The sequence below is a fragment of the Triturus cristatus genome, chromosome 12, assembly GCF_964204655.1.
Source record: "Triturus cristatus chromosome 12, aTriCri1.1, whole genome shotgun sequence".
Taxonomy (NCBI): domain Eukaryota; kingdom Metazoa; phylum Chordata; class Amphibia; order Caudata; family Salamandridae; genus Triturus; species Triturus cristatus.
Window position 1 is genome coordinate 313,077,234 of NC_140595.1, and position 288,358 is coordinate 313,365,591.

The following is a 288,358-nucleotide window of genomic DNA, read 5'->3' on the forward strand; positions in this document are numbered from 1 at the left end:
GGAAAATGTTGGATGTCGTAAGGATAAAGGCAGAGTTGGATGAGATAATAGGTGGAAATCTACCCCTGGAAAGAATACTAACCTACGAACAAGATGAGTTACTCTTTTTAGCGAAAGATGTGACTCGTAAAGCACGCACGGCTCATGAGAAATTGTCAGAGCTGGCAAAAAGATATGGGGTGGATTTGTCGAAAACTAAAGCGTTGCAAGGAGATCACCAGCTACAGTATAGTGATCAGGAATTGGAAGATAAGAGACTCATGGGATTGAGAACCCATGTCAAAGATTTGATTATAGCAATGCGGGCATGGATCATGCTCGATAAGTGGGAAGAAAGATGGTCCAAGAAGAAAAGCTCTAGAGGAGTAGTGGGAGAGACGCCACCTCCGGGTGGAGGCATGACGGCAATAGGGAGTTTCCCTTTAAGGGAGGTACAGAATGGAGGGTACGTACATGTACCCTGGAGTAGAGGGGACTTGGCTGCCTTCACAAATGATTTTCCCCAGCTAAGAGAAAAGCCTGTGGAGTGGTACAAGCAAGTTGATCGCTTTGTCAAAATCTCGAAGGTATTATGGATTGATTTGAATACTTTGTTTGACATTGTGATCCCGGGGGATCTGTGGTCGGCATGTAAAGTTGCGATTGAATGGCCGGCCTCAGAGCCCGACAGGGATTTGATTACTCATGGCCCGTCGCCGATAGTGATGAAAAAATTCGAACAGGTAATTACTTGGTTGAAATCGAAGGTCTCACCTCAAGACACTGATTGGGTGAAGATAGATAGGACTGTACAAGAGCCTAAGGAGACAGTGCATGAATTTTACGAGAGGCTTTTACAGGCTTTTAAACGGTACAGTGGTTTGGAGGCGTTGGATACCAAAGACATGGGACAGTTTGTGTCCAAGTTTGTGTTGGGATTGAGGCCAGAGGTTAGTCTAATGATACAGCAACATTTGATTTGTTGGCAGAATAAGCCTGTGGATGAGATTCTCCGATATGCTAGATATTGCAGCGATGAGATTGAGTCAAAGCAAAAGAAATTGAAAGATAATCTGCTATTAGTACAGATGCAGACCGCAGTTCAGGGACAGTCTACCGGAGGAACGTTGGGAAGGAGGCAGGGAAATTATCAAGGAGGAGCACAGAATGCTCAAGGACAGGTGAGGCCGAGAGGAGTAGATCCTAAGACCGGAATAGATGTGGCAGTGTTGAAAAAGACCACAGCTTGTCATCTTTGCCACCAGATTGGACACTGGAGACGCGAGTGTCCTTTTAATCCGTTAAATCAAATACAGCAGGAAGAAGAGTTGACCCATGTTCCAGTGGCAGACACACTCCCTGTAGTGACGCAACCTAGAATGACAAAAGGGGGGACGAATGTTCCGCAGGTGCAGGTTCCCCGACCGCCTAGAATACAGAATATGCAGCAGGGAGCTCGGACGTATGTACAGATGCCTTTATTCGAAGTGAATGGGGAAGATGATTCCGATCCAGCAACAAGATCTTGCTGGGGAGGAGAAGATGATTGTACGCTTAGAGCGGTCCTAGAAGTAGATCAGAAGGGACCCTTTGTAGAAGCAGAGATCGATGGCCACCCCACAACCTTTTTGGTTGATACGGGGGCTACAAGATCGACTGTAAGATCCGCAGTGATCCCGGATCTACCCCTTTCTGGCCAAACAATCCAAGTTGTTGGGGTAGCGAATAAGAAATTGACTAGCTCGCTGACGGAACCAATACCGATTAGGATTGGGAACTTCAGTGACAGACACCAGTTCGTGGTGTGTGATTCTAGTCCAGTCTGTTTGTTAGGAAGAGATCTATTGTGTAAGCTTAATTGTACCATCTATTGCACCCCGAAGGGAGTGGAAGTCCAGACTAGAGACGATGATGCGACCTTTAAGGTTGCAAACCAGCGTTGGTGCGTGGAAATGTATCCTGCACTCACGGATGAGGAACTCCCTTTAGACCTGAGGGAGTCTGTGTCAGTTGATGTATGGGACCTTAGTGGGGAAGAGATCGGACTAGTTAAAGGCGTAGATCCAGTGAAAATAAGAGTCAAAACGAATGTAGAATACCCGAGAACTCCCATGTATAAATTGTCACCGGAAACTACTGAGGGGATTAGACCTGTAATTGAGTCCATGCTTAGGCAAGGAATTTTGAGAGAAATCAGGAGTAGTCCATGTAACTCGCCCATAATGGGATTGCAGAAACCGAGCGTGAAATTCAGGATTGTGCAAGATTTGCGAAGAATTATTAAGATCGTAATCCCATGTTGTCCCGTGGTACCGAATCCATCCGTGATCCTGTTCCAAATCCCATGTGATGCGGAATGGTTCACCGTGATTGACCTGTGTCAAGCCTTTTTCTCGATTCCTCTGCATGAGGAGAGCCAATTTCTTTTTGCGTTTAGGCTGGAAAATCGTGTGTTAACATGGTGTCGTATCCCACAGGGGTACACTGAGAGCCCGTCTATTTTCAATCAGATTTTGAAAAAGAACCTTGAAGGTCTGGTGCTTCCCCAAGAGTCTGTTCTCGTCCAATACATTGATGATTTGCTTGTGGCGTCAAAAACTGAGGACGCTTGCAGGATTGATACAGTAGCACTGTTGAATTTCCTAGGAGAGAATGGGCACAAGGTATCTCCAAATAAATTACAGTACTGTCTGAGTGAAGTACAGTATTTAGGTCATCGGATTGAGAAAGGTAAAAGAAAAATATCACCAGATCTCATAGATGCGATTTTGAGAATGCCCGTCCCTACGACTGAATGCAGTTCGAATGTTCTTGGGAATGGTTGGCTATTGTCGCCAATGGATCCCGAACTTCTCCTTTGAAGCAAAGCCCTTACAGCAGCTGACGCGGAAGGATGTGAGTGATCCGGTACCATGGGATGAAGACTGTTTAAGGTCATTTTTGAAACTAAGAGAAGCCTTGTGCTGTGTGCCAGCATTGGGAATGCCTGACTACAAGAAGGCATTCGCATTGTTTTTCTGTGAAAAAGAAGGTTGCGCATTGGCAGTGTTAACTCAAGTTCATGGGAATGTCCGTAGACCAGTTGCCTATTTTTCGGCTACATTAGATCCAGTAGCCTCTACGTTGCCCGAATGTCTCAGATCCGTTGCTGCAACAGGTGTCAGTATCGAGAGATGTGAGAGCATTGTAATGGGTCATCCGCTTACTGTGCATGTGCCACATTCTGTTGAACTGTTGATGACCAGGACTAAGACACAACACCTCACGAATAATAAATTGACACGTTATGAACAAGTCATCCTAGCTGCTGAGAATGTAACATTGAAGAGGTGTTCTGTTTTAAATCCTGCTACATTGTTACCAATCCCGAATATAGATGATGAAGATTGTGAGGATCATGACTGCCTCAATGTGACTGAATTGTGCACCAAACCCAGACCTGATATTGTGGATGAACCACTTTCAGAGCCAGATGAAATATTCTTTGTGGACGGTTCATGTTTAAGAGACAATACGGGTCAGTTGAGAGCAGCCTTTGCTGTTTGTACCATTACCTGAGTGGTCGAAGCCGCTTGTCTAGAAAGAGTATACTCCGCACAGGTGGCTGAGCTTATTGCTTTGACTCGTGCCTGTTTGGCCGCTAACCAGATCCGTATAACGATTTATACGGACAGCCAGTACGGGTTTGGTGTCGTTCACGCTTTCGGACAGTTATGGTCCCAGAGGGGGTTTATGACATCTTCTGGTTCACCCATTAGAAATAGGGATTATGTACGACAATTGTTGGAGGCCTTACAAAGCCCAGAGGATATTGCTGTTGTTAAATGTTCCGCACACACTAAGGGAACTGATTTTGTGTCATTGGGTAATAATTATGCAGATGAAGTAGCTCGATTTTGTGCAGAACAGGGATGTGACTCCACAGAACGACACATATGGGGAAATGAAGAGACAACTGACTTCAGTGTGATGTTGGCGATGGCAGATACGTGGGAAGAGTTAAAACAATTGCAGGACGAGGTGTCTGACCAGGAACGGGATAGTTGGGTGCGAGCTGGATGTGAGAAGGGAGATGTGGATGTCTGGGTTTCGAGTGATGGAAGAGCGGTGTTACCAGAATGTCTGTTGAATCCGATGGCACGATTGATACATGGTGCTGTGCACCTTGGTAGGGATGCGATGGTGCGAGTGTTTCGTCAAACATGGTACAATACGAAGTTTCGGGCAGCAGCCGAAGCTGTATGTCAAAGATGTGTCACCTGTCAACAAATGAACGTAGGGAAGAGAACAGCTGTGACGATGAGTCACATAGGGAGGTCAGGTGGCCCTTTCAACAGGATGCAGTTAGACTTCATTGAGATGCCAAAATGTAATGGGTTAAGATACATATTAGTCGTAGTGTGTGTCTTTTCTAGATGGGTGGAGGCTTACCCAACACGCAGGTATGATACTCTAACTGTAGCTAAGTTACTGTTGAGAGAGCTTATCCCGAGGTTCGGGTTCCCGACCTCTTTGGAATCGGACAGAGGAACGCATTTCCACAGCAAATTAATGAAGTTGCTTTGTGCTGCCCTGAACATAGACCAAAGGTTACATTGCAGTTATCGACCAGAGGCTTCTGGGATAGTAGAACAAGTTAATGGGACATTGAAGGCCCAAATGGCAAAAGTGTGCTCCTCAACTCCTATGAAGTGGCCAGATGCCTTGCCTTTGGTTCTCATGAGTCTCTGAAGTGTGCCTGATAGGAGAACTGGATTATCGCCCCACGAAATATTGATGGGGAGAGCGATGCGTGTGCCAGCAATACCCGCCTCTGCATTGATAAATATCACTGATGATGTAATTCTCGACTACTGTAAAGGCCTGGCTGATGTGGTTCATTCTGTGTCCCAGCAGGTGCAGGCGGTAGCTGTTCCAGCCGCAAGTGACCTGTGCCACGACCTGTGCCCAGGGGACTGGGTGTTGGTACGAAAGCACGTGAGGAAAAGTTGCTTGGATGTTCGCTGGAGAGGCCCGTACCAGATTATTCTGGTTACAAATACAGCGGTGAAGTGTGGGGGACTACCGAACTGGGTGCATGCCTCCCATACCCGTAGAGTTCCAGCACCCTTGGAAGATACAGCCCCTCTCGTGAACGAAAACCCAGCTGAGGTGGCAGGGCCATCTGAGAGGGCAAGTCAAGCTGTAAGGGTGGCTGACGCAGCTGGTTGTGCACTGGAACAAGCTGTAAGCGAGAGTGAGAGAAACTCCGAATCAGAACCAGAAGCGGAAGAAGGTGCAGTAGGCGGAGTGGAGCCAAATTCTGCTGAGGAGGAAAGCAGTGCACAGGGTATCAGAAGGGAGAGCAGGGGTGTCTCAGAAGCAGAAAGAGTTTGGCCCATGAGTCTGAGACGGGTAAATCCGAGAGGGACACCGAGAAGAGATCTTTCCCCAGTATCGGAGGTGACCGAGTCAGAACAGAGTGAGGAAGATCAAGATCCGGAAGCTCTGAGAAGGTCAAGGAGAGCCAGAGTGCCGTGTCACAGGTACGCTTCACCTGAGTGGACGTACGTAGCAACGAATGCTAGGACCGATGAGTACGGGGAGGCTGAGGTCGATTACTCTTGTCAGCGGTCCACCGGCTCTGAGGGCGGAAGTGTTGCTGAAGATCCCAGGATTGGAGATCGAGGGAGTACTGACTCTCCATATTCCAGATCCGCCACTTCTGAGTAACATTCGTGGTCTGATTTTGGATACATTGGCTTTCCCGAACTTTGCTGTTGTACCTTCTCCCCAAGAACTGAAAATTCTCAAACTTTAAATTTTGCAAGGAGTCCTAGAGTTGTTGGGACCTGCAGTTATTTTGGATCAGAGATGAACTTTGTCGAAAAGGAGCTAAAAGAAGGAAGCCTTTGTAGATCCGAACTAAACTAGAGAACTGAAACGTGGCAGAGAACATTAGCTACAGGGGATAATTGTTGCATTGAGATACAAGCCTGAATGAGGAAGAGACTCTCGCCCATTGTTATTGAACTGGATTCTGAGCGTGGGGGAAAAATGGCAGATCCTGGAAATTCGCACCGTAGGGCAAAGACAGTGATAGGTACACTTTTAGGAGTAGTCATAGCTGTTATATTCGCAGTAGTCATAACTTCGTATGCAGTGGCCCACAGGGAGGAGGGGAAGATGCTGGGAACACCTACACCTGTCACTCCCAGTACCAAGAAGGATATCTCAGGAGATAAAAGGGCGATGATGGTAGAAGAGAGTCGTATGCTACACATGGATTTGTCGAGAGGTGATTTCAAGCTCAATGCATATGCGAAATTGTTGTATGAGTACGTTGATGCGATGGATGCGAAAGATTGCTATGTGTGCATGCAGTTGCCTGCTTCTATAGATGAGGGTATTAGATACCATCACCTTCCATTGATTTATGGGATTTCTTGCAGTCTATTGCTTAGCCTGTTTTACGAAAGGAAACAGTTCGAGTATTAATTCTCTAATTATGACACAGTACTTCCTGACGTACCAGCGTTTAAGCATTTGAATAAGTATGATTATTATAAGTCAGAAGAAAGACTTCGGACTTATTTCATACCGACTCAAAGTTTGTATACAGCTTATGCACATAGACATAATTTGACATGTTCAGTGTCAGACACTGAAAAGAAATTCATTGGCCAAGTTGAGGACAGATATAGAAAATTAACCCAAGATAAGGATGGGGGAAAGAAATCAACAGATTGGACAGAGGAGGAGAAACTGCATAAGTCAAGGGGAAGTTATGGACCTATAGCTTTAGATCAAGTACAAAAGGGAAATCTGTGTGTTGCTCGTCCGCAGTCGGACAAGGACAAGATCTGGGTTGGACATTGCACATGTGCCCATACCTTTACTATGGAAGATTCAGCTAGGAACTTTTGCAGGGTCAGATACAGGTTATCCCGACAGTGTATTATGTGTGTGGAAGGAATGCATACGTGAGGTTGCCTGAGCAGTGGTACGAGACTTGTTATTTGGCTGTTATTTTTCCGAAGATATACCATGCCGAGGATTTGACTCTGCTAGAGACAGGACACCACTCTAGAGCACGGAGAGATGTAAGTGCAGGAGTTGTGATTGGTGATATCTTTGGAGCAATCATACCTGGCCTGGGTGTGATTTTGAATGACGTGAAGATACGAAAGCTAGCAACTGTGGTTGATGAGTTATCAATGAATACGGAGAAGTCATTGTTGTTGGTGGATGGAGAAATGTTATCGATCAGGACAATGGTTTTACAAAATCGTCTTGCATTAGACGTATTGTTGGCAAAAGAGGGCGGAGTCTGTAAATTGTTGAAGGTTCAAGAATGTTGCACGTATATTCCAGATAACAGCAAGGAACTGAGGAAATATATAGTCAACATTACCACACTTCATGAAGAGGCTGCAATATTGGCAGAAGAGAATGTGTGGGAGAAGATTGGGAAAGGATTTGGACATGTGGGAAGCTGGTTTGCCGATTTAGGGAAAGGAATTCTCGGATATGTGCTAAAACCAATCCTGATTGTGGTGGTTTGTGTGATCTGTTTTTGGGGACTTGTGAGAGCGTACAAGTGGTACCGAGGAAACAGAGCTGAGAGGATTCTCAGGGGATATGAAAGACGAATGGCGCATATGCAAGATAATCAGTATCAGGACCTAAAAAGAATGGAGGGTTTCCGACATAATGGGATGGTTACCACCTCTGTATGAATGGATTTGTGTGATGACAAGTTGTCATCAAAGGGGGGAACTGATAGAGCGTTGCTGATGCGAAAATTTGTAGGGGTGCACCATATTCATTGTTAGTCAGCACCCGCATATAACTAAGCATGTTATCCAAGAATAATAGAAATGTATTCATTGAAATAGAAAAGTAGAAATGTAAACAGGCCTCGAGATAAGAGAAAAGGCCACCAGTTATTCTGAAATGTATTGGTGTATGTGTAAAGCTTAGTATAATAATGTCATGCATTAAGAGACATTAAGTCATGTTAGAAGAATGAAGAAGGTAGTTCTCTTACTAATATGAGACGAATAATTAGAATTGGTAATGGTAGAGTGCTTAGTTTGAGGCCTAAACCGTGTATGTAAAGTAAAGGCCTTCATTTATTTTAGCCATGTTATATTAGGACGACAGGATTTCAGTAGAGCTTAAAATTGCAGTGAATTGTGAAACCTCATGATGTTAGGTTTTTTTTTTCCTGTTCATCTTTTGGCTGCAGGTACAAGGCCATGCAGCTTGTTAGTTAGAAAGAGTCTTTGTTCAATTGGAATGGAGACAGAAGGAGTAGACATGAGGGGAGTGGATTGGAATGTAAAGTTGCAACTCCTGGTACAGAAAAGGCCTGGGACCCAAGGTCGAATTTATGAAAAGGAAGATGAAAGGAGCTTAATGGAAACCTACTGGAGGTAGAATCTGTCTGAAGGAGTGGGCTGAAGGGTGTGTACTGTTTTTGGGGTTTTGTATTAGGGACAGCGTCCCGTGGGTTGAGCAGACAAGACTTAGGAGAGGAACTGAAAGGAGCGCTATAGACCAAGCTCTCATATGGTGAAGATTTCTTAGGAAGTTTCACTGCTGACACCTTTTACGCGATCCTCACCTGGAAGGGAATGTAAAATAGGGATGTCACCTTAGAGTAGAGTTGGGACAGAAATGATTTGATTGATGACTTTAAATTTCAATATCACAATTGCCATAGGGTATTTGATGCTTTTGGAAGCTGTAATCCTTTTATCTTTAGTCGTATGCGGATACTTCGTAGACTAGCATTTGTATTAGTCCCCATTTATCTTTTGGGCCTTGTATTGAGGTGCCTATATATCCAGATGTTTTTGCTGATAATAAAAGGTCAACCTCCCAGATTATGAGTCTTCCTTTCTGAAATGTCAAATTGCGGTAAATACGATTTGATAATTGTGTTTCTTCCCTCTACGCTATTTTGGAAGTAAAAAGATCCTGGCGACCTGAGTAGGTTCTTGTAGATAATCAGATGAGATCAAGAACCGGCGTTAGCAGCAGTAGTGTGTGAGTCCTGAGTGCTGTGAAAATTATGATGCTGATTGAAGAGTTTGGTGCACAAAGAATATGCAAAATTTTGTAGTTCAGGTGTCAGTACATTTATTTAGATTGTAGGTGAATCGACTCTTGACTTATCTTTCACATGAGTTTCAAAGACAAAGAACAAGGGTGAATTTTGTTTACAGAGGGTATATTGAGGATATACTGTATCATAATACCTAAGACAGTTGTGATGTTTCTTCTTGTATGTTTGATATCTCAGACTATGCTACTAAAGTCTTGATTGATTGCTTCTGTGTTCCTCATCCTTGTCCCAGTCATTGCTTATGAGTTGATCCAACCTCACTGAGATAGGAAAACAACAGGTAACGCTGTAAATGAATCCTTACAACCTTGCTGGGTGCCATAATGAGGCTTTCATTCCCAAGATCTTTATGCTTTATCCTGTCTCGACTAAGACTAGGACTACTGGATTTTTGTAAGGTCTTGGCTGGTTTTTCATCTCTTGTTTTGTGTTTTTTTTTAACTCAGAAAGGAAATTTTACTTTATTTTTAGGGTACTGATATTCTTTAAAGTGGGCAATAGGTTTATCAGAAGAGCCCCTCCGAGATGTAGGAATGGCCTTCTCCGCCATGATTGCATTTGAGACAGCATTTATATAGGGCACCTAAACAGCATCTGCAGTGATCTTGTCAATCCCCGGTGCTTTACCTTGTCTAAATGAGGCCACAGCATTGACAGTTTCCTCCAAGGACAAAGCTACTAGAGGCAAGTTGGGTTTCAGCGGGCAGCTAAAGTCCCTAGGAGCAACTCTCACTTTTCGTGTAATGTTGAATACAAGTTTCTAAAGTAGGCGGCCCATTCACATGGTAAAATTGAGGACTTGGACTGTTTACCCGATTTCCTGCAGCCAAGGTGATTAAAGACCATAATTTCTTCTGATGATTGGCCTATACACACTCAAGTCTAAAGTTTGATGATGGCAGTGGTTCCTGTTTCAGTTGTCTCACAGAATATCAATGAACAAAATATTGTGTGGACAGAATATCGTGTCAAAAATTTAGAGGACCAATATATCGAGAAGATAAGTGCAAATAGGAAAGTATAGATTTACTATTCTTAACTCCACATCTACGTATATTGAAGATAAACATATTGTCATGGTGTATATATATGTGGAGTTAAGTATAGTAAAACGTTGCTTACCCATAGAAACATACCTTCACCATATTTTTTTCCTTGATATTCTTCAAACAATATTTTGTCCTCTCAATATTTTTTCTACTCTGTTTTAGCCAAATACCCCTGTTCTATGTCAAGATAAACGGAAGTGAGGGTCAATGCAACCTCATCACTGTCCTACTATATATTTTTAATCTTGTCAGAGAAACCAGAAATAAAAATGTATTTGGTTGTTGCACTAGACCATTTTAATTCACATGTCAGTTCCAGCAATAGTTCGGATTCCTAAATATAAGATCGAAAACTCCCACTTTGTAGTTGTGACCATGCCAACCAACTGCTATGTCACGGATCACAGAAAAGGCCAATGATGAAGCATGGCACAAAAATGCCTTTCTAAATAGAGGGACCCCCTCATTGTGGGCTACTCAGTATGACACAAATCAGAATAAATCTCTAACTAAATCACTTGTATTCTGTATGATATTGTTGATTTTCTAACGCTATTTTTAAGTCAAAATATGGTTCATGATTAGCAGGTGTTGCAGCAGCTCTGTTTGTGTTAAATTTCCAGATTTTGATCTAAGTGGTCAACCTCTACCCATAAGTAAAATATTTCAATGGGGTATTGTGAGAAGTTGGCCTGGCATATGCTGTTCCTAGTTATAGGGACACCTTGCGCCAGTCCAATTCGACTCCTATTGATGATAGGTTTAAGACAACCTTTAAAGAAAGCTATCCTAGTGGTAGCTGTGGAGAGCAGCCTTCAGGCTAAGTCTTGAAGGAGTGTTAAGCTTATTATTTTACCATAATAACCTCTTGAATAACCAAATGAAAGAGTAGCCCACACAGGTATATATATAAAATATATGTATTTATTCTAGACAGAATCCCACAGTCACTTTATGTGGCTAGTGGGAAAGTTACAATTCAAACAAGCATTTATAAACACAATAAATAGCACAGAAATCAATGGGCCCCAGGGGGGGACCAAACCATATACTAAAATAGTGGTATAAGAACCACGACAATTCTACAGGCAATGCCTAGGGCATTCAGGATCGCTTGCCCCTTCAGAATCCACCCACAGTTAAGAGGAAGGGGACCCACGGGAGACGCGTGCAGTGCAAAGAGCTGCTATCGGGATCGCAATGTTAGCCTATGGAGAATGTCGCGGTTGAATATTTAAAGTTTAAGGACACTTCTAGCAACAGTACAAAGTTAAGACTTGAGACTTAAGGCTTTGGAGAGCCCACCACCACTGGAGTACCGAAGTACCACTGTTACCTGCCCCAGGGAAGCCGGGTGCATAGGTCGATTCTGGTGTCGGGTCGCAGGCTGATTTTCTATGGAAAAGTAGTCCAAACTGCTGCTAGCTGAAAGCGTCGTTGAAGTCGTGAAGATTAAAGTTGAAGAGAAGATAAAGATGAACCTGAAAGCAGAGGGGACGGAGTCTGGGTCACAGCAAAGTGACCAGGGAGCTCACAGGAAGGAGCTCGTGGATGTCGGGTGCTTCAGGTGTTGAAGGTACAGCTGGGCTCTGCAGTCACGGGCTCCGGGAGGCTTCAAGGAAGGCCAGCTTCCGGAGGGCAACTGTCCCACGTCGGCTGAGGGTCGCTGAGGTGTTAGTGTCCCGATTGGATCCACTAAGCATTGGCAACCGCAACCCACGCAAGATGAACAAAGCAGCTTCTGGTGCAGACCCACGAGGTCTGAGGGTGCTCTCCTTTGCAGGGAGCGTAGAGCAGGCCTGGAGCAACCAGGGGAACTCTTGGAAAGATAGGTTTTCCTCCGTCAGGGCCCACAAGTCGAGAGACAAGGGACCGCGGAGGGCAGCAAAATGGAGTGCGTAAAAGGGCTCCCACGGGCCACTGGAGCGGGCTAGGGAGCTGAGCTTTGGCACGGATGCTGCTGGAAGGTTGGCTCAGAAATGGGCCAAAGCACCACTTCCCCACTGGTCGGGGTCGGGTGCTATGCAAGAGGTGGCCGGGGTCTCGGGGTATGCAGGGATCTCGGCACCCACGTGGTCCATGGTGCTCAGGCTTGCTGGGCACGCTCACAGGACTCTGTGATGCACTGGAGACCCACCTCTAGGTTGATGGAAGGCGTCGAAGTTCGTGAGAGCAGCGAAGTTCCAACCGGGTATCTTGCAGTCTTTTAGGTGCCTGCCAAGCAGGGGAATAACTCCTTTATCCCAAGGGAGATTTCTTCAGTCAGCTGGGCAGCAGCTCGTCGAAGGTCAGTTCTGTGAAGTTCTGGACGAATCTAAGGCTCTAGGGCAAAGTTATTCCCATATATCCCCAAGATTAGGGGATGGTCCAAAATAGAGCCTACCAATCAGAGTAGAGGCGGGAAAGGGTGGCTACACCCACTCCCCTTTGTGTGTTTCCCGCCTGGGCGAGGGGCAGGATGCCCCTGAACCGGTTCCAGGCGGTGTATGCAGAATTGGGGCTCTGCAGCTGCCTACATGCAACTCTGAAAGGACATTTGGTGCACCCACCCTGTTCCAATCCACATATCCTGTCTGGGGAGGTGCTGGCACCTCCCTGCCACAGGAGCCCTATTGTCCAGATGGCGAGGCTGGGGTTTTCCCCAGCAACAGCCAGCCAGAGTCGTGTAGGTGGCGGACAGTAGCCATTTTGTGGTACATGTGCACTTTTAAATTGGTGTCTAAATTCTACCGCTTTTCCCATATCACCCTCCTAGCAAGGGGGAATCGTGCCCCCATGCCCATGGCTGGACTGGGGGTATGATTCCTTCATGTTTGACACCAAACACGATATGGTTCTGTGTAGCCATTCTCAAGTTATCGCGATGACGCAATAACTTATAATGCGGTTAAGAGTATATGGTATGGCTACACTACAAACAACCCAGTAACGATTTTACGAAGGTTGCAGAGAGGTCCTACTCACGTAGGGGTCCCCCCTCACACATACCTCAGCACCCAGCCCTGTAGGATTACCAGGGCCTGCCATAGGGGTGACCTATGAGAGTATATGTGTTGTAATGGTATGGGATATAGGGTACCTACATCCCTGTAAGGGGTGCTAGCACCACCTTACCCAGACTACAGTAGTGGTCTGGTGGTGTCAGTTTGGGTGGCTGTCCCAGGGTGGCACAATAAGTGCTGCAGCCCTGGTAGGCCTACTGGGGGACCCATGCCCTGGGTACCTAGGGTACCATCTACAAGGGACTGGTAGGGCATGCCCAGCATCCAATTGGTTGGTACCTAGAGTACTCACATAGTTTACCAGAGGAAGCAGATAGGCTGGGGTCCTGGATAGCAGGATCCCAGCCAGACTAGTCAAAAACCACTTAAATACCAGTCAAAAAGTTGGGGGCAACCATTAGTCAGATTCCACTCTCCTACATAACCCCCCCCCCAAACGAAAGGAGATAAGGCTAACCTTGTCCAGATAAGCCTTTATTTCCTGAGTGGCCATATAAGGAAGAACCTGTACTAACATGGTTGCTCCCTGTGTCATGGTCCACTTGGGAAATTCTACCCCAAGGGGTTCTAGAGTTTCTCCAAAGTCTAGGGAAATTACCTGTATTGGTTTTTGGGTCAGAGGTGGGCTGGTGGGGTGTCTGAGTCTGGAAGTGAGGCCCTACTTGGGTTGGTCTCAACCTCCTCAGATCACTGGCCACTATGGAAGCCTTTCTGCCCATGACTGTGTCATATCTGGCCCTAAGGGTCAACCTCTGGCTGCCTACAGCTGGGGGTTGGATCCCTTTGGCTGGAATAGTGGAGGGTCCTGGAAGGTTTGGGGCAACTAGGCCCCAGGTTTCCCTGTTCCCAACAACATCCATTTGAGGGGTGCCTATACCTAAGGGTAAGGGGGATCCCTCAGTTTGTAGAGGAATGTTCACCTGGCTGAAACTACTCTGCTGGGTGTCCCTAATCTGTTGATGAGGGGGTTCCTCTGGACAGGGGCCCAGTAAGGGTCCACTGACCTCCCTGACCTCTGCAGCCCTGGGCTGACTGAGGCAGGGTAGAGAGGGGCAAGATACCTGCTCCAGACTGGGTACCACCTTGGAAGGGTCCCCTGCCATCAGAGAGGTGGGCAGGCCAGGCCTGTCCACTTCTGGGGCAGTTACCTCACAAGGGGCAGGATCAGTTCCCTGAGAAACTTGACCCTTACCTGTAGTCTGGTGGGGGGAGGACTGTTCCTCTTCCCCTATGCTCTCTGTTTGGGTAGAGTGAGCCATAGTTTCAGGCTTCACTCTTTCTATTTTCTCCTGGGGTGGAGGTGAGGCCCTCAGGGTCTCATCCACTCTCTCAGGGATTCCTACCATTTTCAAATGGGCCTTGTGGTCAACCTCAGCCCAGGCTGAGATTTCCAGATCATTCCCCAGTAGACAATCTACAGGCAAGTTTGGGGACACTGCCACTCTCTTTGGGCCAGTGACCCCTCCCCAGCTGAGATTTACTACTGCCATGGGATGGTCTGTCCTGATTCCATCTATGTTGGTCACCTGGTAGCTAAACCCAGGTAAAAGCTGATCTAGGGGCACTAGCCTCTTAGTCACCATGGTGACACTGGCCCCTGTGTCCTTATAGGCCACAGCCTTCTGACCATTGATTATTGGTTCTTGTCTGTACCTACCCAAAATATTGGGGCTCATGGTAAAGTTGGCAAACCCCATGCCACCATCACAGACCATAGTTGCTTGAGTAGGGGACCTGGATAGACCAGAGTCCCCCTGAGTTCCCCAAGAAATCCCAACTAAATTTTTGGGTGCACTCCCACCACCTGGGGGATTACTACTAGTAGCAACAGGAGGTGTTGGAGCTGCTTTTGGAGGAACATTTTCTTTATTGCCATTCTTTGGACAGCTGGAGTCAGTTTTCCAGTGGCCAGGTTGCTTACACACATGGCAATATGGTTTCTTGTTATTAGAGGAAGTATTTTGGGACCCACCCCCAGCACTGGGTTTTTGGGGCCCTTCAGGGGACTTTTCTTGTTTATCATCCCCACCTTTCTCTTTGGGCTTAGTGGAATCCTTCTTCTGGTCACCAACTTGGTTCTTAGGCCTAATCCTGGTTCTGACCCATTTGTCTGCCTTCTTTCCCAATTCTTGGGGAGAGGTCAGATCAGAGTCCACCAGGTGCTGGTGTAAAAGTTGGTTCTGACAATTATTAAGAATCTGCTCCCTCATTATGAGATTATACAATCCTTGATAATCATTAACTTTACTGCCATTTAACCAACCTTCCAGTGCCTTGGTTGCACAATCCACAAAGTCTACCCAATCTTGATTCTGTGCTTTCTGGGTGTCTCTGAACTTAAGTCTGTATTGATCAGTGGTTAAGCCAAACCCATCTATTAAAGCAGCTTTCAAGATATAATAATCATCAGCATCCTCTTCTCTTACAGAGAGGAGCTTGTCTCTACCTTTATCTGAAAAGGAGAGCCACAGGATTGCTGCCCACTGCTCTACTGGGACCCTCTGTACTCTACAGGCCCTTTCAAGAGCAGATATCCATTTGTGGATATCATCCCCATTCTGATAGGGGGGCACAATCTTATGGAGGTTCCTATTGTCAGGGACTTTCTCTCTAACTCTAGGCGTTTCATCACTGCCACCAGGGGTCTCTAGACCCCACTTCTTTGAAGCTTTCTGAGGCTCCAGGGCTTCCCTGTCCAAAGCTAACTGTTCTCTTTTAAGCTGAAGCTTAGCCTGCTCAAATTTGATCAGTCTGCATTTCCTCTCATGAGAGGATTCTCTTCTCTGAGAAGAGGCAGAGGACCCTTTGGATCTCTCAGAATGGTTGGATCCCACTGAGGGGGATCTGTTCCTTCTGGGATCCACCACTCTCCTTTTAAGGATGGAGGGAGTGCCTCTTGGGCCATCACCTCCAGTTTGTGAGTGGTTTGTTTCTTCCAGGTCAGGACTTTCATCCTCTTCCTGGTCCTCATCAGAGTCCACTCTGGGAGTGTCCTCTTCTGATGGATGCCCACCCACTCTGTCTGTCCCTCTGGACCCTATGGACTCCATAAAATCTGCTATGAGCAGGATTTCCCTGAGACGTTGGGTGTTGGCACCTTTGTTTGTCTTCAGTTTTCTAAGGGTGCACATCTCCCTGAGCTCTGCAAAGGAGAGATGATCATACTTATCAACTGGGACCCTTTGGGGTCCTTCCATAGCCTTAGTGGCACCTTTACCTGAAGACATGTTTAGTGTAGTGATAGTGGTGTATCTACCTACACTAAGTGTGGCCTACTGAACCCTCTCTTGAGTTGTAGTCAAGGTGTGCTAAACCCTCTACACACAACTCTAAGTTCAGTAGAACTTATTGTATTCTAGCTTGAATTTATATGTACCTTTGGTACCTTGTGGCTTTCACTTTAGAAATTCAATTTGTTATCTGGTAAAACAATGGCAAGCTTGAATCCAACCGCTGCACACCAATGTGAGAAGTTGGCCTGGCATATGCTGTTCCTAGTTATAGGGACACCTTGCACCAGTCCAATTCGACTCCTATTGATGATAGGTTTAAGACAACCTTTAAAGAAAGCTATCCTAGTGGTAGCTGTGGAGAGCAGCCTTCAGGCTAAGTCTTGAAGGAGTGTTAAGCTTATTGTTTTACCATAATAACCTCTTGAATAACCAAATGAAAGAGTAGCCCACACAGGTATATATATAAAATATATGTATTTATTCTAGACAGAATCCCACAGTCACTTTATGTGGCTAGTGGCAAAGTTACAATTCAAACAAGCATTTATAAACACAATAAATAGCACAGAAATCAATGGGCCCCAGGGGGGGACCAAACCATATACTAAAATAGTGGTATAAGAACCACGACAATTCTACAGGCAATGCCTAGGGCATTCAGGATCGCTTGCCCCTTCAGAATCCACCCACAGTTAAGAGGAAGGGGACCCACGGGAGACGCGTGCAGTGCAAAGAGCTGCTATCGGGATCGCAATGTTAGCCTATGGAGAATGTCGCGGTTGAATATTTAAAGTTTAAGGACACTTCTAGCAACAGTACAAAGTTAAGACTTGAGACTTAAGGCTTTGGAGAGCCCACCACCACTGGAGTACCGAAGTACCACTGTTACCTGCCCCAGGGAAGCCGGGTGCATAGGTCGATTCTGGTGTCGGGTCGCGGGCTGATTTTCTATGGAAAAGTAGTCCAAACTGCTGCTAGCTGAAAGCGTCGTTGAAGTCGTGAAGATTAAAGTTGAAGAGAAGATAAAGATGAACCTGAAAGCAGAGGGGACAGAGTCTGGGTCACAGCAAAGTGACCAGGGAGCTCACAGGAAGGAGCTCGTGGATGTCGGGTGCTTCAGGTGTTGAAGGTACAGCTGGGCTCTGCAGTCACGGGCTCCGGGAGGCTTCAAGGAAGGCCAGCTTCTGGAGGGCGACTGTCCCACGTCGGCTGAGGGTCGCTGCGGTGTTAGTGTCCCAATTGGATCCACTAAGCATTGGCAACCGCAACCCACGCAAGATAAACAAAGCAGCTGCTGGTGCAGACCCACGAGGTCTGAGGGTGCTCTCCTTTGCAGGGAGCGTAGAGCAGGCCTGGAGCAACCAGGAGAACTCTTGGAAAGATAGGTTTTCCTCCGTCAGGGCCCACAAGTCGAGAGACAAGGGACCGCGGAGGGCAGCAAAATGGAGTGCGTAAAAGGGCTCCCACGGGCCACCGGAGCGGGCTAGGGAGCTGAGCTTTGGCACGGATGCTGCTGGAAGGTTGGCTCAGAAATGGGCCAGAGCACCACTTCCCCACTGGTCGGGGTCGGGTGCTATGCAAGAGGTGGCTGGGGTCTCGGGGTATGCAGGGATCTCGACACCCACATGGTCCACGGTGCTCAGGCTTGCTGGGCACGCTCACAGGACTCTGGGATGCACTGGAGACCCACCTCAAGGTTGATGGAAGGCGTCAAAGTTCGTGAGAGCAGCGAAGTTCCAACCGGGTATCTTGCAGTCTTTTAGGTGCCTGCCAAGCAGGGGGATAACTCCTTTATCCCAAGGGAGATTTCTTCAGTCAGCTGGACAGCAGCTCGTCGAAGGTCAGTTCTGTGAAGTTCTGGACGAATCTAAGGCTCTAGGGCAAAGTTATTCCCATATATCCCCAAGATTAGGGGATGGTCCAAAATAGAGCCTACCAATCAGAGTAGAGGCGGGAAAGGGTGGCTACACCCACTCCCCTTTGTGTGTTTCCCGCCTGGGCGAGGGGCAGGATGCCCCTGAACCGGTTCCAGGCGGTGTATGCAGAATTGGGGCTCTGCAGCTGCCTACGTGCAACTCTGAAAGGACATTTGGTGCACCCACCCTGTTCCAATCCACATATCCTGTCTGGAGAGGTGCTGGCACCTCCCTGCCACAGGAGCCCTATTGTCCAGATGGCGAGGCTGGGGTTTTCCCCAGCAACAGCCAGCCAGAGTCGTGTAGGTGGCGGACAGTAGCCATTTTGTCGTACATGTGCACTTTTAAATTGGTGTCTAAATTCTACCGCTTTTCCCATATCACCCTCCTAGCAAGGGGGAATCGTGCCCCCATGCCCATGGCTGGACTGGGGGAATGATTCCTTCATGTTTGACACCAAACACGATATGGTTCTGTGTAGCCATTCTCAAGTTATCGCGATGACGCAATAACTTATAATGCGGTTAAGAGTATATGGTATGGCTACACTACAAACAACCCAGTAACGATTTTACGAAGGTTGCAGAGAGGTCCTACTCACGTAGGGGTCCCCCCTCACACATACCTCAGCACCCAGCCCTGTAGGATTACCAGGGCCTGCCATAGGGGTGACCTATGAGAGTATATGTGTTGTAATGGTATGGGATATAGGGTACCTACATCCCTGTAAGGGGTGCTAGCACCACCTTACCCAGACTACAGTAGTGGTCTGGTGGTGTCAGTTTGGGTGGCTGTCCCAGGGTGGCACAATAAGTGCTGCAGCCCTGGTAGGCCTACTGGGGGACCCATGCCCTGGGTACCTAGGGTACCATCTACAAGGGACTGGTAGGGCATGCCCAGTATCCAATTGGTTGGTACCTAGAGTACTCACATAGTTTACCAGAGGAAGCAGATAGGCTGGGGTCCTGGATAGCAGGATCCCAGCCAGACTAGTCAAAAACCACTTAAATACCAGGCAAAAAGTTGGGGGCAACCATTAGTCAGATTCCACTCTCCTACAGGTATGAAGCATGTACATTAAAAATGAATGAATGTTATCCCACCGCCTGACTTAGGAAAACCCTATTAGGTGTTGTGTAATTGGTGCCCTGAACCGTACTCCTATTGGTATAGGTTGCTGTGCCACTATAAAATAGATTAAAAACATACATTTCAAAACTGAAATCGAAATGGGAAAAAACCTTTTATTAGTCAAGTGCATAACAAACCCACAGCAGAGAGGGAGCACCTATGTGACCTGAGGGAGGAGGCCAATATTACAATGGGTGTCTCTGCTATTAGTAATAATTTGCAAAGTCTTGTGTGTGTCATTCAAGATTACTCAAAAGGTCGGCCCCACATTGAGTCAATGATATATATTCTGGAACTTTTCTACAGATAATGGACTGAGAGACACTCTCTACACCCTGTGGCACTAAGGACTTAGTCAATGTATCAATATGAGACGGATACCCGATGGAGTGCAACCCTCTGCAATTCACTATTATGTAATTAAGGTGCGCATAAGGTAACAATCAATCTTGTGACACTCACAGGAATAGTTAGTGGAACCTAACCCTCTTCCATCATGAACAGACACACTCAAGAATACTAGGAAACTACGAATATATTTTCAAGATTTAATAACATGAAAGTCCTATCCTAGTGCATAGAACATGAATAGTAGTTATTATCTAAAAAAAAGAAAAAACAAGATAGTGGCAATTATGTTTTTTATAGGCAGAACAACTCAAAATATTGTAACATTATGATGGTATTTTAGGATTTCTCTACATTGATAACCCCAACCCCACCCTTCCCTTGTCCAACTAAGCTGATCTTAACTCAAAGAATTGGACTACCTGAGGTTCATAGATGGCCTACACCTGCATACCTTTTCACTACACCAAAAGCAGTGTTCAGGAAGGAGATTGTTGCTGTTCTCTTCTCTGCACTTCATTGACTATGTTTTCCTCAAGTAGGCAGGCAAGCTTGTCGGCCATCTCAATGTGCCTCAATGTGCCTTTTTTAGTAGCCTTCAGCAAGTAAAGGTGTTTAAGCTACTGCATGACCCTCAGCCGGGAATCAGTCGATCGAAGTTCCTCTCTATCTTATAATACTTCGTTCGTATTTATATACCCTGTCTGAACATTGTTGATATTTTTAAAATAGACCCTCAATAAAAAGCCCTTCTAGTCTTTCACTTACTTATATTATGTGAGATTGTTCACTGTGTAAAACAATCCTCACATCAAATTCTATGAAACCTTGTTCATTGCTTAAGAAAATCCAAATATCAAGCCATGCAAAACACAAACAATATATTAGAGCATGCTGAATTATCACACTACAATGAATTAAATGCTTCAATGACATTGGTAATTGAGCATACACATTTTAAAACATATGATTAATAAAAGAACATATATAATTCAAAAGGGAGGATACTTAAAATAAAAAAATATATGAATATTATATCAACAGAGGTTCTGAGTTTATTTCCAAATTTTGGAAGACTTTACTTCATAGGCTTGGAACAGTCAGTTTTAAGTCTACCAGTCACCATCCCTTGAGTGATGGTCAGACCCATGGTATTAATCAGTCCTTTGAGCAATTTCTCAGATGGTACACTATGAACCAACAGGAACAATGGGTTTTGTGGCTACCTACAGCTGAAATAATGCACTGCACTCCTCTTTGGGTCATTTCCTTTTTTCGCTTGCTCCTTTGGTTTATATCCTCAATCTTTCGCTTAAGTCATAAAAGTAATCTCAGTTCTATCTCTTACAGCACTCCTCACTAATATTGCATTTCGACAGACTGCCACTTTACTCCATTTGCAACAAGCAAAACCAGGCTACACACATTCTGCTAACCGTCATTGTCAAAAGCAGTCTAACTGTAAAAAAGGCATACGGTTTAGCTATCGACCTGTTTTTTTTTTACTTTACCCAGTTTTCGCCCCAACTTTGCTTCTAGATTTGTGGGTCCCTTTTCAGTATCAAATTGTGAAACAAAGTGCAGCGACTTTAGAACTTCCTAGGGGATCTAGGCTACATCCAGAGTTAAACCTGGCAAAAGAAAAACAATGAAGTCTCTATCTCCAATCATCAAGGATAGGTCTCTGGAATTTGAGTTGGATGCCATAATTGATTTGAGGAGAGTTAAAGTTCAACTGCAATTCTTAGTGGCTTGGAAGGGTCATGGTCCTGCGGAATGATCCTGGGAACACTCTTCATGTGTTTATGCCCCTTGATTAGTACACCAAATGTTCTCTCACAAACCAGCACCAAGGATATAACGGCTCATGGGGAGCTAAAGTCAGGAATAAAGAAATTATGCAGACTCAGGATTTTGCTTCTAAGCCTGGTTGCCATCAAATGTTATGTTATGCAGACTTGTAGAGAGCACTATCACCCAGAACGGTATCCTGGCACTGAGCAGGTGTGCATACTTAGGGCCTAGTGGGACTACTCAAACAGCCAAATCTTCAAATTCTTACCGAATTCAAGAAGTGATGAGAAGGCTCTTCTGTGTAGCAGCAGGTCTTTCCACGCTTTAGCAGCAATGTAGGAGGAGGTTCGAGTAACAAATCTGTTTTTCCATAGCGTGGGATTTGTCCAAGTAGGAGTTCAGACAAATGGAGTTGTTTGAAAGGTTTGTGATGGCTATTGAAGTATGCTGGGCCAGTGTTATGTTGTGCCTTGAATGTGTGGGTGAGGAGTCTGAATTGTGCTCATTTGTGAATAGGGAGACAGTGGATCTCCTCTAGATGTGATGTGATGTGAATGCACCATGGGATGTTGAGAGAGATTTTAGCCGCCAAGTTCTGAATCGTCTGCAGCCTTCTGTTCAGTTTTTTGTTGATCCCAGCATAGAGGGTGTTCCCGTAGTACAGCTTGCTTGTGACCAGGGCTCGTGTTATGGTGATCTCAGTGCTAATTGCGAGCCATTGGGAAATCTTCGTGAGCATCTTCAGTGTATGAAGCATGAGGCGGTGACAGCATTTACTTGGGCTGTTACATTGAGTTTGCCGCCAATGATGATCAAGAGGTTCTAGGAGCTGGTGGTGGGTGTTGGTCCTGGTTCTGCTAGCCACCAGGTGGAGCCCCACAGTGATGTGCTGTTCCCAAAGATCACGTTTTTAGTCTTGTCAGCGTTCAGCTTTAGAATGTTGGTCTTCATCCAGTGGGCGATTTCAGTCATGCAGGCATTGAACTTGATCCGGGTATTGGGCGTCTTGTCTGTAAGAGAGTGAATAAGGTGGAGAAAGCCAGGAAGGTTGTGGCAGGCCAGTCTATGGTAGCTGGGGAGGAAGGATCATCAATGGTGGAAGTCAATATTACTGTCTTCCAGATTAGGAGTGGTATCCAGGCTTTATAAGTAGTCCACTTCATGTGGAAGGTGCCTGGCAACTTTTCCACGCTGTATTGGCTCCTTCACTTTTAATCAGTTCACACACTGCTATTGCGTCCCTCACCTCTATTGTTTTGTTCCCTATTCAGTTCCCTCAGTTCCTCAAACTTCTTATCTGAATTCTGAATTGCTCTCTGCATTACAATTTGATACTGTTTGCTAACTGGCTGCCTAAACTTTGACTTGCCTCTTGGATTACAATTTAGTTGTTTGCTGAACAGTTGTCTTGAATTCTGTCTTGCCCCTGGATAGCGTATTGCTTTTGGTTGCTGTGCTTGGTCTTCTCTTGTTCCCTGAATTCCAGTTTCAGTATTGACCCCGGGTTGCTGTTATCAGCTTCCTTCATTTGTGGCTTAGGTTCCCCACGGCCCACCAATACAAAGCCAGTAAGCATATTCATCAATACCTCTCTTTGTCAAAGCATTTTCAAATGTTTGCAACATAGCAAAACTTTGTTTGTTTTATTTATCTTCAATATAGATTTGTCATTCACCTTTGAATGCACTTTTGTGAATTCCTTAAAGTACAAGAGACTTGTGGTTGACAAGACTGATCCATTCCAGCGTTGTCTTCTTTCTTTCACATCCATTCCTCTTTCCTTCAAGAGTTTAGCTCTGATGTTCATTCTTGATCACGCACTGGTGGAGCTTCATTTTGGTAGTGGGGCGTTTTGTCTTCATACTCCATCGATCAAGATACGGAAATCACTTGGTATGTTTTGGGAGTCATCGTGAAAAGAATTGTTTTATTTTGATTGATGCACCACAATTGAAAGTTATTCAGGCAATGCTATGTTTGACGTTGAATAGTTCTAGTGGGGGAGCATGATTATGCATTCCTATTGCTTTAACGTTAATTTATCCCTCCATACGTATAGCACAACGTGGACTGATCAATATTTAAATTTGGATATTGTTTATACATTAACCGAAATTGTTCATCAGCCTCACTGTGCATGCTAATTGTTATGACTTTAGTAGGCTTAGAAACTCTTTTATTTGAGGTAGTACATTTGCACATTTCCTGCATCTCATAGTAAAGCAGAGCCTTGTTTTCAATGTTGGCAACCAGAAGCATGGTTTTAGGAAATTAATGAATTAAGCAGTGCGTTCAGGCATTTGCATTCTAGTTTAAAGAACGTCTCACATTTTTCTTTTTGGAAATTTCTTCAGCCTGCTCATTAGATACATTTCACTGAAGTAATGTGTTTCTGCAACATGTTCATGCTCCATTGACTTCTATAGAGGGAAAGGTGCATAAAAACTGTCCAAATGTGCAATTAACAGTACATGCACCAACTGACCCTTCAGGGCAAGATCTCTGGTCAGCTAAAATTATCTTCTGTAAGAAAACAGGACTTTTTGCAGCTGTCCCCCCCCCCCACTTTTTACCCCCATTTAGATTACTAGATGCTGGTTTTCTGACTGTGATTGTGCCCTGTGCTCTGCTAGCTAGGCGTAGGGCCAGTGCTCTGGTTAAATGGCACATGGTCATTAGGTGTAATTACAATTGGTACTGACAACCTACCTATAAGGCCCTAGTATATGGTAGGACATGTAGATTTAGAGGGCTAGTGGATCTAACGCACTTAAGTGTGCACTGCTGCGGTGCCCACAGTCATTCTAAAACCAGCCCTGCTGTGCTGGCTGCTTTTCAAATAAAACTATGTCCAAATTCGACTTTGGAATTAAAGGTACTTCCAAATTCTTAAACTACCTTACTTTTACATATAGGTCACCCCAAAGGTCTGCCCTAGGTGCCCCAAGGGCAGGGTGCATTGTCAAAATAAGCAGGGACATTATAAAATATGTTTTTATGCCTTGGTGAGGGAAAAACTGCCAATTTCATTCTTCCCCATTGTAGTACATTAGCTCCATAGGCTAATATGGGAAGACTTGATTAAACTTTAATAAAGCCTAACTTTTCACAGGAGTGAGCTAAAATAATAATTCAAAGTATGAAACCTAAAGTTGCAATAAATCCAGCAACTTGCCACGGTTGGATTTATTATAATTATTGCTGGTAACTAGTTTTAGAACTGCTTTCTTAAAGTTACCTAAAATCAGCCCTGTAGCAACCTCTTCTGATTGGCCAGCGTTTGGCAGGCTGAGCCACGCTGGCTTAATGAGGTGTGAAATGGCCTGGGCTGATACAAAGGAGACATCTGATAGAAGGAGATCTGCAGCAGCAGATGCCAAAACAGGCAGGGGGCTGGGTAGTCAAACTGGTCTTTACAGCGAGGACAGGAACCAGGCCCACCCCCACTTCCTGGACCCCCAGCCAGGTGGGAGCCCCTGTAATTGAATTAGGAGACGGGATGTGCAGGGAAAAGTTAGCCACGCCTGTGGGTTGGGTTAGTCAGACCTGAACCTCCAGGATAGATTATCTCCATTTTGATTTTTGTGAAACAGTGCTTTCTGGGACAAGAATATGCCACATTTCTAAGGACAGTGTCATCACAGAAGGTACCACACTGCACCCCATTGGTCAGGTGTAGCCCCCTTCTTGCCTGGCCAGAAACCTATATAAACATGGGAGAGCTGTCCAGTGACTCAGATCCCTTCCTGGTAGTATCAAGAAAAGAAGGACTGCCCTGCTGAACCCCTGGTCTATACAAAGAGACGACTACACTCTCAAGGACTGCACCTACCGCACACTCCGGGCTTCACAAAAGAGCATTTTGCCTTGAGTCAAAGGATTAAGGCGAGGACTCCCTGAAAGCAACAAGTACAAAAAAGCTTCAAGAAGTCACATGCATCATCTCCACCAAGAATAGCCCAGCTGACCAGTGTCAAGAGAACTTTTAAGGATTTGACCAGGTGCATTGTGGGAACCGTAGTCCCAACTCTCCAAGGAGCAACTCAGAGCTTCTAGAACCTTGACTGGTGTTGTGGACCCTTCAAGGCCCCAAAAAGACCTTCTGGAAGAAGATCCAGAAGATTGGAATCATTTGGAGAATTTTTGTGTAAAAGCTTCATAAGGTGACCGACCCGTCATCGAAAGTTATACCAGCAACGTCGATCCATGACTTAGCCCGAACTTCAGGTTTGGCTTGCTGAAAGCTCCAGAGGACTTCGCCGTTGCCGATGAGAAAAAAGACCTCCAGGAATCATCAAGGCCTTGCGCTGAAGCAAGCCGCCGTTTTCAAACCGCAACCCAGTCTGCCGAGGAGACTCGCTCGATGTTGAGAGAAGAAGCACCAAAAAAGTGCAAAGGTATATTTTTAACCGGCCCAACCCACCCCATCATATCTGACCCGTGCTACATAACGGTTGACTTGGTCTCAGTCAAGCGCGACCAGATGTCTCTGGTTGGCGCTTTATGCATTTAAGCACTAGAAATCACATTTTTACATTTAGGTTTTAAACATTCATATCTCCACTTCCATACATTGGAGTTTTGTCATTTTGGTGTCATTTTAAAGATAAAACGATTTCCTTTTTGCTATAAGTTGGTGTTGGAGGTTTAATGTGGGTTGTATCTTACTTAGTTACAGTTTTAGTGATAGTAAATGCTTTACATACCGGTCTCCTAAGTTACGCCTTACTGCTCATGAACCAAGCTACCCAGGGTTAGGCAAGGATTAATTTATTAAGACTTGAATGGACCTTATTTGTGATTGTGGTGTTACTACTAGCTGTAGGTATGTACCTGTACCTATTAATAAACCACCTTCCAACACAATTGTCTTCTGATTATTCAATGTGCCGCTTGCTATATTGAATTAAATGCATGTTACACTAGTATACTTCAGGACATGAGTTTTATTTTAACATTAGTAGCAACTGGGCAGCAAAACCATTGCAGTTTAATTCTGATTGTCATACCAACAATTGTTGACCAATCAGTGTATCATTTCAAAATCACCCTTTCAGGAATTAGCAGGAATTTTAACACAGCATGCTACTGGTTGTATAACTATCTTACTTGATTGTTATAAACGTTTCCAAAATGTGCTTCTTAAGAAGAATGGGAGCATATTACCTGCACATAGACACTATGGACACGATTCACGAAGGTGAACTTAGACATCTGGTCTAAACATAGAACAAACGTCTGAGTTTACGACTTTGGGAATTCATAAAGGGAATTTATTAAGGGCCTGATTCACAAAGGTAAACTTAGACGTATGGTATAAACTAAGACAAAACGTCTAAGTTTATGACTAAGGGCATTTACAAATACTTGGGCAGATTTATGTTGCACTTGCGCCACTTTTGCGCCGCCGTTGCGTCACTTTTGTGACGCAGCAGCGGCGCAAATCCTGCGCCATGGTGCGGGGTATTTACAACGTGACGCATCTGGGAGATGCGTCATGTTGTAAAGCCCTGCGCCACATGTAGGCGTTCCAGGGCAGGTGGGGGCGTTCCGGCGCAGGAACGCCTCCTAAAAGTGGCTGAGTGAAATCTACAAGATTTCACTCAGTAACTTTTAGGCCCATGCTGCGTCAAAACCCTGCGCCTGCTTGAAGCAGGCGTAAGGATTGACGCAGCATTGTACAGATAGGGCCCCCCAGAACATTGCTGGAGCTGCGTCGCGCTTGCGACGCAACTCCAGCAATGCGCCACTTTTACGGCACAGATGCGTCACGCATCTGTGCTGTTTTTGCCCCATGGTGCGCCGCATTATAAATGCGGCGCATCCATGGTGGCGCAGCTGTGGCGCATAATAACTGGCGCATCCCTGCTGATATGCAGGGATGCGCCAGTTATCATAAATCTGCCCCACTATCTTTATGTCGGCACTCAGGAGGAGATCCAGCCCGAGTGTGGACATAAAGATAGTACTCATAAATGCTCTTTGTGAATTCCCAAAGTCATAAACTTAGACTTTTGGTCTAAGTTTAGACCAAAGGTCTAAGTTTACCTATGTGAATCGGCCCTATAATTTTAACATTGATCTAGACCCTGGAACAGATATAACTTGTGGCCAAATATATGTAGTCATAGAATCTGAAACAGAACACACTTGACAATACATTGTGGTAATTTAGCTAATGGATTTATCAGGCCATCACAGTCACCTGCCTCTTCACCTTTATTTGTTGTGTGTGAGAAGCGAGGTGAGCTAAAAACATGTATTGACAATAGAGCAATCACCAGAGTTACAGAAAAAGAGATAGCCACTGCCTTTGAGCATCTGTCCTTTTAGATCAGATTAAGCATGCAAAGATCTTTACCAAGCGTGATCTCACAGGAGCCTATTATTAAGTCAGTGTCTGAGAGGGTTATGAGTGGAAAACTGTGATTTGAACCGAGGTTGGATTATAATCCTATCTGGTTCTGCCCTGTGGATTCTGCAACACTGCAGCAATATTTCAGTATTTAATTGATGAAGTCCTGAGATGTTTTTTGTATGTGTTCTGTATAGTTTGCTTAGATAGCATTTTATTTTCTTTGATTCCTTGGAAACATGTGCAAAATGTTAAAGAAGTGTTTCAGAGATTAAGATAACATCATAATTTTGCTAAAACTAGATAAGTGTGTATTTCACACTGCATCTGTAAAATGTATTGGATACATAATTAATCAACAGGGTATTAAAATGAATGAGACGACAGTTTTAGTAATAATCCAGTGGCCCACACCTCACTTCTATAAAGGCTGTGCAAAGGTTTCTAGGCTTCACTATTTTTGTATCAAACATCCATTCATTAATCCTCTGAGATTATAAGATCCATTGCTAAACCTTTCTTCTGTACCCCCATATTGTAGCATCAAAATGTGTGACTGCTGTTTATTGCAGAAACTGACGCCCTATGCCATGCTGTGGGGGGGGGGGGGGGGGTTATCCCAGAGGAATCCTGCAACTGAACAGGTGCATCCAGTGGCCACTTTTTTCAGAAGTTTTTCCCAGCAGAATTAAACGACACTACCCCAGATAAAGAACGTTTAAGCATAAAGAAATCTTTTGAATAATGGATACGTTATTTAATAGGAGCTAGACACATAATAGAAGTTTACACAGATCACAGAAATCTACAGATTTGAAAATCAGCCTGCCCTAGATCTGGGAACTGTCAGAATATACTGGACACCCTTAATTCTGCACACTGATCCTACATGGAGACACAGTACTCAAAATCTCGTGAACATGCACGTCTTGAGGAGAAGAGGAGGATGGCTAGGAGCGGAAACTGTGGCACAGCCTGGAACCAGAATCATGTAATTTTAGGTCAACCCTGGGCAGTGCATGCTTTGCTCTGCATTCCATGCTGTACTGAGTTAGTGATTTGAAGCCCCGCCCACTCTCCACCAATATTTGTCATTGGCTTGTGTTGTTGTCCTTTGTAAATGCTGGCTTCTGATTCCTTAATCGCCTTGTTAGTCCCTCCTTAGTACAGCCTTGTCTTCATTTTAAACCTCCCATGGCGACTGGCTCTTTTACTTCTGTTGCAACACGGTATGTTTTAATTTGTCTGTAAGCACTATTTTCTTTAAAGGGTTTTGCCCTAGGGCAGGCACGACGTGCTTTCCTTACATTCAGCGCGCCATGCTTTCAATTTCACAGTAGACAATTGCGGGCGCTTGTTTGCAATGTCCTAGGTCTCGCATTTACGAGTTTGAGCTATTGGCATTGTAAATGCCAACAGCTTAAAACTTTCGCAAATGCAAGAACTATGGCATTGTCAAGGCCCCCATGCTGTACTTCCACGTGATTGAAGGCCACGCCCCTTTCTTTAGAAGAGCCATGTCTAAGGAAAGGTGCATGGCTGCTATAAAAGTGAAACAGCGGCATGGGGCATTTATAAAACAAAAGCATTTGTTTGATGAACAGATGCTTTTTTGGGGGTAAAAGCCCCCATGCTGCAGTTTCTTTTTAATAGAGGCAGCACGCCTTTTGTTAGACACAGCTTTTTTAAACGAAAGGGGTGTAGCCTTCATGCACAGTACATGAAAAAAATATGTGGCATCTTTATTCATATTCCCCTCTTTTTGTTTGGCCCTAGCATCATGCTAATCCTGTGTGTGCACATAGGTCTAAACCTGTCCCTAGTAATGAGAGCTCTAGAACCTGGTTTGTGATTTGGAGGAATTCAACCAAGCATGCCTTCATTATGGGTATAAGACTACTGCCCATATCATGGATGAATCACATAAAATAATTGTGGCAGCTTACCAAATTATTGTGAATTATTAGTGACACCAAACGTTTTTCTCTGTGTCACAAATACTTTGGACTCCTGACTTCTATTATGTAAAGTTCTGCAGTTATGTGAACCTCAGATACTTGCACTGATATGACATCTATATATGTCTAGCCCATGTCTGTGTGACATGTGTAGCAGAAGGACTCTGTGTGTGGTGAAATTCTGAGCACTAGGCTTAGTGGGAGCCATTTTGAATGACCCCATGTTTAGCATGACACAAGATGGAAAAAAGATATAGCTTCCCCAGACAGTGTAAGTGTATTGCCTACATTCCTGTGGCAGGAGGTTGGAGACCTGTGGCGTAACATTGACCCCCGTAGCCCCCGCGGTGCAGGTAGCCGAGCTGCAGGGGACCCCCTCTGGCACTGTGCACGGGCGGCTGGCCCTAGTCCAGACCTGACCGGGTCCAGATCATGGGGGCCCCCTCTATGTACTTGGCAGGGGACCCCCTCAAGTTTTATTATCCCTCTGTTGGAGACACAGACACTGTACTGAGGGAGGGTGGAGACAAGGCTAGATTTAGACATTTTGTGGGGACCTTTTTAACAAAGGGTTACTGGGTTGTTCTTTCTGAGAACTGCAGTTTGCTAAATGGTAGGGGTGATAGGTGGGACTTCTGTTTCTGTTGCTCAAATAAATTGAAGGCATTTCTAAGCATGATCCGCCCTTTTGTCAGTCCCTGATTACTGCGTCAGGAAGCCGAATGACAGAGAGGTGCAAAGATCTCACACTTTCGTGTGCTGTTGTGTGATGGGAGACCCTTCACAGGCTCACAATTAAAAAGCACATCAGCTTTAAATCTCTCTGCATTGTACATAAGACCCTTCACCTCCCATACCCAACAAGATTAAAAACAATGTTTGGCCGGTATCTCCCAGGCAGACTCCTTCGTTCTTCGCTTCAACTATAGCTCACGGTACCGAGAACCAAAATAAATAAATGGGGTGATAGAGCGTTTTCTATGGCCGCGAGCAAACTCTGGAACACTCTTCCACAAAACATAAGGGCCATCCCTCATCTCTTGCCCTTCAGGAAGGCTCTTAAGACATGGTTATTCTCCTTGTAGTTACCTTCTGTTTCTGGAGTAATAGCAGGTTTTTTCGTATGGTGATCTATAGCGCCTTGATGCATTTGGGTAATTGCTGAGCTTTATAAATTTACAATCAAATCAAATCGTAATTATTTAATGATTGTTTAGGTACAGGAAGGGACACCTTCCTGCACATAAACAATCATTAATGCCTTTTTTGCTCTTTCTATGTGTGCTGCAAAATGCAGCACACAGAAAAAGCAAAATCGAGGAGAAATGAAAGCATTTCTCCTTGTGCAGCATTCTAACGCCTGCTCTTGCATGGCGTTAGTTTTTGGTACTGCCACAGATTAACACTTCCTTGTAAATCTGGGGCAGTGTCAAAAAGCAGTGGGTGTTGGGGTGGAACTCCCATAGCAGCACCCATTGCACGCCCCTTTGCAACAGAGGACTTTGGTGGAAAGGGGCATATTTGCAAGGTGGCGTTAAGACTTTTAAGTGGCTTAGCACTACCTTGTAAATATTGAAATGGGGATACGCCACCAGAGCGTCAAAAAAAGTGATAGGGGCTTGTAAATATGCCCCTATATTTGACAGAGGACAATCTCAAATCAACTGTGAAACCTGAGTCATTCTCGGGAACATGTGTGTAAAAGTGAGATCCAAACTTACCCACTTGTTCTAGTTCTTCATGACTAAGGAAGGAAGTGCTGGTTATGGTACTCAAAGGACTGCTGTGAGATTAGCGCTGGTGTCTGACTGACATACAGTCGCCCAGAGGTGTGCGGACAACACTGCAATTTCTACTGTGGGAGTTGAGGATCTGCCTAGCATGTAAAAGTAAATCTGCATATTGAGAGAGGGAAGGAGAATACCTGGCCTTACAGGAAGAGAAATTGTCCAGGAGGAGATGGCCAGCATATTCTTGACATGGAGAATAGCCAGAGAGAATGGCAGACTGCTGAGCAGTGAAGCCATGAGTGTCCTGTATGTGGAAGGGGTTCTGGTTGTGAGCTGCATCAGCCTCCTACAGAAATCAAGTATTGAGAGAAATCGGCAGCCTGCTGCGGCAGAAAGACTAGTGCTGTCTCTGCTCACGTCAAAGCCTAAGTGATCAACAGGGGCGAGGTGTTCTCCCTGTTTGTCCTAGAGCTGATGAAGCCATCCACAAGGTCAAGATGGCCCCAGAGGCCACACCTGTCATACTAGCTTTCTGTCTGCACCCCACCTAGGGAGGCCACATTTGCCAAAGATGGGGCATATCAGCAACAACCGTCGATAATTATCGCTAAGCGCACTTAGTGCTTGGATAATTATCGCCGACTAACGTGGATTTTTATCGCTGAGATAGCGTGCTATTAGCAACGCTTACCTCAAAAGCGATAAAAATCCTAGCGCTAACTGCCAAACGTGAGATTATCGCTGGAAACCCAGCGATAATATCACGAAGATTGGCGTTAGCTTGATGATAGGGACACACATACTTAGCCATGATATCCACCTTCCATAGGATATCAGTCCTGAAGCAGACGTAAGGAAAGTAGCGATAACAGGGGTTATCGCTACTTTTCTTGCCGCTATGCTTCATAGCATGGGGCTTGATGATAGGAGAAATGTCGCTTAGCGACATTTCTCCAGTCATGTCAGGTCAGGACACCCACTTTGCATCTCATTAGAGATGCAAAGCTGGACGTCAAGAATCCAGGTGCTAATGCAAGGTTTCACGCGATAGCGTGCTAATTAGGCGATAAAATTATCGCCGCTTTTCACCCGAAAACGGACGCAAAAGCAGCGATAATTTTATATCGCCTTGTTGCTGATATGCCCTGATGAGAGCTGCCTGTGGGAACCTCTGCATCGAAACACCCAAAGTCTTCAAGTTCCAAGCGAGGTCGCAGCCATAGCCCTGACAGCACAGAAGCTGCTGGAGAAGAAGGACCACTGCACACATCCATCCCACATCCATCTAGGCTGCAATTCCCAGAGGAAGGCAACCACAAGCCTTGAGAACTGTGTGCGCACAAGAGATTAAGTAGCGGGCCTGCCGCAAGAACTAATAGTTTTTATGAACATCTCACAAGTGAGAAGTGAACTGAACTGTTGGGCGCATATTCGGCTTGGAAGTGAATATAGTGAATTCCACCGGTGTCTGACTAGTGCTGCCTCTCCAATTAGACGTTCGACTTTAACCCGGAGTTGTATTCCCTTGATTGCACTGTGCAGTGATTAAAGTACTATCTTTTATTCAAAAGATAAACACAGGATTGGACAATATGTTGCAGTGTCTGTTGGTTGTTGAGTTCTTCGCTCCCATCCCCCGCATTACCTCCCTGAGAAGCCTTTGATGCTTGCTTTCTCTACCCCGAGAGTCTAGGGCAGAAAGGTTGTTCTTAGCCTAGTTTGCAGGGCCCCAGGATACCAGTGGCAAATTACCTCAGCCATCATGTTTGGGGTCAAGTAGCCCCACTGGCGTAACGAAAATTGAGGGGGCCTCCCTGCAAGGAACGTGAAGGGGCCCCCTCCAGACTCAATTAAGAGCTCTCCGGCAAGAGTGCTGTGCTGAGGGGGCCCCCTGGAGCTTAGGGCCCCCGCACCGCGGGGGCTGCGGGGGCCTGTGTTACGCCCCTAGGTAGCCCCTGTTTGCTCTCTACCCTTTCCAGCAGTGTTGTACACAAATGGTAGTTTACTACCAGGGCCACACTGTAACAGGCATCAGCGTTTCCCCGGGAGGCTGGAAGTGTGGGGACCGGTTTTGCCAGCTGTAGGGGCCGCTTTTTAGGTCTGGCCTGACCCAGCGCATGCGCTGGTCTGGCAAGACTTATTGAGAGGGCTCCAAAAAGTGCTACCAGGCCAGCCTAGAGCCACAGTGCATGTGCGCGGGCGGACGCGCGCGCCGCGCTTTACCGCGATTACTTTCACTTTCGCGGCCGCAGGGCCGCTTTGCATAGCCAATAGGTCTCGCTTTTGGGACCTTATTAGTATTTAGTTTTGCAACTGTTGCATGGCCAAACACTTAATAAGGTCCCAAAGGTAAGACCTATTGGCTATGCCAATGCTTGTTTTACAGGGGTCCGGTTTTGCAGCGGTGCTGCAATTTCGGCCCCCAGTAACAAAAGCAGCAGTGCTTCACACTTGCATGCCCCACACCCCCTCCAGGGACTATCCGACAAAATTGCCAGGGCTGCTTTGGGTACCCTGTTTACTACTCACTTACTCGTCGATTATTTTCTTACTTAATATGTATTTTATTGTACTTTGCAAGCTATGGATGGTCAGATTACTAAGGCACAGAGAAAAAAAATGTTTTGGTCGGACTTATTTTTGTAGTACTATTGGCTTAGTCCATAATGCCTGAAGTAAGCCTGAAATACCATAATAGCAAGTCACAGCAAAAACTTTGCGATTTGGGCCTAAAACATTCTCTGGTTTCCACTGAGTAGAGAGCTGAACATTGGCAAGCACAAATTTTAACAATCACCATTCACGTATTTAACAGAAATATGGTTCAATAAAAACAGAATTGGAAATGTTAAGGAAAAAGACTATGAACACATTATGGCTTGCTAATATTTAATTAGATCATCATTATCATGAAGAATTCTATAACCATCTTAAGAATTGCATAATTAGCTATGTCTGCTGTAATGCTCAGGTTCAAAGTTCACAAGTTCCACTTTCATTAGCATCCAATGTGGCGTGAATCATCATTAACAAAGCTGGGACTCACTCTGACGAATCACCAACAAACTTAGCTGCTTCATGGCTCGATTTCACAGGCAACGTGTGATTGATGACAAATATCTGTGCAACAAAATAAATGTTAATTTATACCATGCTATGACATAAAACCTCTATCATTCATTCTTCCCCTAGATTATAAAAAATATTTTGCGTTTATAATTATTGATGTAAGGTGGCAGGATATTTTCTAAAGAACTTGTGGCTATCCCACCTCTTCCAGAAACAAAAACTATCATATTTTGGTGCACCCGGCCAGTGAAGTGTGATGTGTAGTGGACAGGACACCAGGGTCGGATTGGTAAGGCGGGCACTTGGGCAATGGCCAAGGGTCGGTATCCGAGTTCCAGCCGTGGGCTGATTTGGGCTGTGTCTGTGCTGTTCGGATGCCACCAGCGGCCCATTGGGTGCCTGAGTGGCCTTTCTGGAGGCAGATGGGCCTCTATTACCTCCCTCTTACCAACGGGCAGAGGTGTCACTCCCTTTCCCTCGCTGGGCCGGCCCATTAGTGTAAGCAGATTGAGCGGGGGTATGGGGACTGAGCTGAAGTGATCTCACTTATATTCAGGTGTGATTCACCAGTGTGAACTAATCCATGCCTTTTTTTTTTTATCTAAGTGAATTTATCAAAACATGCCTCTGTCAGAGATCTCCCCCCTTCTTTTCATTAAACTTTCCCAAAGCAGTGTTTTGCGGAAAGGCAAACTGCAAACGTGGGCCACTTTTTTTTAGCCTGCCCAGGCCTATTTTTAATCCCAATCCAACCCTGCAGGACACCATTAATTGGCCAATCTCCAAACATTCTCCTTGAATGAACTTTCTTTGGCAGAGATCTGGGCGTAGAGTTTACGTTTTCAGAACACACATAAGCTGCTATTAGTACATACAATTTAAAAATACTATCTTTAACTTTTCTCAACAAACGTGTACCCGCTTTCATGTAAAAATATCATCTATATTGTTAAATATTGGTCAAGTGGCAACCCTACAAATTATACAGTACACTCGTCTCATTTTCCAAACATATCTCTCTGCCGAAAAACACAATTCCACTGGGAAAAAAAATAGATTTGATCTATACAAAAATGTAAACCAAAGGTCAATTCATGACTTTTGTTGCTGCACCACAAAAATAACATAGTTCATGAAAATGGCTGTTTGAATTCCAAGAGGCCCATGGAGAGGCAGTGGGTCGGGTTTGGTCATTGAGATGGAAGCACAGTAGCAGCTGCCAGACAGCACTGGTGTCTTCGTTAGGACAGGAAGGAGGCATGGACGCATCTCCCCTTCAGAGGCTGGGGAGGCCGGAAGTTGTTTACCATGTGAATTCTTGCATCTTCTTCCTCTGCGTTGAAAAGTAGGATTTTTCTGAACTTTTCCATCTATGCAAAAACATAAATGCCATATATGAATATCATTAGGGACGTTTGGGTTTTCAATGTATAGAAATTGCTTCATTACAAGTGTAATGTCACACAATTTCAGGAAATGCCACCATTTGTTGGATGACAATATATGCTTAAAGTCCTCTGATTCAATGCAATTATACTGACATAAGGAAAAGCCAAACAACTTCCCCAAGCAGGGCTAGGAAGTGGAACACTTCCCTAGATTGAGTGCCTTTGTGGTTAGAATAACAAATCAAGCCGGGTGCAAAATCAGAAGTACCTACAGAGTTGTGTTTGTTAGAAAATATCTTAGAATCTCTCTTCACTCTTTCTTTCCACTCCCTGTGCCAGACGTAGGCCCTACTTACAAGCGAGCTGGAATTAAGGGGGTAGGAACCTGGCATCCTGATACCACAGGCATTGGAAATTATGGGCGCTAGAGTTACTAGGAGAATGTATTGTAATGTAGGGTTTGTATAGCACCGATTGTGCCTATCTGGCGTGTTGAAGCACATTGTAGGGTATGAGATTGAAAAGCCATTGTTTTTGTTTTTAGCCTGTATTGGGAAGTGTTTTCTTGTCTTACGCAACGACCATCGATGTGCAATAATAGTGCAAATTGTGCCATCCAGAAATGTTGAATTAGTAAAAGGATGTCAAAAGGGCAAAAATGGGAAACAGCTTCACAAAATGGCTACAGAAGTAGTCACAGCACAGAAACTGCACTTGTGGCTGCTACAGAGAGTATCAGGTGGGGCGGCTGTCTTGGTGCTGCTAGATTTGTCTGCAGCCTTTGACAAAGTCTCACCCATGTGCCTGGTTCAACGCCTTCATCAGGCAGGTGTCAGAGGGAAAGCACTCAATCTCTGCCATTCCTTTCTCACCAACAGATTGCAGTTTGTCAGTTATGGGGGCTTTAAAGTGAAGGACATTAGTCTTACCTGCGGGGTCCCCCAGGGGTCTTCATTGAGTCCCACTCTTTTTAATCTGTACGTTGCTCCTCTCACTGAACTAATACGTTCATGCAGTTTTCAAGCACTCTCATATGCCGACAACACATAGATTATTGTATCCATCTCGGACAGTAGCTAGCAAGTTTAATTTCTGCATGACCAAGATTGACATCTGGATAAAAGAAAATTTTCTTAAACTAAACACAGAAAAAATTGAGGTGCCGGTGTTTGGTGCACAAGAATCCCTCTGGTCCTGCTGTTGGTGGCCTGAGGAATGTGGCCTGTTAAAGTGGCCAAACGTCTTGGAGCAATCTTTGACACTTCCCTGAACTTTGACTCAGGTCAATTGTATTACGAGTACCTTCTTTCACATAATCAAAACTCTTAGGAAAATCTTCCCTTTTGATCAGTTGAATTGTGTCACTTAGTGGCCTTTGCTTTAGTCTCCTCCAGGTTCGATTACTGCAAAGTGGTCTACCTAAATATTAATGCCTCCTCACTTACCAAGTTACAAGTGGTGCAAAATGCAGCTGCGCTCCTTATTCTTAACACTGCCAAATGGGTGTCTGTCAGAGAAGTCATTAGAGCACTGCATTGGCTTCCTGTGAGGAGGCGCATTGTTTTTAAGGCAATTTGTCTAGTCTTCCTCGCGCTCCATCACAAAGGGTTCAAACATCTCTCCTCCCTCTTCAGCTGATACACTCCAGGCAGGTCACTCAGATCCTCTTCAGCTAGGAAGGTCTCCGTGCCCAGGTTCCAGAAAGTCAGATGGGTAGGTCGGTCCATCTCCAAGGCTGCTGCAAAAGTTGTGGGATTAACTGCCCACCTACATCACTAGACTTGACTCCTTTGCCTCATTCAAATAAACGTTAAAAACATGGCTTTTCTCATCATAGGCTTTCTTTGTGCTTAGCTGTGTTTTTCAGACATAGCGCTTAGATACCCTTGGGTTTAACGCGCTTAATAAATTCATTTTTCATTTCATGAACATGTGGAAATCATCTGATGGGACCAGTACCTCAAGTCACCATGGGTATGTGAGGTTAAAAACAACAAGGAGGGAGCGGGGGTATAAGGTATCTATTAGTGTTCCTTCCTCACTCTCCCTTCATGATCAACATGTTTCAGTTCAGCTAGTTTGCCAGACATATTCATGGGCTTTCTTCAGGATCTATCCTTAATACTCATTCTTCACTTTTTTCTCAGTGTAAGAGAGAAATGGTAACTCATCAAACCTGATCAAATCAATACACATGCCAAAAAAGGAAAGAGTAAGAATTATAAATATTAGCTTTAATGTTGTTGTATGGTAATTTTTATCAATTGCCAATCCAATGTAAATTGGGTCATTTTCACAAGGGAATCTCTCCACTACAAACCCTCACACTGTTCACTACTCACACCGAGTTACAGAATGTACGCAGCTCCTGGAGGACTTAACATCTGGACCCACCCTGTGCCACACGGTGTGGGTTCTGTAAATGAATCACAGTTAAGAAATCTATTTTACAACCACAACCAGTGTACACTTGGAACCCATATTAAAGAGCGTTATGTGCCATTTCCTCTACATTTTTTTGTGATTAAATACAGGCAATAGGCTGAAAGACCCCATATATCATTACGTTGTTGATTAGCCACATATAAGAATTATGAGAAATAGTTTGCCCATCGATAAAGATACCCTGCTGTATCAATTAGATACAGCCCATGATATATGCGTCACACTGCAAAATACATGGATCCTATATAGTTTTTAAGCGTGACTTGGGTGGTCGACAATTCAAACTACAATGGCTCAGTATGGATCATTGCATATATTAGAATCTGGCAACCTTCTCATATGACTACTGTCTGTCACCCCAATAATATGCCCATGTATGGAAATGTAAATCGGGAAGGTGGATTGCCAAAAAAGCCATTCACTAATGAAATTTCAGTTCGGCCAGCACTAGTCAACTTTCCTACGCCATTCCTAAGTCGGGCAACCGTTTCCTATAAATAGTGCTATGTCCCTATCCTCAAGGGACATTGGTGGTCCTTTATTCTGAACCTGGTGTGCACAATCTGTGCTGGTCTTCTCACTGGCATGGCCCATAACCCCATTCACATCCATTACCAAAGTTATATTTGCATTCAGAATAGGCCCCCCTCTCCCCATGATTGCTATAAGTGATCATAGTGACCCACACCAACATTTTTTTTCTGAGCTCAGTACATATGGGCCATTGGTTTATTTGTTTCTAGTAATGCTTGGAACGGGTGTTATATAACAGTGCTTGTTATAGATATCAAATATTTAAAATAACAATTTAAAATAAAATGCCTTGAAATGTTTTTAAAAAAAATGATTTTGATGTTAATTCAGTTACGTCTTCCTGGGCAATTTGCCAGAGTTTAATCTGGACTACTCTGTTTGAATGTGATGCATTAATACTAAGAAAATACAACTAATCAGCCATGTGATTGTTGCTTCACCTACTTCTATATCAAGGAGTACAAGCAGTTGGCTCAAATTCAGCATCTTCAAGAGGGTTTAGATGGCTTTCAGTAGGAAAGGGATCCCAGCATCAGGTGGCGATCTGCCATTCAGATGCATGATTCATGCTGCCACAGTTTCTCCTTGAAACACAATCTGACTGTCCGCTTAAGGAGCTCCTGTCCTCAATACTTTATGAATCTTCCCTTGAGTGGCTTAGGTGTCTACTTGAGAGGCATATGGATACCTAGCAGTATCTCAGGTGTTTTTAAGTCTCCAGACAAAAGTTGTTAGATTGGCATTGTTTCTTTTTTTGTGTTAAATCTCTGAATTACTTGAATATGTTCTATTTTTCTCTTCTGGTTGGTATTTAATATTGATATTGTATTGATGTTATCGTTATTGTTAATGTTCTTTTCTCTAAAAACTCAATCAAACCTATTAAACAAAAAAATAGTTGAGGAAAATATTTGACTGCAAAATAAAGGACAACAGAGTCGTTTAGAGTTTGGTGCAATGGGAGAACTGCTGTGATTCGTTGATTCTCACGTTGCACCAAGCTCACTATTCCCCTTATTGAGAGGTGGCGCAACTGCCAGCTTTCTGACTTCGGAATCTCAGCTGGATACGCTCTAGGACACCTTTAACCAGCAGCCAATCCACTATTTAGGACAAGAGGTCAGGCTATATTTTTCCTGCCCAGGACTGCTGCGCGAGGCACAGCAGACCTGAAGAAATCGCCAATGGCCAGCTCGCACAGAGAAAAAACTCCCTGAGTGGCAGGGATATTGGTTTTCTTTTGTTCTGCCGAAGGACACCTTCAGTTTGATGGCTTTTGCCTGCAGAACATATAAAATGCAGAGCGGCCAGCATTACATGTTCTATGAAAGTGCTCCCGCTGTTGTGACTGGACCATGTTTGTCAAAACTTCCCAGCCAGCCCATGAGGAACTCTTAATATGGCGGGTGGGCTGCCAGAGGGCGGAGGCATGCAGTGCCCAGCCAGCCCGCTAGTTTGGCGGCCCTCCCAACAAACTTTAAATTTGTCCCTAAAACTCCATATTTTCTTTAAATTGGCACTTACTGCACCTTGTTCACTTTGTACTATACATACTTTAGAAATAAAATAAGTAAAAGGCACTGATGGTAAGGCCTCTATCATTGCTGTGCTGGGAACCTATGAGCAGCTTCTCCTCCAAATTTAGCGCTTCCTCTACAAAACTTTCTTCATTACAATTAGCATTAACTTAGGCCTTCTAACGTGAGAAAGCGCAGATCAGGCAGAGAAGTCAGGTAATTATTTAATTTCATGTATTTTTGCAGTTTTCCAGCACAAGGTTGAGGCCTCAGAAGATGTCTGGTCAAAGGCAGGGTGGACGCCTGTGTCAGCTGACCGATATACACATACATGTCTGTAATCATTTGTATATTGAGTCATCTGGTTTTTGATAGGTGCTGTATGCCACGACTGAGAAGCCTCACAGGGCTTTGCTGGTCAATGGGACTAGAAGATGACGCAGCCCTTTACGTAGCCTTTCGGTCAGTTACGGTGTCAGTTTGTGAGGTTAGTAATCTTGAAGGCCTGCTGAAGTTTCCCGTAAGGATAGTTCATCTTTGAGTGACCGATTGGTGATTAGGTGGGGGATACGGGCTGTAGTTGGACAGTTCAGTGGTCAGCCAACGATCAAAGAATCTGGGGGTCATTCAGTGGCTGAGTGAACAAGGCTGCGCTCAGGCATCTCTGGCGTCTTAGGAGGAATCTCTCTTCCAGTCCCAAGGAAAGAGGGGGGGTAGATCCAAGTATGTTGATCGATAAACCTCCCAACAGTCAACACACCTGTACTAGTCTTTCTCAATAACCTTCCAATCGAAGTTTTATACCCTCCCCCCCCCCCCCCACAGTGAACCACGAATGCGCAAATTGTGAAAGAAAGATGTATGTTGAGCAGGGAATCTACCAGCTGCCAAGAGAGAGTGATGCCAATCACCGCCGGAGAAATAAAGCCCAGTGGTTCACATGGGTAAAGGAAACGTGAACTATGTACAGTGTTTGGGGAGGAGAGGGCGCTGAGGGAACAAAGACAGTCCTTGAACAGGGTGAAACTTTACAACCAGCCATTAAAGTTGACAGTGTCAACTGCTTATGTCTGTCAATCACCTGCTCTCTGTTGCCACTATACATCGACCTGTTGATCGGCTGATTGTGCGAGCTTTTGTTTTCACCACACTGCCACCCTCCAAGGACTTCGGAGAAGACCTATAAAAGGTCAATGCATCGAAATGTATTATAATACTCCTGCCCTCTCTCCTCCCCACCACCTATGAACAATCCTCCCCTTTTCTGGAGCTCTGCAGTTCAGATCATCAACTGGTATTATTGAGTATCAGCCTTGAGCCCCAGAATCTTATATGGCTAGCAGGTTCTGATGGCTCAGTGGACTAATGCGCCCACTGCAGGGGCCTGTGTTCGACCTTTTGGTCACAGATTCAAATCCTGGCAGGTCAACTCAGCCTTTCATTCATTTGTGGTTGATAAAGTGCGTACTATTGAGTTGGGTAACAATAAACATCTGTTATTCATTGCCAAGATGCCTACAGGTGAACGTGCGCTTCAATACACATGTTATGGTGGCACATTCCATCCTTGTTGACCTTTAAACCTATATGGAAAATTGTAGGTCTCTTTTTCCCAACAAGTCATAAATCTTGCATTTCTGCTCTCCAGAAATGATGTTCCACTGAGACCACTTAGCAAAGTACACATGGCTAAATTGCTGACTTGAGGCCTTGATGGTAGGCTTTAATTCCAGTGTGGGCAGTGGATCGAAAACTGTGTGATTCTGCCCAAAGCACTTCAAATTGGGTGACATAAAAAAACCAAATATATACCACAGTGTCTTCATTCAATTTTCCTCTCCCCACTACACCTCGATTTTCGTAATTAGGCTCCACATATACCACCTTACTCTATGTAAAGCAAAAAAATATTAAAAAGTGAATGACTGCTGTGTGGAGCTATGTTTGTCCAACCTCAAACACCGATAATAAATACATTATTGTTTGTCTTGGGATGTCATACGATGGCCGCGGTTTCATCTCTCTGTTTCATTTATGCCCAACAGTGTTTTTTGAATGTTCTGTTTTCATCACATCAGGGAACCTCTGACAAGGTACACCACATTGAATTACCCATTAAACCTTCAAGTGACTTGGGGCAAGATGTATGCCATCAGGGTTTGTGACTCACAAATTGTGATTTTTAGCGACTAATGTCTCTGACTCTTTTATCAATAAAGCAGTGTTTTTCTTTTTAAATGGGTTGTAATATTTTGTGTTCGGGTCCCCTACAATCGCAGCACTACAAGACTTTATTCTCACTGTACCACACCCCCGCCAGAATAGCTAAATGGAGAGGCTCCACTGGCACCACCTGTCCCCGATGTAATGCAGGGGACGCAGATATAATTCATATGTTTGCTACCTGCCCCCAGCTGTATAGTTTGATTAAAAATGTAGAAGATTTTCTTGCTAATACACTTGACATACGAATAAAATTGACACCTTTGAGGATTCTGTTTGGGAGAGATAACCAGGATGGACCTGAATATAAGGAATTTATGTTTATGGCTACTGCAGTTTTGAGGCTGACGATAGCAAGAGCATGGTTAGAAAAGATTCCCCCGGGAATGCAAAGATGGTTGGCAAATTTATTAGCTAGCTATAACCTTGAGAAAGCAATATATGCACGTAAGGGGAAAAGGGGAAGAAGGCTAGGGTTAAAAATTTGGGAACCAATAGCGAAGTTGAAAGAGACTATGGCATTACAGGATACTGCAACACAATATGCAATATAGGTTTATTTACTACCTGTTGTTTAATTTGTGCTCTTTGTTAGTTGATATTGTTTAAACTTCAAACCAGATAAAGTGAAATTATGGATGTTCTTTTAAAATTGGCTGGAAAATGTACAAATGTAAAATATGTAATACAATGTGTATACTGAGAAAAAGGGGTAAAAAAAAAAAATTAAAAAAAAAAAAAAATTAAATGCAGCCCGTTTTCCTTAAAGGAAATGGGGATGCTTTTTTAAAAAAAAAAATAATAGGTTTTTTTCATTTTCTCAGAGTGCGCAGTGGTCTGTGGGACCACTGCCTACTCTGAGCATTTTTTTGCACCCCAATTCACAAAAGGGAAGGGGTCCCTTGGGAACCCCTTCCTGTTTGCGACTGGCTTACCACCAATGTAAACTTGGTGGTAAACTGCGAGTGTTTTGCGACCACATTCACAGTCGCAAAACATTCCTACATACCAGTGCGACTCGCTATTAGGAAGGAGCACCCTTGGCACGCCCCTTCCTGATAGCGAATCGCAAACCCTATTTTGCGAGTCGGTAATAGGTTACCGACTCGCAAAATAGGGTTGGTACATTTGAGAATACATTTTACCGGTCACAAAAGGCCAGATGGGCTGTTTGCGACCAGTAAAATGCGTCATACATCTGTCCCTAAGACCCAACCTAGAGTTTGGCAGACATATAAAATGCAGAGTGCTCAGCAAAAAACTTGTGAGAATATCCTGTGTGTCAAACACTCGGTCTGCCCACTCTATTATGAGTTAGGTGTATCATCGCCTTTCCAAAAGCAATGCCCCCACTGGCTCTGTCAGCGGAAAGTTTACAAATGTCCTGATGGAGTGAGTGGTGTGGGAGTAAAGACATTAAACAACCCACTATATTTAGAGAGAACAGTCTGATGTTTTTTTTTTCTGTCAGGAACTGCCAGAAAAAAACCTTATTCTTTCAAACATAAATAAAATAAATGACTCCTAGAAACCAGGGTCTGCGGGACATTAGTGTTTTTGTTTTTCAATAAAAAAGAAAGGAGGTTGGTGCATGTCAGCCTGAAAGATGGTGGTTGCTCAACAAACTTGCAGTGCCTTCAGATGAACCCCTATGACGACAGCTCCTCTGAAGGCCTAGAGATCACCACTTTACTGTGGCAGTCTTCTGTCAGTCAGGTTGGTGGGCGTAATGTCTACCGCCACCGTGGTGGACAAAGTAAAGAATGCCATACTTTAAATCAGTCCTTAAAACATGGAGGCATATCAATAGGAGTTCAAGACCAAAAGCTGAGCAATGCTCTTACCCTATGTTTGAGAGCACCTGTGCTTCAGGAAACTCATAATAAATCACTTGTTCAAAATGACTTTTGACTGGACCACTGAAAAGATGCTAGTAAGTGAGGCATATCAGATAGCAGGGGTGGCTCTTCTGTTATGGCAGAGGGTCATTGCCGTACTGCTGAAACTAGCAGATGCATGTTAAATAAAATGATAATAAAGCAATTAATAAAACTGATTTATTATATTTTATTTTACACCAGAGCCGCAGCCAAGTCTTGAGGGTGGAGCCATCCTCTGAGGGACAGCAGCAGGAGGAGTGGTGTGTACAGGGCACTGCAAGTGATCATGTCGGTTTGGCTGGCTGACTTAGAATGGTCAAACCGGCATGCGCACTTGGATATCTCCAGGTTGTTGCTTGGAGATATCAGCAGGGTTCAAGAGCACAGGCAACCAGTCCCTGCTAGAGAGTGAAACCAGCCCGCTCTACCCAATCCTGGTGCTTCTCTCATGCTGGGTAATACCAGCATGAAAGCAGTGTCTGGATTGGTGCAGGGAAGTCTGGGAGCCTCTGTGTGTACCGTCTGGAGTTGGCGAGGCGGCGGGCGGCAGGCTACAGGTAAGTTGAATTGAATTTATTTTTTCCTCTGCGCTGTCCACCACTTTCCCTGCTAGCGGCCGCCACTGGCAGACAAGCGTCATGCCTGGCAGATGACTGGAATTAAATATCAAATGCCTGGACTCACAGTTCAAGATGTAAAGCACTCTCAAGAAACATAGGGGCATATCTACAAGGCGGCGATATAAAATTATCGCTACTTTTGCGGCCGCTTTCGGCCGAAAAGCGGCGATAATTTTATCGCTATATTTGCAAGGTCATGCTATCGCGTGAAACCTTGCCTTAGCGCCTGAATTCCTAACGCCCATCGTTGCATCTCTAATGAGATGCAAAGTGGGCTTTCCTCCCTAGGATAACGGGAGAAATGTCGCTAAGCGACATTTCTCCTATTATCAAGCTTCACGCAAAGCAGCATAGCGACAAGAAAAGTAGCGATAACCTCTGTTATCGCTACTTTCCTTACGCCTGCTTTGAAACTGACTTAGCCATGATATCCTATGGAAGGTGGATATCATAGCTAAGTATGTGAGGCCCTATCAGCAAGCTATTGCCAAACTTCGTGGGATTATCGCTGGGTTTCCAGCGATAATCTCACGTTTGGCAGTTAGCGCTAGGATTTTTATCGCTTTTGAGATAAGCGTTGCTAATAGCACGCTATCTCAGCGATAAAAATCCACGCTAGCCGGCGATAATTATCCTAGCGCTAAGTGCGCTTATCGGTATTTATCGCCGGTTGTTGCTGATATGCCCCCTAGTTGCAGCATAGAGCACTATATAAAACTGTTAATTGAATAAATAAAGTCGAGTTTGCTATGCTTTCAACCACACTGCATAACAGTAGTTTGAGGCTCTCCAATGCAAGCAAGAACTTCCGCTCTTGAACCACCATTTTCTCCCTGTTTCCCATAACACTCTCTTTAGCTCTGCGGAATCTCCCGGCTTAGGCCCATAAAAAGAGGTCCATGTAATTGCTGGTTCTAGCCAAGAGTTATGTTGAAGACAGAGGACGGGTCTTCATACAAGTCTGAAGCCATTTAGGTAGGAGTTAAGTTCTATATTTCATGTTAGGCCAGTATTGCACAGCAACAGCAGATGGGCCCTGTCATGGCTTTATACTCACTCCAACACTAATCATCCTCCCAGGATTTCCCATTACAGACAACAACATTCCGTGTATCATCACATTCTAAACGCATAAACATTCAAATATTTTACATGCGACATGTCCACTCAGCCCATGCATACACAGATTTATGACATCACTGCATCCTCCCATTTCCTTACACATAGGACAACGCAGGTGTATATACAAACACACCACTTCACTACAAGTTACCATGAATGCTGAAATACTGCATTCGCACACCCACTTTCCCCATGGCCATTTAATTCACTAGCTTCAGGTAAGAATGGGTGGTAAAACGGGTAATTACCCAGGGAATAAGCTGAAGAACTCTACACCCTTGTGGTAATTAGACATTTCTCTTGCAATCCTGCAGCATTTCCACATAATGCAGAATACCAACGAGCTGTCGCATTACTTCTGACAGAAGTCTTCCTGGCCCAATTTACATTGTTCTCACTTGATAACTTCCAACCTTAACTTTGCTCTGTAACTTAATTATAGCGTGACCTGACCAAAGGACCCTACTACGCCACCCACTAGCTACCTTCAACATCGCTTCTTCTCCAAGCACACCTGTTCTACTGAGCCTTCAATCTATGCCACCATCTTTCCAATTGCTGGATCCAGTGCTTAATTTGAGCTGGTGGATGCATGTGGGGCCCACCGGTACTCACTAACGTGCGCCTGGACTTATTTTTCCTCATCAGATTTTGACCCAGAGCAAGGAAGAGAAAGACAGAAGGAGGAGAAAGAAGGAGGGTGAGAAAGAAAGGAAAACAGTGATAATGGGAGAGAGCAGGGAAAAGAATCTGCACAAGTGAGATAAATGGGTCAGAAAGGGTATGGTGGTGAAAGAGGCATGAGTTTAATCAAGACCAGACAGCCTTGGTATACAGCAAACCCAACATTCTGCATCACTGGCAGCAGACTTCTCAGAAACAATTTGAGCCCTGGTATGTATTCTTTAACAAATCAAGCACTGGCTGCATCCATTCTCTGCAAAGGGCCTACTGCTGCCTCCCAGTGACTGTGCCAGGGAAGCTTCCGCCATTTAGTACCCTAAATCCTACCGATATGGAGGGTATAAACCAAAAAGCCTTACAGGAGGTTCTGTATGCACAGTATAGCAAAGCAAGATATGGAAAGGAGGTACAGAAAACCTCCATTGCCAGGTATATGTCCATAGAGGATACCTCTAATTTGCCATCCAGCTATCTTTTAAAACCCATAGGCCTATGGGAGAGAGGATTGCTTTTCCCGCTAAGGGCTGGTACATTGACATTTTTACTTTGTCTTCCCCTAGGATATAATGCTAACCTCGATCAACTGCCATGTCCCTGTGACGATCGAAGCAACCAAACAATGCTACATTTTTTATTCTTATGTAACTTCTATTCAAAATACACTAAATGGTTTTTGATGCCATTTTTTTTTTTAGCGCCAACACTCACTATAAGGTTGCTTACATGAAAATTCTTAAACTGGAACAGGATGAATTAATTTTTCGTGTAGGCTCATTTCTGAAGGCAGCAGTACGTGCTCGTGATACAATGTCTATATCTTGAAGACTGTGTTTAATGATTTTATATTAATATCGTATTTATGATCATTGTTTAAATATTCGGATCCCTGTCTATTGATGTAATCTATCTTACTTTTTATGACAGAAACCAAACATATCTTACAAGTCCCTATTTTGAAAGTGTTTTTATGAGGTTGCATCTCTTCTTAATCGATTGTACCTTTTTTTATTGATCAATATATTTTCATGCTGCTATCTGATCTGTGCTTTTATGGATATATTTGTATCCGAATAAAGATTTTGATTGATTGATTGATTTAGTACCCAACATCCATAGTCTGTAAATGTGCCCACTCCTCAAAATTGTGAGCCCAAGAGGACACAACCCTCGTATCTCGGCACAATAAATTAATACGTGTGGTGCCTTTGAATAAAGTACTGTATGGCAGAAAATGTGCCTCTTTATTTAACTTTGAGTTCACAGTGTTTCAGTTACCTGCAGGAGGGGCTCGTGCAGGTGAGAGGGTGGGCAGGGTGGGGGGGATTTGACAGATGACGACGAGGGAAAATTGAATAAATAATTATTTTCCCCTCATCTGTCAAAATCCCCGCCCCACCGCCCCTCCCACTCTTGCCTGCACGAGCCACTCCTGGTTACCTGTAAGACATTGTAAATGTGCAGTGCTCCAGGCTCGGACTGGCCCCTATCGGAAACAGATAATGTCCCAGTAGGGTGGGAGGGTGTGGGCCGGTGTTACTGCTGGTGGGGTCTGGTTATGTTGTTGAGGGCCTGTTGATGGCCAGGCCTCCATGTTTCCTGCCTGCGAACTCCAGTGCTTTAAAAATAAACTATGCAAAACAACCATTTGTTTTTTCGTTTGTTGGTTCTTGTCTCCTGTAGGATTGCTACGAGCAGCGCGGACCTTCAGTGAGAAGAGGGAAGGGGTGTGAGGGGCCCTGCTGCTGCTTGGCCACCGACATGTCTGGAACTTAAATCCATATACAGAGTCCAGTAAACACATATAAGGACTCTTCAAAATTCAAAACCATGTATTTCTTCAAAATGCAACTGTTGAAATCCATTTCACTTTGGCACACTAAATGATGACAACGCATTGGGTGGCCATTGTTAGAAGTGATGGATTCTAAACATGAACTGAGAAACATTCATGCCTGTCCCCCCCACCCCCACTACCCTGACCACGAGGCTGTCAGTAAACCATCAGGAAAGTCAGTTGTTATTTGCACCTTAATGTGACTTAGGGTGTTACTGTGGCTTGAGTAACAATATCGTCTTTTCTTTTTATGCATCACACAACGAACTGAAGTATTTCAAGATGTTCTCAAGTGATAATGAAGTAAAGCGAGGATTTGTGAAAGCAGCAATTGTGTAGCGATGTCTTAATTGGCATTTATGCCATGGTTACTGTTGCTTAGTTATATTGTAGAACCCTTCTACATGAAGGTTCTAGGTGGGGACAGTTGATGGAGAGCACTGGTGATGTTAGGTGTTACTCTGTGCTGGGATGCTGTTAATGACAATAAATCTACAGGATATTGTCCAAGAAACCTGTGAAGGCTCTTCCTTTCAAATTGCCTAGGATCATGCAATGTTGTCAAGTAGAAGCTTGGATTGATGCATGGCTTCCTAGTTTTCATGTTCTGCCATTCAGCCTCTACATCACGGGTACTCATAGTACGGCGCGCGGGCCGCCAGCGGCCCGGCAAGCCTTCCTTGGCGGCCCGCGGACCTTGCAGACATCGTACCTGTGCAAGAACCGCCGGTTGCAGCAGCGCGGAGCTATGGGGGCCGGGCGATTTTTTTAAAAGCCATTCACTTGTTAATAAGGCTTTGTTGTATTTCACCTCTTCTTAGCGCCCCTGCATCTCCCCTCTGATTGAGAGGAGATGCAGGGGCGCTAAGAAGAGATGAAATACAACAAAGCCTCATTAACAAGTGAATGGGCTTTAAAAGACCTGTGAAATACTTGGGTGCGGCGGCTGTGTGCGTTCCAGGGAAGCTGTCTCAGCGCGGGGTGAGGTGACGGACGGGGGGGGGGGGCAGGCAGTGGCACCAGGGCTCAGAACAGAGAGAAGCCTACTGCACCCGAGCATTGGTAATTTTACTAGCAAACAAGTTTGTAGGGTGGTCCGTTTCATATGCACGTGCAGGGGCTCCTGCTACTCGCTGCTTACGCTGCCCTCGGGAACACTTGAATGTGGATTTGCCAGATCAGAGTATGGCGGCCTTCTCCGAAAATATGATATAGCGCCATGTCACTCCCAGGAGCATCTGTGCGCTTCATAAATCTGTCTTCATCATCCTATCAGCGTTCCAATTTGTTTCGACCCTGCGGTTCCAACTAACCCCTCCACTGCCCCCCACCATCCTCTGGCTTGTTCAACAGCACTCCAGCCCCCCTCACGCGCCCCTGACCTCTCTCCCCACATCCGGTTTCTCCCCTGCTTCTTGGTGTCCCTCCATCCTGAGGACCCTCCCCATGCACCTCACCAACCATTCCGCCCAATACTCCCGGCACCCTCGGAGGCCCTCTGCCCCAAGCCCCCTTCCTACCCCTCACCCCCCCAGTGTCCCCTCTTTCCACCCTCCCTCACCCACGCAATATCACTCACCGTTCCCCGGCCCTGATTCTCCCATCCCTCTGTGGCTTCCCTTTTTCCAGTCTCATTCCTGATTCCAGAATTTCTCACCCCCCACTTTCATTCACCCCTCCCGTGTCCCTCACTCCTTCCTACCCTCCCCCCCTCCGCCCCCACCCTCACTCTTACGGTGGCCCCTGGGGCATTGGGTGGCCTCCGGATGTCCCCAGAGGCTACTGAACTTGCAAGGATAACCAGTGTTCCCTTCATATGCGCACCCACTACCAGATTGTGTTAATTTGTGCTGGGAGCAGTGTGTGTATTGCGGGTTGTGGGGGGTGAGTTTAAAGGGGGAGGAAGACAGAGTGCGACAGAGGGAGGGAGAGGGGGAAGACAGAGCAGGAAACAGGGAGGGAGAGACAGCGAGAGAGAGACAGACAAGGAGGGAGAGGGAGGGGGACAGAGGGAGACAGAGAGGGAGGGAGACAGAGAGGGACGGAGACAGAGAGAAAGGGAGACAAACAAAGTGAGTGTGACAGGGAGGGAGGGAGGGAGACCGAGAGGGAGGGAGACAGAGAGGGAGGGAGGGAGGAAGACAGAGAGGGAGACAGAGAGGGAGGGAGACAGAGAGGGAGGGAGGGAGGGAGGGAGACAGAGAGAGAGGGAGAGAGAGAGGGAGGGAGACAGAGAGAGAGGGAGACAGAGAGAGAGGGAGACAGAGAGAGAGGGAGGGAGAGAGGGAGGGAGGGAGACAGAGAGAGAGGGAGGGAGACAGAGAGAGGGAAGGAGACAAGAGGGAGGGAGACAGACAGACAAGAGGGAGGGAGACAGACAGACAAGAGGGAGGGAGACAGACAGACAAGAGGGAGGGAGACAGACAGACAAGAGGGAGGGACACAGAGAGGGAAGGAGACAGAGAGGGAGGGAGACAGAGAGGGAGACAGAGAGGGAGGGAGACAAGAGGGAGGGAGACAGAGAGGGAGGGAGACACAGAGGGAGGGACACAGAGGGAGGGAGACACAGAGGGAGGGAGACACAGAGGGAGGGAGACAAAGAGGGAGGGAGACAAGAGGGAGGGAGACACAGAGGGAGGGAGACAAAGAGGGAGGGAGACAAGAGAGGAGGGAGACAAGAGGGAGGGAGAGGGAGGGAGGGAGGGACTGAGTGAGTGAGACAGAGGGAGACAGAGACAGAGGGAGAGAGAGAGAGAGAGAGAGAGAGAGAGAGAGAGAGAGAGAGAGAGAGAGAGAGAGAATAGATATGGAGAGAGGGAGACAGAGAGAGGGAGAGTGATAGAGGGAGAGTGATAGAGGGAGGGAGGGAGACAGAGCTAGATAGATAGATAGAGATGTGTGAATGACGGGTCTGGTGGTTCAGTGGACGAAGGCGTCTGCTGCAGGGGCCTGTGTTCAACCTCATGGTCACAGTTTTTTTTTGCTCTAGCCCCGCCCCCTCCCCCACTGCCCCCGCCCCCACTGGTGCGGCCCTCGGCCACAAACCACACTGTAAATTTGGCCCCCAAGAGAAAGTTTGTGAGTACCCCTGCTCTACATGGTTATCCCTTTCTGTCTTCCATTTTAGATCAGAGGTTAATTCATTGTGTTTCTTTTTTTGAGGCGGTAAATCAGTTCACTAGGTTAAATACATCCAGGCTGCGAATGTTTCACAAGTATTGATGGCGGTAGAGTTTGGGGAGGATGATGTTTTATTGCGGAAGGTAAAATGAAAACCAGAGCATCCACCATTGTTGAGTGCATTGAGACTGCTTGCTCCACATAGCTAAGACTTTATTAAGTGCCGTCCATTCTTGAATTGATTCATTAACCCATTCCCCACTCATCCAACTCTTCATTCTTTCATGCCGCCATGTCTTCAATCTGCATCCTTCCATTCAAAGATTGGACAAGAATCAATTATGAAAAAGGTGTTGCAAAAAGAACCTTATTTACAGTTTCCTTTCAAAACATTTGGTGGGGAGAAGCCCCACCCCTTGTAGGGGTCAGGTTTATACACTGGGCTTATTCCCTACGAGTCATACGAGGACTGGTTTGAAAATATTTGCCGGGCTTGCTTTTGGTTCCAGGTTCAGCCCTGCATTGTTCTGCTCTAATCATAGTGGTAATCAGTGAAGCTGGACAGGGGCTGCAGTGCAGGGCACCAGCACAACTTTTTATTATAATCGTGTCCCCACTCTCTGAAGAGAATGTGCCGCTGTACAAAGGATGAGGGTGTCGTTCTGTGTTTGCGTCAGCCACCCACACACAAATGACAGAGAGGTGTTTTTGCTTCCATTCTCTGAAACTGAAAGGAAACTCGATCGTTCTATTTTTGTTTTGTAAGAAATGACTTACTTGTACCACCTTCCTTTTGTGTTTTTGTTCTTGACTAGCCTTTCATTGTTACAATGCTCTTTCAGAATCCTCGCCTTTCGGAGCCTGGTTTCCACTATCAGCACAAGTAGCTATAACACGCGCACGTGCACACAGAGACGCAGGCACGCATGGGCACAGAAGCAGGGGCGTAACAAAGGCCCCCGCAGCCCCCATGGTGCGAGGGGGCCCCCAAGCTCCAGGGGGCCCCTCAGCACAGCACTTCGGCTGGATAACTCCTCATTGAGCCCAGAGGGGGGCTCTCCACGTACCTTGCAGGGGGGCCCCCTAATGTTTAGTTATGCCACTGCACAGAAGACAGCAAAAGTCTTGGAGGTAGACTTACTAACTAAAGCAGTGCCATATCTAAAGTTGTTGGATTGTGTGGAAGGGGAGAGCAGAACAGTGCCAACCTGAGTTTCTCCAAGCGCTCACCCTCGCACCATAGTGCAAAGGTGAGTGCACGATATCTAGCATAGGCCAGTAGAAAATGCCATGCTTAGACATTGTTTAAAACTTTTCCCACATTGGAAATGTGCTATACAGTGCCGCACACATGAATCATTGGAAGCGTTAAAGGAAATTCAAAAATTTCCCCTTCTTAACACCTGATTCAAAGAGGCGTTATGTTTTGGCACAACGCCTTGTCTACCATTTTTAGCTGATAGGAATTTACATCAAAAGCCATGAGGGGTATCATGGGAACACCCATGTAGCACACATTGTGCCCACTTGACGCAGAGTAATGCAAAGCAGTGCGTAGTACTACTTTGCATGACTTAAGGGATACTTTCCAGGGCAAAAACAGGTTTTGTGCTGGAAAGTAAATGCCAGTTCTACATTTGCACCAGGTTTTGTCACTTTTGTGATGCTAACCCGGCACAAAGTGCTTGTGAATCTACCACTAGTTGTTGACAAGGACATCATCAGGCTGTAAGTACAGATGTAACCCAAATTGGTGGTCGACTTCTGCTGAAATCCACACGCCCCTATAAATATGGATAGATATCAAAACAAGAGTTTTAAAGTTATAAATGAAAAAGGCAAAGCAATTAGTGCCAAAGACTACTAGTTTACAATGTCACCTTCTGACACAGAGAAGACACTGCTGGTTAAACCTGATTTGACATAGGATCCTAAAATATCATAGCCAAAATATTGATGTAAAAAATATTGCAAGGCAAGGATATAAAAGGAAGCATAGGTTTACAACTCTTAACTCCATATCTATGCATACCTTGAAGATATATATATATATATTGGGAAACTACATATATGTGTAGTTAGGTATAGGAAATCTATAGATATTTACCTGTTGATATTTTTGCCGTAGACATTATGACTCCGATATTAAGGTATAACAATAGACTCTACTCAACATTCAGAACCCCCACTATGAGGACTGATTTGGGTTGGTTGACTGACTTCTCTGTCCTCTCCCCATTGCATCTCCCCACTCAGAAATCTGGGAGTGTGCAGGGGAATAAATCCCCCACGCCCCCCGCACACACACATGTACTCATGTAATATGAGAGGGGGCTGCCAAGGCTTCCAAGGCAGGCTACATAACATCAACCAATTGCCTACAATTTTCATTATAAGAAATTGAGCCATTTGTACACAACTTCAAAATTGTGGCTACATCATGGATGATGTCCAAGATATTTAGCATGGCAGTGTCCATGAGCTGATGTATGTCAGAATTTAGTGGACATTAATTTCACCAAACAAAAATATTTTAGCCAAAATATCGACTAGAAACAATTGTCAAGGTAAGTATATACAATGAAGTGTTGATATACTATTTTTAACTTCACATCCAAGTACCTGGATGATATATATGTATCTTCAAGATACATAAATATGGAGCTAAGTATAGCAGACCTATACTTACTTATATATATTTACCTTCACAATTGGTTATTGATATTTTGGCTACATTTGCCCCATCATAAGCAAGGGTTTTCCATTAGAATCACTATATCTACAATGTCATGAGTACCTTTTGATCAGGAGTCCCCAAACTGCAAGAAAAAGGAGAAAACATGCAAGGAAACGTCAGGACAAAAGAAGAAAGTAGTCGCAAAGTCATTAGGTCTGGCTTTATTGCTAAAACACAAATACAGCATTTCTGCATGTTATTGTTTGTATGTGTTAGCACATAAAAGCAAGACCTTTGGGCTTTGCAAGCAATTGCTGAATGCAGCTCACCCAAGCTGCCAACGATTGATGGCGGCTGATTTTTTTATTTTTTTTAATGTTCATGACAAAAGTTTGGCTCTCATCAGACCTAAATGACACATCTTCACCAACAGGTTCCAACATGGCAGAAACTGATGAGGGCTAAAAACGGATATGATAGTTGTCATTGTGCTACTCGTAGATGTTGTCCCAACACTGAAGAGAACTTCAATTGACACCTTTTTTCGTCTTTGCAATGGGGCGGGGTCAGGGGTTACACACTGTTGTAGCGCCACTGGGCCCATTTTCTTGTAAAAGCTCTTTATTTCCTAGCACTACACTTTGGGTTCATATACTTGGTCCTCCAATGGATCTTGCTTCGTGGCGAGAGGGGCCGGACATAGGGGATCCAATCCAGTTATTCAATGAGGAATCCAATTCAGTTAGACAATGAGGACCAGGAATTGGATAACGGACCTACAAACTCGTAATTAGTTTCTAACGTTTTTTCAACACTGAAGAGACCTTTAATTAACACCTTTTTTATTATTTGAACGGGGTGGGGTCAGAAGTTACACACCAGTTTAAAGCACATGCAGATTTTAGCAGATGGTTTACCATTGCTAAAGAATGTAGTTTGCTTAGGCGTGAACGCAGAGAGCAGAAGAAATATACTCAAATGCCCTCCCATTCTGAATAATACAAAGTGTGTAATGGCGCTGTTTGGGGGTGTTTATGATGGCTGCCCGGCTTGTTTGTCACCATGGTTGCAGCAGAGATCATGGATGGTACCCAGTTCACTCCTGGATCCCTTCCATTTAGAATTATTAGGAGACTGTCTAACATTGCTGCCTAGTCTGCTCCCCTCATGGTGCGGCTGCAGCATCATCTGTGTTATCTTTCGCCCTCAACGTACAGTTGCTAGGCAGGCGTTCTGATCACTCCAGGCACCCACCTCCCTTTCCTCTATGATCATATATTTTATTATATGCTCAGTAGGGCACCGCATAATGCCTGTATCGCTTACCTGGCTGACCGCACATCACTGTTTTCTTGCAGTTACCAAGTCACTCACTTCACTGCACATATGAGACTCGTGACAGCATCACCATGTTCTGCATCCTCACTTTATGAGCCCCACAAAGCGTGGGTAATTTGGAAAAAATCACTGTAAAGAGTTCTTTGCCAGGTGCCATTTGGCACCAACTAGCTTGCAGTTGTTGAACTGGTGGCTTTGATATGTCCATGCCTGTACTGCTTAGAATTACAATTATGAAAAGGGTGGGGAAGATTTAACTACAAACAAAGCATGCGCACTCACCACACATGCGGCATGCCTGGGTGTTTGAGGAGGAGGTGTGCTCAGACTCATTCAACACGCACAAAAAGGAGGTGGGAATGTAAATAGAAGACGAATAGAAACGGCACATCCCTTCTTGCTGCCTCACGCTCTTCTGTCACTGCCGCCATCTTGAAACGAAAATGTAAAACAGCCTAGACTAAAACAAACCCAGCAGATGCACCCCATCTGCTATAATCTAAATTATTGCACTCTGGTAAATGTTAGTGTTCTTTTCAATGTGCCAAAAAATCATTTTAAACATAAAAAATAAGTATTTTCAAAAAATATTCTATCAACTCAGTTTCAATTACAGTTTTAAAATGTTCAGGGGAAAATTGATCAACAAATTGGGACTAAACAGTAGTTTTATTGAGCTCTTTGAAGCGAGAAGACAGGACTAGATCGCCCTCCTTCAGCTAGTAAACTACTTTCAGCCCTTCTTTGTGTCTCTGAGGGATTTCTTCTGATACCACTATGATATTGCCAGGTATGTCAAGAAAGTACACCGAATACTCAATAAAAGGTGAGGCGTGCCCCACAAGATGGTAGCTGGGGATGCTGGGTGTGAGGAAAGCGAGGAAATAGGAATGTGTGCGTTGGCCGGCAGTGGTCCAGTGTTTGCAGGGGTGAGCAGTGGTACCCCCCACCCTTGGCTTTGAGAGGGGTCATGTGTATGTTATGCTATAGTTATTTATAAAGCACCCGTCTGCAACGCTTCTTGAGTCAATGAAATATCACAATGTGTACACACCATACAACTATCCAAGACACAATAGGATGTTATGAGCTCAGAATTTGAAGGATCGCATACAAAAACAAAGCTTTTGCCTTTGGCCTTGCAGCCGTAATCGCGCCTAATAAAGGAAACAACAGACCTCAGTAGACACACCACAGTTTGTGATGTCTGTGGTTTACACATAGAAGTACAGGGGAGCTCCAGGGATAATTATGCCTGCACGTAAATGTAAGACATACGCCACACAATATTGCAGGGCAGCTAAATGTGCAAGAACGCATTTTTTTGTTGTTGCTTTTTTCCTCCACAGGAAAATCATGTCGCTTCCAAAAAGATAAAAAAATAACCTTATAGAAATACAACAAGATAAAAACCTAGATTCGGGGAAGTGTGGCTTTTTGGCATCGACAGAGGCGGGGGGAGGGAAACACTTCTCATGGCTCAGTCACAAGTAGTGTCTTACACCTAGTCGGATGAAGTTGCCGCGCCTGCAGTATGCTTTGGCAGCCGAACTATTGCGCGTTTTATGAAACAGATTTATTTAAAGTTTTCTTTGAAACACTGTACAGGTGAAAGGAAAACAGTGAAAATCCCCAGAATCATAACTCCCTGTGCATGGAATTACACAGCACCACTCAAACAAACTATACATTGGCTGGCGCCAGTGCAGCAGTAATTGATCTAGACTTTCTTTAAGACATCTATTGTTTCTATAATAACTTTGGGCCGATGCTGAATCTGAAGGAATCTTTACAAAACAAAAGTTCATCTACTTTGGCTCCTTCATGGAAAGTTTCATGCTGATCAGTCAAGCAAGGGCCGAGCAAAAGAGGGGAGGATTCTAAAAGTGTGATTCACCATTTTCAATCCCTAGGGAAAGTTTAATCCGTGATACAGAAAAGTGAATGGACAAAATTTCACCAAAGTTGTCACAAAGTTGGAACTTTACTCAGAAAGTGTGCTTTTGTGATTTGGTGTAAATTTGTTCAGTCATTCTTTAGAAATGTGTATTTAAAGACAAGTTTGGTTGGGCATGAAGGGGTTATTCCTGAGAAAAGCTTTTCTCTATGTAGGCTGCATGCAGCCTACATAGAGAAAATGGCTTTCCCGTAGGCGCCCGGCTGGGGCCGTCCCCACCAGTCACAAATCTGCCATTGCAGAGTTGCGATTGGCTTAGGGGAGGGAGGCTGCCTGTGGCTGCTTCCTGTTCAGGAGAGCAGCAGGAAAACGCAGGACCCGGCCAGGAGCTGAGGCGGCGCGGGACCCGGGAAGGTTCGTTTCACTTTTTTTTTATTGAACCGGTCCCGCCTCCCTCGCGAACCCGCACAACCCCAATCCCCCCTCCCCCACGCGATAGATCAAAATTTAAAAAAAGCATTTGAGTTGCAGAAACAGCAGTTCCAGCCATTGAAAGTAGGGTACCCATTGGAACCCGGTACCACTATACCAAAAAACCCTTTAAAAAATTAGACTATTTATTATAAATATATATGTATAATATAACAGCTAAGCAATATGTTTGTTCAATTAAACTCGCATGCCAACACAACCCTAGTTTATGTAATTTGATCTCAGGTTCCACCCCACACAGTTCCATGTAAACACCCCATCATGAAATGCTCACTTTACAATGAATTGGGGCCAGCACACCAAAAATGTACTACATCTGCACTGGTGGTTGTAATGTTACAAACTGGTGGAGATGTATTACTTTTTGTCATTCACAAATATTAAAAGTAGCATAACTAGAAGCCTGCGCCCGAGGGATGTTTCCAGGTGTATTATTGACAATGTGCTGCCCATTTTACAAGCTGCTATTTCTCCAATGTGGAATTGTACAGTGCAATTTACCTTTGTGGAAAGGAAGCCCCACTGTGCAATTTCACATTTTCTTTTTTTTCGGGGGGGGGGGGGGATCTGCAAGAGAAAACATTTCTCACCGTGGAAAAACCCCTTCCCTTACACAACCAAGAAGTCTGTGGATGTTCCATTCCCCTTCCTACACTGGAAAGGGAATTACACCAGCATTTACTGGATTCGATATTCAGGAGGGGTGGAAGGTTTGGAGATGAGTTTGTGCATGTACACAGACTAAATTGTGGGCTTTCACACACTCACTTGGCAAACCACATTTGATCCTCCTGTTGCACCCTCCATGAGTGGTGTGGGGTGTGCTCCTACATAATATGTACACAGTTGTGGCCTACAATTTTCACAGTAGCAAATGCATTAACAAATGCCAGGTATGCTATTGCGGGTGTCTGCCAGGGGTATATACAACAATGTGTTGCCTTAAATATTTGAATATAACCGAAATTGTTCTTCTGAATCAGGCACATCCTCTGGGAGGTTCTGTGCTTTTCCTTGGAGCTATGTCTGCACTATAGCAAATAAGTTCAATAACTTTTACAAAAGACCAAAAGGCCTTGCAGCCAGGAGGGGCAACATCTGCATGCCTTTAGAGATGAGTGAGGATAAACAGACATAGATTCATGTGTTTATAATTATTCTCACCATTTCAACATTTGTTAGCAAGATCATATTTAATTTTTGATTTATTTACATATTGTGTCTATCTAGCTGTTTTACAAACCAAAAGTCACCATAGGAAGCGCTATGAAGGGGGAATGGGTGCAATGCAGCGCTTTTCCTGCAGGGCTGGAAGACTTTTAGAATGTCTAGAAAATACTTGATTGGCAGTGCTCTGCAAACCTTATTTTCGCACTGATCTTAAAAGGTAATATTTGAATGGAATCTGGCAAATATTAAGTAGTTTATGTCTTATGTGAAGGTCCAAGGTGTCTGTTTTGCACTTGGTACGTTGGTGGTTCGTGTTTCAGTTGTCATGTTGTCATGGGTGATATTTTCATGGGCCTGGGTATGGATGTTTATCAGGAACTGAGCACAGCCAAAGATGGACAGGTTCATTAAGAAAATGGAAGCCTCTCAGATGGATTCAAGGCTTTAAAAGGTTGGAAGGTCACAGATCAAAGTACATATCATAACAGGGTATCTGATGAACTCTTGCTCCAACCTAAGGGCCACCTGGGGCCAAGGCATTTCATGAAATGTTCCCATGTGCCTATAGACCAAGCACGGTTGCACACAGTAGATTGAGCTCAGCTATGTTTAGCACTATCTGCTTTGAGACACATAAAACAAATATTTTCACCCAGAGCTGAAAAATTACATTTTGACATGCATATGTTCAAAACGTCACTGGAATTCAAGTTTCAAGAAACACCTCACTTTCATCAGCAGATATTAGAGTCAACATTTGATTGGTTCATAATCAGTCCTTCCTGGACCCTTGCACCCCTCCCACACCCCATCTTCTGGGGTTTGCCAGCTCTACCTGTTTTTCTGAGATCCTGATAGGTTCCTTCAGCACAATCCATATGACGCTTTCATTCAGCGGCGGCGTTGTCAAGGATCCCAGGTACGTCCAGTAATCCAGGCTAGAGGGCAGCAAGCATCTGGGGTTGAAGCCATCAAACTGTGCTTGGGTCCCCTGAAAAACACCACATCTTATCGCTTGAGAAAATCTTGGAAAGCAAATATTAGTCAGCAACCCCTCCCTGGCATATACTTCAGAATGCCAGAGAAAACACCTTCCTTGATACCTTGTTATACAAAGAGTTGTTACACAAAGACACTCAAACACAATTGAGGGATTGCTTGGAGTTTCTTCTCAAGGTTTCAATGGAAAGCCTTTACTCTTGCTGTGTGTAGGCGTGGTACACACAGTCAACCTTCCCTCCGGAATCCTGCTCTAAACTTTACTAAACACACAAGAAATCAAGAGTACACATTTAGCACAACTAACGCAGAAGAAAAAATCCCTTATACTAATCTACTAACTATTAAACTCTTACCTTGGGTTCTGTAGTAGCGTGCTACTCACTGGAAAGAGCTTTAACACCTCGCCAGGGGTCAAAAGCACTTTATCAATACAATTTACAATTACAATACTGCAATGTGTGAAGCTCCTTCGTGTAAGTTTTAAAATATTCCTGCTGTTCATCAGACAACCTTTCTCTTTAGGCATGAACCTTTAAAAGCCTTTCATAAATGCCTTTTTGCTTAAAATGAATATTTCTTCTATTTTGGTGGCTCCTTGTCTATTTAAGGGCATGTTGTTTTATTTTCTTGCACAGGGGAGACCTGAGGCCTGCTTTGCAACTGAGCTCTCCCATATCTGCATCTCCCTCCCTCGACATATGAATACAATAAGGATATCCTGCACAGGCCTCACACATGCACAACTGCTCATAGTTCACAGGGTAATTACAGGTTTTATTAAGTGACAACATCTATAGTTTGCAAGTTAGTGCAGTTGGGAAATTGACCAACAGAATAAGCTGTAAACGAAGGCCTTCTGGTCCCACCACATTGACTATTTCAACTGCCTAATTTGCATATCATTTTTTTTAGAAAAAATGTAAATGCAGGATTTTCTCAGTAGCCTGCTACCGTTGCCACTGAACGCCATCGCTTCTAGTCTTGGTGCCACCTAATTCCTCTCTCTTCTACTGTTAAACAATTCCTGTCTTTTAATCTCATTCTTTCAGGTTCCTTTTCATCACTGCTGTCTGTCTTTGTCACTGTTCTCCCATCTTTCTCTTCGTCATTCTTTTCCTCTTTCTTGTATTTCTCTGTCTTGGTCCCGCTTAAATAAATTTGACACGAAATAAGTACCAGTGCCCAAATATTGAATGTAAGTGATCACCACCGGGTCAAATTAAGCACTACTCCTTTTAGAGCCTGCTACAAAGTAAAAGATTCACATAGTTGTCATGCTTTGTTGTTACCACTTGCTCATTTATTTATTACGGTGTTTGCAAACCTGCCGGTTGACATCTTGCGCTAACTTTGTAGCGCGTTTTACAAACATAAAGGTAGCGCTGACCAACATATCTCAGCCAATAGGAAGCTGGAGCTCATCAGCGGGAGGAGACAATCCTCTACCAGCCCTCTTAGATCGTGGGACCTAGAAGAATGGATTCAGGCAAATGACGCTTCAGTGTCTTTAAGTTAAAATTTACCTTGTCAGTTTATTTACCTTTATCACTGCTGACAATCAGGTGCATGCTTTCAACACTTTTACTATAAGGAAATATGTCCTTGTGTTACTCATGAGGCACAATTTATGGCTTCTGGTTCTAGAATCAACCTATTCTTTGAAAATGTTTAACTCTTATCCTGTGGTCAATCACCGAGGAACACCACTAATGCCGCCTTTATTACCTCCCAACATGTTCCTCCTCTCAACAATACACATTTAGATGTTAAGTCTTTCCTCACTGGACTTGTGGTACAAACCATTGGCCATTTTGTTATTTGTCCTTAAAGGGCCTGCTTTTCTTTTTAAGTTACCCATTCACAGATCCCTTTCTCTTCGAGAAGAGCGGGATGATTGAATTCCTTTACACACATTGCAACCAGCGTAACTCTCACTTCTCTACAATTGCCATGTGTGAATGACAGCAGCATGGCTACTGTAACCACTTTCACGTCATTACCTTTAATTCCATGTAGTGAAATGTTCAATAGATATCCATTGTTGTGTAGCTTGCCTTTTTAGGTCGAGCCTGCCAGACAGTGCAAGCTGTTCGGTTGCAATGGACTTATTGTTAGTTTACCAAGATCTTCCAGGGGGGTCAAATCCTGCCCATTGCTTGCCAACGGTTGGGTTGGCTTTATTTTCACTCTCATTTGCTTGCTTCTTCTTCAGTGAATTGCCTTGTCCATATTGGGTTTGTTCCTTTTGCTTAAGCGCCGCACGAGAGTGCATGTATTTTGCAGCTGCTTCCCTTGTGTGGTTCTCTCTCCCCGCTCCTGCCATTGTTGTTCTCTCTTGTTTGTCTGCTCTTCTCCCCCAGATCTGCTCTCTCTTGTTTGTTTTTTGCTTAAGCACTCTATTAGTGCATGTGTTTTCCAGCTGACTCCCTTGTTTCCTTCACTCCCCCCTCCTTGTTGCTCTCTCTCGCACCTGTGCTTCTCTACCCCCTCGCTTTCTCTTGTCTGTGTGCTTCTGTCTTCCCCACCTAGCACACCCTGTTGCTTTCTCTTACCCCTGCCCTTCTATGACGTTCTCTCCATCCTCTGCTCCCCCATAAACAGTGTGCCGCAGTTCCACACATCTATACGTCAGTGGAATGGCTGAACTGCCATTGTGCCTTGTGTGTTTTAATAAATGTATTTTGATGATGCTGAGCAGCACTCTGACGGTATACAGCACTGCCAAAGGCAATTGGTAAAGCCAATAGGTCTGGGGGGTAGGACCTAATGGCTTTGCTAATGCTTGTTGTTTTCAAGTTTTGTTCATAAACATTTACAATTGCTTTGAAATATCTGGTAAGTATGCATTGACTTAATAAGAAAATTAGCAGCAGTGATGTCCGTGCTCATAGGTTATGCCATAGTATTCATTTGTATTATGTACCCCGGTACATTCATGGGAATAGTCCACTTTTTTCTTCAAGCAGGGGCTGTCTGTTTTCAATTTCCTGTTGTCTATACTTGGTACTTGATACAAATGTTACGTAGGGCGAGATGGTGCCACATGTCTGCTATGTTGTGTTATTTCTGGTGGCCATCTTTGCGAGACAGAGCGGCTATTTAGTGATATGTGACTAAGAGGTCCTCAGGAAGGAATAGGGTGCAGGGAAAATGATTATAATGTCAGAGGTTATGAGGTTGGAGACGTGGCTGAGTGCAATCTCAATGAAATGCATCTGACAAAAGCTTAGGTTGGGCTTATTTGACCATTACATAGTAAAATCCCTGTTGGTTTTCTGAATGACCAACGAAATTGAGCTCATAAATTGAGCTTTCACAATGACCAACAAACTGTGCTTTTTGCCCAACTATTAAACATGATGTATTCACTGCCAGCAACTGTTCTACATATACTTTCTGGAGGTTGGTTTTTGAAACTTATCAAGTAGTATAAAGAAAGTCTCACCAATAATGCATGCATTGTTTAAACAGAGAAAAAGCTAAAGCCCTAAATTGTAAAGTGATTAAAGTATTTAATTTGTAAATTAAACGACCTTTAAACTTCTCACAGATTGAGGAAGTGGGATATTAAATTGTTTCTAAGTTTTATGATTCAGAGGAGTTATAGTAACCTTAGTCTTTGCTCCATTTAGCTGCAAACAACTTACACCAAACATCTTGAATGTCTTGGAGGCATCTGAATAAAGTCTTAAATTGATTAGGGAAACCTATCAACTTCCACTGACAATGAGTATTTTCTACATGAGACTAAAATGAGTTTGTGTGGTTGTGGAAGGGGTTGCAAGTTATGTGGTGTAGATCTTGTAAATTACCCGACTCGGGATCCTGTACACCCCTCCAAACTACAAGGTGAACGAAGAGTCAAATGCATATATAGAGAAACGTATAGACTCCTTACCTCCAAAGGGACTCTGGCCCATTTAAGTGCTTCAGGGTCACATGAGAGATCTGGTCTGGTTTGTAGTATCTGATGGCCCACCCTTATAAATGCGGCACTGAGATCTCGGAAGGATAGTTTTCTTTCAACAGTTGGTTAAAGCAGGCTGGCTCACTTGAGGACTAGGACAGTTTCCATTTCATTATTGCAGGAAGCTGGCTCTCTATATTGTGTACTCAAATGAAGCACACTGTGCAGAGAGTCCTTACTGGTATACACAGGCAAAAATAGATAATACTAACGCTCTTTTTGTGGTAGTGTGGGCGAGCAGTTAGGATTATCTTTTTTTATTTTTTTATTTTTTTATTTAAGTATTGCCGGAGTATAACAAAAAAAGAAGGATGCAAAACAGTAAATTCAAAAAAGACAAAAGTACAATACAAATTAACACAAAATATAAAGAATATATGGACAATTTAAATCAGCTAAAAGAAATTATCCCAGATAATACTTAGCCATACAATAGCTAATTATTACTATCCAATTATAATCAGTTCCGGACAGCTGGAAATTGGCCCAAGTTGTCCCGATAAAAAAGAAAGCCCATATTAGTATAAATCAACTAGACAACCTTAGACCTATCTCGCTCCTCCCTTACTGTGCGAAGGTAGTTGAGAAACTGGTTAACCGACAACTGGTGAGCTTTGTGGAGGAAAATAAGCTCCTCCACTCGTCTCAGTCGGGATTTAGAGCCAAACATTCGACAGAGACCGCTCTCCTTCTCTCTACGGAATTGTTGCGGCGTCAGGCGGATGAGGGTCACACGACCGCACTGGTCCTATTGGACTTAAGTGCGGCGTTTGACACCGTATCACATTCCGTATTACTGGACCGCCTGAGCGAGAAGGGCATAACCGGGCCTGCCCATGAGTGGTTGATTTCCTTTCTTAAAAACAGGAGATTTCAAGTGCATTGTCCCCCATGTAAATCCAGTATAAGATGTCTTAGACAAGGGGTTCCCCAGGGCTCGATTTTGAGCCCCACGTTATTCAATCTGTACATGGAACCCCTTGCCAAACTGGTGGAGTCATATGGTGTTGCCATAGTCTCTTATGCAGACGATACACAACTGGTGATCAATCGGTCTCGTGATCCAGTTGTGGAGGCTGAGAAATTCTCGGCTTGCCTGGTGGCACTTGATGGGTGGATGAAGCAGAACTATCTCCGTCTCAATGGTAATTGTTGTGATCTGTGCTTGGAACACTCTCCATGTAATGGAATGGAGTGATGTACATGATGATGTTCACGCATTCCAGGGGGAGAGAGATCGACGGAGAAACGTTGGTGCTGTGCTGTTCTGCTGATCGTTTTGTCTAATAAACTCCTGACATTTAAGCTACTGAAGAACAGACCCTTCTTTACACTGGCGACGAGTTGTTGAATGCCTGATTGGGGACAGGTAACGAGCTGAAGCACCAATTCCCCTGCCTTTTTGGACTTTGGATCTAAATACGAATCGTATCGTATTTCTCCCACCATCGGGTGTAGCGAGAGGATGTTTTCAACCCGATGACATTGGCCTGGTGACATTGGTGAGATTTCTCTGGATTAGTAACTTTTTTAAAGTTATCCTTACCGTCGTGCTCCGGCCGTTGGTCTTCGCGAGCCTTGCTTCGGTTCACGAGCCTTCCGCGAGCCTCCCCTGCTGTTGGAACGCATTCCGGAACTTGTGTGGAACGCGCGTCTCACGCTACGTTACGCGCTGTGTCATCGTGCCCATTTTGTTTGTAATCTCCATGACAACGCTTACACGGAGTGAATGAAACGCGGAAAGGACACGAACAACGTTTTTTTTTACCCAGGAACTTTATTTAACTGAACAAACAAGGAAATAACTGGTTTAATTCCTGTTTTAAAGTCATCTGAGTGGATTATAAGTTCATTTATTGGGACTGAAAAGCAAAGGAATGATCAGCTGTTTTTGTTTATCAAGGGAAAAATAAAAAGACACTTGGATGCATATTATATAATTCAAGTGAATTTTTAAGTGAGCAAGATGGCGTTGGCCTCATCTTCGAGTATGTCACAACCGCCACCATTTCTTTCTGAAGAAGGTGATCCTATCCTACCTTGGAAAAGATGGAAGAATCTCTTTGATTCATACATTGTGGCCATTGGAGGAGAAAAATTTTCTGCGGTCAGGAAGCAGGCAATTCTTCTTCACAACTTGGGCGTAGAGGGAAGGAATACCTATGATAGTATGGATTTACTTCCCATTGGCGAGGGTGATGGTTCTCCTGGTGATGTGTATGAAATGTCTCTGCTTATGCTTGAAAGATACTTTGGCCCTCGCATCAATGTAGTCTTGGAAAGGCATAAGTTTTTTACCAGAATCCAAGGTCCGGTGGAACGTGTTGGCAGTTATGTTGCGGCATTGAAAACTTTTGCTCGCACATGTGAATTTGGTGACCTTTCGGATTCGTTGGTAAGAGATCAATTGGTAAGGTGCACCAACAGTGTTCGAGTTCAGGAGAAGCTTCTGTCAAAAAACCCTTCTTTATCTGAAGCTGTTGCTATTGTGGAGGGGATGGAGAACACTTCCAAATGGGTGAAGGAAATTAGGAAAAACAAGGAGGAAAAAACTCTAAAGCCTAATGATGTACATGCTATTGAGGAAGAGGAAAGTCATGAGGGTTGCAATACATTGGCGAAGATTTCTTCTTCTTCCACCAATAGCAAAACACCAGTGGGAAAGGACGCACGTGTACGTACTCCTTTTAAGAGTGTTCACACCAAAGGTGAACGTGACAATCATCCTGCTGAGGGGAGTAATGATTTCAATGATAAACCCGTTCCTTCCACCTCTAAGCCTAAATGTATGAGATGTGGGAGTTTTTCACACTTTTCCAACTACCCACATTGTTTTGCTAGAGAAGCTGTGTGCAATAAGTGTGGCGTGAAGGGACATTACGCTAGGGTGTGCAAGGGGTTTGATAAGAACCGCAATTTGCAGAAAAGTGCTGAGGTTGTACGCACCATTCTTTTGAACGTGAAGGCTGAGGGTGGGGAGGTAGATGCGGACAGGGTGATTATGCCGGAATGTAACATCATGGTGGATGGATATGATTTTACTGTACTAGCGGATTCTGGTTCGCCTTTTACCATGATTGGAAATAAGCAATGGGATGAATGTGTGGGTCTTGATAATATAACCTTGTTGGCACCTGATATCAACCCTGTTAGTTATGGTGGTGCCAAGATCGATGTCCTTGGGTATGTTCAAGCTTGCATCAGATTTAAAGATAGGCATACTATAGGGAAAGTCTATGTGGCTGTAAGAGGGGACAATTTGCTTGGATGGAGGCACCAGCGAGATCTGGGCATAATGCTTAACCCTTGTGCAAAGGATCCCAAGGATCAGGTCATGTTGATAAACTCTTTGAGTGTAAGCGATGATTGTTATGATAAATTCCCTGAAGTCTTTTCAGACGCTTTAGGGTGTCTTAAAGGATTTGAACATCGCATTGTCTTAAAAGAGAGAGCAGTACCGTGTGTGCACAAAGTAAGAAGGGTGCCGAACATGATGATTGAACCGCTAAAAGCGGAGTTGCAGAGGTTGCTTAAGTTAAAAGTCATCGAAGAGATTGAAGCTTCAGAATGGCTTGCACCCATTGTTCTTGCTCCTAAGGATGGTGGGGCAAGTGTTAGGATGTGTGTGGACTTGAGAGGGTTAAATGAGTGGATTTGGGTTGACCGTCAACCGTTACCCAACATTTCCGAGTCGATAAGCATGTTAAAAGGGGCCAAGATTTTCAGTGTACTAGATTTATCTTCGGCCTACCACCAAGTTGTACTGCACAAAGACTCAAGACACCTTACATCTTTTGTGACGCCTTTGGGGGCTTATCGCTTCCTACGAATGCCTTTTGGGCTGGCTTCGGCGGCGGCCTGTTTTCAAAGGGTCATGAAGATGGTTCTTGGGAAAATACCCAACGTGATGTTTTTCCAAGATGACATCTTGATCTATGGGGAGAATGAAGAGGAACATCGTGGGACTCTTTATGCTGTGTTGGAGAAGTTGAGAGATGCAGGACTCACAGTTAAAAAACAAAAATGTCGTGTGGGTTTGAGCTCTGTGACATATTTAGGGCATGTAATCTCGGGGGAGGGCATACAACCCAAGTTGGAGTTGGCCGAAGCTGTAGAGAAGGCTCCTGTCCCCCAAGATAAAGATCAGGTGAGATCATTTTTAGGTCTCGCCGAGTTTTACTCTAAGTTTGTTCCAGGGTTCGCTAGTGTAGCTGAGCCGATTAGATCTCTACTCAAAAAGGGGACACAGTTCACATGGTCGGGGGAGTGCCAGGAGGCCTTTGCATGCATAAAAGCTGAGATTGGTAGAATGCCCACCTTAGGTCATTTTGATGTGAATTGCAAAACGGTTTTGACGACAGATGCCAGTCTGAAAGGTTTGGGAGCAGTGCTCTCCCAAGTAGTGGATGGTGAAGACAGAGCAATAGCGTTTGCTTCCAGGGCCCTCAAAGATGCGGAGGCTAATTACTCGTGCATTGAGAGAGAAGCGTTGAGTGTCTTTTGGGCAATTCAACACTTTAAGTTTTATCTCTGGGGCATACCATTTCTGGTTCGGACAGATCATCGGCCTTTAGTCCAAGTTTTCTCGTGTCGTCCTAATGAGAATGTTACACCTAGACTCAAACGCTGGAGTGAAGGACTCCAGGAATACAATTTTGTGGTCCGTTACATTCCTGGTTTGTGTAACAAATCTGCGGATTGTCTTTCACGTCTACCGGTAGGACAAGTCTCAGACTGTGGTGTGGAGGAAGGTGTGCTGTGGGTAGCGGAATCTGCTTTTTCGTCTAAGGAGTGGGCGGACGGTGTAGATAATGACAGTGACTTTGTTCTCCTTAGAGAGTGGATAAGTCATGGTTGGCCTGACTACAAGACTTTGGATTTGGAAATGAGACCTTTTTGGGGTGTGAGGGAGGAGTTATCTTTTTGTTATAACAACCTTATGAGAGGTGACAGAGTGATCCCTCCGAATGTTTTTAGGGAAAGAGTAGTTAACCTTGCTCATGAAGGTCATTTGGGGAGGAGTTTAACCAAAGCTAGGGTGAGGGAGAAGTATTGGTGGCCTAGTATGGATCACATGATCGAGGCTGTGGTTAAAGACTGTTTGTCTTGTGCTGCTAATGACAAGTCACATACTCCTAGCAAGGTTCCTTTGTCTCCTGTTGAAGTTCCTGAGAGGGTTTGGACGAAGTTGGGTTTAGATATAGTGGGTCCATTTGAATTGTTACCTTCTTCTGAACGTTTTGTTATTTTACTAGTGGACTATACTTCGAAGTGGGTTGTCACCAAATGTGTGTCTCTGGCTAGCACTAAAACGGTGTTGAACTTCCTTAGGGATGTTTTTGCGGCAGAAGGAGTCCCAAGTTTTTTGGTTACGGATAATGGGGTGCAATTTGTTTCCCATGAAATGTGCAATTTTTTGAAAGACCTCAACATTGTTCATCAAAAGACAGCTTTGTACTCTCCCCAGGCTAACGGTTTAGCTGAAAGAATGAACAGGGTGGTTAAGAGTTGTGCTCAGCGGGCTCTGGAGTTGAGGTTACCTTTTGATGTTGTTTTAAGGGACACCTGGTGGGCTCACCGCACCACACCTAATGCTGTCACGCTTAAGTCTCCTTTTGAGGATTTGAGGGGGAGGAAGGCTTCTTCCAAGTTGAATCCTAGTTGGCTACCTCCTAGTTTTGATAACAGTTTATCTGCAGACATGAGACGCACTAGGGTTGCAGATTATCAGAGGAGATATAAATCAAGTTATGATTCTAGGATGAATGTAAGATACAAGAAGTGGTGTGTTGGTGATCGAGTACTTGTGAAAAATCCTAGACATACTTTAAAAGGTAGATCTGGTTTTCTAGGTCCTTTTACCATTATGGTCATCAAAAAAAATGTGGTCAAAGTTGACTCTGGTTCCTGGTGGAGCATGTCTAGGTTGGTCAAGTACGCTGGTGGGTTTCGTGATGAAGGTGTTCCCAGACCTGCGTCGATGGGGGCAGAGGGTTCTGATGGCAGTAGTGTTTCTGGCGGCAGGGAATCCAGAATTCCTTCTGCTAGGTGCAGGAATATGCCCGTCAAACTGAGGGATTATGTGTTGCATTAGGGTCAATTTTCATCTTTTTGTAACCGCCTTAGTGTAGTCGTTATGCTATTTTGTGCTCATCTTTTATTTTTCTTGTTTAAACTTATGTTGTCATGTAGGGTTATCTTTCACATTGTTTTATTGTTGTTTCCTTATTTTGAATGTTATTATTAATATGCTGGTGTTGTTTATTGGGAGGGGGATGTGTTGTGATCTGTGCTTGGAACACTCTCCATGTAATGGAATGGAGTGATGTACATGATGATGTTCACGCATTCCAGGGGGAGAGAGATCGACGGAGAAACGTTGGTGCTGTGCTGTTCTGCTGATCGTTTTGTCTAATAAACTCCTGACATTTAAGCTACTGAAGAACAGACCCTTCTTTACAGTAATAAGACGGAAGTTCTTATTGTTGGCCCTTGTCCTTCCATCTGGACATCTGCCTGGTGGCCCATAGAACTGGGCTCTGTCCCTGTCCCGGTAGACACAGTCAAAAACCTCGGCATACTCCTTGATTCCAATCTAGCGTACACAAATCATGTGGGCAATGTTGCTGGTAAATGCTATGGCATTTTGAAGGTCCTGAGGAAAATCCTGGACCTACTGCCTCCTAGTACCAGAAAAACAATTGTACATGCCTTGGTTACCTCCCATTTAGACTATGGGAATTCCCTCCTATGTGGACTCAGTAAAAAAGGTCTAATGCAGCTGCAACGCGTCCAAAATGCAGCTGCCAGGCTCCCTAGGAGGGCCTCTGGGAAACAGGCATTGCGTTCCCTGCATTGGCTCCCAATAAAGGAACGAATTAAATTTAAAACGATGTGCATTACCCATCGCATAGCTCATATAAAAGCACCTGCATATCTTCAGGATTTGCTTCCTATTTACCGTCCTTCACGCCCTCTTAGGTCGATGGGCAGTATGTTATTAGTAGCTCCTAGGATTCACAGAGCAAGGATGGGAGGTCGTTCCTTCAGACACCTTGCCAGTAAAGGATGGAATGACCTACCCATCGAATTGAGGATGGAACCGTCCGAAATTAGGTTCAGACAAAGGTTGAAAACCCATCTTTTCCCCAAGACATACTCAGTATAGTTTTCCCTGGCCCTAGTGCTCCTCCTCCGTGAGCCACGCTCGTGAGATGTTAGTGGGATTGCCAGCGCGGGGACGCACTGCTCCTTGTGCAACCATGCGCTTAATAAATGCCATTAATAATAATAATAATAATAATCAATTTACATTATTAATCCAAGCAGCAATAGGTGACCAAATCTTAAGGCCACGAGTTCTTGACTTTCTACCCCTTGAGGAGTATATAGCTTTTTCCTGGCTATAAATTCCCAAAAACCTAGAGAGCCACATCTGAAAGGTAGGGGAATCCATGTCCTTCCATCTGGCTGCTAGCAGAATTCTATAAACTGCAGTTCCTATAAAGAGACATAATTCCTCCTCAAATTCCGTCGCAACCAAGAATCAGCAATGTAGGTGATTCAGCTAATCTATGCCCAAATACCTCTTCCCAGAACTTTAAGAGCTCATTTTTGAGTGGAGTTAGCTTATTACAATCATTAAACATATGAATCAAAGTAGCAGGTCCTAGTCCACACCAAGGACAAGAATCGTCTATCCTTTTCCCCCCATGAAAACAACTTAGCAGGCGTAAAATATAGGTTAAAAATAGTTTTATATACTTGGGCTTTCAAATTTGATGATAGAAGTACCCTTGATGTTAAAGATAGACTCATGACAATGTCAACATTGGGATTATTAAGTTTAATCGCCCATGATGATTCAATGTGTTCCAGATCATCAAGATTTCTATCAAGAAGCATATTATATAGTATACCGATTTTTATTGTTTTTTTAGTTATAACATCTAGAAGTGGAATCCTTTCCAATAATATCTTAGGAGTCTTTAATCTAAGAATATTTTGGATCTGAATAAACTTAAAATAATGACTATTGGGAATTCCAAAAAGATTCTGAAGCATAGGAAACTGAGAATCTAATGTTCCGATGGAAAAAAACAGCAATTGTTCTTATCCCCAGATTTTCCCACCTTTTCACCATATCATCATTAATTTGCATCAAAAATAATGATGAGTGCCAAAGGGGAGTGTATCTATTGAATTTCGGGATTGCCATCAGCTTTGAAACCTTCTTCCATATAGATCATGCAGTAATAATCACCTTAAACTTAACTTTTTTATAATAGCTTGGTTCTACTTGCTTCAGCAAGAGGCCTTGAGCTTTTTTCCCAATAGAGAGTTAAAAAATGGTGGGTATTTTTATATCTAAGTTAGTTTGATTTACGGTCTCGAAAGTAAGCAAAGGGGCGATTTGGTGTAGAAGAGCCGCCCAGTAGTATAAGGTAACATTGGGGATAGTAAGGCCCCCTCTACTATATGGTAAAGCTAAGTATTTCAATGATCTCCTAATTTTCCCATAGTTCCAGATCAAATTTGAAAAGAGTGATTCTATTATATGCCAAAAATTATCTTCCAAGGCCAAAGGTATTGCCCGAAATAGATACAATAATTTCGGAAGCACGTTAATTTTCAAAAAATTGTCCCTGCCAATAATAGATAATTGTAAACCATTAACCCTCCTTAGATATTTCCTAATGTTTTCAATCAAGGGTTCATAATAAAATGTAATGATATCTCCTATTTTGGGAGAGACATGAACCCCAAGATATGTAGCTTTATCTGATTTTCTAGAGTCAGTATATTCAGTATTATCAGTACATAAGATAACAGTTTTTGCTTTATTAAGTAAATAGCCTGAGTAGCGGCCAAACTGCTCAGTAATTCTATCTATTTCTAAAATTGCCTCTGCTGGATTTGGTGTAATTATTGCCACGTCATCGGCATAAGCAAGAACTTTTGTCTCATGATGGCCTGTAACAATTGGGGTAATTTTTGGGCTTTGTAACAGTTGAATAATCAAGGGGTTGATGTAGAGAACAAATAAAATTGGTGAACAGGGACAACCCTGTCTTGTGCCCCTAGATATATTAATAATATGGGATTCTCTACCCATTATTTGCAAACAAGCTTTCGGAAGGACATACATAGCTCTGATCGATTTAATGAGCTGGGGTCCAAAATTATTTATTTCAAGTATCCCCCATAGAAACTCCCAAGATACCCGATCAAATGCTTTCTCGGCATCAAGGAGGATCATAGACATCCGGTCACCCGTGACAGACACGATATTAAAAAAAAGCTGGAGTCTGTATGCCTCAGAAAGGGTGCAGGGTGGGGGTTTGGGATGGGTTGGGAGGGAGGGGAGGGAGGTGGTGGGAATGGGGGGAGGGTGGAAATCACAAAACATCTTTTAAAAAAAATCACTGCCGGAAATAATACTGATACATTACAACAATCAATAATGATAATCAAAACACAAGCTACAAAAGAACTAAGATATATATGGAAGACTGAAAATGGGTTCTGTTCATTTATAAGAAAGCTATATATGAGACTATCTAGGAGACTTTAATGGGGAAGCTAAAAATTTGTTCTTGGAATGTAGCGGGTCTGAATGATAGGACTAAAAGGGCCCGCTTTGCGGAGATCATTAAACTAAATTCCATCGATATAGTTTGTACACAGGAGACACATATACCCTGGGACAAAAGAGAATTATTGAAGCTATGGGGCTATAGTATTCTAGCCTGTACAAGTCAAACTTCTAATACTCAGGGGGTAGCTATCTTGGCAAAAACGTCGTTAGGTCTTGCAAAACGTAAGGCAGCAGATACATTAGGAAGGTGGGCAATTATAGAATTTATATCCGGTATTACTATCTGCTTGGTTTATGGTTCTAATCAAGATGATCCGCATATATTTGAGAATCTTGAAATTGAGCTTGCTTCCTGGCCAAAATCTATAATCTTTTGTGGAGATCTAAACATCTCTTTAGACCCCGAACCTGGGAAACTAAATCAAACTAGATATGTTGGTCGCAAACCTAGAGTATACCGTGCCTTAACCCAATTTAAGATTAGTCATGGTTTGTTAGATCTTTGGACGTTATCGAATCAGCCCGACCCTGGATTTACATATTTTTCGTATCCACATAAAAAATATGTTAGGATCGATTATTTTTTTATAACAAAAGATTTGCTACCTCAAGCTAAAACTATGAAATTACCTAAAATAATCTCGGGCCACAACCCCTTAATTTTAGTTTTAGATTTAACTTGCTTTGTTAGACTTCGTACTAAATTGACGTTGGACAGAAAGCTTCTTGTCAATGAGGACTATATAAAATTCATCAGAGACTGGGCACAGAGCTATTTCGATATAAATCAATATAGCGCGGCTCGAGGGATTATTTGGGACTGCTTTAAGGCCACTCTTAGGGGAGAAACTATTAGCTATATTGCCAGGGTAAAAAACACAACAAGCACGAAAAAATCAAGAACTCCTATTTGATCTGGCTAGAGCCGAGGAAGAGCATATCTCAACAATTATACAGGGTGATGATGGGGCTGATATTCTTGACCGTATATTGATTCTAAAAACAGAATTAAATAGTTGGCTAACTCTGAGATCAGCAGAAACCTTCCAGTCACATCTGAATAGCTCCTACGAGAATGGAGAAAGAGTAGGGAAACTACTGGCCCTGCGCACCCGTCAAAATATTTCTTACAATGCTATATCTTCTATAAAAATGGGTGGACAAGAATATACCTCTCCGGGAGACATTATTGAGGCATTCCAATGCTATTACCAAAAGTTATATCAAGAAGATACTTCGAAAAAAACTGCTGAAGTCCGGGAGGTAATTAAACAACTGACTAACAATTATAAACTTGAAAATGGATTAGAGGATCCAACAAGAGATGAATTAGAAAATGAATTTAACATCATAGAAGTTCAATTAGCACTCTCCGAGCTGGCCTCAGGTGAAGCTGCAGGTCCTGATAAACTGCCCATAGAGATTTATAAAATTTTAGGAAATGTTATCATGCCATTTTTATTGGATATGTTTAAAGGAGTACAATCAAGTGGAACTCCCCCGGAATCTTGGAAGGAAACTGATATTATTATATTTCTTAAGAAGGGTAAACCTATCGACAATCTTTACTCATACTGACCAATCTCCCTGATCAATACGGATTCTAAACTATACGCGAAGATCTTGGCGAATCGGCTTAGGAGGGTCATTGAGCGTCTGGTCTCCCCGTGGCAGCATGGTTTTATTCCTGGAAAAGGTACTACAGACCATACTCGTAGAGTTATCTCGCTTTTTGATAGCAGTTAGGATTATCAGGGAGTAGTGCTAAACATTTGTTGTACTCACAGAGGCAATAAGTAAGACACACACACTTGAAAATAAATCTGTGACCAATTTGCAAAAATAACGAGTATCTTTATATATTTTTTAGGCACCAAAATCAGTATGATTAGGCAAGTGCGTTTCAAAAATGCAGTAGAAAACAGTTGCAGAATAAAACTGATTAAACATCGTCAAGTATTTACCATGACGGTCAATCTAGAATACATAGCTGTAACCTGTGTCACCATCAAACAATTCAGTATTGCAGGCAATGGGGTAAATTGAGTGACAGTAGGACCATCAATCAAAAGACCGTCACTGTGGGGAGAAGAAAATACTTAAGTGATAGTCAATCTAGAATACACAGTGATGGTCAATATAGAATACACAGCAGTAACCTGTGTCACCATCAAACAATTAAATATTGGAGGCAATGGGGGAAATCGGGTGACGCGCATGACCAAATATCAAACACCTTCACGTCCAGGGGTAAAAGCACGCTGGCTTTTGCAAGTTGTGTTCAAACGTGCACTTGGGGTTGGATTTGGTTTCTACTCTTTCAGAGCAGACGTCTTTGGGGTCCCAGGACTCGAGTGTCACAGCCAGGTCTCTATTGCCTTGCCCAGGGATGCTGGAGCAGGGACACGTGGAAATGCCCATCAACAGGTGTGGGTGTGCCAAAGATGCACCTTGGTCGGTCCGTCATGGAACGGCGGTCGTGCAAAGACGGTTTCCTACACACAGTTGACCCCACCAAACAGGAGATGCAAAATCACAGGAGTGGGGTCGTTTCCGACGTCTGTCGCAAGTGCTGTGGATTTCCCTAATGTTGGAGTGAAGGCTGAATGAGTTGGTGGCTGGACCGGCTACCAACAGACCTTGACTGCGGCAAATGGAGTTGAAAGGGACCTCACAGGCTGGAGTTTTTGGGAGTGAGGTAGGGGCTCAGAACGTCTCTGAGAGCCAGCTACTACTCTTGGAGTGCTCTTGCCACTTCGCTGTAGGGCGCCACCTCGACGGACCCAGCAGCGACCACTTTTTTGCTGCTTTGGACTTGGCCTGCGACGTGCAGGAGACTGGTTCCACCAATCCAAAGGAGTTCCTGGTTCTTTGTTAAAAGGCAGGCCTCTCTGATTCTTGGAGTAAAGTTGCAGGGGGAGTCGGCTTTGGTGCAGGAGTCTGAGACAACACGCAGGCAGTAGGTTTGGCGCCAGGTCAGTCACACGTCCTCTTCTCCTTGCGGCTCTTTGGTGTCCTCCTTCTTTTTTTTCTTCTGACGGCTGACCAGTGCTAAAGTGCATGTCCTTTTCCTCTAAACATGGAAACATTGGTATATACACAATTGACATATTTAGTTTACTTGTAAGCCCATTGTAAAGTGGTATACCATATACCCAGGGCCTGTAACTTAAATGCTATTAGTGGACACTGATTGTGCCACCCACACAAATAACCTTTCAAACCTTTCTCATGCCTGCAATTGCAGGGTCTGTGTGTGCAGTCTACTGCCACATTGACTTGACATTAAAAACTACTTGCCAAGCCTAAAATTCCCCTTTTATTACACATGTCACCCCTAAAATAGGCCCCAGGTACCTCATAGGGCAGGGTGCTGTGTAATTAAAAGGTAGGACTTGTTCTGTTAAGTTTGCATGTCCTGGTAACGACAGACACCCAAATTCATTTTTTACCACTGTGAGGCCTACTCCTATCATAGGTTAGCATTGGGAATTCCTTAATACACTTTTAAGCTGTAATTCCTGATTAGAAAACAGTGGCTCCATCATGTTTCATATCTCTGGAATGGTAATGATAAACCATATTTACTGGTAAGACTGGATTTAACATTGCTGTTTTAGAAATGCTACAAAGTTACAATTTTTCTGCTCTTACTGCTCTGTGTGACTTGTAGCATGTCTTCTATACACGTCTGAGGTGGGTGACATCTACACTTTGTTCATTCCCTCTAGACAGTCACAAACTCAGGAAGGGTGGTTGTGACAGGGAACACATCTGCATTAATCTGCATTCTGATAGCTCTTCCTGGGCAGGAAGAGATGGGAGAGCTGACACTTACACCTGAATAGGCAGTGTCCTGCTTCCCACACAAAGGGATGACTACCCCCTACTGATAGTCTGGAGCCAGAGCTGGAAAGAAAGGGGAACCTATGCACTAACAGGGCCTACTCTGAAGTCATCCCGACTTCAAAGACACAACTCAGAATAAGTATTGGGCCTCTGACCCTACCAAGACAGGACACTTCTGGACCTACAACTGGACTCTGTCAGAAGAACTGCTGTGCTGCATCAAGGACTGACACTCTGCTGGACTGCTGACCTGGAAGGCTTGCTTTATAGCTGTGCTGCCCTGCTGCTCTCTGTCCTTGCTAAGGAGAGCTGAACTCTGCCTTGCAACTGAAGTGATCTCCAGGGGCTTGTTGGCTTGCCTCCTGTTGCTTGAGATTCAGGGATATCAAAGTCTCTACCCCTGCTCCTGTGCCTGGTTCACTGGAAGTGGACCCAGACACTTTTACAAGCGAAATCTAAGCATCTCCAGTCTTCCAGTAGCAGAACCGGGGCATCGACCCTGTTGCAGGAGTAGAAACCGGCACATCGCACTCGGGGACTACTGCATCGCGTCTGAAACAACGGCTTCGGAACCAACGCATCACCACCACTGCATGAAAAAGATCAATGCATCGCCCCTCCAGCATTGATTAACCCAGCGCATCATCTTCGGAACCGCCACACTCAGGACCAGTTCTTTGCTCATCAGACCCAACGCATCGCCACTACAGCGTGAAGAAAATTGGCGCATCACCTAGATTGAAGGCCTGACATTGACGCATTGCTTGTCTGCACCCCGCATCTCACTGCTTGCGACCAGGATTAAGGGACACTGTTCACTGGGCCTTCGTGGCTCTTTTCCCCAGCCTAAGCTCCATCGCAGTTGGCTTGAACTGTTGACTTTGCCCTGGTCCAACGCTACCAGCACTAGAACTTTTTATATTCTTTAAAAATTCATAACTCATCTTCTTCTTATTGGATTTTTGTTGTTTTGGTCTTGAAGTATTTATAAAATCATAATCTATTTTTTATAAACCTGTGTGGTGACTTTTTATGGTGCTTTCATTGTGTTACTCTGTGTGTTTTGCACAAATACTTTAATCATTGACTCTTCAGATAAGCTGACTGCTATATGCCAAGCTACCAGAGTGTGAGCACAGGTAAACTCCAAGTGTGTGTCTGACTTATCCTGACTAGGATTGTGATTCCTGCTTGTACAGAGTGCTTATTCTGACAACCAGAAACCCAATTTCTAACATCCCTCTTATCTAAAATAATAGTGTTATTTAGGGTTGTGGAGAGTGTGCAGACAGGGACAAATTGAGAGGTATTTGAACAGTCAAGAGCAATTAGTGAACATAAGCCTGGTAAAGAGGTCATCTGAACATCTAGGTGGTGGATGGGGCAGCAGTGCTACTGACACTATGATGTGCTTAAGGCTCTTGTATTCGCTGCTTTTGAAAAATCAAGAAAGAGCATGAATATTTAAGCAGACATACTGGCAAATAAAATTAAATATATATACTTACCATTATAATGTCAATATTTAGGACTATGATATTTTTGATCATGATGTTTTGATTTGTTCATACATCACTTTACCATCTTGTGGTATTTTGTTCATGGCTTCTTTCTCTCCTTCACCAGTCATGTTTCTCAGATACTTCATAGTCTTATTATCTTTTTTTTCATCTATTGCAAGTATGAAATCTTCAAAAGTCTCTATCTATACAGTCCATCTATTGCCAATATTATTGTTTTGGCAGTATCAAACGCAGATGGCGATTTTAAGAATGTAGCAGCCGTATATACCCATTCTTTTCTGCTTCGCCTTCTATGCAACGTTCAATTTGTAGCAGTCTTTCTAACCATTTTTCTTCAGTATAAAGGACAACTTTTATAGTTTGACGGCAATTCTACAGGAACTCATTTTTTCAGGTTTTCCATGGGTTTGAACCCACTTAAAGGATTTGTCAAACCATGTGTCACTTATATTTTTGAATTATCTGGCTGGCAGGGGTTTGTTCCTGCCCTGCTGAGAATCATATGGCTAAACAGTGAAAGGTCTTTTTATTTCCCTTTTGCCCAATTATGTCTGTGGTTACATGTTGTGTGTCAACACTAGGTCGAGCAAGTGACCAGCTGTGTGAATTGGGCCACTGACTGGCTGGAGGCCAAGGAAGGCTTTCATCTTTCCAGCAAGGTCTGTCACATGTTTTATGTCGGGTTTTACACACCCACATGTTGATGTCACCTTTAATCAAGATTTACTTGGCTCAGTTGTGCAGGGAAATGACCAGCATGTACCTTTTACAGGCTCTCTCTCGCAGCAATAGGACATAGCAGGCTTTGCAGCACAGCACTGACGTTGTATTAGGAGACTCCTAAAAGTTCACAAAGTTCGGAAAAGGAAACCTTGGGGTTAAAATTATGAGATCAGGGCTTTTCCGGGATATAAATGTGTACACGTCAGCGGGATTTGATGGAATGCTTGGTTTTCAGAAGCCTCGAGGTGTGTAAGTTCAAAGTCCCACGAGGGTAGAGGGCCTCTGAATCAGTGTTCACATGTAAGCCCCGCTGCTGCACCCTAAAACACACATGCTTTGTTTATTTTATCATTGGAAAGCTTGCTTTCTTTGTTCCCACTGATATGCAAGGTATGCTAACCATTGCTGCATACTAAAGTCAACTTTTGCTACAATCTAAGCCTGTTCAAAATCTCTTGACAGCTCCAATATCTGGGCCACGAATTATTAAACTCTTTATTTGCACTGTATGTTTTACTGCTGATCCACACAATAATGAGTAACTCTTACACGAGCACAGCATGGTAACATAATGGAATGCTGCATTTGCACCATGAGACACACTTTGTTTTTTTTAAATGTATTTTATGTTTTGTATGCATTCAACACCGTGAGACATTAGGGCACTTTGCTGGAAAAAATGTAATAGTAATAAGAGCATCATAAACATAAATGTATTGCATACTATTTACATTTTACATGTATTGTATAATACTCATAATATCTGTATTGTTCAACACACGTATAAGAGTTATATGGTATGATACTAATTGGATTGTATAAATAATATCGAATATCTGCGGGGGGGGTGGTAGGATCATGGTCGCACCAAGCCTCTCCACATTGCTCTAATTTGATCACAGCCTACAGACGCCCATCACACTGATCTATACTGCCATCAGAACCGGTTCAAGGGTAAGGCAATACTAAGCAGTATCAGTGAGTACCAGCTGAGAAAGGGATGTTGGGCAAGTTTATGTTATATGTATTTACCAATAGTACCGTTGTAGGCAAAAGGGTTGGAAAATGGCGAGAGTGGCATTTGATCGGCCCTTCCGCAGGGGCAGCTCCTCCGTAATGGCAGTGGAGTATCGGCCCACTCGTCAGAGTCAGTCACAGAAAAATAAGATAATAATGAAACAATATATTATTATTTTTCTGAGACTGGCTCTGGCATGCGTGCAGGGCGGGGGCTGTCCATGACATGCAAGTAGTGGGCCCTTAGAAGTGCGCATGTAAGTTGGGCCGACCGTCTTAGACCAGCCAAACAGACATGCGCACTTCTGTTTCTCCAACCCAGCTTAGAGAAAAGCCACAGGATACAAGGCAGTGTCTGAATGGCAGAGCAGGACACTCAGACCAATCCTGGCGCTGCTCTCATAGCATGAGAGCAGTGCCTGGATTAGCTGGGCAGTCTGTGCCTTCCTAGAGACAGCTGGGAGAGCACAGAGGCTACTGTCAACGTCGGAGGCAGCATTGAAAGGTAAGTTTTTAAAAATGATTATTTTCCCGTCTGTTCCCCATCCGTTCCCTGTCCCTCCCCCGTCCGCCCCCGCTCCCCCACCTTCGTGTTGTAGCGGCTGCCACTGCCCTTCTGCCGACTGTGTTTCTGCAGCTAGAATTATTTTAATTTATTCTGAGTATTTATAAAGCATGGACCTGGAGAATGGAGAGCTCTGCATAGTCATTAAAGCATATTCTGGAAGATAGAGAGAGACAATGCAGCTCTTTCAAGGTAGGGAAATAGTCTCTTGGAGCCTCTGGGTGATAAATAACTGAGCCGCAGCATCCATGAGGAGTCAGGATGACCAGTAAGTAGAGTATGAACTCTATCGTTGTGTGCCAAGATGAGAGTCTGGTCTGTGGACCAGGCGTTCTTGGCTTTGAGGAAACACTTCGGGGCATATCAACAAGGGCGTTATCTCTACTTTTTCGGCTTTAAAAGCCAAAAAAGGAGAGAAAAAACTAGCGCCCTATCAACAACAGGGTGCTAACATGCAAATTTGCATGTTAGCACCCTTTTACTCTACGCTTCCCCTTGCATCTCTAATGAGATGCAAAGGGGGCGTTCCAGAGTAAAATAATAGGAGAAATGTCGCTAAGCGACATTCCTCCTATTATCAAGAATGTCGCTAACCCTGTTAGAGACAAAAAAAGCAGCGCTAACCGCGGTTAACGCTGCTTTTTTACGTCTGGTATTTTTCTGACTTAGCCATGATATCCTATGGAAGGAGGATATCATGGCTAAGTTTGCCTGTCCCTATCAACAAGGTAACGTGAGATTATCGCTGGGTTTCCAGCGATAATCTCACGTTAGCCTGTTAGCGTGAGGATTTTTATCGCTATTGAGATAAGCGTTGCTAATAGCACGCTATCTCAGCGATAAAAATTCACGCTAGCCGGCGATAATTATCCTAGCGCTAAGTGCGCTTAGAGATAATTATCGCCGGTTGTTGTTGATATGCCCCTCTATTTTCTGCAATTGAGTAAGCAGGAACCAAGCTAGTTTATTTTATTTTTTTCTTGATTTGATTCTTGATAAAGGGGGTAGTCTCTTAGACTTGGCACATGGGAAACAAACTTTCACAGTTGTTACCAGTTCCAGCTGAACCTAGGTTTGTAGTGATGGCAAATCATTTGCATGTGCCTGCTTAATTGGTGAAAGTGAGCTCAGTCAATGCCCCCTAGGGCACTATCCACCGGTATAGATTCTGGAGAGACCACTGACAGAATGGGCAACGCAATTCAACATCCATGTTATCCTGTAGGGGAGGGTTGGATACACATAGAAGGGGTGTTTTTAGAATGTGTTGTGTCCCTTCCGGCCCCTGTGATGTGCACAGAGCTCAAAATCTGCCTACTCTCCTCAGAGCTGTACTTACTTACTAAAAAGCAAATAAATTCTCAAAGCAATCAGACTTACCCATGGCACCATCGCATCCACCCAGCTCATTCATAAATACAGTGTCTGTAAATTATGCTTAAATACTACTTACTTTGTATCTCACCATGTAGAGGGCATCTGTTATTCTGTTCAGGTTGGTATGTTCGCCTCCTGTCTGCAAGACAACCAATGGCGCATCAGTGGGTGGTGCAATCTAAGTGCCTGTTCTTCATCGTCTCTAGGACCTGCACTCTGGAGCATAAATCCCTAATCCCTGACCTCTCCTGCATTCGTTAGTATGTTGTACCTTCACTTCACAGACTGCCCACTCTTGTCTTAGGCATGAAACAAACTCATAAATCCTACTCACATCCAAGAAGATTCCAATCACAACCAAGCCATCGGGAGCTCCCGCAGCCTCAGCAAACGTTGAGTATTTCTGGGCGTTCCAATGAACCAGGTGAAGCTGTGTATGGGATCAAAAAGAACAGCGGCAGAAGGTCAAAGACTGTAGAATTGAAGCATCACATTTACAGGCAGAGTCTAGTCAGAGATTTGCAATGACCGTCACCATTTTCAGGTGAAATCAATTTTAAAACCACGGTGAAGCTACTTCCAATATAATCCCTGCACATCTGTCTCCCTTTTCAATTTATATAATCTTGGAATTCTGCAGCACTTACTGGTTATATGTGAAATATCTACCACTGTGCACACAACAACACTTTCCATTGCGACATGCTGCACACTAATATCTACCTGTTCAATCAATCAAGCAATCAACTTAGATTTATAGTGCCCAGCTAATCAACTGTGAGGGTATCCAGGTGCTAGGTAATTGCTGGGATCAGCCGAAAAGCCAGGTCTTGAGTCCCTTTCTGAATTTCGGGAGAGATGATGCTGTTCAAAGGTGAAGGGAAAGGTCATTCCAAGACTGGGCGATGAGGTAGCAGAAAAATCGTCCTCCACTGTAGCTTCGGCGGATGCAGGAAGTGCATGCGTGGGCGGCTGAGGGCAGGTGTCTGGAGTATTGGCGGAAGTTTAGGCAGTGGTTGATGTATGCTGGTCCTAGGTCATGGAGGGCCTTGTAGGCGTGGGTCAGTATCTTGAATTGGCATCTTCTCTAGATGGGGAGCCAGTGGAGGTTCCTGAGATATGGGGTGAGCTGGGTCTGTTTGGGGAGGTTGTGGATGAGTCTCAGGTTCTGTATTTCCTGGGCTATCTTCAGGAGTTAGGTGGTGATTCTTGCGGAAAGTGCGTTGCCATAGTCCAGCCAGCTGCTGACTAGGGCTTGAGTGACGGTTTCCCTGGTGCTGATGGAGAGCCACCTGAAGATCTTTCGGAGAATGCAGAGGGTATGGAAGAAGGTGGACAAGACTGAGTTGATCTAGTTTTTCATGGTAAGTTTCCTGTCCAGGATGATACCAAGGTTGCGGGCATGGTCTGTCAGAGTGGGTGTGGGTCCGAGTTTGAAGGGCAACCAGGTGTCGTTCCACGGGAAAGTGTTGTTCCAGAAGATCAGCACTTCTATCTTGTCCATGTTGAACTTCAGGCAGTTGGTCTTCATCCAGTCGGCGACACTCGTCATGCAGTTGTGGAAGTTGGAGCTAGTGGTGGAGGGGTTTTCTGAAAGTGAAAGGATGAGATGGGTGTCGTCTGCATAGGATATGATGTTGAGGCCATGGTTTCTGATAATATTAGCCAGGGGCATCATGAATGTGTTAAACAGAGTGGGCCTGAGGGATGAACCTTGAGGGACGCTGCAGATGGTGCTCTTGGGTTCTGAAGTGGAGGGTGGCAAGCAGATTATCTGGGTTCGTCCTATGAGGAAGGATGTGCTCCATATGAGGGCATCTCCCTGGATCCCTGTGTGGTGGAGTCTCTTGATGAGTGTGTTGTGGGATATGGTATTGAACGATGCTTAAAGGGCGAAGGGGATCAGGGCTGCTGTTTCCCCCCCAGTCGAGAACGGTACTGATGTCATCGTTGGCAGCAATCAGAGCAGTCTTGGTGCTGTGATTGGTGCAGAATCTGGATTGGGAGGTGTCCAGCAGGATATTTCTCTCCATGTGTTCGGTGAGTTGGCAGTTGATAGCCTTCTCAAGGAATGTGGCGGGGAAGGGGAGCAGAAAGATGAAGCAATAGTTCCTGAGTTCATTGGGATTGCCAGAGGACTTCTTGAGGAGGGGTTCTGACCTCTGCATGTTTCCATGTTAAGGCGGCCATGGTGATGGATGCGTTAAGAATCCAGGTGAGTTTGCAGCTGATTTCCTTGCTCCCTGGATTGAAGAAGTAGTGGGGGCAGGGGTCCGTGGGTGCTCAGAAGTGGATGGAGTTCATGATGGCTGTGGTGCTGTGTGTGGAAAGCTGTTCTCATGCGTTGTGTGGGTGGTTGAGAGTGGTGTTCATCAGTGTGAGGAGGTTGTAGATGTTAGTGGTTTGGGATTCAAAGTTTACTGTAGATGGTGGATATCTTGTTGTGGAAATAGTCCGCCAGGTGTCGCAGAGTTCCTGGGAAGGGGAGATCATGTTCTCAATGACTGATGGCCAGGAGAACTCTCTGGTGATGCTGAAGAGTACCATGCTGTGGCTGGAGCTTTCTTTGATGCAGTCTGCCAGGGTGCCTCTTTTCATGTCTTTTAAGAGTTGGTGTCTTTTGTTGAGGGCTAATTTGAAGGTGGCTCGGTCTGTGGGATCTCTGCTGGTGTGCCATCTTCTTTCTAGCGATTTGCAGTTGTGTTTCATTGTCCTGAGTTCTGGTGTATACCAACTAGCTTGTTTGGTGGATCTGCTGCTCTTGGCTGGCTTGATGGGGGCGACTCTGTCGGTGCATTTGATGATCCAGGTCGCAAGTGAAAAGGCAGTGGCGGCAGGCAAAGGATCATACCGTTGATCGAGGAGATGCGATGCAGCCGTTGTTGTTGCGCCTCTGTGGTCCAGGGTTTGGAGCTCAGTGGCCGAGTATCTGTGGGTGGCAGGAGGGTCAGGGTTCCTGGCGTTTCAGGCGCGTTCCAGGCACAGATGGGTGCAAATGGACTTGCCCTTAGTGCGCCTTCCACACGCCAGCGGTGCAACTGCTGCACGGTCGCGATACAACCTCCATTAAGTATATTGTACAGACCTCCTAACATACATTTCAAATGTCCCTGATACACCATGTAGTCAGCAAACACTGGAATACAACAGGAACTGCTGGCAAGAAACACCACAAACATATAAGGCCATCATCTCGACAACAGGCTTGCTTCTGGACCCAGTTGATGCCTAAGCAATTTGTAAAGTTCTCCATCCTTAAACCTTAAACACAAAAATCGTATTCCACAGCCTAATGAGTAACACAATCTGAAGCCACTGTTGGGTGATTAGAAGCATTTTATAAATAATAAATACATATTTGAAAATAAAAGTATGCCTCACAACTGAGATCATGACCAGAACTCAATATTTGTAATACATCACCACAAGATGAAGATTCCAGTTGCGTTACAGAAAGTGTGGGTGAAGGGTAGAGGACAACTTTATGGCACCAGCACATTGGCATTTTCGAGGGGGGTGCTGATCTGAGTGGCTCGCCGAATCCCATTTATACAAGACAGACATCCAATAGATCCTGATGGCGGGTATATGGTGGTGAAGGGCCGGCTAGACAGAGCCCCCCTGGCCTTGGTGCCGATTTATGTCTCTAATGCTAAATAAACTGCATTCCAAACACAGATTGACTCCAGCACTGTTCCCCGACCCTCAGGTCTGAGGGGGGGGGATGACTTCAGTTACACCCCAGAGGGGCTAAGGGATAGCCCCAGCCCCCCGGCACTGGGAGCCCTCTGTCATAAAGTGACACAGTGCTTCCAACAATGGATGGATAGTAGGAGGGTGCATGACATAGGGCAACAACAAAACCTGAGTCCAGAGAATATTCCTATTATTCCCCAGTGTATGACATCCATAACAGGCTGGTCTCATTCCTTTGCAGTGATACCCTGCCCTGGCCCAGCAGGTGGTGGGGTTGGAATACCTGGCACGCACTCTATTGGATCACTGTCCATTGCAAATAACCCTTGGATGGAGTAGAATTTGCCTCAACATCTCAATTTGGCGCCTCCGCACAGAGGCCTTACAAGACATGCCGTTCCGAGAGATCATAGCAACACATTTAGCCCAGTATTTCGAGCTAAGCACAGGCTCAATCTCGACCAGAGCTGCTGAGTGGGAGGCCAACAAGGTAGTAATATGCATCAATTGCATTGCTACTACATGTGGGCATAGACAGACTTTACATAGGGAACTACTTGACTTGAAAAAATCCATACGTCAACTTGAGACCGAAATGCCATTGTATCCGGACAAGGTAGGTCTACTCTGACACATCAGAAAGGAATACACAGCCCTAGAGGCGCAATTGGGGAAATTGTATTATAAACACAATCCACTGTTCCGCTAGACACAATGCAATTACTTACACCAGACAAACCTCTCACCGAGACGTATCCATCGGGCGGCATCAGAATCGCCCAGGTGTGGAAAATCTGATGTGCTTTTTTTTCACATGGTATGGGACTGTCCGATAATACAGCCGGCCTGAGGAGACTTTGAGGAACTCACCTCAGCCTTAGTCTACCACACAATACCATGGAGCCCTGAGTCCTGTCTTCTGAGCCTTCACTCCAGAACTAAAAATTGATACTTGTATAGCGCACTACTCACCCACAAGGGTCTCAAGGTGCTTGTACGAATACCGCTGTGGAACCCATCCTGGCTTTCCCTGTGAGGCGTCCACTCCTGGGCACCCCCAAGGTGGAGGCCAGGCATCCTTTAGCGTTGTGGGGGCCGTTGTGGAGATTAAGCAAGCTATTGCCCAGAGTTGCAGAGTGGGACTCCATGATTGGAATAGGCACCGAGGCGAGAATTATCAGGTCCGTGGAATTTTGAGCCCAAGACCCGCCGGGGCAGGGAATTGAACCCTGGTCACGGGCCAGACCTCTGCATCAGGGTCTGCCGCTCTAACCATTGAGCCACACTTCTCCAGATACCTACACATATTCATAAACCTTGCTTTTGCGCTCTTCAAACGACAAATAGGGATGTCCTGGAAGTCTTGCGCACCCCCGACATGAAGGGTTGGCTCACTACCCCTACTGAAGTTGGCGAATGCCGAACTAGACACCATGGCCCAAATACAAATCCTGGGTGGTTGGGGAGCGGGGACGGTGATCTGGGACACATACATCAGGAAATTGGAAGCTCAAAACGACATAAGACCACCTTGACCCTCCCTATATCACTGGGTGCAGCACGTGTGTCGTTAATCCCAAATACCCACACGCACACACACCACAATCTGGGGAGGACCCAGCCCACCTTCCCCTCATAGGACCCACAGGCACTCACAATAACAAAGCACTCACCTACGGAGCACACTGCACCCATCAAGCGCAATCCCGTGAAGAAACACATTGACCAGGTCACATACACCAAACCTACCCATCACAATATGTATCTCTGTGATTCTCTCACAGGACTCAGTGTCCCTCCTTCTCAGTGACCCTCTGAAGGTAGCAAAAGATGTCCTACAGCTGAATCTCATCGAAACTCCTCTGAGACTCTCCTGGTTCAGTTCACTCTATTGTATTTGTTCGTGATGTACTGCATGACTCCATGTAGTTCTACATGTTCATGACCTGCTTAGGTTACACCTGCTGATTTGCCATAGCTTAAATAAATGACGTCTATGGCGTAGCCCTGCAGTGTGCATTAGATGGCTCCCCAATAAGGTTCTGCATGTCCAATTTTTTAAGTTTTTGTCTCTTTTAGTCTATAAGTGTCCTTTCACTCGTATGTTGCTGTTACATTTGGAAAAGCAATTAAAAAAATGCAAAAAAAGATGAAGAATCCGGTCTACTTCGGTGAGCCCAGAACCAGGTTGAAAGTATCCAGACTGCTAAAAGCACAAGGACAAAATGGGTGCTGGGCAAATATCAATAACATAATATACTACAACAGGGTCTTTAACTGGTCAGTTACCCAACGTGGCCCACACTTCTCTTTAGCTACCCATTCCCTAGTGATGTCCTACATCTCAGCCAAAGAGAAATGTCTTTAACTGACTAGTCGCTTTGGTGAGACTGAGACGTACCGGTTAATTGGTCAACTTCAGGAAGATATTGATAACCTGTAAACATGCTCTATTACTTACCGGTAATCTTCATTACTCCAGGTCCCGCTGTCCTCGTCCTATTCATTACAAAGTGGAGATAACCATCTCCAGACAGAAAAAAACAAGAGGAATGCTGGAACCCTAATACTGCCCCTCCCACCGGGAGTACATAAGCAGTACTTACCCAGCATCCCGCCTGTACAACCAAGCCCAAACAGGAAGGTCGGCCGCCTGGGAGGGAGGGAGGGGTGTATGAATGGGACGAGGACAACGGGACCCAGAGTAATGAAGATTACCGGTAAGTAATAGAGCATTACCCCCAGGTCCCTTATGTCCTCGTCACATTCATTACAAAGTGGAGAATACCAAAGCAGAAAACCGGCCTTCCAAACCCACAAGCACACCCAGGAAACCACAACAAAAGCAGCAACCCAAGGGAGCACCGAGGAGGAGGGAAAGGGGGACCGCAGGAAACAACTGGCCCGCAACCCAGAACAGGACAGCAGGGACCAAACAAGAACCGGAGACAACCAAGAAAAAAACAGAATGCCAGGGCCCCAACAAGGAGGCCCCCAACCAGAGAAACCGGAGACAGGGCAACCAGGACCAAGACCCAAAGGACACGGCCAAGAAACCCACCGGACAAGGCCGCCCAGCCCAGAACCACAGGAAGGCACACAGGACCCGGCAGCCACACAGACAAACCGCGGCCGCCCCGAAGAAGGCCAAAGAAAGAAGCCAAGACCGGCCAACTGAGCGCATACACAAGCACCCAGGCCAACAAGGAAGGAGGAAAGCACAGGCCAGAAACCAGCCCACCCCACCAAACCGAACGAACCGGCCCCAGAGAGCCCCATGGAGAAACCCAACCAAACCCCGCTGAGGAGGCCCAGGAAAGAAAAACCAGCACCCCCAGGGCCACCAAACGACAACCACCAAGCACCCAGCCCAGAGGGAGGAGCCCCAGCAAGAGCCCAGGGGCCGAACAGGAGCGAGACCCCAACCAACCCGGGAAAGGACAGGGAGGGAGACAGAGACCCGAAACCCCAGGAGGCCAAAAACCCCACAGGGAAGGAGGTCACAAACCAAACCAGGAAGGCCACCAAACCCAGAACAGAAGGGGCAGAGAAGGTCAACGCAAAGACCACAGGCCAGTGATACCCCCAGAACGAACCAGCCGAAAGTCGACCACCAACGGGGAGGCCAACAAAGACCGGAAACCAACAACAAACAAGCCCAGCAAGGGCGGGGAAAGGGCCACCGGCCACAACGCCCGAAAATTCCCAACCCCAAAAGGGAGGGAAAAACAAGGCAGTCCAGGGTAACTGGGAACCCCTGGCAGCCCCCACACCAGGAAACAACCAGGCACGAACCCACCGAACCACAGAAGACAGAAAAAAACAGGTGCCAACAGGGCTGAGGACCGCACAGGCACCCCACACCCAGGCCAAGCACGCAGCAAGGGCAGGAGCAGCGGAAGATAATGGCCCCAGGGTGCACAGCACCCAGACCAGAAGCCCACAAGACCGATCCCAGCAACGCCGGAGAGGAGCCAAGAAAACAGCACAAACCAGGGCAACAAATGCAAAAGGAACCAGGAAGCCAGGACTGGAGGCAAGCATCCAGCCAATGCAGGAGGACCCCCAGGCCCAACCAACCCCCGGAAGGAGCCCACGCAGCGCCCAGGCCAAAGCAAAAGGCAGGGAGGAACAGAGACCCTCAGCAAACCACCGCCGGACCACACAAAAGGCCGGAAAAGAAGCAGAGGAAACCGTCAAAGCGGAAACCGGAGGAAGCAGAGAAGGCAGAGGGCCAAGCAGCAGCAAAACCCCAGACAACCCCCAGCCAATTGGCGTTTTCTCTAAAAAGATCTCCGCTAAAGTGACCCTTCGGGGGACCCGTAGGGCATTGCAGCGCCGGCCCAACCAGGAGCAAAACACCAGATGATGAAGCATAACACCTCCCGGGGAGTGTGAGGGCAACAAGAGAAATTAAGCTCTGCTTCCCCTCCCAACCTGTGCGTCTCATATAGCCTAGTGCACTCCTTATATACGTGTCTCCACGTTTCTTTTCCTGTATTTTACTGGAACAGTGTCTCCTGGGAACCAGACAAGACCAGAACCCTCCAGGGAGCAAACGCACCCAGAGCACAGACAGACCCCCAACCGGGAGAACCGCAGGACAGAAGAGGGGAAACAGGTGCCACGCCAAGGACATGGCAGCAGCGAAAGACAGCCAGGCCCAAACAGCAGCGGCACAAACCCCAGGAACCAAAAGGTGAACTGCCACCGGAAACACACCCCGGGGGGACGCAAAGGAAAGGAAGAGCATGTGCCCAACTACACCAGCCAGAGAAGCCCACACCAGGCACCCCCAGGCGGCCCCAACCAGGAACAAACCAGGCCCGACCAAGCGGAACCCCAGAGACCAGACGAGAGCAGGAACGTCAGCAGAACCAGGAGGGGCGGCCAGGAAACACCGAAGCAAACCAAAGGCAAGCAAAGTGAGTGCCAGGGCAGGAGCAACCAAAGACAGAAGCACCCAGCAAGGAGGAGGCAAGCAGCCGGAGACAGGACCAACCAGCCAGACCCCCGAAGCAACCGAAGCACACAGAAGGCCCGGGGACAAACACCCGAAGCCCCAGGCCGGAGAAAAGGAGAACAGAACAGCTGCACATGAGGCAGCACGAGCAACCCTGGAACACAGAGAGGCCAACCCACAGAACGGGACGGAAGCCGGCCAAACAAAAACGCAAACCGGACCCGCAGGCCGAGGGTGAGAGCGCCCCAGAGAGCACCAGGCATGACACCAGGAAGTCCCAAGAGGAACCAGGCGCAGCCCAAGGGACGGGAGGATCAAAGCCAGGAACCAGGAGCCCCCGAGCAGCAACCCCGACCAACCACGCAGAAGCCAGGAAGCAGAGGTGAACACCCAGCACACCCAAGCGGAGCAGAAGCCACAACCAAACAGGCTGCCTGCAGTGGAGGCAAGGCCCCCCGAGAAAAGGCGGGCAGACAGACGGATCCAGCACACCCAAGGCCAGGCCACAACACCCTCACCGCGACATCCCGAGAAGCAGGGACTCATAGGGGCAGCAAAGGAAGCAGGGAAGACCCCGGCAGGCCAACAGGAACCCAGGGGAACCAGCAGGGCCCCCCATGCAGCCACCCAAGGAGCAGGAACACTGTCCCACCACCAGCCAGGGGCAGGGAGCCGCGGAGGAGCCCAGAGCAGGGATAACCAGAAGCGCACCCCAACAGGCCGCCTCTGAGGAAGCGAGAGGCGACCCCGACCCGCAGAGATAGCAGCAGGGAGCAGAAGGCAAGCAAGCAGGTCCGAGGCCCCGGGACAATACCGGCACCTCCACGAGCCACAGCCGCCAAAGGGAGCAGCAGAGCCCACAGCACCAGGATCCCTGCACAGCGCACAGCCCCCAGAGCACCCCAAAAGGAAGCACCTACAAGGCTAGAGAGCCAAATATGAGATACCCACGTGCCACAAGATGGAGACACCAACCCCTCCCCCTGCAGGAAACAAGGGAGGACTGGACAGGGGAGCAGGACCCCAACAGCAGAGAAAGTGGGGCATCCCACCCCGCCACGGAGAGCCACAACCAGGGTAACCCGACGACGCTGTCAAAACAGTGCTGAAAGCACCAGAGCCTGCACACCAAAAGGGCAAAACCCCACAGCAGGCAGGAACAGCGCACGACTGCCTGCACCATCAGGGGCCCGATGGACGGGCCACAGGAACCCCAAGGAACACTTCCAGAAAGCACGCACGGGGAGAGCACCAACTGCGAGCCACCGCACCGAGGCATCCGAAACACGAACCGGGCACCCCAGCACCAAAGACAGACGCCCCAGCCCACCGTAGCACAACCTGGGAGCAATGTCATGAAGGCAGATCCTCGTGCCGTGTCCAGCTGTGGGAAGCACCTGGAAGGAGGCAGCAACGGCCACCACAGGCCGGGGGAAGGAACCCGCCAAGTGGGGGCCACCAGACAACAAGGCACCCACCGCCACCGCACATCCAGAAAAGCCCTGCAGCCAAACACACCAGCAGCGCGGTAGCACCGCAGACCAGCACACAGGGGGTGGGCAACAGTAGGTAAACAGGCAGGGAAGTAAGAAAACTGGCAAGCGGCGCTCACACGGAGTGGGGGTTAATGCCAGGAACAAGGCCCCCACCCCAATCGCCATCACACCAGGAGACCGGCAGGAGCCCATCCAGCGCGGCACGTCTCACCTGGCCAAGCTCGGGAAGACGAACCCATGACCCGGAAGAAACCGGGAACTCCAGCCCCAGCCGCAAAGGACCGGGAGGTCATGCAGAGCAGGCAGGACACCGGCTCCAACAGAGGCCGACTCCCAGCAAGCCCGGCAGGCCAGGAGACAGTCCAGGGAACCCCGTGCCCGCACAGCCAGGCAGCCGGGCAGGGTGTGAAGAGAAGCACCGCCACTCCAGCCCAGCAGGAGCAGCACCAGCACAGTGAAGTCCATTCTGTCGACAGACAGAAAAAAGAACAGACGAGATGCTGGGTAAGTACTGTTTATGTACTCCCGGTGGGAGGGGCAGTATTAGGTTCCCAGCATTCCACTTGTTTTTTTCTGTCGGGAGATGGTTATCTCCACTTTGTAATGAATGGGATGAGGACATAAGGGACCTGGGGGTAATGGATGTTGGACAACATAAAAGAGAAATCATTTTTCTCTGGCCCACCTGTAAAAACAATTTTTTTTAGCATGTGTACCAGTTTATCAAAGTACGAGGGGTTGTAGAAGTGACTTCATGTAGTATTTCACACCTGATGACATCACAGGGTTGACCCCTTGTCCCACCCTTCCTCGCTCCACAGCCTCCTAAGTCAGAGTGGATGGGGGAAGGGCAAGGAGTGAAAACCAAAGAGACCGAACAGGACTCTCAACCTGCCCTTTCTATTCTGTTCCTGCCGCTGGCTGCATGAACCCTTACACGAAGGATAGCAAAGGCAGAGCCAGGCGTACCCAATGACAAGACAGTGGTAACAACTGCTAGTCCAACTTTATTAGCTTCATCCAATGGCATAGATTGCTTTTACAACACGATATTACCTTTTTCCGTGGAAAGCGCTACTTGCATTTTAGAAAATATGCACTTCTAATGCTTAAACGCCATTTTTTTAAAAAAAGTTTAAGATGCTTTATTGAAGATAAAACTTCATTTTAAGCGATTGATTTGTGCCCCCTGCTCTTCACTATTGGGCCCAAATTAGTCGGCAGCTCGTACTCCCAACGCTTTATTTCGCAGGCTGGTACAGGCGCCCTAAATCGCTGCATTCCCTTCATTCCTCGATGATTACTAATTTGGGCCCCTGAAGAAGAGCGACTTGCTCAAAATTCACTGGACTGCCTGTTCATCTTTGATGTCGATTGATCAGTGCTGAACGCCTGAAGATGAATTAAACTCTGACCTAAGTACCCATATGGATATATAAATAACATACATTTGGATAATCAACGTATGGCTTCATTTATCATTACAAGCTAATACAGTTAAAAAAATAAAAAAACTGCCAAACATATGGCGGCCTGATCAAAACCACAGTATGGTATGCTTTCTTGTGGCATAGCTTCTTTATCTCACAGCTATACTGAGGCGCAATTAGAGCCACATTTCGTGGGGGGTGGGGGTAGGGTCTAATTCTTCCAGCAACAGGTACAGTGGAGATGCAGGGGCTCCAAGAATGGGTGAAAAAACAACAAAGCCTTGTTAGCAAGTAAATGGTCTTTAAAAGACCTGCGAAGTACTCGGGTGCGGCTGCAAAAAGACAGACGGCAGACCAGCCAGCCTACAGCAGCTCACAAACCGTCTGTGTGTGTGCCCGGGAAGCTGTCTCATGACGGAGGCGGGGGGGGGGGGGGGGCTGAAGCCCTTTGAGCCCTATGGGCAGGGCACGAGTCGGGGGTACACGCGGGTGGACTGCGTTCACCCACTTTTTTCACAGGGTGGACACCGTCCACCTGCCAAGAAGTTGGGCCCCACTGAAAAAGATGCTGAATTCGTCCCGGCGTAATTTCCAAACACCGGGACACTTTCAGCAGCACCTGCACGTTGTTATTTTCTTTCCATCCGCAACAACGTGCAGGCGGGGACGGGATGGGGCTCTCTTATTTCTGACTCCTGCTGGGCCCATAACAAAGGCCGAATTTGAGGGGTGATCAGGCCTCCTTCTGTTTGAGTCTCCTGGCTGGCAGCAATCAGGAGCCTCACACCTAGAAGCAAATGCAGCAGAGGGGAAACAAAGGCTCACAGCTTGTTAGCACTTCACACATACTTAAGAGAGGCAGCTTTTACTTTTTTCAGGCTCTGTTTAGGAGATATGCATGCAGTGTAAGAACGTCAGATGTGTTGTTCTTTCCCAGTATTTGCACAAAATAAATAGCATTTATATAGCGATTACTACCCCTGAGGAGGCATTGTAATAATTTAAATATCATTATTTTCTTTTTTAAAGCACTATGGGTAGATGAAACTTTAGGCTGACAAAAGGCAACATTGGTGTATGTGAAGCTTACAAAAGTGTGAATCTTCTGCCTAAACCAGGAGGTGTGCAAGTATACACGAAATGTGCTCAAATGTACTCATGATAGACCTGCTAAACATATATGTTAGGGCTAAAGATCTGATGACACTTCTTGTGATGCCACTTCCTGTGATGTCACGTGCTGTAATGTCATGCGCCGTGATGTCACGCGCCGTGATGCCACGTGCCGTGATGACACTTTTAGTTTTAATTTTAATTAGTTAGGTTAGTCCCCCACTTCTGTTTTTAGGACTTGTGCCCTGCCTATGGGTGTTGCGCGCCTGCAGCTATACCACGCAAGAGATAGGTTTCCTACTTAGTGAGAGAGGACTCTTTGTGCTGCCTTTAAGGTTAATTTGCTTTCTGTACAGAGAAAGACAGTAACTCCCTTCAGCATCGTATCTGACCTCCCCCTACACACACGCGCGCGCACATACACACACGCATGCACACACGCGCACACACACACACACACACGTATGCACGCAGACACACACACTCAATATTTGTACATAATAATATATCATGGATAACTTTGTAATATGGTCCACTATTGCGATTGTTTTTAAATGTCCCCAGAACCTTAAAATGGCAATAAAGGACCACATTACCTATTACCTGTCATGTATTTTTCGAAGTATATGCTTTTTGGTGTAGTTAGTTTGAAAAATATCTTTTCCCAAAGTGCAGCTAACAATGGACACTGATTAGAATTGGAGGTCCTGATGTATCAAGATGCTGGTCGCAAAAATGGTTGCAATTTGCTAACAGGTCAGTTCGCAAAATTTCAACCACTATACCTGTGATTGATTTTCAAACAATCATTGGCCCAGCCAATATGTCTCACCTACGAGATGAGAGCTGTTGGCTTTGTCAATGTTTTTTAGCCTTGTTGCACAGCAGCGTGCTATGATGAGCCCAGCACTGGCCATCTCACTGGAAGGTGAGAAGATGGAAGGGTATACGTGGAGGGAGGGCATGTGAAGGCACATTACTGACAACAGAGAGTGTAGGAAGAAAACGCTATGACACAGCCAGCGCGGGCCATGTGACAGCACTTTTTTTCATTGTGGGGTGGGAGGCAACACTGAGGGAGGGGAAGGCAACACAGTGAATGTGATGACAACATGGAGGATGGGGGAAAGTGTCCTAGGACAGGGCCAGTGGTGTTCACAAGTGGGTGGAGGAGCCCAACATAGACAATGGGCGGATGGGTGGGTGGGGCAACATGAAAAATGAATGAGAACAAGCAGCAACATAGACAACAAAAGAAGGGTGGGTGGGGCAAGAAGCAACACAGACAATGGATGGAGGGGGCGGGTGGGGGCAAGCAGCAACAGGGGCATCGGAAGGAGGGAGGGCAGCTGGGGCAAGCAACAACACAGGCAAAGTAAGAAGGGAGAGATGGCGGACTACATAGTGGAGGGACGGGTGGCAGGTATGAGGAGAAACATGGACAACGGAGGGTGGGTTTGGGCAAGCAACACTGAGATCCGACGAAGGGAGGACGGGTGAGGGTAGGCAGCAACACAATTGAAGGAGGGAGGTCAGGTGAGGGCAAGCAGCAACATGGAAAACAGAAGGAGAGCGGGTGGGGGAAACAACACAGCAGCAAGGACAATGGACAGAGGATGGGTGGGGCATGCAGCAACATGGACAATGGAAGAAGGAAGGGTGGGTAGGGGCAAGCAGCAACACAGACAGTGGAAGGAGGGATGGTTGGTGGGACAAGCAGCAATAAGGACAACAGAAGGACGGAGGGTGGGAGGAAGCAAGAAACATCACTGATAACAGAAAAAGGGAGGATGTGTGGGGGCAAGAAAAAACAAGGTCAGTGGAAAGAGGGAGAGTAATGGTGGGAGCAAGAATGACAGCTATAGGTAGGCGGGCGCGAGGAACACGGAGGGGATACGCCCACAAGGGGGACACCTGAGAAGCCCTCATTCTTGTGGAGTGCTCAAACACAATAAAAAGGTGCACCTAAAAAAATTGAGCAGTTGGAGGACACAAGTAAAGCATCCATGCTCCAAAGGAGGGACAAACACCTGAAAAGGAAGGAAGCCTGTCGCATCTGACCAATAGAAACCAAGCAAAAAAGAGTGACAAGAAAGCCAATCAATGGTAAGCAATGGGTGGCCTCTAAGCCTGTTGTTAGAAACCAGAAGGTCTTGCAAGAGACAGAGCATGCGCTGTCTTAGGCGAGACCTAATAAGAAAACTTTTTTTTAAAGCAGCCCACTTTCCATAAAGGAAATGTGGCTGTTTTAAAAAAAATTTGAAAAGTTTCTGTGAGGACAGGCCAGGCCCTACGGACAAAGGACGTGTGCAGTAGAGGTTGGCTGACTGCCACGGATTAGTTGTTGTGTGTGGCCAGAGGCCAGACCCAGTAGCCAGCCCCTGCTGCACTCACCACTGAAAGCATCTACAACACTTCTTAAACCCTGATATGTTATCAAGACATGTAGATTGTTGCAGGATTGATCGAATCTCCCCTTCCTGGTTATTGCATGTGGGGATGAGTCCAAAGTGCTGGTCATCTCTGACTCACTTGTCTTGTTTTGATAGAACAAAATGTGTTCCTTAGGTCTCTGTTTAGCTTTTGAAATTGCTTCACCTATGTTGTTTGGAACATAGAAAACTGTGCATGGCAGGGGCGCAAGTTATAGTTACCTTAGGGCACGAGTTATAGTTAGATTGATATATTCACTGAAAAACCTAAATAGTGATGTTATATTTAAATGGAAATGTCTGTTAAATGATACCATTTTAAGCGGAAACAAATTGAAATGCGCCACTTCTAGTTTACTGAGTTAACAATAACTTTCAGGCCCTCCATGTTCTCCTTATGACCTCACATATTGCATCCTTCATGAGATGTTCAATGACATAATTAATTACATTAATGATGACATCATTGATGATATAGCATATAATAATTGCATTATTCACTGGAGAAACGCTTACCTCACTCGGAAAGGATTTCCCATCAACAGTGTGCTCCGATCCCTGGTTACGCTCAGTACCCCAGTGGAAATGAAATTGTTTCAGTCGGTAGGGAACTTCAAGTGGACCCCCACTTATCACTGGAAAAGACAAGAAGATTTTTTTAAAACAAAATGGCGCCCAGACTTAAAACTAATCAGGCTGCACTGAAGAGTACCTTGCAAGAACTTGGACTATAATCTCGCAATTTAAATGCAAGATGAGCATAGATTGTGGCACTGCACTGACTGACTAGGGCTTCAATATGAGGTCCTGCAATCTCCACTATTAACTTTGCCCTCTACAGTTACTGATCCTCACAGTGCTAATAACTCTTGGGTGTAGAGGTACCTGGAATTACAAGAAGTACGCCGAGGCTACCATCAGACATGAGAAATTACCTGGGGAATCTGTAATTCCAGTCTGATTCCCCTGGCAATTCTTCCTTTTCCCTGGCATCTCACTCTGAAACTTGCAGTGGAATCTGTAGATGAATCACCTCAGATTTGTGAAGTTACTGTCGCTGTTGTGATCCTGGTTAGGTTAGTAACTCCTATTATTTAAGGCCACAGAGGGTGTAAGCCCAAAAGGCAAGCTTCAAAGGAGAAACGGCCTTTTGAAAGCAAATGGTAGACACCTATGAGAGGGGCTTCTCTTTTGTCCTGATTACTAGGGCACTTGGAAGCATCCCGCCAGTATGTTAAATTGATCTGCATAAAGTATTTTTCCATGCCATTTGTGGGCAATGTTAACTAAAGCAGAACTCGGATTAAAGTTTTATCTCTAAAAAAAGCATACTGTAACAATGTCAATGTTAAAGTCAGTGTTTTCTCCACTTTATCGCTTTCTTACACTGCCCAAATTCGTATTTTTTCACTTTTTAAGCAGCGAAAAGGACAAGCCAATTTTTTTTCCTGCTGCTTTGCGTTTCGGACTAACTTTACCTCAATGGCGAAGACACCTATTACCTGGGGGGGGGGGGCTTCTTTTGGTCCTGCTGCCCCGCAGTGGGCCCTCAGACCATTGGACGCTTTGAATGTCGCAGCTCAATCGTGCTCCTCCTTTTAGCGGGCCTGTTGACTGCCAGCCTCCCACTCAACCCCGCCCTCCGGTAGGGGTTTGTCGCAGGCCCCTTAGCGGTCGGGCTTCGCCTCCCTGGCCCACTTGCTATTCCATTCGTCCGACTTTCTTTTTTGTTTTTAACCCCAACATTTGCTCTTTTTCTGCTCTGCCCCACCCTCCACTCTTGCCACTGCTCACTGGTGTCAACATCTTCCTTCTTCCACCCCCTTCCGTTCCTCTTCCACCCCTTCCTGTTGCGTTCTTTTAAAAAGAATATGAACAATTGTTACTTACCTGTAAACAGGTGGTTCTCCAGTATTGGTGTCTTTCATAGATTCACATGCTTGAATATTCCCCGTCGTCGGAGTGGGAGTCCCACGGTAAATAAAATAGCAATATATATATATAGCAAAATATATACATAAGTAATTACATAATTAGCGTATATAGGTGTAAAAACACACATAGTGTACCTATAAGAGAAAAACTCCATAGGAATACAATGGAGAGAGACAAAAGACCTTTGTAGTCTATCTCTGTCATTATGTAAGTCCGAACTCCAGCCAATCAGGCGTCAGCCCCTCTCTAGAACCTTCTCCTCAGAGCTTCTCACCTCAGATTTTCGTAGCACAAGAGTGACTGTAAAGTGCATGAGGAGAAGAGAGCCTCTGAAGGGAGGAGGGAGGATCGCATGTGAATCTATGAAAGACACCAATACTGGAGAACCACCTGTTTACAGGTAAGTAACAATTGTTCTTCTCCAGTATTAGGGTGTCTTTCATAGATTCACATGCTTGAATATAGAATAGCTAGCAGTAACAATCACCATTGTTTCCATGCCAAAATAGATTCAAAATATAAAGATAATCAATCTTCTTATGCATAAAAACAGTATCGAACAACTGTAACATTGTAAATGCATAATATATATAAATGGAAACAATATGGAGGTGGGAGGAAGAGGCTCACCTTACTTAAAAAGATTGCGCAGCACTGCCTGTCCCACTGCAGCATCCTCCTCGCTTAAAGTTGCCAAGCAGTAGTGCTTAGTAAACGTGTGTCTGGTCGACCACGTAGCTGCTCTGCAGATGTGTTGCAAAGATACTCCAGCAAATAAGGCAGTAGATGATGAGACTGCCCTAGTGGAGTGTGCCCTCACTGGAGACTGCAGAGGCTTATTTGCCCTTTGGTGACAGAAGACAATAGCTGCCGAGATCCAGCGTGCAATCGTTGGTTTAGTAACCTGACGTCCTTTATGACAGCGTCCATATGCTATAAAAAGTTGATCGGATTTCCTGAAAGAAGCTGTCTTACTGATGTAGAACATTAGACACCGCTTGACGTCCAAAGAATGTAATCTTTGTTCTGCAGGTGTCTGAGGATTGGCAAAAAAGGTCTTTAATATTACTGGCTCATTAATATGAAAGTCAGTAGGCACCTTGGGTAGAAATGATGGATTGGTGCGTAATACTACAGCATCCGGTTTGAACTGTAGGAACGGAGGTTTGATGGTAAAAGCATGGATGTCACTGACACGACGTGAAGACGTTAGTGCCAGAAGTAGGGCTACTTTCCAAGTGAGATATTTTAGGTCGGCCTTGTGAATGGGCTCGAACGGAGGTCTCATCAATTGCGCTAACACAACGTTGAGGTGCCACAAAGGAGGAGGACGCCGAACTGGCGGAAATTTTCGGAATAAGCCTTTAAAGAATTGGCGGATTATTCTTGAGGAGCAAAGGGAACTTGATCCATCTTGCCGGAAACGGGAAATAGCTGCTAGAAAAACCCGTAGGGTTGCATGAGACAGTCCAGAACTGGCTAGGTGCAGGAAGAATGGTAGCAATTGCTCTGCCGTGGAATGTATCGGATGGACTCCGTTAGCAGCACACCAATGGCAGAATCTTTTCCATTTGAACTTGTACGTCCTGATTGTAGAGGGTGCTCTTGCCTGGGCCAAAATATCCCTACAATCCTGCGGGATGTCTAGGTGGGCGAACTCATGGTGTTCAGGTTCCAGGCCGATAAGCTCAGTGAGGAGGGATTTGGATGACAAATTCTCCCTTCGCTCATTGTGAGCAGATCCGTCCGATGTTGCAGGAGGATTGGTTGGCATTGGGACAGGAGGAGCAGTTCTGAGAACCACGCTTGCCGTGGCCAGCGCGGAGCTATTAGGATCAGGTGGCAAGGTTGTCTCCTCATCTTCCAAAGAACCCGAGGTATGAGGGGTATTGGAGGAAAGGCGTACGCAAATAGATTGCACCAGTTCATCAAAAGGGCATTCCCTTGTGATTCCTTGTGGGGATGCCAGCTTGCGTAATTTCGGCATTTCCGGTTCTCCGGCGTAGCAAAGAGATCGAGTTGCGGACGACCCCATAGTTGGAATATCCTCTCTAGAGTGGGTTGGTGTAACTCCCACTCGTGGGTCGACGAGGAGGACCTGCTCAGGGAATCCGCTAGGACATTGGATACTCCTGGCAGGTGTACTGCCGTAATCATGATCTGATGACTGAGAGACCAGTCCCAAATTCTTTGAGCTAACCTGGAGAGACTTGGGGATTTTGTTCCGCCCTGTTTGTTCACATAGTGCATACAGGTTGTGTTGTCTGTCTGTATTAGCACTGACTCTCCTTGGAGCAAAGGTAGAAATGATTTTAGAGCCAGAAAAATCGCCATCAGCTCCAACTTGTTGATGTGCCAAGATCTTTGATGTGTTGACCATCTTCCCTTCACAGAGAGATTCTCCAAATGTGCGCCCCATCCCTCCAATGAGGCGTCTGTTGTGAGTGTCCTGTCCGGTGGCAGCGACAGAAAGGACATGCCTTCCGTCAAGTTGGCTGGAATTGTCCACCATGCGAGTGCTGACTTCATTTGATCTGTGACACATATCATGTCGTGGAAAGATCCCGTTACCTGACGCCACTGAGCATCCAGAGCTTCCTGGATAGGACGTGTCCTCAGCCGGCAATGAGGGATCAAGGCAATGGATGATGATGCCATTCCCAGAAACGATTTTAACAGTCTCACAGAAACTGACTCTTTTGATCTGATCAGACACACCAGTCGCAGCATCTTCTGTAGATGCTCCTGGGAGAGAAACGCCTTTGCTGACACAGTTTCCAGAGTTGCTCCCAGAAAATCTCTTTGTTGGTACGGATGAAGTTGGGATTTTTCCGCATTTACGGACAGGCCTAAAGAGCGAAACACGTTCTGGCACAGAAGAGTGTGTTGTCGCAGGTGAGTGCTTGACTGAGATTTCAGGAGAAAATCGTCCAGGTATGGAAATATTTGCACTCCCTGGAGTCGCAAAAACGCTATTACTGGAGCTAGTACCTTCGTGAACACTCGAGGGGCCGAGCGCAGGCCAAATGGTAACACTTTGAATTGGTAATCGTGTTGACCCACTCGAAAACGCAGGAACTTTCGATGCCGCTGTAAAATAGGGATATGAAAATAGGCATCCTGGAGATCTATTGTCGCCAGAAAATCTTCCTGCAAGAGTAAGCGCAAGATGTCTACTAGCGTCATCATACGGAAGGATTGGCTCTTTATATATTTGTTTAGTGCCCTTAGATCGAGGATGGGCCTCCACTCTCCGTTTTTCTTTGTGATCAGAAAGAACCGGGAATAAAAACCTTTTCCCTTCTGAGACACTGGTACCAATTCTATAGCTCCTTTTTGCCTTAAAAGTCGAACTTGATGCAACAGTTCTTTCATGTGAGCTGGTGGCGGTCCGGAGGGTGGTGTGGGAGGAGGGAATTTGGTGAATTCTAAGGCGTGTCCCTTTTTTACAGTGTCCAAAACCCAACAGTCCCTTGAGATGGAGGACCATTGGGAAAAGAACAGAGAGATTCGACCTCCAACCTTGTCCGTCTGGTAAGAGTCACTGTCTCTTTGACGCGGTTCCTCTGTATGAGGATTTTCCTCTATATGACTTGGAGGTTTGCTGTCGTGATGCCTGCTGTTGCTGGCCATAAGAGTAACGGTTGGATCCTTGATTGTAAGGTTTGTATTGTTTATTGTCTCTTCGAAAACTTGAGGAGGTGCCGCGTCCGCGTGCACCACGAAAATTACTTCTCTGAAATTGAAGGTTTCCTAACGATCTAGCTGTCTCTGTATCCTTCTTTATGGACTGTAGAGCTTCATCGACGTGGCTTCCAAATAACGACTCGCCGTCATATGCCATGTTAAGGATCATGGACTGAACCTCCTGCCGAAAGGATGTCGATCTTAACCATCCTTGCCTACGCAGAACAGCCGCTCCGGCAAGCTGACGGAATCCCATGCAGGCGATGTCTACTGCACAATCGATTATTTCCGCCGATGCCGCTTCTCCCTCTTGGAGCAATTTCATTGCCTCCACCTTAGATGGCTCTGGCAACTCCTGAACCACATCTGAAATATCAGCCCATACTTGTCTGTCATATGGTCCCAAGATGGCCAAGGCATTAGCTGCTCTAACCACAGTAGAGGCCATAGAAGAGAATTTACGCCCTATGGCATCCATCCGACGTCCGTCACGATCCGGAGGTGAGGTGATAGAAGATGCAGGATTTTTCGCCTTACGTTGCGCTGCCTGCGTAACGACAGACTCAGGTTTAGCCTGACCCGTGAGGCATGCTGGGGTTCCTATTGGTGCCTTATATTTCTTTTCTAATCGAGGCACCTGTGCTGGCAAGGTATTCGGTGTCTGCATTAATTTCTTGCCTTCTTCCCAAATAAACTCAACTATGGGAATAGCATGAGTCTGTTTGTAAGGTTGATTCTTGAAATCATAAAGGAAGCAATCTTCCTCCCTGCGCTCCGTTGTTAATTTAAAACGGTGTGATGCCCTTTCCATCAGTTGGTGAAAATTGACTATGTCCACTGGAGGTGAATCCCCTGTTACTACCTGTGAGGGGGATGGTGTTTGTGCCTGGTAATTGTCCCACTCCGCCATATCGTCATTGTCATCCACATCCCCATCATCATCTGGGATTTCACCCTCTTCTGTGTCCTGAGGGCCTTCCTCTACAGGCTCATAGTGAGGCAACAACCTTTCCGGAACCTGTCTTGGAGGTACAGGCGGCATCTGAGGAGCAGGATTTACAATAGGTACCGGTGGAATAATTGCCGGAATCACCGGGGCTGACGGAACCTCTGAACGTTGAGGGGATAGAGGGAACCGTTGGTTGTAGTCGTCCAACATGCGTTGGAGGTTAGTAATGAGCGACAAAGGAAGAGTCGCCGTTTTATGCTCCGGAGGGGCCTGGTGTATGTAAACCGGATCTTCATCCTCACTGCTGACATCCTGGCATTTAATAACTAAGTCGGACGGACTTTGTGCCGTTCCAAAAGACTCCGGTAACCCCTCGGACTCCTGATCAGAATCCGTAGCGAATAAAGGTGAGGGCGGCTGTGCATCTCCCACAGGAATATTGTGTTCCTGGCTATCCGGGCCCACAGTAGGAGGTAATGGTGTCCAAGAAACTCCAGTTAAAGATGAAGCCGACGCTGAAGTTACTCTTGTTTTCTGGGTAGACGCAACGCTGCTTATTCGTACCCTTACGAATGTCTGTGGAGATGTCGTCGTCGACGGAGCCGTCGTCGACGGAATGATGGTCGACGGAATTATCGTCGACGGAGTCTGTGGCAACAAAATCGATGTTGTCGGATCCGCCGTCGACGAAGCCGCCGTCGACGGGGCCACCGTCGACGGGGCCACCGTCGACGGAGCCACCGTCGACGGGGCCGCTGCCGATGGAGCCGTCGTCGAGGTCTTCGTCGACAAGGCTTTCGTCGACGGAACCACCGTCGACAGTGTCGTCGACGGGATCTTCTTTTTCTTCGTCGACGGAGTGGGCGTCGACGAGCTCGACGACGTCTTCGTCGACGACACAATCTTCGTCGACGGAACCTTTACCTTTTTCGTCGACGTCGAAGTAATGGGCAAAACAGAAGTCACCGCCCTCGAAGAACTGATGGTAATCGTCGGAGTCACCGTCGACGAGGTAGAAACAGCAGATCTCGTCGTCGGGGGTATCGTCGACGAGGCGGACAATCTTTTCCCTGAGGAATGGGAAGTAGACGCCTCAGCAGCCTGAGAACAGTGTCCCTTAGGCGACAAAGCAGTAGGTGAGACAGCAGAAGTGGCAGCTGTCAGAGTCAAAGATAGCTTCTTTTTCTTCAGGAAAGGAGATGGTAACTCCTGCACACTACTGCGCTTAGAGGCTGGTTGAGAACGACCAGAAAAGAGACTTTCAACATCAGAGAGTGGGTTATCTTTATCCTTCAGTCTCTGTAGCCATAATAACAGGCGGCCTTCTCTGTCCTTTAGAGTTTTTGTAGAAAAAGTTCTTCAAAATTTACATTTTGCTACTTCATGGTCTGGGTATAAACAGTAAATACACTTACTGTGTGGGTCCTCAGAAAATAAACGCAGCTTTCCACACGAAGAACATGGTCTAAACAAAGATTTCTTACTAGAAGACATCCTCACTGACAAAAACTGAGCAGAGCTCAGGGAGACTCCCTGTCACACGACGTGCGGTAGAAAATCTGAGGTGAGAAGCTCTGAGGAGAAGGTTCTAGAGAGGGGCTGACGCCTGATTGGCTGGAGTTCGGACTTACATAATGACAGAGATAGACTACAAAGGTCTTTTGTCTCTCTCCATTGTATTCCTATGGAGTTTTTCTCTTATAGGTACACTATGTGTGTTTTTACACCTATATACGCTAATTATGTAATTACTTATGTATATATTTTGCTATATATATATATTGCTATTTTATTTACCGTGGGACTCCCACTCCGACGACGGGGAATATTCAAGCATGTGAATCTATGAAAGACACCCTAATACTGGAGAAATATTGTGCTTTCACGCATAGGTTTTAATATACTTCTATGGTAAAAAAAAACTTAAATGGCTTCTGTAATGTGCACGTGCACACATCATCATACGGCGACCTGTGCCACACCACCGCCCCGCTCCAGGACTGTCAAACAGGGCCACCACCTGCCCGCCAGATTACAAGTTTTTCATGATCAGGCAGGCAGGCGGAGTGGCAGTCCTGTGGCGGTGCCTTTCAAAGCCACCAATGTATGCCTTAAAAAGGCACCACCACAGCGTGTTCCAGCATGGCATGGACTGTGAAGTTCATGCTGTGCTGGTCCTGGAGGTGCATGCACACAGGGGGGCACAAAATGTGACACCCTGCATGAACCCCCATGGACTACCAGCAGTATAATGGAGGAAAAACCTCCATGACTGCTGGGGGTCCTGAAACTCGTAATATGCATGGCGGTGCTGCAGTGGCATCACCAGCATATTTTGAGCCCCTGACCGCAGGGAAATGCCAGGGAACATGGTTCCCTGGCGGTTGTGGCGGTGCAATGGCGGCCCGACCGCAAAAGTTGTAATACAGCAGTCGGACCATCAGTGCGAAGGTGGATGGACCACCACCACTGTGAGTCCGGCAGTCCTCAGATCACCGGACTCGTAATCAGGCCCTAAGACTGGATAGTTGAGGAGGTAACACAGATATGTGTAGAGGAGCTCCTTGGTGATAGAAGGAGGAACCACAGGATGTGGTACAAACAGAGATCAACAAAGGGGTGGGGTCCATGGTCCTCAAATCAAGACATCGGACCTGGAGGGTTCATTGTTGAGGAAGGTCGATGCAGGAACCAGGGAGGGATGGGATTGGAACTCAGGCAGAGCGGGAGAAGCGGTGTCTAGAAAGACCCCAAGAAACAACGATCTGTCCCTTCCTATTGGAGGCAAGCGGAAGGAAATGGGTTTATATTAGGAAGCATTATAGTTGGCGGAGAGGCCCCTCTCCCCTGGAACTGGACAAAAAGAAAGGCAATACATGGAATTGAGGTTCTAAGAGTCAATTTCCCAATAGATATTTAGGTGAATTTCGGTAGAGAAGGAAACCTCATGAAAGTGCCTAATGGCATCATTCAATGCTAATGTCAACATTTGCAACGAAGAACTTCATCTCTCAGCATTGACAGACCAAGATACAAACTAAGGATGACTCTCTCAGTGTAGATGTTTCATGAGTTTATGGACAATATACATAAAAGGCATAAGGATGAAGCGTATAAAGCCAGCTCAGACTTCAATCACCAATTGATGTTTGGAAAATACAGTGCCATAGTGATGTCTCCACCTTGCTTCTTAGTCGATATATATAAGCGCATGTGTAAGTGAGCCAACGGGGAATGATAGGCTTATCTTCAGACCCCAGAAGCAGTTTAAATCTAAATTACATACATTGCTGTCCCGCCTGTTTCAGTCCACATTATGCATGTTTGCTTGAACTTAGTGTTTACTGTAAATAAAGTGTATTGTTTTCTCTGCTCTAAGTCGTAATGAAAAGAGATCATTGTAAGTTGTTTTAAAGGTCAACACTTGAGTCAAGAAGATGACCCCTAAAGGTTCATGGCGTCACAAGATGCCATGCTCACTGATCCCTGCCCTCTTCCTGCTCCTTTTGACTCCCCCCACCCCTCTACTTTCTGACCAGACACTCTCCAGTGAGACCTCAGGCTCTTGGGGAAGATCCCTTTGTACAAAAGATCCTTTCTGAGTCCCTCGGTTTCGTCCCTCATCGTCCTCTCTGCAGATTTTGCTCATCACTCATGTCCCCTCTCAGGGGTTTGAGGCGTCCTTCGTGATTATAAAATAAAGGACTACACAAATAACCTGCTTAAAGGGGCCTTATTTAGGACCTGCACTTGAGCCCCCCTCAGTTCACAACATATTCTACATGTGACTTGTCTCATGAGCAGGCTCAAAGGAGCTTGTTGTGTCTAAACTGGGAGCCCTTACAGGCACGGAGAAGCCTGACTCAGCAGGCAGGCCACAGGTCACCGTCGCCAAGATGATATTTGCTATACCCACTTTTGTTGCCTGTTTGTGTGGAAACTCACTTTCATTTTAGCCTTGGAGTACGATTCCACTGTTATGAAGGTTTATAAGAAGAGCAGGCCACAGGGAATCAAGGTATAATACTATTCTATTTTTTGGGGTTTCCCCATCTGTGACACGTTGTTGATATACTTCTTGAGAAGTTTGCCTCCACCCAGCTAGTCCCTATGTCATACTACACTGGACTGCCCTGCTCCTCCCCACACTTCCTGTGGAGTCCCTGTGGTAGGAAGCAGCGTCCAGTGTCTTGGCTGTGGACCTATAAGGATTCTATCCACATAACTTTTGTGTCCTCATTAAAAATTGACACCAAGGAGTTCTGGCCTAACAGCTGAGCCGACCTTCGAACCGGGAAACCAGATTTGAATCCCAGCTTCAGCTCAACATCCTGTGATTCTGGGCAAATCACAATCTCCTCATGCTTAAGAATGTGTAACCTTCAGCTCTCATGTAGAGTGCTATATTACACCAGGGCCAAATGTGCGCTATATAAAACTGCAAAAATAAAGTAATCACTGGGAGGAGATGTGGCATTGTGGCAAGGGCTGCTGACTTTGGAACTAGGGAACAAGGTTTGAATCCTAGTTTAGACTCACCATCCTGTGATTCTGGGCAAATCACAATGTCCCTGTGCCTTAATATTACATATGTGTAACATTATGGGGCCATATTATGTATACGGTGCACTTTCCTTGTTTGCATCACAGCACACCTTTCAATGCGCTAGGCGCAAACCGGGACAGTGCGCTGTTTTACAAAGAATGGTCTGACCCCAGGGCAGCTGCAAACTCGTGATGCCTTGGTGGCAGCACATTCAAGTGAAATACGGAGCAGCTGCTTCAAAGTCACTCCATGTTTCACAGTGCAGGCGGCATGCTGAGAGAGAACCCCTTGCAGGCGGGTGCAGAAAGTGACTGCATCCAACTGCAGTGGGATGTGTGGGGGTCCGTGGGACCCCCTTTTCTCCCCTCCAGCAGGCTGATTTTAGGAGCTATCTTTTTGTGGCGCACATTCAATGCACCTCCTAAGGGCATGTTTTCCTCTGCGCCCACGTCCCTAAAATGGCACAGGCATAGAGGCAAAGTGATTCCCTAATTTGCATGGGGGGATGTATGACGTAACAACGCGTGTGTTTACAACGCGTGCAGTTACATCGCGGTTTTTACAACGAACCGATGTAACCACGCAATGCCATTACAACGCAAGTCTTTACATCGACTTGCGCTAGATGGCGTGCTAACATTAGAAAAGCGTAATTTACTATTCCAACTCCAGTCCACTTAACAGTAGGGAAGGTGTTGGGATAGTAAACTACACTATTTGTAATGTTAGCACGCCATCTAGCGCAAGTCGATGTAAAGACTTGCGTTGTAATGGCATCGCGTGGTTACATCGCGTTCGTTGTAAAATCCGCGATGTAACTGCACGCGTTGTCAAAGTTTCGTTGTAAAGGTTGTTCCCTGCATGGGGCCATGCTCCTATGGAAATGATGGAATTCCCTCTCATGATATCGCTGGTGCTGTATTACAGAAGTGGACAAACGTGCATCTGCCTCCCCTTCTGTTATACCATTGTGGCCGGGGGGGGCGCCTTTAGCGGGCGCACACACCCATTGCATCCCCAGGGCACAACGTATAATAAGGTTCCAGGTGCTCATGTAACATGCTTTAAAGCCCTCGGGACAGGTTTGTGCTACATAAAACTGCCAAAAAACAATCCGTGTTCAAATACCTCAAACAGTCAATATACTGCTACTTTCCAGGTTTTCCAGATCACGGATACTGTCTTTGTGAGTCTACCATGTAATCTGCACCTCCTCGACATCCCCCTCCCACTCCCACCCCCCCCCCCCCCCCGTGGGAATATTGCTCTTTACCCGAGTGGCTCAATGGCTTATTATAGTGTCTCCCCACCACACACATTGCATCAGTTCTGATTACTGTAATTCCTTATTGCCCTCCAGAGTCAGCCTTTTCTCGAGCATGCTTTCTATTAGCATGGCTAAGCACCACCACTTACATGTCTAGCAATCCTCAGCCTTAATTTGTGGTTTGAGGGCCTAAGGGAACAATTGTGGTGAAGAGATGGCGACCATATTGGAGGCTGATTGCGCATTTACGAACAACACCAGTGCTCAAAACACGACTAATAAATACCTGCAGCTATTAGGGTTGCCACCTGGTAGGCGAAAAAGAATGTGTCTAACAATTTCAGCATTTTTTAATAACATGGTAAATACCGGTCCAGTGCAACCCTGCCGCCTGTCATTCACACGACAAAATACTTGAACCCATGGAGCGTTATAAATTACGCCATCCGTTTAGTTTCATCTCTCAGACATTTCAGACACCAAAACCGCACACCCATAGGTCACTGAGGACACCACCACCCCACCAGAGGCAGATCAGTACACAATGTCCAAAACACAGGCTGAGGCTGCGATCAGGCAGAATTCAAATGGCAAATTTGCAAGTTAAAAATCATGGTATGGCATCGTTGGTGAAAAATCAAACATTCACTACGCGAAAGCCATTCTAACTACTTATTGAGATGTACTGCTCATTACTCACCACCTTCCTTATACAGCTGTAGTGAATATGATGAGATGTATCAGTGGGTTTTACCCTTTCTGTGTCTATGGGAAAATGCGTTTGTACATGTGACCCTTAATGTGTTTTTTAGTATTCTCACTGTATATTACATGGCTATAAAAGCACAGAAAGGCACGTAGAGACGTGAGAGTTTTATAACTAGCTAATGGTAATGTGAAGTGCACTTGCTAATGGTAATATGATGGGCACAATGTCAGAAGAGTCGCAAGTGTCTCCCTGGATAGGATCTGGGCTAGGAGCAGAAGTGAGTGAAGTTGCATAGTGATTTCCACTTGTAGTATGTGTAAATTCATGATAGTTGCAAGTTTTACGAATGAACCACAATAGAGGGGAGTGGAGAGGAACTGTTCAAATCAGTCCAGCGCACAACCTCCCTGGAATGTCAAATCGAATTGGTGTGCTGTTCCGCTGTGCGACCAAGAGCTTAACTCAACCTGTGGTACACTAGTATCCACAGATCTCGGGGGATCCTTATTTCAAGGCGGCAATAGCCCTCACCCATCTAGGTGGCATGCCTCATCATCGGGCTTGCTACTCACTGGGTCGGCACTGCAATATCCAGCAGGCTCCCAAATACGGGGGCTCTTTGTCAGAGATCTTTTTTTCTCTCGCCCTGGCTCGGTATTAGTCAGAACTCAGATCGCTGCCCTAATTTGGGTGCCTTTAAGAGTAGATGATTGTAGGAAGGTGGATTATTATGTAGTGATGCTGGTTAAGCTTCACTATGCAATACTGTCACAATACCCCAAATATGGTCCTTGGATTCAAAATAACAAATCCTTAGCTTAGTCCTGGTAGAGTGGCAAAGAGCAGTTAGGCTTTTTTGGAGGAACATGGAGCACCAACATGGAAAATAGGTAATTGACACGACTTTAAAGAAATCGGACACCAATATATAAAAATAAAGCAGATTTATATAGAAATTAAGACACCAAAACGAAGTCAGCCGGATAAGTATAACCGGTGTTATGGATTTTAGAATCAAAATTAAATCAGAGCAGGACAATATTGCAAAATGTTATCATTACGGTCAATGGGAAAAAGAACTAGTGGCAATCGGTCACTTGCAGGTCTAGTTGCATAGAACCCAAGCAAGGTAAAGGTGATACAGGTCCCAGGAACAAGCCATGCCAGTCAGTTTGATTTTAACTGGCTCGAGAAGCCTGGATGTACAGCTATCCTGGCTGTCCTTGATGCTGAAGGGGGAGATGCAGGGGAGCTGATTTTACCACTTACACAGTGTTGGTGGGGAACAGGGTGCAAAATGTCAACAACAAAGTCACTGCTGATGTCAGATGAAGGTTTTGCGGTGTGTTCCCTCGACGTGCAGCATCGAGTAAAAGTGGTGGTTGCCAGATTGGCTACCAACAAGACTTGGCAGCGGTAAGCTCAACAAGAAGATATTTCAACATCTGGGGAAAAACGGTAGCCACCATAAACGTGCTGGAGGTCAGGACTACGCTCCCCACAATGCACTGGACCATCTACTTTTGAGGGACTGATGGCCAGCGATTCTTTAGTTTTGGTATGTTGTTTTTATCTGCTGTGTGCAAGGGACTAGTGCTACTAGTGCAGGGCAATCTGGAGTTGCCATTGGCACTCGAACGGGGTCCCTCTGTCTGTGGGAGCCCTGGGCTTTGGTCCGGGATGGGTCGAAGTCATGCAGTGCCAGGAAGGTTGCCACAGGTGCAGAGTATCATGCCTTTGCTTTGTTCAGATCCTCTTGTGTCAGAAGCAGGTGTCTTCTTTCACCTGTATTACTAATCAGTTGGGAATTTCGGTACTGGTGTAAGGGACGGCCCTTAAATCCTAGATTTAGAGGTTTTACGTGTGTGGGTGCCAGTGGCCAATAGCCTACTAGCCCCAACGGCCAAGCCGTTTGTAAGATTCATGAAAGATGACTCCAGAAGCAGATGTGGTAAAGTAGAAGTAGGTTTAATCTTCAGAGATCCCATCCATGCAGTCTCCAGATAGCAACAGCAGTTACTGTCTGAACCACAACATAGAACACCATGACATCAAGAATGACATAGTAACATTCTGAAGTTAATACCCAATGATAATGGAAGGCACCTCATATGCCATGTCCATGTATCCATGACATACTACACACCTCCCCTCGTCACACAAAATTTACCAATCCAAAGCATCAAACAAAATATGCATCAACAGTGAATAACACACATTACAGATTTAAATAACCATTTTACCATAAAACAAACAAAATATGCATCTACAGTAATCAACATTATTTACTTACACATAGTCTAGTAAATAAGATGGTTTCTTGCAAACCCTGGTTGACACACGACGCCTAGAATATGCATTTACAGTGATCAACATTATTTACTTACACATAGTCTAGTAAATAAGATGGTTTCTTGCAAACCCTGGTTGACACACGATGCCTAGTATTTTCTGATGAATCAGGATTAACTATAACATCCTCACCATGACACCCATTTAACCTTCCTTTTACCACTACGACCCTATTCAAGTTCCAAATCCTATGATCCTGAGTCTTAATTGCATTTTTAAAAACCTTCACAACCCTCATAGGTTTCATGAACTTGGAAGTAGAATTACCCATCAACCCAGGACGTTTAATCATTACCAAATCACCCACACTGACCTTAGTTATCTTCACACTTTTTTTTTTATCAAAGTAAACCTTTCTTGCATTGCTTTTCCCTTCTTCTCTCGTCTGAATCATGTTCTTATCACACTCCTTTTCTTTACCTTTATCCAATTCATAATTGTTGACCCACGTTGGTTCTACATTAGTATTGGGAATTCTCCCACGAAACAACAAAAAGGGAGTTTTACCCGTAGTTGAATGAGGAGATAATCTATACTCCTCTATTTTTTTTAAAACCTCATCTTTCCAGTTTAGTGACATAGATTTTGACAACGCAATGGTCTCCTTGATTACCCTATTAAATCTCTCCACCATCCCGTTAGTCTCGGGATGATAGAGAGAGCACAACTTGTGAGAAATACCCTTGGAAGCAAAAAAACTTCTCATGTCATTGGACACAAATTGCACCCCATTGTCCGTTAAAATGGAGTTGGGAATGCCCTCTTTTGAGAATAAATTCTTCAAACATTTAATAATGTGACTTGAGTCAACACTTGACAAAAAGAAAATCTCTGGCCAACGTGAAAACATATCAATCACCACCAACACAAATGATTGAGATCCATTAGAATGAATGGGACCCAGGATATCCATGGCAACATCTTGCCACGGATTCAAAGGACGTCTCCTTACCACCATGGGCTGGACACGCGTACACTTCGACTTTTCACTCAATGTACATGTTACACAATCACGGATAGCACGTTCCACCTCCAAGTCCATGCCCGGCCACCAATATGACATCCTCAAGCGCTCCTTTGACTTAGTAATGCCAGTATGAGAAGAATGTACCAAATCTATAAGTTCTTTCCTAAGACTGGAAGGAGGAATCAATCTAGTTCCCCTAAACAACAGATTATTATCTGTTGATAACTCATTACGTACCGCCCAAAACTTCCTGGAATCAAGAGACCCAATTTTGTTACTGGACCAGCCCTTCCTAACTAGATCCATGACTTCATTCAATACACTATCCATAGACATTTCACTGCTCCATCTCTCCTCGCTAATGATACTCTGATCAACAACGCACACCAATTCTTCTGAATCTTCCCTATCATCCTCTTCCACAACTTTCCTAGGCGTGAGACGTGACAATACATCAGCCACATTGTTTTCCACACCTGGTATATACTTTATGTCAAAACTAAACTCTTGCAATCCTATCACCCACCTAGTGATTCTGCTAGATATCAAGTCTAGCCCCTTTTTGCTGAATATCTCCACCAGCGGCTTGTGATCTGTCCTCACTTCAAAATTAATACCCCAAAGGAACTTCTTCAACTTCTTAACCGCCCAGTACACCGCAAGTGATTCCCGTTCTACCACGGAATACCTTGTTTCAGGATCTTTAAGGCTACGTGACAAACACATGACCGTGTACATGCCACCCTCGCCCTGTTGTTGCAGAACCGCACCTAAACCCTTCTCACTTGCATCCGTGATAAGAACAGGTTTGATCCTGGGATTAAAACTTGCAAGCGAAGGAGCAGACTTAAGTTTACTCTTAATCTCTACAAATTCCTGCTCACAGTCTTCCGTCCACTGAAAATCCACACCTTTCTTAAGTAAATGCCTCATGTTCACTGTGTAACTAGCAAAGTTCCTCACGAATTTCGAGTAATACTCAACTACTCCTAGGAACTTCATGAGTTCACTTTTAGTAGAAGGAGAAGACATCTCTTGAATCGTGTTAATCAGGTTCTCTTTAGGTTTTACACCATCACCCGTAATGTTATGACCTAAATAATCAATGGATTTAGTCCTAAACTTGCACTTTTCTGCTTTTACAGTTAAGTTGTGTTCATCTAACCTTTTCAAAGCAGACCTCAAACGAGCATCATGTTGACTAGAATCCTCCCCAAAAACTAAGATATCATCTTGATACACATAAATACCAGGTAGACCTTTTAATAGATTCTCCATAACTCTCTGAAAAACAGAAGAAGCCGACACTAGCCCAAATGGCATTCGTTTGAATCTAAAAGTGCCAAACGGCGTTATAAAGGCAGTGTATTCCCTACACGAGTCCTCCAGTTCGATTTGGTGATAAGCCGAGGTCAGGTCAATCGTGCTAAACACTTTAGCTCCCCCCAAAAGAGACATTAACTCATTGATGTTAGGTAAGGGATATTTGTCAATAATCACACATTTATTAAGTTGTCTCAAGTCTATGCAGAGTCTCAGATCTCCATTAGGTTTGCGAGCTGCCACAACCGGAGCCAACCACTCAGTCCCTTCGACCTCTTCAATGATGCCACCCTTCTTTAACTTTTTAATCTCTTCATGCATATCATCTCTCACCGAAAGAGGTACATTTCTCACCTTGCAACATACGGGAATAGCATCTCTCTTGAGTAATATTTTATGCTTGTAACCTTTGAGACATCCCAATTCTTTTTTAAATACATTAGGATACTCTTTCCTAAGACAATCCACAAAGTTGAAATCCACATTGACATGTGCCACCCTTCCAATGGAGTGTACATCCTCTTTTAATTGGATAGGAGGGACGCTGTTAGGATCCAGAAAGACCCCAAGTTCACCTTGGTGTATCCAGCTTATAATGCTGTCCCCTTTTTTAGACACGTAAATCTTGCCTGAAATTAATCTCCCTTTGTATTCAATTAACCCTACAAAGTAGCCATGTAATTTGATAGGCTCGCCACCATAAGCCAATGGCTTTATATCTGGCTTTAACAGATTAACCTTACTCTTTAAATTGTTCATAAAGAAATCACTGGACACAATCGTGATTTTCGCCCCCGAATCGAATAAGACATTGGTTTTTTTCCCATCAACCAAAATCTCATCAAACGGAGAATCCCTTTTCTTCTCCCCAGTAACCACTTGTACAACAATTTGACCACACTCATATTCCTCGGAATTTAGCTCATCGAAATTTTCTTCCGTCACATGAACTTCCTTCACATTTGGTGCATTCCTACTGTTACACAAAGCAGTAAAATGGCCTTTCTTTTTACACTTCGAACACACAGATGCAAGGGCCGGACACTTAGGATTATTTGCTAAATGTCCTAACTTCCCACATCTAAAGCACTTGCTATTAACCCACTTCTGACTAGTCTTCTCTTTTGTCGATATAAACCCTTTCTGATTCTTGTCCTTTTCTTTTATTTCAGATTTAATCTTATTCCTAACCTCTTGCACTTTACAATCATTGACAGAGTCCTTCTTTAAAACTGCAACACATTTAATTGAATGTTCAATTCTCTTGGCAATGACTAAGACTTCCTCTAAGGTGGGTTCATCCCGCAACCACAACTCTTCTCTTACTTTCTCTATATTGCAACCAAACATAAACTGGTCACGTATACGTTCGTCCGTCGTGCCATCAAATTTACAAGACGATGCAAGTTTTCTCAACATCGTTATATACCCCTCTACAGTCTCTTCCTCTGCCTGCATTCTTTTCGCAAAGGTATACCTTTCAAGAATGGTGCTTACTTTGGGAAGATAATGTTTATCTAGTTTTTTTACGCATATCTCATAATCATTGAGACCATGCGCCTCCTCTTGTGTTAAATCGGGAAGATGGTCATACACATCCTGACCTTCTGACCCCAAGCAATGTAGGAGCAAAGCAGATCTCCTCTCCGCACTAAGCGAGGGACCACACACCCTTGCGTAACGTTCAAACACTACCTTCCATTTTTTCCATTTTAAGTTGGGCTCACCAGGTTCTGACAAAAAGAATGGGGCTGCTGTGACGTTCTGCATACTTCACGTAGGTAATAGACTTTAAAATATGGAAACCAAAATTGTAAAGGTTTGTCTGTCACGAATATTACATATAACCTACATCAAGATAAGTTATAGCATTAATTACGGAACAACTTATCAACTCTTAGAATTCGCTAGCATTAAATCCTATAACATTGGAGCATCAAAATAAGCAAAAAGGAATTTTGAAGAAACTTCGTTCCTTAAGTTACTTTTCTTAATAAAAAGCGTTTAAAGCAACAAATAACTTATGCACGCAGCGTGTATACTTTAAACAGCAGCGCCGTGCGTATCGGCAAAATATGAAAAATGCCAGGAAACGCACTTGAACTCAAGCCGTGCGTATCGGCGTAAGCTTCTTCATCGCTGAGGCATGTACAACAAGTCAGAAGAGCATAACGACAAAAGCTTCCCTTGTTGCCAGGAAACGCCGTGTAAACTCGAGCCGTGAGTATCCAAGGAAGCTTCAAAATGGCTTCTACGTTGACACGCGATGACGTCACACGTCACAACGTGGTGACGCTTATGCGTGTATCACGTAGCCTCGTAGCCTCACTCGAACACAGGAAATAAACAATGGAGAGGCCAGAACGACGAAGAAACCTCACAGTGTTCTCCGCACGATTCCTCTCCAGGCAACAAGAAAGAGCCGCTCGCGATGCAGGTAAGGACGCTGTGATGATTCAAAAGATGAAATGGTTCCGATGCACAATCCAACGGTGGTTCAGCAATTCCTTTAAAATTTCTCCATAATCGCCAAACTCACGAAACACAAGATGAGCCAGCAAATCCTTTGTTCCACAGTTAGTTTAAAATGCTTGATTTTCCGCCAGAACAGTCCGTTTGCAGTCTTTCCTTTGCCACTCAGAAAACGCTGATAGGCTCCCTCTGTAAGACGCTACATCTCCCTGTTCAGTCCAATAAATAGAAAGTTCAGCTTCAACATTGACAGCTCTAATTTGAAGCAAACTTGAAGCAAAACAGGAGCTCTGCACCTCGAAAAATTATCAAATTTAAAGAAAAGTCCTTTTTTTTTTTTTTAAGAGGTTGTGTTGAGATCTCTTAGCTTCTGCCGACTACGCCAGTGTAAGATTCATGAAAGATGACTCCAGAAGCAGATGTGGTAAAGTAGAAGTAGGTTTAATCTTCAGAGATCCCATCCATGCAGTCTCCAGATAGCAACAGCAGTTACTGTCTGAACCACAACATAGAACACCATGACATCAAGAATGACATAGTAACATTCTGAAGTTAATACCCAATGATAATGGAAGGCACCTCATATGCCATGTCCATGTATCCATGACATACTACACCGTTCTTGAGGTGACCTCATCAGGGGGGTGTGTGTGTGTGTCACCTTTTCTAGCCAGAACCCTCTATTGTGCCACTTTTACAAAAGGCAGAATCCTTTCTTAGCTGTACAGACCAGGTAGCCCACCCTGGAGGTGCAGATAGCCTTGCGGGTGTGTACAGCTCCTGAATACCAAATTGTACTGCCTGTCCGGGTGTAAATATGCCTGGGGGCAGGGGGAAGGCCGTTTCCTCTTTTGGGAGGCAGTCTGGTTGCATATCACAGGGCGTGAAGGCTTTGAAGCTCACCGCCTTGATGTGCCACTTCACTAGCCATCCTGTCAGGGAGCGATATGTGCTCTCCTTCCCATCCAGGCCATCGTTTCCTGGGAGAGTTCACACCTCCTGAAAGGAGGGCAGATTTCTGTCTTGGCAGCTGCAGTCCGGCAGCCAGAGCACAAGAAAGGCTGTGCAACCTCTAGAGTATCAACTCACACTATGTACGGGGGTAAAGGAATGCAGAGGAAAATGAGGAGCACTACTTGTGTTCGGACGAGAACCCTCACTCACCCTAGGGTGACATGCTTCATCATAGGGTCCCCTTTGCACACTAGGACCGCTAGGTACCCAGTGTCGGCTACGACTCTCCTGTAGGAAAGGAGCAGGGTGTCCTACAGCACCTATAGTACTACTTCCTAGGTGGGCAGAGTGAGGGGCAGAGTGCTAAGGGAAAAGTGATTAAAATGATCTCCTGGTTGGGGAAAAACTTTATTTTGGTGCCCCCAGTGGATAGGAGTAAAAAGCGTAGTGAAATAGGGATATGGATATTAACCTATCTTGTGGTCTCTAAGGTAGCCAACTGGATGCATGTCACATCGTACTCCGCATGAGAATCATGTCAGGGGTGATGAGGCACGTTGTTTGATGCCAAACATTATATATTTTGCCTGTATCATATTGGAGCTGGCGACCTCAAGTTTGCCCAGGTGCCAGCCCATGTTATCCTATGGTCCGCTTATCACTTACAGTAGCCTTTAATGGTAAAAGCCACTATAGGAACATACAAGCTTGCAGTTATATGTCCATACCTTTAATATTTTCCACCCTGCCTCCTGGGCTTAGGAGATCTTCCTTAGGGGTGACTGGCATATATCAAAAATAGTGCATAGACTTTGCCACACATGTTGAGGGCATAGGTGATTTAGAGCAGTTTACACTGCTCCTGCAGTCTACAATGGCAGGACGGCTGTCATCAGCTTACTTGGGTCATTCTGGGTGATACAAGCAGTTCTTCAGGCCCTGGTAACCCCTTTAACACTGATGCCCTGGGTACCACTAGTACCATACACTAGGGGCTTATAAGGGGCTTAAAGTCCTTGCCAATTAGGTTTGCAAATTCACATGTATCAGTTTTAGGGAGAGAGCACTGGCAATTGGGCCTGGGCAGCAGGCTCCGGGGCACTTTCTGAGTCTTAGCCATCAGCATTGGAGCTGAAAGTAGGGGGGGTGACCATACAAAAAGGGCACTTTCCTACAGTGGTAGATTGGGTGAATTAGTGGTTAAAAGTAGCTACATGCACTCCTTTAGCAGTGTTACAGGCAAGTGTCCGTGTCAAGATTCAAAACAAGACTGAACCAAACAGGTGTAGTGATGAGCCCTTGGTTCTGTTCAGTACGGTCAACATTTTACATGCCCAAAGAGTGCCATAGGGGTCTAAGCATTTCATCAGTACCATAAATAAAAAAACTAATCTACCCAGTAAGTGATGTTCTCAATAAGAAATTTCAAAAGGAATATTCAAAGTTTCATGGTGCCCCTTGACCTGGAAAAAAGGACAAAAAAAACCTAAAAATAGAAAAAAGATTTTGGTCATTGTAACGCAGTGTTAGCACACACAATGGTAATGTACATGCCGATAAACATATTTCATGCAGCACATGTGCCAGGACTCAGTGCTTGAGATGAATAAAGTGTTACACATCCATGCTAAATGTAATTGCATACAGCCAAGAAATATCAAGAAAACGTACACATTTGCTCAGCTAATGAGGACCCCTTAGGGAAACTTGAAGTGGGGCTCCTCACCAAAACTGTATGTCCAAAATGACAGTGTTAATTTACATCACAAGGAGTTTCAATGGTCAGACATCTCAGGAAAAAGGTCCAACGTGCACTTACTTGGTTTTTGAGGAGGCGCGTTGGGAATACTACCCTGCTTCCTGAGTCCCTGATAAGCAACCGTGGGAACCAGTTGAGCCATATTTATATCTAGAGAGTCTCCGCTTGCGTCAGCATGTCTCTTGCATGCTAGTGGGAGCAGTTGCCATCTTGGAATGTAGACTGCGAGCGCTGATAGCACATTTTCAAACTGATGTACTCTTATTGGCATACCGAAATGGAACTTTAAAAACCTTACCTGGCTAGCAGTTTCAAACAATTACAGGATTAACAAGATAACTCATGGGTAGTGAGCTTAAAATTCTATATGAAAAGAACCCTGTATACATAAATCCAGATGTAGAAGGCATCCTACAAAGGAATATTATTCCACAAAATAAAGGGCCAGGGAAAAAAAATAAAGCTGTAGTTTTTCTAGGAATGTCAAAACGTTACTATGTAAATAGGGAGACCATGGTGTTGAGTCAAAATACCAGACCCATGGTTGAGGTGCCCAAAACATTTTAGAAAAAAGGGGTGGAAAATAAACAATGATGGCACCTAGCCTGAACAGCAGGGGGAAAAAGTGGAAAAAGTGGAAAAAGTGGAAGGGGAGTTAAAAAAAAGTAAAGGGAGGGAGAAGGTGGAGCGGGGCGGGGAGGTGGGGGGGAGTGGTGTCCATCATTGATGGTAGATTTGACTGGTCACAGTTTTAGTATTTTGAGAGTAGGGTCCAGGGAATCTCGTCATTCAGACCAACAACATCAGTGCGGTGCCTGAACACACATCTTTGTTCTCTCTGAAAGAGTCTTTTTTTAATATCAGGGCATAAAACTCAACTCAGAGAAAACAGAAGTTCTAATCCTCTGCTCTACCCCCTCAGCTTGGGATGACAACTGGTGGCCCCCCGCCCATGGAAATCCACCCACCCAGACAGACCATGCTCGTAACCTCGGCATCATGCTGGACTCATCGCTCACTATGAACTGCCAGATCAACCCCGTCTCCTCAGCCTGCTTCAACACCCTCCACATACTCCATAAAACATTCAAATGGATTCCCCACAAATCCACAAAAATAGTCACACACGCCCTCATCATCAGCAGACTAGACTACTGCAATGCCCTCTACGCCGGAATCAACAAAAAACTCCTCCGCAAACTCCGGACCGTTCAGAACGCCGCGGTCAGAATAATCCTCGACATCCCCAGGCACAACCACATCACCCAACACCTACGCGATCTGGACTGGCTCCCTGTCAAAAGAAGGATCACCTTCAATCTGCTCATGTACACGTACAAGTCCCTCTACAAAAATAGACCACAATACCTCAACAACCATCTCTCCTTCCACGCGCCAAGAGAAAACTCAGTTCAGCCAACCTCTCCCTGATCCTTCTCCTCCCTCTCAGTCAAGACCTGGAACGGCCTCCACCTCCGGCAAAGCCCTACGCTGCTCCAGTTCAGGAGGGACCTCAAGACCTGGCTCTTCAGATGACCCCCCAAAGGAACTGCACACACACACCCCTCCCAGTGCCTTGAGACCCTAACGAGTGAGGAGTGCAATTTATAAACCCCTGATTGATTGATTCTTGTAATCTCTCTATTATTTTCTAGTTCAAATCATCTTGTGTGTGTCTGTGTTCCATATAAGCATTTGTCATGCGTGTTGCTGTACGTTGACACCTTATTGTGATTGATGTTCTTTGATCTTTACTTTTATTGGGTGTGCTGCAATTCCTACAAAAAGCAATGAACATGGGCATTGGATTGAATATACACATTTCTTAGTATTGCAGAGGTGATAGAGGTGATGGGTGTAACCTCTGTCACTTCACAACCAAAGTCAAATTGACCATGGCCTTCCTGGGAAATGTCAATTAAAGGAATATACCAACTGCAGTACTAAGAATTGTGTATATCTAATTCAGCGCCCATGTTCCTTGCGATATGTAGGAATGAAGTGTCCTATTTTTTTATGTGCAGAGATCTCCTCCCCGACTGTGGAGTCTACACAGTCACAAACTTACTATTAACTCATAGTTAGTGAATATCAAATACATTTAAACTTACATACAAGAGTAAGTTTAACTTTATGGATCAGGGCTCACATTTATTAGGAAAAAGAATTGCACATCCAATATCATGCAAAGCATTTGGCCACCTGACCTACAAATATTCTCACTAGTGATAGACATAAAAGACACATGACTTTGACATTAGACACATGCGTAATATGTGTATGAAATTTGAGGCAACATTCCATATTTTAACAACCATGGGCAAATAAGGCTTCACGACAAGCCTCAAATGCATGGGAAATGGGGGAAGAAGGGATGAGTTTTACTGCAAAAGTTAAAATAGAAACATATTTATGATCATTATATGTAGCCATGTTGTTTCATACAAAGGTAAAATCACTCCCATAGTACAAGCAACTCGTTCCAAGCACAATTTGTTTGTCAGGTTTTGCCCTCTGATGTAACAAGTTTTTTAGAAGCCAGTGCTGAAATTGGATGAATTTTTCAAGGGGTGGCAACGAAAATGGAGTGGAGTTACAGGGAGCGGAGTCATGAAAAACAGTCTGGCAATCAACCTAGTCATTTATGTTTTTTTAAACACTGCCACAAAGAAATTGGCAACAAAGAGAAATGTGACAGTAAATCTGTTCTGGCTTAAATTGGTTGCAAAGGTTGCACTTCAAAATAGTTTATGGGGTTAAGACACCTGCTGCAGAGAGCTTTGTGTGCCCAGAAAATATCATGGGAAGTTAATAATGGTATGATAATGCTGGTGGTTAGTGCATTTGCTGGAGAGATCTGTTTTAGTCACAGTTTTGACTCATAAATTATCAAAGAGGGTCATCGTAACTCACTTTGTCTCCTGCAAAGCACATGCTGTAACATTCTGTAACATGCAGATGAAAGATTTTTATTTTATGTAAATTGGTAAATGGGTTCATGCTTTTGACACAGAGATCCTGTTATTATTTGCAATTCATAAATTGCAGTCTTTCTAATATAGCACAGTGTGTTATGAACCAGAATCAAGGACTGCATGCAAAATGCAAGGCATGGATTTAGAACCTTATAGTTTTTTTTCTCAATATGTGTTATATGAAAAGGGTTTCTTGGGTAATAATAAATACTTCTTAGTACAGGCAACCACAAGCATTGTGTTACATTTTAAATCCTGACTTTGGGGGTCATTACGATGGCGGAAGGGCCGCCACCGCCAGTCGTGTGGTGGCCATCCTTCAGCCATCGGACCACGATTTCCCCCCCCCCCCACATTACGATGGCGGGGGGATCCAGACTGCAACCGTGGCGGACGCAAAGACTGTCCACCACGGAACCACCACAGGCAATCATTACGATTGCCTGGCAGACGTTCCAGATAGGCTAAAATGGTGGTGGTGCCTAGCAGGCACCGTCTGCCAAATTAGGATGCTGTCTTCAGCCAGCCTTTCCATGGCGGCAAAACCGCCATGGAAAGGCTGGTGGGGATTGGTCTCGGGGGCCTGTTGCAGGCCCCACTTGTGTTGGGGGAGGTGTGGGTGCACTGGGGGGCACCCATGGTACCCCCCTACATTTAATTGCACCAAGTGGCAGGCACCGTGTGGTGCCTGCCACGTAGTGCACTGAAATGCACAACATGCATTTTGAACATCGCGGCAGGTGCTGCAGTCAGCAGCACCCGCTGCAATGTTAAAGTGCAAAATGCGACCGCCATGGTCAATAACAGCTGCTGGATCCAGGATCCCACTGGGGCCCCTTCATTCCAGCACTGCTTTAAGCCATCTAATGTTATTAAGGTCCTGATTACAAGTCTGGAGGTCTCAAGTCCATCAGACTCACGGTGGTGGTCCACTGTCCACAGTATTACGACTGTCAAAGTCATATCTGTGGTGGACCGCCAGCTGCACCAGGGAACAGTCATTCCATGGTGCTGGCGCAGCTGCACCACAACACAATATGCTGAGCAGGGACTGCCGCAGTCCCTCTCAGCATATTACGAGTTCATCCACCACCATCATTTCATTTCACGGTGGAGGAACAAAGGGGGCCCTACAGGGCCCACATGGCGCCCCTGCCTTGGGATACAACATGTGCCCTCCTGTCTGTATTCCCACAAAGTTCATGGACCTCCACATCTATGCCGTACTGGACGTTTTTTGCCATCCCCATTGCGGTGCCTGTTTTCCAGGCACCGCCATGGGAAAGGCAAAGAACTGCCAGCCGTATTACTAGTTGAACTCGTGAGACACGAGTTCAACTCGTGATACAGCCGGTGGTCCTTGCTCTGGTTTGGCACAGCTGTGTCAGTGGTGAGCCGGCGCAATGTGCCAAACTTGTAATCAGGCCCTTAGTGTTTGCCTGTAAAGTTTGTCATGCTTGTTGTACAGACAGAGTTGCTAACTCGTGCCTCACATGATATTGCCTCCCTTCGTAAGGTCACCCAGTGAAGAGCTGATAGATAGAATGGTGGTAGGTAAAGCGAACCCTTGCACATTGCAGGATTCCAGCTCTCCTTTGGAGGTTTGGAGCAGCCGAAGTCAATTAAGCATTAAGAGGTTTAAAAACACTCAAGGACATTGGCGTCAGAGTACATGTATTTTCTTTAGATGGGGGCAGTATTGGTGAGGGGGAAGGGGCAGAAGTACCTCCCTGGCACTTCAAAATATGAAGCCCTGCCGCTCAAAGGCTGCCCTTCAAAGCCCCTCACATGCAAAATCCTTTTGGAAGTTGGCAGGTTGCTGCACTGAGTGGAAGGTTTCATTGTGCTGAGACAGTGTGAAAGATTCTGCAAACAAGAGTCGGCTCTTCCCAGACCATTGATTGCACATGATACATTCGGGAGATTTTACAATTTTTTTATTTATTTTGTAACATATTATTTAATAAGTGTTACTTTACAATTAATTTTTATATCAATTGAATTAGATTAAAATAGAAATAGAATACTGTAATTTATGAAAATATTTACAAATGTAAATGTATAAAAATGTATTTTAGTAAAGTGAAATAATTAGAATTTAATATAAAAGTTTTGAAATTTATAAATGTTTTGAAAAATAAATGTGAAGAATACAAATAATTTAATATATTTTTATTTATACGTTTACATTAAAAATATATTTTGTCATTGAAAAATTTGTTTCACATTTTTTACTTCATGAATGTAAATTTTAGATCAGTATTATTTTTTCAATTGTATTGTTTAAAGTTTAGGAATGTAGTAAATACTTAAAAAAATATTATATATTTACAGTAACACATTTCTTTTTATGTGTTAATGTTTAAATATATAGGGTTGTAGTTTTGGTTAGTGTGTTTTAGATTATATTTTAGTTTATTTTATAGTAAAAAAACTGCTTGAGTATGGATCGAGTATACAAAATGTTTAATTTGTATTACGTTATATAAAATGTTTTAGATTGCTGTGGAAAAAGTAAATTTCATCTCTCTAGCATCTCCTTTAAAATCGGCTTACATTGGAGTGGGAATAGTAAATGTCACCCCTTTAGTGCCTACCACCTCTCCCTAATATGGCTAGATTGGAATGATAATAGTAAGGGGCCGATTCCGATTCCGGTCGGAAGGGCTCCGAACGATGGTCGGAGCCCTTCCGACCGAAACGGAACGTGTCGGCCGGATTCCTTTCTGACCGAGCCATTCTGATGGGCTCTGTCGGAAAGGAATCCGACACGGATTTCCGGATTGCGGACGACAGGCTCGGAGAGCCCGTCCGCCGTCCGGAAATCTCTCAATACTCCCCGGCCGCCTCTTTGCGACTGAGGGAGTACGATGGCAATTTTTCACTGTCTTTTCGTGCTGGTCTTTCCGGCACGAAAAGGCAGTCGGAAACTGTCTTTGGGGGCCCCCAGTAGGGCCCCCATGGGTGCGAGGCTGCCAAATGGCGGCCTGGGGGCACCTATGGTGCCCCAATGTGGATCCCTGCACCCGGTGGCAGGCACCTTGGGGTGCCGGCCACAGGGTGCAGGGATGAACTGCACCCCTGCTTTTCACAATGCAAGCATGCATTCCGCTTGGAATGCATGCTTGCATTGTGAAGTATACGAGTGCGACCGAACCCTGTTCGGTCGCATCGTACTTGCAGGGCCGTAACCGACGACAGCAGGTCTGTCGGTTATGGCTCCTGACCGATGTCGGACGGACCTGAGTCCGTCCGACATCGGAATCGGCCCCTAAATGTCACTCCTTTAGTGCACAACCCCTTCTCCAAATTGGTTTCGACACTCTTTAAAAATGGTTTATGTTGGAGGGTGGATATTACATTTTATAATTTTAGTCTAAAATTCTCTGTTTTCATGTTATTTGTTTGTATTAGAAATATGTTGTGTTATTTTATTTTAATTGTTGGTGTTTAGAAATATAACAAGAAAAATAATTGTAAGCAATATTATCATTAATTACATGTTTTATTAAATAATGATACATGACAGATTTTTTATATTTTGTTTATGTTCTCAAAGTTTATTTAAAGTATATCTGTACATTTTTTAACAAATACATTTAAACTCAAAATAGACATTTCTATAGTCAAATAAATAAAAACATTTCAATGCATATTTATTATTAAATAACAAAGCTAAATTATATTTAAATACCATTGTGTGTTGTACATTTTCCACTTTTTATTTCCATTTTTTAACACTTTAACATTTCCTAATTTTTTTATACACAACTTTTTAACATTATTTTAACACACATTCTTTAGTATATATAAAATAATTGTATACATTTTATACTATTATTGAATTTAATTTATACTTTAGCAATGTTTGAATTTTTTTTTACAACATTTGTATACATGTTTTGCATGTTTAATAATTGTTTATGTTTTCTTATACATTTTTTCAACATTTGCATATCATTTCTCATTCAGGTCTATGCGGAGATCATCTTTTATTTAGTTTCATTTAACTGCCAGTTTTTTTTCAACGCTAACATCTATTATGCAGTATTTTTGTGCTACTTTTAGTCTATTTTCCCAGACCCAGGTTTCTGGAAGGTGCCACTGTTTGTCGGAACAGATAAATCCTTTTTTAGGATTATTTAAGGGTTTTGAGGGTGTGGGGATTGCGGGGAGGTGTAGAAGGTAGTTATGGTGTTGTTTGTGGATTGTTGTATATTTAAAAGGATTAATAATAGTGGTTTTCACTTGTTTGTAGTATCAGGTTTTCATACACTGTTTTAGTAATTTATCATTATGCTATGTTAAATTGTGTTATGTTACTTATATTTGGATGATTAAGTGTGGTGTACATGTATTTTTGGGATTGTACTGTGTTTTGGGGGTGGGTTTTTTAGAATTTACTTTACAGGTTTTTTTCTACAAACATGTCCTAAGGCCACAGAGAGTTTCAGTTTAAAAACCTTTTTAAGGTTTCCTTAAGTGTCTATTTTTTTTAACTCTGTTTCAGGTGTTTTTATAGTTCCTATATACGTTGGATTGCTTTGAGGTATCTTCATTGGATTTGTTTTATTTTTGCATTTTTTTTTTTTTAGCTTGTTGGATGATATTTTTCCCATTTTTGGTTGATTACTATTTTTTACTATGTGGATATAAAGGAAGATCTGCAGCTAACCAACAGTAAGGGCCTTATTCTGACTTTGGCAGTCCTCCAGCAGCGCTGCCACCATGCTGTTTGTTGGAGGACCACCAAGGCTGTAGGGCACCCGCCAGCCGGATTACGAGTGTAATCCATGGTGAGTGGTCGTTATAGCGGTGGTCTGACAGCTGTGGTCTCATGGGAGAGCCTAACATACAGACCGTGGCTGTGAGAGTGCTGACTGCACATTCCTGCACGGTGTGGCATGAAAGCCACACCGTGCATGAACTGGAGGTGCAGATCAAGGGGTACACAATATGTGTCCCCCCCCCGCATGCACCACCGGCCCAGGAGGGCCCCCTTTGTTGCCTCTTCCCCACCCTTTTCATGGCAGGCTCACCGCCATGATATGGGCGACGGATAGGTAACTCGTAATATGCTTGGCTCCCTGACTGCTGTGGGATCCTGGATCCCTGGCAGACGCAGGGGTCCTGTGGCGGTCCGATCAACACACTCATAATTCTGCAGGTGGTCCTGTATTGTGGAGATGGTCGGACCACCACAGCAATTACAGCAGTCCGAAGTCTTTTTTATTTTGTTTCTTTTGGGTGGGAAATGTTATATTAAATTGTTTGTGATGTTACATTTTCGGGACTATTACAATGTCGACCGTCTCAGAAACAGGACCGACCGACCTCCAGTCGGCGGTCCCGACCACGTCATCATGATGCAACCGAACAGTAAGTCGCATACTCCCATTCCTCTGTGGGAGCTTGTGTTATGGCCGTAAACCGGCCGTAATACAAGCTACCATAGAGGAATGGGAGTCTGTGTTCATCCCTGCACTGTGTGGCAGGCACACAATGCCGGGATTAACATGGCCCTCAGCCCCCAACCTGAGGCCGCAGAGGCAAGGGGTCCTGTTAGGGGCCCCCATACTCACTCTCCGACAGGCTTTGAATGTCAAAAAGCCTGACACGTAAAGCCTGCTGGAGGCCTGGTATAGTAATCCCAAGGGTGGAAAGGCAGCCCTTTGGGATTATGTGCTCCTTGAGCCGGTCGTAAGCCAGCCAGAATGACCGGCCGGTTTAATTTCCGACCACCAGCATTATAATGCAGCGGTCGGAAATAAAAAAAATTTAGATTGATGTAATAAAATATTATATATATTTTTTTAAATAAATGATTTGTCACGTTGGTTTTGATTTTGTGATAGGTTGTTTGGACTTGAGTAGGTTATTATTTATTTTAAAATCTGCTTTTGGCTATTTTCGTAGGTGAACTACTCCTTTGTTATTCATGAAAATGTTGGGGCCTATTAGGATGGCGGTTAGCGGTGCTGGGATCGTCCGCCAGTGGTGCGGCGGTCCCGAACTGGCAATCAGGATGACACTGCCACTGTGGCGGTTGCATCCTCTATTCCCAGCATTGTGGCGGGCGGGGCTCACCGTGTGGTGCCTGCCACGTTGTGCATGCAAATGTTATGGTACCCCCTGTGTGCACCCCCCCCCGAACACCCTGGGGACCCGCAATCCGCCATGGAAAGGCAAGTCCCGCCATGATACTAATATGGATGGCGGTGCTTGCAAGGCACCGCCACCATATTGCTGGGCTTTTCTGCCCGGTAGGCAGTCGGGCGGATTGCCTACCGGCGGAAAAGCAGTGGACGGTCTTCCCGTCCCCACGGGGTCCCCCCCATGCCATCGTAATGTGGCGGGGGGAAAAGTCATAAGGGCAGTGACTTTTGGCGGGCGGATCGGGCCGCTATCATAATAGACCCCTTTGACTTTAGACTGTAGGATCTCATACATTCTTTTGGATTGTTTGCTAAGTTTAGGGGCGATATGGCTAACAAATTGCTCCATTCGTAGTTGTTGATAGATTTGCTCTTTTTGTAATGCTTCTATAAATTTATAGAGTGTAGATTGGGTTCCACTTAGTGTGGATCGGAAGGCTTGTGCCAAGTGTTTTGACTTATTGTGCCAAGGTGCTGTCATAAACATTCCACCATGATATTTGGAAGTTGGTTTGGCATCTGTGTCCTGAGCAATGCAGTCTGCCAACTCAAGTGTCTTTGAATTAGTCCATTAGGGAGCTTAGTTTGTCTTTCTTTTGTTGGTAGAAAGTGCTTTCTATTAGTAAATTGTAGTAGTTAGCTACCTCTGTGACAGGGGCATATGCTAGTGCTATCATTTTTTTTATTTCAAAGACAAATGGACTGTTTGTAGAATATTCTACACTTAGGGCCTTATTACAAGTTCCGGTGGTAGCGGTCCGACGGCGGTGAGCTGTCTGTCGTATTACAAGTTGAGCAGATTGGCTGTGCGAAGACCGCGGCTCGACCGCCGGCACCACCAGGTAAGTGCTTTGGTACCATGTACCCATTACCGGGACTTATGGGTCGGACTCTGGCAATGGGTAGATGGTAATGTTCCAAAAATATCATGCATGTGTGTGCATTGGACACATATGCAGTCAGAATGTACACACAGGCATGGATATATATGGAAAAACATTGCCCACAGCCGCAAGACTGCCACAGCCACACTGCCAGCCCCTCTGGAAACTAGCAATATGGCGGTCAGAAGGCCCCAGGCGCAGCAGTCTTCTAGCGGTCACGAGCGCAGTCCATTGGTGGTAAGACCGCCAAATTCGTAATAAGGCCCTTAGTGTAGATTGTTGGAAGTGTCTCCTTATGCTTTGATTGAAATGATAGGAACAATCTTGAATGGCTCTGTGGGGTACATTTTGTAAATGGTTTCAATGGTGGTCTGTTCAAAGTCTATGATCATTATTTGGGGTAGTAGTTATTTATTTTATGTTTTATGTGATTTAAGAGGTCGTACTAAATGCTACTTTCTTTATTTCTGTCTTGGTATTTATTTGGTAGTAGGGCAAATAGAATTGGGATACTGGTTTTTGATATTCACCATGTATGGTATAAATCTGAGTGAATGGTTTGGGACACATTTTGAAGGTCCCATCAATGCATCCAGGTTTTACATTGTTTTAGTTTTAGTAAGTTATTTGCTGTAGAGAATATTAGGATTTGTTCAAATTGTTTAGGTTATTATGTAAAAGGAAAGGGTGCCTCATTATGTGTTATTGTTAAATGTTCAGATATTTCTATGCCTCTGTACCTTCTAGGGGCAGGAGGAGTATCGCTGGTGGCGTTTTTAGTTCGTGTGATTAAATGTTTAAAGTGGGTATAGGTAGTATTTGGCCTGTTATGTGTTCGGGGTCTTTAGGCAGTATATCATTAAGGATTTTAATAGTGGGTTCTTGAGAGATAGTGCTTGCTTCTCTTATATCCTCCCTTACTTCTATTTTTGTCACATTTGAGGGGTGGTTGTGGTATCTTCCATGAATTACAACATCATCGTTTGTAGTTTCCCCCTTACCATGCATTAGAATAATATTTGGTACACTTCCAATGTATATTCTCTGTTGATGCACTTTCTTGGCTGTAGGTGTAGCCCATGTGATTTAGGAACTGCTTTCCTGTCTGTGAGGTACTTACTGTATTATTCTGCCTCGGTCATTGAATCTGGAAGTACTGTAATAGTATAAATATATACAATATACTAAAGTTTGTATGTTTATTATTTACATGTAAAAATATGCAACTGCATCTATTTTGAATACTTATATGTATGTTCTGTTTAGAGGTTCCATGTTGCTATGCAGCTTTAACGTTAGGGGTGTTCTAATGTGGGGGGGAACCGCACACACATCCAGTTCTTCACGCGATTTTACACATGGGGCGGATAGCCATCTAACCTCATGGCTCTATAAGGCCATACGAGAGCTGACCAATAAGCCACTAGAGACCCTACGGGCCACATGGGAGGCTGAAATTGGGCGCATGCTACACGAGAAGGAGTGGGAGAGGGCCCTGGAGTACCCCAAGAAGGTATCTAGAAACGTGCGCTTTAAAAATATTCAATATTACATACTTCATAGAGCTTATTTAACACCAGCACGCCTCCAACGATTTTACCCCGACACGCAGTTCCTTTGTCCCAGATGCCATGCTCCGGATGCAGATTTCCAACACATGTTCTGGAGTTGCTCCGTCATCCGAGTTTTTTGGTAGCACATTCACACTGCTCTGGGTGACCTCACAGGGATTACTTGCATGAACGCTTGGGAAGCCAGCGCCCTGGGTATCTTCCGCACACGCAAGCAGCACAAGGTACAGACTCGCTCTCTTTCCCTCACGGTGGTATTGGCCAAACGAAGCATCGCTATGCACTGGCGTTCCCCCACCGGTCTCCCACTGGCGGCTTGGGTGGGAGCTACACACAAATGGGCGGCGGCGGAGGAGGAGGCATTACGGGAGGAGGAGGTGAGAGAGATCCGCAAGAACCCTATATCCATGGAATGGGCTATGTTATTATATCGCTTCAAGCAGTTAACCCCTGGCGAAGACCCTAAAGACGACACACCTACACTACCGACCCTGCAAGCGCAGTCTCAAACCCTGACCGTCCAGCCCCTTAATATACCGGGGACATGATCACATACAAAGCAGCATTATAGTGCATACTATCACAGTTGCCAGTTGGACATAAGAAGAGGTTCAATCGCGATTCATTGGGGCGCCACACCCACACGACAGCTCGAGCATTTGTTTGCGAGGTACGGCCGTGAGCTTCCATGTCCATCCCCTAGTTTGTACCTGTGTTACACCCCAGTTCAAGTGACATATTCTTTATCAGAGCCCCTAGGGTATACACATCGTTTTGTATTTGATTGTTTCTTTTTATCGCCAACTCTCCATCAATCTATGCAGATGATGTGTGATACCGCATACTGTGCTATATGGCATAATTACTTGATAGATCTGTATAATGTACAGTATATAAAATCTGAAAATGTCAATATAAATATTTTACAAAAAAAGGGGTGTTCTAATGTGGAGCTGGTGCTTTTTTCTGTTGGATGAAAAAAAAAATCATTTCATTTTAAATATTAATTTGTTGGTAGTTTGTTGAGTTCGTTAGGTTTGTTTTTACTCGCTATTTAGGTGAAATTATCATTTTTTAGTGATTCATGTATACTTACTTTCTTAAATCTTTTTCCTGGTTTCTCATAGTGATTTATTTTCTGATGGTTAATCACTTTTCCAAGACTTGGTGTTTTCTTTTAGGAAGTCTATGTGAAGGGATGGAAGTTGGAGGATGTTTTATTACTTGTTTCATATTTTCCAATTAAAAGTATGTTTTAGCTTAAATTTAAGTTTTACTTACTGGGTTAAGTAGTTGTTGAGATGTTCTTATTTTTCCTTTTATTGGGTGGTCAGAGAATCCAGCAGAGTTTCCTCATGCTACACCATTTGTCGTTTTTGAAGTATTTAGTTGTTTAAATGAGTGTGCCTTTGATATTGTTGATTTAATTGTTTGTCTGATTCTATTGGTTAAAGTTGTTTATACTTTGACTTAATTGGTTGGTTTAGTTTTAGTTTACATTTTTTTATCAGTTATGTCCTCCTATGGTAAATGCTAATTTAGGTCATATTTATAGGGAATTAAATATAGTTTAATAGTTTTGAATACACATTTATTTATATATATGTATTAATATTTAAGTTGTTGTCCAAGTGTTTGTAGTTAATGCTAATTTTTGGGGTGATTGTATTGCTATGATTTTAGGCATTATTTTTTTGAGGGTGAATGGTAAATATTTGAAGTGAATTATTTTTAGAGTTTAGATTTATAAATGATAATTTAATAATTGTGGTGAGGTTGTTGTAGTCGATATTGTGTAAATCAATATTTTTGACATACTATATGTTTATTTATTTAAAGGTGACAGTGTTATTATTTCCGATATTTGTGTTTTAGATATAAGTAAAATATCAATATTTTTAACAACAGTTTTTGTGTTCTCAATATTTGTTTTACTAGTTCAAAAATAAGAAGTCAATATTTTTGTTATCGATATTTATTTTCCGATATTTTTATATTTCAATATTGTATGCTTCAGCCAGTGATCCAGTGGCTCTGAGTGCCCTTCCATCTCTTACGCCTGCTCTGGGCATTTTGCTCTGCTGCCTAATGACCAGAGGGTGATTGGTACTAGCAGCGCTTAATTTGTGCTGGTGGCTGAAGATGGTGGACGCAAGCACTCATTTGTAGAGGGTCAGGGATAATTATTCATCATTGGACTTTGACTTAGAGAAAGAGGGAGAAAATCAGAAAAGCTAGAAAGAAGGACAGATAAGAAAACAGTGACAAGGGGAGAAAGCGGAGTAGAAAATGAACTTCCATGAATGAGAAAAAAGGAAAGGAAGAGGAAGCTGGTGGAAGGAAGAGGCTTGAGGTGGATGCAAAACTAGGCAGGCATATTCGAAAAACATGGCCTTCAGAAGCGCCATCAGCACGCATCTATGAAACAATTGGTCCAATGCACTTTTTTTCTTTTTACAGATTACACACGCATGCTGCTATTTTAAAGGTGATTAATCATTTCGAGCACAGTTAATTGCTCTTACCTCAACACTGGATAGATTAATTGTGTTGGTCCAGGTTATATAACACTGGAAAGCTTTGCAGTTAGAAAGCAAGCCACTTGAAAATCTTTCATAAGTTTAATGGCAAATGAAAAACAGTTTTTTTATTAGGCCTTAAGTTAACAAAGTCCAGGTAGAACTCGTGAAGTTTATCGTTTTTGATCTACGAACACTCACTGTTGAGAGCACTTTTAAAAGATACTTCAAAAAACCTTAATCAAGATGGCGTGGTAGGTAAAAATTAAAGTGCACGAACTGAAATCTATGGAATTAATTGGTATTTTATTACGATCAATAAATTCGAAGGTTTTTTTACAGAAATGAACTAAAATTCTTAAATTTATGATAATTTTGTAATTTATTTGGATTAAAAACTTAGGGGGTGATTATGATGGCGGTGAACCCGCCACCAGCAACCTGCTGGTGGCAGGTTCACCGACATTGTGTGCCAATTACTGCCCGCCAGATCAGGATGGCGGGCGGTATGCCTGGTGGGCGGAAAGCCCTTCTGCCAAGGGTCCGACACGCAATCAATACGATTGCCTGTCGGACCCACCCGCATCCACAAAATGGTGGTGGTGCCTAGCAGATTTGGATGCTGCATCCCCGCCAGCATGTCTATGGCGGTTCAACCGCAATTGAAAGGCTGGCAGGGATGTACTTTGGGGGCACGTAGTGCACAACATGCATTTTTACCATTGCGTTGGGGGCTGCAGCCAGCAGCACCCGCCGCAATGGTAAACATGCACAATGCAACCGCCACAGTGGCAGTCGCATTGTAATGTGCGGGATCACCGCCATTTAGGCTGCGGGCCCAATTCCTGGTATAATGGCGGATGGACTTAAGTCCGTCCACCATCATAATCACCCCCTTAATTTTTATTCAGTTTGAGTTTTACTGCCAACAACAATGTGCAGTCAGTTAGGCATATTCTCCATAATTTGTTTAGTAATATTTCTATTTTTTGCTTTTTTTAAATTAGCTTTGATTTTTTTACACTGTTTTTTTGTAATTGTGTGTCTTTTTCTGGAACATTTTCGCAAAGTTTACTTTATTTTATGTCCGTTTTTTTTTTTTAAATGGACTGATTAGTATAAGTTTTTTTTCTATCAATTTATTTCAAATTAGTCAGGTACCACCAACCCAGTGAACGTGAGCAAGGTGACACCACTGTAAGCATGGCAGGAGACTTGGTTATATCACTATGGAGGGTTCTGAGAGATAAATAAAACAAATGAGGTCGCACTGTTGCAAGTTAGATTGTCAACTGTTAACACATGCTAAGCAAGGTGGAATTAACCTACATGCACGCCCATTGGAATTATGCACCAGGGGAGGGGCAAATTATGCAGCAGGGTTCAGCAAAAAAAGGCAAAAAATGTAGTGTAATGTGGCACATTTTGTGACAGTATTACTTCATTATTTTGACATTTTTGCACTTGTTAACACTTTCTAAGCATTGGTTACACCTCATTAGTACCATTTTAACACCGAAATATAGCAATAAACAACAGAAAGATGACCAGTAAGCCTTTGCAAAGGGCCTTCCACTGCGCTGCAACATGTGTTGCTGAGTTTTTAGTCACTTTTGAACCATCGGAATAATGTTTTATTGATAAAAATCTGCAGAATATGCAGGATATATATAGTTTATTAATTAGTTAAAACCTTAAATAGCAAGCACAGAGTATAAAAGGAAAAATAAATACAGCGTAGTTAATCAACAACAGACTTAAGAAAACCCCTACATACTTGATCCAGTAATCCCTAGAAGAAAAGACAAAAAAAACCAAATTTCATACCAGAGAACCTGAAACAGTTAGTCAGAGGACAATCCTCCTATGACCCCAGCGAATACGAGCCAAAGGTGTTAGGATAGAGGAAGGCACAGCCCAACAAAAATAGTCCTCTAGCAGCCTGACCCTCATGAATAGGAACATGTTTAAAGTAGCATTTTCACGGGGGGCTATAATCCAACAGGTAATCAGTCTTCCAGCAGCCTAGCCCCTGAGAATAAAAAGTGAAGAATAACCAAAGGGGGTCAGGTTATAGACAAGCATGACTCAGATAAAGAGCAGTCCTCTAGCAGCCTGGTCCTTAAGGATATAAAATATGGTCGTGTAGATCACTCTATGGCCCTCACACTAGCAGCTTGCACTGCGGCAGCTGCGGCCTCCTTGTTGAAAATGTCTAAGAATTGCACTGTTTGAATATTCTGAATAAGGTTCGGTGGGTTTAATGACTCAATGAGCGCCTGCCTGCAGCTTCACACCCCCAGGGCCAGAGGTTCTTTGCGCAGCAATGACCTCCTATGGATCAGCATACAAGGACAAATGCAGAATATATGCAAGATGGTTTCCTCTGCAGACTCGCACAGTCGACATAATTTACTCGCAGTATTGCCTACTTCCAACCACTGTGGGGTATAGTCCGGGGTCGCAAAGGATCCTAATTGCAGAGCCATGAATTTTCGTTTATATAGAGTAGCAGGTCCCAAGTACGGTTGCTCCAACATGCCTGTGTAAGAATTTAGCGCCAACCACCCATGGGTGCACTTTGCAAGAGACTTTTTGTCCTCCACCCGGCATCTCCTCTGGATCCATTTGTTCACTGTGTTTTTTAAACAGAGCTCGGCTCGTTGGAAGGGGCCCAAACACCCCTAGGCCCAAGTTCTCAATTGATTCATCCAAGTATCTCTTGTAGCAAGCATTTCCTTTTTGCATGTTTATTTCCTCCTATACATAGTAATTCAGGTTGTGATTTGAGCGGTCTAAATCATATGACAGAATTTTGAAAAGGCCCCCCTCCTGACCAAAATGTGTTTAGCCTTGCCCAGCTCAAGCCTTATTTGTGTTGGTGAGGCAGATCTGAGCAAATGAAATACACATTTGTATACCCTGTCAAGAGGGTCTCCAGACATTTTGCTTCCCGCCCAAGCACCACCTCACTTCCATAAGACATTGCAGGTAGGAATTTTTACTTTACCGCAGTTAAAAGTGGGCTACGGGTGGAGCCATGCAGTCTTTTAGAAAGGGGTATGAATGCAAAGATTAGGGCTGAAGCTTTTCTCTTAATATTTTCCTTTTATGGTACAAAGGACGCCTGCGCATTAAAGGTGAAATCCAAAGACTTGTAGGTGGACACTTCTTCTAGGAGCCAACCATCGAGTAACCACCTGCCCTGTTCATGATGTGTTTTAAAACAAAATCATCTGGGTCTTATAAAGGCTTATTTCTAGGGTGTTACCCATAGAGTAGCTTGATAATCAGTCTTTACAGGCCCACTCGTGTCTTGATCATCAGCAGTAGGTCATCCGCAAAAAAACATTAGCTATGGATCGACCTCCCAGGTTGGGCGCATGGGAGGCCAGCATGTCAAGGTCAGCTGAGAGATCGGAGATGTATAGTAGATTAAACAGATGAGGCGTAAGCACACACCCTGATTCAGCCCCATTGATGTTGGTACCACCCTTGACAGTTGCCTTCCATCCCTTAACTTGATCTTAACCCATGTTTTAGTGTATAGCATCCTAATGGCCTTCAATAACTTCTGTGGAATGCCCCAGCTGTCCAATTTAGCCCACAGCTTTCCATGCGGGACACAGTCAAATGACACTTTGAAGTCCACAAACCACATGAGCATGGCGAGCTATATTCACATGATTTTTCCATTACCACCCCAACTGTCCTTATAGTTGTAAGGGTGCCTTGCTTCCTGTGGTGGTTGCCCAGTCAAAAAGGTCATTCAATAATAGGGATGAAAAATATTTTAATTCTACATCTAGCAGAGCTATGAGGCGGTAGTTGCTAGGAGTGGATGCCTTGCCAACTTTAAAAATAGGATGATTTATGGAGCCTCGCCAGCTTTCCGGAATTATCCTTACTTGTAAGATTTTGTTGAACATTGTTATTAGATACTTTGACCAAACTGGAGAATTGCATGTCAGCAGGACTTGTGGGATGCTGTTGGGTGCTGGCGTGCAGTTGGAACGAGAGCCCTCTATCACTCGATTGATGGCTTCAGTGGACTATTTCAACACATCATTCCCTGTGGATATTTCAGATATCATGTCTTCTGAGAGTTCCCTGCTTTCTGGGTTTCCTGAAAAGAGAGCTTTAAAGTAATCCACCAATGTGGGCTCACTAATGTTGGCATTACTAGCAGCTTAAGAGCCTTTTCTAGATCTTTGATGATCCTCCAAAACCCCCTCAAGTCACTGCTATTGGAGGCGCATGGGAGCCTTGGCCAAAGGTCTCCTCTCTGCTTCTTTTCAATACCAATACCTCTCTTTTGAGGCTTCTGCGGTCCTCCCTTAAGGATCTAAGTAGGGCACTGCTTCACAGACCATGCTTTAATTGGTGCATGGTTCTAATAATTCTGGATTTTACCTGGTGAATATTTTTAGGCAAACATGCCCTCCTTGCTCCAAGGATATTAGTGGCTTTAAGGGAGTGTTTCAGTGGATACTTTTCCAGTATTTGCTCTGTAAAGAATACCCATATTGTTACGGTATCTGAATTTTTCATGAAAGTGACTTCAAGGGCATCCAGGGATGTTTTAGCTACTTCTTGGATGTCATGTGGGCCCCATAATAAACTCTCCAGGTTTTCCGTATTTGCTTGTTCCAACAGGTTCCTTGTGGGTGCTAGCCTGTCCAGTTCAGACCTTAACCACATGTTCTGGGGCTGCTGGTCACTTTCAGTATGGTTACCAATCTTAAAGTCCATTACTTAGTTATACAAGCTAGCTCTAACCATTGTATAATCTAAATATGAGACCAGTGGAACAACGCCCTCTGCTCCCACCAGCCAGACTCTACACACAAACCAGAACAAGCAGCAAAGAACTTCTCCCAGTGGATCACTGAATGTGCCAACGCCATTGCCCCTGCCAAGACACCCAAGGCCAAAGAACTGAGCAAAAGACCTAGCTGGTTCACTGAGGAACAGCACGTCACAAAATACAGCTGCCGACAACTTTAAAGGAAGTGGCGCCTCAGCAAGAAAACTGAAGTCTTCACCGCCTTCAGGACCACTCTCAACCAGTACCACAACCTCCTGATAGAAACCAAAAGAACGTCCTGGCACACCGCATCGAAGCCAGTGCAAACAGCAAAGACTTCTTCACCGTCATAAAGCAATTCACCAATCCCACAGCCACTAAGAATGACATCATTCCCTCACAGGAACTGTGCGACAAACTCACTGACTTGTCCCACGACAAGATCTCGGTCATCTACGAAAACTTCGACACCAGCCCTCTAGCGCCAACAGTGTCAACAAGCTCACACTCACATACCCAAACCCTGAACACCTGCTCACCCACTGAAACCTCCTCATAAAACAAGACACTTTCTCAATCACAAACTCTGTACAGTTGTGAGCACCCATGGACCCATGCCCCAACCACGTCTTCCACCTCGAATGCAAGACAATCGGCGACGAGCTCAGGAAGGTCCTGAACACATCCATCAATTTGGCCTCCTTCCCTGAGGACTGGACACACACTGAAGGGAGGACCCTCCTGAAAAAACCATCCACTGACTCAGCTTAATGAGAGAACAACTGGCCCATCGCACTGCTCTCCTACCCAGCAAAGTCCTCGAGAAAGCATTCAACCAGCAACTCACTCAAAACCTAGAAGACCATAACCTCCTGAATCCCTTCCAATCCGGATTTCGAGCTAACTACAGTGCTGAGACAGCTCTGATTGCAGCCAACAATGACATTAGAGCCCTCCTGGACTGCAGTGAAACCCTCATCCTTCTGGAACTACCCGCCACGTTAGACAGCGTCTCTCACCACATCCTGATCAACAGACTCCACCACATTGGGAACCAAGGAAATATCCTTAAATGGATTGCCTCGTACCTCAGCGTCGGAATCCAAAGGATACGTCTCCCACTGTTTACCTCAGAGCCCAAGAAGATCCTCTGAGGAGTCCCCCAAGGATCATCCCTCACCTGACCCTCTTCAACACCTACATGACCCCCCAGCTGACACCGTCAGTTCACACAGACTCAATCATCTCCTACGCCAATGACTCATAGCTCATCCTCTCACTGTCCGAGGACCCATCCACCACAAACACTAACTTCCACAGATACATGATGAACGTCACGGACTGGATGAAGGATAACTGTCTCAAACTCAACACAGACAAGACGGAAGTGCTCATCTTCGGGAACAACATCTCACCATGGAACAACACATAGTGGCCTGCGGAGCTTGGCACACCCCCTGCTCCAACAGACCACTCCTGCAATCTCAGCATCATCCTGAATAGCAAGCTATCCATGAAGCAACAAGTCAATGCAGTCTCACCCACCTGCTTCCACACCCTTTGCATGCTCCTCAAGATCTTCATGTGACTGCCGGCTAACACCAGACGGACCGTCACGCAGGCCCTCATCACCAGCAGACTGGAGTATGGAAACACACTCTACGTAGGAATCTCTGCGGACCCACATAAAACACCATCTCAAGAAGCTACACTGGCTCCCGAATCAGAAAGGATGCCTGTTCAAGATGTTGACCCATTCCTACAAGGCCCTTGTTAGAATCTGGGTTCTCTGGTTGGCACAGATAGGTACTTGTGTCAAGCAGGGAACCTTTCCTCCAGTCAGGGTAAGGGGTTACACTCCAACAATAACCCCTGCTCACCCTCTAGGTAGCTTGGCGCGAGCAGACAAGGCCTATCTCAGAGCGTTTAGGTTATGCATTTGTGAACACACACACAGTAACTCAGTGACAACCCCACAAATGGACTCCACACTGGGATATATAAAAAATAGTACTTTATATATATAGATTAGGCTTAGCACAAGACCAGATAACGTTTAAACGGCCCACAATACTTATTAGAAAAAGAGTTATTGGGTTTTAGCGTAGTTTTAAAGTTCTGTGCGCTCGTTCCTTTCCGTACGCTTTGTACGCGGTCAAAACTGCTTGGGAACGGGTCTCACACGCACTGTAGGCGCTTCGGGATGAAGCGTACACCCTACGGTGCGAACAGGCACAGTACCTTTATCTTTTGGTGAGTTCGTCACGGGTGCTGCGCTGACATCAAGCGCGTTGTACGATGCGTTGTCCTCCTGGTGCGGAGCGTACTACAGTACGTTGGACCTTGGATGTGCAGGGCTCCAGGGGACGGTGCGTAGGTACGGTGCTTTCAATGTTCGTCGCGGCGTTCGCGCCGTACCGTGAGATCGGCAATCTTGATTTGAAGTGCTGGACACAGGTGAACAGTACGCTCCGCTCAGGGGAGACGTACGCGACTACCGTACGCACCGCAGCCTTCCCAAAGCAGGGGAAAGGAGTGTACGCTGGGCAGTACGGTTCGTTGGGGATGGAAGCAAGTACGGTTCGCAGTCCTTCCATTACGGTGCGAGCTACAGCTCGTAGGGGCCTGTTAGTCGCGTTGCTCAGGCCGGACGATACCTTCCTTTGCGGTGCGAGCTACGGCTCGTAGGGGGGGCCTTAGTCACGTTGTTCGGGCCGGACAGCTTGGTGCATGCTTCCAGGGGGGGTACACTTCGATCGTCGAGGCGTACACAGCAGTTCGCTTCAGGATTACGGGGAAAACGGTCCGTTTTCCGGTGCGCTCTCACGGCGGTGAAGTCCACTGGTCCTGGGACTTCGTTCAGGGGGCAAGCTCACTCACAAGCCCTTGGAGATCTTCAGCACAAGTCAAATAAAAGTTTCTTTGGTCTTTTCTTCCTCTTCTTCAGCAGCAAGGCAACCACTTCAGGCCAATCCCCCAGGTCAGGGACAGTACTCCTCCATACAGCTTTCCCAGTTCCTTCTCGTCGGACAGAGGTTTCTTCTTGGCAGGACAGGATCTAATTTCTTAGGAGCAGGGCTCCTACATTTATACGCCATTTCTTTTGTTCTTGCCGGCCAGGGGGGCGCTTGCCTAGTTCGGTCCGGTTTCTGAGCACTTTGTTGACATAATGCAGGCTTCTTCTTTCAGTGTGCAGGGCAGAGTCATCAGACGCTCCACAGGGGGTGGAGCCAGCATTGTAGTGGCAGAGCACAGCCCTATTCAGAGTCCAGGTGTACTCCTCCCACCCATCTATATGTCAATCTACCTAGCCCTGCCCCTCTGGGATTCCCCAGCCCTGTCACTCACACAAGCCAGACAGCAGATACACATCAGCGCAGAGGCGGGCTGAAATGGTTAGGCAAGCAAATACCAGCTTTCTAAAAGTGGCATTTGCAAACACAGAATATTAAAATAAACTTTACCAAAAGATGTATTTTATTATTCTGAGTTCAGGCATACTAAACTCGAATTTCTACCATGTTCCCTGGGTCTGTTAGGATCATAGAATGTAACAATTCTAACAGCCCATTCTGGCCTATGGAGAACAGGTAGCTTTACAATAGTGAAAAACGAAAATGGATGTAATTCACTATAAGGACATGCCACACACATCAGGGCTTGTCCTACCTTATGCTTACAATGCACCCTGCCCTTGGGCCTACCATAGGGGTGACTAACATGAAGTTAAGGGAAGGTTTAGGGACTGCCAAGTGGGTGCACTTGCCAGTCAGCATGACAGTACCAGACTGCACGCCGGTTCTGCAATGGCAGACCTTAGACACATTTTACTAGGCCGCTTCTATGGGTGGCACAACCAGTGCTGCAAGCCCACCAGCAGCATTTGTATTTACAAGTCCTGGGCACCCCTGGTGCCCTTTACTGGGGTCTGACAGTAAACCAAATAAGCCAATCATGGAATCCAACCAACATATACATTTTACAATAGGGAGAGCATATGCACTTTAGCACTGATCAGCAGTGGTAAAGTGCCCAGAGTCATAGAACAGCCAACAACAGGTCAGAAAAAATACAGGAGGATGGTAAAAATTTCAGGGATGACCCTGCAAAAAGGGCCAAGTCCAACAGCCCTGCAAAACAAAGGACCAGCATACATCAAGAAATGCCTGACCTTCCCCAACTGACCAGACACCTTCAATCAGCTTCCCTCTCTCTCGCAGACACCCCCACGGATCAGTCAAGCCAGAGCGGAGGACTCTCCTTCTTGCACCTGGCAGCCAAGGCTTGGAACAACCTCCCGCTGCACTACAGGACTGCTCATTTAAAGACCTGGATGTTTGAATGACCAAACCTTCATGCAGCAACCAATAGCTCCAGTGCCTCAAAAACCCTCACGGTGAGTTGCCACACTGTATAAATGACTGATTGATTGATTGATTGTGTGTTGGCGGAGGCCCTCGTCCAGACTGGTGGAATGTCGCCCTGAAATCTTCCATTCAGCATTATCAGCCCCACTTGTTCACAAATTCTTACCAACCTATTGCCTATCTTTTTCGACCACAACTTGTCTGGGTGTATTTGCTCTGGTATTTTTCATTTTTTTCCATTTCACAGAGTTTTATATAGCGCGAACTTGACCCGGAGGTATCAGGTATCAGAGCGCTTTACATAGCACCAGTTGCGTTACATGAGGACACATTCTTTTTTTGTTAGGCACGGGGAGATTAAGTGATTTGCCCAGAATCACAGGATGTTCAGCGTCATTACTGAGACTCGAACCCAGTTCCCCAGATTCGAGGTCAACTGCCCTAGCCGTTAGGCCAAATCCTCTCCCCAGGTATGGACTGAAAGAGGGCCCTTCCGCATCATCCGGGACCACATCTGATGGCTGGATGAAGTGAAGGTTAAAATCACCAGCAATTATTATGTTGGATGCAGTATTTGAACCTCTTAGATCCGGGACCACAGCTGATGGCTGGATGAAGTGAAGGTTAAAATCACCAGCAATTATTATGTTGGATGCAGTATTTGAACCTCTTAGATCTTCTAAGTAGTCTGACATCTTTTCCACCATGGCTTCCTTCTCTCTGGGGTTGATGTGGATATTTATGAATTTTAGGGGGGGGGGTTAACTTGCCGGGACCAACCTTCTAGACGCAGGGCCAGTATCCGTGGCTCTTGCAGGTCCAGCATTCTTACTTTGAGGACAATGAGCTAATATATACCGATAGACCACCCTTGGCCCTTCTGTATTTACTTGTTTTCTGGGCTGGCGTCCAGAGTTCCACGAAGCCACTGAGAGAGGTGCTTGTTAGGGCCCAAGTCTCCTGTAAGGCTTTTATGTCAAAATTCTTCCAGTATTGCATCTTGCGTCAGCTCCACATCCTCTAGCTTTGCTGTGAGTCCCCCAACATTCCAGGAACATACTCATAGTTTACCAAGCTCTGTCATCATATTCGTGGGATGATCCGCTGGGCATCAGTCTGAGCGCCACACCCTTGACAGGGCCAGGGGGAGCCAACTCCAGTTCACCAGATTGTCCTGTTTAACAAAAGTTCTCTGTGCCTCCTAAGCTGAATCAGCGCCTCCTCAGCTGCATCGGTGCCTCTTCAGCTGAAAAGGCTGCCTCCTCAGTTGAATCTGAATGTGATTATGCAGCAGATGATGGATTACATCGCAAATCTGATAAATCTATAATTATGCAAAAAACGCTGCAGCTACACAATCATATCATTCCAGTGGCCCTGCCAATATGTAAGGGGAAGGATTGTGTGTTAATCAGAGGTGGGCAAGCCAACAAACTTGGGGAGTTGAGTCAACAGCAATGGCAGGTGCCGAACTCTCTAAATATTTGGCTTGTGAATCATTGCAACAAATGTCTGGTAAAATAATAAGAAATACTCTTTAAAATTCCAAGTGTAATTCTTCATAAGGCGAAAGAATTTCACATTAATTAACTGAACTATATAATTGCAGTGAGTAGTGGTTATTAGAAGAGATGAACTTAGAAATATTCATACCTCCTCTACCACTGCCCCAACGATGATGCTATCAGTGAACTAAGGGTCTGATTTAGAACTTGGGGGGCCAATTACTCCATCAAAAATGTGACAGAAAATCCCATCCGCCCTATTACAAGTGCCTTTGGACATAATGTACTTGTCATATGGGATATGCGTAATGAGTAACCTAAACTCTAATTCAAACCATAAGGGTTCGATTATGATGCGGTTAGGAAAGCATTCCCACCTAAAGCCCGATTACGATGCGGATAGGAAGGCCTCTTAACAGCATTTGCTCCTGCCGAATTGGATCAGGAACGTGTCTTCCTGACCGAGGGCCTGATTACGATGCGTTTAGGAACATAGGCTCCCATTGAAGTCAATGAGAGTCCAACCAAATCGTATCTGGAAGCATCTGGATGCATTGTACTCAGTCGGTCGGACTGTCCCCATCCGAGTGGGTCGGAAACCATTTCCAAACCGATTTGGTCAGGAAGATTTCCTAACCACATCGTAATCGGGCCCTAAGTCACTAATATGTAGCCCAGGGTTTTATTAGAGATGAAGCAACAGTCTAGTCTATTAAACCACATACAAGAGAGGTTTTGTACAATCCACACTCTAGTTTACATCAAAGCTTGATGCTCTATGTTTAATGCCTTGAGGTGCTAAATATGTGCACTTTGTAAAATAAATGCACATAGTATCAGGTACACCAAGTTAATTCAAGATTCCTTGCTGAAGAAAGAAAGTTAAGGAAAGGCTGCGTCGCTGGCTATCCCTAACTAAACAAAGAGAGTGATTATGATGAAGGCTCCATCCCTCAGTGAAGGCAAGTCCACCTCTTTGCAAAACGAACGGTCCGGGCGATGCAACTTGTTACACTTTATATCAGTGCAAGTGCTGCAAGTGACGTTCAGAGTTTGGTTGCAGATGGACTCACAGGCTTTTTGCATTTTTTATTTTTCCTTGGAGTGTGGGAGGTAGTTCAGATCGTCAAGACCCTTTATAGAGAGGTGAAAGTGCTCTAGGGGGACAATAGTCCGATTTCACAACAACCAGGAAAATCATTAGCATAATGAGCACTTTCACAGCCCTCTCACTGGACTTCAGTATCTGTAAAATGATCACAGTGGAGTTCTGGACAGCACCTGTGCTGCAGAAGAGGGCAGGGGTGTTAAGAGGCTTAGACAATGAGGCCACATGAAGGTTTGCCTCGTTTTTGACTCAAGCTTCCAATAGCACCTGAAGTTGACCCAGAGCCAGGCATAAGGCTCGAGCAAGACTCAAGCCTTCAGTGGTTCACCCAACTCTTATGTTGATCTGTGGTATTGTATTGCATAGGCATCCATAAAGCACTTTCATACCCTTTTCAAGGCCCAAATCCCTTTTCCAGCTATTTAGTATGGAGCTACTCCATATTTACAACTTTTTAAATCCCTGAAAGCACAGACGTTTTAAGGTATGGGTAAAGTGGGCTCTGGCCCAGGGGCACAGCCTTTTCAGGGAAGGCCTGATAGAGCCAGTTCTGTTCTGCAGAGTCCTGCCCTGGTGACCTTGAATTATTCTGAAACACATTGTTTTAAATACCATTTTTCTTTAATTAATTTCAATATGGGTGATGTGTGAGAGTCTATTACAGACATTTTGCAGAGAAATGTTGTGTTTATGTTTAATGCAACAACCCAAAAAAAGTTTCTGTGAGATCACAATAAGACATCACATTTGAGAAATGGGAGGGTGTCACAGAGAATATCTGCAGTGATATTAATTAGCTGCTGCTGCGTTACAATGTTGAAAACACATATCACTAGTCCTGAATATTAGATGTAAACACAGTCTTGGCCAAAGAGGGTATGAAAGAGCTAAAATTGAATCATACTTTCAAAGAGGTTCCGGGGCCCCCAAAATCCTTAAAATGCTCCTGCCAGAAAAGGATCTGACACTCTCCAATGTGCATTGGGTATCTTGGCACACTTCATGTGCATGGTATTAAAGATGTTGGTTTTGGTTAGCCCTGTATGGGATCAGATGGGTGTGTTGTGTTAGGATTGAGAGATGGTGTAAGCTCTATGTGTTGACTTTTGCTGCACCTCCACATGTGGCGTTGTTGAGAGAGTGAAATAAGCTCAGTCATGCATGCTGTTAATTACAATCTTTAGTGAGTGAACTCAATGCAGTAGGGAAAAAAAGCCAACATAATATTAACGGGAAACATCCATTACCATGCGGGCTTTGCATCGCAATGCCTTTACATCGCGGGTAATACAACGCAAGTCGTTACAACGACTTGCGCTGGATGGCGCTCTAACCTTAGAAATAGTATGGTTTACTATTCCAACACCTTCCCTACTGTACGTAGACTGGTGTTGGAATAGTAAATCATACTATTCCTAAGTCCAGCGCCCTCCAGAGCAAGTCGTTGTAACGACTTGCGTTGTAAAAACTGCGATGTAATGTTCCGCGATCATTTTGATCGCGTTGTAACGTCATATATTCAATATTAACAATATGTCTAGGCCTTGACATGCTGTATTAAAAACAACAATAATATTCAAAATAAAATAAGCATTAGTCTGTGGTTAGAAAATAATACACTTTAGGGGACAGTGGTTGTGGACACCAGCCTACATTTATGGTAGGAATATTGTTGATAACTGGGTGGCTCTAGCACACAAAGGACCAATGTTTTATGTTAACCCGTGATTGTTGTCTTCTAGTGTACTAGCCGGTTATGGTTGCTAATTACAAACTGTTTTGCATCATTTCAGCTGTTCTGTTGTTGGACAGCTACTTTGTGCTCCGAAGCTGTTGTCAAGATGGAATGGAGCAGTATATAGGCGCTATAAATATTTGAAACTCCAGGATAGTAGATGTACAGAGCGAAATTTAAGGGGATTGGACATTGACTAAACATGATGAGCACAAAGGTGAATACTTATTAGTGTAGCTATCTTTCTCTCCTGATTTGGGAAGGTTAACAAAAAGATTTCAGCTTTGTAATGTAGCTTGAGGCAGCCTGAGAGGATAGTATTCTTTATAATACCAGAAGACGCAGGAGCTTGTGGTTGCATTGTGGTTTTGTTTTTTCACAACAGTACTCATTGAAAAGGACTTTTGGAAATTCAAAAAAAGTGTGAGATTTTGTTTCTTGTTTTTGCTGCAGTTGGACAGCAGCTGCACCTCCAATATTTTATTTATATAAAATCAAGGCGATTTTTCGCTAAAATATATCATTATCGCAACATCTGTAACTTTCACAACTGTCACTAATGGCCCCCCTGACAGTGACATGAAGGGCCCACACGCAGGTTGCTTTTACCTATACTTCTGTCTCCTCTTTAGCATTTTCAGCGTTAAAAAACTACAGTTGAGCCTCATCTCTTATTTCATAAATGAAGCATCAGCATTTAAAGAACGTCTCTCTACCTGCCTGTTAATTATCAATGACCATGACACATCAAAGAGAAAAAAGACATTTTTTAAAATGATTCCCTAATTTGAATAGTGATTAACTTCTGTCCTCCAGCTGATCAATTCTCACAAAATGTAATGTTATTTTAATCTCTAACCCGTTATTCCCTAAACCGTGAGCGGGTCTGTTGGGAGGGTACAGGCGCTGAAAAAGATTACAGTACTTCTCTGACATGAAAACAGCGATATCTGTTCAGGTATGACGTCATGCCTGCATTAAGATCAATCTATTATTGCGAATTCATGGCAGTATTATAGCACAGTCTCGTGTGTCATGTAACACTCTGTAGCCGTTCCGAATAAAAAAAAAAAACAAGCAACAAACAGATGCGTGGGAAGGGCCACTGAAAGTGTAGTACAATAGGAACCCCAAGCCCTGGTTCCACAAAGCAGCCATTCATGGTACAGCGAGCATGTGACTTTGATTAAAGGGTTTTAGTGGGAAGGTTCTGCTAGTGTGAACGTAGGATGTGGCTGGAATGCAGAAATAGAGAACAGTCTCGTGAGGCCCTCAAGCAGAATAGAAATTGAAATATTGAAATTCACAGACAACATTTGGATGCAATGCTGATGAATCATGATGGGTTAGCTGAAGCAGGCCTCTGTAATGATTTGTAAATTACATTGTAATGTCATTCGTTCTTCAGAGGATCACCGAGTCCAGTGAATCCTTTCACAGCCTCGAGAGTTACATCTACTCACACCTGAAGAAAGGATCTGTGTGATCTAGAAAGTCCATACACAGTTTAAAGCTTGTACTTCGGTTTTTGTGACAGGCAAACCCACTTCGTATAGAATACAAAGGCAGGCAGGCAGGAAATACAGAACATTTTGAGGGAGATTTACTAAAACGGTGTTCTGGTGCAAAGTGACGCGAATTGAAGCTATGTGGTGCAAAATCTTGGAAGGGTATTTGCTTTGTTGCGCGGTGAAAGGTGTCCTTTTTACAGCACAAATAGCAATTTGCATTGTTTGGCGTCACTTTACATAAAAGGAGTGTTATAGTGTTGTGAATTGGGCGGATCACCACAAACACCCATTGTTTTTTACACAAAACCTGATCTACTAATATAGTCAGTTTGGGATTTGTGGCAAAAATGTTTCTTTTTCAAAACATTTCACTGTACAGCACGCATCCAGCATTTTGGGAGGGAATGCTTCCAGCACAGATCCTGTGCTAGACGTCACGGACACAACTCTGCACCCTTGTTTAATTTGTAAAAAGCATAAGTGCCAGGGATCTCGTCAGGAGGCCACTGCCGCTTGCACCACACATTGCCCCTGCCGTGCAGCCAATGATAGTAACAACACAACTACTAACCATTACACTCCTACAAGTATGACAATTAAGACTATTTCAGGCCCCAAAGCTATAAGAATGGCTTGGGAGGCAGTTAATAGACATTTTTAATGTATATTGAATTAATAATTACCTGTTGATGTGATTATCTCTAAATTAGCCAGACAGCGCCTCATTGTGGCAGACTGTTACAAGCCCGGTGACGACAATTAAGTTTCTGTGCCGAGCACCGGAAACCACCAGCTCTAATTAAGCACTGCTCTGCACCACAGTGCAAAGGTTTTGCGCAGCACCAAGCAGTGTGCTTGTGCACCAGCACAGGCGATGACAGCAGTAGGATGCCATTTTAAATAATCATGACTCTGAACTACTTTCTACCTCTTACACAACCCAGTGCAACAACTTTGGTTACTGCATTGAGTTCAGCTAAACATTAACAAATCTGCTAATTCTAGGGATTATCTAGGTGTACAGGGTTGGGTTGGCCACAGGACACATGCTCCCCTCCAAAATCTTCAGAAAGTTTCACTCTCCTCTTCCCCAGCATTTCCTGAAGCCGGGTGGGAGATGAAGGAGTGTGGCTACCTAAACACGAAAAAATGAGGGCCTACTCTGAACCAAATAGCCGAAGGGAAACCTCACAAATGTTGTAAAAAGCACTTTGCTTTTGTTAGTGTAACCCTCACCCACCAAGGTTTCCCCTAGGTCGCATGCTTCCTCATAGGGTTCCTCCTGTTCTGCTGCTGTGCATGCTGCTACCATTGGAGACACTGGACCACTTGAATGGTAAATACCCAATGATAGATGGAATAGGAGTAGGAGGGGTAGGAGGTGTAGGATCTAAAAATACCTGCATGATAGGGAAAACTATGTTTGATTCCACCCTTCAAGCGGTATAGTTAAAAAGGGAAGAAACAACAAAACCCTAGGTTATAATGCACCTGGTTTCCGCATGGTCAACATGTTTCAAGCCACTCTTCCCAGTGGCTATCTTCAGGACCAAGGAACTAAACTCCCTGAATCCACTCCTGAGTTAAATTGGTAGAATGTGAACAATACATACACTCTTCATGCTTAAATAAGCATAAGTACCTACTTGGTAAGATACAGCATAGGTTTAAAAATAGAACATAACTAATGCCCCATAGGTCCGACAGTGGCAAGACGAACCTGCAGTCACACTTACTCCAAGGTCACATCCTGGCTTACTAGCCTAAAGAAGTCATCCGGGATCTGAATGTAGCTACCACCAGCTCAGATGTGCTAGGACCCACCCCCATCCCACCACAATGCTGCCTCAGAGGTTGGCTGTGTTTTGGTCATACAGAAAGTACCAGTTAACTTAATCATTGCAGGTAGATGGTGGGCTGCGGAAGGACATTGGGATTGCTTCCAAAAAATGGCGATAGTCTCACCTCCACCAGCACCATGTAATCGTCAGCCAGCGCACAGAAAACAGAAGTTTGGCAGAGTTGATATGGACTCAATCCATGAACGTCTAAACCAAATCCATAAATGGTTACACCTTACCAGCAACTTGTTGATTCATTAACAACCAATCAGGCTACTTCAAGGCCACCTTCTAAGGTATGAGGACCACGTTCAAAAGAAAAACAATGTACTTGGAAATATTTCGCAGCAAGACCAGCATATGTGCCATCTAGTGACGTCTTGTGTCACCTGCTTTTTACCTCTAGAACAGCAGGAAGAAGCTACACATGTCTGAGTTCCCTAAATATGAAGCAAGTCATCCTTCGACCTAGTGACTCTCTGTGACAACACAACTCCCTGGTGACTGCAGTATCCTGATTTTGGAAACCTGGGGTACTTTGACATGTATATATTGCTCTCTTTTTTTCTTTCCGTTCAAAAAACTATTCTGTAAAATCCCTGAAAAAAAAGAACAATCCACCCCTTCTATTCCTGGAGGTAAAGCTCATGCAACCTGATGCAGGACATGCTACGACTCTTTTAAACCCAGAGCTAAAAATAGAAGCAGAGAGAAAAGGGGTGGCTTTCATTCAAATGTTTCTTTTATACCTACGCCTTTGCAAGAATGCAACCTGATAGCCTTGTTGCCTCTGGAAGCTCGGATGGAGGTGTGTAAATGGTGTGGTCACGCACCGGGACACCCGAGAAGCACTGCTCATCCAACCAGTCTAGAGTGTCTAAAGCCAGGCAGGCTCCTTGGGACCGGATCACCAATGCTTTTATTATATCGTTATCAGGACTTAGGAGTATTACAGTGCAATTGATAAACTATTCATATTTACGAAATGAGGCTCGGTGACAGGGGAGTTAGATCCCTGTGCAGCACCTCTGTTTACAAAGTCGATGATGTAAACAACAAACCAGTGCTGGGTTTGACATCGAATCAGTACTCAACTACGAATATGCTATGGGCCTGATTTAGAGTTGGTGTGGGTTGGGGACCGCCGCACCAGTGGTCCAGCCGCCATATTACAACTACGGCTGTCGGACCTCTAGGGGACAACCGCAACTGCCAGGAAAACGTGTTCCCTGGTGGTGGCGCAGTGGTCAGAGGCGCACCATATGCTGCCGGTGCCGCTGCAGCACCGCCAAGCATATTACGAATTTTCCCCACTGCCAGGACGGTGTCCACTCACCCACCCTATGCTTCTGGTCAACTAGTGCCCCCTTACCAGGGCCGGACTGGGCACCGGGCATTTCCCGGGGGGCCGCCAGGGTTGGGGGCAGGTTTTGGGCCCCTGGGGGCCAATTTTGTTACAGAGCCGTTTTTGCATCATAGCTGCAATATCAGCCGCTGTAACAAAATCGGCTGAAACCGGCCGTGGCAAACATCTCGGCCACACCTCCAACCCCCCGGGGGGGCCGGCAGAGCACTTTGCCAGGGCCGGTTTTGGTACCCAGTCCGGCTCTGCCCCTTACTCTGCCTGAGATGAATGTGCATGGTGTACAAGCCGGCCTGAAGGGCTGTTGCTGGCACCCACACACCCCACATCTCTGGGAATCAGGATTTTACATCAGGGGAGGCAAGGTCTTTGGAAGCGGTTCAGAAATCACTATAATGGTCATTCCAGTGAAATGTTTGAAGCTCTTCTCACTCATGACAAACCATAAACTACTGGTGTTGTCCCTGCACCTCCACTTTTCTCATGTGCAGCTCAGTATCAAAGAAACAGAGTACAGGCCCTTGTATGACTGAGCTAGAGCTCAGCAAATTAGAAATATTAGAGAAATAATTCATTGATGCAAACAATGATCATCGTTTCTATATGTGTGGGCGTTATGGTGGAGGAGTGTCGCCCCCCCCCCCGCTCGAGTGCTAAGCAACAGACAGAAATGGGAAAAATAAAATGATAATAAAAACATTTTATTATCATTTTATTTTTCTTTCTGCTGCAGGCAGCCAAGTCTGGGGGGCGGGCCATATGGGTTCACGGGGAAGAGTAGCACACACTGTAAAGTGCGCATGATGGCTTGGCCAGCTGTTTAATGCCGTCCAACCTGTCATGCGCACTTTGATCTCTCTCCACCTGAGATGTGTTGTACAGCTGGTAGAGTAGAGGCAAAGGCTCCTAGGCCCTGAGCGAGTTTTAAAAAAGCTCACTCAGGCCAATCATGGTGCTGCTCTCATGAGAGCAGCGTCTTGATTGGCATCTAGGAGCCTGCGCAGTGCTCAGGGAACCCGAGGAGAAGAATTTCGAGATGGCGGCCGGTAGTGCAACAGCAGGTAAGCGTTTTTTTAATGTATTTATTATATTTCCCCTGCGCCACGCCTCCTCTCCTTCCCTCCACCTCACCACTGGTTAAGAAAGCGAGCCGCTACTGTGTCTGGGCTACCACTGTTGAAGATATAACAGGCCACTGGGAGATACGTTGAGGGAAAGAGGCCAAGCCGAACATTATTCAGGATTGACACACCAGGGATGTTGCTTGTGTCTTTCCTGGTGGTGGGAAATAGGTGTCGGATCCTAAAGACATCTACGAAGTCTTAAAGTTGGTAAGAAAGCTCCGTGCCATAATGCATCTATGGCAGAGACCTGTGTGTACCCTGAAGGGCTCAGGTTCAAGCCCCACTGAGTGGGCTCAGTCTTTCATCTTTCTACGGGCAGTACAATGAGTATCTTCAAGGTGGTTGATCATTAGCACCCTCTATCAGTGCCTAGAGACCAACCAAATGGTAGAGTGCGCTATGTATGTGTTGGTATTATTAATAGTGCTGATCGTCCGTCTAATGCGTAAGGAAGTGAGTGGTCTTTAAACTTCGTCATCCGAGCCAATCTGCACAAATGTAGCCATGCCCCCCCCCCCCCCCCAAAGTCAAATTATAACAGGGTCTGACAGTAATCATGTGAGATGTTAAATATGGCATTTTAGCCACAATATTGCATGGGATCTGACGACTTTTCCTCGAAGGAATGTGGAAAAAGAATGGCATTTAGTCGAGGTGGGAAAATCTAAACCTGCCAAGCTTAAATAACCTACCTTTAGCACCCACCTTTTATTTGACACCACTAATGCATTAACCAGACCCCTCTCCTCACAGCAAGACAGGGTTTTGTAATGGCACCTAAAACTTAAACTGAGAAATATAAAACTGCTTTGTGTGTAGAATAATGAGTAGCTAAGACTATGTTTGAATATATTTTGAAAGACACTTGCTCAGATTTTCCATGATTCTCATGATCTCATTCTAAGCACTTGCTTGGCAGAGTATCACAACCTATGGTCCTGAGTCCTGTTCTAGAAGCTTCTGAAGCTTGATGTGAATGTGTGCCCTGCATTGCCTCAGGGAGCTCCGCTCTTAGGGTCGCCTCTGCTCAGTCTCTCTGTAAAAATGCTGTAGAATATTGTGAGGGTGGCTTAAAAGTCTAAGGTAGGGTAGGAATATATGTCATCCCCCCAAAAAATTGCAAAATTATTGCTCGTTATTATCTTTTATTTTCCCACCATAACATATTCGACTTGTCAGACAGTAAAATGATGTTCAGTTTTCCAATTTAAATGTTCATTTTTGCCAAGTACATTGAAAAATGTCACTGGTTTTCAACTATGAAGCTGTTGATAAAGAGTCATACCTTCCCTTTGCCTCAGCTTTGTGCCCTATGAATGGTCTTGTAGGGGCTGCCCTCTACTCTAGGCTGACCACCTCACTCCAGGTCACTACAGACACTCTCTCCAGTCTTGAACTTTTCGCTACAAATCATTGTTTTCATCTGCATCCGTATATATATATTATCTACTGGCCGTCGCCAGTAGATAGTTATAGTTAGGACCGTGTTTCCATAGGAAATCCGCAACATTCTATTTGGAATAACTTTGGCGCCGATTGACGAATCCTCGCGAAATTTTCAAAATAGGTGGGGCGCTCCGCTCCGCTCCTTCCCTGAAAGTCTCGGGGGGATTCCTGAAGCGGGGGCTGAGAAAAAGGGGGGGTCCCAAAACGCGTTTTCCCCATGCATTTTTCCATAGGACCTTTAGTCCAAGCTACAGCCCGAACGGCTGAACAGAATTACTTGAATTTTGGCAGAGAGGTAGTCCTCAGGTCAGGGATGTGCCTTTTTCAGGTCTGGTGTAAATCTGTTCAGTATTTCCTGAGAAAATAGCATTTAAATCAATATATATATCTATAAGCGGTAAAACTTACCGTACGCGCACGCTGCCGTGCGCGAGCGCGATTCTGATTGGTTGTTCATTTTTGCCAAGTACATTGAAAAATGTCACTGGTTTTCAACTATGAAGCTGTTGATAAAGAGTCATACCTTCCCTTTGCCTCAGCTTTGTGCCCTATGAATGGTCTTGTAGGGGCTGCCCTCTACTCTAGGCTGACCACCTCACTCCAGGTCACTACAGACACTCTCTCCAGTCTTGAACTTTTCGCTACAAATCATTGTTTTCATCTGCATCCGTATATATATATTATCTACTGGCGGTCGCCAGTAGATAGTTATAGTTAGGACCGTGTTTCCATAGGAAATCCGCAACATTCTATTTGGAATAACTTTGGCGCCGATTGACGAATCCTCGCGAAATTTTCAAAATAGGTGGGGCGCTCCGCTCCGCTCCTTCCCTGAAAGTCTCGGGGGGATTCGTGAAGCGGGGGCTGAGAAAAAGGGGGGGTCCCAAAACGCGTTTTCCCCATGCATTTTTCCATAGGACCTTTAGTCCAAGCTACAGCCCGAACGGCTGAACAGAATTACTTGAAATTTGGCAGAGAGATAGTCCTCAGGTCAGGGATGTGCCTTTTTCAGGTCTGGTGTAAATCTGTTCAGTATTTCCTGAGAAAATAGCATTTAAATCAATATATATATCTATAAGCGGTAAAACTTACCGTACGCGCACGCTGCCGTGCGCGAGTGCGATTCTGATTGGTTGTTAGATCTTAGTAAACATTCGAATCGGTCGAAACCAGGAAGTGTCGGCCGCCATTTTGTCTCTCGCAGTCTGAGGGGGTGAAAAACAAAGGTGGAGAACGTGAAAAGGGGGCATGGTGGACAGTTCCTGACCCCCTAGCCTTTAAATTTCCTTTAATTTTTTTTGCGAAAAATCGCGGTGTATGCGTAGCGTGCGCGTACGGTAGAAACGGAAAAATTCCGCGAACTGCGTAACGTGAGCGCGCGGTGCGCGAAGTGTACCGTGCGCGTACGGTACGCGCACGGTGAAAAACCTTAATAAAAACATAACTTAGCATTTAAAAAAACGTACAAATTCACTGAAAAAACCATAGGTTTCACACACGTTATAGTTAGGAATTAGCATTTACAAAACCTTGCAAATTCACTTAAATAAACCATAGGTTTCGCACATGTTATAGTTAGCTGGACATTTCACTCGTGAAAAACCATTGAAATTCCCCCGTTATAGTTAGTGCAGGCAACTATAACTCACGCGACCGCAATCCTCTGCTGATGACGTCAGATATTACATCACTGATGACATATGTGTCTTTCAGAAAAATAAATATTTGTAATATATGTATAGCTAAAGATTAATGGAAGAAGACATGGGTAAATAAGTGTCTAAATACAGTGATGTAATATCTGACGTCATCAGCAGAGGATTGCGGTCGCGTGAGTTATAGTTGCCTGCACTAACTATAACGGGGGAATTTCAATGGTTTTTCACGAGTGAAATGTCCAGCTAACTATAACATGTGTGAAACCTATGGTTTTTTAAGTGATTATATATATATATATATATATATATATATATATATATATATATATATATATATATATATATATATATATATATATATTACCTACTGGCGGTCGCCAGTAGGTAGTTATAGTTAGGACCACGTTTCCATAGGAAATCCACAACATTCTATTTTGAATAACTTTGGCGCCGGTTGACGAATCCTCGTGAATTTTTCAAAATAGGTGGGGCGCTACGCTCCGCTCCTTCCCTGAAAGTCTCGGGGGGATTCGTCAAGCGGGGGCTGAGATAAAAGGGGGGTCCCAAAACGCGTTTTTCCCATGCATTTTTCCATAGGACCTTTAGACACAGCTACAGCCCGAACGGCTGAACAGAATTACTAGAAATTTGGCAGAGAGGTAGTCCTCAGGTCAAGGAAGTGCCTTTTGTAGGTTTGGTGTAAATCTGTTCAGTAGATTATGAGAAAATAGCCTTTAAATCAATATATATATCTGTAAGCGCGCTCCGTGCGCGCTGGGTGAGCGCACCTCGCCGTGCGCGAGCGCAATTCTGATTGGTTGTTAGATCTTAGTAAACATTCGAATCGGTGGAAATCAGGAAGCGGCGGCCGCCATTTTGTCTATCGCATAAAGAGGGGGTGATAAACAAAGGGGGAGAACTTGAAAAGGGGGCAGAGTGGGTAGAAATTGACTCAGTAGGCATTGTAAGGGGGTCAAAGTAGGACCTTGTAGGGCAAAAAAAAAGATTTATATTTTGTTAAAAAATATCGCCGAGTGCGCGCACCCAGCGCGCACCCGGAAAAAAACTTTATATATATATATATATATATATATTCACTGAAAAAACCATAGGTTTCACACACGTTATAGTTAGGAATTAGCATTTAAAAAACCTTGCAAATTCACTGAAAAAACCATAGGTTTCACACATGTTATAGTTAGCTGGACATTTTACTGATAAAAAACCAATGAAATTCCCCCATTATAGTTAATGCAGGCAACTATAACTCACGCAACCGCAATCCTCTGCTGATGACATATGTGTCTTTATGAAAAAAAAATATTTGCAGTATATGTATAGCTAAAATTTAATGGAAGAAGACATGGGCAAATAAGTGTCTAAATACAGTATTAGCATCAGCAGAGGATTGCGGTTGCGTGAGTTATAGTTGCCTGCATTAACTATAACGGGGGAATTTCATTGGTTTTTTATCAGTAAAATGTCCAGCTAACTATAACATGTGTGAAACCTATGGTTTTTTCAGTGAATATATATATATATATATACCGTCGCTCCAACTGCACCAACCTGTACTTACCTGTAACATGTTTTGAGAACTTGTACTATGAGGGTATATCAATTGCAGTGGACATATGCCGATCCACGGCCAGATTGAGAGTACCGGTACATATTGTCCATACGACCAATGTCCGACGTATAGTATTATCATTATTATTTTTGCATAATGAATTGTGGTATTTACCAATGCAAATTAATTATGAATTACACTGCGATATTTGTTTGTCGGCATACATCAGCATTGCAAGATCGTAATGAAATGTATATACAACACAGATGGCGTCCAATTTTACGCTTTCTGGTTTGTCCATGGTCGATGTTTACCCTAATGCATGCATGATTAAAAGACGGCTGCCTGCGGTGCGTTGGTAACACCGAAGAAGTCAGACCGCCGAAACGCGTTTGTTCTGAACATAAATAAGATCTAAGATCTGTGACAACGCCACCTGTGAGTGCTTACTTTCCTGTAACACAAGGGAATTTTGAGCCTTAATATATATATATATAGGTATATATATGTGTGTGTGTGTGTGTGTATATATATATATTCACTTAAAAAACCATAGGTTTCACACATGTTATAGTTAGCTGGACATTTCACTCGTAAAAAAACAATGAAATTCCCCCGTTATAGTTAGTTCAGATAACTATAACTCGCGCGCCCGCAATCCACTGCTGATGACGTCACATATTACATCACTCATGACATGGTCAGTGGCATCACTCATGACATCACTGATGACATCATCCTTGTGATAGAGTGGCGGTCGCGCGAGTTATAGTTATCTGAACTAACTATAACGGGGGAATTTCATTGGTTTTTTACAAGTGAAATATCCAGCTAACTATAACATGTGTGAAACCTATGGTTTTTTAAGTGAATTTGCAAGGTTTTTTAAATGCTAATTCCTAACTATAACGTGTGTGAAACCTATGGTTTTTTAAGTGAATTTGTAAGGTTTTTTAAATGCTAAGTTATGTATGTTTTATTATATTTTTTATATATTTATTTTACACTCGTTTAAAATGTTTTTTTTTTAAGGTTTTTCACCGTGCGCGCACGGTGCGCGCACCACACGATTTTTTGAAAAAAAAAAATGTTTTTTTTACCCTTCGGGGTCCTTCAGGGACCCCCTGACAAAGGCTAGGGGGTCAGGAACGCTCTACCCTGCCCCCTTTTCACGTTCTCCACCTTTCTTTTTCCCTGTCACACACACAACACACAAAATGGCGGCTGACACTTCCTGATTTCGACCGATTCGAACGTTGACTGACATGTAACCACCAATCAGAATTACGCTCGTGGATGTTAAGGTGCGCGCACCGTGCGCGCGCGGTGCGCGCACGGTGCGCGCTTATAGATATTTATGTGCTTTTAACTGCAATTTTCTCAGGAACTACTGAACAGATTGACACCATATATGCAAAAGGCACATGCCTGACCTGAGTACTACCTCTTTGCCAAATTTCAAGTAATTCTGTTCAGCCGTTCGGGCTGTACCTTCGACTAAAGGTCCTATGGGAAAATGCATGGGGAAAACGCGTTTTGGGACCCCCCTTTTTTCTCAGCCCCCGCTTGACGAATCACCCCGAGACTTTCAGGGTAGGAGCTGAGCGGAGCGCCCCATTAGTTTTGAAAATTTCGCGCGTATTCGTCAACTGGCGCCAAAGTTATTCAAAATAGAATTTTCAGATTTCCTATGGAAACACAGTCCTAACTATAACTATCTACTGGCGACCGCCAGTAATTATATATATATATATATATATATATATATATATATATATATATATATAAAATCTCCAGATGTCTTGGTTTGCCCTTAAGTACTGCAGAGATTTATAGATATCTGTGGGTGCTCGTATTTTTTTTTACAGCGTGTGCGCTTAAATGTGTTTTATTTGCGTACGTGTCTCGAGTGAGAATCTCTCTATGTATTCAGTATGTCTGCAATGTGGGGATTCTGCATTACATTTTCGCCACTTCCTGAGTATACCAGTTGGGGCTGGTGTCAGGGGAAAGTGGTGGGGCAGCGCAGGGGGGAGGGACGGACGACTACAATAACAACACATAATAAAACAAACAAAAAGTAACGTACCTGCCGCATGGCGGCTCTTCCACTCCTAGACTCCCCAATGGCCAATCCAGACACTGGTCTCATGCTGCTGGCAGCATGACAGAAGCGCCAGGATTGGCCTGAGCCGCATGGATTTGCACTCCCAGGGAGACTGAGAACCTGTGTCTGCTGTCTCCAGCCCTGAAATGCAGCTCCGGTTGGAGACATCTTAGTGCACATGTTGGCTTGGCAGTCATAAGAAAACCAGCCAAACCCACATTCACATAATGTGCCCACCACTTCTCCCACATGAGTCGTCACAATGGCTCCCATCCCCAAGACTTGGTCCTGGAAAGAAAAATAAAATGATAATTAACCTGTTTCAGCGTCATTTTATTTTTCAAGTTTTGTATCTGCTGGCAGGGGGGCAATGCTCCTCCGCCATGACGGAGGAGCCACCGCTGGAGAATACCCCGGAGCTAATAACCACTGTTTTGCGAGACACTTTGTGCTTGAGTTAGAGTTTAGCAACCAGGGACTCCAGACAAACTTGACAGTTATCATATCTACCTTATTACAAGTGCATTATATCCTAATGATATCCTAATGAACTTGTAGTAAGGGGACCCTATATTACCCATGTTTGTGACGGAGGACCCGCCCACCTAATTCTAAATCAGACCCTTAAAATACGGGTAATCTAGAGGTGTGGCAGAATTTTCTGAGATGGTACTGCTCCATGAAAAGCTGGTTTTGTGAATCACCTATCCACTTTGCATGCAAGTTTTAGACCTTTCTCATGACTAAGTCTAAATTGTTTTTTTTAAAGAGTTGTGACTCATTCCCTAAACCATCAGCTGTGAGACGAAGTCTTATTCTTGGCTTTCTCATTTGACTATAAAGTGTGATTCAGAGAAACGTACTTAATCTCAATACCTCAGTTCTGTTCTGTGCCGATATAGAAAGCAACAAGCAGATCCTCAGGATATTGCGGCATATATGTGCAAATTTAGCGGCACAAAAATGGAAATTTAGCAGCACAAAAATGAAACTTTTGCGGCATTATTGTGGCACTTTATTTTACTCGTGATCATTCATTTTCGGCCCTAAATCAATGGAATCTGTTTTAGCAGAGTATTCCACTTTGAAATTGCCATGTTTAAAGTTTCTGCAGCTCTACCGAAGCACAGCTCCAATCTACTAACCTCGTGGGAGGGGGCCATAATTCTCCCTGGGATGTTCTAGCGCCCGTGTATGCACCCCTGCCATGGCACCACTTTCACCACTCTCTGGTTTCAGTCACACAGCTCCCTTCACTCTGTGGTTTAAGTCACGCAGCCCCTTTCTCTCTCTGGATTCAGTCACGCAGCTCCCTTCACTCTGGTTTCAGTTACACAGCCCTCCTTTGCTCCCTGGTTTCAGTCACACAGCTCCCTTCACTCTCTGGTTTCAGTCACACAGCCCCCCTTTGCTCCCTGGTTTCAGTCACACAGCTCCCTTCACTCTCTGGTTTCAGTCACACAGCCCCCCTTTGCTCCCTGGTTTCAGTCACACAGCTCCCTTCACTCTCTGGTTTCAGTCACACAGCCCCCCTTTGCTCCCTGGTTTCAGTCACACAGCTCCCTTCACTCTCTGGTTTCAGTCACACAGCCCCCCTTTGCTCCCTGATTTCAGTCACACAGACCCCCCCTTCGCTCCCTGGGTGCAGAGATACAGCCTCCTCTTGTGTCGCGTGCACTGACTCCCTTTTATAGGTAGTGCTGACAGGACAGACATCTTGCAATAATCATCCTTCAGAACCAGGCTCCCCAGTTCCAAATACAGCAGCTCTGACCATGGTGTCACATCCTCTCCCCCACTGAACACCATACTGCCCCACTGAGAGAACTCACACTGCCTTCAACTACAACCCAATTGTGCTGCGCTATAAACACCTGGATGTGGCTCAATTTAAATTACGCACTAGACAAGAGCAATATGCTGCCTACAAAAAAAAAGTACAAAGTGTAATATCCTATCTGTAGCGTGTCCTTGCATATACAAGTGCCATGGTCTGTGCTACTGGTCTACAGCCTGTCCTCATATGTGCATCGCCATGAACAGTGCTGTTTGTCTGCAGCCTGTCCGCAATTGTGCTGTGCCACGGGCTGTACTATTGGTCTGCAGCCTGTCCTCGTATGTGCAGTGCCATGGAGTGAGCTATTTTCCTGCTGCCTGTTCTGTTCTATGCAGTGCCTGGGGCTGTGCTGTTGGTCTGCAGCCTTCCCTCGTATGTGCAGTGCAATGAAGTGGGCTATCGGTTGCCAGCCTGCCCTCGTATGCGCAGTGCCATGTTCTTTGATACTGGTCTTCAGCCGGTATGTGCAGTGCCATAAAGTGTGCTGTTTGCCTCCTGCCTGTCCTCTTTCATGCAGTGCCTGAGGCTGTGCTGTTGGTCTGCTGCCTGTACTCGTGCGTGCGTGCAGTGCCTTGGAGGGCGCACTGTTGTGTTAGCCATGTTCTGTCCGCCTCTTATAGCACATCAAGGTTCCTTGATTTTCTAACTATGTCTGAGCACAGCCACCTTCTCCTTTCGTGCCATCAAACACTCCTAAGTATTGCGCAGGCTCTCAGTAATTGGTCCCGACAAAGAACAATCCCAACTTTCACCAGTATGTTAATATTGCAGCCTCCTGCCCTTTAGACGCTTTGTGCTCACAGCCTCTTGACAATCTGATGAGCAAAAACACCTCCTCTTTCTGCCTTCATTTTCTGAGGGTACCAAAGCTGAACGGCTTCATCTTGTTTTCTAAGTTGATATTGCTTTTGAAACTCTGATAACAGTTTCACATGAATAACACAATATACAGGTTGTCAAATCAGAGCTCGGACCGCTTGGTTTATTTGGGTTAATAGTCAAACTATGATAGCTCTATAGTAAAGTACATCTTTATCCAATGTGAGGACACTCTGACCTCCTCAGAAAGTTGCAGCTCAGTTGCATGTTAGAAAGGGTCACAAGAACACCTGTGTTGCCAAAATCATGAATGTGCCTAGATGCTGTGTGCCTATGGAAAGAGCGCTGCAGATATTGTGAGCACATCTATCAGTCGTAAGCGTACCCTCCCTCGCACCTGGTTCCAGCTGCTCCTGAATTACTCTATGGAGACAAACTCTGCAGTCGAGTGTTCACGGTGACAGTCTGGATACAAAGGAGAAGTGTGAAGATGAATGGCGTGGTTGGTTGAGGCGCATCTCAGGGCAGATGGAGTCCAGGCCTCAGGGATCCCTGTGGCACAATCCATGGGACAATGTGGCTAGAGGGGCTAGGGCAACAGCTGTCTCAGCTGCAGGCAGGTGAGGTTTGGATTTGATGCCTGGAAAGAGCACGAGGGCCTCCAAGTACCATGAAGGCAAGATGAAACCCAAACACAGAGCAGAGCTAGAGCCGTGGACAGTCCGCTGAAGAGTGATAGTGCATCCTGGGGGCTCTGGAGGGCTTCCCTCATTATTCATGGACTGAGCTACAGAATGAGAGTGCTTTCTTGCAGGGGAGACAGTGAGGTGCTCAGAGATGTGATTTCCATCTTGGTACAGCAGTGTGCCTTGGATCAGGCTGGGAAGCAGAGGTAGAAGTTCAGTCTTGTGTGGTGTGTTCCCCGACTGCAAGTCCTCATGCAGGACTAACAGTAGCCGAGCCCAGTTGTTTTTAATATGAATTTGAATTTCAACGTAGTTTGCGAAGTTGAGCAAATCCCTCAGAATCATCGAAAAATGACAACAAAATAAAACAAGGTGACGAAATCCATGATAGATACATTTAGATACCTTTTGGCCCCTTGTAAACAGTCCCTTTTGTAATTCAGATATGAGCGCTCTCCTGTTTCCAGCTATTATGGCTGTACAGCGCAGTTCACGTTGTGACGTATGCTCGTACAGCCAATTAAATGGCATCATTTTTTATGCCTGCCGGGAGACTTGTTTTGCGGCCGAAATAGTAAATATCGCAGCTATCACGCTTTTCAGCCGATTTCACAATTATTTTGTGAATCGCGAAATTGAGAAATGCTGGAGGGTCTGAACAAGGAACAGGTACATTATATAAGTGCTTCTTTATATAAGAACTTTAAGAAGTGATATTTACATGTAGCTTATGGTGTATGTCTGGGCATTAAACAACAGCATACACTGCACCCTGCCCATGGGGGTACCTTGGGCCTAGTTGAGCGGTGCTTTAGATGTAAGAAAAGGGAAGGTTAGGGCCTGGCAAGTGGGTGCACTTGCCAGGTCCACATGGAAGCTGCAAACTGTGTGTGCAGACACTACCATGGTAGGTCTGAGACAGATTTACAGGGCTACTCATTTGGGGGGCACAATCCGTGCTGGAAGCCCACTAGTAACGTTTCATTTACAGGCCCTGGACACAGTTAGTGCCATTTACTAGGGAAATACCAGTAAATCAATAATGCCAATGATGGATAACCAATTACAATCATAATTTACACAGAGAGCATATGCATTTTAGCACTGATTAGCAGTGGCAAAGTGCCAAGAGTCCTAAAGCCAACAAAAACACGTCAGGAAGAATAGAAGGAAGAAGAAAAATGTTTAGGGATAAACCTGGAAAAAGGGTCCTTTCCAACACTTCCTATTCTGCAGCACACATAGAAAGAGGAAAATTCCTCAGGAGATTCTTTTTGTGCAGGAAGGTGTCTCTTCTGGGACAAAAACAATCCTGCTTGCAAAGCAGGCACCCTTGCACAATGGCGCAAGGGTGCCTGCGTTGGCGCTAGGCAGCATATTGTGAGCCAGCACTGGGAAATGACAGGAATGCGCCAAATATTGATAAGTACAGAACATTCCTGCCCTTTTCCTATCACACTACTCAGCAGGGTGACTTGCTGCCTTGCGTGATTATTTGATAAATATGCCCCTCATTTTGTGGCCCCCACCAAAGGTATCGATAAGATACTCAAGACACATCCTTCTGTTAAGCTTATGCGACATCAACCTCAAAATACCTATTGGATAAACTACACATTAGATTGGTGGCGCTTTTGATATAGTTAGGAGTAAGTAAAAAAGGCCTGTGCTGGGTAACTACAGACCTACAGTACTGTAAAGAGCATTCGGAGACTGCAGATGGTTTCCCTCTGGAGTGAAAGCATCCATGACGCGGATTAGTTAAGATGACAGCCACCCTTGAATATGGCCTACCATTGTTTGAAAGGTAAATTTCCTCTTAGGAGCCATCCATGGGGATTGACTTTCTCTGTGGTTATGACGTGGAATGGCAGACACGGATTTGCATCAGGACACAGAATGATTTGTCCTCCATCATGGTATTTACCTCTGAAGCAGAAAACAGTGTGTACATCATTTGAATATGTTTCCATCCATAAATATGTCATGTACAGAAAAATGTACTGTCAGACAAAATTTTATAATATACATAGTTAAAAAGAGTGCATTGAGAGTGCTCCCTTTAGTTCCCAGGCACAACATCAGGAGTCATTACCTCAAGGGGATTATTTTAGGAGTGTTTACATCGCAGGTGGGTTTTCAGGCTTTTACTAGAGGGTCAGCCCACTTAAGCTATTGGCTAACTTCACTGTGAGTGACAGCATTCTGCTCTCTCACAAAGGGCACATCTGCACGCAAATTAGTTCCCTTCAGGGCCTGTAACTATTATGAAAATGTGCGCTTTTTCAATTCTTCGTTTTTTTAAAAACTGTTTGCCAGTGTTATTTTTTTTACATTTACAAGGGCCTGGCAGCATTCCCCAACAAATAAGTTTAAGAAAAAACATGATAAAACAAAACAAGAATTGACAAAGTCAAAATGCTGGTAGCCAATGTCAGATGTATTGGCATTGCTAATGCTTGTTTTCACTTTGCATTGATGTAACGCCTGAAATGGGTTGATACATGCCTACCTGTGCTGATTCCAGAAGGAGATTTACCGCTGATCTAAAATTTTAGCTTTTGGTTGTGTTTCTGGAGGAACCATGGCTTTCCTTACTAATTAAATGAAGAAGCAGGAGGAACACATTGGTATTTAGAGACATGAAGAAAAATTAGGTAAGACGCAAAACAGAGTAGGAAATGTAGAATATTTGTTGAGGTAATAGCATGGGCAACACCACGCAGAAGTAATACTTAGAGATTGTTACAGCGCTAGGGCACCCTCCCGGGTGACTTGTGTGCTATACAAATGCACATAACATAACAAAGCATCAAGAGTTGTGCAGAAGCTCCTTCCCATTTTGGACAAGAGACTCCATGATGGCTTGGAATTAGGGTTTTATAAGTAATGTAAAGCAGGACTGAAACTGGAAAACAGTAACGCGCTACCCCATCACAAGAATATTTTGAACAAAGATGCATCTTGATATCACTTGAGGGATATCAGTCATTCATTTGTGCTCAGTGGCGGCCCATGCAAGTAAGCGCGTTGGGACGGCTGGTGATGCGGGGTTGGGGTGAAAGTGACAAACGATGGAATAGGGAATATAAAATAAATAAATACATAAAACTACTTAACTTGCCCTCAACGCATCGCCGACTTGGCGTTGCGGTGAGCGTAAGCTAAGTGTTTTTTATTTTTTTATTTATTTTCTATTCGCTATTCCGTTGTTTGCCACTTTCACCCCCGCCCGCCCTCCCATGCTTACCTGCAAGGGCCCCCACTGTTTGTGCTGGTGGTTGCAGATGGCGGGCATCAGGACCGGGGCTTATTTATCATCATCAGACTTCAAGCCAAAGTAAGAGGGAGAAAGGCAGAAAAAGAAGAAAGGAGGAGGAAGAGAAAGATACTAAAACAGTCACAGAGGGAGAAAGCACAGGTGAAAAACAACCTCCAAGACTGAGAGAAAGACTTAGAGTGGTGTAAGAAAGACGCATGACACGGTCTGCAGACTGGGCAGCATTGGTATTCAGCAACTCCAGCATTGGGCAGCACCAGTGGTGGACTCCTAAGGAAAAATTTGGACCCCTGCTCTTATTTTTTTTCTTTTATTTTTTTTAGAAATTAAGCACCGGGGATTCTACTGCAAAAGAGTAGCGTTGAGAAATAATCACATTGGCTTATTCTGTAAAGAACAATATGAGTGCACCATAAACTCTATAGATCAAAATAAATAAAATAAACTTGCTGTACATCTGCAGGTGTCGTGTTCCTTTCTCTAATGGCATAAGGACTTTTAAAACATGCCAGGGCATTGTGGCGTACAAGAGTGCAGAGCTCCTAGGAAGACTGTGTCGCTAAGTTGATTTGAAAACAAAAGGATGTATTTAATATGCATTTCAGAGTTATCTACTTGCAAAATGAGATTTGAGTATGAGGGAAAGTTTTTAACTTTAATTTTTAGCTCGCTCATGCTTTGCGTCGCTGTTGGAACTTCCTTATCTTCCCAGGACACGCTTCAGTTTCAACAGTTTAACAGTAGTAGGGTAAGGGGAGAATTGATTTTGATTTTCAAAATGCCACATGATGACAAAACACCACATAACTTTGATGATTTTTCCCAAATATATAGAACACATCGAGTGTCAGTAAAACATTTACTTCGGTCAAAAAGATTTAAACGTGTACATTAAAATTGCATTTCATACTTTGCTTTCCTTAAAACTATCAAATACATACATAGATAATTATTATTGTTATCATCAGTAATATACAGTACTTGATTCTTTGGGAGTAATTGATGGGGATTTGGTTCTCAATTACAATTTCATCAAACTTTCAGGCCCATCTTGCCACATGCAAATCCTACTCAGGCCAAAGATTACATACGGTGTGGTATGACATATCATTACTCTTCAAGCTTCTTGATGTCTCCTAAACCCGAGTCTTTTACATAGTGGGGGGATCCATTACTTCATCATCTTATCATATGCCGTGCAAAAGAACAGGATGTGTGCAATCTCTTTGGTGTAGCCTAAAGTGTATATGGTGCAAAAAATTTCGTCATGTATCTTCAATTTTACTGTATAGGCCCCGATTTGAAGGATTTATTTCTAAACTTAATGTATAGGATTCTCGCCAGATGGGGCTGGATAATGTCTAGGAAGCCTGCGAAGCATGGTTTGGTTTAACGACAAGAAGTTGTGTTGTGAGCCTGCCTAAGTTTCAATTGCTATATGGAAGGTATTCAGGACATGTTCCCAGTATATTAGTTTTAAATGCTTCTTTAAACTTACCACCAGGGATTGTGCCTCTGTCCAATAAGAGGAAAGGTCAAGTTTGATAAAGTCATTTCTGAACATGCCAAAACTAAGGAAAAGTTGAAGTCCTGTCGAGTTCCAATAGCTCACTGGTGCCCTCTCTATATTGTGCCATCTCATGCATTGCCCACAGTCTAATCCAGTAGAGCATGAATCATAAGATTGCAATGTGCTCTATCTGTTTGATGTTTAGGTCATAATCAATCAATCAATCAATCTCAGCATTTATATAGCGCACTACTCACCCGGAGGGTCTCAAGGCTCTCGGGGAGGGGGGTCCGCTACTGCTCGAACAGCCAGGTCTTGAGCTGCTTCCTGAAGGCGAGGTGGTCCTGGGTCAGGCGGATGTGGGTCGGGAGGGAGTTCCACGTCTTGGCGGCCAGGTAGGAGAAGGACCTTCCTCCTGTGGTGGCTTTTCGGATCTGGGGGACGGCAGCGAGGGCGTGGTCGGTCAATCGAAGTTGGCGTGAGGGAGCGTAGAAGTTGAGGCGGCTGTTGAGGTATCCTGGGCCTTGGTTGTGTAGGGCATTGTGTGCGTGGGTGAGGAGGCGGAAGGTGATTCTCTTGTTGACCGGGAGCCAGTGCAGATCTCTCAGGTGTCTGGAGATGTGGCTGCGACGGGGGATGTCCAGGATGAGTCGTGCTGAGGCGTTCTGGATCCGCTGGAGTCTCTTCTGGAGTTTGGCGGTGGTTCCGGCGTAGAGAGAGTTGCCGTAGTCCAGACGGCTGGTGACGAGGGCCTGGGTGACCGTCTTCCTAGTCTCGTTGGGGATCCACCGGAAGATCTTGCGTAGCATGCGCAGGCTGTTGAAGCATGACAAGGAGACGGCGTTGACTTGTCTGGTCATGGAGAGGGAGGAGTCTAGGATGAAGCCCAGGTTGCGTGCGTGGTCTGTTGGTTTGGGTGCGCTGCCCAGGGCGGGGGGCCACCAGGAGTCGTCCCAGGCGGAGGGTGAAGATTCCAGGATGAGGACTTCCGTCTTGTCCGAGTTCAGTTTCAGGCGGCTGCTCATCATCCACTTAGCTACGTCTGTCATCCCTTCGTGTAGGTTGGCTCTGGCGGTGGCGGGGTCATTGGTGAGGGAGAGGATCAGCTGGGTGTCGTCGGCATAGGAGATGATGTTGAGGTTGTGTTGGCGTGCGATGGCTGCGAGGGGGCTCATGTAGACGTTGAACAGGGTTGGGCTGAGCGAGGAGCCTTGAGGAACGCCGCAGATGACTTTGGTGGCTTCTGATCTGAACGGGGGGAGGCGGACTCTCTGTGTCCTTCCGGCGAGGAACGAGGTGATCCATTCCAGTGCCTTCTCCTGGATTCCGACGTTGCTGAGGCGCTGCACTAGGGTTCGGTGGCAGACTGTGTCGAAGGCCGCGGATAGGTCTAGGAGGATGAGGGCCGCTGTTTCTCCGTTGTCGAGCAGGGCTCGGATGTCATCGGTGGCTGCGATCAGGGCGGTCTCGGTGCTGTGGTTGGCCCGGAAGCCAGACTGCGAGAGGTCGAGGGATACGTTCGTCTCAAGGAAGGCGGCCAGCTGCTTGTTGACGGTCTTCTCGATGACTTTTGCAGGAAACGGGAGCAGCGAGATGGGGCGGTAGTTCTTGAGGTCGGTGGGGTCGGCTAATGGCTTCTTTAGTAGGGCGCTGAGTTCGGCGTGCTTCCAGCTCTCCGGGAAGGTGGCGGTGTCGAAGGAGGTGTTGATGATGTTCCGCAGGTGGGGTGCGATGACAGTGTCGGCCTTGTTGAAGACGTGGTGAGGGCAGGGGTCGGTCGGAGATCCGGAGTGGATGGAGTTCATCGTGCGGACGGTGTCTTCGGTGCTGATCGGGGTCCAGGCGCGGAGGATGGTGGTGGAGGGCAGTGGTTCAGTCGTGGCGTGCGTCGGTTGAGGGCTGAAGCTGTTGTGTATGTCCGCGATCTTGTTGTGGAAGTAGGAGGCGAGGGAGTTGCAGAGGTCTTGCGAAGGGGTGATGTCATAGTACATGGGCACGAGGGGTATCGCTGTTGGTAAACCCAGTATCTCTTTAGTGAATTTATTCTCATCCACTATGAGATGTTTTGCATTGCTTGTACCCCACAACTCAGACCCATAGAGTGTGGCTGCCTGAGCTTTGTGCCTGTAGATCTCTAGGGCGGGCGTGATCATTTTGGCCATAGTTGTGTTATATTTGTTAAGAACTGCCCTTGATCCATTTGTTAGCACCGTTCTAGCATGATTTATATGTGGGTTCCATGACACATTGAGTGCTTACACTACAAGGCACCTGAAATTCTTAGATTTCGAGACACAGACCCACGTATGGTACTTACTGTGGGTGATACTCGTTTGGTGGATAGATTTGCTACTGTTGTATTGTCGGTGCCAATAATGCAAAGTTGATTTAACTTTCAGATGGATTAGTCATTGACACAGACCCCTGAAAAATAAAGTAGAACAGGTGACAGCTACAACAGAATGCCTTGAATCGCAGAGGAAGGGTATGGAAATGAATTGAGAGGACCTTGAAGGTGGACTCGAAACCAATAACAACTGGATCTTGGAAGTCATTGACACCAGTGAAAATGAGGTGATTTGAACAATTGCAAGCCAAGGTAATTAGCTTCAGAGCTATCCCAGTTTGTGGGAGGTCAGGTGCACTGCTTCAACGCCAGAGTCATTATCTAGGGTTTTATATTTTTGCAGTCAAGAAATTGATATTTTGGCTGTGCTTGAAGAATCATTGTCATGTATGAAACTGGCACTATTTGCACAGATTCAAATAACAGTGCAGCCGTGCAGTAAAGATAAATTCAAATGGAAAAGCTGTCCACCCTTGATATATCCATATGGGCCCTTCTAGAAAATGTTATGGGGAGCTTTGAGAGCTCTATTTGCCATTTCTGGGCAACTAGCCCCAAGGATACAGTAAATATTTTATTTGCTTTGAGGAGGTCTTGGATGCTGTATTCTCTCCCTATGTAGGTAAACAGAAGTCCTTTACCATTCTGCTCAAAAATAGTGTGAGCCTTATAATCTGTCTTAAATGTTATGATGTGCATTTGAACTCTTCTGTGACTTGTCAGAGGTCTGAAGCATGATTTAAATGCAATTGGAAATCAAAATCAGTGATCCAAGATGACTGTTCACTAGGAGGCTGGGTCGGCTATGATTGCAACATATGGGGTCTGATTACTTGCACCTACGTTATTGCACACAACTGCACATGTGGCAGTATCTGTCTCATAATATGGATCAAGTGATATTAATACCATAGTATGCGTTCCTATGCAAGTGTAGGGGCAGTTGTGCTGGGATCTGTGCATATCTGACCATAATAATATGTGTATTAATTAACGATGCTGGTAGAAAGCCTACTTCGTTCACCATTTACAATATATGTCCCAGAGAGCGAACTAATATACATTAATCGCAATTAATGCATATTCACTAAAGGGGTGTACATTGGTACAGTAGCCACATATACCTCGTGCCAGTAGTCAACGAACCCTGCACAAAGTAAATGGTGTGGGTTATCGTTAGCGACAGTTGTGCGAACTAATTAACAAATCATTAGCAGATATACATCCGATGAGTGTCTGAACGCCTTGACATGTGCAGTACTCAACAGAACTTAAAGAAACCCACGTTCATTAAGGACGAATGCACATCGACATGTGCATGCAGACCACTAAGGGAATGTAGACCTAATATGTATTCGAATTACATATACATACCCCTGTGCTGTGTGATACAACAATAAGCAAGGAAGCATTGATACATCTATATTTGTCATACCTTGACATGTATTCAACAGACCAAAAAACCATCGATGTTCCTTCCGGTTGAAGATGCATTCAACATATTCACAAATCTTGGCGCACACCACACTCAGAGGACGTGACGCAAACCCTTATTTGTTCAGGAAGAATACACATTTGGCATATCCTTAACCAAAACTAAGTAATTGGAGATCACATGTATACTCGTACTTAATGACTCTGTGCTCTGTGTCACAACATTAATTACGGAAGTATCATCCGATGTATTAGGTGTCAGGACTGATTAATAAACGTGGAACCCCAACGGATTACAAATGAATTTAAGGGTGAATGTGAACTCACCACATTTTAAGTTCAGAACTTTACAGTTCACTGGTGCTGATTGATCACTACAAACCTATATTTTTAGTCCCCAAGTAATGGGCTATTTTATTTACATTGAAGCACAGATTGCCTCAGAGTTTGAACATGCCAACGCTTGTTTCGCACCAGTATTTATTAACCCTGGGCGTAATTCGCGTAGTAGCGCTACGCATAGCTACGCGAAGTGCACTTCGCACTACGAGAGATACGCGTAGCACTACGCGAACTGCGTAGTACGCTGTTCGCGATGATTGCACAGTGCCGGATGCTTGTCCGCACTGTGCAATCATTGCAAACGGCATCTTGCACAGTGCAAGCGGTCGTTTTCTGCCGCTCGAGTAGATTTTTACTCGAGCGGCAGCTTTCTCAACGCGGACTGGTAGTTTCTCATCGTGAGCGGTCCCGAGCATACGCGACCACTCGCAATGAGAAACCTGACCTCCCCGCGTTGAGAATCTCCCCTGGAGGTTTATTTTCCACGCTCGCGATCGGCAACTTGATGTTGCCGATCGCGAATGAGGAAAAAGTCTCGCCGGGATGTCATTTTGCTTTGCACTGTGCTACGTGCAATTCGCGTAGCGCGAAGTAGCACAAACTACGCAAACTTTGCAAGCGTAGCATAGTTGTCCGCCCAGGGTTAGTATTTATTCTTTTATCCACGAAATAAATGTCAGTTTTCACTATAAGAAGCCTCTGCTTTTGCAAACATGTTTTATGTGAAAAAGCCACTTAAAACAGCGTGGGAGGCTTGTTTTAGGGTTATTCCTTCAGGTTTGGAACTGCGTTGTTAACCCTCTCCTTACTTCTGTCAGTCTTTCCATGGAGATTATTCTTTGGGCATATTTGTTTCTGACAGGAGTCATTCCGGCTGCCTGCTCCTTGGCACATTTGAATGACCCTGTAACATTGGTGGGTCTGGAAATGTAGTAGCGGCTGCTACGGGGCAGTAGTGGAAGGGGCAGGGGTGGGTAAATAAAAAGAAAATTCACTTGCCTGCTAGCTGCCGCCTCTCCTCCGTACTCCTCGGTAAACGCAGGAAGCATACAGGTTCCCAGACTCCCCTAAGCCAATCACGACGCTGCTGTCATCAGCTTGACAGCAGCATCGTGATTGGTCTGAGTGGCCTGGTTCGATGCTCACACAGATAGTGAAAGCCTGTGCATGTTCTCCATCTGGCTGTGCAATACAGCCGGGTCGAAAACATGCTAAGTGCGCATGTCTGTTTGGGCAACCCAAGACGGCCCGCTAAATTATCATGTGCACTCAGAAAGTGGACACTTCTCCTCCTCCTGCTCTGTGGGCAGCCCAGCCCCACCCCACCCGCACCTAAAAGAAACACAACAGAGCCAGTACAGAAAAATAAAATTATAATAACATGGTGTTAATATAATTGTATTTTTCCTGTGGGCAACGCTCCTCTACCTTAGCGGAGGAGCCGCTGCTGTGGAAATCTCAGTACTGGGCCAGTCCCTCTGTCCGGTCCACTGACTGTGTCCTTGTGTCTCCATGTCTCCCCAGTGCTTTCCTGGTTCATTAATATTTCTCGTTGAATCCCCAACGTGTTTCATTGTTTCCCTAGGGCTTTCGTAGTGTCTCCCTAGTGCACTGTGATATCTTTTTCCACCAGTCATTAATGTCTAGCCTGTCTATCTTGTCTGTATGTTCCCCATCTGTGTTGTCCTGTGTTTTCCTTTGTTTGAAAGTCTCTTGCATTTCGCCATGTCTCCCTAGTTCTTCCTATACCATCAGAATGCATTCCTCTGTCTACCTGTGTCCATTTCCCCCTTGGTCTCAACACGCCCATGTCCCCATGTGATTCTGTCTCACAATATCTGCATCGCTCCACGTCCCCTGTGTCTCCACCTCCCAGTGTATAGCTCCTATGTGTCTCCCAGTTTAACCTTCCAGCATGCCAGTGTCACTGGTTTCTCCCCGGTGACTCCTGGTGCCTTGCCTGTGCTGCATTAACTCCTTTGGATGGGTTTTAAGTGAGACGGGTCCCTCCAGGTTCAGGCAGGTAGTGGTTAAAAAGGGACATTGAAACGACTCTCAATCAAGCCCTATATCCATGCTCTTAACTTTAATGAAAAAAATAAAGATCAGTTTCTGAACAACAAATGTAAAAACCGTTAAGGTAATGCATTTAAGTTCCTGTTTGTATTTCACGTTTTCTTTTATCTTGCATTTCAAAAGACTGTTAGCTATTTCCAGAATGTTGTAATGCTGCCTTTTTTCCTTCATGTAGAATATTAGTCTATGTATAGTGGTAACTTTGAACTGATTTGCCTGCAGATGTTTATAAGAGACTATGATTGAGAGCTCTGGAATTGAGTCTGAAGGCAATGTGTTTTTATCATAGCGCCTTTATTGGACTTGGCCCTCTCTGCAGGGTCATTCCCAAACTTTTGCCTTCACCCCATGTTTGTTTTCTCACCCTGTTTTTGTTGGCTGTTAGGATATTGCACACTTTACCACTGTTGACCAGTGCTAAAGTGCTTGTGCTCTCTCCTTTAAACATGCTGAAATTGGCTTCTACCTAATTGGCACATTTAATTTATTTGTAAGCCCCTATTAAAGTGGTACTATATGTGCCCAGGGCATGTAAATTAAATGCTACTATTGATAGTGAGCTTGCAGCACTTATTGTGCCACCACTTAATTAGCCTTTTAAACATGTCTCAGGCTTGCCATTGCAGTCTGTGTTTAGTTTCTAACTGTCATTTAGACCAGGCAAGCCTTTTGCCAGGCCCAGTTTTTTTTTTTATAAATAATAAGTCACCACTACGGTAGGCCCTAAACAGCCATAGGGCAGGGTGCAGTGTATTTAAAAAGCTGAACATGTACTTTTAAGCTATACATGTCCTGGTAGTGAAAAACCTTTATATTTCTTTTTCACTACTGCAAGGCCTATCTCTCTCATTAGATAACATTGGGTTATCTTGTTATATTTAATAAGTGATAACTTTCAATTGGGAGCAGGTCGGAATATCAAGTTTGGTGTCAAATTAATTGTAATTTAAAGCCCTCTTTAATGGTAAATTCGGATTTTAACTCACAATTCTGAAATTACACTTTTAGAAAGTTTGCATTTTCTTGTCCTGCCATTTGGTGCCTGAAGCCTGTATCCTGTGTCACACGTTAAGGTGTAGCAGGAAGTTGGTCTTTGTCTATTGCTCCCAGACTGTGAGACAAAGGGAGAATAGGTGTGGCCAGGATAGTCCATCTCTGACATGATAGGAGGGCGGAGTTGTCACCTACCACACTTGCACATCACAAAGGCCCTGCCTCTGGGACACTCACAAAGGATTTGAAAACAGGCTTTAGTGCCCCCAGACAAGCTGGGGCTAGGACAGGGATGCAGGAAATCCCTAACATCTCTGAGGGTTGAAACCTCCAGAACCTTCTCCTACTTCAGAGCTGGCACCAAGTATAAATATTGGATCCTCAGGCTCAGCACTTCAGTAGACCTCTGGACCTGGGGATACTACAGCTGAAGGACTGTTGCACTGCTCTGCTGCCAGAAGAACTGCTACTCTGCTGCCCTGCTACTCTGCTGCCCTGATTCCCTGATTTCTGAGAAGAAAGACTGGACATACACCTTTCATCCCAGAGTGATGTGACTCCAAGGGTCAGCTTAATAACCTCCTGTTCTTAGCTACAGGGAAATAACAAGCTCCAGAAGAGTCCCGGCATCTGCTCAGCAGACCTGTTGCCTGGACCTACAACTGGACCAGCCTGAGCACTGCTGGCCTCTGATGGAATGAGTTCCTGATCTCCAAGTGGTGCCCCTCAGGTGCTGGACACTTGGTGTGGCATCAGTTGAGACCCCTCTTCAAGTAAAAGAGAATTCCTGACATTTTGGGCTCTCTGTAACCACAAACGGGCCAGTTTGCGCCAAGATCTTGCCACCTGCTCTGACCACCAATGCGAAGCTTCAGTAATCCCGACTCTTCACGTTGCAGCGACCACCAGCAACCATCCATGATGGCCAAAAGTATCTTCGGGCTACCTTGATGGCAGTCCACGATGCTCTCTCTGCTGCTTGCCGCCCATCCACCACAAACTGAACTCTTCATGCTGGACTTTAGATGGTAGCTCTTTCAGCAGAACTAACCTGGTCCCTTTATCCGGCCAACACTTTATCGGGGTTAGCCTAAACTTGTGACTTTCACCAGATCTTGCACGGTCAGATAACTGCAAGTGAAGCTTTGTACTTTTTAGCCTCAAAAAATGTATTGAATTTTCCTCTATTTTTTTAACTGGTGTGGGATTTTTCCTTGTGTGATGTTTTCACTGTATTACTGTTTGAAGTGCTGCATAAATTACTTCACACATTGCCTCTAAGTTAAGATTGACTGATTTTGTCCTAAGCCAGAGGGTTAAGTCTAGAATAATTTGGGGTTTGCTTGTATTTCATCCTGGCAAGAATTGTGGATGCTGCTTGAGTAGGGTTTCGCCCCCTTTAACCAGTAACCCAATATCCCACAGCTTGTCAGTGGGTGAAAAGGTGTTCATAATAAGTGCATATCCAATCATTGACCTCACTGAAGAGCGCAGGGAGCAGTCGTCAGTTATTCTAGTTCCAGTTGTACTTCTGTGTACATGTATGTGAAGGAGGTACACAGTTGTCAAAATATTGACGAGGCGAAAGTAAAAGAAAATACAGTGCTTACAAGTGAGTGGGTGCGCTGTGTTTGTGGGGTGGTGAAGTGAAGTAGATGCAGGAGAGAGTGAAAAGACGGTGCTGAACAAAAAAGAGATGAGGTGAAAGATATGCAGATGGACGAGATGTAGTGAGAAAAAGGTGTGTATGTCTAACGATTGTGAAGCATAACAGGAATGATTAACCCCTTCAGCGCGGCGCGGATTACCGCGCCGTGCTGAAGGTTCGTTGCGCGGGCGGGGCCGTGACGGAGCGGTTCCGTCATGCGCACAGCGCGACCGATGCGCATGACGGAACCGCTCCGTCACACGCATCGAAGGGGTTAAGACACTCTCAAGACCACTACACTTTTCGCAGGCTTCAGTAATGTTTAATTCACTGCATCGAATTTCTGATGTGAAACATTTTCAATATAAATGATTTACAAAAATAAATATTATTGTTACTAATTTATCTTAAACAACTAACAACCTCTGGCAAAGCCAATAGTCCTGGCTGGTTTTAAGTCTCTGTCAGCTGTTGTGTTATATAGCTGGAAGACAAAACTGAAATCTCAGACAGGAACCAAAATATCAGTCGCTGGCATATTATAGGAATCATAGAAATACAGGGCCTCATTTATGAGGAATTGGCTTAGGGCAATTCCTCATAAAGGAAGCAAGTCTTCATGCTGCGCTGCCCTACACCACAGTGAAAGGGCGGGAATGCACCGCATTTATGAAATACGGTGCATTCCAGACTTTTTTTTTGCTGCTTAGCGCCAACTTAGGCACCTTTGCACCATGGTGCAAGAGCGCCTCCGTTGGAGGCAGGATTGTTTTTGTGCTGCAAGGGGCACCTTCCAGCACAAAAGCAATGGAGTGAGGCATTTTCCTCTTTCTATGTGTGCTGCAGAATGCATCACACATGGCAAGAGAAAAAACGGGGAATACAAATATTTCTCCTTGTTACGCCTGCTCTGGGAAGGCATAAGGTTTTGAGGATGCCTCAGGTTTACTTGATTGAGCAGCATCAAAATCCATCAGTGTTTGGGAAAACCCACTGCAACTCCCATTCAATGCCTTGCGACTTGTGCTGCTTTGTCTTAATCCATATTTATGAGGCCGTGCAAAGCAGCGCAGAGTGGCTTTGCATCGCCTCATAGATATGATTGAGAAGCTTGCTCCATCGGAGGGTCAAAAAAAGTGACGTTCCGGCAGTGCAAGCCTCTCATAAATAAGCCTCATAGTTTACACTTTTAGGCCGCTCCCTTGATTATGTAGGCCACACCACTTTTAGAGACCCCCACTTTTTTTTACCCCTCTTAAAACTTTGCCTTTGAGTGTCTTCTCTGTGTCTTCCTGTCATCTTGAGTCTCGTCAGTGTTTTCCATGTCTCACAAGTTTCTTCCCATGTCTCCCAAGGATCTCCCATGTATGTGACTCCCTGTATGCTTGTCTTTTCAGCATCTTCTTATAATCTTTTCTCTCCCCAGTGCATTTTCATGTCCCTTGAGTGTCTCATCAGGCCCCTCAGGGATCTTCCAGCTATGTGTCTCCCTATATGCTTGTCTTCCCAAATCTCCCACAATTTTTCTGGTTCTCAAAGTGCTTTCCTACGTCTCCCAGTGTCTCCTCAATGTCATCTTGTTTCTCCCATTGTCTTCCCATATCTATATATCCTTCTGTGTTGTCTCCCCATTTTTGTGTCTCTCCAGTGTTATCCTACTAGATGTCTCTATATGTCCCATTGTTTTCCCCTCCAAGAGTCTTTCTCCCCTCAATGTCTCTCTATCTCTCCAAGTCTCCCCAGCATTTCTTATGTCTCCCTAATGTTTCTCAGGGAAACCCCAATATCCTGGTGCCGCCATAGTATATTGTGGTGTCTTCCCCATGTCTTGCCATCTCTCATTAGTGTCACCCCTGTCTTCCCACTGGCACTGCCTGCCTCCCCAGTTTTATGCCATGGCTCTCCGGTGTTTTGCTACATTTCCCCAGTGTCTGGTACTGTCTCCCAGTATCAATAACATGCCCTTCCAGTGTCTCCCTCTGGACTTCTTGTGTCTCCCATATGTCACGCTGTGTCTCCCAAATGCTACACTGCCTTCTGAGTGCTTTCCTGTATCCCTTCAGTGTCTCCAAATGTTTGTGTCTCCAAGCCTCTATGGCCAACTTTTCTGAGTCTCCAAAGATCACCTAGTGCTGGTATCTTCCCATTTCTTTTAGTGTTCATGTCTCCCCTATAGCTGTGTGTCCCTTATGTCTCCCTAGCTTATGTATGTCTCCAATGCCCTCCAGTGCCCTGTGAGTGTATTCTCATGCCCTCCAGTATCTTTCCATGCCCATGTATCCATACGTCTCCTAATGTCCACACACCCATGTCTTCCTGCATCAACAAATTCCTTCCTGTATCTCTCTGTTTCTGCACGTGTATTGTCATATATCCTAAAATGGGTCGGTAAACTGTGGCTCTATCTGAATACAAACATTTGCAAAGCCAAGAAATCTAGATATGATGTGGTATTCTTAGTATTAGTGTGTTCTTAGTAAGCCTAGAATATAGAACTTAGAATATGGTAAGGTTGCCTAGAGATGTTTAGAACATTGAATGATGTGCAGAGGATATTCAAATAGGAGAGAAGCTGTTACTCTTGATGCTGTTGGATGAGGTTTCTTCATTTGCTTGTACCTAATAAAACCTCAATGAACTACTTCTGATCTTCGTGTACTTGATGAAGAGGCTACACCTCCACATTTTGGCGACGAATACCTACGCAAATCAAGAAGAAATCTCAACAGAGCACATCTTGAAAGCTTTGACTCGTCTGAAATGTTCCCGTAACAAGAGAGCTTGATGCTACAAACAACGGTAGGATCTTCCATGTTACCTTTTAAGACCGTCAGCTGCTAGCGGCATAGGTAATTCAAGGCCTCTATTTAATGAGACTCTGCATACGCGTCTTGCCTGACCTTAAAGGCCTGTGCCTGATGCCTTTGGCCTAGTTACTACCACGCACAAGGAAAAGGCCTGAAACCATTATGATGTAATCACGTTCCAGGAAGAGTTCACTCACCATTATGATGTAATTATATTCCTGGAAGAGTTGTCTCACATGCATTGCCTGATCTGTGGGGCTTTTGCCTGATGCTTTGGGCCTACATAATTATTCTCGCTACTTTTTGTTAGAGATAAGTGTAACCTCATCGCGCAACAAAATTTACATTGACAAGGAAACTCCGCATTATAACAATAGTGACTGTGGATATATATATATATATTTATTTATTCATGTATTTTGAGAAATTCATCAACACAATATAAAATTTATCTAAATTACAGAATTTTGTATTTATGATATAGAAGACCACAAGATTATTTAAAAAATATATAATCTTTAAATCCTTCGCATCCAATATGCAAAACGTCACAACTCCTCCATTTTTCTTGACGTCACCAGAAGATCCTCCAATTCCATGGCAGAAGTGGAAGAAGGTTTTTAGTCACTATGCTAGAGTTTGTGGCACTTCCTTAAGTGCAGAAAGGAAAACTTCCTTACTCATGCATTGTCTAGGTTCGGAAGGACAGGAGGTTTTCGAACATCTTCCAGAACTGTCAGATCAAGAAAGTAATTCTTTAAATGAATATGAGATATGTATAAAGAAATTAGATCTTCACTATCTTCCTAAAATAAGCACTGTACTGGAGAGATACCATTTTGGTAGGCGCATGCAAAGACAAGAATAGTCGGTACAACAATACATTACTGTTCTTCGGAAACTAGCATCTACATGCAATTTCAGTCACACACTGGATGAACGTCTAAGGGATCAATTCATGTTAGGTTGTGTACAAGAAAAAATAAGAGATGCGTTGTAGCAAAAAGACAATCCTTCCTTGGATGAAGACATTGTCATTGCAAAGAGCAATGAACACAGCAAAGCTTGTGTTGACGTTCTTAAAAAAAATTACTCAGGTGAAAAATCAAACAGTACTGAGGTAAAGATCATAAAAAATGATGAGAAAGTAGTCAAATCCAAAACTTCTCAAACATCTGTACCCCAAAAATCTGTCAATGAGAAAAAATTTGAAGGAAAATGTTATAGATGCGGCGACAATGGACATTTGGCTAATTATAAGGATTGTCCGGGTTGGAAAACAATTTGTAAAGTTTGTGGGAAAAGAGGACATCTTTCTAAATTTTGTAAAACCAGCAAACCTAAAAAGAAAATAAGAGAAGTGGGGGTAGATCTATTTGAAGATGATCTAGATGAAATTGTTGTTTCACAAGTACATGAAAATCACTCCGAGGGGCCGTGTGAAGAAGTTTTAGTAAATGATGCCCCAGTAAAGATGATATTTGATTCAGGAGCAAAAATTACACTGATTCCAAAGTCCTTTTATGAAAACAAACTCAAAGATAAAGTCACTCTGTATAAACCGGATGTGAGACCCAAAGGGCATGGAGGGACTACCATTGATCTTCTAGGATATTTCATAGGGACCATAGACTTGAAAGGAAGAATTATTCCTGGGAAGATTTATGTTTCTATGAAAGGAGACTCTCTTATCAGCTGGATACATCAAAAGGAATTAAATGTTTTTCTTGATCCAAATGAAAATCCCTCTGTGTGTTTGAAAGAAATTCCTCAGGTATCCTTAGTTAAAAACAAATCAAGTGAATGGATCAAAAAATTCCCTATTCTTTTTGGAAATGATTTAGGTTGTTTAAAAAAATATGTTCATCAAATTGTTCTGAAAAAGGATGCTATTCCGAAAATAGCAAAAGTCAGAAATGTTCCTTTGCTCGTTAGAGAACAAATGAAAAATGAACTAGACAAACTGATTGTGAAGGGAATCATACAGGAGGTAGAAGCAACTGAATGGGTTTCTCCGGTGGTGATGGCCCGCAAGGCCAATGGAGAGGCCCGTCTCTGCATTGATCTAAGAGAACTAAACAAAGCTGTTGTTGTCGATCACTATCCCTTACCCAATATTAGTGAAATGCTGTGTTCTCTCAATGAAGCTAAGCATTTTACTTCGCTGGACCTAACGTCTGCATATCACCAAGTCAAACTCCATAAACTTTCTCAAGATCTTACAGGGTTTGTCACACCCTTTGGCACATTCAAGTTTGTAAGGATGCCCTTTGGATTGATATCTGCAGCTTCTGTGTTCCAAAGGGTGATGGAAAGTGTTTTGCATAATGTCAAAGGTGTTAAAATATATCAAGATGACATATTAATATATAGTAAAGATGTCTTGGAACATGATACTAGGGTAACAGATGTTTTACAGAAATTGCAATCAACTGGTTTAACACTTCGTGGAGACAAATGTAACTTTAATGTAAAAGAAATAGAATATCTAGGACATTTGGTCTCACAAGATGGTATCAAACCAAAACCTTCTCTAGTGAACTCCACCTTAAATCTAAGATCCCCTTCTAACAAAGACGAGCTGGTAAAATTCTTTGGCATGGCTGAATTTTACCATACATTTGTACCAAATGTTGCTGAAAAAACTGTCTCACTCCGTACCCTTATGAAGAAAGGTAATGAATTCTTATGGTGTAAAAAATGTGAAGAAGAATTCAATTGTATAAAAAATGATTTACATAATGCTCATAGTTTAGACAGTTTTGATCCTTCTAAAATGTTGTTTCTCTTAACTGATGCCTGTGCAACCGGCATTGGAGCTGTATTGAAACAAAAGGTACATGGAAAAGAAAACACTATACTTTTCATTTCCAGACCATTAAGAGGGGCAGAATTACAGTACTCTGTAATTGAGAAAGAGGCTTTAGCAGTTTTTTGGGCTATACGGAAATTAAGGAAATTTTTGTGGGGGAAGGAGTTTAAGGTTTTCACAGATCATAAACCCCTTAAGGAAAGTTTACTCCAATAAGGGTATAGATTTTGTTTCACACAGAATTAGAAAATGGGTTGTGGCTCTACAAGAGTTTGAGTTTGAAATTTTCCATGTTCCAGGCTCAAACAATATCCTTGCAGACTGCCTTTCGAGACTGGGAGATAAGAACGATGAAGAGGTCAATGATACTGACCTGTTTGGTGGAGAGAGTTTTGTTGAAGAAATCAAGTTTAGTTAGTGAGGGAATGATCACAGAAGATGAATGGAGAGAAAATCTTACGATTCCATTTTACAAAAAGTAATTCATATGGTCAACAATGGTTGGTGTCACAAAAATGTGTGTGATGAAACTGTGAGAGGTTTCTTTCATGTAAAAGATGAAATGGCTGTTTTGGATAACCTTCTCTTACGTGGCAGTAAACTAGTACCTCCTAACCCTTTAAGAGATAAACTGGTGAGTAATGCACACTCTTCACACATGGGAATTGCAAAAACAAAGGAAAGGCTAAGAGAAGCATACTGGTGGCCTGCTATGGACACGCATGTCGAAAGGGCAGTACGTGATTGTGTTGATTGTTGCAACTCTGACAAATCATTAAAATGCAGGACTCAACCTATGGTTATTAGGCAGCAGGCTGCTGGACCTTGGTCTGACATCTCCATTGATATCTTAGGACCAATAAAATTAAAATCACAAGATCAATACATTATAGTATGCATTGACTTGTATTCTAGATGGCCAGAATTCAAAATTGTTAATTCTATTGAATCTGGTATTGTAATTAAATTTTTAAGTGAACTATTTGAACATGAAGGGTATCCAAAGACAATCCTGTCAGATAATGGAGTACAATTCATATCTAATAGCATGCAATCTTTCCTAAAAGAGAGGGGAATTACACACAAGAGAGCTGCGCTCTATCATCCACAATGTAATGGTGTTGTGGAGAGGTTCATAAAAGTAATTAAAGAAACAATTCAGCAAGCTCGGTCTTGTGGTGACTCTTGGGAACTTGCAATAAAAAAAAAAGTAAGGGAATTTAGGTTTTCACCTCACTCTTCCACAGGTGTCAGTCCCTTTCGTTTGTTTAAAGGGAGAATAGAAAATGTTTCTTTGCTTCCGTGTTGGGTTAGTGACAAAACAACACTGATCCCATACCTGACTGGAAAGAAAAGGAAAAGAAGAAAATGCTTGAATGTAAATCTCACTATGATGTGAGAAAAGCTGTTAAGAAAACGATTGTACATGTAGGTGATTGGGTAAAGATAAAATCTCCAAGGAAATCTAGTTGTAATTCTAAATTTAGTAAACCTTTTCAAATTATTAAATTATTTGATAACGCCGTTAAAACCAGTGATCACAAAATCTGGAATCTTAGCAGGATTGCTGTTTTGCCTTCCAACATCTCTATAGAAGGACATATCACAAGTAAATTTGATGAAGAAATTGTGTCTAACTCTGTTTTACCGAAAGATGTTGTTTGTGATAGACCTAAACGTGTAAAAAAGATTCCTCTTCGTCTACATGATTGTGTACCTTAGTTTTTCTGTATCTTTTATTACTTTGTATTCTTTAATGTGTTTATTCGGGGGGAGATGATGTGGTATTCTTAGTATTAGTGTGTTCTTAGTATGCCTAGAATATAGAACTTAGAATATGGTAAGGTTGCCTAGAGATGTTTAGAACACTGAATGATGTGCAGAGGATATTCAAATAGGAGAGAAGCTGTTACTCTTGATGCTGTTGGATGAGGTTTCTTCATTTGCTTGTACCTAATAAAACCTCAATGAACTACTTCTGATCTTCGTGTACTTGATGAAGAGGCTACACCTCCACATATGGCTACCAGCCTTTGGTTTTGTCAGTACTTGTTTTGTTTTTGTCATGGTTTTTGTAAAACGTTATTGTTGGGGAAACAATTTTTTTTTTAAAACAGCGCCTTAAAGCACAAACATGTATTTGGTCTCAAAAAGCACTCATTGCCTTAGTAGTCCCTGGTACTGAAGAGAACTATTTTATGTATGGATGTGCTACTTGTGAAAGTCCAGAATGCCATCACTCACAGTAGAGGTAACCAATGGCTGAAGTGAGGTGCTCCAAACTGTATGCTGTAGTGGGCGGAGAAAAAATGTGAATGCAACAATAAAAGACCAGTGGGAGAACAGGGCTTGATGAAAGCCCCAATAAATGTTTATTTTGTACATGTAATTGTAGTAAAATCAGGTGGTCTTGGCTAACTCCAGACCTAAAAAGTGTCACAAACCCACTGCACCACTAGGCACTTACTATATAAAAAAAAGAATCATACAAAAAGTCTTGAGTCATACATACCAAACCTGCAAATCTATGACAACAGCACCAGCCTGAACTATCATTAGTGTAAAACAAAAGGAGGGAACGAGCCCATATAACCCTCTGGAGCCTGGGCTACAACATAAACATGTTTCAAAAGGAAAGGTGGCTGCAAGGGATAGATAACAAACGAAGTATCTAGAGAAGCCTATTAATTAATAGTTGGCCTTAGGTAGAGGTGATTATCAAAAGTAATCTAATAATGTTTTAACAATCATGTTGAATCTCTTAATTTGAAAAAAGTAAAGCATTGCTGTGCAAATGGAAGGAAACATTGACCCAATAATAACTTTATTATTCAAAACTTTTAAGTATTCAGTTAACATTTATCCACACTTAGATCATACTGAATCACAGCGCATAGTTATTATAACTTAAATATTCGCAACAATTAGGTGAATAGGCTGTCCGAAAATGACGGAGGATGTGCCTTCCTTTGGGCAAATAAAGAAACCGTCTGAGTGAGCCAACACTAATACATTATAGACCAACTGTTGTCAAATTAATTGAGTCCATCATTAGCTATATGGTGTAATCCCCGATGGGTTCTTTTCTTTTCTTTAGGATGCACAGTGTTGGTCCTTGATGAAAAGTCGAAGCGTTTCGGCCTCCAAATTTGGCTTCCGCAGGACAATGCGGGACCGGAATCACCCAATGACAAAGCGCAACAGAAGTAGGTGGCTTTTCCAATAAGGAAGCTTATAAGACCACTGTGGGCTCCGAAGGTGTGCGTCCCTCGAGGGGTGCCGATAGTGGCTGAGTAAGAAGTCGACACTAACAGAGCTTATTCAAAGTCGGCTTGCGGTTTGTCTCGAAAAAAAGGCTGGTCGCGTCCGCGATCTAGACTCGTTCTGCAGTGAACTATCATCAGTGCCACAGCTCATGAGGCATGGCTCAAGAAACTAAAGCATGGACTCTATTAGCAGTACGTCTCCTGCTAGATGGAGGTACACACTAATCTGGAGTGTTACAGACCTCAGGACAGTGACTACAACTCAGCTGCAAAAGAAGCGAAGGACACAAAAAGAAGTTGGAACTTAAGAACACCAGATCTCTGCAACCCAGAATACAGGAGGGAAATGGAAAGCAAAAGGGTGTTTCCCTGCACTATCCAAGGTACAGAGGTAGAAGTCACAGAAGCAAACTCTCTGAAACAGTCCAGATGGTAAACGACTTTCCAAGAAAACATTAGAGTGATAAAATGGTGCGACATCCTTGGAGAAAGAGGGAAGGCTGCAGAACGAGCTGCCATGTAGGCTACAGCGCAATCCTGCGGTCAGAAAATGTAATGTCAGTCATGTCTATCCAGCTCTAAAGATGCCCCTTTTTAAACTTTTGGTGTCAACTCTGAAAACTAGTAGTGTAGTGATACTGGCGTTTTTTTTCCCTCGGTGGTATAAATTTCAAGTATTAACCTTTGGCTTATCAATAAAGCTCTTTCGAATGTAGTTTTTCCCACATCCATCAAGGCTACACGCACACCTGTCATTGTCGCAAGGTACAGGTTCCCCCTCTAAAATGGGTAGACGATATGAGGACAAGAACACATCCCGTCTTTCATAAGGAATACAAAGCTTACCAGTCTTGTCGTCGCTGTCATCAAACTCCACCATGACTGAGTGGCCGTTGTTGGAGATGTGGAGCGAGTTGCATGACTCATAGGAAATGGTCAGCTCCTTAAGATTGGGGTTATACACTGCTCCGGCGGGGACTATGTTGATTGGAGATTGTCGCTCACCCTCTGCGATGGGGAAGGACCTGTGCCATTCTGAAGGACCTAAGTATGGAGAAAAACAAGTAAAGTCTCTTACTTTTCAATGGTGGTACCATCTGGAACAAATGCCTTACTAGGTCTTAGGAAATTTGCATAATTAAAATCCGTACAAGACTAAAGTGGTAATAATATTGCCTCGCTCCTTGAGTAGGTGGTCATGCACAACTCAATATAATGTATTTTATTGGCCTGGAATACATGGCTGAGTGGTTGCTGCCTGTAATTGTAACCTTTGACTTGTGAGTACCTAAATGGAAGCTTGGCCTACTGACTTACAAGCATGATGGTAACCTATTTGTTGTATGTATTGTAATTTCATGGTGTGAACCTAGTTGAGAAGCAACAGTGTTGTGAATGGCGGAACTAGTTTAGTGCTCAAGCTGTTACAAGAGGTAACCAGTTTCACAAACCAGACAACTGGTTTCACAGCTACCTTAAATCTGGTAATGCATCTGTTTTCAGTCTTCCTAGTTTGAGTGACCTTGGCGGTACAACTGGTTGCAAGTAATCACTACATTCACAGTGGTTTTCATATCTGGATTCAGTCTAGTTTCATATTTGGTTTCAGTCTGTTTCTGCCTGGTTTCATAGAGCACCTCAGTCTGATTGGTAATCTAGTTTCAGTGCCTTTTCATGTTTGGTCTCAGCCTGTTTCAGTCTGCTCTCCTAGAGAGCTTGAATCTGCTTAAACAGCTGTGTCATTGCAGATTCATATTCAGTTTCAATCTGAATTCATAGCTGCCTTTCTCTGCTTTCATTGCTAATTTCACTCTGGTTACATACATGTTTGCAGGTCTGTCTTTTATCTGATTTCATTCTGGTTCAATAGCCATTTAAAGTCTGATTTCACAACTAGATTCTGTGTGTTTTATATGTCGTTTTTAGGTCTCGCCTGACCCAGCGCATGCGCTGGTCTGGCGAGACTTATTGAGAGGGCTCCAAAAAGTGCTACCAGGCCAGCCTAGAGCTACAGTGCATGTGCGCGGGCGCGCGCGCGCCGCGTTTTACCGAGATTACTTTCACTTTCTCACCCACAAGGCCGCTTTGATGTTTGATCGCAATCGCGATCACTTAGCTTGCTGCCTCTCGAATTATTTGACTAAACATAGTTTCGTTTTTAATGCTGAAGGTTTTCTATACCCCTCTTTTATCTCGAGTGCTCTTCCTTACCTCCCGTGAAAGAACAGCCGCAGCATTACGGTGTGGCAGTCGCTGTACTATCATGGTATCTAGCTCAAACTAGAACTTGATCAGTTTTTGAATATACGGGAATGCGAAACCTTTTAATGTTCAAGTGTTTCTGATTCCCAGCTTCTAGTTCTTCCTACAATTAAAATGCAAAGAAGCGCAAAAGTTGAGTGATTGTCCTTTCAAATGTTAAAATTTGTAAAGTGATAATCTTCATTCTCCAAACTTAAAGCTATTTGTAATAGTAGTCTTAAATACGATCACACACCAGCATAGCTTTGTAACAGAAATACTCTTATTTCGGGTAGATCTTCCTCATCAGTGTATAGCAGTGATCTTCAAATGTTATACCGACATCCCCTCAGTAACCTGTGCAAAGCCTCATTCAATCCCCCTCTGCAAAGCCTTTCTCCGTTTCTCTGCACAATCATAGTAAAACGCAGTCGGTGCTTATGATATTCTAGCCTTCTGAAGGTCCCGGCAATATTTTTGACATTCCGTGCACTGAGGCAGTGTCCTGTTAAGCGCATTACACACTCTTTTCACTAAGACAGCTGGTGAGAAATGCAGTAACCCAAACAACCTTCATGAGCGCCATCCATGCTGCTGATAAATCTTCCTAACTGTTAACAGTGGCTTGTCGTACTCACTCAGAGGGCTGGCACTTGCACAGAATGCATTTGAAATGCAAAATACCTCGCATTTGAGAGAGTTCAAGCTTTTGCCATTGTAAATGACTGTGCCTTTTATTCATTTCAAAACAACACATAAATAAAAGGCATTGTCATTTACAATGCCAATAGCTCAAACTCTGGAAAATGCGAGACCTATTGCATTGCAAATGCTTGTTTCAGTTTGGTTTTGCATGTGACTGCAATCTGGTTTCATACATTATTTCAAACTGATATAATGCCTAGTTTCTGGCTGGTTTAATGGATGGCTTTGCCTGGTACCCTAGATGAATGTTGCCTATTTCTTGAAACAAGGGAGGGATATGATCTGTTTTACCAGGAGCTCAGTTTCCATGAGTGGTTTAGTCTACGAATCCATATTGGTGCATATGTAAACCCACCGACAGGCGGTATGTTACCGCAGGTATTTTATATTTCAGTAGTCAAACTAAGAAAAAAATGTATTTGGCTTTCAAAACCTGAAATCACATTAACGTCCTGTATGAAATTAGGGCCAGCTCTAGAGCAGTGCAACCGGTGCAGCCGCACCCGGAGCTGACCTCGGGGGTGCTATGTTTAGAAATAGCACGTGTTTAAAAGCACCTACTGCGGACTTCCTTGTGTGTCTGGCAGTTTTCAGGCAACAATAAAAATGTCAAGATAGCTGGGAATTTTTTGTCTAGTGGCAGTTTCCACTCATGATAAAGGAATGCTGAGTGTTAATATGCCTGCTTCAAAGCATGTAAACCACTGAAATCACCGTTTATGGGGGCATATTATCAAGAAACGGCGTTAACATTATCGCCGTTTAGCGGCAGGAACCTGCAGCTAAAGCGGCGATAATGGGCTTGATAATATGCCCTTGAGAATTCCCATAGAAGCCCATGTTCTGGTGTCAACATCAGCTTCTATTGGAATTCTCTGCGGCATATTATCAAGCCCATTATCGCCGCTTTAGCAGTAGTTTTCTGCCGCTAAAGCAGCGATAATGTTAACGCCGTGCTTGATTATATGCCCCCGTATTTCATGCGGTTCGCTCAGTAGGTTACTGCTTTTGTCACAGAGATGCCTTTGTTACTTGAAGTTCATAAGTTAAAACCCTAAAATAACACAGTGAGCTATGAACTGCCATCAAGAGCTGCAGGCAAACTGCATGGAATTGGTTAGAACGTTATGTTTTTCCCCTGGTGTTTCATTGTCCAAATGTTGCTAACATGGATTAGATGGGATAGAAATACATTCTTATTAGTCAACCCAACCCTAACCACTGTGACTCATTTTAAATCCTGAGTTTGACCTGCTCCAGACCAAACTCTCTTAAAATATACTGCCTACTGGTATCGGTGACATGTGACTCCACCTTGTACCCTCATTGTCTTATGTAATATTTCCTATAGACTGATTTACACACGTATGATTTCCTGTCTCTCTAGAATGTGTGTTTGATGTAAAGTACTCTGACACCCTACACTGAGATGACTAGCGCTATAAAACGAATGAAATGCATGTGAGAGAGGGCTGTGGAGAGATCAAGGGCACTGGTGGAGCGTGGTAGTGAGGGAACCCGTGGACCAGGAGACTTTTTGGGGGGCGCCAACTAAGATTTTTGCACCAGCGCTAAAGGCGGCCCTGTGTAATATCATCCATATTCACTGCAGTGACCTCCAATCCGGGGCATCGCAGAATGAGTCACGACCTTCAGAGGAGACAGGCAAAATAAATCCCTTTAAAATGAAGATTCCTTCCCCCAGGCGCTCGTGCGAACACTGTGTGATCTTGAGCTAACACACCAGGGAGAGAACAATCTCAGAACTGGTATCCGATTGGGGGAATGGGTTAGGAAGGGTGGTGAAGCAGTCCCAGAGGGGTGGGGGCATTAGGTGGCAGGAGGGTATGACAAATCCCAGCATTGGCAGCGTACAGCTAGTACTAAATGTGTGACTCTGGTCGCGGGTGGTGGTTTCAGTTGCACTCTTGAGTTTTTAGGGAAGGGAACATTCTTTTCATTTTGAAACTTCAACCCTAGAAAAGAGAGGTAAAAGCCAGGAGGATGAAAAAACACGGAAACAAAGTAAAAAGCAGGAGTGAAAAAGAGCCTGTAAGAGTGAGGTGAAGAGACGTGCAGGGTGGAGGGTGAAGAGTGAAGAGGAGTGAGATTGAACCAAAACAAACACCTCTGGTATTCGACAACTCCAGCACTTGAGGTGGGTGAGCCAACAAGGTAATACAAAGAGCCGAGACAGAGCCCAGCCGAGGGACAGGCGTGGCTCTTGGAGCCCGTGCACCAGCCGGGCCGAGAAAATGTTCAATAAACATCAACTAAAAGATGATAAAGTCTCTTCAAAATTACAAAAAGTGCATTTCTTTAACTTGCAACAGCTTTGACATTAATACGTCACATTATAGCACTGCACCGATCACTACTTACTTAAAGTGATAGCTTTTAAGCATTGAGCCATTAATGAACAAAAGGCAAGTAAGCTGCCATGTAAACCCTGTACTGACCACGATTACTACAGAGCAACATTATATTCTATTACATCAAACATATGTGTTTGTACAACTGGTATTCTGAACTCACATATTTGAAAGTTGATTCATACACCGTAATGCGGAAAAAAGAGTTTTGGTGAAATAAAATATTTGCCTAACATCACACAATTTAAGTGAGGAAGGCACTATTTAGCCAGATTTTCTGGCTTCACTTTGTAAAAATCAGCCACTAAATTGGCGTTGTTCCTTTTCAATGTTAACGCTTTGTTTTTCTGTTTTGGTGCATTGTTCTTACATTGCAAACTCGATCTGAAGGCACTGGAGCACTTTACATGCGCACCAATTACAATGCACAAGGTCACATTCATTTTGTGAGATTAAGTGATCTGCCCCGAATCACATGTTGTTGAGCTTACACTGAGACTCAAAGCTGGTTCTCGCAGGTCCAAAGACGGCAGTAGGTGTAACGCCGCATCCTGCGTAGAGGGAGGGTGGCAGGCTGAAGCCACATGAAAGCTTTGCTCGTTTTTGGCTCGAGGTTGCAAGAGGATCTCGAGCTGAGCCAGAGCCAGACTTCAGGCTCGAGCCTGACTCGAACTTTCAGTGGCTGGATCACCTCTAACCGGCATTCGACAGCATTGGCGGCGGACACCAAAGATCAACTTTGGAACCCTCACTTATTATTTGTTTTATTCTATTTGTTTTTACAAATTAAGCACTGAGGGTACCGTGAGAGAGGAGGGCAGCAATTTGATGAGGGAATGTGGTAATGAGGGCACAATCTCAGAGGGATAGGGGAAAGTGAGGCACAGTGCAATAATGGAGAGGCAACATCAAGTTATATCAATTATATATAATGTTTTGTTGAATCATCACCAAAACTCAGAGGCTAAAGACTATTTTACAGCAAATATCTAAATGATGGAGACAGTCGGTTGTCTGATTCCATGTTAAAAAATCCTTTGTTGGTTCAACATGATAATTCCTTGTGGCACACAGAACAGCCAATGCGTTTCGGTCCTACAAAGATGGAACTTCCTCAGGGCGTTTATAGCTCAAATGTGTAATATTAATTTCATTCTGTGAATATGGTGTTTCACCATTGTCAAACATCATATTCAGTGTAGGCAATTGTAAGTTACACATGATAACCCCAGAAACCATGTGAGTTGTACTCATTGGTGCTAAAGTTTGTACAAGCTCATGGGTGATACATGCACTATAAAAACACCAATAACATGACATCTGGTGGAACTACAACAATAACTACTCATGTGCGAGATACATTTGCCTCTATACAAGATGCCTATCATTTGCATACTTACTGTAATATGGCCTTTGGCCTTTGAGCTTTGGTGATGTTTGGGCAAAACCTTATACAGAACTGACAGACCTTACTGTTGCCTCTCCATTTTTGCATTGCTTTTTGTGCCTGCTGTGGGCAGCCGACTAATAGAGTTGGGTAACTTTCATTTTGAGGACTCAAAGCAATGAACTCATGAGAGGTGCGGTTTACCACTGCAGCTGTCCTGTGTGATTGTTAATTGAAAGTAAGGCCCAGTTTAGTGGTGAAGTGGTGGAAAGCACCGTCTGAGAGGGGTAAAAAGAAAAGCAAGAGATAGGAAAGGGGTAAAGAACAGTCTGATGGGGGATTGAGATGAGGAGGGGGAGGGAACAGTCTGAAGGGGAATCATGCTAACAAACAGGCCAAATAAAGGGAGACTGGAGGAGGAAGACACAGTCAGAGGTAGACACAATCTAGCTAAGGCAAGGGGAACACGGGCTGGAAGGGGCAGGGGAGGAGTCCCGTCTGAGAGGGGTATAGGAGGCAGAGGAGAGCACATGGGACAGGTGGACTCATCGCGAATAATAACAAGGAAGGAGAGGGAATAACAGCAAGCAAAGCACATACTGAGATGTAATAACGCTATGAAAGGCAGAGCATGTGAAAGGGAATAAGGGCGAGAAAGGCAGACCTGAGAGGGAGATAAGGGTAAGGAAGGTAGAGACAGAGAAAATAACGCGAAAAAAGGCAGCGCCTTAGAAGTAATGTTGCTAATGAAGGCACAGACTGAGAAGGAATAATGGTAAGGAAGTCAGAGAGGGAATGACGCTACGGAAAGCACAACTTGAGAGGGAACAATTAATAGAAAGATAGAGCCGCGGGAGGGGGGGGGGGGAGACCCGGAATTAGGACACCGCCTAGAAACGTGGACAGTGTCGCAGTCTGAGAAGAGACAGCAGGGTGCAGACGGGATGCGTGACACACACTGAGCATGGGGTGGTTTGGGACGAGGATACAGCCTGGCAAAGGAAAGGAAAAGGGCACAGTCCAAAACAGTGAAGGAGGAGGAAGACACCCTGAACAGGGAGGGAGAAAGAGTGTAAGGGACATAGTGAAAGGGATAGGTGGTGGCTCATCGTGAGAAGGGAAGGGGACGATTACGCACTTTTGGCGATGGGGAGCTAAACGGATGTTCTGTGCCAGGTAGAGACTAGTAGGACCCAGCCGTAGCTCAATAAATGAATCTGAGCATACATCCTTCGACCGTCGCATGTGTCACGTGCACATGTAAAGCCTGTTCCCGCCGTGGACAGTTGTGTCTCCCTCGTCACCCAGTCATACTTGTCCTCACCACTTACCACCCTCCCCTCCCCTCCCGTCGCTTTCACCCTCGTCCGACGCTCCCCCGGGCGGACTATGAGCAATGCATCCCCCGGGCATCCTCTCAAGGGCACGCGGAGTTCCACATTCAAACGCCCTCTGCCTGAACCATCCTCAGTATCCGGGGGGATCCGGTCATCCCGATGCCAGACTCGTGGGCAGATCCACAGCTCACGTGTCTCGGGGCTCAGGCGACGCGGTAGAGACAACACCCCCTCACTGCACGACATCCCAGGACCCACGAGTCCGGGAGGAGACAGGAGCACAACAGGAAAAGAAGAACTTCTCCCCCTGGCTGAGCATTCAAGGTCCCAGCTTTGCCCATGGCTGGACACCAATGGCCAGCTGTAGCCATGGCTGACATCAATAGTTCCAATTGTGCCCATGGCCAGTCAGCCACTCTCCCTAGACTCTGCCCTTGGCCAGGTAGCCACGGTCCCTGCTCTGCCCTTGGCCGGGTAGCCTCTCTCCCTTCTCTGCCCTTGGCCGGGTAGCCACTCTCCCTTCTCTGCCCTTGGCCAGGTAGCCACGGTCCCTGCTCTGCCCTTGGCCAGGTAGCCACGGTCCCTGCTCTGCCCTTGGCCGGGTAGCCACTCTCCCTTCTCTGCCCTTGACCGGGTAGCCACTCTCCCTTCTCTGCCCTTGGCCAGGTAGCCTGGGCCCTGCCCCCTGCTCTGCCCTTGCTTGGGATCCTTTGGCGCAATACTTCCCTTTTCTGGAGTTTCCGAGCCCCTTGTCAGGGTCCGAGCTCTGTCCATTTTTGATTGTTCACTGTCCCATTTCTGAACATGGCTGGGCATTAAGTTTCCCAGCTCTAGCGATTGATGGATATGCGGGCTCCCGGCGCTGTCCGTGGCTGACTGAAGGGTCCCACCTCTGCCCACCACTCGCTTTTCAGGAACCCCAGCTCCGTCCCTGGCTGCGCAGTAACGGTACTAGCTTTGACCTTAGGCAGGTGTTAAGGGTCCGAGCTTTGATCTTGGCGGGTGTTAAGGGTCCGAGCTTTGGCACTGACTCTTTATAAAGTGCCCAGCTCTGCCCATGCCTTCTTACAGTGGGTGCCAGGCTAGGTATTCAAGGGCGGCACGTGGCTGCGTATTCAAGGGTGCCCTGCCAGTGGTGAAAGGGGTGGGGGCGGGTTCGCCACCCGTGCACCAGGGGTGCCCATGCTCTCTGGAAGGTAGGATATATTAGGGAACTGAATACAGACAGAGTTGGATTGACAAGGGTGGGTATCGATGCTGGGCAGTTGTAGGAACAGTGGTTACTGGGTGGGGGGTCTGCCATAGGACAGGTGTTTGTCTGAGGGTGAGGGTGGCGAACAACGAGTCCACATGGAGCGACGCCGCGGGGCAGGTGCCACAGGGAGCGTGGCTGGCAGTGTTGGCACTAAATTCAGTCGGGGGCTGCCATAGCCCCCTGATGTGCCATGGCGAGGGTGTGCAGCAGCAGCGGGCTCCTGGGCTGCCACGGCGCGGTGTGACAGACACAGATATGCAGGAATGCGGGGGCACTGGCGGTGCTGGGGGCTAGGGAGAGAGGCTCTCAATTAGCGGGGGCGCGCAGGGGCCTGGGGAGCCGGGAGCTCGGGCTTCACTTACCGTCATCCTCCCCGTATCCCCAGCCGTGCTGCCCGGTCATGGCAGAGAAGAGACTGCCGAGCCCCCTGCCTCCGTGCCCGGCAACGCGCCTTCCCTCTCACCCTCCCTCTCCGTCGCCTTCTGCTCTACTCCCTTCACTCCCCTCCCTCACTCCTCCTGCTCTCTTCTTATCAATTGCTTTCCTTTTTTTCTTTCTCCTCACTTTTGCTTTGCTCCCTTTAAGTCTTTACTTCCCTTTTTCCTGCTTCACCTTATTTTTCTGTCCCTTTCTATTCTCCCCTTTCTATCCTTCCCTTTCCCTTCCCGCTCCCTGACACTCCTTCCCTTTTGCCTCCCTTCCTTTCCTCCCCCGCTCTGTCTCTCTGCCTGGGCAGCTGCTCTTGAGTCCGCTGTACCTGCTGCCTTTATACCGCCACCGCTGAAGGACGCGTCCTGGGACCGGCCCCTTAAAGGGATCCCCTGCAGAGAGAGGTGCGCTGTCACCAGAGCAGGGCGCGATGCTCTCTGCAAGAGGGGGCGGGTCTTAACGTTGGTCCTTCTTCACACGGGACAGGTGCTTGGTGGTGTGATGTCTCTTCTCCTTTTCCATGAGTTCTGGGTGGTTTTATCCTGAATATTACACTTGGGACAGGCGGGAGTTTGTTAATTCAGCCCAGGAGTGAAAGCAGAACTCACAGGTCGTCGCTGTCCGTGGTGTGAAGAGGGACATCGCTCAAAGCGACACCAGCTCTACTCCTAAGTTAGATCTCATAGGGTAACACTGATTCGACTGCCAGGTGGCACAGGTGTAGATTGACATATGAGCAGTCTAATGGTAGAACAGATCAGACAGTCCGGGCAGGACTCGCAGGGTGGCATTACTTTCAGCCTCATCAGAGAAAGGTGGCACTGGCTTCAGTTGGACTGGAGAAGCCTCAGGTGGGCATTGATTGCGAGCTGAGAGTAGAAGAGCCCTTAGCGTGGCAGTATCAGTAGACTGGCACCGGAGATCCTTCAAGGAGGCGCTAAGTGCAGACTGACATGGAAGATGTCTCAAGGGGCACTGGCTGTAGAAAAACATGGAAGATGTCTCAAGGGGCACTGGCTGTAGACTGACATGGGAGATGTCTCAAGGGACACTGGCTGTAGACTGACATGGAATATGTATCAAGGCTCACTGACTATAGACTGACATGGGAGATCAGATCACTCAGGGTGGCACTGTCTGAATATTGGCAAGACAGGTCTTACACGGTGGCACTCACTTAAACATGATGGGAGTTCTCGCGATGAGGCACTAGCAGCAGCTTAAGGAACGATCTCTTAGTGTTGGTACTGACAAGAGATTGTCATGGACAATCTGACTGGCACTGAGGAAGAGTAGCAGCAGTAGCATAAAGCAACATGATGGGGCCTCCGTGCAGAAGGTGAAGAGGGGCCCCTGAGCCTCTCACATCTCACAGATGTTCATTGACCTCGGGCTGGATGCCCCCCCCCTCCCCCCGAAGGGTTGAGGGGCCTCTAAAATGTTGGAAGCTCTTTTGTGCCACAGGGGCTGCAGGGGCCTGCTTTGCGTCCCTGAATAGTTGAAGATCTTTCTGAAAAAGTGGAAAATCGCAGGAGGTGGCTTTCTGGGCAGCAATGACTGTAGACAAGGGAGGTCTCAGAGTCTCAGGTTGGCCCAGACTACAGGAGACCAATAGAACTGCTATGGGTGCCCGGCACAGGGGCATGCACGTTTGCAGATGAATACCGTTGAAAGGTTGCTTCGCATGGGTAGCATTGATGGGTCTGGTTGAAGTTTGCACAAGATTTAAGGGACTTGTCTCGAAAGGAGGGTTACACTGAGGAGTGGAATGTGTCATATAATGGTTTATTCCCTGGTGTAGTTTCCCCTCCTCTTCCCACCTCCATGTATTGTTGGTTCACGCCTCGAAAGCAAGTGATATACACCCTCTAGGTGAGATGGTTGGGATGGCAGTTGATGCTGGACTGATCAGTACTGTGGAAACTTAATAAATAACTTTTGGATTTACCTCGTGTGGCCTCATGCCTTTATTACAGTTGCAAAAAGAACAGATGATGGATGGAATGCTGAATAAAGCAAAAATTTACCCCAGTCCCAGATCTGGGTTAAATCCATCAGTTTTTTTGCACGCCACATGATTTCAGTTTAGATCCAGCCTCTCTGGACCAGAAACAAGGATCCTGGGACCAGTTTCAGGATATCACCTCTCATCAGCCAGGCTAGCTTGAATCTGGAGGCGCAGCGAACACAGGGCCCACGTCTGGGCATACACATGCCACACGATTCCAGTTTAGACCCAGCCATAAGAAAATAATTCTTGACCCTGCTCTCTATCGGAACAGTCCAGTCCTTGATTGGGGATGAGTGGTTGAATAGTTTCAGCACTCCATCCATCATCTTGTTTTATTTGCTATGTTCTCCCTAAGTTGCCAAGGGCATGCCCAAACGTGGGTCCCTAGCTAGTTGTGCCAATGAATTCAAGCTAGCCTAGCTGATGATGGGTGATATCCCGAAACTGGTCCCCGGATGCTTGATTCTGGTCCAGGTAGAACCTGGTCTGGCAGTTCGGGCTGGACCTTTCCCACGATGAGCAGGGTCTAGACAGAATTGCATATGGCTGGGTCCAAACTGGGGTGGCATAGTGAGCAAAAGAACAATGGATTAATCCCAGATCCATTTACTGGGGGTGAGTGGTTAAAAAGTTTCAGCATTGCTTCCATGATCTTGCTCTGTTTGCTTCATTTTAGTTGCAACATGATTATGGTGAAGAGGATGGGCATCACTGCTCTCAGCTACCATCTCTGTGATATGCCGCAACTGGTAGGTGCAGCATGGACCTGGTATCCGAGTGTCACAGCGCACTGCTGGCGCCGCAGAAGAACACTGACGACACTCGCGGCTTCATGTAGACGGAAGCTGTAGTTCCAGGACTACACATCCCATGATCCCGTGGGAGAACGTGCCGACGGTGACGTCACAACGCACGTCGGATGCTGGGATAAGCTTCCTGATTTCCGAAGACCGGCGCCGTTAATTCCTGGAGGTTACCTGTGACGGAGAAGGCGTCTGGGACCTGGTAGGGGTGCGCATGCACCATTTCTGTTGTTCTCCTTCAAAATACATTTCGCTGGCACTTCGTTCCGATCCCGAGCTTTAGCAACTCGTAGCGGCCCCATGGGTCGGGTTGGGGTTGTGGCTCCTGTGGGGGATTTTGGCTCCCTCGTTCTAGCGATCTCTGAAGGCGCGTTGGACCAGCGCGCCCTGTATTTGCCTTAAGAAGTGGGCTCTGCAACCCCGTTGGAGGAGCCAAGCCAGGCTCTTGCGGGGTTGTGAGGTGTTCCGGTTCCAATCCTCATGCTTTAGCCATTGACTGCAGAGGGCCCACCCACATAGAGAAGGAACTGGTATCGCCGCGCAGCGGCCTTCATCTTTAGTTTGTTCTGCCTCCATCGCTTCTTTGTTCCTGGGCATGTATGATGGTAATACAGCCAGAACAGAGAAGGCACATATGTGATAATGAAGCCATGTTCTGGAGGAGCCTGCACATTACTGAAATTGCTGTGACAAGCTTCCTAATGGTTGTTCATGATGGTATTGGCACAACACTGAACTGCTGAGTACCGCAGGAGAGACACAGATTGTTTGGTTCTAGCTACGTGTTGTGTCTTTTATCAGACCGTGGATACTAATAATACTTCTGTTTGTTGCCTTCTTAACCAGGGGCTTGTTGAGCTCCTCGGATGTCAGCTCCAAAACCCTTGTCCCAAGCCGCTGTATGTCTCTAGGTATGCTATGTTCATAACGGATACACCAACTACCTGCAGGGCAGCGCTATTATGTCTGTAGTAATGTTGCTCTTCTATCTCTAGATCAAGGTTGAGGCAGTGGCTTAGCAGAGGCTATATCCTGGAATAATGTGCCGTTATTTTCCTTTACAGGTATTTGGAAGGGGGGAACTTAGTTATTATATGTATCATTCAATCGTTGTTCAGGGTGCATTCCAAGGCTGGGTGTATTTATCTTTGTGTACTTCTCATTTCAGATCTCCCTCCCTGCTGACCCTTTCCTTTCCTTCCCTCGCCTGATCACTCGATAAGTCTGTGGCTTTATTCAGACCTTTGAGCTATCAGGAGGTGGACCCCCATTGAGCATCGTACGTCTCCGAGGATCCGAGGCCCTGACACTGAGGCACACTGAGCTTCTACTCAGAGTGTCAATGGTGTCGCCCTGCAATCCTGGATTGACATATGCTGTTGGCCTCACAGCCTCTGTCTTGCCTTGGTGTGGGTGGGATCACCAAACGATGCTAATAGAGGCACTAACAGAACATGTGGTATGCCTTTTCTGGGTGGGAGCCTGGGTAGTAAAGTCGGCTCTTGACCTTTCTGGAGAGACAATGTGGGAGACCAAGCCTCACTCTGGACCCAGTCACAATTGTATTTGTCATTTAATTCTATTATATATAAACGTGTGTTCCTAGGAAGGTGTGGACTTATTAGGACAGTCTTTCTTGAGTCAAATATCGAGTTGAATATGTATCCATAAATATTTGTGCCCTGAGTTTGTGACATTGCTGATAGCAAATATGCTGTGAGCATTGAATACTATTATTATAATTCACCAACTTCTTGGGCTACCTTTAAGGAAATAATATAGAAAACAGTGAACTATAAAAAAGAAAACGCACTCCTCCTCTGTTTCCATTGGGAAGGTTCCTCACAGTGTGCACCTACTTACATATATGCAATTAGAACCTCCTTTAAAATGTTTACAATCTAAATGGGAACCACCGAAACCATGGAAAAGATGTAAGGAAGAATTTTATACATATTTCGTGGCAATTGAAGGTAACAGAATGCTAGTGGAAAGGTGGTAGTGTATCCTGCTCCATTCTCTATGCTCAGAAGGACAATATATATTTAGATCTTTACCTAAAATAGAATCACCTGAAGGGGAAGATGAACTCAACGAGTTCGAAGTGGTAATGCTAAGACTAGAGGCCACATTCAAGTCCACTGTTAGCACAACACAAGAAGGATACCATTCATACAACAGAAGAAGTTGGAAGATGAAACAATTGATGTGTTTTATCACACCATTAAGGTGTTTATCCACTACTTGTAAATTAAATGATACGTTGTCTTGCTTTCGCCCCTCAGATAATACAGAATCTTCCACACAGTAGCTCAAACCCACAGGGCAAAGCAGGAGACATAACACAGCACATTTAGAAAAGGGTTTTATTTTACAACATGCAAAGACTCTCTTTCTTTGAATAAGGCTTGGGGTTTTATTTTACACAATGCTCTCTAACAGAAATCCTTTCCCAGATGCCAAATACACAACATTCAAATGCACAAAGAGATATATCTGTTTATATGCAAGCAATAATAACACACTTGATAAATGCAGCAGTTAAATGCATGAATAATACCATGAATAAACAAGCAGCAAATAATATGAGATAACACTCAAGAAAATATAATATGCTGGATGTCCCGCAAGAGATCAGAAAGATATATACACTGAATACATCAAATGATTACTTTGGATGTGCACCTCAACTCACTCACACATCACACAGAAAACACCTCAAATGATCAAAGCCACTGGCCAAACATCACAATGGCAATAACCAAAACTCAACACTTCAAATGACCACAGTCACTGGAACCACACATCACAATGGCACTAGTCAAAACTCAATACTTCACCTGGTGCAAACACTGCATCTTAGCCCACTCCTGACTGGGGGATTGATTAACAGCTGGGGATAAGAGCCTCAGCAACCAGGGTTCCACGCTCCGAAGTAGACGCGTCCGTCCCTGTTCGGATTCCAAAATCCCGGTTTCTAAGTCAACAACCCTCAGCTTTATAATCTCAAAACACACCAGAAGGTTCGAGAGAAACCTCCCCCCGTGCCAGAGGAATCTTACCAGAACTAGCCGCTTCCAAGCAAGCATTCCCTAGCTGGAAGGAGTTTGGTTCTAGCTACGTGTTGTGTCTTTTATCAGACCGTGGATACTAATAATACTTCTGTTTGTTGCCTTCTTAAGCAGGGGCTTGTTGAGCTCCTCGGATGTCAGCTCCAAAACCCTTGTCCCAAGCCGCTGTATGTCTCTAGGTATGCTATGTTCATAACGGATACACCAACTACCTGCAGGGCAGCGCTATTATGTCTGTAGTAATGTTGCTCTTCTATCTCTAGATCAAGGTTGAGGCAGTGGCTTAGCAGAGGCTATATCCTGGAATAATGTGCCGTTATTTTCCTTTACATTAATGGAGTCAAGGATGCCAGTCCTACAATCAGAGGGCTTAAACAGAAGCGCTGGCAATGGGAAAGGGGCCGCCACCACATTCTCAATACGAAAATGTGGAGCGTCCGTGGGGCCGTGCATCCAGTGGTGCGCATGGGCTCCCTGCGCCGCCCTATAGTACAGTTCTAGATCAGGAGCTCCAAGCTCACCCAACCTGTATGGGAGAGTGAGAATCTCCCACTTAACTCGAGCGTGTTTCCCAGCCCAGGCCAACTGCACCATCAGGGCTGTCAGTAACCGAAAAAAGGACCTCGAAAGGACAATGGGGATATCAGTGAATAAGAATAAAAACCGTGGGAGGACCACCATTTTCATGATCGATACTCTACCACTAGTGATAGGGGTAATCGTATCCATCTGTCCACATCGTCTTCCAGTTTGGACACCGCTGTTCCATAATTTTCTTTGAAGACTATGTCCGAATCAGTATGCACTCTGATGCCTAAGTATCTAACTGGCTCTGTCTTACAGCATAGGGGGTTGTCCGGCGTGAACTGGACCGTCTCTGCAGTCAGCGGGAAAATGAGAGATTTATTCCAATTCACCTTGAGGCCAGATCTGGCTCCAAAAACAATCACCTCACGCAGTACCATCGAGAGATTCTGGTCAGGGTCTCTAACATATAGTAATGTATCATCTGCGTACGTGGATATAATCAAGTTATATTTCGGAAATCGTATACCCCTATGGCTATGATATTCACGCATCGCACAGGCGAGAGGTTCAGCAACCAGGGCATACAACAATGGGGAGAGTGGACACCCCTGACTGGTAACTCTAGTGATGCAGATAGGGTCTGTAACCAAGTCACCAATCTTAATCCTAGCTGTAGGGGAGTTGTAGAGCACTCCCACCATTTGCAGAAAGACACTTCCGAGCCCCATTATCGTCAACACATGGGTCATGAACCGCCACTCCACGGAGTCAAATGCCTTCTCCATGTCGAGGAAGACAGCCACCGCCTGGGTATCCCGTAGGGTATGTTGTATAGCCCCAAATACAGTTCTTAAGTTATAAGTAAGGTTTCTACCAGGGACAAAACCGGCTTGTTCTGGTGATATCATCAGCGGCACTAGAGGAGACAGTCTGGTCTCTAAGACCTTTGCATACATTTTGGTATCCACATTGAGGCGTGACAGCGGGCAGTAAGAGGCTCAGGCGGACGGAGGTTTCTCCGGTTTGAGGATGGTAACAATTAGCGCTTCCTGCATTGATGGTGGCATTACACCTGCTTCTATGATTTCCTCAAACAGTGTCTGTAAGTGCGGGACCAATAGTTCCCTGAACTCTTTGTAGAATGAGACGGTGAGTCCATCCTCTCCAGGGGCGCTATTAGATTTCATCCCAGCTAAGGCTGAAGTGATTTCTTCTACTTCTAGTGGGCGCATCAGGTATCCCTGTGTCCATTCAGCAGCCAGGGCAGTTTAAAATGAGGGAGATAGTCTAAGATAGCTTTGTCATCTCTTCTGCCCTCAGAGCTGTATAGTGATGCATAATATTGCTTAAATCTGTTGGCTATGTGGAGTGGGCCAGTTAGGGGCTCCACCTCCGCATCATGAAGGATCGTCACATGAGACTCCTCCCTCCTAGTTTTGAGCAGCGAAGCCAGGACCGACCTCTGCCGGTCTCCCTCCCCATATATGCGAGCTGTCGCGTATTTACCCAAGTGCTTCAGCTCAGCGTCTTCTGTAGAGTGATATTCTTGTACAGTGCATTTCTTGTGTGACACCATCGTCCGCCCCTGTTAGTAGTTGCTGCTCTAGGGTTGCTAAAGTGGCCTCTAGGTCGGAGAGGTACTTACGAAGGGTGCGAAGGACTCTAGAGTGCTTCGCCATGGCGATCCCACGGATGTACACCTTGAAGGTGACCCACACTGTGGCAAAAGAGTCAACCGACCCAGTATTGATCTAAAAAAATGTCTCAATGGCCTCAGCCAGTTCTGCTTTGAAAACGGGGTCGAGTAAGGAATACCGGGGGAACTGCCAAGTAAAGGGAGGTATAACTGTCTGCGGGGTGTCAATGTCAATCTGTATTGGGGCATGATCCGAGAGCGTGCGAGGTAGAACCACACAGTCACGGATCTGTTTAAACAGATGTCTTGAAATAAACAAGTAGTCAATCCTAGTGTGGAGGTTATGATATGCTGAATAGTGTGTGAAACCGCCCGGGCCCTGTGAACGTGTACGCCATACATCGGATAGATCTAGTTGGGTAGCAGCCATCATAATGGCCCAGCAGTGGCAGTTGGACGTCTAGGCGGGCCTCCTGACCTGTCTAAGTTAGGATCTAAAACACAGTTGAAATCATCCCCCAGAGCAGGGAACGCGTGCCAGAGCGACTAATTCTATCTAATAGATTTCCAAAGAAGGTGGGGTTAATCGAAGTTAGGGCCATAGGTATTGACTATAACCAGTCCAAACCCTCTCCCGCAACATCTCGATACCGCAAAGCGACCCTCGGGATCGGTCTCCAGTGCCTCCAAGTGAAGGTTCGATCTGGGATTCACTCACGTTAGTACTCCCCGGGCATGAGATGTGAACCGCGCAACGTGTATATTACCCCGCAACTCTTTGTGCTGCAACAGTGCACTGTGGAGAGGCAAGTGTGACTCCTGCAAGAGGGCAATCTACACCGCGCCTAGTGAGAGAAGCCAGAACTTTCTGCAATTTCCTATGGTCATTGAGGCCCCGGACATTCAAAGTTAAAATTTTAATCTTACGAGTCTGAGAGTGCATCTAGGACGTTAGTAAAAATTGATGTGCGTCGCACGGAGCTGCCGCTGTGTAACCCCATGAGACTTCGTGATTAAACAGCAAGTTGCATTGTAGTGTGCCAACTATTTTGAAATATTTTGAAACAAATGACTTTGGTCTCTGTGCCTCCCCCCCCCCCACCCACGGAGTGACTTCCCCAACTGTGCACGCATGGAATAGATCCCTCCCAACCCACCACAACATTAACCAAATAACATTGATAGGTTTCAGTGCCATGTCGGAATATCTCTGAACATTTCCCGTTAGCCATCTAAATACTCATCAAAAAGACTAAATAACAATATAGGAATCAAAATAGTACCCCAGTGGCGTGCTACGCGCATAGGCGGATGTTGCCAGCCCGGTAGGTTAACTGAACCTAATTAGACTAAAAAAAAATACGCAACCGTCTGCCATCTGCAAAATCAGTGCAACATGAAATAGTGCAACTGTGCCCCCCCTGCCCTGTACGTTTCTAGCATAAATCGTGTTACCACTTGCATTATGAGCCTGAACTCTCTAAGTTTGTTTCCGGGGCCTAATACTCCGCTCATTAGTAACCAGTTACCAGTGGCAACCCCTTAACAGCTGCTGCAACTAGAACCCCAGACGTGGGTCCCGTGCTCACTAAGCCACTGGAGTCAAGCTATCCTGGCTGATGAGGGCTGAAAGCCCGAAACCGGTCCTAGGATGCTTGATTCCTGTCGAGGGAAGACATGGCCTGGCAGTTTGGTCTGGACTGTTCCCATGAGGCACAGGGTCAAGACTGATTTGCATATGGCTATGTCTGAAATGGGGTGGCGTGGTGAGGAAAATAACGATGGATTAAACCCAGATCTGTGACTGGGGGTGAATGTTTGACAATGTTCAACATTCCGTCCATCATCTTTTTGTGTTGCAACTAGAACCCCAGTCACAGACGCTTGGCCCTCCCAACCACCCTCGCCAACAATCATCTTATCTGTGGAGCGAGCAGTGCAGTCATTAGTCCTGGTCCTCTGCGCAGAGTCTTGCTGCCTTTCTTTGGACCACTCCTTCAGGGCCTTCTGCAGCATCTTAGGATCCGTGAAAATCCGCGATTTGCCCTGACAATTGACACGGAGTCTCACCGGTACAGCATGGCATAGTCCAAATTTTGGTCCCGTAGTTAGTGCTTCAGCGGAGCAAACTGTCGGCGGGCCTCTTACACCCGGATCGTGAAGTCCGGATATAGGGAAATAACAGAGCCCTCGTACTGTAGAGATTTTTTCTCCTGTGCGACTAGCAGTGCAGCATCTCGGTCCCTGTAATTCAACAGTTTTGCAATGATGGGCCACAGGAGGGCCCCAGGGGCAGTGCCCGGGCCCAGCGAGCGGTGCGCCATCTCAACCACGAACATGGGGGAGAACGCTTCACTTCCCAACATTGTCGTCAAGAGTTTTCCATGAAGAGCTCCATGTTCCCGACCTGAGTAGACTCTGGAAGGCCTGTGATGCGTATGTTGTTTCGGCAGGACCTCGCTTCTAGATCCTCGTCCTTGTCTTGCAGGACTTGTAGCACCCTACCCATTTGTTTATGCTCTGAGTCTAATTCAGTCTGGGCCTCCTCCACCTCCGTGACCCTGAGTTCGGCCATATCCAGTATCTCTACCTGTTTATCCATCCGTTCAGTCATTCTGTCCATACGATATGACAGGGAATCCAGCTTATTACCAAGGACCGATAGACTGTTCTGCAAACTTTTTTCCATGGCCTCTAGCATGCTGCGGATACCTCCTTCTGGCATCTCTTGCGACGTTTCCTGCATGTTGTCTCCCTCTTCAGGGGTGTCCTCCCTCACTCTATATTTGAGTTGATCAAAGGTGAGTTTGGGCTGCAATTTATCCACTCTACCCATTGTGGCTGGGCTGCTGATGACTATAACAAATTAGCGTCTTCCTTCGAGTTTGCAGAGCGCGTTTACACAGGCAGTAAGCGCTGTAGACTCACCCTTGTACATGATAGCCCCAGCAGACAATACGCCGATCGGGAATCGCGTAGGTAGGACCACGTGGCAGATTAGCATCGCAGCTGAAGGCGTCTGTACACACCGCTCACCAGTCACGTCAACATGCAAATGAGGCTTCCCAGACCCTCCGCAATAGTAGTGAAAACCGGTCATACTTTGAAACGTTAACTGAGTGGGTTTTGGTGAGGGCAAGGTGGCTGCTCTTCTTCAGTCTAGGCTTCTGGGCCAGGGCCCCATGGCTCGAAGGGAAGCAGATCACCCCTCACCTGGTCACTGCAAGGGCTTCACGTATTGAGCCAAATTCGCTCGCAGCTCACCTCAACGTCGCACCGGATAAACGTTATGTCATCTGCTCAGGTCTATCCAGTGACCCAGGCTGCCAGACTGAGCCCCACAGCTGCGTATTCAAGCAAGTGTTCGTGGGTGCAGTGCCCGCTCTGGGACTCAGTTGAGAGCAATACCGCCAAACTCTACCGCAGGGCTGGTAGAGACTCGGCAGTGTGGTGAGAAAAGCGCCATCCTCTCCGCCGGTGGAGCTGCCAAAATGGACACGTCCGGCCGTGTAGCGCTTCCTCAGGCCACACTTGCACCACTGTATGGGCTGTAGCCCAGGAGGGGGGGACCGCGTGATCAGCCGGGCACCACTGCACCCTCCGCGTGACCCGGCAGACAACCAGCGCCAATGGCGGTACTGCACCGCCAGCTCCGGGACCACAGCCCCGCAGAGCTCGATGTTTGGTATGGCACGGCTGGGGAAACATCAGCAGACCCTTCGAGACTCCAATTATTCAAGCCGCTTCGTAGCTCTTGCCTCACAAGTCTGGGAAGAGCCGCTCTGCTGTTTCCAGGGCCGCTAATGACTGGAGCGATCACCTTCACCAGACGCACATGAGGGTGCCGCAGCCACACGCTCCCGGCCTGCCACCCTCACACCACTCCAGTCCGGGGATCGTGGCCTAGGGCGAGGTCACTGTGCCCGTCTCCAACAGCAGCACCCGTCAGCGGTTGGGAAGGGACCGTAGCTGCTCGCTATGCTCGCGGCACAATCCAGGACAGGTGGCGGTTAAAATCAGGGCAAATAATCAGCACATCTGCAGGATAATTGAAGGATAATTAGACGGCTCCACTCAGCTATTGGGCTAAGCAGCCATCTTAGGCTCAGGCAAGCTCCGCCTCCCGAGATCCATCACACTTAACTTCGTCAAAAAATTGCCCTGCCATAAATAAGGAGTGTGATATTTGTGAAAGAAAAGTACATTTTGCAAATGTGTCATGATTGTAAGGAATAGAGCAATGCCCGTATTGCTCAAGTTATGGAGAATGCATCCTATGAGGAATACAGTAAAGAGGCAGAGTGTATGATAAAGAAAAATATGGTGTGTATTTTATGGCTCATGTGGAAATTGATTCTGAAGAGGTTATCAGTTTGTGAATGTGTTCCATCTGGTACACAACAAGGCTGTAATGGTTATGGCTGATTCGGGATCCCCCTTCACTATAATTTCAAAGACTTACTTTGATACCAAACTAAATGGGGTCATTAGGCACCTACTACCTCAGACATACATGTAGTCTCACTTGATGTGCAAAAGATCAACTTCATAGGGCATTTTGTTGCTGATACCAAGTTCAAACGGAGATCGGCATGAACAAAGATATATTTATCTCAAAAGGGTGCCAGTGTACTAGGCTGGAAAGATCAAAAAGGCTGAAAATCAAGTTGGATCCATGTACTGATGATGTTGTATTCGTTGTCAATGAGATTGATTTGAAAGATCAGACCATTTCAGCATTGCCCGAAGTTTTGTGCGAGATAACGGGAAAACTGCTTTGTTTTGAGTATACAATTAGATTTAAGGATAACACTGAACCCATCAGACAAAAAATGAGAGTAGTTAAGTGTAGCTCTAGGAATGAATTTCAAAATGTACTTGATCAACTAGTACAGCTTGATGTCTTTGAGAAAACTGAATCTTCAGAGTGGATCTGTACGATTGTGCTGGTTAAGAAGAGCAATGGCAGTTTTAGGCTCTGTGACAACCTGAGATCACTCAACAGAAATATTGTTGGCAGACATCCTTTGCTCAAGATCAAGGACTTACTCGCTATGATGCGTGATGCCACTATCTTTTCTACTCTTGATGTACGCAACACTTACCATCAGGTGGAACTATCCAAAATTTCAAGATCTCTGACAGCTCTTATTACTACATATGGAGTCTTTCAGTTAAAAAGAATGCTGTTTGGACTGACATCAGCCACTCATGTATTCCAATGGGTAATGTTTCAAATGTTCAGAAATATAGAGGAACATGTGAGATGATTTCGGGATGATATCCTTTTGTTTGCCAAGGGCAAGGAAGAACATTTGAAAATCCCGAAGGAGTTATGCAGATGATTGCTGGCAAATGGTCTTGTTTTGGGAGCAAAAAAAGGCAAATTGACTGAGTCACAAGTAAGTTATTGAGGACACACAATAGCAGCCAACGTAGTAGTTCCCAAATAAACTTAGTGGATTCCGTAAAAGATGCACCCACATCTGATGGCAAAGAACAGCTCATGTCGCTCATTGGTTTCTGTGATTACTATAATAGATTTTCGTCACTAATGGAACCTTTGAGACAGTTATTATATAAAGGTTATGACTTTGTATTGGGACAAAAACAGCAGCAAGCATTTGACCACATTAAGACACAAATTGTAAATGCTCCTGCTTTGTAACCTTTTTCAAATGGTAAAAGATGTATCATTTCATTGATGCCAGTGTGTATGGACATAGAGCAGTGCTGTCTCAAAAGTCAAGGGATTTTGAGTGGGTGGTTGCCTACGCATCAACGTTTTTCAGTGAGACTGAACATAAATATTCTGCAATTGAATAAAAATGTTCGGTGTATGTTTGGGAACAAATTATTTCAGACAATTTTTGTGGGGTAATAAGTTTACCTTGAAAACTGATCACAAACTGATAATTCACATTTTGTGTCCAGGAGGGGGCAGTATCTCCACAGCTCACATTGTGAGATTCAGCTCTAAGCTTCAAGAACATATTTTTGACATTGCTTCCATCCCTGGGCACAGAAACAAGACTTCTAATTGCCAATCCATATTGCCATGTAATGATGAACTGATGGATGATTTAGACAATGAATTTGATGCAGTGGCCGTTGTGAGTAATGTGTGCTGTGTGCAAGAGGATAATGTAGATGAAAGTGTGTGGATTAAAGAGTGCAATAAAGATAGCGGACTTAAGCTGTGAAAAAGTATTTGTCTACAGGATAGCCTAATTGTAAGAATCTTGGGGGTTACTTGCATTGTTTTCCCAAGTTTTATCTAAATTGAGGGTTTGTATTTCAAAATTATGTGTGTATCTCTGAAAGGAATCTGTGATCATCTACTTAATTTGTGCCATATGGGTTACATAGGCATGTCTGCTTTAAAAAGTTTGTTACATCATCAACACTGGTGGCCTGGAATGGGTGCTTATGCAGATCGATTGGTGCTTCAGTGCCCCATGTGAGCTGAACCAGATAAGAATTTAGGACACAAACCCCACCGATGCAAATTACTCAGTAGAAAAATTGTCCTTGGCAAAAGGTGTATCTGCATATGGTGGAGCCCTTTAGGAACATGTTTAAAAAAATTACCACTCAAAATGGCCAGAGGTGACTTTGTGCAAAGTGTGACTACTAAGGTGGTACATTAATTTCTTATGGAAGTGTTCGGCAGAGACAGGTTTCCACAGACACTGGTTACAGATAACGTTGTTTAATTCATGTCTGTGAAATCTTTCAATTCTTACACACACATAACATTAAACATGTTAGAACCACTCTTTATGACCCTCAGTGCAATGTCCTGGTGGAGCGTTTTAACATGTATTTGAAAGAAAGTGTCCAGTTGGCTATGGTGGGCAACATTCCTTTTGCTGTGCCAATAGGTGAAAGATTGTTGCATAAGAAAAACTACAGAGTATGGCCCTGTACAGAGAAAAAACAAAGCTTTACACAGTGGCCCTGCACAGAGCAGAAACAAAGCTTCACAGAATGGCACGGCACAGTGCAGAAACAAAGGCCACTGAGCGTCCATGTACAGAACAGAAACAAAGCTTCACAAAGTGGAACTGAACAAAACAGAAACAAATCTTCACAGAGAGGAACTGAACAGTGCAGAGGCAGTGCTGTACATGGCTACCCTGTGAACGTTTGCTTCTAGTCTGTATATCACCAATATGTGGAGCTTTGTTTCTGCCATGTGCAGGGTCCCTCTATAAAGCATCGCTTCTGCCCCGTACAGGGCCACTCCTTGAAGCTCAGCTTCTATCCCTTTCAGTTCCACTCAGTGTAGCTGACCTGTACAGTGGCACTGTGAAACCTTGCTTCTCCCTCATATAAAGCCGCCATACATGGCAGACTAATAGCTTGTTGACACAACCATACATCACCTCTGTGATATTTTGATCCTCCTGGTTTAGATAGGCCTTTATTGTGGACTCTCTAAAGACCCAGGATGAATTAACTTATGTGGCCACGTCTATGGATCTGAAGTTAGAATAATCTTTGGTCTGAGGAGCAACATCCGTAAATGAGGGACATTCAGGTCCTTCTGCAGCACAACACAAGTGAAAGGGTTATACTGCAACCAGAGGCAAATAGCACTGTTTTTAGTTTGAGGGTCACTTGCACCTAGTGGGAGACATGTGCAGTATCCAAGGAGGGACTGTAATCTTTCAGTTACAACTAGTTTAATCGAGGAAATCATTCCGGGGAATCCACTGTGACCCTTAACCATAACCCCAAGATAATAGCAAACCCAAGGGACCCATGGGCACTGAAATCTTTTAATTGCAATTAGTAAGAATTGGGATAATTAGACTTTCTCTTAACTTTTGTATCAGTTTATTTGACTTTGGATGTTTTCGCACAACAACCAAAAGAGAAGCTTAGATTCCAAAGGAGAATTAAGAGCATAAACCCTAGGGGTAGGTTTAGAATTGCTAGGTTGTGACTTTGCCCTACCATTTCTCCAGGGGAAGTCCATAGACTCCCATGTTAAAAACTTTCATAGTTCTGAACTATCCCGAGTACCGGGTTCTCATAGGGCAAAGTTCACACATGATATGCTCCAAGAGGATTGTAGGCAGAAAGAGCCATAGAGCAAACTAATAAACGGTCTGATTCTCTGAACCAGAAGCCTATATTTGCACTTGAGGTGTAATAAATTATCACACCATGGGTCTCGGGAGGGGGTGGTGGCAAATATGGCACACCGCCGTCGTTGCCAGGCACCCGCTCGGTACCTGCTTCTACCCTCGTGCACCGGACCCCGTAGATGAACGTATTGCCACCACCCCCCTCCCGAGACCCATGGTGTGATAATTTATTACACCTCAAGTGCAATCTGTTTTCTCTAAACAGAGCAACCACTGACAAATTTTGATTGCATTTTTTTCACATTTTTTCACATTTCACGTCCTCTGGTTATGGTGGGCCTTAGCGTGCCCATACCGCCGAGGTACAGATCTTTGGTCCTGAAGAATGTCTGGTAAATAGCACCATTTAGGCAGAAACATGTCTACCCCACACAATGGGATATAGCTGAACAATCTATCCAGTCTTCCCATCCCACACCCTGTTTTTAGTGTGTCTGATTGTCCATCTTATATAAATTGCTTTTTGTATACAATCTAGACATTTTTAATCACCACACTCTCACTTTCACTTGTCACCCAATCAAATAATCCTGCTCCACAGTAATTCTGGCTTTGAAGCACACCGGGGACGCAAACGGCCTCTCCTGGTGGGGCCCGATGATGAAGCATGTCACCAACTAGGTTGGTGCGTGAGGGCTTTCTAAAGAATCTAGTAAGATTCTTCATGGTTGCTCTTCTCGTAAGAAGGCACACTCTTTTGTTGTTTTCATTTATACAAATGTAGCACAGGACTGAAGAGCCATATCTTCAGTTTGACCCTTACATTAATGTCATTAGACCTTTTAGGGTCACCAGTTTGCATGGCACACTGACACACCAAGCCCTTCTTTTCCTGAATAGGTTTTGCTCTGTTAGATACCTAAGAATAACCAGGACTTTACAGTTAACCAGTTAGCTTGTACATTAATATTTCATGGATCTATACACCAAGGTTTTACCGTCTATCTATCTCCATCCGTTGATTTCACAGATGTTCTTCAATACCATTATAGACCACTTGGACCTAAAGGACCACCTGGCCAACCCCTAAACTAAGTGTTACATCTTCCCTTCTAAAACAAATCCATATCCTAGCGCCTCTATACATTAGTGCTGCTCCAGCTGTAACCCCTTGTATGAATCCACTCCCCATCCAATTGCTCTGAAGGGGCTACTGGCCTTATGTAGAGCTTTGCAGAAAAGTAACATTTGTAGTGTGATCATGCAAACAGTTAACATGTTACAAAGTAATCCATTAAATATGCACCTCTGTGTGAGCCTTTCTCATAGCTAATGCACTTCTTGGCTGACCTGCACTGTACATAGGTGTCCCATCACGTGAACGTCACCGCAGTTACATATAGACCTCCACCATGCACTAAAGTCAAAGTAGAGAGATATTCACAGGGCTTGGGAGATAGAGTTCAGATAAGGCACATTCTTCCTGATCTGACATTCAATGCTATCCCATTACTGTAACATACAAATAACTCTTATAAAGCACCTCTGTTCTGTACTTCACTGTGCATCTCAGCCCTCACATGACCCCGCTACTCAGACTGCTACCATGCACTGATAAATGGCTCATAAGATAATCCCAGGGCTCTAATGGTACGCCACTGTACTGATTTGAAACTTGCAGCATTATCCACTACTGAGCTCTCACGATGCCCCTCTGTTTTGACTTTCATGGGCACTGGTACCCATGAGTACCTAGACATCAAGAGGTTACACAGTGCATCTCTATTCTGACCCACACCGTGCACTGATATCCTAGAACTGAGACACAGATAGGGCCCGACCTGCGCCTTGCACTATTACTTGAGCACTGAGACATTTAGGGGTCGATTCGGATCCGGGTCGGGCAGCTCTCCGAGAGCGGTTCATAGCGTTACCGTGCGACCGACACGTACCCGTAGCCGGTCCGTCCTGTAGATGAAGTACGATGCGCATAACTGCCAAAAACACGACCGACACGTAGGTTGTGATTCAAGCTCCATTCTCCGTCCGAGTCGTAACTCCGAACGCCGAACCGAGTCACCCGGAAGCAATATCCATAGCAGTTTCCGCCCTGACAAGTACAATGCGTACTTCCTACGTGCCGGACGGGTCGCCACGTACACAACGTCACAGCATCCGGAAAACAAGCATATCAGCTACGATTCGCGCCCCACCTCAATCCACGGCTACGAGATGGACCAGCTTGCAGCGGGTACAAGAAGGAGCAACAAGCAGCGTGTACGACACAAACACATCATGAATCCCATCACGCAGGTCATACCAGTACTCTACATCTATCACCCGCTTATGTTGCACATCACCCCTTCCACCCCCACCCATAGGGGACCTGTTGCCCATCACCCCTGCCACCCCCACCCATAGGGCTTATGTTGCACATCACCGCTGGCACCCCCACTCATAGGGCTTATGTTGCCCATCACCCCTGCCACCCCCACTCATAGGGCTTTTGTTGCCCATCACCCCTGCCACCCCCACTCATAGGGGACCTGTTGCCCATCACCCCTGCCACCCCCACCCATAGGGGACCTGTTGCCCATCACCCCTGCCACCCCCACACATAGGGCATATGTTGCCGATCACCCCTGCCACCCCCACTCATAGGATGGGTGGTGCACCACACATCCATCATACTCCAACATTAGGTATGTCAGCAAAATACATCCCCCCTAACATCATGACAACAGTGTGTAGTCTGTGACAAATGCCCACAACAGTGAATATGACTTCGAACATACAATGTAACCAACAGCACATGTGTGACCAGCAAATGAGTGTGCCCTACACAAGGCAAGCATCACTATAGCACTGTGTCAATGTAAAAAGAACACCCCCTCACTGTGTAGAACAAAAGTTAAGTGTGGGCTTCCAAACTGCAGCAAATGTTGAGCATTGTGGTGATGGGGTCTCAACCCCCCCTCATCACAGTGACCAAAAGGTAAGTGTCATCATGGTCAAAGCTGCAATTGCCAAACAGCATGTATGATTCCCGGTCCCAACACATCAAACACTCCTGGGGCAAAGTAGTGGTTGTGTCCCAGACCCACAGAGATGTGGTGAGGCTAACAGTGCTGTGGAAACATAACATACTCTCGGCAATGTGTAGACAAGCACCACCCATGGGGGCTGAAAATGCATACAGTGTACAATGACACAAAAGCAGAAGTGACCATCACAAAGCATAGACACATCTCGAAAATAGACAAACTAATCAAAACAATCTGTGGAGACAGTAGCTGTCAGGTCAAAAACTCCCATTCCATGCCAGCAATGGCACCTAACAACCAAGATGAATGTGCACAATGATGTGATATGACTCACAGGGACAGCAGGGCCAATCACAGAAACAGCATCCAGACAATGGCCCACAACAGCAATAACAATGCACTGATGCAAATGCACAAACACAAACAGGCAACCTCACACTGCACATCTGACACAACATGTGTGTGTGTGTGTGTGTGTGTGTGTCTCAGTATCCCCAGGCAACTATACAACACATGACGGGGGCTGAACCACAGTGACACATATGTGGACACAGTGCCATACAAAAGTAAACCATCATTGGGACACCCTTAGTGGGCAATCAGGCATTGTGAGATGAGAAGGAGCACTGCAGACACATGTGACACAAGCTGGAATGAACACCAACTAACACAGCAAGAGACTGACACACAACAGCACTACCCCCAGGGACCAGACATTGGGATGACATAAGCATGCATGACACCTCCACTGTGATGACAAAGGTAGATGTTGTACAAACTGGGAAACCCAGACATGTGTCCTGTTCCACAAACGTACATCACACATACACAAACACAAATCACTCAGCATGGCCCGTCATCCATGGAAAAACGGGAGCTAGGGGCCCATCCATGCAAACATTTACATCAGTCCACCCTCAACACAACACACCCTGAACTGCCACAATGTGCATCTGTGAAGCACACATGGACAGGTGACATTGCACATGCACCCATGACAAACACAGGAATTTGGGGAGGAACTAAGGTGCACAGACTCATCACACAAGGACAGTTTACAACCCTGGTGAATGACAGACATACTGCACAGTATGCGGTACATGCACATGACGTCAAAGCTCACGTAACCTTTAGAATACCTGCCACAGTCCCAGGGCAATGCAGAACCCAAGGAGAACCACAAGGCACACATGCTGACACCTGCAAACATTGCAGCCCCGAACCTGACAAGTGGGAGCAGTCACACACACATACACATGTCTCAATCACTGAAAGGAACCACCTAGGGACAACTACATGATATTGCAAACAAACAAGTGCCTTGGGGACCCCTGACTGTGTCCCATCTGCGTCTGACAACATCATCACCACTCAGAACTGACAAATCCCAATGATTAAACACCAATTAACAGTAGTGTGTCATGCACCCACACATCTGGTAGCCCATGGCAAAGTTGTGGGATGAACACAGTACCACTCAGCAAGCATCAACAACAGGAACATATCAAGGGAACACTGCCTGTGTATGAAAAGGGATGTGGACACACACACACATGCTCATACAACACACACCATGGGCCCAGGCAATGTCACAGGACAACACACTTACTTGAGGGGACCCAACTCCTGTGGAAGCCCAGCTGTGCCAAACATAGTCACAGCACGTCTCAGTCATGTCAGCAGAACACTTGGTCAGTCAACCATCAGTTACCACACAATGAAGGCTCTGGTCACAACAGCCTGGGTACGGGAGTCTCCCCTAAGTCATCTGCACATACTCAAACATATGTACTGCAAGTTGCACAGAGGACCCAGTTGCTCCTATACCAATGATGCCCACACCTGTAGGTCCAGTGGTGATGCGCACAAAGTCAGGGAAATAGACAAATTTGACAATGGGAAGCACATCATATGTGCATGGGTGCAAGCCAGAGATGTGAACATGCAAATGAGATGTTAACAGAGATTTTCACAAATAGTTGATCATGACACACCCAGGTAGCTGCAAAGGATGACATGGGTACCGACCACAATAGGATACATATCTCATGGACCACATGGAGTACCTCACATCAACACCTCAGTATTCAACACTGGAAACCAAGGATTACAGGTGCAAGGGCATGTTAAACATCATCAACCTAATGTACAGCTAAATCAAGTTCACAGGAATAAAGAAAAAAGCTTTATTCAGCATATTAAAAGTTAAATGTCCGTTCAAACAAAAGGCCAATGGCCAGTCCATTATCAAATGCCAAGGAGTGAACTAGAGTGACAACTGTCACACGTTGCTTGCCTGCACTGCTATGAACAGGGGACATCCCCTCGGAGGGGCATACATGGGGCAGGCCAGGCACTGCAGGGACAGGATCAGGGTGCCGCAGAAGGAGGCATTGAAGAGGTGGTGGATGCAGGAGAGACACTTGCAACTGCAGTGGAGCTGACTGAAGTGGTGGGTGCAGTCACAACTGTGGGGCACAAGTCAGATGGAGTGGATTGGGTCCCCACTGCAGTGCCCAAGTCAGACGGGGTGGTCGAGGACTCCACTGCAGTGCCTAAATCCATGTGAACGGAATGGGGTGCAGGTGAGGTCGGCAGGACAGAGGGGGTGGACACGGTCCCCACATCAGTGGCACGAACCGTCTGACCAGGTGTGGAGGAGCAAGTGGTAGGGGGGGAGGGCCTCAGCATTTTGGGGATGGTGTATCTGTGGGTGGGGAACCCGGGGCAGGGAGTGGCGGGGGAACCTCTGGAGTGGTGGCCTGGGGGATGGAGGATGGAGACTTTGCCTTGGAGCTGCGTGGCGGCAGTGGGGGTCTTGCTCTTCCGGCTCCGGGGGGACTTGCGCCTGGGGGTCTCGGTCTGACTGCGCCTGGGGGAGGGTGTCCGGGTGTGAGGGGCACTCCCCTCTGTGTGTGGGGACTTCCTCTTCCCCTTGTAATCTGGATCTGCTGGGTCGGTGGGGAAGAGGCCAAGGTCACAGAGGAGATGGGGTTGCAGGTGAGGCAAGGGAAGCGGGCTGGGAGGGAGAGGTTTCGGAGGACTGCGGAGTGGTTGTGGATGACTGTGTGTGTTTCTGCAAACCATCCCCTGTGAGTGTGGTATCAGTCCCCTGCGCTTGCTTGTGTGCATGTCTCGCCCTTGGTTTGGGTGTTTGTGTGCTGCCCGTGTCTGTGGCTTTGTGAGAATGTGCAGGTGTGTGTGTGCTTGGGACAGGTAGGCTGCTAGGAATCGTGGGTGGTGCAGGGGTAGGAGGGGTGTGGGACTGTTGGAGGAGGGACACTGCTGCCGTCAGGGAGGAGGCCACTAACTGATTGGTCCTCTGTAGGACAGACATGCCCGAGGAAATGCCCTCCATGAACGACACCAGTTGCGTCAGCAGACTTGTGTGTGCATGGAGGACCTTCAGCATCGACGTCTGCCCTACATTGATCTGTCTAAGTAAGTCCACAGACTCCTTGCTCAGGGCAGCAGGGGACACAGGGGCAGGGAGTGCGGTGCCTGGCACAAAGGAGACATGCTCCCGAACACAGGAGCCTCCAGGGACCTCTGGGATGGGAGCCAATGGGATGGTGGTGATGGTGGTGGTGGGGGGGGGGGTGGCGGGGACAGCCTCACAAGCTGGGGTTTGGTGGCTGCTGACACCCCCCTCCACAAGGGAGTCATCCTCAGAGCTGCTGTGGCCCTCAGCCGGGGGGGATGGTGCTGACGACTCCTCTGTGTGGCTCCACTCGCCCTCCGTGCCACTGGGTCCTCTCCTCTCCCTCTGTGGCTTCTCCTGGTCGTGGAGCTGTCCCCTCCTGTGGCCGTGGATGTATCTGGATAGGAATAGGAAGTAAGAGAACAACATCAGTCACCTGCACTGACTGCACACACCACAGTGAGTACATCACATCACAGGGCAAGCCCTGGCATCATCAGCTGAACACTGCTCAAAGTGCTCAAAGTGCCAACACTGTTTAGAATAAGCCAATTGTCATTCTCAACATCAACCATGGCACACATATCCCTCCTTGACTTGCATACAATGCAGGATCACTCATAGCAAGTTAAATGCCATGGCACTGGCATGCCCTGAAAGTCAGTCGACACTGTCTCCTGTCACAGGGGCAGGGCATCCAGACAACAACAGTATGCACTGTCTCACAATCATAGCTCAGGGGTAAAGCTAACTCTGCAGATGACAGGTGCACTTGCCCATACCCTGCAAACAACATATCCAGGACCCTGAAGACCCCACATCATGCAAATCAGACATATGAGTCTCTGCAAACACAACTCCCTGTACATTAATACATCACAGTCTGCCATGCATGTAACCCAGCTGCCTGAAGGACACAGTTGCATACACCATTGTGCGCTGGCAGATGATCACACACCTATATGTCACACAGGTCTTGTCTCTCACAGTCACATCGCAGAGGTCCTGCTGACCCTCATGGACACCCCAGTTGTACGTAACAACAAGCCACACCATAATGACACAGAGGCAGACACCTGAAGGCACATGTCACTAAGCACAACAAAGTTGATACACAGGAGTGGGATTATAGAGTGTTTCTAAATGCCCTTGAAGAGGCATGATTGCCCAGGTCTACGTGAAACAGTGTTTGGCCCTGGACAGTAGTCATGTGGCTAAGCAAGTGTGACATACTTGTTATACATACTCCTGAGTCCCCAAAATTGGAGTCCCCTGCTGCATGGGTTTGTGTGGAATACCCCAGCCACATGTGGCAAGTCAGACCAGCAATTGGAACACATCTCAAGGGCACACACAGATCACATGTCAGATCTCAGGCATTGGGCAAACAATTGAACCACCCATGAAACACACAACAGAGTCACAGGAACAGATGTTGTTCGGTAGCTGAAGCATAGCTGACTGCAGGGACACAGTGCCCTAGTGACACAAGCAACAGACTGTAGGGGCCACACCTGTGGAACAGATGAGTAGGGTGCATCACACAATTGAGGGACCTGAGTATTGGACTACAAGACCTACGTAATGTGGAAGTGTGACCAGGCCAAAAGACTGCAATTAGCATGTCAGACATAGTACACAGATTAGGCATGGACTTACCCCCTTCCTGCTGCTGTCTGGCCTTCAGCTGCCTATCCAGGTCCAGGAAGACCACCGCCAGGATCCGGAGCATGTGGGGGGTCAGGGTCCGGTGTCCATCCGCCCCTCCTGCGTGGAGGTGACAGCTTCAGCTCAGCTCTAGCTATCCTCCGGGTCCAGCCCCGAAGGTCCTGCCACCTCTTCTGGCAGTTGCGGGTCCGGCGCTTGTAGACCCCCACCGAACAAACTGCCCGGGCGATGGTCAGCCATATCTCCTGCTTCTGGTGGGCATCAACCTGTGAGGATGACAAAGTTAAAAGTACAGTAACACACATGCCCCATATTTGTGCTGCACACATTTGGAGATACATGTCATCATCACAAAGGGAAATGAGTTACACAGGTAGTGCAACCATGAGGAAGGACAAATCACCTGCATGTCTGACATGTTAACAATGCCTGGGAAGTTTAAGCTTGCACTAATGCACTTTAGCAGCAGGACACCTGTTCATTACATGTACCTACACACTTTGGGTGATGAAAGTAGTCAGTGAGAATGCTTGCCACTGGTGTACACACTGCTAGTACTGCTAGTCAGACAACATGCACAATTAGGAAGGCAGTGGACTGCACACTCACCTGCTCCCCTGGTTTCCCATACAGCTTGCTGTACTGTGGAAGGAGCCTGTCCAGCAGGGCCTGGTTCTCCTCCTCAGTGAAGGCTGGGGCCCTCTCCAGAGTACGTGCCATAGCAGGAGCCAGAGGATGCAGAGACAGCAGCACTGGTAGCAGGGATGTGGTCCAGTGGCATGTAGTGCAGGCAAGTGAGCTCCCTGGGGGCCAGCCAGCCTTATATCTGTGCTGCAGAGGCAGAACCTGTGCCATGTGTCCCAAGTGATAGGTCCAACATGGTTGCATTCTATGAATCTGGCCAATCCATGGAAAAGTAAGACTTGTACACGCCTTCCGCATCGTTCAAATCTTCACCTTCATGAAACACTAGTAATTGCAACATTGTTATAGGCATCTAACTGAATTTCCAGCGCACAACTCGTACAAGTTTTGAATCCGCATCCGTCTCCATGACAGTCCAGAGCCAATGGGTGAGCCCGGCTCGGTCAACAGACTGTACAACGCGTATTTTGAAAATACGCATGCACCCGTCCCCACACGATTCAATGGCCGAGGCATATGCCTGTCTCGGACCATGCCTGCCCGATGCGTATGCATGATAGTCACCCGCGTCGGACCTCATTGCATTCAATGGCAAAGCGTACGCACGGCTCGGTCATGAACCGTGCAATGCGTACGCATTGTCACCCACATCAGACCTCATTGCAGTCAATGGCAAAGCGTACGCACGGCTCAGTCATGAACCGTGCAATGCGTACGCATTGTCACCCGCGTCGGACCTTATTGCAGTCAATGGCAAAGCGTACGCACGGCTCGGTCATGACCCGTGCAATGCGTACGCATTGTCACCCGCGTCGGACTTCATTGCAGTCAATGGCAAAGCGTACGCACGGCTCGGACATGAACCGTGCAATGCGTACACATTGTCACCCGCGTCGGACTATTCGGCGGATTCAACACACAATTAATGGCCAGGGACACCTGTGCACACCTACCACACTACAGCATTGCCTACACAGTGTCCCATGGCATGTAAGGCTGCATTCCCTGTGTGTTGGGGGGGTCACATTTGGTTTGTTGGGGGGCACTTTTGTTCAGCCACTCCCAGTCTGTGCACGTGTACATGGGGGCAGAATCCTTTGTGTGTCGTGCACATTACCACTGTGATGTGCAAATGTACAGTAATGGGCATGAGTCACGGACACAGTTTCATGTTGGATCTCAGTGGTTCCCAAACTTTTGACTTCTGGGGACCCCCACTTAATCATTATTGGAACCCGGGGACCCCAACTGAAACATTATTCGAATCCAGGGACCCCCCACGAGTCATTACTGGAAGTTGGGGACCCCGAACTAAGCACTGTTGAGGATTTGAACCACAAAACAGTAAACAAAAATACAAAATGCATCCATCAAACAAATACACAGCTAACAAATTTTATTTAATTAGAAAACATAAATAAAGAAGAAATCAAAATGTAATTTTAATAGAATGGTTGGAGCTTTTCTAAATTCAATTGAGGCCACTCATCGTCCATACTATATTCAGTTTGATGCACTTACACTGCTCCCGCAAATCAATCTGAAGATACTAATTTAATTTTTAGCCTCCAGTTTCAAATTCCTTCACATTTACAGTATGTTTTAAAATGTCCAATTGTACATTTAGCCTCTTTATATATCGACTCTTTATTGATCTGTTAATAATATTCGATTTTCAAAGTAGTCGCGGACCCCTTGAGGAGGCTTCGGGGACCCCCAGGGGTCCCCGGACCCCAGTTTGGGAACCACTGGTTTAGGGCATGTCACATACACCCTGAGTCCTGGGGGTGTTGGCATGTACGTCACAATGAGACCTGTAGCCACAATTCTGATGTGCACCCACAGTCTGTGTGCATATTGTGTCTCAGATGTGGATGATAATATGTGCCCAATGGGAGACAGTCTCCACATCCATGTGGTATATGCATCTACCTTGATGGTGTGTGTGTGTATCTAAGAGACGTACATGTAAGGCCTGCAGGAACAACAGTGGCCACTACCTGTGGGGCTCACGCTTGCCTTGTGGTGTGTACGTGATACGCCATGTCCATGGCATTGTCGATGTGGCAATACAGGGACCCTGGGTATCTGCATGGCAAAGATCTGTGATGCCTGGGAGACATCAGGCCTCACTTGTCACCGTGGTGTGTGTTTGGAACGTCACAGCAGTACATAGGTCGGGTGACACAGCCAGATGATTAGCCATTGCACTACATGGGACTCATGTGTGTGAGAAGTTGGCCTGATATATGATGTCACTAATTCTAGTGTACACCTTGTATCAGTCCAAACAACCCTTATGGTGATTGGTTGTAAAGTCAACCTTATAGACCAGCTATCCTAGTGGTAGCATGGACAAGAGCAGTCTTAGGCTACACTCTGACTGGCATGTGAAGCCAGCTGTTATACCATATGCAATCCCTTGAATACCAAATGAAAGGACACCACAACAGATATATATATAAAATAAAGTGTATTTATTCTAGTCAAACCCTCAGCACTCTTTATGAGATTCGAGGTAAGTACAACACAGTCTTATTCAAGCATACATTAAGTCACACAGGTAAGTAATACAGTTCGGCCCTAGGGGCCACGCAAACCATATACTAAGTAAGTGGCATAAGGACCACTGTCACGGAAACAGGATAGGCCTAGGCCTAGGGAATCGCTGGGGCTACACTATACTACCCAAGGTTAGGAAGTGGGAGGCCCACGGGATTCAGGTGCAGAGTGGAAACACTCACGCGTAATGCGTATAATCGATAGAAATAGTACAGTTTTGACTTAATATAATTTAGGACACTTCTGGAGTAGCTAGGAAGTCGAGACTTGAGAACTAGACACTAGGATAGTCAATACCCTGATGAGCACCGGAGCACCCAAGTTACCTAGCCCACGGGCTGCGGGTGCATAGGTGTGAACTTGCGTCGGGTTTCGTCGTCGACTCCTATGGATGCCTGAAGGAAAGATGCTGACAGGCAGTCAGTGAAGAGTGTCCGGTGGATCCCAAGGCCGGGATCAAGAAGGAAGGATACCTGCAAGCAGAAGGGACAGAGTCTGGGTCACTAGCCAGTGACCACGTGGAACCAGGAAGGAACCTGGCGATGTCGGGAGATTGCAGGTGAAGAGGTGAAGCTTGTCGCAGCAGCCACGGGTACCAGGAGACGTCGAGGACGACCAGGACCAGGAGACGAGCTGTCTCAAGAAGGCTCGTGCTGTCGGCGGCGTCGAAGTCGAACTAGGACTCACCAAGCCTTGGCAAGCGGAACCCACAAAGAATGGAGGACTTGCTTCTGGTGCAGACCAGGAAGGTCTGGGGTGCTTCTCTTTTTCAGAGCAGCAGGAGCCAGTCTGGAGGAGCCAAACCAGCAGTGGAAAATTGAAGATGTGTCGTCGCAAAGGTTACTAGCCAACGGGCAAGCAACCGGACAGATGCGGCAAGCAGGAAAATGCAGAAGGGCCCCATGCAGAACTCGTGGAGTGTGGGGGGCTGTTCCTCGGTGCAGATGGTGCTTGGGGTTGGGGCTTCTCAATCCCCGGTGCACAACCTCGAGGGTGCCTCAGAAGCTGCGCTGGAAGATACTCGCCACTTTTTCCAGGTAGCCGGTCCCACGTCTCTCGTCGCCTCCACGGATCTCAGCTCGGCTGTGGATGTGGATCAGGGTCGGAGAAGTCTGGAAGTCAAGGCTCTGGTCAGGCTCTGCAGTCGGTCCCTCGTAGAACTTCAGCAAAGCAAAGGGTAAGTCTCTTGATGGTGCCTGTTCGCACAGAGTGACCACTCCTTGGCCACAAGGGAGATTCTTCAGTCTTCTTCTTTCGTCGAATGTCAAAGGTCCAGAGTTTCTGTTCAAGTTGCAGGTTCAGGATAATCTAATTTAGCAGGGCCCAACTAGCTACTAATATACTGGGCTAGTGGGCTGGGCTACCTGCAAGGTCCCTCCTATGGGTGGGACCAGGAAGGGGAGTGGCTACACCCCCTTTCCTTTGTCCAGTTTCGCGCCAGAGTTGGGGCTGGAGTGCCCCAGCACCGGTTTGAACTGGACTATGCATTGAGCACCTTGTGTGCCCCAGGCATGTCTCATTCCTTTCAGCCCTCCCTGCCCCAATACACTAAAGTCCGTCTAGGGAGGTGCTAGCACCTCCCCAAGCAGGAAACCTATTGTCCAGGCCTCCCTGGCTGGGAGGGCTCCCAGCAGCAGGAGGTCAGACTCGTGTCTGTGGCAGCAGCATCCATTTTGTGATGCTGAGGCTTTGGCGAGAGTTAAACAGCAAAGTAGGATTTTAACATGTCTCTCCCTCTAGAAGGGAGGAATAATATCCTCATCACCAGAAATGGTATGGGGGTATTATTCCAAAGTGTTAGACACCTTACACGACATGTTTTGATAAAGCCAAACCATAGTTACCATAACCGTTTAAGATTATAAGGCACTTTAAGAGTATATGGTAGGCTATATCATAGAACAGCTATAAGGACATGGTTCCGAGAGCTGCAGACAGGCTCAGCTCATGCTAGAGCACCATCTCACATGTTACCAAGCACTCTGCCTCCAGGATTGTTAAGGCCTGCCATAGGAGTGGCTGATAGGTACACATGTGTCTATATATAAGGGTAGATATAGGTATATTATATCTAAGCAAGGGGTGATTACACGACCTTGCCCCAGCTGAGTGATCAGCCAGTTGTGTCTGATTGGAAGGCCAGACCAGGGGTGGCATAATACATGCTGCAGCCCCTGGGAGGCCTAGGGTACACCTATGCCCTGGGTACCTATGGTACACTGTACAGGGTCCAATAAGGTGATCCTTACCAATTGGGTATGTACCTAGGGTACATGGAGTCCATTTTAAAGAGAGAGCAGACAGCCTGAGACCCTTAATGGCAGGATCTCAGGCCAACTAAGTCGAAAAACCAGCTAGACCCTAGGCAAAAAGTTGGGGGTAACCATAGTCAGATATCCACCTTCCTACACAACCCCCCCCCCCCCCCGAACGAAAGGAGATAAGGCTATCCTTGACAAGGTAAGCCTCTATTGCCTAAGTGGCCATATAAGGAAGAACCAGCACTGGCATGGTTACCCCCTGTCTCATGGTCCACTAAGCAATCCCTCAACCTTAAGGTATCATAGGGTCTCCACCATAGGGAATCTCTACCTTTGGTGTGTCTGTGCAAAGTAAAAGGCAGGTGTTGAGATGGATTACTGAAGTGAGTGTCCTCAAAGTGAGGCCTCAGCTTCCTCCAATCATCCTCCACCATGGATGCCTTTCTTTCTTTAACTGAGTTGCACTGTGCTCTCAGGGTCAGCCTCTGGCTACCTAAAGCTGGAGGCTGGGTCCCTTTTGTGGGCTTACTGGAGGGACAGGTCAGGTTTGGGGCCCTAAGGTCCCATGTTTGCCTGTGCCCAACAGAATCCCTCTGGGGGAGGTCCCTAACTACCTGTAAAGGGGATCCCTCAGGAATGTTTTTAACCGTCACCTGGCTAGGGCTACTAGCCAGGCAATCCTCATTCTTTTGATGGGGGGGTTATTGTGGACAGGGGCCCTCTTGGGGTCCACTGGCCTCCCTGACCTCTGCAGCCCTGGGCTGACTGAGGCAGGGTAGAGAGAGGCAGGCTACCTGCACCAGCCTGGGTCCCACCTTGGAAGGGCCCACTGACATCAGAGCCTCTGCCAGGCCAGGCCTGGCTACCTCTGGTGCAGTTCCTTCACAAGGGGTGAGGTCAGATCCCTGAGGAGGCTAACCTTTTCCTAATGTCTGGGGAGAGGGAGACTTTTCTTCCTCCCCACTACTCTCTGTGTGGAGTGATCCATAGTTTCAGGCTTCACTACACCTATGTCAGTCTGAGTATGGGCTGAGACCATTACAGCCTTGCCAACCTTTTCAGGGAGGCACTCAGTTTGGGTTTGAGCTGTGACTGTCACAGCTCTGCCAATCTCTACAGGGAAGTCTGTCTTTGCCTGGGCTGTGGCTACCACTGCCCTTCCAACCTTTTCAGGGAGGAAATCTACTTGGACAGGGGTTGTGGCTGGCACAACCCCACTACCCTTTTGTGAAAGGCCTACCATTTTAGAATAGGTGTCTTGTTCAACTCCAGCCCAAGTTGAGAGTTCTAAGTCATTCCCCAGGAAGCAGTCTACAGGCAAGGTTGGGGACACTGCCACCCTTTTAGGGCCAGTGACACCTCCCCAGCTGAGACATACCTCTGCCATGGGATGACTGTTCTGTTTGCCATCAATGTTAGTTACCTGGTATGAGAAACCAGGCAAAAGCTGCTCAGAGGGAACTAGCCTGTGGGCCACCATAGTGATGCTAGCTCCAGTGTCTCTGTAGGCCTCAGCTTTTCTACCATTGATGTAGGGCTCCTGTCTGTACCTACCCAAAGTGTTGGGACAGGCAGTGAAGTTGGCAAACCCCATGCCACCATCACAGACAAGAGTAGCTGATAAAGGGGAATTGGCTAAGCCAGGGCCCCCCTGTGTTCCCCAAGAAAACCCAACCAAATGTTTGGGGGCACTCCCACCACCTGGGGGATTACTGCTGACAGTAATAGGTGGTGTGACAGGAGTAATTGGAGGAACAGTTTTGTTTTTTAGCCTTTGGGCAACTGCTCTCAGTTTTCCAATGCCGAGGAATTTTACATTCAGGGCAATAAGGCTTTTTAACTGTGGTAGAGGAGGGAGCTTGGGACCCACCACCCTGTGTGGAGTTTTGGGGCCCTGAGGAAGATTTCTCTTTTGTTTTATCCCCACCCATCTCTTGAGGCTTGGTGGCATCTTTCTTTTGGTCACCACCCTGATTGTTAGGCCTAATCCTGGTCCTGACCCATTTATCTGCCCTCTTTCCCAATTCTTGGGGAGAGGTCAAATCTGAGTCAACCAGGTGTTGATGGAGAAGCTGGTTCTGACAATTACTAAGGATCTGCTCCCTCATAATCAAGTTGTACAATCCTGTATAGTCCTGCACCTTGCTGCCAGTTATCCAACCTTCCAAAGCCTTAGTGGCACAATCCACAAAATCAGACCAGTCCTGTGTCTGTGTCTTCTGGGTGTCTCTGAACAACAACCTATATTGCTCAGTGGTTAAGCCAAACCCATCTATCAGAGCACTCTTCAGGACTTTGTAATTGTTAGCATCCTCATCACTAACTGTGAGGAGCTTGTCTCTGCCTTTGTCAGAAAAGGAGAGCCACAAGATAGCTGCCCACTGACTCTGGGGTACCTGCTGTACTTTGCAGGCCCTCTCCAAAGCAGTCATCCATTTGTGGATGTCATCCCCATCCTGATATGGGGGGACTATCTTGCTTAGGTTTCTATGGTCATAAGACCTATCCCTATCTCTAGGAATGTTGCTGCCACCAGTGGGTTCTGACCCACACAATTTTTGCTCTCTGGCCAGAGCAAGCTTCTCTTTGGCAAGGGCAAGTTCTTCCCTTTCAATCCTCAGTTTGGCTTCCTTCATTCTGGCCTCATGTTCTCTCCTTTGGGGGGAAGTCATCCCCTTGTGGGATGAAGCATTGGAGCTTCTTGAGTGATAGGAGTGGAGAGAGTCCCCTGAGGGAGATCTACCCCTCCTATCTCTCTTTTTAAGATTACTTGGGGGCCTGTAAGGGAAGCTCCCATGCAAGCTCCCATGCAAGCTTAAGTTAGCCTGACTAAGTCTTCTGACTGGGGTCTTGCTACTTCCCTCTTCCTCTGAGGTCTCTTCTAAGTCATCTGTATCAGTTAAGTCAGGGGTCTCTTCTGTGGAGGGGAGGCCCTTATCTACAGCTATGGCACCATACTTGGCAGCTCTTTCAGCATCATAGGCCTCCAGAAGCTCCACTAGCTGTCTAAGGGTAGGGTTGGAACCCTGTTTTAATCTCCTGGAGGTACACAGTTGTCTCATCTCCTGGAAAGTGAATGCATCGTATCTAGAGGGAATCTGTCCAGGATTCTCCTCTCCTGAGGGAGTATCAGTGTGATCTCCATTCAGGGACATGATTCTAGTGAGGGTGTGGTGTGTGCACCTACCTACACTAGTTGTATCTACTAAACCTCTCTAGTAGTTGTAGTCAGGGTGTGCTAGGCCCTTCAACCTACAACAACTAAGTCCTGTAGGACTTAAGTATTTATAATCTATGTTATATGTACCTAAACAATATCTGTGTGATCTTTCAATTTAGTATCTCAAGATTACAATGGTATTACAACAGCAAGCTCAGATCCCAACCGATGCTCACCAATGTGAGAAGTTGGCCTAATATATGATGTCACTAATTCTAGTGTACACCTTGTATCAGTCCAAACAACCCTTATGGTGATTGGTTGTAAAGTCAACCTTATAGACCAGCTATCCTAGTGGTAGCATGGACAAGAGCGGTCTTAGGCTAAACTCTGAATGGCATGTGAAGCCAGCTGTTATACCATATGCAATCCCTTGAATACCAAATGAAAGGACACCACAACAGATATATATAGAAAATAAAGTGTATTTATTCTAGTGAAACCCTCAGCACTCTTTATGAGATTCGAGGTAAGTACAACACAGTCTTATTCAAGCATACATTAAGTCACACAGGTAAGTAATACAGTTAGGCCCTAGGGGCCACGCAAACCATATACTAAGTAAGTGGTATAAGGACCACTGTCACGGAAACAGGATAGGCCTAGGCCTAGGGAATCGCTGGGGCTACACTATACTACCCAAGGTTAGGAAGTGGGAGGCCCACGGGATTCAGGTGCAGAGTGGAAACACTCACGCGTAATGCGTATAATCGATAGAAATAGTACAGTTTTGAATTAATAAGATTTAGGACACTTCTGGAGTAGCTAGGAAGTCGAGACTTGAGAACTAGACACTAGGATAGTCAATACCCTGATGAGCACCGGAGTACCCAAGTTACCTAGCCCACGGGCTGCGGGTGCATAGGTGTGAACTTGCGTCGGGTTTCGTCGTCGACTCCTATGGATGCCTGAAGGAAAGATGCTGACAGGCAGTCAGTGAAGAGTGTCCGGTGGATCCCAAGGCCGGGATCAAGAAGGAAGGATACATGCAAGCAGAAGGGACAGAGTCTGGGTCACTAGCCAGTGACCACGTGGAACCAGGAAGGAACCAGGCGATGTCGGGAGATTGCAGGTGAGGAGGTGAAGCTTGTCACAGCAGCCACGGGTACCAGGAGACTTCGAGGATGACCAGGACCAGGAGGCCAGCTGTCCCACGAAGGCTTGTGCTGTCGGCGGTGTCGAAGTCGAACTAGGACTCACCAAGCCTTGGCAAGCGGAACCCACGAAGAATGGAGGACTTGCTTCTGGTGCAGACCAGGAAGGTCTGGGGTGCTTCTCTTTTTCAGAGGAGCAGGAGCCAGTCTGGAGGAGCCAAACCAGCAGTGGAAAATTGAAGGTGTGTCGTCGCAAAGGTTACTAGCCAACGGGCAAGCAACCGGACAGACGCGGCAAGCAGGAAAATGCAGAAGGGCCCCACGCAGGACTCGTGGAGTGTGGGGGGCTGATCTTCGGTGCAGATGGTGCTTGGGGTTGGGGCTTCTCAATCCCCGGTGCACAACCTCGAGGGTGCCTCAGAAGCTGCGCTGGAAGATACTCGCCACTTTTCCCAGGTAGCCGGTCCCACGTCTCTTGTCGCCTCCACGGATCTCAGCTCGGCTGTGGATGTGGATCAGGGTCGGAGAAGTCTGGAAGTCAAGGCTCTGGTCAGGCTCTGCAGTCGGTCCCTCGTAGAACTTCAGCAAAGCAAAGGGTAAGTCTCTTGATGGTGCCTGTTCGCACAGGGTGACCTCTCCTTGGCCACAAGGGAGCTTCTTCAGTCTTCTTCTTTCGTCGAATGTCGAAGGTCCAGAGTTTCTGTTCAAGTAGCAGGTTCAGGATAATCTAATTTAGCAGGGCCCAACTAGCTACTAATATACTGGGCTAGTGGGCTGGGCTACCTGCAAGGTCCCTCCTATGGGTGGGACCAGGAAGGGGAGTGGCTACACCCCCTTTCCTTTGTCCAGTTTCGCGCCAGAGCTGGGGCTGGAGTGCCCCAGCACCGGTTTGAACTGGACTATGCATGGAGCACCTTGTGTGCCCCAGGCATGTCTCATTCCTTTCAGCCCTCCCTGCCCCAATACACTAAAGTCTGTCTGGGGAGGTGCTAGCACCTCCCTATTGCCCAGCAGACAAGTCATACCTCTGGAACCTGTGATTCAAATCGTTCCTGCTAGGGATATATTACCTCAGGACCAATGTACTACAACAACCCACGGGGTGCTCATTCCATCATGTACAGACACTGTCCCAAGCCCCACACGAGAGGCCACCGGCACAGCCATTAAGCGCGCTAAAAGGCTGCCAAGGAGACCATTAAACAAGAATGTGCACTATTTCTCAAAATCGTGCCCAGCTATAAGTAACTTTGAAATACGCTTGAAGGATATGGTGGAAAAAGTACTTACGGACAAGTTAGAAACTACCCTTGTCCACATTGCAAACGATATCATTGAGACCTTGAGAGAATGTGTGTCGGAAATATTAGGGAAATGTGATCAGATAAATAAGCTGGTACCACTAATAACACCGGATTGCCCGCAACCTAAAATATTAGGGATTTCCGTTGACCATGATCCACCTATGGAAGTGACAGGGAACGACAAGCCTCTAGTCTTAAGTCGGCCCTCACCTCCACACACTCAAACACGCCCAAAACCACCTAAAATAGTTACTTTTCTAACTAAGAATAAGGATCTTAGGGAACTGGGCCATGAAGAGGGCAGCCCCAATGCCTCCTTGGCAAATACTGTTGCGAATAAAGGCGGAACCCCACAGGGAGTAACAAGGTTACGTATAAAGCCCCGTGTTAATCTACCACCTGAGGCAACTCCGTTCGTCGCCGTCCTAGTAAATATCCCACCTTTAAGCCCAGAGGAGGAAGAGTCACAGGGTACACTATTAGAGAATGTCAAGTTATGGTGTGATGAAAACTGTACAGGCCCAAAAAATATATCTACTCACATCATGACGGCGAGACGAGTCAACTGGTTGGGCCATACATTAAAAAAGTTACCGGGAGACTGTATCATTGTAAATTTTAATAGACCCCATGTGGCTGCTCGCCTGTTTTGGGATGCTACTGTTATCAAGGTAGGAGGGGTTCGTGTGGTTCCTTTAGGTTATTTTTATCCTCGGCCAAACCCTCCCAAATCATTCTTGTGTGATGGTGGTCAACAAGAAGCCCAGAGACGCCCAACTGATTTATCATCTTGGGCCCTGCAGACACCAGGTTTCATCCCAAGACATACTGATGTCAACAGACCAACTAATAGGGCCACCTTGGATTTAACAAATAGATACACAGCCTTATCTCATCTGGATGAAAATGATTGACTGACCTGCTACGCTGACCCTAAGTCACAGATGTATGGCTTCCCTATTGTAGACAGGGGAGCTGGGAAATCAGTTAAAATCATAAGCTGGAATATTGCAGGGCTTTGTTCTAAGAGGGCCGACAGCATATGGTTGGAACAAATTAAGGAGTATGATGTAGTGGCACTCCAGGAAACCTGGGATAGGGAATGCAACTTTTGGATAGATGGATATTTATCGTATTCCGAAGCAGCCCTAGCAACAAGTTCAGGGAGAGACAGAGGGGGGCTTTTGTTCCTAATTTCTGTGAAACATATGGGTACCGCAAACATTCTAAGCTCCACATCCCCTAATTTTCTAGCTCTGGAATTTACTTTACCAAACAAACATAAAATCTTGTATGTTAACTTTTATAATGCCCCATGTGGTACGCATTGTAATGAAAACATTAATGCATTGGCAAAGTTTTTAACGAATTATAAGAAAGGTCAAAACACTTTTGTTCATTTAATCCTCCTCGGGGATTTTAACATACACTTGTGCCAGCTAAACTGCCAGCATAGGGATATAACAGATATTGATTTCTTGCCCTACTCACATTTTGAACACTCAACAAAGGGGGCTGCTCTAGAAGAATTACTGTCCGATGTTGATCTAGCCGAACCGGAGTTTTCTGACATCAATGACCGGGTAGCAACATATAGTGCTAGGAACAGTAACACTATTATAGATTTTATATTTGTCTCTCCAGGCTTGCTGCAAAATGTCATCTTTTACAATGCAATACACGCTACATTTAGTGATCATAACCCAGTGTTATTGGAATTACGTAATAACAATCCATATTTACTTACTGAAAATATAAATATAGTACCTCCCTTGGATTTAACCGTTCAGGATCAGGGGAGACGGCTAAAATGGAGTAAAATAATCCCAGAGGCTTTTTATACTACACTAAGTGATAAGGTGGGCAAGGAAATTAATATCTGTTTGGATCCGCTAAGGCTGGGTGGGATATTATCTCCTCATTTGACTTAATATGCCAGCAAGTGGCTGTGGACCTAACATGTAAGACATCACATAAGGAGCAAAAACCACATGGGTGGTTTGACTCAAAGTGTTCAAAAGCCCATAGAGACCTACTGGTGGAACTAAAAAAGAGACCCAGAGATAACGAGGAAGTGGCCAGGTTAAGAAAACATTATAAAATGACTGTTGAGTCCAGGAAGAATGATATAAAAAAAAACACTTGGGACTCCTTGTATGATAAGGCCAGTCTTAGGAATAGTTCCAAATTCTGGGAAATCGTCAATTTTCCACTTTTTAATGATAAGGAAAATACCCCGCTTGAACTAAATATATCTGAACGTGAATGGCTAGACCATTTTGGGAAAATCTATGGTAGTGGCCTCCCAGCAGATGTTTTTGTTCCGATAGTGAGCGACCAATTGGAGCCCCCACTGAGATTTACAATTAAAGAAACACAAAAGGCCATAGAGGACACGGTTGCTCATAAGGCCCCTGGCCCAGACGGGGTACCAGCTGACAGGTTTAAAGCACATCCTAATATATGGTCTGTAGTTCTCACTAATGTCTTTAATATAGCCTGCACTGATAATAGTAGATTGCCTACTTCCTGGTCACGGGCTATTATTGTCCCGATTTTTAAGAAGGGCCAGAGGGGGGACCCTAGATGCTATCGGCCCATATCATTATTGGACTCGTCATTTAAAATACTAGGGAAGGTCATCCTGTCTAAGATCTCCTCTTGGGTTACTAATAATGACATCATGTGTAATGCACAGTACGGCTTTAGAACTGGACGAGGCACCGAAGACCAGTGCCTGAATTTACATCTAATAGTCAGCAAATATACTGTAGCGACAAAAGGGGCAATCTACCTGGCTTTTATGGACTTGTCCACGGCTTTTGACCTAGTTAATAGGTCGAAACTGTGGACAATGCTCCTGGAGCTGGGTTTAGATCGGGCCTTGGTGAACTTCCTGGCAGAGCTCCACAGAGATTTAACAGCGGTCATTCGTATGACACAAGATGGGAAGTGTACCGCTGGTCTCAAGTCCGGCAGGGGAGTCCGCCAGGGGTGTATCCTGGCCCCAATGCTATTTTCTCTATATATAAACTCACTGGGTTCTACCTTGGCGGCTGCATCCGTTGATGTCCCACACATGGGGGGAACCCCAGTGCCGGTCTTATTATACGCTGACGACACGGTGCTGCTGTCAAGGACCCCTGTAGGTCTACAACATCTGCTAAATTCTTTTGGGGATTTTATGCAAAATCTGGACCTCGTGACAAATGTAGAGAAATCACATGTCATGGCCATAGGGAAAGGTAGGAAGAACATGAAAACCCTCTCTTGTAATGGCTTAGTAATAACGAGAGTGAAAGTGTTCACCTATCTTGGCGTAGTGTTTGATGGCACAGGGTCTTGGGCACCCCAAGTTGCTAATAAAGTAGCAGCCGTGAAAAGATCATCGGCGGCTATATTAGGCTTTGCGAAAAGATTGGGTGGCAAACCAGCTGAGGCCATATTAACGATCTATAGATCAAAAACCCTAGCCATAGCAAGGTATGGGGCAGCAATTTGGGGCTATAAAGATCTAGCCCCGATACAGAGAGAAGAAAATAAATGTCTTCGATCTGTCTTGGGTCTCCCCCAATCTACATCATCCTTTGCAGCTCATATGGAGCTAGGGATAGGGTACATTACAGATATGCTAAATTTGGCTCCCCTTTTACTATGGATCAGAACCTGGCTGAACCCCAACCTTACACTAAACCACAAGATTATTAGTGATTGTATGGGGAGGGATAGAGTGGCGGACATTTTGTGGTTGACATTTATTAAAACATCTGCAGTACTTCTGGGTCGCCCTGAATTATATTTGAATCCGGAAAATCTTACCAAGGAAGATATTACTTGGGTAAAAACTCAATTCATAAAATCACGAGAATTAGAACGAGAAGCAAAGGAAATCACTAAGCCAACAGTTAGGTCACACTATTTGTTGATCTCGTCCTTGTCAATCCAACCCTACTTGTCTATTGTTACCAGACCCTATCACCGGTGGCTTCTAACAAAATTTAGATTTAATCAAGCCCATTTTCTGTTGGGTACTTACGATAAATGGTGTAACCCAAAGGAAAATATACCTTGTGATTGTGATAATTTTTCCGACCAGGATCAGACACATTTTGTGTTTTTCTGTTCTTTCTTTGCAGAAAGTAGGAAAAAGTTTATTAGACCACTGTTAAGGGAAAAGGGGTTTGTACAGTTTAAACCTGCGCTGTATTATCTTCAATTAGTGGAGACCCCTTTAGTGATGTTTGGTGTAGCCAATTTTCTGATTGCTTCAATCCGTGCTAGAAGGAAGAGACTCCAGATGAATGTAGGAGCTGGTTCTGTAAATGTTTACTCGAGATCAAATAACATAATTTAAATCAATTCTCTTGTAATATATGAAAATTTGGGGTTATGAATCATGAAACATCTGCTACTATAAATTTTAAGTGTATATTTGTGTGGATTTATATATATATGTCATAGACCTTTTATATATTTAAATTTTATTTGTATAATATGCTCTGGAAATTTTTAACATTATGTATCTGTATAGTATACTTTTATGATTTTTAAATAATCGAATAAAGTGCTTTTTGACTTGACTTGACTTGACCTCCCCAAGCAGGAAACCTATTGTCCAGGCATCCCTGGCTGGGAGGGCTCCCAGCAGCAGGAGGTCAGACTCGTATCTGTGGCAGCAGCATCCATTTTGTGATGCTGAGGCTTTGGCGAGAGTTAAACAGCAAAGTAGGATTTTAACATGTCTCTCCCTCTAGAAGGGAGGAATAATATCCTCATCACCAGAAATGGTATAGGGGTATTATTCCAAAGTGTTAGACACCTTACACGACATGTTTTGATAAAGCCAAACCATAGTTACCATAACCGTTTAAGATTATAAGGCACTTTAAGAGTATATGGTAGGCTATATCATAGAACAGCTATAAGGACATGGTTCCGAGAGCTGCAGACAGGCTCAGCTCATGCTAGAGCACCATCTCACATGTTACCAAGCACTCTGCCTCCAGGATTGTTAAGGCCTGCCATAGGAGTGGCTGATAGGTACACATGTGTCTATCTATAAGGGTAGATATAGGTATACTATATCTAAGCAAGCGGTGATTACACGACCTTGCCCCAGCTGAGTGATCAGCCAGTTGTGTCTGATTGGAAGGCCAGACCAGGGGTGGCATAATACATGCTGCAGCCCCTGGGAGGCCTAGGGTACACCTATGCCCTGGGTACCTAGGGTACACTGTACAGGGTCCAATAAGGTGATCCTTACCAATTGGGTATGTACCTAGGGTACATGGAGTCCATTTTAAAGAGAGAGCAGACAGCCTGAGACCCTGAATGGCAGGATCTCAGGCCAACTAAGTCGAAAAACCAGCTAGACCCTAGGCAAAAGTTGGGGGTAACCATAGTCAGATATCCACCTTCCTACAATGTGGACATGTGGGATTGAGATGTGAGGTGATGGTCATGTAGGTGACATATGTGTCCATGCCCAACAGCACACACCTCAGTACATTGTGTAATGTTATGATCTATCATGTGATATTGAGCCTGGTCATGGCCACATGGGTGGATGAACTCACAATCTTCCTTTGTTCATCTCTGTTCTGCAGGGCACCAGCTGTCCATCAACCGTTCCCAGACCTTGCAACCATGCAGGAACATGACTGCATCCGACGGTACCACTTCACCAGACCACTGATTGAGGAGTTGGCGAATCAGTTGGCGCCACATCTGCTACCTGGCTGGACATACCCTACAGCACTGACCCCAGAGGTGAAGGTGATGGCAGCCCTGCACTTCTTTGCTACTGGTACCTTCCAGTACAGTGTGGCTACTGCTGGTGGTATGTCACAAACTATGTTTAGTCAGGTGCTACGCGATGTCTTGGAGGGGATGTTGCATTTCCTAGACCTGTACATCAAGTTCCCGAGCCCAGCTGAACTCCCTGAAATAAAGGATGCCTTTTATACACTGGGGAGGATGCTGAACGTCATCGGATCTATTGATGGGACACATGTGGCCCTGATACCACCACAGGCACATGAGCAGGCATACCGGAACAGATCAATGCTCTGGTGGTATGTCTTGCAGACATGTCTATCACACATGTGTGTGCAAGGTTCCCTGGTTCTGCGCACGATGCCTACATAATGAGTAGTAGTCGCATTGCAACGCTGATGTCACAGATGCCAGCTCAGCATGCCTGGCTTGTCGGTGTGTATTGACTGTTTATCATTGTGTGTGTTTGTCAATGTTGTATTCCACACTCCTACAAAACTCAGGTACTTGTTCATTTTTGTGTGTGTAGGTGACTCCGGATACCCCAACAGGCCATGGTTGGTGACACCCCTCAGGAACCCTGTGACACCAGCCGAGATGCTCTACAATGAGGCACATGGTCGGAGCAGGAGGGTGATTGAGCGGACATTCGGCCTCCTGAAAAGCCGCTTTCACTGCCTGGACAAGACCGAAGGGGCCCTCCCATATGAATCTGCAAAGTTGTGCATAATAATCCTTGTATGCTGCATGCTACACAACATGGCAGTGCGGAAGAAGGTGCCTCTCATCCAGGATGACGATGACCAACCTCCGGCACCTGTGGAGGATTCCGGCCTGGGCCAAGATGCCAGTGATGATGAGGATGAAGGTGACGTCTGCTCACAGCTCATCAACAACTTCTTCACCTGAAAGTGAGTTTCCAGGGTTGTTATGTCAATGTGTGGAGTTAGCCTGGAATGTGTTGTGGCTGCTCTGTTGCTGTCTGAGTGTGTCTGTGTGCCACTTGACTGGATGCGTGCAGTGATGTGTCCATTCAGGTGTTGTGTACTCCACAATAGGGTAGTACTCCTAACTTGTTTTTGTGTAGGTTTATTGTGACATGTTTGGAGCATGTGTATTGCATTTCTCTCCTGTTTTGCTGTGCTTTTGACTGTGTCTTGTATCTGTCCTTCACAGGGTAATTTGCCTGTTGTTTGTTCAACACTGACCCCCAACACCCAGAATCCGACACCAGTGTGGGAGTAGTCAATTGACATCAAGTGATGTGCCACACACCCCTGGACTACAATTCTCAGACACTCTGTGACCGTGTGTCCACCGTAACGTACAATTGCCTTGCAACTATTGTGGAAAATACATGTTGCTGATGTGTAATGAACCTGTGCTATGCTTTGTTAGGTGCGTTGTCTGTCTTCCCACATTTGAGTGACATTGGCTTACCTCACCTGTGGACTTGTTACCACTGACTGTGGATGGGTGTTGTGTTTGTGCATACCTATGTGTTTCAGGTCACCATCATTGTGTATGATGAGTAACATGGCCATGGTGAGTATATGTTGTGTTGCCATTGTGGTGTGTCTCCCTCACATGTATCAATCACCATGACTCACCTAAAGTTGGTCACATTGTTGCAGTATTTGGCATGCACTGTGTTGTGTAGCAGATCAACATCTCCATGACACATGACAATTTGGAATCACAACAGAGGCAAGTATGGTGTACTGGTGAGTTTATTTTTGAACATGTGTGAGGAAAGTGCACAGGATGGTGGGTGCTGTACATTGGTTTTGGAATCCAAAGTTCCCATTAGAGTTGGAAGTGCTGGTAGATGAAATGTCCAGAGTAAAGTCCACAGTCATCTGCTACATTGGCCCAATATGAACCCTCCATGTCATGTGGGCGAGTTGTGTGCGGTTGAACAAGGTGAACGGGTTGCGCACAAAGAACATTGTCCAGAACAGGTTTAGAGGCCCTGGGGGATGTGCTGGGACATCTACCTCTCACATGTCCTTCTTCGGACGACCCCTCTTCTTCCGGGGGGGGGGGGGATTCTCAGGTGCAGGCCTCTGCGGTGCAGGGGACTCTCTGACAGAGTCCTCCTCCCTCCCTGTGGTGCTGGCAGATGGTGTTGCAACAGATGTTGTGGCCACACAGGGAGGTGTGGACAGGTTTGTGTTGATCTGGAGGAGGCATTGGAGTATGTCCTGATGCACCGCAGTAAGGGCATCCCACTTGGCCTCCATGCGGGCATGGTGGACAGCCTGCTCCTGTTGCATGTCCTTGAGGATCCCCACTACCTGGCCAAATCCTCCGGTGCTATCCTGGTACGCATCTATGATGCGTGCCGGTTGGGGGTCATCATGCAGTCCAGACCCCTCTGCAAGGCGCGCCCTCTGCCTCCTACCCCTCCCAGCACCCCTATCCACACGGGCAGGACCAGCGGCGGCACGAACAGGTGACACTGGGACCCCTTGGGTGGTGTTGCTGTTGGTGTTTGCTGTAGCTTCCGGGGGGTCCTGTGTTCCTGTGCTGTGGGTGTTCAGTGGCCTGGTCTGTCCGTGTTGGCGGGGGTGCCCTGTCGGTTTCCAGATGCTGGAGGCGTGGGTACAGGGGGTGCAGATGTTGATGCTGCTGGTGCAGCATGATGACTCACAACGGAGGGGCCAGGTTGGTCGTCGTCATCCGAAGAGGACAGAGACAGAGTCAAACCAGCGAGCTCAGTGTCCACCGGAGTCTGGGCCTGGGAATCCTCTTCATTTGGTGCTGGGTCCCCAGCACCACCTGTGTTTGAAAGAGAAACACGATGTGAGTTATGTTTCTACATGCATCGATGGTTCACAAACATGACATTTTCTAATGTACGAACAGATGCCTGCCTGTACACTGCTTTTTCCCAGCTTGTCACAGACAGAGTTTGATATTGTTGTTGCCCATGTCCCAGCATGGCCTTGTGCTCCCCACAACAGAGCTCAGTGTCAGACATCCTGTCAGTCCCTTCCCACTCCCTGAGGGGCGAGAATGGTTCAGTTAGAACTTGCTGGGCCATGTGGGTGGGTGTGGGTTGTCTGTGACTGCGACTCCCATCATACTCTTGGCTACACCCCCTTTCCCATCATGCCCATACTTCCTCCCTCTTGACTCTGCTTCCCTGTGAGTAGGTGTGACAGCAATGGCAAGATGGCTGACTGTGAAGTCCTGGTGTTTGTTGTAGCCCAGTTCCCAGCAGACCCTTGTGCTCCCCACAACAGAGCCCAGTGTCAGACATCTTGTCAGTTCCTTCCCACTCCCTGTGAGGCGAGCATGGTTCAGTGTATGCTTGCTGGGCCATGTGGGTGGGTGTAGATTGTCTGTGACTGCGACTCCCATCATACTCTTGGCTACACCCCCCTTCCCAGCATGCCCATACTTCCTCCCTCTTGACTCTGCTTCCCTGTGAGGGGGTGTGACAGCAATGGCAAGATAGCTGACTGTGAAGTTCTGGTGTTTGTTGTAGCCCAGTTCCCAGCAGAGCCTTGTGCTCCCCACAACAGAGCCCAGTGTCAGACATCTTGTCAGTCCCTTCCCACTCCCTGTGAGGCGAGCATGGTTCAGTGTATGCTTGCTGGGCCATGTGGGTGGGTGTAGATTGTCTGTGACTGCGACTCCCATCATACTCTTGGCTACACCCCCCTTCCCAGCATGCCCATACTTCCTCCCTCTTGACTCTGCTTCCCTGTGAGGGGGTGTGACAGCAATGGCAAGATGATTGACTGTGAAATCCTGGTGTTTGTTTGGCTAAATAGAACCCCTGTGCTTCACACAGCTGCACCCAGTACGGGGTGTCTTTTGATGATGTTTCACAGAGGTGTGGGTCAATGCATTCTACCTGGTGAGTTGTGTAGAGTTTGTATTGAGGGGGGTGTGTGTCTCCACATGCTGGTAAGTATGGTCAGAGCTGTCAGACCTCCTTCCCACCCGGCCAGACATCCCACCATGAAACGTGCTTCCATTGGTGGGTGTGCAAGTTGTCTTTCAGGATGTCAGTCAGTGGTGTCCTGCTTCTGATTTGCGCACATGCCCTAGCAGGGCCTTGTGCTCCCCACAGCAGGACTCAGTGTTGTGAGAAGTTGGCCTGATGCATGATGTCACTAGTTCTGGTGTACACCTTATATCAGTCCAAACAACCCTTGTGGTGATTGGTTGTAAAGTCAACCTTATAGACCAGCTATCCTAGTGGTAGCATGGACAAGAGCAGTCTTAGACTAAACTCTGAATGGCATGTGAAGCCAGCTGTGATACCATATATAATCCCTTGAATACCAAATGAAAGGACACCACAACAGATATATATATAAAATAAAGTGTATTTATTCTAGTCAAACCCTCAGCACTCTTTATGAGATTCGAGGTAAGTACAACACAGTCTTATTTAAGCATACATTAAGTCACACAGGTAAGTAATACAGTTAGGCCCTAGGGGCCACGCAAACCATATATTAAAGAAGTGGTATAAGGACCACTGTCACGGAAATAGAATAGGCCTAGGCCTAGGGAATCGCTGGGGCTACACTACACTACCAACAGTTAGGAAGTGGGAGTCCCACGGGATTCAGGTGCAGAGTGGAAACACTCACGCGTAATGCGTATAATCGATAGAAATAGTACAGTTCTGAAATAAGCAGTTTTAGGACACTTCTGGAGTAGCTAGAAAGTCGAGACTCAGAAACTAGACCCTAGGATAGTCACTACCCTTGTGAGCACCAAAGTACCCAAGTTACCTAGCCCACAGAGCTGCGGGTGCATAGGTGTGAACTTGCGTCGGGTTTCGTCGTGGACTTCTATGGATGCCTGAAGGAAAGTTGCTGACAGGCAGTCAGTGCAGAGTGTCCGGTGGATCCCAAGGCCGGGATCAAGAAGGAAGGGTACCTGCAAGCAGAAGGGACAGAGTCAAGGTCACTAGCCAGTGACCACGTGGAACCAGGAAGGAACCAGGCGATGTCGTGAAGATTGCAGGTGAAGAGGTGAAGCTTGTCGCAGCAGCCACGGGTACCAGGAGATGTCGAGGACGACCAGGACCAGGAGGCGAGCTGTCCCACGAAGGCTCTTGCTGTCGGCGGCGTCGAAGTTGAACTAGGACTCACCAAGCCTTGGCAAGCGGAACCCACGAAGAATGGAGGACTTGCTTCTGGTGCAGACCAGGAAGGTCTGGGGTGCTTCTCTTTTGCAGAGGAGCGGGAACCAGTCTGGAGGAGCCAAACCAGCAGTGAAGATTTAAAGGTGTGACGTCGCAAAGGCCGCTAGCCAACGGGCAAGCAACCGGACAGACGCAGCAAGCAGGAAAATGCAGAAGGGCCCCACGCAGGACTCGTGCAGTGTGGGGGGCTGATCTTCGGTGCAGATGGTGCTTGGGGTTGGGGCTTCTCAATCCCCGGTGCACAACTTCGAGGGTACCTCAGAAGCTGCGCTGGAAGATACTCGCCACTTTTCCCAGGTAGCCGGTCCCACGTCTCTCGTCGTCTCCACGGATCTCAGCTCGGCTGTGGATGTGGATCAGGGTCGGAGAAGTCTGGAAGTCAAGGCTCTGGTCGGGCTCTGCAGTCGGTCCCTCGTAGAACTTCAGCAAAGCAAAGGGTAAGTCTCTTGATGGTGCCTGTTTGCACAGGGTAGCCACTCCTTGGCCACAAGGGAGATTCTTCAGTCTTCTTCTTTCGTCGAATGTCGAAGGTCCAGAGTTTCTGTTCAAGTTGCAGGATCAGGATAATCTGATCTCCTGGGGCCCAGCTACCACTCTTATACTAATCTGGGGGGCTGGGTTGCCTGCTAGGTCATGCCTTATGGGTGGGACCTGGGAGGGGGGGGGGGTTACACCCCCTTCCCTTTGTCCAGTTTCGCGCCAGGACTGGGGCTGGAGTGCCCCAGCACCGGTTTGAACTGGACTATGCATGGGACACCTTGTGTGCCCCAGGCAGTGTCTCGTTTCTTTCATCCCTCCCTGCCCCAATACACTAAGGTCTGTCTGGGGTGGTGCTCGCACCTCTCAAGGCAGGAAACCTATTGTCCCAGCCTCCCTTGCCGGGATCACTCCCAGCAGCAGGAGGTCAGACTTGTGTCGTGGCAGCAGCATCCATTTTGTGATGCTGGGGCTCTGGTTAACTTTAACCGGGTAAGTAGGTTTCAACATGTCTTCTCCCTCTAGAAGGGAGGGATAATATCCTCATCCCCAGAAATGGGATGGGGGTATTATTCCAAAGTGTTAGACACCTTACACGACATGTTTTGATACAGCCAAACCATAGTTACCATAACTGTTTAAGATTATAAGGCACTTTGAGAGTATATGGTAGGCTATATCATAGAACAGCTGTAAGGACATGGTTCAGAAAGCTGCAGACAGGCTCAGCTCATGCTAGAGCACCATCTCACATGTTACCAAGCACTCTGCCTCCAGGATTGTTAAGGCCTGCCATAGGAGTGGCTAATAGGTACACATGTGTCTATATATAAGATAGGTATAGGAATACTACACCTAAGCAAGGGGTGGTTACACGACCTTGCCCCAGCTGAGTGATCAGCCAGTTGTGTCATAATGGAAGGCCAGGCCAGGGGTGGCATAATACATGCTGCAGCCCCTGGTAGGCCTAGGGTACACCTATGCCCTGGGTACCTAAGGTACACTGTACAGGGGCCAATAAGGTGATCCTATCCAAATGGGTTATGCACCTAAAGTACATAGTATTAATTTAGAGAGAGAACAGCAGGGCTGTGGGTCTGATTAGCAGGCCCACACCCACATCTAAGTCGAAAACCAGTAAAGTAAAAGCAAAAAGTGGGGGTGAACATAGAAAGCAGACCCTACTCTCCTACACAACCCCCCCCCCCAAACTTAGGGACATTAAACTAACCTTGACCAGTTGAGTCTTCATGTTCTAAGTGGAAATATCTGGAGAGTCCATCTGCATTGGCATGGTCAGTCCCAGGTCTATGTTCCACTTTGAAGTCCATCCCCTGTAGGGAAATGGACCACCTAAGAAGTTTGGGATTTTCACCCTTCATCTGATTTAGCCACAAGAGGGGCTTATGGTCTGTCGGAATCTTGAAGTGAGTGCCAAACAAGTATGGCCTCAGCTTCTTCAGGGCCCAAACCACAGCAAAGGCCTCCTTCTCAATAGCTGACCAACGTTTCTCTCTAGGGGTCAGCCTTCTACTTATAAAAGCAATGGGCTGGTCTTGACCATCTATATTAAGTTGTGAAAGAACAGCTCCCACACCCAACTCAGAAGCATCTGTCTGGACAATGAACTCTTTGGAGTAGTCTGGACTTTTCAGAATAGGTGCACTGCACATGGCCTGCTTCAGGTCATCAAATGCTTTTTGATAGCTTACTGTCCACTGAACTTTCTTTGGCATTTTCTTGGAGGTCAAGTCATTAAGTGGTGTCACAATTTATTTATTATTTATTTAAAACATTTATAAAGCGCAGCTGTCACCTGGCAGGTATCCTGGCGCTGAGAGATTACTCCTAAGATGAGAAGAGACGGGAGACTGGGGAGGGGTAGCGAGGAGTTTAGGGGAAGAGCCAAGTTTTAATCCGCTTTCTGAATGGAAGGAGTTGTGAAATTTGTCGGATGTCGACCGGCAGGCTATTCCAGAGTTTAGCAGCGACCACTCTGAAGGATCTTCCCCCAGTCCTTACCTTGTTGAATCTGGGTACCCTCACAAGGCAGGCTGAGGCGGATCGGAGAGTTCTGGTGGGGGTGTACCAGGAAAACATTTTTTGTAGGGATCTGGGGCCAGTTCCGTGTAGTGCTTTGAAGACAAGGCAGAGTGCTTAAAAGGCTATTCGCTGCTTCAAAGGGAGCCAGTGTAGCTCGGCTAAGGCTGCTGTGGCAGAGGATCTCCTGGTCCATCCGAGGGCTAGTTTGGCTGCGGCCGACTGGACTCTTTGGAGTCTGTCCAGTAGCACAGCTGGGGACTCGAGCAGAAGTGCATTGCAATAGTCAAGGCGACTAAGGATAGTGCACCTGACTATTAGTGCTCGAGCCTGTGCGGGGAGTAGTGGCATGATTTTGCGTAGAGAGCGTAGTAGGGCCGAGCAGGTGGAGACTGTTTTGGTTACCTGCGTTTCCATGCTGAGTTTGTTGTTTAACATAACACCTAGATTGCGGACACTAGTGATCGGCTGTGGTTTTTCTGGGGTTTCCGGGGGCCAGAATTCCGTGGGGAAAAGGCGAGGAATCCGGCTCCCGGTGCAGAACAGTACCTCGGTCTTGGAGGAATTGAATTGCAGGGAATTGTTGTGCAGCCAGCCGGCTGTGTCTCTTAGGCAGTCGTGGAACGATTCCATGGAAATTGAGTCTTCCCCCTCCCAGGAGAGGATAAGCTGGGTGTCGTCCGCGTAGTTTATAGTTTTCAGTCTGTGGGATTTGATTAAGGTGATTAGTGGTTTCAAATAAACGTTAAAAAGGATCGGGCTGATGGACGAACCCTGGGGCACCCCATGAGGTACCGGGGAAAAGGCGGATTGAAAAGGGGGGAGGGACACCGCCTGTTTCCTATCTCGCAGGTATGAGTGGAACCAGAGTAAGGCGGTGCCGTCGACTCCTGCCTCTCTGAGCCTCTTTAGCAGAATCACATGGTTGACCGTATCGAATGCGGCAGACAGGTCCAATAAAATCAAGGCCACTGCGTGGCCTCTGTCTGCACGCATACGAAGTTCTTCCGTGGCTGTGAGCACAGCCGTTTCGGTACCATGGGCTGGGCGGAATCCGAATTGGAAGTCGTCCAGAATGCGATTCTGCTCCAGATGTGTCGATAGACAGGAGCTAACCCAGCGTTCCACAACTTTCGCCGGAAAGGGTAGGAGCGATATGGGCCGAAAGTTAGATGGACACTCGGGGTTCAGAGAGGGTTTCTTTAGCAGCGGGGTGATGAGTGCTTGCTTCCAGGGGGTAGGGACAAATCCACAACACAGGGATTGATTGCAGATCCTACGGAGGGTGCGGAAGAGTTAAGTTCCACACGCTTTCCATGTTTTTGGTGGCAGCGGGTCGAGGGGAGACCCAGAGGTGATTCCATGTGCCATTCTCTCGAAGTCTGCTGCCGAGATAGGGGGGAGAGTCTGCAGACATTCCCTGGATGAGAGTCCTGGGCTCAACGGATCGAGGTAAGTCGTGGCTGCTCTGGGGGAGTTGGGTTTATCTTGCGAAGGAGGAATGGCAAGATTGTGGATGATAATCTCAATTTTGTCCTTAAAGAACTGTGCGAGATTATCACAGAGGGTCTGTGAGGGGGGGATGTTTTTTTTGGCACAGTCGGGGTGGATAAGGTTGTCGAGGATCTGGAAGATGCTTTTGGAGCTATTTGCGGCATTGACTATGGTGGAGCAGTAGTAGGTGGATTTGCTCTCAGCAATGGCAGATTTATATTCCAGGAGCTTGTTTTTCCAGATAATTTTGTTTGTGTCGCAATAGCCTTGTCTCCACTTCCTCTCAGCCTGTTTACAGGCTAATTTGAGGGTTTTCAGGAAGTCATTATACCATGGGGCAGATGCCCTGCCTTTAGGTTTGCATCTTTTTAATGGAGCTATGGAGTCCGTAGTGGATAATATCCTAGTGCAGAAGACTCTGTAGTTGTCTTCGACCGAGTTAATAGGAGAGAAGCTGTCTTCCATATTAAAAACGGCGGTGGTAGAACTCAGTTTTTCCAGAGCTTTCCAGTCTCTGTACATAAATTCTGGTAGGGTGCTATGATTCGACGTTCTGTTTTTTTTGCTGGTAATGTGGAATTTAATAAGAGCATGATCTGTCCAGCTCATGGGCAGAATGTCGTTCAGACGTATTAGTTCAGAACTGGAAAAGATGAGGTCAAGTCGATGCCCTGCTGAGTGGGTAGGTTGTTTAACCAATTGGTAGAGTCCCACACTTTCGCAAGAAAGCAGGAGGTTTTCGAGACCAGTGTCTAGACTACCGTTTGGCCAGAGATTGAAGTCCCCTAGGATGATAAGTTTGTTGTGAGAAGTTGCCATGTTTGTAAAGTTGGTGAGTAGCGCTTGCTGTTGTTGGGAGGTGAAAGTCCCTGGAGGCCGGTAGCAGATAATTGCCGTAAAAATACCTCCGGAGTGGCAGTTTATGGAGAGGCCGAGGGTCTCAGTCCCGGGGACTGAGTCCATGTCTATGGTGTTAATGTGCCAGGAGGCTCTGTAGATAATACCTACTCCACCACCACGGCCTTTGGGTCTGGGATGGTGCAAAATTTTAAAGTCCTGAGGGCATGCCCATGCTAATTCAATGTCACAATCTGCGTGAGTCCACGTTTCGGTTAAGAAGAGGACAATCAGGTGATGAGATTCGATGAGGAGATGAATTTCGTTAGCATGCTTTGGCAGTGATCTGACATTCAGGAGGCCTCCCAGGAGCAGACCCTTATATGCGAAGTCATGCAGTGGAAAGGCGGAGTCAGCAAAGATGGGCTGACCTTCGTGTGCGAATTCTCGCAGGTTGAGCAGGGTTTCGCGGGTATAGTGTGGGTTTTGCGAACAATTTTGAGCAGAGTTGTCTGCGCTAGTCGCGTCCTCGTCGCGGACGAGCGCAGACGAGCTTGCCTTAAGCGCGCCTTCGGCGCGCCATCATCGCGCCCACTGCACTCGTCCGCTGCGCTTCCAGCATGGATTCATGCTTTATAGTGGGTGCTCTTGGCGTCGGAGGGGGGGGCGGTGTGGCCAACAGAGGTGGGCGTGGCTCGTGGCTCCCTCGAGCAGGCAATGGCGGCAGAATCGAGCGTTTTGGCCGGAAAACAGCGATTGGATCTGCTGCTCGGCGTGGTTTTAGGTAGGTGCCAGGGGTTGGTGCAGTAATACAGCAGTTTTAAAATCACAGTAAACAATGTAAAAACAAGATTTTTCTGTGGCGCGGCTCCCGGCTTTTCGCCTCAGGAGTGTCTCAATAGATAGTGCAGCGCTAGCAGTCAGCGCGCTCTATTTGTACCTGTGAGGGGGGGCGTGGCCAACAGAGGTGGGCCTGGCTCGTGGCTCCCTCGAGCAGGCCACGCTGGTGTACAACCTGGCTAATACATTTTGGCAAAGCCAATAGCTCTTGCAAAGGTGTGACCTATTGGCTTTGCCGATGCTTTATTCCTTTTTTTTCTTTTTTATTTCAAAATATCTTTATTGAAAAGTTTTATGAAACAAAACAGATAAACAGTACAGGAGTTGGACTCAGGGCGCGGGCCCCCAATACTCATGACTGTGTTTCACCGGATCAGCGGATAGTTGTCAACATTAGACGAACACCATACCAGTGATGCCCCCCCGAAACTCCAACTCCCGAAGAGGGGGAGGAAAAGAAAAGAAGGAGAGAGAAAGGAGAGAGGGTGAATGGAGAGACAGAAAAGAGGGGAAGAGAAGAATGGGAGAGTTATCCGGCGCCTCTAGCTACACAATAAAATACCGTGATGCAACAACAAGTAACCATCTAACAGTAACCATGGTGTGATGACAATTTGCGACTTTTCTTCTAGAAAATAAAGTCATGGCGGCTTATGGGAAGCAAAGTAGTTATCCAGGGTAGACCAAATGTTCCTCGTGGATGATTTCCAGGGTGACTGTTGTAGGACAATATTATCTGCTCCCCTGAGATGAATGACCCAGTTCATCCAGCACTTGTAAGAGACCTTGCTAGTGTCCTTCCAATTGGTGAGTATCATTTTAACTGCAGAAATCAACAGCAGATCAAGGAGATCACGATCCCCCCCCGAATGCAAATCCTCCTGTAAAAAAGCAGTTACCACGGATGACAAGGACCTAGGAAGAAGACAGTTAAATAATTTATACAAAAACAGATAGACCTTATCCCAGAAGGGTTTCACAATAGGACAGTGCAGAATAAGGTGAGCCAAATCCCCTTTGTCTTGCTTACAATTCCAGCACACACCGTCATCCCGGATCCCCACGGAAAATAGCCTGGCTGGTGTCCAAAAGGCTTTGTGTAATAGCCAAAATTTCGTTTGGGAGAGGACTGGGGAAATCTTATTACGTGTGACTGATCTCCATAACTGGGGCCAAGCAGCGTCAGATAGCTGAGAATTAGACAGATCGTTCCAGTAGCTTACCACCTTAGAATTGAGTTTGGAGGATTTGGGGCGCAGAAGTCGGTAGATTTGGGAGACATGGTGACCAAGCCTATTAATTTTTGCTACAAAGTTGGGAAGCGAAGGGGAACTGGGAGACATTCTGGATTTCGTAATGGCAGCCCATACTTTCAGGAAATTATAGAATTCGATATCAGCCAAGTGGAAGCGGGTTTGGAGCTCCCTGAATGTCAGAGGATATGTGCCCTCCATCAATTGGTGTGGAAAAAAGATACCTCTTCTGCACCAAGAGTCAAGGAGTAAAGGTTCGCCATTATAAAGGAACTTGGAATTAAGCCAGAGTGACTCCATATCGGATCCCCTCATACCAACCTCCAAGGACCTGTCCACCTTTAAGAGAGCCAGTTTAGTGTTCCTAAAGATGGATCTGGAGTGGGTGGCAGTAAGGCGGTTGGCCGTGAGAACTGACAGAGGACGTATGTTCTGTAAGAGAGCCCCTTCCACCTCTAGCCACACCGGCGTATAGTGAGCAGGAGGAGAGACCCAGAGCAAACCCTGTCTCGCTAGGAAGGCATGTTGGTATAAACGAAAGTCCGCAAGGTTAACACCGCCCATAGACTTGTCAAGCCTCAGTTTACGGATACTGATTCTGGCTTTTTTACCACGCCATAAAAAGGACGTTAGAAGAGTATCTAGTTTATGGTGAAAGGAGTCGGTAAGTAGCAATGGCAACATACTGATGAGATAATTGACTAAAGGAGTAACCATCATCTTAATAGTTTCAATTCTCCCCCACCATGTGATGAATTTAGGGGACCAGGTTTCCAGGAGTGTTTTGATTTTCTGCAAGAGTACCTTCTCATTTTGATACAGGGTTTCCAAGACGTTATTACCAAATTCAATCCCCAGGTATTTGATGAAACTCGGTTGCCAAGCTAACCCAGAGTCCCCCAGTATGTTGCTAGTACAAAAAATGTTCAGTGGTTTAACCTCCGATTTATCTCTGTTAAGTTTGTATCCAGAGTGCAGAGAATACTCTGCAATCGTCTCCATTAGAGCAGTAATGGAGGAGTCTGGACGCTCTGTAACAATCAAAATGTCATCCGCGTACGCAGCCAGTTTGACCCGGATGCCATTGATATCCACACCCGCAATATCCCTGTTAAGTTTGATAGCCTGAAGAAGGGGTTCTAGCGCCAGAAGGAAAAGTGATGGAGACAGAGGGCATCCCTGCCTGGTACCCTGATATAGGGGAAAGGGTTCCGAGAGAGCCCCATTGACAGCTATACGCCCAGTCGGTTTTAGGTAGAGTGACATAATCATTTTAATAAAGTCTTTACCCAGCCTAAAAGAGTGCAGACAGCGCTCCAGGAATGGCCAGGAGACTCTGTCGAAGGCCTTCTCGGCATCTAATGTGATGGCAATCGAGGGCACAGTTTTGGTTGCAGCGTTTTCTAGTACGTGGCATAACAGTCGTGTGTTGTCATTAGATAAACGGTTACGGAGGAACCCCACCTGGGAGTTGCTTATCAATTTGTGGAGGACCGAATTGAGTCTGACTGCGAGAATTTTGGCATAGATTTTGCAGTCAACATTTATAAGCGAGATTGGCCTATAGTTTTTTGGAAGAACAGGGTCCTTCCCCTCCTTGGGGATAACTACAATGTTTGCTTCAGTCATGGAATCGGGTGTATGTCCAGAGTCGGCCATATGATTAAAAACCTGCAACATCACAGGACCTAGCTGGGTTAAGAAAGACTTATAAAAGGATGCCGTGAAGCCATCCGGCCCTGGGGCTTTATTTTCCTTCAAAGACCTGACCGTCTTATCCAGTTCCGAACTACTGATTTTCATTGCTAGCATGGCAGAGTCATCGTCTGAAAGGCATGGCAGATTAAGATCACGGAGAAAGGCAGAGCACTTCTCAGTGTCGAAAATCTGGTTATTTGAGTATAGGTCCTGATAGAATTGTTTGAAAGTGTCAAGAATGGCCTTGTGAGATGTGTGGGTTCGGTTATTAGCGTCCTTGATGGAAGAGATTACGTGTTGATTTTGTCTATGCTTAAGGTATGAAGCCAAGAGTTTCCCCGCCTTGTTGGCCTCGCAGAGATTCAGTGCTTTAAATTTATTAATCCACACCCCCGCCCGTTCACTCAGTATCTTATTGTACTCATACTTCTTCTGTGTCAGAGTCAAGAGTAGATTGGAGTCATTCAAGGAGGCAATATGTGCGGACTCCAAGTCTCTAATTTCCCGTTCCAATTGAAGGAGTCCCTGGTTCAATCGTTTATTTATTTTAGTTTTTATCGCTATGATTGTACCCCGTATAGTGGCCTTAAGAGCGTCCCAGTGTGTGTTTATATTAGTGTCAGACACCTTATTGTGTTCAAGATATTCTGAGATGGCCTCCGTAATCATTTTTTTATCTTCAGGATCCGATAGGACATCATTGTTAAACCGCCACCGTTTGGGAGTTTGTTCTCTGTGGCTACCGGTCAGGGTGAGAGAGATGCATGAGTGGTCGGAAATCAATCGTGGAGCAATATTAGAGGACTCAATGAGGCTGGTGTATGCACCGGAGACAAGGATATAGTCGATCCTGGAGTAAGAGTTGTGGGGGGGCGAATAGAAAGTATAATCCCTTGAGTCTGGGTGTTGGAGTCTCCAGGGATCTTTAAGGTTAAATTTTGAGCAAATAGAGGTGAGCTCAGCATGCGCGCTTGTGGGGTGATATTGGCAAGTGGACTGTCTGTCAATTATCGGGTCCAGGGGAAGATTGAAGTCGCCTGCCATTATTATCAAATCTTCCCGAGGGATACCATCCAACTTGTCGGAGACGCCTGACCAAAAGGTAGGATCATCTGTGTTGGGCCCATAAATATTGATCACATGGAATACGTCTTCGCCCCTTCTCAAGTGAGTAAGCAAGAAACGGCCCTCATCATCGTGTTGGGAGGATTCTAGCGTGATGTTCGCAGATCTCGAGATCAAGGTTAAGACCCCTCGCTTCTTCTTAACTGCCGATGAGCATGCCAATTGCGAAATCCAGCTGCCCTTTACCAGATTATTGTCTACTTCGGAGAGCTTAGTCTCCTGTAGGAGAACTATATCACTTTTGGTTTTGGCTAAATACTCCAAGACCTTACGTCTCTTCACAGGGTGGTTAAGGCCCTTGACATTCAGGGAAGCTATCTTCAGATCATTCAGAAGGATCCCCTGCTTGTTAGTGGTCATGAGTAATGTGTCTATATGGTGAATTCAACAAGTATGGGTCGTAACATAAGAACAAATGTGAAAGTTCTAATGACACCGGCGCAGGCCCACTGTGGACGCCAATATAAACATACAACCATAACTGTATTCCACATCTGGAGAACGGACATCCCCAACCCGAGCAAAGCATACGGTACATAGGCCACTTGTCATAACTAGAGAGTAGGAGGCGCCAGGCAGAGAGAGGAGACAGGCAGAAGGAGGAAAGGGAAGAGAAAAGAAGACAACAGGAAGGTAGAAGAAGAGCAATTGAGGAAGCAACTGTGAAAACCATCAAAATGGTCGTATAAACATGGGCGCTCTCAACCCCATTTCCCCCCACACCCACCCACCCCACCCCACCCTCAAAACCTAGCATGTGGGAGGTGCGACGACAGAAGCGTCCACCCGCCCCCCAGGGGAAACAACATGTCGAAATATATACATAAACGTAAACGTACCTTCCCAGTATCCCACTTTCAAAGAGCCGTTGGTAAGAATGCAGCTCAAGTACAAATAACTATTGACCTATCAGCATGGCAAATCCCACAAAGAAAGATCCATACCACCCATAGGACACAAATACCAAAAGAGCCAATATATCCCTTCGGAACACCTGGATCAGGCAATAGCAAGAGGAACAGAGGAGTCAGTACATGCGTCACGCCGGGCCCGGTGAGGATTTTCTCTTGCTGGCCAGAAGCTGCGACGAGTCCATGTCCTGAGTAGGAGGGCCTTCCAAGTAGGAGGCAAGAGCACCAGGGTCAGTGAAAAAGAGGTGTCTCCCCCCCTCGGTGATCTTGAACCTAGCCGGCCCTACAAATGAGAACAGAATGCCTCTGGATTTTAGTTTGTCTCTCAAGCTTAGGAACCCCCTACGAGTGTCCACAGTAGGTTTCGAAAAGTCCTGGGTGAAGATGATTTTGTTACCCTTCCAGCTGAGGTTGTGATTTTTCCTGGCATGGGCAAGTAATGGTTCTACGTGGCGAAAACGGAGTGGCTTACAAATGATTGGGCGGACATCCTGCCTAGAGGAAGATTTGAATGCAGGGATTCTGTGTGCTCTGTCCAATTCAAAGGGCTGGTCGAACGATATGCCAGTGAACTTAGGAATCCAATCCTCCAGGAAGGCTAAACAGGAGCCCAGAGGATCCTCTGAACCTTCTGGAATCCCAAGAATTCGGATATTGCCCCTACGGTTGCGGTCCTCCAACTCGGCCGTCTGTCTCAGGAGCATGGAGGATTTGTTCGAAAAGGCTTTCATCTCCTTACTTGATTTGGAAACAATGTCCTCAACATCACTGATCCTCTGTTCAGCAGCGGAAAGTCTGTTATTTACTGCGTTCATGTCTGCTCTGATGGCTGTTATCTCCAGTTGTATGGTGTCAGTAGTTTGTTTGGTCGACTTGGCTAAGTCATGGACGTCGGCCAGCTTTTTCAGAATTAGTTCCAAGGTGCTATTGATATCTGGTTTCATTTTGACAGGAGAGTCTGACTGAGCAGGTTCACCTTTGTTTCTCTTATGCACCAGTTTAGATTCGCGGTCAGCCATTCTGGAGGCCGTGGCAACAAGTGGAGGAGAAACTGTCTTGTGTAGCTGGCTTGTGAACCCGGTCTGCAATATTACAATATTGACAGTGTTGACTATTTGACAAAATTGACTGTCGACTTCCAACAGCGCCGAACACTGGAGAAGAGAAAGGCTGATTTTTAAGGGAGTCGCATGCTATCCGTGAAACCTGCAGACCAAATGACCACAACTCTGCAGACGGTCGACCAGACACAGGGGCGTTGGAGGGTAAGCCACCAAAAGGCCGTATGACGAAGCCTCTGAGGCAGCAGGAGCCTTAATGAGGTGGTCAAATACCCTTAGCTACAGGGCCAAAGTCGCACCCAGTCCGGTGACCCAATCCTGCCCTCCGATGTATCGCCGATTGAATCTCCCCCAGCGCGCACTGGACACGGGACCCAGCGCGGCAAAGGCCGACTCACAGATCCTTCTCTCCCCCAGTCTCTAACCCAAGAGCGCTTCACAGCTCATGAAACCAGGAGTGGGAGCAGTGGGAGTCTAATTCCGCTATTGTGCACTGCTGTCTGAAAGCGAAACTGGGCAGACAGACATCGATCGTGGTCTGGGACAGACTGGCACCGGGGTTGCGCTGGCAATTCTGTGGGCAACCCTCTCTATGGCAGGTTTTGTCAGGATAACGTTGGCTGAGGTGGTGAAATCCATGCTAGGACTGCTTGTGGTTATTAGGATCGCTCCGTCTCGTCGTCACCTCCGCCGCCATTTTAAGGTCAGGCATGTCGACTAGAGACGATCCGCTCGTAGAGACAAGGCGCCTATGAAATCGTGCCAGCAAGGCACCAACAGTGAGAGCACACAGCCATACAATCAGAGAAACAAGCAGGGTACTTGCGGGCAGACCACGAGTCTATGCTCGAGGAGATTTCGCTCGGGTTAGCGGGGAGGCGCCATCTTGTTTCCTTCCCCTCGGATTTCACCGCGAGGCAGGATGATCCGCAGCTCGCCAATGCAGGGACAGCGGCTGGCGTCAAAGGGCTCCTCTTGTGCCCGGCATCATGCGCGGCGGGATAAGCTCAACCTGAGCCACAAACAATCCCCACAGGACACGGGAAGGGCAGCATCTTCCCCCAGACCAACGGAGCGTCGGAATCAGGCGGCCACAGCGACTGCCGTCCAAGCCACGCCCCCCTGCTTTATTCCTTTTAACCCTCCCTATCGAGCCCTGCCTCCTGTGTGCTCGGTTTACACTCGCCCAGGGGTGAAATCTGCTTTATAGAGTCCCTAACAAATGTTCTTCACAGTACATGTGCCACGCTGTAAATCCTACTTCCTTCCGCACTGTACTGGGCTGCCAGGGTTGGACTGGAATGGGAAACAAATGCAGTCACGAGATTTTGTTTTTGTTTTTTCACAACATGCCCAACAAGCTTTGGAAACATTGAATCCAAACAGTGCATGTTACGAAACTGGTTACTCCAGCCATGGGCCGAGGCCTCAGACAGTAGCTTGTTTATCAAATAAGTTACTGTGAGGCTTGTCATGGGGCAAGTATGGCTTACTGGACAGTATGCTCTATTGATACTGTTGTTTACCGCTGATTTCCGAAGGGCCACTATTCTGCTCCTGAAAGTGATCAGGCCACTTCCTGTGGGCACATGAATGCTCATAGGTTTTTACAGTTCACTTAAATGTAGTTCGGTTAAAAAGGGTCCATAACCATAAAACACAAACATAAAAATATATTGACAAAAATCTAAATTAAAAACAATAAATCAACAAAAAATAAACATTGTTTTCGGCCTTCCCCCAAAGAAGTATAAAATAAGTTAGCTCACTCCACTTTTATTGATCTAATTTTCAAGACATTATTTAAAAAGTGAACCTTTTCATATCATATCTTGGAAGTAGATAATATTTTAAGAAACAGAAAAGCTGCCCTGCACCTAGTAAAATCCTGTTTCAACAGAGGCACAAGGTATGTCATAGGTACACATTTGTAAAAATCACAAAAACCATCAAGTGCATCCTTACATTTACTGAACTATTATCAAAAGGATATGTAATGGCTGGATCGGAATGTGCAACATTCCGTCCATCATCTTGTGTGTTTTGCGGATCGGAAAAAGCCCAATCTTTGGGACAAGACAACATGTGGTGCATAATATGCACTCTAAACCTTGTAAATAACTTTTGCTGGTAACATTTTTGCACCAAAATTAGATATGGACACGAGCCTCTTTGGAATGTACTTTCTCGGATTGGTGGCCTGGTTTGGGAGTATCGCTGTTGCCCTGTAGGGCAGAGCCATAACAGAATAAATAACCAGTATTGGATTGATGGCTACTCCGTACCCGGCTACTTGAGGGATACCTTTGAAATATTAAAGGAATATGTAGTGAGCTGGCCCCACGTGTGCAAGATGTACAGGTAGACGCTGTTGACGTGGCCAGGTAAAAGTAGATGAAGTTTATTAAGATCTTAGATGTAGATACATTAAGCCCCAGAACAGGCCCAGATCAGGCCCCACAATAGGCCCCAGGATAGACCCCACCAGGAGCAGCATCCTAGCTGCTCAGCCCATCTTCCCAACTGTCTCAGTCCCACACAGGCATCCAAGCATTCCACCCACAATAACATTCTACGCGGAACACTAACACTGGCTGAGCAGCTAGGTACAGAATGAAGGGAACATATTAACATGACCTGAGGATACTACATAGTACCGTCTTGCTTTCTGTCCTCAGAAAGGTAATTTGCTTAAATCAATGGTTTCCAATGAGGCTCCAGGGAGGCTACATCTATGCCACTTACACATGTCACTTTTATTTAAGTCCATTGGGTTTAAATGAAACTTACCTACATACTCAGGGGCCTATTCAGCGAGTTAACTTTACATATGAATACATTTACATGTGTAAAGTTGTTCATCCACTTTGAGTAACTTGACTGCTTTTGGCTATTTATAATTTACAAGTGTACATTTAATCAAAAGTGTAGATTTACATGTCCCCACGCCCTGAATAGGAAGTGAAGTCAGTAAAAACATCAAATATGATCATAATATTACTGCTTGTAGGTATATATCATATTATTTGATTTTCTATACACTTAGGGGCTGATGACAAGTTTGGCAGTGTGGGAGCTGGACCGTCCCACTGCCGCACCTCCAAATCCGCCTGCCAGATTATTACTTTTTCAGTCACTGAAGGGTGGTTCTTTGGTGTTCCCACAGTGGTTCCTATGAACATCAAAGGCAGTACTTGAACGGCGTGGGTGGGTGCAGTCCTTGCTGTGCAGGTATTGGGGTGCATGCACACAGCAGGGCACAACATGTGCCTTGCTGCATGCAACCCATGGCGTATTTCGGCCCCAGTCCTGGCGCGAAACTGAACAAAGGGGAGGGGGTGTAACCACCCCCCTCCCTGGTCCCACCCATAGGAGGGACCTAGCAGGTAACCCAGCCCCCCAGATTAGTATAAGAGTGGGATTATCCTGATAACTGAAACTTGAACAGAAACTCTGGACCTTCGACATTCGACTACGGAAGAAGACTGAAGAATCTCCCTTGTGGGCAAGGAGTGACCACCCTGTGCAAACAGGCACCATCAAGCGACCTGCCGTTTGCTTTGCTCAATGTTCTATGAGGAACCGACTGCAGAGCCCGACCAGCGCCTTGACTTCCAGACTTCTCCGACCCTGATCCACATCCACAGCAAAGCTGAGATCCGTGGAGGCGACGAGAGATGTGGGACCGGCTACCTGGGAAAATTGGCTACTTGCTTCCAGCGCAGCTTCTGAGGCATCCTCGAAGTTGTGCTCTGGGGATTGAGAAGCCCCAACCCCGAGCACCATCTGCACTGAAGATCAGCCCTCATACTCCACGAGTTCTGCGTGGGGCCCTTCTGCATTTTCCTGCTCGATGCGTCTGTCCGGTTGCTTGCCCGTTGGCTAGTAGCCTTTGTGACGACGAACCTTTAACTTTCCACTGCTGGTTTGGCTCCTCCAGACTGGCCCTTGCTTCCCTGTGAAAGAGAAGCACCTCAGGCCTTCCTGGTCTACAACAGAAACGAATCCTTCATTCTGCGTGGGTTGCGCTTGCCAAGGCTTGTTGTGTCCCAACTCGACATCGACGACGCCGACAGCAAGAGCCCCCGTGGGACAGCTTGCCTCCTGGTTCTGGTCATCCTTGACGTCTCCTGGTACCCGTGGCGGCTGCGACAAGCTTCACCTCTTCACCTGCATCTTCACGACATTGCCTGGTTCCTTCCCGGCTCCTGGCTGGTGACCTAGACTCTGTCCCCTCCGCTTGCAGGTATCTTCCTTCTTGATTCCATCCTTGGAATCCACCGGACACTCTTCAGTTACTGCCTGTCAGCATCTTTTCTTCAGGCATCCATAGGAGTCGACGATGAAACCCAACGCAAGTTCACACCTATGCACCCGCAGCCCGTGGGCTAGGTAACTTGAGTACTCCGGTGCTCACAAGGGTATTGACTATCCTAGTGTCTAGTTTCCAAGTCTCTAACTCCTAGTTCCTTCCAAAGTGTCCTAAAACTCTTAATTTCTAAATACTACTGTTTCTATCGACTTTAACGCATTACGCGTGAGTGTTTCCACTCTGCACCTGAATCCCGCGGGCCTCCCACTGCCTAGCAACTGGTAGGATAGTGTAGCCCCAGCGATTCCCTAGGCCTAGGCCTAACCTGTGTTCGTGACAGTGGTTCTTATACCACTTACTTAGTATATGGTTTGCGTGGCCCCTAGGGCCTAACTGTATTATTTACCTGTGTGACTTATGTATGCTTAAATAAGACTGTGTTGTACTTACCTCGAATCTCATAAAGAGTGCTGAGGGTATTTTTACTAGAATAAATACATTCTATTTTTATAATATATCTGTTGTGGTGTCCTTTCATTTGGTATTCAAGGGGTTGCAAATGGTATAACAGCTGGCTTCACATGCCATACAGAGTTTAGCCTAAGACTGCTCTTGTCCATGCTACCACTAGGATAGCTGGTCTATAAGGTTGACTTTACAACCAATCACCATAAGGGTTGTTTGGACTGATACACGGTGTACACTATAACTAGTGACATCATATATCAGGCCAACTTCTCACATGCATGGTGTGGTAGCACAGTGCCATTACAGACAACACATCTTCAATTGAAATGACCATTACATTTGCACAGACATACAGTTTTACAGATAAAAGTATACAGTGTACAAACAATGTTTGGAAATGTCATCACCTAAGGTATGGATTAGTTTTGATTGTATGAAAATAATTGTTTCCACCACACTTCAGAATTACAAAAAAAATGTGCTTCATTTGTGCTTGCCATATTTTGAAATATATGCACAGTTCATTTAGAGGCATTTAAAAAAGAGAATTATGCTAGAAAATTAAAAACAATAAATCAACAAAAAATAAACATTGTTTTCGGCCTTCCCCCAAAGAAGTATAAAATAAGTTAGCTATCTCCACTTTTATTGATCTAATTTTCAAGACATTATTTAAAAAGTGAATCTTTTCATATCATATCTTGGAAGTAGATAATATTTTAAGAAACAGAAAAGCTGCCCTGCACCTAGTAAACTCCTGTTTCAACAGAGGCACAAGGTATGTCATAGGTACACATTTGTAAAAATCACAAAAACCATCAAGTGCATCCTTACATTTACTGAACTATTATCAAAAGGATATGTAATGGCTGGATCGGAATGTGCAACATTCCGTCCATCATCTTGTGTGTTTTGCGGATCGGAAAAAGCCCAATCTTTGGGACAAGACAACATGTGGTGCATAATATGCACTCTAAACCTTGTAAATAACTTTTGCTGATAAAATTTTTGCACCAAAATTAGATATGGACAGGAGCCTCTTTGGAATGTACTTTCTCGGATTGGTGGCCTGGTTTGGGAGTATCGCTGTTGCCCTGTAGGGCAGAGCCATAACAGAATAAATAACCAGTATTGAATTGATGGCTACTCCGTACCCGGCTACTTGAGGGATACCTTTGAAATATTAAAGGAGTACCATCTTGCTTTCTGTCCTCAGAAAGGTAATTTGCTTAAATCAATGGTTTCCAATGAGGCTCCAGGGAGGCCACATCTATGCCACTTACACATGTCACTTTCATTTAAGTCCATTGGGTTTAAATGAAACTTACCTACATACTCAGGGGCCTATTCAGCGAGTTAACTTTACATATGAATACATTTACATGTGTAAAGTTGTTCATCCACTTTGAGTAACTTGACTGCTTTTGGCTATTTATAATTTACAAGCGTACATTTAATCAAAAGTGTAGACTTACATGTCCCCACGCCCTGAATAGGAAGTGAAGTCAGTAAAAACATCAAATATGATCATAATATTACTGCTTGTAGGTACTATATCATAATATTTGATTTTCTATACACTTAGGGGCTGATGACAAGTTTGGCAGTGTGGGAGCTGGACCGTCCCACTGCCGCACCTCCAAATCCGCCTGCCAGAATATTACTTTTTCAGTCACTGAAGGGTGGTTCTTTGGTGTTCCCACAGTGGTTCCTATGAACATCAAAGGCAGTACTTGAACGGCGTGGGTGGGTGCAGTCCTTGCTGTGCAGGTATTGGGGTGCATGCACACAGCAGGGCACAACATGTGCCTTGCTGCATGCAACCCATGGCGTATTTCGGCCCCAGTCCTGGCGCGAAACTGGACAAAGGGGAGGGGGTGTAACCACCCCCCTCCCTGGTCCCACCCATAGGAGGGACCTAGCAGGTAACCCAGCCCCCCAGATTAGTATAAGAGTGGGATTATCCTGATAACTGAAACTTGAACAGAAACTCTGGACCTTAGACATTCGACTACGGAAGAAGACTGAAGAATCTCCCTTGTGGCCAAGGAGTGACCACCCTGTGCAAACAGGCACCATCAAGCGACCTGCCATTTGCTTTGCTCAATGTTCTATGAGGAACCGACTGCAGAGCCCGACCAGTGCCTTGACTTCCAGACTTCTCCGACCCTGATCCACATCCACAGCAAAGCTGAGATCCGTGGAGGCGACGAGAGACGTGGGACCGGCTACCTGGGAAAATTGGCTACTTGCTTCCAGCGCAGCTTCTGAGGCATCCTCGAAGTTGTGCTCTGGGGATTGAGAAGCCCCAACCCCGAGCACCATCTGCACTGAAGATCAGCCCTCATACTCCACGAGTTCTGCGTGGGGCCCTTCTGCATTTTCCTGCTCGATGCGTCTGTCCGGATGCTTGCCCGTTGGCTAGTAGCCTTTGTGACAACGAAGCTTTAACTTTCCACTGCTGGTTTGGCTCCTCCAGACTGGCCCTTGCTTCCCTGTAAAAGAGAAGCACCTCAGGCCTTTCTGGTCTGCAACAGAAGCGAATCCTTCATTCTGCGTGGGTTGCGCTTGCCAAGGCTGGTTGTGTCCCAACTCGACATCGACGCCGCCGACAGCAAGAGCCCTCGTGGGACAGCTCGCCTCCTGGTTCTGGTCATCCTCGACGTCTCCTGGTACCCGTGGCGGCTGCGACAAGCTTCAACTCTTCACCTGCATTTTCACGACATCGCCTGGTTCCTTCCCGGCTCCTGGCTGGTGACTTAGACTCTGTCCCCTCCGCTTGCAGGTATCTTCCTTCTTGATTCCATCCTTGGAATCCACTGGACACTCTTCACTGACGGCCTGTCAGCATCTTTTCTTCAGGCATCCATAGGAGTCGACGACGAAACCCGACGCAAGTTCACACCTATGCACCCGCAGCCCGTGGGCTAGGTAACTTGAGTACTCCGGTGCTCACAAGGGTATTGACTATCCTAGTGTCTAGTTTCCAAGTCTCTAACTCCTAGTTCCTTCCAAAGTGTCCTAAAACTCTTAATTTCTAAATACTACTGTTTCTATCGACTTTAACGCATTACGCGTGAGTGTTTCCACTCTGCACCTGAATCCCGTGGGCCTCCCACTGCCTAGCAACTGGTAGGATAGTGTAGCCCCAGCGATTCCCTAGGCCTAGGCCTAACCTGTGTTCGTGACAGTGGTTCTTATACCACTTACTTAGTATATGGTTTGCGTGGCCCCTAGGGCCTAACTGTATAATTTACCTGTGTGAATTATGTATGCTTAAATAAGACTGTGTTGTACTTACCTCGAATCTCATAAAGAGTGCTGAGGGTATTTTGACTAGAATAAATACATTCTATTTTTATAATATATCTGTTGTGGTGTCCTTTCATTTGGTATTCAAGGGGTTGCAAATGGTATAACAGCTGACTTCACATGCCATACAGAGTTTAGCCTAAGACTGCTCTTGTCCATGCTACCACTAGGATAGCTGGTCTATAAGGTTGACTTTACAACCAATCACCATAAGGGTTGTTTGGACTGATACACGGTGTACACTAGAACTAGTGACATCATATATCAGGCCAACTTCTCACATGCATGGTGTGGTAGCACAGTGCCATTACAGACAACACATCTTCAATTGAAATGACCATTACATTTGCACAGACATACAGTTTTACAGATACAAGTATACAGTGTACAAACAATGTTTGGAAATGTCATCACCTAAGGTATGGATTAGTTTTGATTGTATGAAAATAATTGTTTCCACCACACTTCAGAATTACAAAAATAATGTGCTTCATTTGTGCTTGCCATATTTTGAAATATATGCACAGTTCATTTAGAGGCATTTAAAAAAGAGAATTATGCTAGAAAAAAATAACATTGTCCAGTACACCTCTCACTTTGAAGTTAGAGAAAGAAAAGTAAACCCCAAGCTCCCTGGAAGAGCTTGACATTTGACCTCTGTCTCTGAGTGCACTGCATATGTGACAAGAGAAGAACAAGGCCTGTTTACAGAAATCCAGTACTGGTGGAAAAATACAGTGAATAGGTTTGGGCAAGGAAAGGGACGAACTCAAGCTGGACAGTATACAAAAAAAAAGCCAGCAAATAGAAAGCAAGTAAATGTGAGTCACAAATAGGGGTGGGAGGAATTTGTGAGGTTTCACTCTGCGGAATACTGCAGAGTTACATAAAACTCTGCGAGATTCTGTGGAGTTCTGCAAACAGGTGGAATTTGGCACATTGCGCTGCTCAAGGTGATTTTTAGCACCGGAAATTGTTCCGCGCTGTAAAATTAGCATAAACTGCACCACGAGGCATAGCGCTGCTTATTTCTGCTGCTCGAGTGGATTTTCTACTCGAGTAGCAGTTTTCTCGCCGGGAGACGTTCTAGCACCCGAAAATCACGCTAGGGGATGCAAATTCTAGCTTGCTCTCACCAACTTAACGCTGGTGAGCCTCGGAGTTTTGCTGTAACTCCACGTTCCAAGGGAAGCGCGGAGTGGCAATACTGCTAACTCTGCCAGTGGAGTGGAGTGGAGTTTATCGCCCACCCCTAGTAACAAACCATAAAGCCAAAGGAAAGCAGCGAACGGAAGGCATTCTCAGGGAAGCTTTCCGAATGTCCCCAAGATGTTTTTAGCAAACCAGACAGCTGCACTTTCTGGTTGGCTTTGACCTTATTAAAAATGCCAATCGAACTTAATGAACAAGTTACTTACCTTCGGTAACGATATATCTGTAAGAAACATTAGTTAGTTAGATTCCTCACCTTAGAATATCTCCAGGCGTCACGCTGGATCCGGAAAGATTTTTCGTCAGCAATACCCTTGCGCGTCGCTAGGCGTCGTCTGCGGCTCCGCGTCCGTCATCGGTGTCGTGATCGCCGGGATGACTTTGTCGGAGTACTTAAGACGCCGCCCTCGCGCTTCAACTACAGCCTTTTTATCTGTTGTTTGGTCAAAGTCTCTGTGCCCACCTTCTCTGTCTGTTCCACCACTGCTGCATGATGCTGCCTCAACAACCTCTAAATGCTACTGCCTCCGCCGAGGTAAGCTACCTCATCTGCCTGAATATAAGATGCCTCTATGGGTCTAGTCTGCTATCTTCCTGACTGATTTTAGTATCCACTTGGTGGTGGGATGTATCCCTACCACAGAATGGGGAATTATTCCAATACTGAACTGTTCAGCAACTTCCCTTGCATAGAGCTTCTACTTGGCTTGCAAGGGTAACTCCTACATGTTGCTGCAGGAAAAGAACAGACAAACCATAAACTTTCCCTCTTGTTGGATTTGCACACACACATCCGTTTATGTGTGAGATAGTATTCCTTTGATCAGAGTGGCCGTTGTTTTTTTGTTTGTTTGTTTAATATATTTAATTTAGCGAGAGCAGAGCATACATAAGAACAAACATACCATTCCATTAGAGCAATATTAAAGAGCAAAGAGAATAAGTAAACAAACATGGTTAACAGGAAATGAAGGATAATAAACCTCATCTCTAAATACATCTCAATGGAAGGCAGTCACATGAATAAGATGGAAGGAAAGTTGGCATGGGGGCGCTAGAGGGCGCCAGACCGACATGGCCGCACTTATGTGAGGCTCTCGCCAGCCGGGCAATTCAAACATCCGCCATACCCATCCTGAACCCTGGCCACTGGAAGAAACGACACTCGTTGACTCCTGAGAGGTGGCTGCACATCTGAGGCAAGTTTGGCGAAAATTGGTGCGGTGACGGCGACGCAATCTGCTCTGACAGGCCCCGCGGGAGACACTGCTGGCCGCCGGCGCAGGAGAGACGGCGGGCACGTAACGCGACTCCGGTGCTCACACGTGGTCCCTAGGCCCAGAACTGCCGGGGGCACCAAACATCGCCGGACTGCCGGAGATAGCGCTGGGGAGCCTGCAGCCGACACGATGCAAAGGAGATAGAGGGACACGAAGGCGAAGTGAGTTGCGGATTGACAGCCGCCTGACGATCCTACCGCCCGGGAGCACCGGAGGAGCACTTTGCCACAGCGCGCAACCCCGGTGAGGCCCGCACATCTAGGGGACGGCATCCCATGCGCCCTATCTGCGAAAGAGGAGCACCCAGACGCCTGGGAGCCCGTCCAGAGGAGGAGAGCCTACTGTAGGAGCGCCCCGCAAGCTTCTATCGCCCTGCCAAACCCCGCCACAAGCTTTACGTGAGGAACGTCGCTGCTTGGTTGGAGAGGGTGCATCGGGAGGTGGTGGAGGGCTCCCCATTGTCATTTCGCCTCACGCACATCGCTTTGGGAGTCCATAAATACGTCAACCTATCGGGCAGGGACTTGCACGCAAGGCGGTGAGGGGTGTCCATCGTTACCCCACCACTGACCGGGCGGCATATGCACGAACTGACATGATGCCGCGATTTGGCTCCTGACCTTGGAGGCCGTCTCTAACGCCAGAGTGTAACACCACGAGGGAAATAGAGAGTCTGCAGCGGAAAACGGACCGGCGGTATTGCGGCGCGACATACCTGCCTAGATCTGCGCTGATCGGAGGGGCCCGCTCTGGTGCTTTGGAGTGGGGGAAGACGCTGCCTGTCCCGCCAGAGTCATGGGGAAGACAGATCATAAACAATCTAAGCTCCCCTTCGAGACCCAAAAGAAGAAAACCCGCACCCCACTGACGGGAGAAGGGGACTCGGAGGGGACAGAGGCGGAGGAAGTGGATTGGAAGGCGCTCCTTCTCAACATGCAGACGAGTCTCTCCTCCATCGACTCAAAGATCGATAACATGTCCAGAAGATTGGACTCTGTGGTGCACCGACTGGACCAACAGGAGGAACGGGTCAAGGAGACGGAGCAGCGCATTTCGGGGCTTGAGGATGGCGCTGTGGCGAATGCCAACACAGTCTCGCAGATGGAACGGTTACTGAAAGTGATAGCCGATAAGAATGAGGACTTGGAGGCGCGCTCGCGACGAAACAACGTGCGCCTTGTGGGTCTGGCAGAATCAACAGTAGTAGGGAAAATGGAAATATTCATAGAGAAGTTATTATCCGAACTATTTGGCACGGAGGCCTTTTCCCCATGTTTTGTGGTGGAGCGGGCCCATCGCTCCCTGGGTCCTCGTCCCATTCCCGGAGCGCCCCCGAGACCAATCCTTATCCGATTCCTAAATTACAGAGACCGCGATACGTTACTACGCATGGCACGAGAGAAACAACCTGTACAGTATGAAAACACTACGCTCTCATTTTTCCCTGACTTCACGCAGGCTGTACAGGAGGCACGCCGTAAGTTTGGAGCAGTCAAGAAGCGTCTACTTCAAAGCGATATTAGATACTCCATGCTCTACCCGGCGCGCCTGCGGGTGGTCACCCATGGTAAGACGCACATATTTCAGAACCCGTCCCAGGTGGAACTGTTCCTAAAAGACCATAAGCGTGCTCACGAACCTGCCCGAACTTCTCCTGGGAGAGAAGGTTCTCGCTCTCCCACATCAGCGCTGGACTGACTAGAAGGGTAGGTTTGTTATGCTTACTCCTCATTATACTGACTCTGCATAGAACTATCTAGCCTATACCGCCCAGGTACCCTCGCTACTTGTTGGTTCCCTTGATGGACACTAGGGACTCGGATTTATGATAAATATATTGATGCCCCGATTGCTTCCAGGGTGCGCCTGTAGCTCTACAACTTGATCTTGCCCTGGCACACCCTTCCCCCTCCCGCATAGCTTGCCGCTGCTAACCCAGCGGACGGCGGGTGCAAAATCGGGGGAGTTGGGGTGGCGGGTCTGGAGCCCTAGCGTTTCCCACTTGGGTATTCCCCAACAGACTATGATTTGGGTTGTTGTATTGTTGTGGGTGGGGGCAGATGCTCGGCATGTTTGGGATGTCGCTGTGGGTGGGGGTGGGGAGGTTTACGGGATAGTTGTTATTTTGTTTGAACACAGCATGTATACAGCCACATTGCACATATCATACTCACCTTCTGAAGCATCCGTGGGGACAGGAGCAAGTGGGAGCTCGTCCACACCGGTAACTCCCGATTAACTAGACGAAGATATGAGCCGGGGGGCGCAGATGGATAGCAGGGAGGGGGGACGGCTGTCAGTCATCTCCTGGAATGTCAGAGGCCTAGGCGACCCGAGAAAAAGGTGACAGATACTGGGAGCGATAGACAGACTCAACGTTAATGTAGCACTCCTGCAGGAAACCCACATGGACCCACTCCGTAGAGGCGGCTTTGCTACACGTTGGGCGGCACACTCGGTCTTCGCAGCATACTCATCCTATGCTCGAGGTACCGCAATACTGATAAAAAGGAGTGTCCCCTATGCTCCACTGGGGGATGCATCGGACAAAGAGGGACGATACTGCGTCACCTGGGGGAGGATGGGTGCAGATACCATCACCATTGCATGCTCCTATGGCCCGAACTGCGATGACCCGAGTAGTTTCATTGCCCTCTGGAACAAGATCAGGGAGGTGGGCTCGACACATCTCATATGGGGAGGAGACTTCAATGCGGTCCTAGATCCCACTCTTGACAGGTCTAACCCTTCCCCGCACCACTACACCAACACACATAGGTACTTACGTAGGTACTTACGTGACATCTGTGATAATCAGGAGATGGTAGATACATGGCGACACTTTCCCCCGACCGATAGGGAGGGTACACATTGGAACATGGCTCATGCCACCTGGTCCCGCCTGGACTACATATTGGTGTCTCGGGGGCTGGCCCCTTCCATGGCTGCCGCACAACATGTTAGCCGCACTTTTTCCGATCACTCACCGGTGCTGTCTAGATTCCGACTGCCGGACATACTGGGAGGGCCCCCTTCCTGGCGTCTTCCCCCCAACGCGCTGCTGGATGATCTATTCCGCCTTGAAATACGTCAAGACATCGAAGATTTTATATCCCATAACAAGGGATCTGTAGAGCGGGTAGCCACACTGTGGGAGGCATTGAAAGTTACGATCCGCGGCAGTTGCATATCCAAGGGCTCGGGCGTCTTGCGGGTTTTATGCAACACGTTACACACATTGGAAAACACACTCCGCACACTAGAAACCCAGCCGGACTTTCCCACGGACTACGTGGCTCAGGCCCGATATCGAGAAGCGCTGTCAGAATATACTACCACTGCAGACAGGGAGGTGAATTTTCGGGGAAAACATTCCAGGGCTAGAGCTTATGGAGAGGGGGAACGCCCCGGGAGTTTCCTGGCGGGAGTCATTCGTCCCCGACGCGGCTCCAATTTCGTCCTGGAGTTGGAGGGAGACGGACAGCAGCCATTAAGAGATACACACTCAATTTTAGGCGCTTTTGTCAGCCACTACTCCGCACTATATGCTACTACCAGAACGGGACTCCTAGAAATGGATGATTATCTGAGGGAGATCACTCTAGGGTGGCTTCCGGACAGGCATAGAGAATTCCTGGCAGAACCCATAAGTCAAGACGAAATAAGGGATGCTATTAACCAGATGGCTCCTGGGAAGGCCCCTGGACTAGACGGGCTGCCTATGGACTTCTATAAGGCTTACGCGGATATCCTTATACCGGTGCTCCGTGAGGTGTACCTTGAGGCCCATGAGTCGGGAATCCTTCCCCCATCCATGCAGGAAGCCCTAATCATTTCCCTGCTGAAACCCGGTAAACCGCCCGGGAGTTGTGACTCATACCGGCCTCTGTCCCTAATCAACTGTGATGCTAAAATCCTATCCAAAGTCCTGGCCAATCGCCTGCAGCTGCTGATGGGGGGGCTGGTGCTGTCGGACCAGGCTGGATTCATCCCGGGCAGAGCCACCTCATACAATCTGCGCACGCTCTTCTCCATATTACAAAATGTGGACCCCGGCTTGCCAATGGTGGCGGTGTTTTTAGACGCCACTAAAGCCTTCGATTCATTAGAATGGGACTACCTCCTATGCATACTATGGAACATGGGAATGCCGATAGGCTTCACACAGTGGATACATACACTTTACAGTCAACCAGTTGCCCGGGTTGGAGTAAATGGTCGGATATCGGACGCATTTGCAATATCCAGGGGCACACGTCAGGGGTGCCCCTTATCACCATTACTGTTCGCCTTAGCGATAGAACCACTGGCGGCCAGACTCCGACAGCACCACAGGGAGAAGGCCCTACGCTGCCTACAGCGAGAGGTACTCGTTTCCTTATATGCAGACGACATCACGCTATATGTACGTGATCCCTGCGATAACCTAAACCCCCTGCTGCGAGAGTTCATCCGGTTCGCCGGAATGTCAGGAATTCATATCAATTGGGGAAAATCCACTATCTTCCCGCTTACGACAGCGGCCCAACCATTCACCCTCGATTATCCTCTGAAATGGTGCGCAGAAGAGGTCCGATATTTGGGCATAGAGCTCACTAGAGATCGGGACGAGCTAATGCGGATGAATTATGGCCGTGCACTTGACCATATCCAAAGCTGCGTGACCAGATGGATCACATTGCCACTCTCGTTCGCCGGACGCGCGTCCCTCATCAAGATGGTGATCCTGCCTAAACTCCTATATCTCTTTCTCAACATTCCATACTACCCAGGTAGGCCCTTCTTCAAAATGCTGTGTTCTGAACTCATCAGATTGGTCTGGGGGGGAAAACAACCAAGATTGCGCTGGGAGGTCTTGACTCGCCCATTCGCGCACGGCGGCTTTGACCTACCGGAACCCGAACTGTACTACTATAGTGCCCAAGCACACTATATACATTATTGGATCCGCCCCGCGCCCTTTCTGCCTCAGGTAGCAGTGGAGCATTGGTTGGCAGACCCGATTCCGCTGGAGGGTGCCTTATTTAGTGCACCCGTGACCCAAGTTGCGGACGCTACAACGGTCTCTAGCACAGTCATGGCGTGGCGCCGCATCGCGGAAAAAACTAATACAGCCTTACCATACTCTCCGCTGCTTCCATTGTCGTACCATCCCGACATACCTCTACTGCAGGAACGAATATTCAAAATCTTCCTAAACAAACTCAACATCAAAACGTGGGGAGACCTATACCATGATGGTCGGTTTAGATCGCAGGCACACATGTTCGCTGACCTTACACCCACACCTATGGATACATTTATATATATACGACTTCGGAGCGGGATTAGAGCACTAACAGCGGAGTATCCGGCCGAGCCACCCACACTGGCCCCTCTACATCAGCTGCTCAAAGCCACTACCCCTGCGCATGCGGTTTCGCACCTCTATCACTTAACACACGCTAGTCCGGAGCCGGAACATTGCAGGGCGCGCAGTGGCTGGGAGGGAGAACTGGGAGACCCCATTGCAGACGACATCTGGGAGTTCTGCTGCACACAAACCGAACAAATATCTTCCAGCTGCAGGTTCAGGGTCATTCACTACAAGTTTCTGCATAGACTCTATCAGACACCAGCCCGCATGCATAGGTTCGGCCTTCGGGAGGATGACCATTGCTGGCGCTGTCATGCACCCGCGGCAGATTTCTTACATGTGGCGTGGGGGTGCCGGGAGGTGGCTGAATACTGGGGCCTGGTATATTCGGGCATATCAGAGATGATAAATACACCATTGTCACCATCTCCGGTGCAGGCGTTACTGGGCCACACAAAAACTATTAGAAAGTCTGAACGCAGCTTCGCCACAATCGCATTTCTTATGGCAAAGAGACTGATAGCTTGCAGATGGGGCAGGGGAAGAGCCCCGAAATTCAAGGACTGGATCAGTAACATGGTGAAATGTCAGGAGACGTTGCTCCTATACGCGGAATTGCTGCCCGCGGCCTCTCGACCGTTGGACATATGGAGCCCTCTCACGACATACCTGCTATCACACCCCATAACATAACACACCATTCAAGGTTCTACTGAACAGGTCATGAGACACCGCACCCAATGGACCCACCCTGTATACACGATAGCCTTAGAAGACGGGATCGGGCAGATACAGCTGCACCAATACATACATATAGGGAGGCCTCCAGCGGTGACGGCTTAGAGATACAGCTTCCACGCTGCGGGGACTCGGGCAGGGGGAATACCAGGAGGTGGAGATGGGAGGGGATGCCTCATTGAATCCATACGCCACTGGGGGTTACGCATTGAAGGGGGAGATAATAAGATACTGTGACATGAGACGGGGTGGGGTGGCCATCAATATTTGTTGCCCGGCGGGGTCTGACCAAGTGATTAAGAAGCCGGAAGGCCTTCATTCGTTTAATCGTTATACGTTTTGTTAAACACATTGACGCGGCCGGCCCCTTGCGGGTTGTGGATGAACCGCTGTGTACAACATTACATTTCATTCTCCTGTCACGCTGCCGGCCCCCGAGGTTGTAGGCATAAGCTGTGTACTGTGACTAAATGTTGAATAAAGATTGTTTAAAACCAAAAAAAAAAAAAAAAGGAAAGTTGGCATGAAAATAGAGAAAGTAGATGGCTAAAGAAGAAAGGAGAAGAAAAGAGTGAAGAACGTTTTCAACAATTAAAACTTCCTGTAACAGTAATTTTACATACTTATGATAAAGAAGTCATAACAACATGACAAAAAGAAGTATATATGAAAAAACAAAGATATTTGGAACAATATGTTGTCCCTTGGAAAGCGATAAAGCTATATCACTTGCAATTGAAGACAAATATCTGCTAAGTAGTGCCCATAAAATATCACGTTTGACAGATAAAAGGGTAGAAAGTAAATTATACCCATCCAGTCGATGATTATGACAGACTAAGTCCCACCACTGTTGGAGATTGGTATTGTCTTTAGATTTCCAATTGGAGGTAATCACCTGCAAACCAATCGGGATTAAAAGATCCACTAATTTCCGGAACATTTTATTATGAGACCAAAGATTACTTAAACCACCCAGAAATAAAGCGCCCATTGACAATGGTGTATGAATGCCAGTGATAACCCAAATTCTTGTATAGACATGCACCCAGAATCCAGATAAGTTAGGGCATAGAAAAAATGTATGAGTATAGGTCCTAGAGTATGTGTTGCATTACCAAAAGATATCCTGTTTGATAAGTTTAGTTTAAAAACCATATGTTATACCAGATTAGACTTTGAATAAATTGCTCATATGGGGATAAATGAGCAACCAAATGTGGTTAATGACATAGAACAGGAATGAGATATAACTGAGGGAATCTAGTATTTGCGATGGCGAGACATATGAAGAATGTGTTTGTAAAAAAAGGAGAAATCATGGCGATCTCCAAGTGATACCACAGTTTGGATTCAGAATCGTGGGGGTCTGAAAATAACCTTGGCTCTGCTTGATGCCAAATGCTTTATGATAGAGGGAAAAATCAGGGAAATTCACCCCGCCTGACAACTCGGGTAGTTTCAAGTGATGTAAAGATATTCAAGAAGATTTTACATTCCAGAGAAAGCGAGATATGAGATTGTCTATAGCTGCAAAATACTTCCCAGGAATTCTGATAGGTAACATCATAAGAAAAAAATGAACGATTGGAGGTATCATCATTTTGATAGTATCAAGGAGGCCCCACCAAGACAAAAATAGTGGTGACCAACCTTGCGTTAGTTTGGCAATCTTGGGAAGAGGAGCATCCATATTGGATTGTAAAGTGTCCATGAGATCACTGCAATACAAAATCCCCAGACATTTTATCTTGTTGCAATTCCATAATAGACCTACTCCAGAAAATGGAGTTTTAAAACAGAACTTGTTTAAGGACATTACTTCAGACTTCTCAATATTACGTTTATATCCAGACACCTCTGAATTAGCGCTTAACCCTTCAAGGAAATATGGGTGGGAAGATGCAAGTTTACAAAAAAAAGAAGGATATCATCAGCATATGCAGTAAATTTTATCTGTAAGTTCTTTAGTTGAAAACCAGAAAGGCAATCAGAGTGCTTCCGTCGATACAAGAATGGCTCGACAGCAAGAATAATTAACAGAGGCGATAAGTGACAGCCCTGCCTCATACCTCTAATGAGAAGGAAGTATGGGGATTATACGCAAATTATCTACTGTATTTCTATTTTTAACAAATCTGGATGTTAAATATCGACTAAATCGGGCATGAAGTCAATATGTCTAATGGCTAATGCTTTAGCAAAGATTTTGCAAACTGTGTTGATCAGCGATATGGGATGATAATTCTGGCATAGGGATAAGTCTCAATCTTGCTTAGGGACGAGATAGATCATAGCTTATGTAAAGGAGTCTGTGGATGTATTCAATGAGAGAAAATGCTTAATTGATTTAAATACCTTAGGAAATAGCAATTTTGAATAGTGGAGAAAAAATTCTACTATAAAACCATGCGGACCAGGCACATTACCTGTTGGAAGAAATTTGACTGCAGAAAACAATTCCTCTAATTGCAGTGGGAGTTTGTGAGGGGACACATTTATGTGCATGGACTTGTGGGTTTTAGAAGCAGAGAAAATGACTTAATTAACTCTTCAGAAGAAGAAGATTTAGGGGTATACATGGTTTGATAATAGAAAAACACTTAGCAATGTCTGAGTCTCGAAACAGATGAGTGCCATATTGATTAGTGACTGTTTGATAGAAGATATTTTGTTCCTACATTTCAAATAATGAGCAAGCAAGGTACCAGTTTTATTCTTAGCCCCATATTATCTAGAATTAATCTTGTGGAGTGTACCAAATGTTTTCTCTGTAGAGTATTTACTGAATTGAATCTCACCTGACACCAAAACATCCAAATCAACTTTGTTTAGGTTTAGGGATTTGTAAAGCGCATGGCTACCCATAGGCATTCCAGCACTAGTATGAAACAAGACGGGGAGATATCCTGCACATTGGTTTAGGGGAACAGACATGTTTTTAGTCTCTATTTAAAGGTGATTTCGTTCTCAATCATTCGCAGCTCTGTGAAGTTTCCATGTTCTAATCGCTTGATATCGACTAGAAAGGACGCAGATTTTTTTTTCATAATCTTTTATTTTACGTATTACGTATCGTTAAACGCTGGATTGTGGAGGGGTATAATCTACTATTCCCACTCTAGTCAGTGGTACAGTAGGGAAAGCGCTGGATTACGGAGGGGTAAAATATACTATTCCCACTCCAGTCAGTACAATAGTAGGAAAAGTGTTGGATAGCGGAGGGGTAAAATTTACTATTTCCACTCCAGTCAGTTCAAAATTAAAAATAAACAAAATATCTTCAACAAAATAAAAATATTTTAAAAACTAAGTAAATAAAAAATATATACATATTTTGAAAAAATATAATTATATAAAAAGTTAAAAAGTAAAACCCTATTATAATGTTCAATACATATGACAAATACCTACAAATATTATTATAAACAAAAATGTAATTATTACATACATTTAGTTTAGTTACTTCCCACCCTATAACACCACAAAACTCACAACCTGCACCTAAAAAAATATTTACACTGTTAATCTAAATATTCATTGACAAATTTGTTTTAATTAATTAAATATTCATAATTCATTAAATATAATCCATGTACTACCCACAATATTGGTGCCGATTCCGATCCGTTAAAAATAATTTGCGTATGACCCGTATCCATATTTTTTTACGTACGAGTCGTACAAGTACCGTACAAACGGCCAAGTACGATTCGTACGTGAAAAATAACTACGAATAGCGTCGGGAAAAGTGTACGAGAGGGCGTCGGAAAGTTTTTACGTCCGAATATCGTCGGGAAAAGTGTACAAGAGTGAGCCGGACATTTTTACGTGCAAATCGTAAAACACAAGTCCGAGCGCGCAAGTACGATCCCGACCGTCCGTCCGAATACACAATCGCACCTAAAATGGCCCGTATGGAGCCAACGCAGTAGCACACATGTACACGGGTAAACTTATGCCCGTGTACGAGCCGTACAGCCTCCCCACCCCCTAATATGTCAGCACCGTACACCACCCTGTCAGCACTGTACCCCAGCCCCGCACCTGTACGCGCCGTACCCCCCATGTACGTGCCGTACCCCCCATGTATGTGCCTTACCCCGTCTGCACTGTACCCCAGCCCCGCACCTGTACGCACCGTACCCCCATGTACGTGCCGTACCCCCATGTACGTGCCTTCCCCCATGTACGCGCCGTACCCCCGCATGTACGCGCCGTACCTCCGCATGTACGTGCCGTACCCCAGGCCCGCACCTGTACGTGCCGTACCCCGCCCATGTACGCGCCTTACCCCTGCATGAACGTGCCGTACCTCCGCATGTACGCGCCGTACCCCAGGCCCGCACCTGTACACACCTTAACCCCCCATGTACGCGCCTTACCCCCGCATGTACACGCCGTATCTCCGCATGTACGCGCCGCACCCCAGGCCCGTACCTGTACGCACCGTACCCCCCCTATGTACGCGCCTTACCCTCGCATGTACGCGCCGTACCCCAGGCCCGCACGTGTACGCACCGTACCCCCACCGCATGTATGCGCCGCACTCCAACACCGTACCCCAGCACCCTCACCCAGAATTACGTATGTACGGACCGTACCTACGCGAAAAAGACTCTTACAGAACCAGGACACTGTCAAACAGCACAAGGAGGGTCAATTCGACTCGCACAACACCACAAAACACGTCTACATGACAAAATACATCTCAATGACTGACCTGGCACATCCAAACAGGCAAACAGAGGCCCTAAATCACAACCACCTCTTATAACACACCCACCAAAATTCAAACACATCCACACCCAAAAATGGACCAATAAAAAGGGCCCACACACACAACCCATGAGCCTTTGCAATAGACCCACTGCTGCCAGACCCCACAGAGAAACAACTCTACATTACTGATACCTTCACTACACCTTCACACACACACCTTCACACAACCTCCTTCACAAACATCCCCCTCTTCACATTCACACACACACCGTCACATTCACACCCACACATCCACAACCATCCACACCCACACCCACACCCCACACCATGCCCACAGACAAGAATCCAAAGTTCACAACGGCGGAGCTGGACCTCCTTGTCAACGAAGTCATCAGAGTCGAGCCACAGCTGTTTGGAACATTGGTCAGACAGACCAGCATAGCTGAAAAATCTGCCATGTGGCAGAGGATTGTCGATAAGGTGAATGCTGTTGCGCCCATCCGAAGGACCAGGCATGAATGCCAAGCCAGGTGGTACGATCTGCGCAGGGCGGTCAAGAGGAAAATGAACGAAGAATATGCCCAGAGTAACATCACTGGAGGTGGGCCACCCCGCAGACCCATACACTACTATCCCTGGGAGGAGTAGGTGATGGCCCTGCTACCGCCGGTGGGAGTACACGGAGTCGAAGGAGTCGCAGAGCCTGGTGAGTACACAAACAACTTACGTAACATGGGGGCAATGGGGTCCACACCACATATACACCAAATGCACGCAACTTCCCCCAAGCACTCACCGCACACAACCACACTCAAAAACCATGCTCATGCCACTAACGTCTCCATGCACCCTTCACAAATCAAGGCAAGGCCATGTCCAAGGCTACAACAACCACAAACACAAGACTGGATGTCCAGGAGGCTGGGAGGGTGGGCCCCACACAACACATTGTGAAAATGAGACGCAGACACCAATGCCCTCAGCCCATATGGCATAGGTACATACCCATGCACAATGCACAGGGACTGGCAAAGTACTGACAAGGTAGCTGACACTTGGCCCTGCTGTATGCAGCACAAGGCCCTCCTGGGACCACTGTACACTCAAACACCAACTCCACAAGCACAGGTATCTAGCACAGGAACTCACAGTCACTGTCATGCCAGCATGCACCATGAGGGGACAGACACATCACCTGGGAGACCCAATGACAACTCACACTACACACAACAGCAGGCCCGGTCACACCCCCCCTAACACAAGCACACACCCCCGGGGCAGGGAACGGATTTACACACTCCCACAATGGACATGTGACACAACAAGACCAATCCATAGCCAAATAAGCATCATAGCCAACTATCTACAGGTCAAACACTCAGGAGAACACCCCAATCTGTCCCCCGCAACATACCCATCCCCAAGTGGACATTGAGAGGAATGCTAGGCTACTACCTGGAGGAACTGTGTCAACTTGAATATGTATGAAACATAGATGTCGCATGAAACACCATTAACATTGTCTCTCTCTCACACACAGGGCAACGTCGTCGATCTCCCCCCAACACTGGGGGGGAAGAATCACAGTCCCAGACTCCGCGTGAAGATGATCCCTCCGGCAGCGACGACTCTCACCACTCCGTGGATGACCCCGACCAACCTGGACCCTCTGGTGCCCAAGCCCCTGCAGCACCTGCGTCAGGTACATCTGTGCCAACCACCCCCCCATTCCTGCCACATCCCAGGACACACCCAGGAGCCCTGCTCACACTGAACAACAGAGCCAGTCTGACCAGGAGGGACAAGGTTCTCCAGGCACCCAGGAGGAGGCAGGCAACCCTGCAAATGCCATCCCTCAGGGGTCCCGTAGACCCGATGTGCCCACAAGGGCAGGCCAGGTTCAAGTGGGTAGGGGTGGTGGGAGTGGAGGCAGGCGGAGGCGCGAACCTGACCAGCCAGCTCAGGACACCGGTATGTCACACATACGCAACATCCTGGACACATACCAGGGGCATCAACAGGGTCGTGTCGAGACTCTCAGAGATGCAGGGGACCCTCGATGAGATCAAGAACCTGCAGGTCGAGCATCATGCCAGTCATCAACAACACCAAGGACGGATGGAGGCAAGACTGGCTGAGCTCCTGGCGGTGCACAGGGCCATGAGCCAATCACTCCGTCAGATCGCCCAAAGCATGGGCAACCCTCCCCGTGCCACCAGGCGTAGACCAGCACCAGACACAGGGAGGGAGGAGGAGGGGGAGAATTCGTCTGACGGAGCGTCCCAAACATCGTCAAGGCCTGCATCTGAGGGTCCCCGGATGAAGGTGGGTCGTCCACGGAAAAGATCGTGAGAGTCAGCGGACCATCCACATCTCCCAGGTCACCTGGCCTGGCACCTGGCCCTCTGGCGCAACAGCAGCACCTCATCCAATGACATTCTCTGCCACATGGACTTGCTGGTCACAGTCTGACCAACACTGTGCCCTGGACTCTAATGACTTCCAATGCCAAGGATACCATCTCCCCTGTGAACTTTGGATTCTATTCCCCCGGTACAGCACCTAATTGCATCTACCAAACCACTTACCCCACCGTAAATAAATATTTACTTTGGACATGAGACGTTCATGTCATTTTGCATTATTCAACGACATATGTGTGTGGAAATGTCAAACTATGCCTGAGTGTTGAACCTACTCCAGCCATCCATACCCTGGGATCAGAGTCTGGTACAGGACACACATGGGTAACAAGGTATCATTCAATGTAGGCATGGAGCACAACACTCACCTGTGATGGCCTCTGGCTGCTGAGGGGGGGCTTGCTAAACTGTGCGGAGAGACCTATTAGGGAGATCATCATCAAGGCGTAGAGGGCATGGCTCACGTGGAGGTTACCGGGGAGGGAGTCCCAGGTATGTGTGGCCAGGTGGGAGAACAATGTCCTGTATGCTCGAGTACGGTGGATGTGAAGAACGGTGGCCAGGGCAAGGTTGGATGCACGGAGATGGCCCAACGGGATCTAGGATGACAGACGTACAAGGTTGGTTGGGGTCAGGGTTGTGGACTGACTCCTGAGTGTGGGTGGGGAGTGTGGAGGTCACCCTGCAGCAGACCGTGATCCATTGCAGCTATCCATGGTGGACGGTGAGGTGGCTGGGGCGCAGGGTGTTGAAGCTCAGGTGTGCAGATGCCCCCTGGAAGTGGACCAGTTTCCTGGGAGTTTGGATGTACTTGCTCCGTAGAGGGCAGGGCAGTATTTGACACGGATGTTGTCATGGACCTGGGGGATGGTCTGTCTTTTCTTGGAGTGGATCTATCTGTGGATCATGTGCATAATGCAGAGGGCATTGCAGCATGAGGTACAGATGCTGTGGACTAGCATGGCATATGTGAGCGAGCCAAACATGATGCACACCATCTTGTGTGTGTGGCCACTGGGTGCTTGTGCAGGGCTCTTGCGGGTGGGACACAGGCACTTGACCCAGCTGGAAGGGGACAATCCTCAGATGTTCACCTCAGTCCTGTACAAGTCCAGCCTCAGGTGGCTCGTGTGCAGCCATTCATCAATAGATCTCATGCATACTTGAATGATGGAACTGCCAATGTCTGTGTCTTTGTTGAGGGTGAGGAGCACCTGGCTGTCAATGGCATACGAGCTGATGATGAGGTGCTGTGCGCATGTGATGGTGGAGAGGGGGGTCCTGGACACTCTGTAGATTGACATGCTGAGAGATGATACCTGTGCCATGTCCAAGACGATGACACCATACTCCATGCTGAAGCCTTGAGTCCCACTCCCATGCCCTTGTTGGGCTACAGAGCCGGTGGGGAGTATTAGAGACGTGACCTGGTTGGTGTGACAGGGCCTGGAAGGCGGGGCAGCGCAGTGTAGGCAGTTGGAGTTGCACACTCAGCATGCAATGGTGTTGTGTGTGTGCCCAGGGTATGTCTGACAGCAGGCGTTAGATGTGCGGCTGGACATAGCTCGGAGTGTGGCTGCTACATCAGACTGTAGTGTGATGTGGGTTATGCAAGGACAGGATGGTGGTGCAATGTGCACCTTGCATGTACTGATGGTCCAGCCTTTGGCACCGTGTGGCGGTAACAGTGGCATAGACAAGCTGAGGACAGCCAAATGAATGGGTGGAGGGAGCAAGTGAGGAGCATCTTGGAGGCGTGTGTGTTGCCAAATCTGGATACTCTGTGGGCCCTTGCTGCAGGGGCCGCAGCAGCAGGCGGCATCTCCTTGCAAAATGTCAGAATTTGCACACAAAGACTAGGATGTCAGAAGGACAACTGCAACAGGCGCGTGTGTAAAGTAAGGAGTGTCCAGTGTCACATGGCACACCCAGAGACAATGCATGCACAATCACCAAAGAAGCATGACACCGGATCAGGAAACTGAAGGCTGACCTGCGCACAGGAGACACACCCTCAGCAGGTGTTGATGGCCCATTGTGTGGACCAACATGCCAAAAAACATACACGAACATGTACTTCATGCCCAATAGGGAGCCTAATCCATGAGCAACTGCATGCATGTTGCTAAACTACACATGGACTCCTATGCATAATCTTCCACAACTATGCCAGATATGCCGCATGCAAAGTGGCAAGAGACCTGCATTGACAGAGATGAGGCACCTTGGAGTGTGACGAACACCTTTATTACTCAGCCTCACACTAAGGGAAATGCATCAATTGGAACAGACTCACAGGTCATTTGGCTGACCATGTGTGACCCACACTGGACACCCCCTTCAACACACAGATGTGGTAAATCCTACTGAGCTGGCACACAAGTGAAGGGGTTGAGCCTAACACCCCTTGCTGCACACGGAGAGTCTGCAATTCCCCATTGAACCTCATATGGGGATGTCCCACACTATGTCCACCATTAGCATCCCGTATGTTCCTGAGGGACGTTATACACACATTGATGCCTTCATCAGAATCCACAAACCATTACAGATGACTGTCAGGAAGGGTGACTATCAATTCATGGGAGCCATGCAACACGTCATGTGACCCATGGTGAGTCGACATGTATGCATGGTAACACAACATGCACAGGAGCAGTCCCCACATATCACAAACACGTACCACCCACAAAATGCCTTGCTGCATTCCTTACCCAAAATGACTTTTCACCATGTCTGTGCGTGTAACTCTGATCCAGCACACGTTGCAATTCTCATGAGGAATAGCAGGAGGGCAATGATGACATGAGCAGACGACAGCCGCAAGAACCTGGGGAGGACAGACACACAACAAGTCAGCGAAGAGCTAGTAATCCGCAGACATGTGAATGTACTCTACAGGAATGATGTTGTCACCATCCTCTTCAAAAATTTAGTGTCCCAGCTAAAATGTGTGGAATGACATCAACACTTGAATTACACATCAGAACACACCTCCAAGTCACTTAGCACACAGTCAGCTGGACACACACATTGCAACACATGCCACATAAGGCTCAAAGCGTGCACACTCAGACACAGGGACTCACTATTATGAGAAGAAGTTGCGGATAAGCTGACTCCGGATGTCCTCATCCTCATCCTCATCATCACTTGCCCCGTGCCCAAGCCCTTCATCCTCCACGGGTGGATGATCCTGCTCATCCGGATCAAGGATGAGTGGCACAGCCTTCTCCACTGCCATGTTGTGCAGCATGCAGCACACAATGAAGATTTTGCAGACCTTCACCGGGGCATATGGGAGGGCGCCGCCGGTCTTGTGGAGGCACCGGAGTCTGCTCTTCAGGAGTCCAAACGTCCTCTCAATCACGCGCCTCGTCTGCCCATGGGTGTCGTTGTACCGGTGTTCAGCGGCTGTTCTGGGGTTGCGGAGAGGCGTCATCAGCCATGGCATGTTGGGATAGCCAGAGTCCCCTACATGGAAACATCATGTGAAGAAGTGGGTCAGGAGATGCCGTAAGATACAAAGATAGCGCTAAACACAGGACTAACAGAGTATACCCACCAACAAGACATGCTCGTTCCGCGTGCAGCTGCAGCATCAATTCTGGCACCCTGCTACGCCTCATGATGTAGGCATCGTGTGCGGACCCTGGAAAACGGGCACAGACATGGGAAATGGACATGTTAGGCAGACACACCACAAGGGCATTTATAGAGTGAAAATGTTTGCGGTTCCGAAAGGCTACCTCCTGTGCCTGTGGTGGTACCAAAGCCACATGTGTCCCATCAATGGCCCCAATTACGTGAGGCAGCTGTCCCAGGGCATAGAACTCACCCTTGACACGTGTCAACTGCTCACGAGTGGGAAAATGGATGAATTCATCCAGGTGCACCAACATGGCTTCTAAAACATCATGCAGGACACGGCTGAACATTGTCTGGGACATGCCACCAACATCAGCTATGGTCAATTGAAACGTGCCGGTGGCAAAAAAATGTAGGGCTGCCATCACCTTCATCTTGGGGGTCAGAGCTGTAGGATACCTGTGTTGTGGTTGGAGGTGTGGTTCAAGCCGGCGGGTCAAGTTCTCTATCAAATCTTGCGAGAAGCGGTATCTGCGTATGCAGTCATGTTCACGCATGGCATCCAGGTCTGGCATTCGTCTGGGGAGAGGCGGTGCCCTGCAGAGATTTGGAAGGAATAACTAGGAGTGAGTACATTACCACAACAATGTCACTGAGGTGAGCACATGTTCAACAGCTAATACACATCTGCTTAATACAGAGTCTGGTCTGTGCAATACATCCAGGACACGTAGGCCAGCCAGGTGATACTCCTAAGAAGAGCCAGCCACAATAGTTGCATGGCAATGTTGACGTGACATGCCATTAAAATAGCTGTGGGCCAGTGTAAGTGACCAGCCAGACACATTACATGAGTGACAGACATCCACATATCAGCATTTGAAGGATGTTATCTCATACAGACAGCTGGCGGGAGTCTAGACGCACAGGTCACATGTCATCTGAAAAAGGACAGATAACACACATTTCCATGAAGGGGTACATGTCAAAACCTGATGACACAGACATTGAGACAACGCAGATATTGCCTCATGTCAGGAAGTCATCTTCGAACCATCATGACACATGTAACGTGTGAGTCCACATGTGGCATGGTGTGCGTATATGTGTGTCATGCACATATGCACACAGACACATGTTGGATGCTGCAACAGCAGATGGAGTTGACGGAAAACCAACGGCAAGCTCATGGGAACACATGACACACACATGACATAGTCAAATCGTGGCACGCTGGTAGTCACATGTCAGGTGTAATTATCCGTGTACCTGGCATCAGGGGACAGTTGCGGGTGTTGGTGACTGTGCCATACCAGTGATGCAGTGCTTGACACGTGTGTCCTACATGCACACATGTGCAAAGTGTGAAGGGGAAGTGTGCCACGTAGTGCCCCATCACACATGACATGTGTAAACAGCTCATCACACATCTATTGTGCCACAACATGAAGAGACATGTGCCACATCACTGCCTGACACACCTAGGCCCTGCACATGAAGGACTGCACTGACAATGACTTGATGTCCAGCCTTGTGCGAGTCTGACAACTCCATTCCTTTCGTGTGCGCCTCCTATCACCAGTGTAAGCTGTGAAACGCAGTACACACGCTCTGAGGACGTGTGTACGGGCCGTACTCACGCGTGTACGGGCCGTACACGTGTGAGTACGTGCCTATCACTATAGTTGGGGTACCGTAGGCCCTAGTGATACGGCACGTACGCACGCGTGTACGGGCCGTACACGCGTGAGTACGTGCCTATCACTATAGTTGGGGTACCGTAGGCCCTAGTGATACGGCCCGTACTCACGCGTGAGTATGTGCCGTACACGAGTGAGTACGTGCCTATCACTATAGTTGGGGTACCGTGGACCCTAGTGATACGGCCCGTACTCACGCCTGAGTACGTGCCGTACACGCGTGAGTACGTGCCTATCACTATAGTTGTGTTACCGTAGGCCCTAGTGATACGGCACGTACTCACGTGTGTACGGCACGTACACGCGTGAGTACGTGCCTATCACTATAGTTGTGTTACCTTAGGCCCTAGTGATACTGCACGTACTCATGCATGTACGGCACGTACTCACGCGTGTACGGCACATACTCACGCGTGTACGGGCCATACACGCGTGAGTACGTGCCTATCACTATAGTTGGGGTACCGTAGGACCTAGTGATACTGCACGTACTCACGCGTGTACGGCACGTAATCACGCGTGTACGGGCCGTACACACGTGAGTAGGTGCCTATCACTATAGTTGTGTTACTGTAGGTCCAAGTGATACGGCACGTACTCACGCGTGTACGGCCCGTACATGCGTGAGTACGTGCCTATCACTATAGTTGTGTTACTGTAGGTCCGAGTGATACGGCACGTACTCACGCGTGTACGCCCGTACACGCGTGAGTACGTGCCTATCACTATAGTTGTGTTACTGTAGGTCAGAGTGATACGGCACGTACTCACGCGTGTACGGCCCATACACGTGGTAGCACGTGCCTAGCACTATAGTTGTGTTACCGTAGGCCCTAGTGATACGGCACATACTCACGCGTGTACGAAACGTACACGCGTGAGTACGGCCCGTATCACTGTAGTGATGGTGCCCTAGGGGTACATGTGAAACGCGCCGTACCTGTGTGGGGATTTAAGAATTACAATGGGGACACATGAGGGACAAGTATTAGGGCCTAAATGCATGCTGGTTGTCATGGATACCGAGTTTCAAGTTCAAAATTTAACATCATGTGGTCTGGATAAAGCAGTTGGCCACATTATACATTGTTGCAAAGTGGTTGTTGACTTGACATGATGCTGCAAATTCGAAAGATGCTAAGGCTGTCACTGGTGTATGTTTAAAGGGATTGGAGGAAACGTAGGATGCAAATGAGTCTGACCAATCACTCTGTACTCCTGTAAATGAAATAGGCCAGCAAGGCAGATATAAGGCAGGCAGAACCCATGGGAGGGCACTTGCCTGCACAACATGTCAGTCGATACCACTGCTGCTGTATTGTCTCCCTCTGGGACCATGTCAAGGACTGTGGAGAGGGCCCAGCATTTCACCCAGGAGGAGAATGAGGCCCTGCTGGATGTGTTCCTCCCACGGTACCCCATGCTGTATGGTCGAACAGGGGAGCAGGTGAGTGCTGACTCCACTACCTTTGCCTGTGCACCTTTTTTGTGTCTGTCACTTCTGGCATTGTGTCCAGGTGTGACAGACATGCAATGTTGGTTGGTGTGGCTCCCAGGGGGGGTGGATGGTTTATGTCTCTCATGCAGGGCTTGATGTACTTCATGTGTGCACTCCTCACTTGCATTGTGCTTATTGTGACATTCACTGCATAGTGCATGGCACATTCAGCCAGCCTAATCCTCTTGCTGAAGGAGGAGGCTCCTCGCAAGCATGGCGGGCGCCGCCGCCTGACCCACCAGATGAAGCGTGTCCTGGTGGTGGTCTTCCCTGACCTGGATAGGCGGATACAGGAGTTACAGCAGCAGGAAGGGGGTAGGTACATGTGTGTTTGTTGTGTGTCGCCAGCTTTTGTAGCTGCTCAGTCGCCTGGATACACTGCCAGGGTATATATGTGCAGTGCATATCCTGTTCCCCAAGTCAACCTGTGCTGTTCTTCCTCCCTTCCCCTCCTTGACATGTGTTACCTGGTCTGTGTGTTATCACTATTGCACATGGTCATCTAGGCTGCCAGTTAATCAAGGTGCACACTGCTTTCAGCATCATGTGTGGGGGTGGTCTGCCTGTGCCCTGTCCTGTTCAGTCATTTGGGGGTGCATAATTGTTGCCACTGATGCTGAGTCTCAACATAGGAGTGTGAGGTTTCAAATGAACAGACTTGCAGCATGCATTACCAATGTTGTGGCCTCAGGCATGATGTGCATGAGTGGGGTATATGCATAGTGCCGGGACGGTTGCTCCTGTTACAGTCAGCTCATTCCAGGACCATGGAGCAGTGTGCCCACTACAGTCCCCTGACACAGCCTGCCCTCCTACTCATGTGTGTCATCCAACACTGTGCACATTCACTGTGGATTCAGCATGGCTCTGCCACTGTGGCATTGTTCCCTGGTCTAGGTAGTATTTTTCACATGTGCGATACATTTGTCCACTGGACAGGGATACACCAGTTTGCTTGTGCATACTCACACTGGGCAGTGCCTGTGTGGCTATTCACAACAATCTGTTGATGTTTGTTTGTGACCAATATGTTTTGGCAGCCCTACAAGGTGATGTCGTGTTAATGAAGCTAGTTTTCAAGCACAGTTATTGTAACCCTGAATAAGAGGTGTCACTTCTTGATCGGTATCAGTCACATTGACTCAGGTATGGGTGGGTGTGTGCGGGAGGGGCGAACATGTTCAACTCTGTTTCATTGCCAGTTCTGACTTGTGTGTGATGATTCGCAGTACAGAAAGTCACCGTGCAGTGCCCCCGTGATGTTGGCCAGTGCTTAATGTTCGTGCTTCGTAGCCTGTGTCAGTTTTTGACAATCATGTATCCTGCTTGTACATTTTGGCACCTGTGTGTGGTTCAGATGCTACACAGTTGTGACTTTGTGTGCTGACATCTGTGGGTACATTCTGGCTTGCCATGAGGGGAACCCACAGTACAGCTAGGCTTTTTTGCTAAACAATTGCAGGCCCATTAGCTTATGCATTGTCCTGGGTGTGGACATGTGTGCCACTCCAGATGACAGTCAGTAGGTCATATGTGTAGCCAACTGTGTGATCAGGTGACGGATAGCCATGTGACAAATGACATTATTCAAGTTGTTACTCAGGGAAAATGTCCATTGGCACTCACTACACCTGTCAACATGTCTCAATGTTTCATATGCTTGACCTTGTTGTTTTGTTGTGAAGGACAATGATGTGCCTGCAGGACAGATGTCTCCCAAGGAAGTGCACAAGACACCATCTTTACACTTTCCAGGGACACGCTGGCACATTTTAAAGTAAGGCACAGTTTGAACAAAACTTGTTTGGAGTTCATACATATACATGTTCCCACAGTGTGGTAGCATTTGGGTTAGTCCTTGGTTGTTGCTGATACCAACTTACGAGTGTCAAGTCATCCAGACCACCGTGGTGCCATGTATATGTACTTACTGATACACCATTTCTGCCTAACAGTGGCGGATTTGAATGAGTCTGGCAGCTCAGACAATGACTGTGTACGTGTAGTTTGGTGTGCACCTCCTTGTGTGACTTCTGCTATACAGACACATGTGTGTTGTGTTCACAGAGTGCCACATTCACACATTCTAGACATGTCCATTGTGTAAAGGGTTGTGATTCTCCAGGAGTCACAATGTATTTCTTTGGGGTTTCAAAAGTACTCACAGGTCTCTGAGTGTGGGGACACCTTCTGCATTGGCATGTGGTATTTGGCCTTGGGTGCGACAATACTGTTTGGTTCACAGTGAACAAGAGGTGGCATGCCTTCATAGTCTTGCTGTGCTCAACTGATCCCAGACACTAGCTTCTCATGATCTTGTGATTTCAAGTTATTTGCTGTTGTGTCCTAATTTTCATTGTTTACAAGTGGCATGGTGGGTCAACCAACTGGGGAGTGCAGGGCTTACACATGTGGGGAGTATTCTAGATGTTACTCATGATGCCTTTCCTGATATGCACTGTTGCCTATTTTGTTTGGACTCATGTGTCAGATGTATACAGGTGACTGATTTTTTCCTGTCTCTTCACCTTGCCCACAGCATCATCGGAGGACACCGAGGGAGACACCAGCACTGTCGTGGAGG

The 288,358-nt window shown here is 46.0% G+C and overlaps 1 protein-coding gene across 1 annotated transcript; it reads right to left on the reverse strand.

Moving 5' to 3' along the window:
• Positions 1-34,482: 34,482 nt before the first annotated feature.
• On the reverse strand, positions 34,483-197,470 carry CA7 (carbonic anhydrase 7). The gene is made up of 7 exons (XM_085639495.1): positions 197,051-197,470; positions 188,238-188,435; positions 98,885-99,003; positions 83,573-83,668; positions 83,315-83,377; positions 60,453-60,608; positions 34,483-36,046 (listed from the first exon to the last, which is right to left on the reverse strand). Exons 1-7 carry the CDS (start codon positions 197,088-197,090, stop codon positions 35,918-35,920), a joined length of 801 nt encoding a protein of 266 aa, XP_085495621.1. The 5' UTR covers positions 197,091-197,470; the 3' UTR covers positions 34,483-35,917.
• Positions 197,471-288,358: the final 90,888 nt, after the last annotated feature.

Coding starts and splice junctions, on each gene's coding strand:
- CA7 (XM_085639495.1), bottom strand. CDS start 197,090: ATGACCGGGCAGCACGGCTGGGGATACGGGGAGGATGACG. Junction 83,669..98,884: donor GGAAATCCTTTCCGAGTGAG/GTAAGCGTTTCT, acceptor TCCCATACACAG/CTTCACCTGGTTCATTGGAA. Junction 83,378..83,572: donor TGATTGGAATCTTCTTGGAT/GTGAGTAGGATT, acceptor GTTGTCTTGCAG/ACAGGAGGCGAACATACCAA.